The 254,741-nt window shown below is 40.5% G+C and overlaps 1 protein-coding gene across 2 annotated transcripts; it reads right to left on the reverse strand.

The window, feature by feature from the left end:
* Positions 1–78,478: 78,478 nt before the first annotated feature.
* Positions 78,479–218,036, reverse strand: LOC124552518. Of its 2 annotated transcripts, none has more exons than XM_047126812.1 (9): positions 217,983–218,036; positions 178,568–178,630; positions 177,972–178,342; positions 173,533–173,701; positions 142,183–142,502; positions 133,365–133,553; positions 84,905–85,078; positions 80,675–80,899; positions 78,479–79,044 (listed from the first exon to the last, which is right to left on the reverse strand). In XM_047126812.1, the coding sequence occupies exons 3-9, from the start codon at positions 178,331–178,333 to the stop codon at positions 78,909–78,911; spliced, it is 1,575 nt and encodes a 524-aa protein (XP_046982768.1). In that variant the 5' UTR covers positions 178,334–178,342; positions 178,568–178,630; positions 217,983–218,036; the 3' UTR covers positions 78,479–78,908. The 2 variants fall into 2 exon arrangements, with proteins under 2 accessions (XP_046982768.1, XP_046982769.1); XM_047126813.1 differs by lacking the exon at positions 217,983–218,036 and adding an exon at positions 213,985–214,009.
* Between the last annotated feature and the right edge of the window lie 36,705 nt (positions 218,037–254,741).

Here is a 254,741-nt window from a genome sequence, read left to right on the forward strand (position 1 = left end):
TGCTTCGGCGGCGCAGCCCTGGCGAGTGTGCGGCACATTTCCCATTGTAACTCCTCCACTGCGTCAGGTGGCACCTCGGATGCGACTTGTTCCACTCCGCTGACGATTTCTGCGACAGGGATTGCTGCTGGTGTTGGAGCAAAGTTTAAGCCTTTTTCTATTATGGACAACGCAGCGTTGTCCCTGTAAGATTCATAACCGTGTGTTTAGTCTCCTGTTTGGACTGTTTTGATTCAAGTCGATCAAATTTGATGCGCGGCTATGGTGAATGAGACAGCTTTTATGTTACTGCCTCTGGAAGAAAGTCAGTGTGTACACAATATGTCTGCTGTGGAGGACCTCATCTGAGATGTGGAGGCAGACTTGGCTGTGGTTATTCACGGTGCAGTCATCTGCAAGTTGTGGTTTATGTCGGCACCAACGCCTCTCGCAAGGGCTCTGGAGGCATCCCCAGTTCATACAGGTGGCTGGCAGAGTTGGTGAAGACTGCTGGCCTCGCGCGGGGGGAGGGAGGGAGGGGGTTCCAAGCAGAGCTCGCAATTTGCGCCATTGTTCCCAGAGTTGATTCGGGTCTCCAAGTGTTTGTAGCAAATCTGCTGAATTTACTGCCCTCCAGGAAATTTCTTGCACTCAAATTATACTTTGGACTGAGAGCTGGCTGAAACCTATAGTGGAAAGCTCTGAGGTATATAGTGATTTGTGGAATGTATATCGGAAAGACAGATTAGAGGCCATGGGATAGTGGGTGGTTTACCACTCAGGTGGTAAAGGATAGCAGCTCACTGATAGATAACTTCTTTATAGACCAAGATAAGTTTAATCAGATAAATGCCCAGCCTGTTGAGAATGGTCTTTCTGATCATGGTGCACAGCTAGTTACAATATATGACATAGCTCCATTCAGAAGTACTAAACAGTCCTCCAAAGTAGTACGTTCAGTCAACGATTTAACAATTGCAAATTTCAGGGAAAGCCTACAGCAGTTAGACTGGGATGGGCTGTACCGTGAACCTGATGCCAATTTAAAATATAATTTATTTCATGACACTTTTGTAAATGCATTTGAAAACTGCTTCCCCAAGAAAATAGTTAAATATACTCGTAAGAAACCATGTAACAAACCATGGCTTACTAAGGGTATAAAAATATCTTGTAACCAGAAAAGGGAAATGTATCTGACAGCAAGAAAGAGCAGTGACCCAGAAAGTATCAAACATTATAAAAACTACTGCGCTATATTAAGAAAAGTTATTAAAAAATCCTGAAGTATGTGTATCATGTCTGAAATCAGCAACTCTGATAATAAAATTAAAACAATTTGGAATATTATTAAAAGAGAAACAGGTCAACCAAGAGCACAGGAAGACAGTATTACCATCAAATTGAATGAAAACTTTACGAACAAAAAGTCAGAAGTTGAAAATGTTTTTAATAATCATTTCCTAAATGTTGTGGAAAGAGTAGGATCCAGGTGTTCATTAGAAGATGCTAGGCTGTTAATGGAAGAGCCCATACCTATGCAATTTGATACAATTGAAATCTCACTCACTTCTCCCTCTGAAATTAGGAAAATAATAAACTTGCTTAAAAGCAAAAACTCACATGGAATTGATGGCATTTCCAGCAAAATACTAAAAGCTTGTTCTCAACAGATAAGTGAGATTCTCAGCCATCTGTGTAATAACTCTCTGGAACAGGGCATTTTCCCTGATAGACTGAAATATGCTATTGTTATACCTTTGCATAAAAAAGGGGATAGATCTGATATCAACAATTACCGTCCAACCTCCCTTCTAACAGCTTTATCCAAAATTTTTGAGAAAGTAATGTATTCAAGAGTAGCTTTACATATCTGTAAAAATGAAGTACTAACAAAATGTCAGTTTGGTTTCCAGAAAGGTTTTTCAACAGAAAATGCTATATATGCTTTCACCAATCAAATTTTGAATGATCTGAATAACCGAACACCACACATTGGGATTTTTTGTGATCTCTCAAAGGCTTTTGATTGTGTAAATCATGAAATTCTGCTAGACAAGCTCAAGTATTGTGGCATGAGTGGGACAGTGCACAAATGGTTTAACTCGTACCTAACTGGAAGAGTCCAGAAAGTTGAAATAAGCAGTTCTCATAATATGCAAAGATCAGCACATTCCTCAGACCGGGGAACTATCAAAAATGGGGTTCCACAAGGGTCGGTCTTGGGTCCTTTGTTGTTCTTAATATATATTAATGACTTGCCATTCTATATTCATGAAGAGGCAAAGTTAGTTCTCTTTGCTGTTGATACAAGTATAGTAATCACACCTGATATTCATGAAGAGGCAAAGTTAGTTCTCTTTGCTGATGATACAAGTATTGTAATCACACCTGACAAACGAGAATTAACTGATAAAATTGTCAATAATGTCTTTCAGAAAATTACTAAGTGGTTCCTTGTAAACGGACTCCAACTGAATTTTGAAAAGACACAGTACATACAGTTCCGTACAGTAAATGGTATGACGCCATTAATAAATATAGACCTTAATCAGGAGCATTTAGCTAAGGTAGAATATTCAAAAATTTTAGGTGTGTCCATTGATGAGAGATTAAATTGGAAGAAACACATTGATGATCTGCTGAAACGTTTGAGTTCAGCTACTTATGCAATAAGGGTCATTGCTAATTTTGGTGATAAACATCTTAGTAAATTAGCTTACTACGCCTATTTTCACTCATTGCTTGGATATGGCATCATATTTTGGGGTAATTAATCACTGAAGAATAAGTATTTATTGCAGAAAAGTGTGTAATCAGAATAATAGCTGGAGTCTACCCAAGATCATCCTGCAGACATTTATTTAAGGATCTAGGGATATTCACAGAAGCTTCTCAGTATATATACTCTCTTATGAAATTTTTTATTAACAACCAAACCCAATTCAAAAGTAATAGCAGTGTGCATAACTACAATACTAGGAGAAAGGATGATCTTCACTATTCAAGATTAAATCTAACTTTGGCACAGAAAGGGGGTGAATTATACTGCCACTAAAGTCTTTGGTCACTTACCAAATAGTATCAAAAGTCTGACAGATAACCAACATGTATTTAAGAAGAGATTAAAAGAATTTCTGAATGACAACTCCTCCTACTCCATAGAGGAATTTTTAGATATAAATTAAGAAAAAAGTTAAAAATAAAAAAGTTGTTATATTGACTTAACAGAAAACTGTGTGAAATGCTTTCAAACATGTTTCTGAAAAATGTCTTTAACGGCTATCACGGAAACCCACACAGAGTGGAAATATATTAGACCTTGTAACTACAAATGAGCTGGACCTTATTGGCAATGCAGTATAGAAAAGGGGACTAGCAATCATGATGTCATTATAGCATCTATGGTTACAAAAGTCAATAAATCAGCCAAGAAAGCTAGGTGAGTATTTCTGCTAGACAGAGCAGATAAGCATTTGTTATCAACCCACTTAGACAGTGAACTGACATCAATTTATCCAGAAAGATGGGCATAGAAAAATTATGGGCAAAGTTTAAGAAGACTGTAAATCGTGGTGTGAAGAGTTATGTGCCGAGTAAGTGAAAAAAGGATGGAAAAGACCCACAAAATGGTTAATAACAAAATTCGGAAAATGCTGAGGAAGCAGGGGCAGTTGCACCCTCGGTTCAAAAGAGAACGCATGAATGATGACAAGCAAAGGTTAGTAGAGACTCGTGCATCTGAGAAAAGATATGGGCACAAAGCATAGAACTACAACCACCATCATACCTAAGCAAAAAATGTGGCACAGAACCAAAGAAAATTCTGGCCCTATATAAAATTGGTAAGTGGATCTAAGGCTTCCATTCACCCCCATGTTGTCTAGTTTGGTGTGGTAGTTGATAACAAAATGAAAGCCAAAGTTTTAAATTTCATGTTCAAGAAATTATTCACAGAGGAGAATTGTACAAATATACAGTTATTTGAGCATCGGTCGGACTCCCATATGGATGACACAGTAATAAGCATCCCTGATGTAGAGAAACAACTGAGAAATTTGAAAGCAAATAAATCACTGGTATCCCAGTTGGATTTTACAGAGTGTACCCTTTGGTGTTGGCCTCCTGAATCTCTCGCCCGGCACAAAGTCCCAAGCAACTGGAAAAAGTGCAGGCAACTCCAGTATGTAAGAAGAATAAAAGAATGAACAACAGAATTACAGGCCAATATTGCTAACTTTGGTTTGCTGCAGAATCCTTGAACATATACTCCGTTTGAATGTAATAAACTTTCTTGAGACTGAGAAGTATGCCCACGAATCAGCACGGTTGTAGAAAGCATCGCTCGTGCAAACTCAGCTTGGCCTTTTCTCACATGACATACTGTGACCTATGGGTGAAGGCCAACAGGCAGATTCCATCTTTCTAGATTTCCAGAAAGCATTTGACACAGTGCTCCATCGCACGGTGTTAATGAAGATAAGAGCGTATGGAATAAGTTCACAGATATGTGAGTGGCCCAAAGACTTTCTAAGTGATATAACCCAGTAAGTTGTCCTTGACGGCGAGTGTTCATCAGAGATAAGGGTATCAGGAGTGCACCCGAGAAGTGTGATATGACCACTGTTGTTCTCTATATACATCGATGATTTGGCAGACAAGGATATGCAGCAATCTGCAGTTGTTTGCTGATGATGCTGTGGTGTTTCGGCAAGGTGCTGAAGTTGAGTGACTGTAGGAAGATACAAACAACTTAGACAAAATTTCTAGTTGGTGTCATGAATGAAAAATGTGGAAAAATGTAAGTTAATGCAGATGAGTAGGAAGAACAAACCTGTAATGTTCGGATATAGTATTAGTAGTGTATTGCTTGCCACAGTCAAGTCGTTTAAATATCTGGGCATAACATTGCAGAGCAATATGAAATGGAATGAGCATGTGGTAGGGAAGGTGAATTATTGAATTCAGTTTAGTGGGAGAATCTTAGGAAAGTGCGGTTCACCTTTAAAGGAGACTGCATATAGGACATTGGTGCGATCCATTCTCGAGTACTGTGAGAGTGTTTGGAATCTTTATCGGGTCGGACTGAAGGAAGATATTGTAGCAATGCAGAGGTGGGCTGTTAGATTTGTTATCAGTAGGCTCGAACAACACGTAAGTATTAAGAAGATACTTTGGGAACTCAGATTGGAATCTCTAAGGGAAGGTGGCTTTCTTTTCAATAAACACTATTGAGAAAATTTAGAGAACTGGCATTGGAAGGTGACTGCTGAAAGATTCTGCTGCTGCCCACATACATTGCACGTAAGGCCCATGGAGATAAGATAACAGAAATTAGGGCTTGTACAGAGGAACATACACAGTCATTTTTCCCTTGTTTTATTCGCGAATGAAACAGGAAAGGAAATGACTAATGGTGGTAAAAGGTAATCATTGCCCTGCACTGTATGGTGGCATGCAGAGTGTCAATGTAAATGTAAATGTATGAGGGGCATTTGTAAACTAAGGTTACAAGGCATGTACCTTAGCATGGAATGACCACTGGGGAAGTTCGCACCACTGCCATGAAGCAGGAAGCCAGTGGAAGGAAAGAGCATTCCCAACAATCAGTAGCTTGTTGATTAGCATTGTGGTGACTGTTAGAAATGAGTGTTCTCATTCCGGCTCCTGCCATGTGCGATGTGCATGCTGTAATTCGCTACCTAAATGCTAAGGGCGTGAAAACCGCTGCAATTCATCGCAAAATTGTTTCAGTTTATGGAGTGGATGTTTGTCAAGGCAGCATGTGATGGAATGGGTATGGAATTTTAATCTTGGAAGGACAGAAATTCACAATGAAGACAGCAGCAGAAGGCTGCCTGTTGTGACTGATGATGTGGTGCAGAAAATTGAAGAACATCTCGCTGATGGCCGTTTAACAATTGATGACCTGCATGCAGCAGTTTGTCCAAACATTTCACGAACTGTTGTTCATGAAATTGTAACTTATCAACTACATTATTGCAAGTTGTGTGCACGATGTGTGCCCAAGATGCTTACAAGCACACAAAATGAACAGTCAGTGACACAAATTTCTTGACCGTTTTGAGACTGAAGGCGAGGCTTTTCTCAACTCTGTAGGGACAGGAGATGAAATCTTGGCCTATCATCATACTCCAGAGAGCAAACGTCTATAATGCAGTAGCACCATACTCATTCTCCTTCAGCCAAAAAATTCAAATCTCAGCAAACTGTGAGGAAAATCATGGTGTCAGTGGTTTGGGACAGAAAAGGGGTTCTGGTCACTGATTTTTTGGAAAGAGCTGAAACAATAAATGCTGCAAGATGTTGTAAGCCCATGAAGAAACTCTGCAGAGCCATAGAAAACAAACGACACAGGATGCTGACAATGGGAGTCTGTCTCTTTCATGACAATGTGTGTCCACACACCGATCAAGCAACACAAGAGTTGTAGACTTAATTTGGTTGGGTGTTTTATGCTGCCCCTCTCACACCCCTGATCTCACACTTAGTCACTATCATGTGTTCATTAAATTGAAGGAACATGGTTGTGGAAAACACTTTTCCGATGACAACGAGGTGAAAATCGAAGTGACCAACTGGCTGAAAAAGATGGTAGAAGACATCTAGGAACCTGGAATCAAAAAACTTGTTCTATGGATGACAAAATGTATTGAGGTAAATGGTGATTATAAGGAAAAATAATCCAAGACCTATACTACAATTCATGGAAATTTTATGAAAATAAATTAATTTTTTTTACTCAAAAAATTCTTGTAACTTTACTTTCTAGATTACCCTCATAATTTTAACACACAAATTAGCATTTGCTGATCGCTACTGAACACCATGCTGAATTTTATTCTTTCTTTTCTATCCTCTTGTTCAAGTCTTAAGCATTTTTTTTTCTTATAATATAACACAGTTTTATGCTTCATCATAAAATCAGTGCCCAACACATATTTTGTTAGTCCTTTCACAATAAAGCAACTCATTCAAAACTGAAATCTGTCGCTTTGAAATTCTACTAGCATTCCTCCTGTTACGGGCTTGCTCAACCCACCTGTTGCAGTTCCAATTTATACACCAGTGACTGGAAAAATTAACAATTTCATGTTCTTATGTCTACTTAAAAAAAAATCTGACACAGCTGACACGTTGATCCCAGAATTGATAACCACATACATTTTCTCGTCACAAACATAGATTTCTATGATTGGCAATACATTTTCAGTTCCTTCCTTCTCCAAACTTTGTTCCCTTAATAGATCATTTTCTATGCTTTCCACTTTCAGTGCATTAATTTTGTCTGTCAAATAGTCATTGAGTAATTCCTGCACGCTAGGTTCTCCTTTTCTCTTATTAAGTTCCCTACCTGTCTCGGCCTTTTCAAAATCCCACATACCCATATGATGTCTGTAATTTTGAGTGAGTAATCTCCACTCCTCTATAGTGTAATCGTCTAGATCTTTTGTGCTCCAGTCTAATTCGACAGTACGACTTGGCAAACACTGTGACCTAGTTTACAACATATTACATGTGCGGTGATGCTAAGCTGATTCTGTGTAGATTTTGTGATGATGCCTCTATGGCTTTATTATATTAGGATATGTTATAAAACTGATATGAAGATGGTCATTGCTGACTGAAACCAGTAGTCCAATTGATTGTGCTAATTGACAAAAATAAAAGTAATTTGTTCTAATACCTTTACTTGTGTTGTAGATGCAAGCAATTTTAGTAAAGCTGTTTACTATGCGTGAAATGCACCTAAACAAGTTAGGAAAAAAAGAATTAGGTGCCCTTCTAAATGCAGCAATTTCAGAACAACTCGACTCAACAAATGGTAGTGCATATAAACAAACCATATCAAACGAATGGTTTGCAAAATCACAGGAAGGCACGGAAGTCTTCCGCCAGAATATTAGAGGTTCATGTAATAAACTAAATGAACTCTATGTCAACGTGGACGACAACAGAAGTACAGATCATGCCCACATACTGTGCTTCACAGAGCATCACATACTGTTCGGGAATGGAAAGACTCGTAATACCTGAGTATGATCTTAGGTCTTTATACTGCAGAAAACAAAGAAAAGAAGGTTGTGTCGCTATTTTCATAGAAATCTGTGTAAACTGTAATGCAATCTATGAACACAATTTTTGTTTAGAGCAACTCTTCAAAGCACATGGCACTGAGTATTCTGTAAGCAATTCTACTATCTTAATTGTAGCAATATATAGAACGCCATCAGGCAATCTCAACCTTTTTTGAAGTAGCCTGACTTTCTCTTACGGCACCTATTTAATTCTAAAAGAGATGTCGTACTTCAATAGACACTGTATTTGTAGAGCAAGTAAACCTGGACAGTAAAATACTGAATGGCCCCTCGGATCAGAGACTCACCATTCGAAATACGATTACTTGCCACAATAAAATTGAGCTCCAATGGAAGGTAGTCAGGCCCATAAATGATGAAACAATTAAAGCCTTTAAGTTATGCCTCCAAAATGTAAACTAGAATCACATATACGGTGAAACAGATGTCAGTTCCAAATATAATCTGTTTAGCAATGAAATTGCATCATTTGAAGTTTCCTTCCCCAAAAAATATTTATAGGAATTGACCCGAAGAAATCATAAGAAAATTGTGGATCACCGATGGGATAAGGATATCCTGCAAACACAAATGTGAACTGTACATCACAGCAAAACAGTCAAGAAATCCTCACCACATAAATCGTTATAAAAAGTACTGTAAAATATTAAGCAAAGCAATTAAACACTCAAAAAGTTCATATTTTAACACCAAAATCAACCAATCCTTTAATAAATTCAAACCAATCTCAGACATAATCAGGATCAAAACAGGTGTCAGCAGAGCTCATAAAAATGTAGACTTTGTTTTAAATATTGATAATGAACATATACGCAATCAAGAGAGTTGCAAAATCTTCAATGACCACTTCATAAGTGCTGCTACACAAATAGGCTGCAATGTCTCTTTAGAGAGTCCTACGAATATACTGAAACACCAGTTTCCCAGTTCATTAAGTGAAATAAGTATTTCTCCCATAACCAGAAACGAGGTAAAGAAAACCATTGCATCATTAAAAAGCAAAGGCTCATCCAGTGTAGATAATATTTCCAGTGAACTGCTGAAAGCCTACTGTGATCAACTATCCATAGTTTTAGCCCACATATTTAATGCCTCTACATATCAGGGTGTCTTCCCCAATGGAATGAAGTTTACTATAGTGAGGCTTCTCCACACAAAGGGATACACTACATGTCACTATTGTCCTATCTCTCTTTTGGCTGGTCTCGCAAAAGTCCTCGAAAAATTACTGCATTCCAGAATGTGGTCCCTCAAAAATTTTAATGTTGTCAGTAATAGTTTGGTTTCTGAGAAGGTATGTCCACTACTGACGCAATATTTTCATTCACAAATGACATATTGGAATCCCTTAATCAAAAAAATGAAGTCAGCCAGGATCTTTCGTGATCTCTCTGATGCTTTCTACTTTGCGGATCACAAAATACTTGTTGGCAAAGCGACTATGACATTGGAGGGATTGTGGGAAAGTGGCTACTATCTTACCTAAATGATGAGGAGCAGAAGGTAACTCTTGATAGGAGCAGCATAGCAGGTAAGGGAGGAGGCGGAGTCCGACGGTGGCACTGTACTCCGTGGAGTCCCTAAGGATCAGTCCTCGGTCCACTGCTGTTCCCTATTTAAATAAATGACCTACCTTGTCATACAAAACATGCAAGTTTACTATGTTTGCTGATGATACTAGTATTGTGATAAACAACAAACAGTCCACTGAAATAGAAGCCGAAGCCAACAAATTACTTTGAGAACTCTTAACCTGGTTTGGAGCAAATTCAATGACAGCAAAACCTGAGCAAAACCAGTTACATCCACTTCAGCTTTGACCACAAAGTCCCACAATAAATTCCTATCTTACATGACAGTTGGCAAATACAAAGAGTAAATTGCACCAAATTCTTAGGTCTGGTCATAGACAGTAAGGTCAGCTTTCAACATCATATCCTCCAAACCGTGAAACGTTTGTCCTGTGCTACTTTTGCCACTATGACAATCTCAAAACCTGGAGACGTCAGTGTCACAAAATCTACTTACTTTGGGTTCTTACACTCCGTCATGTGCTATGGCACTATCTTCTGGGGCAATCCACATTCATCAAACAAAATATTGTTGCAGCAGAAAAAAGTGGTCCAAATATTATTCAGAGTACAACTGAAAGCCTCCTGCTGAATCTGTTCAAGAAGCTCAGGATACCTGCGATGAAATCCCAATATATTTACTCCGTCACGAGTTTCACGGTTGGCTATACTGCCCATTATGAAACCAACGAAATGTTCCACGATGACAACACCAGGAGGAAGGCTGATCTCCGTTATGAACTTAACAATCTTAATTCACGTGCAGAAAGGGTACAGTACTCCAGTGTTAAAATTTTTAATTCACTGCCAAGCTCCATCAGCGTCTACGTAGTTACAAATCATTATTTAAAAATAAATTAAAGATACATTTATTTGAGAAAGCCTTTTATTCGTTCAATGAATTTTTCAACATAGAAGCATAAAATTTAGATATACCTTAATTTTTTTTTTTTTTTTTTTTTTTGTAATTTTATATTATGTACTTTCCCTGAAACTGTTTTCATAAAATAACCTATGTCTTATGCCTGTTTTTGTAAAGTAAACACTATGTTGTATGAAAATACATCTGTACATTCTTTAAGTCATTCCACATCCATGGGTCTCATACGCATTAGAAGACCTAAGGAATAAGTATATAAATAAAATAAATATCCACAGCTTCACATATCAACAGTTGCAGTTGATCTCCAAGTCTTCAGTTCTCAATGGTTCACACATAACAAAGCGGCTTGATAAATGAATATCAAAACAAAATTTGAAAATAAGCTACAAAAATCACTGTTAAGTATGTGGCGCAGATTTGTACTGTATAATGTTCAATGTACAAACATTTGTAAATTCACAAGTTATGCACCAACTCCTGGCAGGTTCTGACATATAATCAGGCAGATACTGGTTTTGGTATATAAAATTGGTATGGTCAGACAGGGTAACTGGATACGATATTGAAAAGTTTTCACTTTGGTTTGAAGTAATTTCTAGCTTGCTAAATTTAAACGACTATTTTTGTAATTTTCAGAGATAATAGACCTGAAATGCAACTCTAGCCGTGGATTTGTTAATCTGTTGATTCTAATGGACAGAATAAGTTTACATTTATCCTGTGCGTCCCCATGCGCAAAAATATAAAGCTAAGCTCCCCCCCCCCCCCCCCCCTCCTTTTGTTTTAACAGTGCCAAACACAAATTTGTTGCAGTGTGTCAGATAAATCAGTCGGGAAGCACACTAAATTAAGGTTATTTCATACACCCATTTCCACTAATCTTAGACTGACATGGCTAGTATGACCATCAAATATCAAAACACACTTCGACTGAGTAATTAGTGATTTGTTTGACATATTTGTTTGTGATGGACAAAAGCTGTGGTGAATTACTCATAAAACTTATGCTCCTCTATATACTCATTTTGTAAAGCAACATGAAGGCTCCTGGAGTAAGTATTACGCCAAGCCCAGACTCATTACACTGTAGGCAAAGAATGATCTCTCATTATCTTTTGACCCACATATTTAATAGAATTATTCAGTTCATTGTATAAGGCACAAACTACAAATGGATCTAGCATTCTTTCTGGACTCTTGAAAGTGCTAAGGTTTCTTCAAATAAATAGAGAGATTGTGTTTTGTAAAGGTCTGATTCAAGTCCTCCCCAGCATGACAATCTTCAAATGGAGTCTTCCATGTGTACTGGTTAACATAGTGTTGTACCAATGACCTAAGTTCCTCTGTCACATTTAAATTTCTGCACACGAAGGTAAAGAGTTGGCCAGTGTAGCTTCAATATTAGTAGGGAGAGTTTAATGGTGGCCAAGATATAATTTATCCAGTTATACGCCTAAAGAAGAAATAAGAATAAAATAATGCAAGGGTTGTATAAAGGGTCAGATTTAACTTCTGTTTATTCTTTAATTGTTGACCCTCAGAAAAACGTTATTTCCACCCCATAGGCTGATTTTTGGGACAATAGTCTGCTTCTACTTCCCTAAATGTTTTAATCTTATTCACATCATCATGTGTAGCCCCTGATACATTATTGACGGAGAAACCAGAATCTGAACACTTTTTAATATAGCTCCATGGCTTTTTTTCAAGACCTGAGATGGAATACCATAACCCTACTTTCTGCACTCTCCATTTAGTATCTGTACCCAACTACCGCAATTCATAATTTTTAGAGGGCAAATTTAAATATGCAATGGTTCTTATTTAACTCAAAATCAAGTACTTTCATTTTTATAATCTAATTTGGGAATGATAAAATATTGTGTATTCAACTTACCAATAAATAAAGAGAAAAAAAATACAATCTCCTTCCTTTCTGGAGCTGTTAGACACATCAACATAAAAAGCTTAACAATTAACAAAATTTAACAATAAAGAGAGAAAGGGAACTGATGTCATGATACGAAATGATGGCTGAAACTGTGCAGCCTACAATTGGAACAAATGTCTCTACAGCAAAATTTTATGCCTGCTGTTTCCAATTACCGCTAGTTTACAAATACCCTATCTGACCCTACCTCAGTCAGTAAATGTTTTTTCTCATTTGTTGTATTCCTTTGCCTACAAAGAAAATAGTTCTATAAGCCTACTCTTCCCATTAAGGGCTAGTCAAATGAGTTCACAGATCGGAGGAAGGCCAGGGCTTGTTCAAAAAGAGCAAGCTACAGCAGTGATCAGTAACTCTTTCTGTAATGCAAATACACTAAGGCAGTGGTTATTATACCGTATATTCAATTTTTTTTAAAAAAAACTGAGTTACAGACGAAATGCTGCTATGCACATAAAGGGGGAATATTGAAACAACTATAAGAAAACATTTTCGGATTTTGAAATTGTATCGATGACACACATACCAAGAAACTCGCTGCAGAATTTGCTTCACTGGACTATTTTTTTCCTTGACTGATGTCCGAAAGAATCTAAAAAGTGAATAGAAGTTGTGGTTGAATTGGTTCAATGCCAAACTGATGACACTACACCTAGTCAAATTTACCAAACACTGGATACAACAGACAATACGAATGTGAGATTATCTAACATTCTTCCTAAATGAGAACTTATCACAATTGTTTAAAAAATTAATAAAATAGCAATGACCTGGAGGTGCTACTCTTTATTTATTGTCTTCCGACATTTGCATCAATTAACCACCACATAGCTTTAAAGGATTTTGTCTAATTCACCAGCAACATTTTGGTAGTGCTTACCCGTTGCATTGCACATAGTTGATGTACTACATATACACCAAATTAGTTGTCTGAAGTTCGTGGTAATACTTTCTGGGAAGTGTGGAAACCTATTATTTTTTCAACAACATAATATTACGAAACTTCACGGGCGTGACGGCCGTTGAGGTGAGGAAAATAAAGCAATGACGTAAGCTTCGTTTCATGTTATCAAAAAATATTTTATTTTCTAATACAACAAAGCACACATACAACTCGTTTATATGCTTCTAATCTTCTTTATTTCTTTATACACGGAATCCTTCTGAACTGTAAGAGAAACAAATTATTAGAAAATGAAAATCCCAGGGCATCCCCAGTGAAACAGACAGTGAAATACATACTGTATGGATCAAAATATATTAATTCCATTTTGTCCGCTAAGCGTTCTCTTATTCTCCTTATTTTATGCCCACTTACGACGCTTTCCAGGAGCACCATAACGTGCCTGGCAAAGAGACAAATACATCATTTTAACAAGGGAACAGCTATTTCACTAAATTATCCAGCGAAACAAAAGTGTCTTAATCCTGTTAACTGCACCTAAAATCGAATACTTTTCATTGCTTACTTGCTCTTTACTTTCTTCAAAAGAACGTTTGTCAGGTACATATTATCAAATCAGACACACATTCTAAACAGCACACATTGCGTATATTTGTCGCCAACCTCCAAAACTTTGTTTATGTTCTACGTGCAGTGGGCAGCCAAAGTTTACATCACAAATAATTACTGAATTGCTCAGTGTAGCCAAAGATGTAACATACAGGCCGGTTTGAATCTCGCTTCTACACAGACGTCTAGCATAGACCACATATAACATAAATACATATTTCATGTACGAAAACCATATGTCACTGTTGCTATCTGTCCTTATTGTGATAGGCACGCTCGATTTTCTGATACACGAATATTTTTATAAATGTAAGTTTGCTTCAAACTCCGAATATGTTGAAGATTCTTTCCGAACGTGGCTCAGTAAATTCTCCAATTTATCTACTGAAATTCAGATAGCTTATGAAAAGAAACAAATCCTCTTTTTGTAGATGTTTCAGGACCCTATGACAACGTATTACTACAAGTCTTACTGCAAAAATTATTAAATGTGGATGTATCTTCTGACGGTGTCAGGCATCAAATCATTTTTAATTGAGCGTTTTCGATACGATATCGAACTACACGCCCTAAGAACTATATGTTACACCAAAGATCTAGAAACTGTTTTTTCCGTCAGTCTTTTTCCCTTGCGAAAAAGTTTTCTCCTTTCAAGCCACCATTCCAGTTTAGTTTTAATTACATGCTCAAGTATTTTACCGATATGAGATGATAGTGCTATTAGTCTAAATAATTTTTCGTCACGGAGACCAGCGTTTGTTTTGGCGGTTGGTAATATAATTTGTGTTGTCCAATCAGGGATGAATTCTTCCTTCATCCATAATAGCCCAGGGGAAGATTGAGGAATGTACTTGAATAATTTTTGCAGCTGTGCGTATTTAACTGGCTGGCATAGGAACTGTAGCCAGCAGTTAGAACAGTGAAAAGTTGGTGCACTGTTGGTGGACACGGTCTATCCGTGAATGCTTTCAAACAAGTCCCACGTATCTGAATGCAGGATTTTCCTGCGAAAATCAATGTCTTGGTACTTTATACTGTGCCACGCCCCAAATGTTTTCGACTGTTTATTCATGCTCACACTGTAAGTTCGCTAATGAGATTCCCCCTGAAGTTACTAATATATATTGCTGAACTAACACAGAGCTTCTTGAGAGCATTACTTGGTTTTTAATGTTTGACTGCATCCACAAAACACAATCAAATTAGCAGTCACACAAAAACTCACAAAAAATTCGAGAAACCAAAACAAAGTGGTGAAATACAAAAACTGAGAATAATCAAGGAACAAAAGGGGTTCCGCTGCGTTGGAACGCCTCAGCTTTTAGCGCGACCACCCGAAATCACTGTCATTCGACACACAGCATCCCTGCTTAAAGTGCGGAGCAGCCGGGACATATGGGAACTTGAAGCGTACCCGCCGACCTGTTCGTGTATGTCTATGCGGCACTCACTCGGGCGATGTCTGCTGACTGAATGGTGGAGGCACAAGAGAAATTGTTTACTCTGATATCCTCGGTGGTGGCTTGACTCTATTGACATCACTGTTGACTTCCCATTGTAGGAGATTTCGATCGTATGCGTGTTTCGGCGCAAAATTTCGTAAGGCGCCAAATACAGATGTTGTAATGGTGGTTTGACGATGTCTAATCTCAACATAATCTGGGTACAACTGCTCAAGTCTTTGCGCATGAAAGTTGGTTGATGTCCATGCCTAGTGCGTGTGATTGTGCCCAGAGGCGACACTTGTCGTAACTGCACAATGAGTGTAGGTGATGTGTCAAATTCTCCTGTCGTAGGACTCTTGTCTTCTATAAAGTCCGCTGGAACGTGGATATTCTGGCCATACACCATTTCTGCGGTACATGTGCCTAAGTCAGGCTTGTAAGCAGTCCGTAAACCGAGCAATACCAAAGGCAGAGCCTATGTCCATTTACGTTCATGACACATAAGAGCTGCTTTTAAAGTCCAATGCCATCTTTCGACCATATCATTACTCTTGCGATGATAACTGGTAGTTTTGAGACGGTTCATTCCACACTGCTTGGCTAACTGTTGCAATAAAGTTGACTCAAACTGTCCGCCTCTATCTGTGGTAACATGTACAGGACATCCAAAATGCACTATCCACACGCACATGAAGGTCTTTGCTGTCGTTTCTGCTGAAATGTCCACTATCGGAACGGCTTCTGTCCAACGGATATCTCGATCAATTATTGTGAGAAGTTAGCGAAAACCATCTCGGCAGTAATGGTCCCACCAAGTCAAGATGGACATCAACGAATCTTTCGCAACTGTCATGAAAAGTCCCTAACGGAGGATGGGCGTGACGACCCACTTTGCTTCTTTGGCAGGCCAAACATTCTTGTGCCCATCTCCTGCATTCTTTGCTTAGCCTGGGCCACACAAAACGTTCTGTCACCAGGTGGATCGTGCTCCTAATGCCAGGATGGGCCAGATCGTGAACACTATGAAATGCTCGTCTGTTGGCACAAATGGGTGCTTTCTACCTGTAGAGACATCGCATCAAACTTTGAGGCTCGAGTTCGGTAATCTAATTTGCACTAGATGGAGACCAGTATTCTCATTCAAGAGGAAATGCTGCAACTCTGCTTCCTTCTCTTGTGCCATTGCCAACTCGTGACAGATAATAGTTTGGGATAAGCCATTTATTTGGGAAAGATAATCTGCTGCAAAATTGACTGCCCTTGCTATATTCTGTATGTCGGTTGTGAATTGAGCTATAAATTCAACCTGTCTGCGTTGCCTCGGAGAACTGTGTTTGCCTCGCTGTTTGAAAACAAACGTTAAGGGTTTATGGCCCGTGAAAACGGTGAAGTCTCTGGTCTCTACTCACGTTCTGAAATATTTGATTGCCTCAGAAACCGCCAGCAACTCACGATCATATGCACTCCAATTTCTTTGCCACGCATTTAATTTTTTGGAAAAAATGCCAAAGGCTGCCACACAAAAGTAACATATTTTTGCAGGACTGCGCCTATGGCTACCTGACTTGCATCGACAACAATTGCCAAAGGTGTGGTCGGATCAGGGAGCGCTAGAAGAGTTGCGTCAACTACACATTGCTTCACTGCCTCGAACGAGCGTTGTATTTCCATAGACCACTGAATTCTGTGCTTACCTTTAGCATTGGTACCTGCGAGTACTGCTGTCAATGGCTCCTGTTTCTCCGCCGTCCCTGGTAAGTGCCGCCTGTAGAAATTCACAATTCCTAGAAATCTTCGCAATTCTTGGCATGTGGCCGGGGGTGATAGTTTCTGTAACGCTTACACCCTCTCCGGCGTTGGAGTAATTCCTGCTGCAGTAACTAAATACCCTAAAAATGTCGCTTGGTTTTGTACTAGGACACACTTCTTGCAATTAATGATCGCACCATAATCACTTGGAGGTGAAAAACCTGTGTCAGATGATTCTTATGCTCGGTTGTAGTTTTAGAAACTACATGCATTAACTGCATGCATGCAGTGGTGCCTCCGATATTACAAACACGAAAATTAGCAAACAAGAAAAAGTGACCACAAGAACGGAAGGACTCAATCACGTACAAAACTTGGACGGCAGGAAGACGATAGCAGCGGAGTTCAAGCAAGTCTAATTGAAAATTCATCCGTGCCGTTTCGTAACAGCGGCGGATCAGAAACAGGTTTAATGTCATGGGTGGTTCAACATTTACCGCCGTTTTGGCCACAGAACCCAAAAGTTTGATTTGCACAGGCAGAAGGAAATTTCCTGTATAGTGGAATAACAAACGAGAAAACAAAGTTCGCCTATGTGGTAAGTCAGTTGGACCGAAACTACGCATCTATGGTTTAAGATATAATTGGCAGCCCATCATCTGAAAACTGTTACCAACACCTGAAGTCAGCGTTAATGCAACGGGTTTCCAAGTCGGTCGAGCAACAAATCGAAGAGATGGGAGGAAAGACGCCTTTGCAGTATCTCCGACGCCTGAGAAGCCTCGCAGCGGACACGGAAATGCCAGACTCAGTGCTGCAAGTGCTGTGGACAGGTCACCTACCTGTATCAGTGTAAACCATCGTACATTCACGCATGGAATCAAATTTAGACAATCTGGCAGAGACGGCTGACCTAGTACAGTAAACAATTTCACTTCCGCTACCTCCAATCACAGAGCTTCCACGATGTTATACAGCAGCGTCAACAGAGATGGCCACAGCAACACAGTGTGGAAGTACCATACAGATATACAGGACGAGTTGCAACAGTTGTCAAATGCAGTATAGCAACTGTCATGCCAAGCAGAGACATTAACGGCGCAGCATGAGCAAACGGTAGTTGGTGGACTGGTGTGGTTTTGATGAAATATTGCGTATTATGTTTCATATCTTTCTTCTTATATTGTGGTGTAACAATCTCAGAAAACTGTAAACTCATTTGTGACGAATGCTTCTCGCACCTGTTTCATGGGATAAGGTGCCTGGGTGCCTCTTGTACTGCAACCGGAAGTATTGTCTATTAGACAGCCACTCCTGACATCAGGCGGCAAGCTGAAATTCGCGAGGAAGTCTGCTCCTTTTATTGGCTCTGCTACATCAGCTACAACAAACTGCCACTGATATAAAGAGAAAAATATTCAGAGACGACTGAAAACGTTTCCTCAATCACCAGCTGGGAGCAACAGCCCGAGCCCACGTCGACGTCAGTTTTGTTGGCATCACACGAGTGTTTTGGTGAACGTGCAACACGATGCTCACCACCGTGCCATTACTCAAACTTCTCGAGCGGCTGCCAATAGGCGCGACCGGCTGTGGGAGGTATTTACAGCGCCAACAAAACAATTCATTCTCGCACAGACTCTTTGTGGCAGACAAACATCCACGGTGCAAGTTTCTCATAGACACGGGTCGGATGGCTCCCTACACCCACACAAGAATTTAAATGTTGGTGTGAAGCCCATGCCCCTACAGTTTTCTGCAGCAAACAACTCGGTGATTAAGACATTTGGTGAAATAACTGTGCCGTTAGATTTCAGACTGGAAAAGAGATATCAGTGGCAGTTTGTTGTAGCTGATGTAGCAGAGCCAATAATAGGAGCAGACTTCCTCGCGAATTCCAGCTTGCCGCCTGATGTCAGGAGTGGCTGTCTAACAGACAATACTTCCGGTTGCAGTACAAGAGGCACCCAGGCACCTTATCCCATGAAACAGGTGCGAGAAGCATTCGTCACAAATGGGTTTACAGTTTTCTGAGATCGTTACACCACAATATAAGAAGAAAGATATGAAACATAATACGCAATATTTCATCAAAACCACACCAGTCCACCAATGTCTGCACGGCCATGGAAATTACCCCCTGACCGCCTAGTAATAGCAAAACAAGAATTTGAGAAATTGTTGAAGGAAAACATGATCCGTCCGTCTGACAGCCAGTGGGCTTCTCCGTTGCATTTAGTTCTCAAGAAAGATAAAACGTAGAGACCCAGTGGCGATTTCCGGGCACTAAACACGAGGACAATACCAGATAAGTACCCGGTACCGAATTTACAGGAGTTTAACAATTTGCTTCAGGATCACATGTGTTCAGTGTAGTGGATTGTGCGAGAGCTTATGTGCAAATTCCAGTGGCGGAAGACGACGTCCCAAAGACAGCTATAACTACCCCGTTTGGCCTTTTCGAACACATGTATTTGCCTTTTGGACTTAAAAATGCAGCCCAGACATGGCAAAAGTTTATCGACGAGGTTTTGCGTGGCCTGCATTTTTGTTTCGCTTACACTGACGACATTGTAGTATTTTCTAAAACTACAGCCAAGCATAAGGATCATCTGACACATGTTTTCAACGTCTCAGTGATCATGGTGTGACCATTAATTGCAAGAAGTGTGTCCTAGGACAAAACCAAGCGACGTTTTTAGGGTATTTAGGTACCACAGCAGGAATTACTCCAACGCCGGAGAAGGTGTAAGCGTTACAGCAAGTATCACCCCCAGCCACATGCCAAGAATTACGAAGATTTGTAGGAAAGGTAAATTTCTACAGGCGGCACTAACCAGGGATGGCGGAGAAACATGAGCCGTTGACAGCGGAACTCGCAGATAACAACGCTAAAGGTAAGGACAGAATTCAGTGGTCTACGGAAAAGCAACGCTCGTTCGAGGCAGTGGAACAATGTGTAGTTGACGCAACGCTTCTAGCTCATCCTCATCTGACCGCACCTTTGGCAATTGTTGTCGATGCAAGTCAGGTAGCCATAGGTGCAGTCCTGCAACAATATGTTACTTTTGAGTTGCAGCCTTTGGATTTTTTTTTCCAAAAAATTAAATGCGCAGCGAAGAAATTGGAGTGCATATGATCGTGAGATGATAATGTTATTATTCTAAATAATTTTTCATCACGGGGATTAGCGTTTGTTTTAGTGGTTGGTAATATAATTTGCGTTGTCCAATCAGGAACGAATTCTTCCTTCATGCATAATATCCCAGGGGAAGATTGAGGAATGTACTTGAATAATTTCTGCAGCTGTGCGTATTTAACTGGCTGGCATAAGAAGTGTAGTCAGCAGTTAGAACAGTGAAAAGTTGGTGCACTGTTGGTGGACATGGTCTCCATGAATGCTTCTAAACAAAACCCACGTATCCAAATGCAGGATTTTCCTGCTGGCGAAAATAAACATCTTAGTTTTTTTATACACTGCCACACCCCAAATGTATTCAACTGTTTATTCATGCTCACACTGTAAGTTAGCTAATGAGACTCCCCCCCCCCCCCCCCCCCCTCCCGCATTTTTCCGCCTGAGTTTTACAAATTACAGGATAATTGCCTAGAGAAGAAATCTTCCATAAATATCAAGTGCAAGTCGTCTTCTGACAATTTCCTTAGAGCAGTCTGCATTCCACCATGATGAAGGGTCTGTTATTCACAGCCCACCAACTTTTTCTTTGGGATTAAATGTCCCTCTGCACCCAGCGTTGCATTTCTTAGGTCATTACACAGATTTTTCACACTGATGAATACACAAGTTTTTGTGCTTTTTGAAGTAGGTTGGTCTTCCTGTTGAGTGTGTTTGGCAATGCTAGGAGAACACTGTCTAGTGCTGTTTGTCTTTTAAAGTGTATTAAGGTGGATGAGTCATCATTTATTACAATTAGTTGGTTATCTTTTATTGCTATCAATAAGTTGGCACCTTCTCTGTCTGTGTAAGCACTGCCCCAATACTTGCAGTGGGAGCTGAAATAACCACATATAACAACTAGCATATTTAATAGACAGAAGACTTTATTCTGTGTTTCAGCTTCTGTTGTATTAGTTGGTGGATTATAATCAGACATCATAGAGAAAGTATATGAGATGCAAAGAATTTTAATAGCTCCTGCTTGTGAATTTGAACTGTATGACTGTAGATCTACATTAGTATACGGTATGCTGTTATGAACCAAAATTGTCGCACCACCTTTGCCATCTAATCTATCAGATATTGTCAAAGTATATACTTTGAAAGTTATAGACAGAGAAGGTTAGAACCACATTTCTGATAAGCAGGTCACCATAATCTTTTGTCAATGAAGTTCATTTTCCAGGCAGATTTTGTTGGGCGTAGCAGATCTTGCATTCCACTGTAAAACTCTTACATCCCTGATTTTGTATGTAGTGATCTAGTCAGTTTCCTGATGAAAAACTTTGTCTGGAAAGGATTATTAGATAACAATTCATTTCAGTATTCAGTTTATTCACCATTGACCACTTACAGCGGAATAGGTCTGAACATTAAATATACAATTAACAATAACTTTATAGTAAAGTTTTTACAATTTAATTCCTTTTCTTTTAGGAATATTCTTATATACTAATGTCAATGCTTATTTCAAAGTATTCTGTTATCTTATAAAATGGGTGTTTGAGAAGCCAGTCATAAACCATACGTTTGAAAATATTATTGGTCAGTGACCGAGCAGATGCTGGAAGTTTATTGAAGAGTTTTAAACTCATTATTTTGTGCGAGTTTGCAGTCTCTGTGAGTCTGTGTCTTGGTATGTCAAAGTCCAGTTTGCCTCTGGTGTTGTGGGAATGTATGTTCTCTCTGGTTTCCAACTCATTTAAGTTGCTTTTGACATAAAGCAGTGCTGTGTAGATGTATAGATTCACCAGTTAATATCATGTGCTTGATAAAGAGGGGACAGCAGTGTTCCTTGGGCTTAGCTTTGCTTATTATTCTGATTACTTTTTTTTGAATTTTCAGAATTTCACTGACAAAGCAAGAATGTCCCCATAACAATATGCCGTAGGAAATGTGTGACTGAAAGAGGCCAAAATATACCACCTTTAGATACTCATAATAGGGGTAATGCAGGAGTAGGTTTAGTAATGAATAGGAAAATAGGAATGCGGGTAAGCTACTACAAACAGCATAGTGAACGCATTATTGTGGCCAAGATAGATACGAAGCCCACGCCTACTACAGTAGTACAAGTTTATATGCCAACTAGCTCTGCAGATGACGAAGAAATTGAAGAAATGTATGATGAAATAAAGGAAATTATTCAGATTGTGAAGGGAGACGAAAATTTAATAGTCATGGGTGACTGGAATTCGAGTGTAGGAAAAGGGAGAGAAGGAAACATAGTAGGTGAATATGGATTGGGGGACAGAAATGAAAGAGGAAGCCGCCTGGTCGAATTTTGCACAGAGCATAACTTAATCATAACTAACACTTGGTTTAAGAATCATGAAAGAAGGTTGTATACATGGAAGAACCCTGGAGATACTAAAAGGTTTCAGATAGATTATATAATGGTAAGACAGAGATTTAGGAACCAGGTTTTAAATTGTAAGACATTTCCAGGGGCAGATGTGGACTCTGACCACAATCTATTGGTCATGACCTGTAGATTAAAACTGAAGAAACTGCAAAAAGGTGGGAATTTAAGGAGATGGGACCTGGATAAACTGACAGAACCAGAGGTTGTACAGAGATTCAGGGAGAGCATAAGGGAGCAATTGACAGGAATGGGGGAAATAAATACAGTAGAAGAAGAATGGGTAGCTTTGAGGGATGAAGTAGTGAAGGCAGCAGAGGATCAAGTAGGTAAAAAGACGAGAGCTAGTAGAAATCCTTGGGTAACAGAAGAAATATTGAATTTAATTGATGAAAGGAGAAAATATAAAAATGCAGTAAGTGAAACTGGCAAAAAGGAATACAAACGTCTCAAAAATGAGATCGACAGGAAGTGCAAAATGGCTAAGCAGGGATGGCTAGAGGACAAATGTAAGGATGTAGAGGCCTATCTCACTAGGTGTAAGATAGATACCGCCTACAGGAAAATTAAAGAGACCTTTGGAGATAAGAGAACAACTTGTATGAATATCAAGAGCTCAGATGGAAACCCAGTTCTAAGCAAAGAAGGGAAAGCAGAAAGGTGGAAGGAGTATATAGAGGGTCTATACAAGGGCAATGTACTTGAGGACAATATTATGGAAATGGAAGAGGATGTAGATGAAGATGAAATGGGAGATATGATACTGCGTGAAGAGTTTGACAGAGCACTGAAAGACCTGAGTCGAAACAAGGCCCCCGGAGTAGACAATATTCCATTGGAACTACTGACGGCCGTGGGAGAGCCAGTCCTGACAAAACTCTACCATCTGGTGAGCAAGATGTATGAAACAGGCGAAATACCCTCAGACTTCAAGAAGAATATAATAATTCCAATCCCAAAGAAAGCAGGTGTTGACAGATGTGAAAATTACCGAACTATCAGCTTAATAAGTCACAGCTGCAAAATACTAACACGAATTCTTTACAGACGAATGGAAAAACTAGTAGAAGCCAACCTCGGGGAAGATCAGTTTGGATTCCGCAGAAACACTGGAACACGTGAGGCAATACTGACCTTACGACTTATCTTAGAAGAAAGATTAAGGAAAGGCAAACCTACGTTTCTAGCATTTGTAGACTTAGAGAAAGCTTTTGACAATGTTGACTGGAATACTCTCTTTCACATTCTAAAGGTGGCAGGGGTAAAATACAGGGAGCGAAAGGCTATTTACAATTTGTACAGAAACCAGATGGCAGTTATAAGAGTCGAGGGACATGAAAGGGAAGCAGTGGTTGGGAAGGGAGTAAGACAGGGTTGTAGCCTCTCCCCGATGTTGTTCAATCTGTATATTGAGCAAGCAGTAAAGGAAACAAAAGAAAAATTCGGAGTAGGTATTAAAATTCATGGAGAAGAAATGAAAACTTTGAGGTTCGCCGATGACATTGTAATTCTGTCAGAGACAGCAAAGGGCTTGGAAGAGCAGTTGAATGGAATGGACAGTGTCTTGAAAGGAGGATATAAGATGAACATCAACAAAAGCAAAACAAGGATAATGGAATGTAGTCTAATTAAGTCGGGTGATGCTGAGGGAATTAGATTAGGAAATGAGGCACTTAAAGTAGTAAAGGAGTTTTGCTATTTGGGGAGCAAAATAACTGATGATGGTCGAAGTAGAGAGGATATAAAATGTAGGCTGGCAATGGCAAGGAAAGCGTTTCTGAAGAAGAGAAATTTGTTAACATCCAGTATTGATTTAAGTGTCAGGAAGTCATTTCTGAAAGTATTCGTATGGAGTGTAGCCATGTATGGAAGTGAAACATGGACGATAAATAGTTTGGACAAGAAGAGAATAGAAGCGTTCGAAATGTGGTGCTACAGAAGAATGCTGAAGATTAGATGGGTAGATCACATAACTAATGAGGAAGTATTGAATAGGATTGGGGAGAAGAGAAGTTTGTGGCACAACTTGACCAGAAGAAGGGATCGGTTGGTAGGACATGTTCTGAGGCATCAAGGGATTACCAATTTAGTATTGGAGGGCAGCGTGGAGGGTAAAAATCGTAGAGGGAGACCAAGAGATGAATACACTAAGCAGATTCAGAAAGATGTAGGTTGCAGTAGGTACTGGGAGATGAAAAAGCTTGCACAGGATAGAGTAGCATGGAGAGCTGCATCAAACCAGTCTCAGGACTGAAGACCACAACAACAACATAGATACTCATCAGTGACTACATCTGTCAGTCTCCAGATGAGATAACACACTCTTGCTATTCTCTTGCAGATATGGCTAATGTGTTGCTCCCAGTTTAATTTTGAGTCAATGAGGAATCCTAACAATTTTATTGATTTGCTTTCAACAGCTGTAGTTAAACCCAGAATTAGTTCTTGTGTTTTATCAGGATTACACAGGAGTTCATTAGAAGAAAACCAATCCATTACTAGTTCTAGTTTTTCCTGTGTTGCCTGATGCAGTTCTGTTGTGTCATGGTGTGTATTGAGCAACGTTGTATCATCTGCATAACACACAACAAAATAAAAAAAATAAAACTGAATTTGCTTCTACATGGTAAGGTAAGTCATTAATTCCAATGATAAACAGAAAAGGACCTAGGACCGAGCCCTGAGAGACTCCAGTCCGAACTTCCTTCAGTGAGGAGCGTCTATTTTTAATTGATACATACTGTCTCCTGTTACTCAAGTATGATTCGATTACATCCAAAGATGGTTTGTGTATGCCATAAAATTCCAGTTTTGCAAGTAGGGTGTTAGATGGTACGCAGTCGAAGGCTTTGCTAAGATCACACAGTACGACTGATACTAGACCCCTATTTTCGAATGCAGTTAACACCTGGTTAACAACCTCAGTGACAGCAGTAGTGGTGTTTTTACCATGCTGATATGCAAACTGTCTGTTGGAGAGGAGATCATGCTTATCAAAATAGTTATTTAGTTGACTGTACATTACATATTCAAAAACTTTAGAGAAAATTGGGACAATAGAAACTGGTCGATAGTTTTGGGGCGGATGCTTATCTCCCTTTTTAAAGACTGGTATTACTTCAGCAGTTTTGAGTGCATCTGGGAAAACTCCAGATTCTAAACACATATTAAAAATGAAAGAAAGAAGTTGACAGATAAGGTGTATTATTTTTTTCATTACATAGTTAGAAAACCAATAACAGTCCATACTTTTGGAGTTGGTGAACCTTGCCACAGCTTTTACAATATCCTCTGGGGTGACAACATTCCAGTGGAAAGTATACATACTATGGGGCACAGCACCAAGATGATCTAGTGCACAAGTGCCATTTTGCTTGATTTTGTTTTTCAGCTCACTCACTGAGGTTAGGAAGTAATTATTTACTTCTTCTGGGACCAGCATTGCATCTTGTGTGTGGGTTTGTGAATTATATTGGTTGATGATATCCCATGCTGCTTTACATTTGTTGGGAGCACTTTCAATGTAATGTTCACATGCGTGTTTTTTGGCCAAGGACAGTTTGTCTTTGTAGATTTTTTTACATTTTAGATAAGCTCTATAAGAAGCATTATCTAGCTCAGGTCCTTGTTTACAAGAATTTTTATATATTCTGTACAGTCTGAGCATCTCCTCCCTAGTGAGAGCTAGCTCATCTGTATACCATTTTAGCTGTTTGTTTTTCTGTTTATGCTTAGGGCTACTTTTGATTAATGGTGAGCAGGAGTACCATAACTCTATGAGTATTTCCAGGAATTTGTTAAACACCATTTCACCAGCACCCTTTCCAGGTTGTGTGTTGTATACAAAGTCCCAGTTAACATAAGATATTCTGCCTATAAACAAATTAATTATCATCTTGGGGAGTATGTTGTACTTGATAAGGATTATATCCAATATGAGTTCCAGTTAATCTTCTGGGGTCAAATCTTACTTCCTGCCTTATGTACCTATTTGGATTATTATTACACTTGGAAGAATTGACTTTTGTTTTCCAAGTCTGTGTTTTTGTCTAATCAAAATTTTGTTGCCTGTTGGTGTTGTAGTAACTGGTGGGTTGTTGGTGATGCAGTGGATGGAACTTGACTTCAGAAGATTTGCTTTACATGCTACCATTGTTGTGTTCAAAACTCCACTTATAATATTACACTGTCAAATTAATTAAAAAACAGGAGAAATGCCACAGAGTTTAAAGACGTGTGATAAAATTGAAATTTTGACGAGAGGTCCATATAAACAGCTGTCAGCGGGCTCATGTGGATGCACAGAGCTGATATTATCTATAAGCAGCGCCATCTTCTGTCTCTGGCCACTTGGCATGTGGCAGATTGCAGTACAACCAGTGAGAGCAAACAGCTGACTCTACCCATAAAAAATTGTTTTGCACCTTTCAAGCTGCCAGGTTCTCACACGCACAGAGTTAGAGTGGGGGTAGACTCCATGTGACTGGAGTATTGTTTGTGGTCGGTTCTTCAATCTTTTGCAAATTGTTGCAGTTCTGGTGTCCGTTTCATGTTTATGCTTCATCGTTGATTGTAAGACAAACATTTTACTTATACAAAATCACCTTTGCTTGTAGAAGTGGTAAAGAATTACAGTCGGTTGAAACATGAAACTTATAACTGCCATTTATTCAGATGTGCAGTGAATCAGAATCTGATTTTCTGTCGAGTGATGAGGAGTGGGAAGTGTTACATTGTAAAAAATAAAAAATAAATAAATAAATTTAACATTTTAGTGTGCAGTGTCATATGACAGAGCAGTTAAGTGAAAAATTCAGGAACTCTACCTATTATAAGTATCAGGCAGCTGTTTCCACTACAGCACATTCTGATGTCTTTGTGGTTCACTGGCCACTAAATGGCAAGTTTTATAGAGAGATGGCAGACAGATTTAATATTGGTATTGATTCTTTGCACCTTGTCATAGAAAGACTGACTTACATTGTTAGTGGTTTAGGAGTTGACATTAAAAAGTGGCCGTCTGCTGAGGAAAGGGCACAAATTGAGGCCAATTTCTAGGGAAATAGGATGCCTGGTATGATTGGGGCAATCAATGGGACACACATTAGAACAGACAGTCCTCTACAAGATGCACAGTCATATTTGAATTGGAAAAATTATCTTCCATGCAACTACAAATATGAAGGACATTTCATAAATAATTCACACAGATTTTTTTACTTACACTTTTTTTTCAATATCTATTTATAGTCCTTCAATATTGTCTCCCTGCTTCTCTATGACTGAATTCTAACGTCTCAGAATCTCTATTATTCCACCCAGGACACCACTTCTGTTCATCTGTTGAATGGCTCAAGCTAACTGTGGTAGAAAGCTCTTCCAGAGACAGATAACAACTTTCATGCACCGGTTTTTTCAACTTCAGAAACAAGTCAAAGTCTGGTGGACTCATGTCCGGTCTGTAGGGAGGATACGGCAACACTTCCCATCCGTATTTGTGTATTTTCTGGGCTACTACATTGCCGATATGTAGACCAGCATAGTGGAGAATGACTGGCCAGCCTCGAGCAACTGAGGTCAGATTTTGTGCTTTTTTTCTGCACAGGTTTTGCATGAATTTACAATAATACACAGCTGTAACACTTGTTCCATGTGGGACTCTGTCATGATCATTCCTTTGTGATCATAATAAAAAATAATAATTTGCTTGAGCTTTGACTGAGTGCGTACCAAGTTTTTGGACGTGAAGAATGTGATGCTCTGCACTCACTGGACTGCGATTTCAACTTTGCTTAAAAGTTCACGTTTCATCAATAGTGACAATTCAACGCAAGGATTCTTGACCTTCACGGTCGAATCATTGTTTGAGCAAGGTTGCAATAACCAGGTGTTTCTGCTTCTCTTCAGCAGTCAGTGTGGGACCCATCTCGCAGAAATTTTTCTCTCCTTCAAATCGTCTATCAGAATATGGTAATGATGCTGGGGGGAATTCATGTGGCTTGAATGAGTTCCTCACAAGTTGCACTGCCACCTTCTTCCGGAGCATCTGCCACAAGTTTCACGCTTTGTACATCCACTGATGTTTTTGACCACCACGAATACAATTAACCCGATGTGAAACTTTACTACAGTTCAGTGTAAACCCACCACAAACTTCACTTAGTACACTGTGAATTTCTGTCAGGTTTTTGCTGTGTTAAGTTTCAATCTCGATGTAAGACCTCTGGTCTTCAAAAGTAATAGTACCCGAGAGCCCTGTAGGATTCATTTTTACCTCTCACATATTTATGTCAAAAAAAAAAAAAAACAATAACACATACTTTTTCCTCAAGTTCCCAACTACAACTGACATAATTTTCATTGTTGTTGCATCAAAAATCGACAGTAATACCAACCTGTGCATTATTTGTTAAATGTCCCTTGCGGTAAGTGATTATGACGGAATCAGGGTCGTTTAAAGTGGAGTTACAATTTGGTTCTTGTGAGGAACAAGGGTGGAGTGTTAAAAAATCTCTCATTGGTCTGGAGAGAAGGGATACTGTTTAACAGAACTTCCATATTCTCTGCCATAAATAATATATATAAAATATAACATGAACACTGTTGTTAAATTATTTAACAAAAGTATCTTACCCTCTGGCACATCTTCCTCACACTGTACGCAGTTGCTGCTGCCACACATATCAGCTGCTGATACACCACTATGTGTGGGAATCTCAGCAGAAATAGGATGAAAGATGCTTAAGGAGAGCAATCACTGAATACGGCTTTCTACGTTTTCATAGTTGCGCATGTACAGTAATGCATGTTTCATAGCATTTGAAAATAGCTCTCAGGCAGCTGCTAGAACAGACCTGAGGTCACCCAAATTGTAATGTTAGTCAAATTACATACAGCATTTTTTTAAAGAAGGGTGGAGGGGGCAGCTCATAAAATCACAGTTCCATGTTTAAGCACCAATATTGTAACATTATATTTAACTAAAAGAACCACCAATATCTACTAATTTTTATGCCTGTAGTGAATTTTGCCCAACACCTTTATCTGAAATTAGTACTGTAATTGATCATTTGACGCAGGTCCTGTGCCACAGATCTCAAGCACTTTTGACGAAAAAGACACTTGGAATGTGTTTCTGCTAGAGAGCAAATGTATGTATGTGTAGTTGGATCTGTAAAATCAATGACTGTGCAATATTGATGGAAGCGATACAATGTATAATCTGGATAGTCATCAGACTGCAAGCTAATAAATAAATATTGGAGTGACCAACATAAAAGCATTCTTACATAATTAAGAGACATCAGAGAAAATCGCCATAAGGAATCCTTGAGAAAGTAAAGAACATGGGAAACACAATGCAACTTCAAGAAAGCAGTGCACCAAGTGACAAGTAGAAATCTCACTTGCATACATGTAGTCGCCTAGCTATCTTGCAACATCAGGGTTTCGTAATGCCTAATTTGTGTCTCATGAGAGCACATATGATCTCCAAGTGCAGCTTGAAAATGACAGCAGTAAATACTTCACTTGTACTGTTCAAGTACCAGGGGTTACCTTTTGGCATAGCACGTGTTCCACTTACGTGGATGATATAATTGTCACTGGAACAAATATGGATGAATACAAAAACAGTTTGAGCATGATTATCAAGTGAGTAGCAGAAAACTGCATCAGATGCAATAGAAAGAAATGTGAAGTGTTCAAAAACAATACCAAGAATACCAAAGCCACATTATTTGTACAGGTGGAATCCAACCATTCGAGGCAGGTTTGAAAGCAATAAAAACTTTGTCTCATCCAAATAATATTCAGGAAGTAGAATCTTTCATTGAAAAAGTAAATTACTACAACAAATTCATGACGGGATTTGCTGAAATCGCTGAACCACTGAATCAACTTAAAAAGAAAACTGCATAATTCAAATCGAACAAGCAAGAAGATGCAGCATTTTTGAAGCTGAAGAAAGAAATTTACCGTAATCGATTAATGAGGAGAATATGTGTACTGTAGGATACATTCTACCTTAACCTAGGTGGAACAGGGCCGACCTATACAAACAGAACGATTCGTGCACTGTCCTGTTGCTTATCGATACTGGCCTGCATGAACTCTGTGGTTTGGGCTCTGCACTTCTGCTCTGTATTCTTGTATCTTAGCAATGTGGAAAAATTTATTCACAACAATTCCACAGTAACCCTTCTTTCATCGTAGTTTGAAGACTTGTGACTTGGGAGTCTGTTCGAACTTCCTTCCTCTTTTCACACTGTTTTTCTTCCTTAATCTCATGCTAAGAGATATATCCAGTTGCCCTGCTTTGAGGACTCCCCAATACCACTGACCCAGCCGTGGGCGCAGTAACTGCTTCATCTGTGCTGTAAAATTCCCGGTATTTCTTAGACACAGGTGCTATATCAGTTCCACCTGTGCTGTACAATAATCCTGTAACTTCCCAGCCACAGGCATTATAACAGCCCTACCTGTGCTGCACTTAATTCTTGTCCAGTCACAGGTGCTATAGGAGCTGCACCTGTCTCATACAATAAAAAATCCCTTTAATTTCTCTACTTTCACCTCTCTCCCAATCACTGACAAATTTTTTTCTGCTTGTCACATTTTTCACTCAGTCAACTATTGCTGGTGGATCTAGCACTATCTGTCCTTTCCCAAACACTACACCTGCATCTAACTCTGACATTACGGAAAAAAGTAGGGAAAGGATGTAGGGAATGAGACGAGTGAAATTATAGAAGTTTGTGCTGCTACTTACATATCTAGTTGTCCCTGTCAAATCACTGCTTGCAGTCTTTTGCCACCGACATACTGCGTATTTTCTCAGTCCTCGACGATTCGTCAGTCTCCAGACATCTCGCTCCAGCAAATATAACAGGTGCAGCAGGATCGTCCCCACTGGGCACCAAAATGTAGTCAGGGACAGCTGCACGCAAACTGGAGTTAACGTGCACAGTATTCTGACGAGTGGTGGACACGTACACAGTTCTTTACCTACTCATTCGACTTCACTCCTCCAAAAACGTGAACATGATTTTAATTATTGCATCCAGCTAGTTCAGTCACTACAGTACATTACCTCCTTCACATAATATTCAGTAACCAGTGGCAGCCACAGTAACGGCCAGCGAGACAGAGGTGAGCTGCTTACTCGGCAGAGCAACGACCCGGTCTGCCGACTCGACAACTGTGAAGCAGACCCTACACGGGTCTCCGTAAGACTGCAGAACGAGGTTGGCCGGCAGCATGTTCAGTCGTAGTGGTAGGCTGTGGCATCCCAGCGGCCCGGCTGCGGTGGACCGACAACTGGCGACAGGGGTCGGCTGTCTCCGCCAGTGCCGGCTGCTCGGGCTGTGCCGGCAGGGAGACGTCACTCGTTCGCAGCAGAGTTACAGCGCCAGTGCTGACACGCAGACTGCGTGTCACTTACTGTCCAACTGGCCGACAGTGACGGGCAGTTCCCATGTCAACAAATACTGATCCTCAGTGCCAATCCACGGTAACTGTGGTGTTTCTGGGTTACGGAGAAAGTTCCGGAGTGTTTTGACGAATGGAAGGTGTGGTGTAACTGGCAGTATTTTCACCGAGCTGCTCCAGTTTTGTGACGCCCGGTGCTTGCGGTCTGACGACACTGGAGCCGGTCACACAGTTAGACGAGCGACGCCTGCCGTCCGGCTCCGGCCTCGTCACAGTTCTGCGATCTGACTTCTGCTTCGAGTTCCCTTATAGTTTTCTTCCGTTACAGAAGTTTCACATCAGCAATTAAATGTATGCCAAAAATTTCTCAAATAATTTGTCAAGTCGACCACTGTGGATCATTGGCAGTGTAATCCTACAGCTTGGAAATATGTAGTATACAATAAGACTGTCTTATGGGACAGTCAAAATACATCATAACCAACTCCAAAAATTCTGCATCATGAAAAATAATGGGAAACACAGAAATGAAAACAAATGACAGTTTGACTGCCTCCAGAACTGGCAGTAGATGGGGTGAAACTGGACCATTGCCTCCTGAAGCACCAATAGAACAGGATGAAAATGGATCCCGATGTACTTCAGGAACTGAACCGGCAAATATACAAATTGAGTGGATATCTACCAAACATAGGAGATTGACGAGGATTTGTCAAAATGTGGCTCGCTAAAGCCCATCCACAAAGTAACTGTGGAGGAAATGTTATATTTGAATTTCTTTACATTTTTATAGAATTTCTGTGCATATAAAGAAATACCATGACTCGCGGTTGACACTCGCTTATATCGCAAGCCCCAAGGCAAACCTCTGTACTAGGAAATTGATTGTACTCATGTCAAAGATACTTCTGGCAATGGTCCCACCACAGCTCAGTGAGAACTGTCAAATCTTGGGCACGCAAACACGGTATCACATAAGGAAAAGAGTGAGGTAGGCGTATGAGGAAGTGGTGCAAAATGAGAGCAAATTTGACACATAAAAATTTACTAAATGACTTGAAGAGAAGCAAGCCACACGATTATTGGAACTTTCTGAGATATACATGTTACGTACTTTTACAAATTGTTACCCTTAGAATTGTGGTTGTATTTGTGTAATATTTATTTACTAACAACTATCTGTGGCTGCGCTCACCTAGTAATTTTGTTACAATTAGTGATAATAGGTAAGTTATTGTATGTGCAATAATGTCAGCTGTCCTCACACGTCTCATCGCTCAGGCACCTGTAGATCGTGATGTGTGGTGCCCCCTCCCCTCCCCCTACCCCTACCCCCCCACCTCCACCACCACCACCACAACCACCACCACCACCGCCCAAACTGCCCAATGTGAGTGGGCAGGAGTGTACATCTATACTGCTACTGAAGCACCTACACTTTACACAATGTGTACATTATGCAACAATGGTTTCTGTTCACAGAGAGAGGGGAGGAGAAAAAAAGAGTTCCTTTTCCTACATCACCCTGTTAGGAAAGCTTTCTTTACTTTGTAAAATAGATTTTTTTAATTTTACTTTCTAAAATAGTAAATATTTTCCTCTCAGAGTTTAAGCTATCACCTAAACAAATTTCATTTAAATTGTTTCAGCAGTTTGGTCATGAAAATGTAACAGACTTACTTTTGCATTTAATACTATTAATGTTTAAGTATTGAATGGACATGTTTAGGATTGTATAAGCACTATAATTAATTCACTGTACTGAAAACTGTAGGTCTTATCAACCAATAAAAGCACTGTCACAACTATGATAAAGTTTGAAAGTCAAAGAGTAAATAGCTTTTTCAAAAAGTAAATAATATTCTTCCTATAAAAAATATCTTGTATTACACACTGCTCTTATGTTCTTTTCTGTGATCCCATTTTGATGAACTAAAGCCTATATGTTACCCCAATGTATGCACAAGTTACCTGTGAAAACATAATCAAAATTTGTCTAGTTGTTTTGGAGATTAGTGGCTTCAAACAATGAGACTAGGAGGTTGTACGGTTTTATTGTTAGTATAGATCTAAATCCAACTACAAAAACAAGAAGCACACACATTTTTAATTAAACTGCACAAAAAGATTTGTTGCACTTGCAAAAAGAATATGGTATCAAAGTGTTGTCTTTAGTAGCCTGAAAACGCCAGCTCCACTTTTTGATGCTCTCTTTATGTCTTCTCAGTTCCTTCCAATAAATTGTCTGCAATGAATTTAACTTCTTCACTAATCAGAGCTTATTTGCTCCCAGATACATTTACCTGTGTTTCCTCAACAACTAATCATATTGCTCTGTTTTCTTTTGGCGAATACTATATTCATTTCACTTAACATACCATAAGGCTTGCAAACTCCTATATACTTCTAATAATTCTAAAATGTCCACTCCATTGATTTCAAACCTATTTCCATTTCACAACAAACTGTGCAAACTAAACAGTTTAGTAGATGAGACTGAGCTGATGAAGATATACAACATTAGTCAATGGCTTTACAATATAAGTAGATCGCTGAATTAAATCTAATTTCGGTAAATTCGCCAATATACTGTACAATATATGGCACAACCTTCAGTCATCTCTATAGATGGTCAGTAATATTGTACAATATTAGTGACAGTTTAAGGGCCACTGTATTACCTCTCTCTCTCTCTCTCTCTCTCTCTCTCTCTCTCTCTCTGCCCCCCCCCCCCCCCCTGCTCTTTGTCTCTATATAAAATGAAATTCCCTGTCTGAAATATAACAAAAACAGACATTTTGCTGTGTATGTGAAACATTACAAAGCCATATTCAAAAAAGTTGTAAAGGCAGCAAAACAAATGGCAAACAATAAGTTTGTTTTACAACATAATAGTAAGACAAAGGCAGTGTGGTCTGTTGTCAAATCAGAGTAAGGTGTTAAAGTCAGTAGTAATGAAATAACTAAGATTAAAGTAGATGATAATGTTGTAAACCCAGCTCAAATATCAGAGTGTTTAAATGAATTCTTCATAAATGTAGCAAAGTCAGAAGTTGATGTAGCAGGATATCAGAACAAAGTAAATCCCTTTGGACTCGATCAAGAAGCTGAGTATCTCACAGATTTCAAAAAAGTCACAATAAAGGATGTGAAAAATGTTATATTGTCATTAAAACATAAAAATTCTGCTGGGTGGGATGGGACACCAAGTAAAGTGATTAAAGCAGTATATGACATAATAGCACCCCCGCTAGCTAAAATAATCAACTAATCTTTTGAACAGGGATGTTTTCCTGATGTGTTAAAATATGCTGAAGTGAGACCTCTGTTCAAGAAAGGGTCGAGGGAAGATATGGGAAACTATTGCCCTATTTCTATTCTCCCAATCCTGTCAAAAGTGTTAGAGAAAGTAGCTGTAAATCAGATCAAAAATTTTATCGTAAAAAATGATATTATTGTAAGTAACCAATTTGGATTCCAACAAGAAAGAAACACACTGGATGCAGTAAATAACTTTATTGAGAAGATAAGCAAATCATTGGATCAGGGGACTAAAGTCACAGGTATCTTCTGCAATCTTTCAAAAGCATTTGACTCGGTGAACCATGACTTGCTTATCTACAAATTGAACAAATATGGGATTAAGGACAAAGCTCTGAAATGACTCACACCATACTCGCACAACAGAAAGCAAAGGGTAAGTGTAACATAAAATGCAGTGAATTATTATTCTAAATGGAGTACAGTATCACAAGGTGTGCCTCAAGGCTCCATTTTGGGGCCAATCCTGTTCCTATTCTATGTAAATGACTTACCCATAAATATAAATTCCCCATCAGTTCTGTTTGCGGATGATACTTCTGTTTTAATTGGAGATGATGTAGAAAAAAATCAGAGCTCCATTGTGAGCGCAATGGGTACTCTAGAAAACTGGTTCCAGTTTAATGGCTTGAAATTGAACATTGCAAAAACCAATATGGTACATTTCAAAACCAAACATTTGAAATGTGTGGATCTTAAAATACATCATCACAATCATCCTATGGAAGAAGTTAACACAGTCAAATTCCTAGGACTAAATGTGGACAACAACTTAAACTGGAGTACACATGAGTTCCTATAAAATAAACTGAGCAGCTTTGCATTTGAAATGCAAATATTAGCAAACTCTACTAACATGAGTACACGAAAAATAGCCCGAGAACTCTTCACTAGCATATTATAGTTATTTTGAATCTGTCATTAGGTATGGAATCATTTTCTGGGGAAATTCAAGTAGTGTATCTCGAATACTGAAACTGCAAAAGAAAATTATAAGATACATGTGTTGTGCACAACAAACAGAATCTTGTCGCCCATTATTTCGGAACCTGCAAATCCTAACAGTTCCCTCCATACACATTTATGAAATAATAATCTTTGTACAGAGCAGACAAAAATTATTTGAGGAAAATGATTTTAACCACACATACAACACAAGAAATACACCATTTGAAATTATATGCACGAACTTCACAGTATATGGGGATGATAATATATAACAAGCTAATGGGCAAAAATATATTTAATATGAAGCCAGAGAGTCTAAAAACAAGGCTACAGCAGATTCTGTGGGAGAAATGCTACTATTCAATATAAGAATTCATAGAGGATGACATGATAATTTGAGCAAGGGGTAATTAATTGTGTCTTTTATTGTATGTGTAACAAAATTGTATTATTATTATGATACCATTTGTTAAAATCAGTTGTTGTAATTAATTGTTAGTTTTTCATTGTATGTATATTTTTATATTGTATTATTGCTATGGTACCATTTGTTAAAATCATGTGTTGTATGTATATGGTAAAACTTTACCAAAATTTTGACGTGTCTCCTGTGCCTGAATCAAATGATTTAGATTATGTACGTTATGAGACTAATAAAACACAATTCACAATATGGAGTAACATCAGGAACTACTGTAGTGATTTTGATCCGGTTTTAACTGATGCATAGGCCGATTCATGCGGAACGTTCATACATATCATTTATAAATATTTTGTGGAAAGTAGTTGCACTGCATTGTATTTAAGTTCACTAACACCGTGAAAATAATGGCATTGACATCTAGTGGCACAGGAGCTGCAACTACAGAAAGCAGCGAAGCACAAGCAGAATTCGAGATGGGCCCGGAGGTATAGCAAGTACATGAAAACACAAAGGTTGGTGGATCTAATCCCAAGCGGATCACGGATTTTTCACTGTCTTTTAACCTAGGGTCAATCTTTCCATAAGGTGGACATTTGCCAGGTGTGAACCGTGGTTCAGATTCTGTGTTTAACCGTAGGTCTCACTTTCCGAGAGCACCATCGAAGTTGGGCTCAGTCGTCTAGTGGCTAAGCATGAGCTTCGTAATCAGAATATAATGGAATTGTACCTGAGTCATACCACGGGTTTTTATCTGTGTTTTTTAATATAGCAATCACCACTCACCAATGAGGAGAGTCTCTAGAAAAGAAAAACGTTTCATATCCCACTTTAAACTATAAGTCACCTTTTCCCAGTCGGGTAATGCTACAGAGATGTGAACTGCTGAAGTGACACTTGTACCAGAACAGTGAGCCACGTGAAATAATTATTACCAGAATCTACACATACTGGGGCCAGGAAGAAATACAGAAACAGCATGAGAAATTCACCCTCGAACACAAATGTAGACTTTGGCTTAGCCTGAAGGCCGCGCTATCACCACAAACGGCTCCTCTGCAATGTTCTCAATATGTCGCAAGTGTTATTCGTTGACAGAACAGTTTTCTGTCTAGTTGTGACTGATTTGTGTCAGAGATAAGCAAATTTGAATGCGGGCAAATTGTCGGCACTCGTACAGTGGGTAATTCCGTAGCCGAGATAGCCGAAGTATTCGGTGTTTTGAGAAGCACTGTCTAGAAGATTAAGACTGCATACAGGGAAAGTGGAAAAATGTCACCTGCTAAGTCACAATGCTGACAAACGCGTGTGTCGAGTGACCGTAACAGTTGGTAATCGAAGAGGATCGAGACAAAAAATAGGAGGGAGACGGCAGCAAAAGTCACTACAGAAGAAAATGTCACATTTACGAATGCTGTCAGCACCAAAACAACGTGAAGGGAGCTCCATAAGGTGGGAACTGCTGGGGAGCCAGAATTCCAAAACCAGACGTCAGTCGGATTACTGCCCAGGATTATGTGACAATTTTGGCTAATGAGGCCCATTTCACGGTACATTTCTTTCCCGATGGTGACGCTGCATTCCAGGATGACGAGGACCCCATTCACACACCACATGTCATCCGGGGCCAGATTTGTGAACACAAAGATGACATGTGCCACTTCTCTCGGCCACCACAGGCACCAGTTCTCAGTATTACTGAGCCTCTGTTGTCTACTTTTGAAAGAAGGCTATCCAGCTCTGTCATCGTTATCTAGCCTCGCCACTTTAAGTGTCTCATTTCCGAATCTAATTCCCTCAGCATCACCCGACTTAATTTGACTACATTCCATTATCCTCATTTTGCTTTTGTTGATGTTCATCTTATATCCTCCTTTCAAGACACTGTCCATTCCGTTCAGCTGCTCTTCCAGGTCCTTTGCTGTCTCTGACAGAATTACAATGTCATCGGCGAACCTCAGGAGTTTTAATTTCTTCTCCGTGGATTTTAATTCCTACTCCAAATTTTTATTTTGTTTCCTTTACTGCTTGCTCAATATACAGATTGAATAACATCAGGGAAACGTTACAACCCTGTCTCACTCCCTTCCTGGCCACTGCTTCCTTTTTGTGCCCCTCGACACTTATAGCTACCATCTGGTTTCTGTACAAATTGTAAATAGCCTTTTGCTCCCTGTATTTTACCCCTGCCACCTTCAGAATTTGAAACAGAGTATTTCAGTCAACATTGTCAAAAGCTTTCTCTAAGTCTACAAATGCTAGAAACGTAGGTTTGCCTTTCCTTAATCTATTTTCTAAGATAAGTTGTAGGGTCAGTATTGCCTCACGTGTTCCAAACTGATCTTCCCCGAGGTCGGCTTCTACCAGTTTTTCCATTTGTCTGTAAAGTATTCGTTTTAGTATTTTGCAGCCGTGGCTTATTAAACTGACAGTTGGGTAATTTTCACATCTGTCAACCCCTACTTTCTTCAGGATTGGAATTATTATATTCTTTTTGAAGTCTGAGGGCATTTTGCCTGTCTCATACATCTTGCTCACCAGATGGTAGAGTTTTGTCAGGGCTGGCTCTCCCAAGGCTATCAGTAGTTCTAATGGAATGTTGTCTACTCCCGGGGCTTTGTTTTGACTCAGGTCTTTCAGTCCTCTGTCAAACTCTTCACACAGTATCATATCTCCCATTTTATCTTCATTTACATCCTCTTCCATTTCCATAATATTGTCCTCAAGTACATCGCCCTTGTATAGACCCTCTACATACTCCTTCCACCTTTCTGCTTTCCCTTCTTTGCTTAGAACTGGATTTCCATCTGAGCTCTTGTTATTCATGTAGGTCTAGTACGTGGTGGTTAAGTGGAGACTGTATCGGGGCTGGAGACTTTTAATAGCCAAAAGTTATTGCTTATTGTACATTTCAGATATGTGAGGTGTATAACAGAGATCGTGGTGCTCTTACTATATGTCTACGATGCCATTGGTTCTTACGATGTGGGATCATTGTAAAGTAAATGAATCAGAGTCTGTGTCCATATGGGTTAAAAGTGCACTGAATTGTGCAAAGATTTAAGTTGTTGATGATGTCACGCATTATTATAGAAACTGAAATAAAGCACCTGTACTTTCCTTTCTGTCTTTGGCTCTTCAGTTTAACTCCAGAATTTCAGGTAATTCTAAAAAAAACTACCACATAAGTCAATATTATTAGCTTCAGTAGAGATTATGAATAAAATGTTTATAGGGGAATACTTGTTGAAAATTTTTAACTGGCCTTTATCACCAACAAGACCTACTGAGAAAAACTGCAACAGAGGATACAAGAGAATCTCCATACACAGACACAGAAAAGAATCAAGATTTTTAATGATAAAGCTATTACACCTAGTTTTCAAATGGATGGGCTAGTATTAGTGTCTGATTTTCATTATATCTCAAACTTACGCAAGGACACAATTTTCCCCTCATTTCAGAGGACCATTCAATGTGCAAGACATAGCACATCCAAAAGCAGCATAATTGCTAGACCCCTGAAAAGGACAAAATGAAGGATTCTACAATGCAGATGTGCTTAAAAGATTCAAAGCCCCAGGAGAGTTCATGTCCTTTGTGAATTTGGTGTATTAATGACCACCGGCTGTTCCAGTTAAATTGTTTCCATAGTTCTCTTTTCAGTTTTCCCAGAGGCAATTTCTTTCACCTTCAACTATGCTGTTATCATTTAATAAAGCAATACCTTCTACTGTCATCCCTTCTGTAAAAATAACTGTAAGAAAACAAAAGGGGACTGAGCCCAACATGAAAACTATAGGGTAATACAGCTACACCACCTGGACGCATTGTTTTTAGTGCTTGTTTTGTGACTAAAGAACCGTTATATTAAGATAAGAGAAGAACAGTTACTCCATAAATCAAGGTGTACCATAGATTAAATTTATCATTAATATATGATGGTTAATATTACCATGTCATATGTTTAATTGCATGTCACCATATACATGCGGTACACAAAAAACTAGGAATAAGAACGATTTTTGTTTTATTCTCATAAGATTAGTGCTAGGATTTGGAGGAACATATAGTACTATAAAATGTATAGAAATGGGAAACAACAATGGCAATGTATTTTCAATAAACTGTGAATGTAGTAAAAAGAATATTTAAGAATTAAGTATAAAATGTTGGTTTTTTTTTACATTTTATAAAACTGAATAAAGAATAATATTATGGTTGACTTTATAACTGATTTTTTTTCCCCTTGAGGTGAGTTCAGGCTTGGTTAGTAAGCTATCACTCTATAGAATATTGACAGATGATCAGAGCAACATTAATGATTATAGTAACAGTTTGATGACAACTTACACGAAAATATTTCCCTCTCAATTGCATTTAATAGGGGTTTGTTAGGGTCAATTTTTGGGTTTTCTGCAATGGTGAAACTGTGGCAAAACCATTCTGTAGGAAATTCTGAACACCTTCATCCTCTGGCACCACAATGAATTACCCCACCTGATAGGGTTCTTGTGGTGGGGGCGCTAAGTGAATCCATCTACAGCGTGCTGTCCTCTTTTCTACTACGATCTTTACATACTTATCTCTTTGTTTCCTTTTCTCACTTCTCCCTGAGGGGTACGAAATTATTCTCCCTGTCCATATAAAAAGTTCCTATAGCAGGATCCCTTCTCTTTACAGTACACACAATTGAAGTTACAACCCACAACAGCAGGATTGCACTGGAGAGTATTTCACATATGACGATAGCAACAGACTGGCTGAATTTTACGGATCGTTGACTAGATGACACGTGTTAGTCACACATCATGTTGTATGGGAGGAGAGTCTGTGGAGGATGTAGAAAACTAGGAAAATTGATGGTGTGCTAACATGTGAATTGAACAAGAGCTAGTATGCTAAAGAGTCTTAACAAGCTAATGAGAAGGTGTGCTAGCTTATCGTCAGAAAGAAGTATATTATGCAGAATAGGAGTTGGAATAGTAATGTATGTTCATGATGAAGAATTTTATAAAACAGGAGACGAAATGCTAAAGTTCTCCTAGTATATTCAAAATATGTACATTGAATATACTGAAATAGTCAAGTGTTGCCTAAATCTAATAGATGTAAGACAGTGGCAGGTCGATAGACACACAAACAAACACAAACATACACACAAAATTCAAGCTTTCGCAACAAATTGTTGCCTCATCAGGAAAGAGGGAAGGAGAGGGGAAGACGAAAGGAAGTGGGTTTTAAAGGAGAGGGTAAGGAGTCATTCCAATCCCGGGAGCGGAAAGACTTACCTTAGGGGGAAAAAAGGACAGGTATACACTCGCACACACGCACATATCCATCCACACATACAGACACAAGCAGACATATTTAAAGACAAAGAGTTTGGGCAGAGATGTCAGTCGAGGCAGAAGTGTAGAGGCAAAGAAGTTGTTGAAAGACAGGTGAGGTATGAGTGGCGGCAACTTGAAATTAGCGGAGATTGAGGCCTGGCGGATGACGAGAAGAGAGGATGTACTGAAGGGCAAGTTCCCATCTCCGGAGTTCGGATAGGTTGGTGTTGGTGGGAAGTATCCAGATAACCCGGACGGTGTAACACTGTGCCAAGATGTGCTGGCCGTGCACCAAGGCATGTTTAGCCACAGGGTGATCCTCATTACCAACAAACACTGTCTGCCTGTGTCCATTCATGCGAATGGACAGTTTGTTGCTGGTCATTCCCACATAGAATGCGTCACAGTGTAGGCAGGTCAGTTGGTAAATCACGTGGGTGCTTTCACACGTGGCTCTGCCTTTGATCGTGTACACCTTCCGGGTTACAGGACTGGAGTAGGTGGTGGTGGGAGGGTGCATGGGACAGGTTTTGCATCGGGGGCGGTTACAAGGATAGGAGCCAGAGGGTAGGGAAGGTGGTTTGGGGATTTCATAGGGATGAACTAACAGGTTACGAAGGTTAGGTGGACGGCGGAATGACACTCTTGGCGGAGTGGGGAGGATTTCATGAAGGATGGATCTCATTTCAGGGCAGGATTTGAGGAAGTCGTATCCCTGCTGGAGAGCCACATTCAGAGTCTGGTCCAGTCCCGGAAAGTATCCTGTCACAAGTGGGGCACTTTTGTGGTTCTTCTGTGGGGGATTCTGGGTTTGAGGGGACGAGGAAGTGGCTCTGGTTATTTGCTTCTGTACCAGGTCGGGAGGGTAGTTGCGGGATGCGAAAGCTGTTTTCAGGTTGTTGGTGTAATGATTCAGGGATTCCGGACTGGAGCAGATTCGTTTGCCACGAAGACCTAGGCTGTAGGGAAGGGACCGTTTGATGTGGAATGGGTGGCAGCTGTCATAATGGAGGTACTGTTGCTTGTTGGCGGGTTTGATGTGGACGGACGTGTGAAGTTGGCCATTGGACAGGTGGAGGTCAACGTCAAGGAAAGTGGCATGGGATTTGGAGTAGGACCAGGTGAAACTGATGGAACCAAAGGAGTTGAGGTTGGAGAGGAAATTCTGGAGTTCTTCTTCACTGTGAGTCCAGGTCATGAAGATGTCATCAATAAATCTGTACCAAACTTTGGGTTGGCAGACTTGGGTAACCAAGAAGGCTTCCTCTAAGCGACCCATGAATAGGTTGGCGTACGAGGGGGCCATCCTGGTACCCATGGCTGTTCCCTTTAATTGTTGGTATGTCTGGCCTTCAAAAGTGAAGAAGTTGTGGGTCAGGATGAAGCTGGCTAAGGTGATGAGGAAAGAGGTTTTAGGTAGGGTGGCAGGTGATCGGCGTGAAAGGAAATGCTCCATCGCAGCGAGGCCCTGGACATGCGGAATATTTGTGTATAAGGACGTGGCATCAATGGTTACAAGGATGGTTTCCGGGGGTAACAGATTGGGTAAGGATTCCAGGCGTTCAAGGAAGTGGTTGGTGTCCTTGATGAAGGATGGGAGACTGCATGTAATGGGTTGAAGGTGTTGATCTACGTAGGCAGAGATACGTTCTGTGGGGGCTTGGTAACCAGCTACAATGGGGCGGCCGGGATGATTGGGTTTGTGGATTTTAGGAAGAAGGTAGAAGGTAGGGGTGCGGGGTGTCGGTGGGGTCAGGAGGTTGATGGAGTCAGGTGAAAGGTTTTGCAGGGGGCCTAAGGTTCTGAGGATTCCTTGAAGCTCCGCCTGGACATCGGGAATGGGGTTACCTTGGCAAACTTTGTATGTGGTGTTGTCTGAAAGCTGACGCAGTCCCTCAGCCACATACTCCCAACGATCAAGTACCACGGTCGTGGAACCCTTGTCCGCCGGAAGAATGAATGGTTGAATTCAACCAAACAGCCCTCGTCAAAGATTTACTGTCCTACACTCGTACTCTCTGCTGGAAGTATCACTTTGCCACGAAGAAAAATGATCCTAATCCTACTCCTGATGATCCGACTCCTCAAGACACCATCCAAATTGAACCCTGCCTGGAACAGTTCCGTCCTCCGTCACAGCGGGACCCACCTCCTCTTCCTCAAAATCACCCTCTCCAAACCTTCCAGGAATTTCTGACTTCCAGCCTTGCATCTCAATCCTTCTTAAAAAACCTTAATCCTACACCCAACATCACCACTGCTGAAGCCCAGGCTATCCGTGATCTGAAGGCTGACCGATCCATCGTCATTCTTCCGGCGGACAAGGGTTCCACGACCGTGGTACTTGATCGTCGGGAGTATGTGGCTGAGGGACTGCGTCAGCTTTCAGACAACACCACATACAAAGTTTGCCAAGGTAACCCCATTCCCGATGTCCAGGCGGAGCTTCAAGGAATCCTCAGAACCTTAGGCCCCCTGCAAAACCTTTCACCTGACTCCATCAACCTCCTGACCCCACCGACACCCCGCACCCCTACCTTCTACCTTCTTCCTAAAATCCACAAACCCAATCATCCCGGCCGCCCCATTGTAGCTGGTTACCAAGCCCCCACAGAACGTATCTCTGCCTACGTAGATCAACACCTTCAACCCATTACATGCAGTCTCCCATCCTTCATCAAGGACACCAACCACTTCCTTGAACGCCTGGAATCCTTACCCAATCTGTTACCCCCGGAAACCATCCTTGTAACCATTGATGCCACGTCCTTATACACAAATATTCCGCATGTCCAGGGCCTCGCTGCGATGGAGCATTTCCTTTCACGCCGATCACCTGCCACCCTACCTAAAACCTCTTTCCTCATCACCTTAGCCAGCTTCATCCTGACCCACAACTTCTTCACTTTTGAAGGCCAGACATACCAACAATTAAAGGGAACAGCCATGGGTACCAGGATGGCCCCCTCGTACGCCAACCTATTCATGGGTCGCTTAGAGGAAGCCTTCTTGGTTACCCAAGTCTGCCAACCCAAAGTTTGGTACAGATTTATTGATGACATCTTCATGATCTGGACTCACAGTGAAGAAGAACTCCAGAATTTCCTCTCCAACCTCAACTCCTTTGGTTCCATCAGTTTCACCTGGTCCTACTCCAAATCCCATGCCACTTTCCTTGACGTTGACCTCCACCTGTCCAATGGCCAACTTCACACGTCCGTCCACATCAAACCCGCCAACAAGCAACAGTACCTCCATTATGACAGCTGCCACCCATTCCACATCAAACGGTCCCTTCCCTACAGCCTAGGTCTTCGTGGCAAACGAATCTGCTCCAGTCCGGAATCCCTGAATCATTACACCAACAACCTGAAAACAGCTTTCGCATCCCGCAACTACCCTCCCGACCTGGTACAGAAGCAAATAACCAGAGCCACTTCCTCGTCCCCTCAAACCCAGAATCCCCCACAGAAGAACCACAAAAGTGCCCCACTTGTGACAGGATACTTTCCGGGACTGGACCAGACTCTGAATGTGGCTCTCCAGCAGGGATACGACTTCCTCAAATCCTGCCCTGAAATGAGATCCATCCTTCATGAAATCCTCCCCACTCCGCCAAGAGTGTCATTCCGCCGTCCACCTAACCTTCGTAACCTGTTAGTTCATCCCTATGAAATCCCCAAACCACCTTCCCTACCCTCTGGCTCCTATCCTTGTAACCGCCCCCGATGCAAAACCTGTCCCATGCACCCTCCCACCACCACCTACTCCAGTCCTGTAACCCGGAAGGTGTACACGATCAAAGGCAGAGCCACGTGTGAAAGCACCCACGTGATTTACCAACTGACCTGCCTACACTGTGACGCATTCTATGTGGGAATGACCAGCAACAAACTGTCCATTCGCATGAATGGACACAGGCAGACAGTGTTTGTTGGTAATGAGGATCACCCTGTGGCTAAACATGCCTTGGTGCACGGCCAGCACATCTTGGCACAGTGTTACACCGTCCGGGTTATCTGGATACTTCCCACCAACACCAACCTATCCGAACTCCGGAGATGGGAACTTGCCCTTCAGTACATCCTCTCTTCTCGTCATCCGCCAGGCCTCAATCTCCGCTAATTTCAAGTTGCCGCCACTCATACCTCACCTGTCTTTCAACAACTTCTTTGCCTCTACACTTCTGCCTCGACTGACATCTCTGCCCAAACTCTTTGTCTTTAAATATGTCTGCTTGTGTCTGTATGTGTGGATGGATATGTGCGTGTGTGCGAGTGTATACCTGTCCTTTTTTCCCCCTAAGGTAAGTCTTTCCGCTCCCGGGATTGGAATGACTCCTTACCCTCTCCTTTAAAACCCACTTCCTTTCGTCTTCCCCTCTCCTTCCCTCTTTCCTGATGAGGCAACAATTTGTTGCGAAAGCTTGAATTTTGTGTGTATGTTTGTGTTTGTTTGTGTGTCTATCGACCTGCCAGCGTTTTTGTTCGGTAAGTCACCTCATCTTTGTTTTTATATATAATTTTTCCCACGTGGAATGTTTCCTTCCATTATATAGATGTAAGACAGTGAAAGATAAGAAAATAGGTATCAATAAGCAGAAGCAGAATACATAGGGATGAGAACTATGTGTATGTGGTCCTGTTATATGCATTATAAACAAGTGCAACAACTAAAAAAGAAGTTTAAAAAAAGAGAGGTTAAAATGCAGAGGTAGGGAGTAATCACGTAAAATCAGCGTAAAATAATTATGGGGAAACTTCCCATTTAAAGTGAATAAAGATTGTACAAAAGGGAGGGTAGTTGTGTATACTGCTGATGTTAAGATGTGGTGTATCCAAAAATCGCAAAACAGGTGTAGGAGATGAGAAGGATAGGCGAACCTATAGGAGGAATGGCCTATGCCTTTGTCAGGTTTTCTGTAGGTAGGAAAAGTGTATGGATAGGTGAACCCATGGGAGGGATGGTCTATACCTTTGTCAGGTGAGTCCATAGTACCATATATGTTTTTGTCTGTGTGTGTGTGTGTGTGTGTGTGTGTGTGTGTGTGTGTGTGTGTGTGTGAGATAGAGACTGATGTGGAAGTTTTCGACAAATTAGTTATAAAATTGAATAGACTTACTTGACAGCTGAGGTGAAGGAGGGTTCAGAACAGAGATGTTTTACATAAATCGACAAGAGCACATACTGAGATTTTACTCTAGAGATCATATAGTAGACAGGCGACTCCTCAGGTAACAACATAATATGAAACCAGGAGCGCCACTATGTGAAGTTTTAAATAGGTGTAATCAATCTATGACGAATGGCAGCACATGTGTGATAATTGGAGGCGCCAACGATGTATACCACAATGAAACATGACGTGCTACAACAGTTTTAAAGCAAGTAATTTGTAAAATGCCTGAAGTGAAATTTTTTGTTGTCAGTATCCCTCATAGGTATGATCTCATGGTAAACTCTTGCGTGAATACTGAGATTATTACCGCCAACAGAATTTTCGCTAAGATATGTCGAGGTTATCCTAATGCTACATACGTTGGGATAAATAGTGATTGCAGAGAGCATTTTACAGAGCATGGACTTCACAGAAACATGAAAGGGAAAGAAGCCATGAGTGCTGAAATATCGAATGCTATTAAAGACTCTAAAGTAGAACGAAACACTATTACACTGTCTGAAAACGGCCTTATTAAAGTATCAACATTAGTGGAAATAGGAAGAGCTGATGTCCCACAATCATTGGTAGCAACAGAAGATTCTTTGACGTTAGAAGAAGTAAAAAAATCTGAAGTGTTGTCCAGTTCAGCAGCCACATCAGCCAAATTGTCAGTAGTGTCGAAGTCATCAAAAACAGCTGAACTATTATCATCAGCAGCAGATGTACCACCCTCCCCAGCAGGTTCAAAATCAAGTCCAGAATCTGTGACTAGTCCATCAATCAGAAGAACAGAGGCAAGAACAGTGGTACAAAATGCCACTCAGATATCATCAACAGAAGAAAAATCAACACCATCGGAGCATCATTTATCAGCTTCATACGCAGCTTCAACGTCCACAGTAACGTCAGTGCCAACTGTAGTTCAAGATTTAAACGAAAATACAGTTTCAGCAAAAGTTCCAGTATCAATTGGAACATCACTTACAAAACCAGACTCAGCATCAAAACTGGCAGCATCTCCAACATCCACTGAATCATCAGCTTCAGAAACACCTCCAGCATCCACTGAAACAGCAGCTACAACTACAGATACAACAAGTATGGTGACACGTCCAGGGGTAAGAAATACAAGGAGCAGGAAACATGTAATTCTTAAGGATTTTTGGTACCCAGCCTCAGCAAGGAACAGCCGGTAACATTGGGAAACATGAGTACAAACTCCTCTCAATCTAATGTCAATAATTTAAAAATAATGAGCCTTAACATACAATGCATAAAATATTAGAACTTGAGATTGCAGCCATTGAAGCTAGTATAGATTGTATTTGCATTCAAGAACATTGGTGCATGAGTTATGAACTAGAAAATATTTGCATTTCTCCATACAAATTAGTAAGCCATTTTTGCACGAAGGAAACAAGACATGGTGGTGTTTGCATTTATGTAAAACCTGGAGTAAAGGTTAAAAATATGACTGTAACTGAATCCTTGAATGAAGAAAAACATTTTGAGGCTACAGCCATACAGTTGAATATGCAAAAGAGTAAATTAATAATAATGTCAGTGTACAGATCACCATGTGGTGATCCTGAAATTTTTAGAAATAAGTTAGAGGCATTGCTCAAAATATTACATCATAAAAAATCAACAATAATTATAAGTGGAGATTTTAATGTCAACTTATTGACTGAAGGTGCATCCAAAGATCAGTTCCTGAATGTTTTACATAGCTTCAATTTGTATCCACATATAACTAACCCTACAAGAATAACAAACTCTTCAAAAAGTCTCATAGATAATATCTTCACAAATATAGATACCACAGATATAGATGTAATAAATGTTGGCCTAGGAATGTCTGATCACAATGCACTTATGATTAAATTTTCCATAGCCCCTGTGACCAAAAATAGTTCATACCAAATGTACAAAAGAACCTTCTCCACAAATAGTTGCAGTCACTTCATAAATACACTGACTAACCAATCATGGGCAGAAGTACTGTTACAAACTAGCACAAACACTGCATATAATGTTTTTTCTTCCCTGTTTATGTTGAATTTTGAAATGTGTTTTCCTAAGGAACTTGTCAAAACAAACACATTTGGGCATACACATGCTAACTCCTGGATCACAACAGGTATTAGAAATTCCTCCAGGACCATGAAAATGCTTAACTATAGACTGAAAAGTTGGACTGACCCCAAGTTTAAAGAATATGTAACAAATTACAAAAAAATATATAGAAAAGTAATTACAAAAGCAAAATTACTAAGCAATGATAAATTAATAAGAAAATCAGGCAATAAATCAAAAACTATTTGGGAAATTGTGAAAAGGGAAACAGGTAAGGGCCTCAAGGATCAGGAAATAGTACTAAAAAATAGTGAAAATATTGAATTAAAAGATGAAACTCTGGCAAATTACATTAATAATTACTTTTTAAGTGTACCAGTGTCATTAAGTAAAAACTTTACCAAACATGAGAAATTACCAGCCCCAAAAGTAGACAGTAGTATGTTGTTAACTCCCACAAATGATAATGAAATATTGAAGGTGATAAAGAGTCGAAAATCGAAAATGTCTGCAGGTGTGGATGAAGTGCCTGTGTCAATAATAAAAAAAGTTGCCAAACAAATTATAAAGCCCCTGGTACATATTGCCAATTTGTCTTTCAGTGAAGGTGTTTTTCCTGAGAGGTTGAAAATCTCTAAGGTTAGACCTCTGTTTAAAAAAGGAGATCCATACAAGGTAGAAAATTATAGACCAATATCCCTTCTCCAATCATTTTCAAAAATTCTAGAGAAATTAATGAAAACCAGACTCATAAATTACTTAGATGCTCACAAACTTCTAAACTGCAATCAACATGGCTTTCGCTCGGGTCACAGCACAGAATCAGCTATCCATGCCTATACCAAAGAGATTGTCAGGAGTCTCGACACTAAAAAATGTGTAGTGGGAATTAACTTAGATTTATCTAAAGCTTTTGATACAGTAAATCACAAAATTCTGTTAAACAAGATGGAGGCAATAGGTGTAAGGGGAGTTGTGAAGCAGTGGTTTGAATCTTACCTTCAAGATAGAACTCAGGTAGTAGAAATCATCGCAGAACATAAAAATCAGAAAATCAAGTGGGTCTCAGATGCAAAGAAATTGGAAATAGGTGTCCCACAGGGCAGTGTTCTTGGTCCCTTATTATTCTTGCTTTATATAAATGACATAAAAATCCTAATATTTCTACCAAAATAATGTTGTTCGCAGATGACACTAGCATAATTATAAGTGATGATAAAAAATCATTAACTACCACAACTGATATAGTCCTGAAATATATTCAACATTGGTTTAATGCTAATGAGTTAACACTTAATCTAAGTAAAACAAATTATATACAGTATGGCAAAGCAACTCAAGATATGGACCTCCAGTTAAAACTAATGGATAAGAAGATAGAGAGTGTACAATCCACAAAGTTTTTGGGAATGCACATTGATCAAAACTTAAGCTGGAAAGACCATCTCAAGTACTTATCCCAAAGGCTCAATTCGGCATGTTCTGCATTGAGAATATTATCTAGAGTATGCAGCACAGACAGTACTAGACTAGTGTATTTTGCTTAATTTCAGTCCATCGTGTCTTACGGCATAGTGTTCTGGGGTAAAACTAAATCAAGCTTAACAGATATCTTCAAATTTCAGAAAAGAGCTATACGAATCATAACACATAACTCTCCAAGAACTCATTGTAGGCCCCTTTTCAAAGAACTGCAAATACTCACAATACCGTCACTGTATATTTTTAAAAGCATTCTGTGTACAAGAGCACATATGAAAAATCTACGTACAAATGAGGACTGCCATAATTATAATACTAGAACTTGTAAGAATTTGTATGTAGAAAGTGTAAGGACAACACAAACCCAAAAGCATGTAAGTTATTTTGGAATAAAAGTCTACAATGCTCTGCCAGTGTACATGAAGGCAATAATAGATGAAGTAAAATTTAAGACTGAGCTTAAAAATTACCTTTTAAGCAAAACTTTCTATGACGTAGATGAGTACTTTGATTGTGTGTAAATTTATTGCCAAAAATTTTAATTTATACGTCTAAATTTGTACTTTTAAAAAATGCCTTGAAAGTGATATTCCATTATTATGTCTGTAGTACTTGTACTAGTATGATAACTTTGTTGTGACAATTCCTACATCATGTAAATGATATACAGGAAGATAATAAAATGAAATGAAATGAAAATGAAATGAAAGTGTTGGAAAGTATGTTCAAAGTCACTCAAGCATATATTTACACAAACTTATTTCAAATAAAATAAGAATGTAATTCTCAAGTAATAGGTAAATGACAAGAAATCTAAATGATGTACTAGATTAAAGACAATACAGTAGCTGATAGCTTAAATACAGAAGCGACAAGAAAGGGCTTTAACATTTTTTTAAATTTAAATCTTGTCAAGAAGATCCATACACATATTTAAAGTAGTTCAATGTGACATTAGTGGAATCCTTCCACAAATTACTGCAGATTTCAATGCTGGGCCACAACAAGTACCAGCCTCCGAACCATTCAACGGAACATCATCATACGGGCTTTCAGAGCTGAAGGCCCACTCATATTCCCTTGATGACTGCACAACAAAAAGCTTTACACCTTACCTGAGCCCATCAACACCAACACTGGACTCCTGATGACTGAAAACATGTTGCCCGGTCGAACGAGTCTCGTTTCAGATTGTATCTAGTGGATGGACGTGTACAGGTACGGAGACAACCTCACGAATCCACGGACCCTGCATGTTAGCAGGGGACTGTTCAAGTTCGTGGAGGCTCTGTAATGGTGTGTGGCATGTGCAGTTAGTGTGATATGGGATGCCTGGTGCACCTAGATACTACTCTGATGGGTAACAGATACATAAGCATCCTGTCCTATCACCTGCATCCGTTCGTCTCCACTGTGCATTCCGACCGACTTGGGCAATTCCTGCAGGATAATGTGACACCCCACACATCCAGAATTGCTACAGAGTGGCTCTGGAACACTGCTGCCCACTAAAGTCCCCAGACACGAACATTATTTGGCATATCTGGGATATCTTGCAACATGCTGTTCAGAAGAGATCTCTAACCCCTCATATTGTTACAGATTTGTGGACATCCCTGCAGGTTTCACGGTGTCATTTCCCTCCAGCACTAATTCAGACATTAATTGAGTCCACGCCATATCGTGTTGTGGCACTTTTGCATGCTCGCCGGGGTCCTACACGACATTAGGAAGGTGTACCAGTTTCCTTGGCTCTTCAGTGTAGATTCAAAGGTATTTATTTACACTGTCATATTGACATTAGTACTGCGTGGTGACAGCATAGCAGACGTGTAGAAAGGACTACATTTCCATCAGCTATAACTGAGGACACATAAAAATGAATGCTTCTCAGTATTGGGTAACGAAGTAATGGAGCAGACAAAATGATTCAACGTTAGCACTACATATATGAAAATTTTAACAGGTAATGGTCTGAGGCTGCTTGGCAAACAACACCTCCTTTACACATCAGGAGGGCACAGTTTGCTCTATATTGTTACCAGCAAGAGAGCTGGGGCTCACCTTAGCACTATCACAATCACTATCACTAGATTCTTCCATAGTACTGCTTTGCTTATGACAAATAAAAATTTAAATCCCCTGTAAGACAGCAGTAATTTCAATGACACCTTCTAAAAAAATGTGGCTGTAATTACATAGTCTTATCAGGTAGTATCCGTAAAAAAGAAAACCAGACCAGAAAAAAAACTTCTAGATTTTGTCCTTATTCTTAACACCGGCAAAGAAATATGTGGTGCTTTTGCCAGCCTTAGTAACCACAACAGCAACATGTCAGAACTAGGAAGAAGGGATACGTGAAAAATCTATTTTATCGAATGAATGCCAACCAGTTGATGCTGCAATGGAATCTTATAGTGGGGACATAGTGCATCACATGCTATGTTCCAAATTGTTCTATTATTACTGTGCATGTATTCATATCAACAAAGGGTATAATTTATGGCAACAGTGTCCAAATATTGTTCCGTGTACTCACCGCTACTGAATTCCCACAAATGCTTTACGGAAATAGCATTCTTTTTACTCTTCCGTCACTGTTGCAGCCATACTCCCCAATGTTAATTGATAAAAGTAAGCCGACATGCTTTCCATTGAAGCTACCGATACAGTTCATTAGATTCCATAGTTTCCAGTAATGACCAGTGTCAGTGAAGTCTTCCACTGTCGGGGAGGAGACAGCGGTCTTAATGTAATTTATTCGATAAAGATTTTTTAATATAAAAATCTTTTAATGCCTAGACAACAATTTTCATTGTGCAGTTGAAGAACAATGGCTAGTTTCGGTTGTTTTGTACAACCACCTTAAGATATGTAAACAAATGGAGGAAAAGTAGCCCAAGACAATTTTGTACAATAAAGCATGATAACTGTATTTCACACCTACAGAACAGGTGTCAATTCTTGTTACCACTGCATATACATTGATCAGCCAGAACATTATGACCAGCTACCTAATAGCTGGTATGTTCACCATCGGCACAGACAGCAGTGGCAGCTGGTATGTCCACTTCTGGCACAGACAGCAGCGGCAATGTGTCATGGTGTGGAAGCATTGAGGCCTCAGTAGGTCGCTTAAGGGAGTTAGCACCACATCTGCACACACGAGTCACCTAAATCCTGTAAATTTCAGGGAGGGGGCGATGGGCTCTGACGCCATGTTCTGTCACATCTCAGAAGTCTTTTTTGAGGTTCAGATCTGGGTCAGTGGGGGAGGGGGGAGGCAGCACATCATTAGGAAATCCCTACTGTGTTCCTCAAACCACTCCATCACACTCCTGGCCTGATGACACGGTGTTGAAAAATGCAACTATTGTCGGAAAATGTGATCATCGTGAAAGGATGTACGTGGTCTGAAACCAGTGTATGATACTCCTCGGCCATCACGGTGCTTTGCACGAGCTCCACTGCACGCATAGATGCCCATGTGAATGTTCCCCAGAGTATAATGGAGCTGCCGCTAGCTTGTCTCCATCCTGCAGTAGAGGTGTCAAGGAGTTGTTCCCCTGGAAGACGACAGATTCGTGCCCTCTCATCAGCACGATGAAGAAAGTATCACGATCCATCAGACGGTGCAATGCTCTGTCACTGCACCAATGTCAAGTGCCGGTGGTGATGTGCCCATTTCAGTCGCAGTTACCAATGTCACGGTTTTAACACCGGCAAGTGCGTCAGTCGTCAGTTGCGAAGGCCCATTGTTACGTGTGTTCAGTACACTGTGTATTCAGACACAATTGTACTCTGACCAGCATTATAGTCTGTTGTTAGGTCCACCACAGTTCGCTGCTGTCCAGTTTTACTAGTCTGCCCAGCCCAAGACATCTGACATCTGTAATGAGGGGTGGCCGTCCAACCCCATAACGACTGGATGTGGTTTCCCCTCGGTTTCGCCAAGTGTCGAAGGTACTCTCACATCACTTGTCGAACAGCCAAAAAGTCGTGCAGTTTCAGGAACGCTTGTGCCAGGCCACCAGGCCATCGCAATCTGGCCTCAGTCCAACTCAGACAGATCGCATGCCTTCCCCCATAGCGACACAGACAGCACGCTCATTGATACTATGTGCCCTGTGCCTGTGACTCCAGTCAGAGTGCTCATTATATTGCCCAAACCATTCGCCATTGCCAAACTCCCACAATAATTGGTCAGGTTACTTTCAGTTCCCTGTGTGGCTTTCTTTCTTCATGTGTTTGGATCCAGAACCCTATGTCTGCACCTTTTATTTTGTACTTCATCACACATAATAACCAGTCCAAAAACAACACACATTCACAATGGTTGTAATGAAATACACATGTTTCACACACAGCACTACTGGATCCTTTCACACAAGACACGGTTCGGCATCATACGAGGGTGAGTCAAATTAAAACCTTAAACATTTTTTAAATATTATTTATTGTGCAGATGTGGTACAAAGCTGTATCACTTTTCAACATAATCTCCCCCACACTCAATGCAAGTCCTTCAGCGCTTACAAAGTGCATAAATTCCTTTAGAAAAAAATTCTTTTGGTAGTCCGCGCGACCACTCGTGCACTGCGTCCCGTACCTCTTCATCAGAACGGAACTTCTTTCCTCCTATTGCGTCTCTGAGTGGTCCAAACATATGGAAGTCACTTGGGGCAAGGTCTGGTGAGTATGGTGGATGAGGAAGACACTCAAGATGCAGGTCTGTGATTGTTGCAACTGTTGTACGGGCAGTGTGGGGGCTTGCATTGTCACATTGTAAAAGGACACCTGCTGACAGCAATCCACATCGCTTTGATTTGATTGCAGGCCGCACTGATTTTTTAGGAGATATGTGTATGATGCACTGGTGACAGTGGTCCCTCTAGACATGTAATGCTCCAAAATGACACCTTTTTCATCCCAAACGAGAGTCAGCATAACTTTTCCTGCTGATGGTTCTGTTTGAAACTTCTTTGGTTTTGGTGATGAGGAATGCCACCATTCCTTGCTCGCTGTCTTCATTTCTGGTTGGTGGAAGTGAACCGAGGTTTTGTCCCCAGTAACAATTCTTGCAAGGAAGCCATCACCTTCTCGTTCAAAGTGCCGAAGAAGTTCTTCACGAGCATCGACGAGTCGTTCTCTCATTTCAGGAGTCAGCTGCCGTGGCAACCATCTTGCAGACACTTTGTGAAACTGGAGCACATCATGCACAGTATGGTGTGCTGACCCGTGACTAATCTGTAAACATGCTGCAATGTCATTCAGTGTCACTCAGCGGTTTTCCTTCACTTTGGATTCAACTGCTGCAGTATTCTGTGGAGTCACAACTCGTTGTGCCTGACCTGGACGAAGAGCATCTTCCACTGAAGTATACCATTTGCAAACTTCCTACTCCATTCGTAGACTTGCTGCTGTGACAAACATGCATCACCATACTGAACCTTCATTTGTCGATGAATTTCAATAGGTTTCACACCTTCACTATGCAGAAAACGAATAATAGAACGCTGTTCTTCCCTGGTGCAAGTTGCAATGGGATGGCCATCTTTATACTGATACTGCGACGATATGCATGCATCTGCACTATGCTGCCACCTACAGGCCATTCTGCACACTGTTTGTAGCATGCTTACCTACTTACAGGATAACGGCGCGAAATTTTGATTTGTTATTACAAATTTAAGGTTTTCATTTGACTCACCCTTGTATATACAGTTATTATAATCAAGGAGGTCAGCTTACATTAGAAGAGCTTTGTATGAAATGGAATTTTTGAAGGCTTGGTTCACAATTGTGACTGTGTCAAAAGAGTTGTAAGATGAAGGCTGTAACACTGCATAGTGCTACACTGCATAGTGCTGCAGTGCAGTGGATAGCGGGTAAACTCTTGTCAAGAAGGTTGTGGGTTCGAATGTCATCGACAGTTTGGAAATTTCTTTTATTTCCAAACCTAATCAAAAGACTATGATTTTTATTCAGTTAACTTTTTCAAATGTAATTTTTTTAATTTCTAGTTCTTTCCCATGTGATTTTCATCATTGTAATGTCTTTCTTTATTTGCTCTTATTTTTCTTCCTGTCGTTCCTTTTTCACGTGGAAGCTTATAAACCGTAACCGAGTGCCAACCAGGACTGCTTGTGGGTTGGTAAAATGACAGATCGTGTAGCCAGTGAGAGGACAGTTTCAGGTAACCAGTGACAGCGAGAAATTAGTTTACTTTACAGTGCCGAAACTGGAAGTTTTCTGTCTCGAGTTTGCCCGTAGACGTTAGCTGTAATTACCGTGAACAAAGTGTCTGTGATTTTAGTTCTGTCACAGATTGTCAATCTCTGGTGTCTTGGATACATTGCGCATCACAAGGTTTTGGCGAAGTTAGGAAATGAGTTTAAATAGAGAGCTACAAAATGCTTTGTCTGCTGCAGCTCAGTCATTGAATCAAAAGAAATCAGCTGTCTACATTCCTGTCATTCCTTGCGGCAGCATTAGACATTAAGAGCATTTGTGAAATGACTTGCATCATTTGTGTGTCACCTAAAACTGAGCACACAATCTAACATAACAGTCGTGACACTCACTGCTGTAAAAGTTGTTACCGTTTGACAGCTGGAGAGACACTAGTGCTCCAAGCAGTGAGAAAGGAGAACGCCAGATGCATTATGCTTACAATGTTTGTATCACTTCCCATTCCTATGTGCGTTATGAAATATTAGAATTATTTTTCTGCCTCCAAGATTTGTGTAATATCAGATAACACAGATGTTTCTAAAAATGATTCTAAAATAAGAGCAAATAGGGATAAAAATCATGAATCCAATGTCAAGCTACAACACATTGTGAAGAAACACTTGTGACATTGGATAGAACTGCAGCTTACCACGTTGATATCAAAGGAATACAAACGCACAGATTCACACGTAAGAAGCACAGACATGTACATCTATGTGAAAAAGGGATTGACGCCTCATTTGTCATTCCTTAGGTCTACTGTGTTTTAGTCTTTGTCGCCTGTTGCCACAAGTAAGACCTTCATCCAATTTATTATTCTAAGTGGGACAAGCAGCTGCCAGATATTGGGAGAATTATGCTGTGCACGTGAACCTCAGGTCCTCAAAGCCAATAACAATGTCAGAAGTGGTGCCATATGTTGACTGTGCCATCAGAGACTTTTTTATTCAATGACATATTCTCTAGCTCATTAGTATCAGAGAAATGCTCTACCTTCTGTTTTAAAAGGCGGCATTTGTTGTCACTTATCCCACATTTTATTCGTATGCCTTCCATGTACCTCTGTAATGTATGCACTAATGGAAACATAAAACATTTTGACAAAACACGTAAGCCTGAGTGCTGTAATATAATGAAATAGGAGCAAACAGTTTATTTTCATCTTTCCACCTTGCAGCACATTTCTCCTTCATTGGCATGCTAATCTGGCTTAACAACAAGTCAAGGGCATCTTTTATTTAAATATCGGGATCCAATAGTCTTCAAAATTTGTTTGTCGTTTTGCACTTGATCCTTCTGATACAGTTTCTCTTGCTGTCTGTACACTTTCCTTGTCCTGTAATAGTTTTGCACGATGCCTAGCAATCTGCACACTCTGACACTTCACACGATTTTGCAAGACACGAAAAACTGCACGTAATCTAACCACTTCATCATCAAAACAGGTTTCTGTTGACAAATCAAAAAAACTTGGCAGTGATATATGGAGAGTTGAACTGGCTGCTTCTGTGCCACAGGAGTGTTTTACAGCTTTAGACGGATTGCCGAATATTTGTGGCAGTTTCCTCTTCATCGTCAGTTGATGTGGCTTATTAGGGATGTCCAACAGTGTAGGCACTGCACTCCACACGAGTTTATTACTGTCTGCATTCACGAACTGATTTTGTTCGAAGTGTAGTGAACAAAACATAACATTATTATATAGGTAAGCAGGGTATATTTCCATAAGATCTTCTCATCTGCTATTCACTAGCTATTTTCTGCTCCTAAAATGAAACATTAAACATTAATACACAAGCAGTTTGCAAGCGAATCCTGACGATACCCTTTAGTGACATGACGGTGTCTACGTCTCACAGTTCTCAGGAAATCTAAAAAAGGCAGATGTGGTATCTTCTCGTTGTTGATGCAGCAATTTATTGCGCAATAGATGCTCCTGCTCCTGATTGTAAAAAAAAAAAAAAAAAAAAAAAAAAAAAAAAATTGTACAAACCAAAATAGGCAACACTGTAACAGCAAGTGGCAGACATCAACTGTCAAGTAATTTTAATGGGATATAGCAATCATTCCTCATCAGATGACGCTGCTGTCACCCGGACAGGTTTATATCGATAATAAGTCGGTGGTCATAATGCTGTGGCTGACCAGTTTACCTCATTACTTAGCAGCGCCATATTTTGGCAACCCACTAAGAAGCAGTCACGCTGCAATCTCCTTCAGCCTCCAAGGTCACTTTACACTGTTGTTCTTTCAAGTCTGGATTTGAGCAGAGGAAGTGATCAGGAACATACGAGTGCTAATTTTTTGAGACACTATGATTATTACTGACAGGGCTTGCAGAGGACCCAGAATTATTCAGCCTTACAGTTTCCTAAATTTCCTCATTCAAGTATGGATCTCTCACTTGTTGCCGTGTAAGAAAGATCATATTCTGCAATAAACAATGTCCCGGCAGACAAATACGTGAACCTAAATGAGCAGAATTTAGAATATTATTTATTTGTCATACGGCCTTTAGTGCCAGGAGTCTTCAAAGAAATGGTCAGCTCGCCTTCGATGCTATTTTTTTCATTTAACTGGAAGGGCTGCATCTTTAAAGGAACTGGAATATTTCAGGAAAGAAGAGTATTTGAAAGGACTTGGCTGTGGTCTATTGTAAGAGACCAACCCCAGCACTTGCCTTAATTGAAAATGGGAAACCACAGAAAACCATTTTCAAGGTTGTTGGCACACGGATCGAAACCACTTCACATCCCGAATCCAGGGATCATTAGCTCAGCGGCCCAACGTGCAGAGCTACCCAAAGTCAGTGGAGAATTTGTATATTGTTTCAAAAGAAAATGAAATGCACCCCAATAAAAAACTGAATTCTGACATTGCTTATTTTTCCTTTAATTGTGCATGTTTAGTCATTTGATAGTGCATGAATGCACACATATTTTAAGATTTAATTGTGCTCGGAATTCCCGGCTTCAGTTATTACAGTGTTACAAGAGCGGAAACAGATTCTGGATGAAAGGAGACGGGAGGGGTCCACAAAGCAGCCATCTCGGACAAATTCGAGCAGCCAGCTGAAAAAACTCCTTTAGACACGAACGAACTGTAGAATCCGTTGTCATCCCATACCCATTCCCCTCTCCACAAACCCCTCCCCATTATTTCGTATTGGAACTGGTTCTCATAATTCAGGTGACCAGATTGGACAATATTTTGCCATTTGGGCTACTAATTATAGGATATTGAGCAATATTTTTAAAGATATGCAGGCCTCACCATTTGTGCAATATTTTTGTGGGTGACACAGATAGATCTAAGTGTATTTTTATGTACTGATTTGAAATTTACTGTTATTTGTAATGATATTTACTGCTCCACTGCCTTGTGAAATACTGGAACATTGCAACCCGAAAGTACAACCAGCTTCCAAATAACAAAGCCAGTGCTAACATTAAACTGCTGTTGATTGATAATTACACTATTATAGTAGTGCGTGCCTATTTTTAATTTGGAATAACACTAGCAGATGGATCAAAATTGATTTCTCCTCTTCAGGACCCTCTGTACTCCCCCCACCCCCTTTGCTTAAGGCCTCGCTTTGGGTAACACTTCTCAAACCACCATTCACAATATTTTCCCGTGACCTGTTACAAATGTGACGTCATGGTCATCAAAACGAGGCACACGAAGAAGACGTGTTGAAAGCACTTTGTTGTTACAAAATGTTGCATAGTCTTTGACATATTTTGCTGTCAGCAGATGCCTGTGTGTGCACTGTGCTTTGTTGCTGTAAATGGCACATTTTCTTTACAACTGAAGTTTTATTTTGGTGTTACTCTGTCGTTTAAATTTCATAACTCCAGTGTTATTCTGCAGTAGCAGGCTAAAGTAAAATTCTTTGTCGAGTTTTCTCTTCTGATCAGCCAGACTTCCAAAAATTTAACTGAAAATGGAAATAATGAAAAATTCCCGGTTTTTTTCACCAGATTTCCCCCTATTTTCCTGTGGCGTATACACCCTGGCCGACATATAAAATCGACAGAACTCAGTCAAATAGTAGGAACATCTTAAATTGTTGCATTCTGTTCTAATTAGAACAGGTCTGGCCAAACAGCACTCTGGCCGCTATCCCAGGTAGCGCAGTGGTGTGTTGTGGGGGTTGGTGAGGAGGGGAAGGGGGGGGGGGGACGCAAACAGAGAGCCCGATGGAGCAAGCAGGACAGTTACCGAGCAGTCTGCTGACAATACTGCTTGTGTCAAAATACATGTATGTCTGCACTAGGGAAGTATAGCTTCCACACGCAAAAGTCCCCCCGCGGGGCTCGCCAGTCTTTGGCGGGTTTGTGCTCGACTACCACAGTGCCCCAGCCGTTGCAGCATTTTTCCCCTTCCGTGCTGCGTGTCTGTCCTCTCGCTATTCTTTTTCCCCTCCCGTGGGGAACGTGTCCGAGATGTTATTGGGAATGTTATCAATTAGTCTGTCGCTAGTGTAAGAACAGTCTCACCTTTGTTTTTCACTCCCTTTTTCCTTTCTTTGTTTCTCTTCTCCTCTCATTCCTCCACTTCGGAGTTTGAGGTTCCTCTCTTTCTTCTTCCTCCCCGTGTGCTCCTGAAGGCCGCCCCACGCATCTGGCGCATAACAGGTGACTGGGTAACATGTAATTCCCAGCCCCAGGTCGACAGGTAGGGTTTGCACGTACAGCTCGGTACAGGCTAGGCCCGGAGAGGGGTGATTTCCTGAGCTGCAACCTTCCCAAATTGCCGATTGGTCCCTCTGTCAGGTGTTCGGGAGGTGTGGACAATTACCTAAGGCAGGTGTGCCTCCTTGTCGAGGGAGCCCCCAGTTGGAAGGAGCACGTCATCAGAGACACTAGCAATCGTGGAGGATTTTCTCGCAATGAGTCAATCGTCTTCACAATCGAAGTCTACAAAATGTAAACATAATGAAGCTAATGATTCAAATACTCTTCCTGCTGCAATACAGTTCCTTGTAGTCTCACGAACTGAAGACGGTCAGTCCTTCGCCAAGGCAAATCCGTTTATAATTCAGAAATGTGTCGATACAACTGCCGGACCTGTGAAATACTGCTCTCGTTTACGGAATAGCACTTTGCTTTCGGATACTACTCCTGATTCTCAAGCACAACAACTGCTCGCTGCCTCACTTTTCCACGGCTACCCTGTTCGTGTCGAGGCACACAGAACTTCGAATTCTTCTCACGGTGTCATTTACAGCAGATGCTCGACGGTCTAACCGAGGCCGAAATCCGATCTTACCTCTCTGATCAGGGTGTCATTGCCATCCGTCGTGTACTGCTATAAGGTAGATTCTTCCTCAGTGCCCACCTGCACTCTTTGATAGAGTGGTGCTGCCATTCGAGATCAAAGCAGGCTAGAAAATTATCACAGTCCGGACATACATTCCGAACCCGACGCACTTCTACCATTGCCACACTAGAACGCCTTGTCGACACCCGGCCAAATCTGTAACCTGTGGTAGGGATGCACTCGAGGGCAACTGTCTGCCTCCTTCTCCCCGCTGTATCGACTGCAATGGGGGCCACGCCACCTCCTCTCGGGACTGCCCAGTGTATCTCGATGAGCGGGCTGTCCGAGAGATCCGAGTAAAGGGAAAAGTGACTTACCCAGTCGCTCGCAAGTTACTGGCTAGTCGCAAACCCTGTGTTCTCCCATCTGGCACCTACAGTTACTGTTACCCCTCTCTCCGTGAAGGACACGGACACGCAGACGTGCGACCTCAAATTCAGCTCTGACGTTGTGAAATCACCCAGTGTCGAGGTAGCATCGACATCCCCTCGTTCACCTGTGCAAAAAACCGTCAAACTCTCACCTCGAGGGGCGAAGCCACCAGCTACACAACAGGTAGGCCGGAAAGGACAGCAGGAGTGCTCCTGTGTAGACTTCCTCCGTCCCTCCAGCCAAACAACACCCCAGCTTGTGGGTTCAGCCTTGTCGGACACCTTTATCCGGGAAAATGTTGTGCCTCAGGGTTGTCCCGAGTGTCGTCCTCTTTGCTATTGCCATTAATCCTATAATGGCCTGTCTCCCACCGGGTATCTCCGGCTCCCTTTCTGTTGACGATTTTGCCATCTATTGCAATTCTCCACATACCTGTCTCACAGAGAAGCATCTTCAGCGAAATCTTCATCATCTTAACTCCTGGACTGTCGGCAATGGCTTTTGCTTCTCCACTGACAAAACAGTCTGTATGAATTTCTGGTGACACAAGTGGTTTCTCCCACCATCTTTACATCTTGGGCCTGTTGCCCTTCCGTTAATTGAAACTACGAAAATTCCTGGGGCTTATGCTTGATAGGAAACTCTCTCGGTTCTTCCAAGTGTCGTACCTGGCAGTCTGCTATATGCAGTTCCTCAATGTCCTACGTGTCCTCAATGGTACTTCCTGGCGTGCCGATCGAACCACCCTCCTCCATTTGTATCGGTCCCTCGTCCGTTCGAAACTCGATTATGGGTGCTTCATTTATGCGTCTGCACACCCATTCCTCTTACACTACCTCAACACTATCCACCACCGTGGCATCCGTTTGGCCACGGGCTCCTTTTACACCAGCCCGGTTGAGAGTCTGTACGCTGAAGCTGCTGAACTACCACTGTCCTACCACCGTGACTTTCTCCTCAGCAGATAAGCGTGCCGTTTGTCTACCATGCACGGTCAACCCTCCTACGCCTCCTTCTTTGACGATTCTTTTGATCGCCAGTATGGCACACGTTCCTCTTCTCTGCTGCCTCTCGGGAGTCCGCTTTAGGCACTTGCTACGGCGGCTTAACTTTACACTACCTGCAACTTCCCCAGTGGGTGTGAACCCTTCACCACCTTGACTTTGTGAAGTGGCTCATGTTGACCTCGGCCTTCATTTGCTTCCTAAAGACACAACTCCAGCCACATTCTATCGCCTTCAGCTGCCCGACCTTCGCACGGAACTTTGCGATAGTACCTTTGTATACACTGATGGCTCTCAGACTGACCGTGTGTCAGGTGTGCCTTTCTCATTGGCATCCGTGTCTTTTGATATCGGTATCTACAGTATTTAAAGCTGAGCTCTTCACCTTGTATCAGGCCACGGAGTACATCTGGTGACACAACCTTTTCAATTGTGTCCTCTGCTCAGACTCACTCATCACTCTATGTACACTGTACACCACCCATCCCTTAGTGCAGCAGGTCCAGGAAAACTGTCATTTGCTCACTCTCGGTGGAGCCAGTGTGATGTTTCTGTGGGTTCCTGGTCCTGTCGGTCTGCTGGGAAACAAGGCTGCTGGCGCTGCTGCCGAGGCTGCAGTCCTCTTACCACAGCCCACAAGTTCCTACATTCCCTCCAGTGATCTCCGTGTTGCCGTCTGTCAGGAGGTGGTGTCCCTTTAGCATCACCAATGGTCCTTCCTTCACAGGAATAAGCTTTGGCTTATTAAGCCTCTCCCAGCAGCTCGGACGACCTCCTCTCGGCCCTCCTGTCGGGAGGAGGTCATTTTAACGAGGCTGCGTATTGGGCACTGCCTTTTTAGCCACTGTCATTTGCTAAGTAGCACTACCGCACCACTTTATACACATTGTGCCCAAGTTTTAACTGTCTACCAGTTCCTGATGGAATGCTCATTTTCTAACCGTTTATGTTCCCACTTGGGTTTTCCGTCTGGTTTATCGGCCTTTTTAGCAAATGACATGCAGGCTGTTGACCGCGTTTTACTTTCTATCTGCCAAAGCAATATGGCAAAGGCCATTTCATTTTCAGTTTTGGACCTCCGTTTCTGTATAGTGTCATTTTTAGCCCTCTCTACGTGCCTGTTTTAGCTGTCTTTTATTATGTCAACTGGGACTGACGTATAGTCATTTTTTAGCTCCTCTCTGTCTTCGTGTTCTATAGTTTCGACTTGGGCACTTACGACCCCAGTTGTTTTTTGCACTGTAAAGCAAAACAAAAGCAAAACAAGTAAAAGTCATAATAAGCATTATTTAAATTACATAGCTATGGAAAATAAGGTACTAGCTACTGTTTGGAGTATTCGAAAATTCCAGTCATTCATTTGGGGATCAAGATTAATTATTTACACTGTTCGTCACGTTTTAGCATTCTGGACAGAGTGTAGATTATTGCACAACCATTTAATGAAGTGAGCTTTGTTTTTACAAGAATTTCAAATAGATGCACTGAAAAGCTTACCAACTGGTGTCATTTTTGCAACTGATTTCACTTCAAGTTTTACCAAGAATGAGGCTAGAAAATTATCCTTAAGAATGAAGCAGGAACTAAAACGAGATGAACATTTTAGCATTAAATTTCAGCAATGCAACCAGGCATTGTTGATACCAGCTGAGGCGGTGTTATGAATGATAACTGACAGTACCTTGTTCTGGAGATTAAGTAATATTGTATCCAGTTAGTAGGGTGCAGTCTGACACAGTCACTTCAATTAAATATCTAGGAGTAACGTTGCAAAGTGATATGAAATGGAATGAGCACATCAGGTCAGTAGTAGGAAAGGTGACTGCTTGATTTCATTTTATTGGTAGAATTTTGAAAAAGTATAGATCATTCATAAAGGAAGACACTGAAGTAATTTGGAGACAGGCTGCTAGATTTGTTAGTGGTAGATTTGATAAGCAATATCATGGAGATGCTTCAAGAACTCAAATGGAAATCCCTGGAGGGAAGACAATGGTCTTTCCACAAGGCACTATTGCACAAATTTAGAGAACCGGCATTAGAGGCCACCTGCAGATTGATTCTACTGCCAGCAACACACATTTCACATACAGACCATGAAGATGAGATGTGAGAAAATAGGGTTTACACACAGACTTATAGGCAGCCCTTTTCCCTCACTCTACTTGAGAGTGGAATAGGAGAGGAAGTGACTAGTAGTGGTACAAGGTACCCCCTGCCATGCACCATATGATGATTCGTGGAGTGTTTTTGTAAATGTGGACTGGATTCAGTTCCCATCATCCCCTTCATTTATTTTTATCATGGGGTCTATCACAAAACTTTGGTTACATTTCTTACATTACTGAGAGTTGTTCTCAAACAAGTATTGGCCTAGGTGACTTAGTACATGTATTTTTCAACGGTTATTGACTTTGAAATGACTGGTATGCTCTGTGTTCACTGACACTATTGAAGGCAAACAGAATTTTTTAGGCAGCATATTCTCGTGTGCAGTAGCTACAAGGTTCATTGCTCTCTAGTTAATTCATTATGTGCATTACAAAATGGAAGGGCATCATTTTTCTCTATAAAACACTGATAAGGGAAAAAAAATCCAGCATAACCAAGTGGCATGAAATTTATAAACAGTTTGTACAGGAGCAACAGTAGCAAAATCAGAGATTACCTAGAATGCACAGTTTGGTGCTATTTATGACAACATATAAAAAATGTTTGGTGACGAGTGCAGTTGCTGATGGCGAAGTACATCTGTGGAAAAGTGTGTTACGCAAAAGCCTTCCAGGTACCAGGAAATAGAAGTGAAGCTGAAATATAGTTGTCTACAACAATTGAACCAAACAAGCAAGGTCCATTTATTGTTTCATATAGTGATAAAGAAAAATCAATAGGCAACTGTGAAAAATATGGAGTTTAAGAATAACGATGCATCGACAATAAGTGAAGTTGGAATGAAGTAATAATGAGAGGTAATGAGAAATGTATTAGGTACGGCATTAATGGTTAGGGAGACTGTCTTTGCAGTACACCTCAAAACTGTGGTGAATGCACCCCTCCAGTTAATTGTTGGGAGAGGAAGTATATGACAGAAATAACAGGCATGTGGTTATTTTTTATACACCGTGCCTATTATTACAGTTCCAGTTTTGAAACACTGTAGAAAGAGAACCAGTGTTCAAAATGACGTCAAATTTGAATAGCGTATTATTGATGCAGGAGGAGACATCATGGTGGGAAAAAAGGAAAATTTGACCAATCGATGGTGCTGGAAGTATCAGAACACGAACATCACAAGACAAGCAGAACACGGCTCATCCTCAGTTTGCACCTGAGATGCTCGACGTGAAGGATCACGTACTGCTGCTAAAACTCTTTCACAACAGTGAGTGTGCCCCAGTGGCAATGCAGAAGTTTTGAACACTCAGGTATGGAACAAAAGGCATCGTTCCAATGTCTGCTCAGAGTCTGGAGAAAATTATTACAAAATTCGAAAGGACAGGTTCTTCCGAAGTGCAGTGTGGTACAGAGAGGAAAGCAGTCAATACGATGTCTGTGGACACGACACTGCAGGAAGAATTGACAAGTGGTGGTGAGCAAAATGTGCAGTGCACTGGAAATGGCCCGATCATTGGACATCCCTGCCAGTGCGTTGTACAAAATCCTATGAAACGTACTGCATTGTTACCTGTACAAAATCACTCGTGTTCAGGACCTGCTTCTTGCTGAGCTGCAAGTAAGACAAATGTTCATTCTGGAATTTCTTATTCACATTAGTGTGGACAGCTAGTGGCCGCAGAAAATTGCGTGTACAGTTGAAGTACATTTTCATCTCCAAAAATGTGCCAATATGCAGAACTGCAGAATATGGGAACGGAAAATCCGCACGTATATCAACTGGTACCATTTTATTCTGGCGTGTGTTGATGGCATCCTTTATCGTAGGGCCGTATTTTCTTGAGGAGATGAGTCCTGCTGGTCCTGTTGCCTGTACTGTCATTGGCAAATGCTACGGGAGTCTTTTGTGCACTGACGTCATTCCAAACTTCCAATAGCGGGGATGTGTGGGTAGAATCATTTTTATGCAAGATGTACACTGCACAGCCAGTGAGTTGGCTGCTGCAGAGGGACTTTGGAAATGCTAGAATTATCAGCCGGCACTTCCCTACAGCCTGGCTGTCCAGATCACCAGATCTTAACTGTGTGACTTCTGGCTGTGAGATCATCCGAAAGACGTTTTCAGTGCTACAATTATAATTGTAGCTGAACTGAAGGCACGCATTGCACAATGCATTCCAAACGTGACTCCCAAGAGACTTAGATCTGTTGTGGAATGTGCTGTTACTCAATTTCACCTTGAGGCAGAAATCAGTGGACAGCATACTGAACACATCTTGCACCAGTCTCACAACAATTAGAAACAGATGCCATTTTGCTGTTCATGCAGTTTTTTGGCCCCAGGACAATTAAAAGCCAATTTCATTTTGCTTTTTGTTTGATTTTTTGTCCCAGGATAATTAAAAACCGATTTTTCCCACCCGATGTGGTACGACTTTGTCGTGGTGGATGGGCCTACCCAACTGACAGTGTCACGACTGTTGACTGCCAGATTTGCATAGTCGTGCACACTGAGCGTTGTAATGTGTGACTCAAACCATAGTCATCATATCAAAAGTCATCTGCCATTTGTATCTGACCACACTTACATTAAGACACTTACAGCGCCATCTGGTAGTAAAATTTTCATAGCTTTTTTTCCCTGCATCAGTAACATGCTGTTGACATTTGACATCATTATGAGTAGTGGTTCTCTTTATACAGCGCTTTCAAACTGGAACTTGGGGTGAAATGTACCGTACACTTTAGGTAGTTGTGTGTGTGTGTATGTATGTGACATCCACGTTAGATCTGTCACTCGAAGTCAAATGTTACATTTTTGCTTATTATTGTAGATAATTACAGTTGCCATTCTAAAAATTCTCACGATCCAGTCAGCTATTCTGTTTCAAGGCCGTGCACGGACTTGATTTCGTCGAACTTCTTCTTGCTCCAGGGCGACACTGACAGAAAAAAACATCACTGCTCAGCACTAGTGAAATAATCAGTTTACTTATTTCTTCAGTGATTCTTCTATATTTGAGAAACCGAAGTTAAACATACAACAGATCAATTTTATAATAATGTTCTGAACAATGAAAATCACATAACTCAACATACACTGAAACATTTCAAGCAATGTTTACTGTCAGAGTAAGTTAGTTTAAAGGCAGTCTCCATTTGTTGTGGTCCTCGAAAATGTCGGTGAAGAATCTTTCAGTCTGAGGAGTTCACCACACCTTCCATATGTACCATCAAAGCACCATACATCGTCTGCAGCAAATGAACTTTTTTTTCATATTTCGTTGAGGGTTTTGGCCACTGTGTGTCCATATGGTGTCCATGCCATCAGCACGTACAGATACAAAGGTGCACACAGTGAACATTATTCCCCTTTGTTTACGCTACGCTACACCGCGTTAACATAGGACATGATCATTTTCAGCTAACATTATGTGAAGAAGCTTCTTTGCTGTACCTAGAAGCCAACCCAAATCCTTTGCCACTCCAGTTTTGTTTTGTTGTCTTACACTCTATACTCAAGTTCTTTTCCTCTGAATTACTTCAATAACTTCACCTCTAGAGGCTATAGCTTTGCTTATCACAGCTATACAGAAATATATTTCCTGAAAATACTTAATTTTATTCTACACTTCTTCCACAACAATTAAGACACTCATCAATATTCACAAGGATAGTTTTTTAGTGTCAATATTTTCCTCAGTCTACGAGTCGTGCCTGTTAATATCAATGTCATATATCGCTGTGTCTCACTGCCTGATTATTTGTTGTTACCCTGGCACATGTTAGCGCATCATTTCCTTTACTACTGTCTGATCCTGTGACTCATTCTCCTCTCGAGAGAGACTGGCAGACTAAATTGTGCCAACAAAATATCTTTCTGATTGTCAATGTCTTATCACGAATTCTTTATTCTCTGGGACTTCTGTGTATACACATGAACAACTTGTCTTACAGTTTCACCTTCAGAGCACTGAAAATGTAATCTCAACAGACACCTATTGAAAAGAATAAAGAAAGGGAAGTTTAACATGTGAAGAAAAAATATAGTTAATCATAATTTGTTATCATCATTGTACTATTCATCTATGCTACATCTACCCTAGAAGAATAATACAAATTTCTTTATTCTGTAGGATGTTGATAAAGCATAAAAAAATTGTACTATTAGAAAAAATTAAAAAAAGTTTTGTATGACAAATGTATTATGCAATAAACAACATGTTTAAAAAATGTATCTTCAATGCTTGTACTAATTGGGAATTTCATTCACGAAAAATGACTCTCTCTGTTGTTGAAGTTAATTTGAGTATATATTTGTTTGTACCTGGTAAGATAGTACTCCACAAATCTTATTGTAAGTATAATTCATACAGGACAAGGGCCCAATACACACAAAATAAATATGGGATGGTGCATTAGTTCAGATATCTCTTAATCATATAACACTTTATCTTGGCCATTGGATGGATCTACCAGAAATGCCATCTCAGAGTGAGGAATATTGATTATTTTGTAAGATCCCTCATAATGATGAAAAAATTTTCCAGTTTCCTTTTTCAAATTGTAACTCTGATGACGTGATTCTACTAGTACTCCCTCCTTGATTGTCTTTGCTAGAGTTCTCACTTAATTTCTGGTGTAACTTACAGATAAAATATTAACAGTGAAACTGACTTCTGGACCCTCTGTTCTAGTTAACATATTCATGAGAGGTAATTGGGAAAGTGCTTCAGGTACTGTATTTAATAACCTTCTAATATAATGTACCTCTATAGGAAACTCCTGCAAAAATAATACCCATCTCAAAGCCTGGTGGTCGGTGTATATTACTATTTTTGAACACCATATGAGCATTTGAAACTTTTTTAAGCTCCATACAATAAGTAGCAATTCCTTTCCCACTGCTGTATAAAGCATTTGACTCAGTGTCACATGACATACTCATCAAAAAGTTAAAATACTATGGCATTGAAGACGATACACTCCGTCTATTCAAATCTTGTCCAAGCAATAGGTTACAACTTGTATATGCAAATAAGCAGAGGTCAGAAATACTCCCTATAGAAAGATGAATACCCCAAGGCTCTGTTCTTGGACCTTTTCTGTTCATTGTCTATGTTAATGACTTCTCGAATTACATACCATGTAAGAACATACAATATGCTGACGATATGGCATTAATAAGTACAGAAGAGAACTTACAGAGTGTACTGGACAAAAATAGAGAAATGATGCAAATGGCTAATTACTGGTGTCAGGCTAACCAGCTGTGCATAAATCAAACAAAAACAGAAGAAATAATATTTAATCTCAAAGTATCTAAAAATGAAAACAAAACAGTGAAATTACTTGAACTAATCATAGACCAAAAGCTGTCATGGGAAGGACACACCGATTATCTATGTAGCAAACTAGCACGAGTACTTTTCTTATTGTATAAATTAAGAAACAGTGTGAGCAAGCAATTGCTACACCACTCATACTATGCTTTTTTTCATTCCCAACTGCAATATGGAATATTGCTTTGGGGTAACTCCCTAGGGCCTGAATGTATTTTCAGATGGCAGAAGAAAGCAATCAGGTGCATGTACATATATAACTGTTTAATATATACCAGAGAAAATCTGAAAAAATTGAACATGAGATGTGACATGCATGCACACAGTACAAGAAACAGTCACCTGCTGGACTTGCCTTCCACAAGACTTGCTGTAGTCCATAATAACTATAAGTACTTCAGCATAAAATTTTTCAGTAAGTTACCATGCTCAGCTTGTACAGTACCACTAAATAAATATAAGAATACATTGCAAACCTGGCTAAAAAACAACGAATTCAATTGCTCATATTCTTTCAGGGTAAGGTTGTATCCCTTTTACTCCAACTATATGGCCTAAAAATTGCAGTTAATTTCTACCAAAGTGAAACTTTGCAAAGTTAATTGTAATACTGTGGTTGCATACCCATTGTAAGGTTTGAGTTAATAATTCACAATGTTCCTCCCATGATTTTGATATTAACAGCAAATTGTTTACGTATTTTATTAAATATTGTACTCAGTCATCTCCTAGTGCTCTGTCAAATGCTCTTATGAAAACAGATACTGATGTATTCAAACCAAATGGAAGCACTTGGAACAGGTATGACTTCCCTTCAAACAGAAATGCTGTATATGATCTTGAAGTTTCATGCAATTTCACTTGCCAGTACCTGCCTTTGAGATACATTGAACTAAAGAAATCGGCTTGCTCAAGTCTGGGTAGTGATTCACCTATTCGTACTGGTCAGTTGCTTTCTGTTTCATTGTGTTTGTTTAATGTGTGAGCATCTAATACTAAGTACACCCCACCAATAGCTTTCTTTACTACCAATAATGGATTATGGTATACACTTAGACTACATTCAGTGATCTCATTTTCGGTCATTCTGTGTATATCTTCCTGTACGTACTTCCATAAACTCATTGGAATAGCATGTTTCTTGCAAGAAGTGCCCTATTATCTTTTATTTTAAACTACAGACATAATATCCTATTGCTCCTGACTTATCAGAGAAAAATTTATTTTTAATTGGTTCAAATGGCTCTGAGCACTATGGGACTTAACTGCTGAGGTCATCATCCCCTAGAACTTAGAACTACTTAAACCTAACTAATCTAAAGACATCACACACATCCATGCCCAAGGCAGGATTCGAACCTGCAACTGTAGCGGCAGCGCGGTTCCAGACTGTTGCGCCTAGAACCGCTTGGCCACTCCGGCCAGCTATTTTTAATTAATACATTATATAATTCCTGCTGTTGTTCTTTTGCCAGAATATCTAATTCACAAGACTTTAATTGTAGACTTTTGTGGATTTGAGCCATTTTGTCTACAGCATTCTCCACTACTAGTGTTTTAGCAGCAGCTATCAAATGTATCTTGGTTATCTCTTTTAAATCCTGACTAATTTCTTTTGTTTTATTCTTAAATGGTACATTTCAAGAAATAGTTCTTCTCCTCCACAGTACTCTTTTAGTATCAAAATCAAGTGACACTTTATGTTGTAACAGTAAATCAAGTCTGAGTAATAAATGCAAATTTAAATGAGGGATGATTAATAAGTTCTGGTATAACACATAATAGTTCGCTATAATCAGTAATCTTGTTTCTTCTTTTATATGCTTATCTTTACAATCTGTTATGCCTGTTACATAAACATCAGTTACTCATAGTATTGGACATTTCTGTTTACTACGAATCAAAGACATAAATTCCTCTGACATCATTGATATCTCACTACCTGGATCGAAGTGAATTCCTACCTCCATTTCAGAACTGTTCCCACAATTATACATTTTACTTGTTTCTCCTCTACTGACGCTTCTTCTTTTTAGAAGCTACTTGAGTGTGGAAACTGTATGCATGACAGCCACTACATTTTTTACGTATGTACCTCCTGCTCCTTGTTATCGTGAAGATCATCTGCAGTGATGGAACAATTGTTAAAAGTAAATTTCATACACTGTTCATTTATTTCTTTCCCTTACTATTAGATTGCCTCTTGGCCTTACAAAATTTGCTTTCATTTTTCCATTGAAATCTGGGAGGATGACAATTTCCGCCGTTATTCTTACAATGCCTAATTACCTCTACGGAAGTAGTCCTTCCTTTTTTTGTTTAAATTATTTAATCCATCAATAAATGTTAACAAATCACCAACATTTGCCCATCCGTGGATCTGTCACTCAAAGTCAATGTTATCTTTTTGGTAATTATTGTAGATAAATACGGTCACCATTCTAAAAGTTCTTGTGGTCCAGCTACTCTGTTCCATGGCTGTGTACCAACTTCATTTTGCAGGACTGCTTCTTCCTGCAGAGTGGTGCTGAAAGAAAACTCTTCACTACTCAGCACTACTAAAATAATCAGACTACTCCTTTCATCCATGATTCTTCTATACTTGAAAAACTCAAGTCAAACATACAACACATCCATTTTACAATAACATTCTGAATAACAAAAATCACGTAACTCAACCTACACTGAAGCATTTCAATCAGTTTAAAGACAGTCTTCATTTGTTCTGGCCCTTGACAATGTCAATGAAGGACCTCTTGCTCCGAGTTCACCGCAACTTCCAAATGTACCGTCAAAACACTACTCATCGTCCACAGCATGCAAGATCGTAAGAACATAGAACGTGACCGCTTTTGGCTATTGCCTGAAACCATCGTGGCTTTACTAATTAAGTGACAATAATTTAAAAGTAGTAGGAATTTGAGTATGCTGATGGGACTTGATATTAATGAGATAGAAATTATGCCTTTTTTAAATTGACATTTGACAACCCAGTTCAGTGAGATAGTGATTTGAGTACAGAACAAAATGAAGCATATTCCATTTAGATGACCAGTTATGTCAATCTGAAAAGTGAATATAGACATGTATATGTACTGTTTTGTAGTGAATATGTAGTTTAAAAATGAAACATTGTCTTATAGGCTAGCTGTGTCAAGTATTAATATATTAAAGTAGTATTTCTATTTTGCTCTTCATATACATTGATGGAGGGCAACCACTTTCACGGAGGCTGGTTAAATTTAGAGGGCATAGGGCAAATTTTGGACCTTTGAAAGGTGTGGATCCATTTGCAGCTAAGTGTAACAGTGAAAAGTGTGTTTTTGATAAATAAGTATCAATTGGTGCTGGGAGATTGAAAACTCCTACCTTTTGTGTTTACATAAGGAGTTAATTAGCCCTGTAGTTGGCCAATCAGGCCACTGCACGCAGAAACTGAAGTAGCCCACCAGATACAATTGTGTCAGTTGTTCTCACAGCGTAGACAATAGTGCACAAGACTGGTCAGCCTTTGTCTCAGGTTTGATCCTTACTACCATTCCACATCCAGTTTTTGTTTTACTCTCTTCTTCGGTTTTACGAAACTGAATGAAGAACACGTTTGGCAACACCGTCTCTGGTGGGCAGTTGAATTAGAGTGTACGATGGCCTGGTGGCTAATTTCATTGCTAATTAACTCGGAAATGGTGTAGTGTATCAATTTTTTTTTCTCGAAAATTATTTCTCAGCACAACCTACTCTGCAACACCTTTAAAAACTTTTCAGACTGTTTAGGCAGCTATTTGACAATATCTGTCTACACACCCCAATGTGGGAGTGAAGTGAGAAAGCAGGTGCATTCTTTCCAGCTGCTATGGTTTTTTTTTTTTTTTATATAACTTCTTGTGATATCTTTGATACTGTCATTTATATAACATGCATACAGTGCCTAAAAATTATAAATTTTAACCCTGAACCAGTTCAACTTAACTTCATTATTTATTACATTCTTTTGGTTACTAGGAGTATAATGAGCTAGTTAGTTTGGCTGGAAACCATGCTAATAACAAAACACCAGTAATTTCAGATCTGGTTATCATTGTTCATATGTGAACAATCACAAGATTATTGACTTCCTGATAAAACAGGCAAGAGATTGTAAAAATAAATGAAGTAGTCAGACAATCACTGATGAAAGTATGATAACACCAACATTCATTTAATTTCAAAGTAATTAAAATCTTAATTTGAAACACTGTTATTGAAACTGAATAGCATATTTAGGCAAAATGGCTGATGTAATTCCACAGAAATTATTGCTATATCTGAAAGTTCATATTCAAATGAATCTCCACCCACTATTTAGTTACTCAGCAATGTAAATCTTTAATTGTGATTTGGGAAAAATCTGACAAACAACAATACACAAATTCAGTATTAATTGTTGTAAACTTTTATAAGAAGCTTGTCAGAAGCCATTTTAGTTCAAATCCAGTTCTGTCTGTGGTGAGTTCAAAAGTAGTAGCATCTATGTCTGCCTATAAGGAAAATGAATCACAGTCGGTTCGGAGGATACGATAAACCAAAACACGTACCGCATTTGAGTTGTGATTGATGTCCTGCTGCTAATTGTGTATTAATTCAGTGACCAATTTTGACATTTAATTTGACTGAGACTCCTAATTATTTTCATTACCTGTGTCCGGGTTCAATTATGACCGTCATCGTGTTTGACAACAGATTTATCTCGTGAAGTGTTGTGTTCTGAGCCCTTCTAATTGACATTATTAATGCTACTCAAGTTGAAGAACTGTGTTATTTTATCCAGACTGTGTCAATTGCCAATTTACCAGAATATAGAACTACAGAACTATAACCAAGTGTAGTAAATGGCTACCTGTTTATCTGTGCATAAATTAAGTAGGTGAACAGTAGTTCATTCAGCATCTGGGAGCAGTTCAAGTATTCAAACTGCAATTTTTGGCGTCAGCTACAGATTGGCAATATATTTTCCCACCACCAACCTTTCAGCCAGTTTTGGCTCAGGAGCTGCAACTGGGGCTAATAGGTAGGCCACTCACTAGATAAATGAATTTTCCTTGTATACATGTTATAAATTTAAGTTCGCCACTATCTTTTTCTGCCTATATATGAAGTCAAATCTCAGAAAGTACTGTAGCAATTTTGATAACAATTTCACTAATAGACACATCAATTCATGACGAAGGTTCACATATCTAATTTATACCCTCAATACTTTGTGTAAAATGGCCTAACTATGATAAATCATTCTCTGCCACACTTTTACATTTGCAAACACTCCACCACCAAGTGAGCGGCTGCAGAGGCCAGACTCGAGGCTCGCACTGTCAGCAGGTCACTGCCTGGCAGTCCTCTCACCATCGTAGCTGCTGCAGAATGCCGGCAGGTGGCATGTGCTGCTTCAGTTTTTTAACTTATGTGAAAGTGACAATATTCAGTTACCTGAGGTTGTTCTGTGATTTTTAATTGTAACTGTACACAGTGCCCTGTAAACAAAATGAGTGCTACACCACATAAGTCATTTGGCCCCAGGTGATGCTAGGGTGGTCACTATTCTAATTATCACTTAACATTCAGTTTTGCTTCTTTCATTGCTAAGATAAATCATATAAAAATGACTTAGGTGTTAAGTTGAATTTTTTTTACCTTAAGTTGTATGCAAAGAATTTTCATTACGAGCTGACAAATTCAAAAACGTGATCTCCATACCATTTGAGGTGCTGTGAACAGTAAGGCCCTAACGCACACCACCGCCGATCGTGAGACTGTAGCATTTACTCGCGCTCCCGACATCTGTCGAGCTTACGGTGAGTCTGGTTTATCAATGCTGCAGGCCCACTCTGTATATACGAACGTTCACAATGAGCTTCCTCACTCATTTCTCCGACATTATTTTAAACGTGGATTCGACAGTGCTGCGCATTAGGCTCTTACGGTTCTCACTACCTCGTCTGACATAAAATAAAATTATTATTACTATAATAATACTATTATTTGACGTGTAGAGCACATCGGGTGGGTTTTATTGAGCAACGGCAGACTGTTCGAGTTACGAGTAACTTCTGGCTGATAGTTGAAATTAGTATATGAGAAAATGGCTGACACTCGGACCACTAATTACTGTATAAATCGAATAGAATATGCTAAACTTTTATTTTAAACAAATAAGAGTTGTTTCTCTTTTCTTAAAAATCAACATACTACTATTCATTTGAAACTAATCCTTTTCCCAAATGTCAGCCTGTAGTTCAAGAATTCTGCTGTCTGGGCAGCAACATAACTGACACTGCCAGAAGTAGAGAGGATATTAGATGCAAAAAAATAAAAGTGAGAAAAACATTTTCCTTATCTAAGAAAGGTGTTAACATGTGTTAGAAATTAAAGTGTTAGGAAGTCTTTTTTGGAACTATTTACCTTACCAGATCTGAAATTTGACGAATAAAAATTTGTAGGGTGACATCGACGCTCAGATACAGTCAGGAGCTGTAAGGCACACGAGGTGCACATCTCAGAAATGGCTGTCAGAGAGCACAGACAAGCAGGGACAGCTGCGTATGATGTTACTACGACAGTAAAAAAAGTGAGAAAGCATAATTTCAGTTGTCAGATGCAGTTTGAACTGACAATGGAGGCTGTAAAGAGTTTGGAAATTTTATCTCAATCTTAGTGATATCCTAGAAGCCTGGAGAAAAACTGACTGCAGTTCAACAAGATGAGGAGGACAAGAGGATTAGAGACGGATCAATACATGATCTACAGCCCTCAAAAGAAATAATTTGTGGCATTCAACTAAAATAATTTTGGAAAAATAACAATTTTGACAGCAAGGCGAGACTCTGAAGACTGTTAATCCGTTGAGGTCTATCACTCAGCCTAGGAAAAAGAACCGTTTTTCACCACGAAATTGGACCACACATACGTGCCTCTAAATGTTTGGCAACCATTTTTTGGATTAAATTCAAATGTATTTTCTTCGTTGATTTAGATAGCATCTTCGTTGATTTAGACAGCATCTTCTCAGATTTACACAGCATCTTCTCACGACCAAACACATAAGGAAGAAAACAGTTATTTCTCTTTTAAATGATAAAAATCAAGTTTTCATTTAGTGTGATGCACATAACATTTAGTGCATATATTCAGCAATTACAACACATCAAAAATTTAAATCTAGATTTATACACAAATACTTTCAGCCACTAATTATTAAAAACAACGCACACTTTTCACTATGCTGTAAAAAGAAACAAACTTTTATATGCATCAGCAGAACTTTCAATAACATGCAGTCTCTCAATTCACTGATAATTAAATACAATTGTTTACAATAAAATAGAGACACTCATCACATATGCTGTTACTAAAACCTTCACTTGTGTCCCGTTGGTCATTTTCAGTTTCCTGTCTTCTTATTTAGGGCATCCGATGCCCTTTTGAAGCTGAGGAAGTAAAGGAGTGGAGGCATTGTCTGAGTTTGGAAGTCAGGGTCTGTGGAATATGAGAGCAGCTTCCAGCACAGTGCCAGTCCCACAGCTACCCAGTTTGAGTGGTGTCTGTGTGTGAACTGAAAATGGTGTCACACAAAACAATTTTGTGAATATTGTCTGGGGAATGGTTCCCAAAGGTACCCCTCCACTGTCAGGTCTGGCATCTGGGCACTAATTCTGTCCAGTGCTATCTGGTCTCCTTCGCAGCAGTCGACCTCCAACACTCTGTTTGTTTAAGAGGACAAGTAGAAAGATAATTATCAAGAGCTGTCATAACACATTTTACTTATGCATAATATAAATAGGTACACTAAAAAAAAAACAACACCAACAGTAAGGTAGCCACCATTAGGCTATAAATAAATTACTGGAATAGTTAAGGCACATTTATTAGAACTATGTTAAAATCTCACCTTGCTTCTTTACACGACCACTATTCAGATTTAAATGTTTATCATATTTCTTAATGAGCTGTCAGATTACCTCAGCATGAGATTCTGGTATCCGAGATCGCTACTGGCCCACTGTTCTTCACTGAAGCTGAGCCTCCGTAATGAGGTCGAAATCAGACGGAGTCACATCTGAGCTGTAGGGCCAGTATTCAAATGCGTCCCGTATGAACTGACACTACAATTATCTTGTCTGTCACACAGAGTCATCTGCAAATGTGGCACCTGTAGTCGAGGGACTGCATCACATATTTTGAAAGATTGTTCTTAGTTATCTTCAAGTTTCACGGGAGGCTCAAGAATTAACTGTCCTTCCGCGTTTCGTAAAATCTGCAAACGAGATTCCTTTAACAGTCCCAAAAGACAGTATCCGTAACATCTCCAACTGACAGTGCTCAACTCACTTTTCCCAGTTTGTTACGATAGGAAGCATGACAACACACTACTGTATGACATTTTGTCCCCACGTCAGTGTCGAAAACTCGTGTCTCACTGGTGGTCACAATTTCGATCGGTAGGACTTCTTCTTCCACATTGTAACGATAAAAAGAGACCGGAGAATTGGTCATCTGTCGAGTTCATTGGTTCTCGAAACATTTTTGGAATTTGAGAGCACTGAACTTCTGTCAGCATATCTGGGTTTCCCGTAAAACATCACAATAAATCTGTGGAAAGTTGTCTGACAGTCGACATGTCAAAAACACCGGACTGAAGGAATTTTTTTGGTCAGTTCTCTGCACAGATCTTTGGTGATCGCAGACAGATCCTGACAGCATTCATCCTTACACTTACAATACCTTCACGCTTCACATTTCGTCAGTATACAGCACAAATTTCGTGATGAAAGTCAACATCTTTTTCCCACTAATAATCCTATTACTGAGTGTATTTCACATTTCGAGAGATATTCATCTCCGACACGTACCAAATGCCCAATGTAGAAGAATCGAACAATAGAAACTCCAGGTTGGAGTATCAACAATGTAGGAAAAAATAGATATCTACTTACTGGAGAGATGATGCAGTACGTTGCAGATGGGCACGGTTAAAAGAAACTCACACGTAAGCTTTTGGCCACAACCTTCATCAGAAAAAGATAAACACACACCAGTCATTCACACGTACAAGCACACCTCAAGTACACATTACCGCCAACTTTGACAGCTCGGACCAGAATACTTCCCTTATGTGTGTCTTAATTGTGCCTGTCTGCAACTTAAAGTGTCCACGTAGTAGAATCGTACACAGTGACGTACTCTGAGAGTCGGCATCTCCCCCGCTATTTCACGTGTTACGTGAAAATGGAGGTTACTCTCCAGATAGCCCTCGAACGAGCCACATCGATAGTTTAATCTGTTCGCATCTCTCTTAGGAAGACAACTACACTACTGTGAATGAAATGTTACCTCAGGTTCACCAGTCTGCCGGGAAACTTGTCAAACGGTATGGCCCAGCAGTCACTTTCGAATAGGTAAAGCCAGCGGAGCCCCGATATTTCGAGGATGCAGTCCACACTGGGTTTTAATTTATCAAATTTAAGGTCCCTGAACTCCAAAGTGTTCAGTGCTGGCAGTTTAGCTATGTGCGACATTGCGTATTCACCGAGACATTTACAAGAATTGATTTTCAGTCTGAAACAAAGCAAAATATCTACCTTTAAATTTGATAATAGTAAATATTTGGGAAGAAGTTTTAGTAAGGTTTATTATTACTTTTAATATAATGAATGTAACAGTACACTGTGTAGTTCAAGTCATGCATAAATCAAACAGCTCAGTGTTAAAGTGGCATTATTTTACTTATTTATAATCAATCTTAACATATTTAAATGCACTCGATTTTATCATTTTGTATACACACACACACACACATTTTTTACTTCACATATATTTATAATGAAGTTCTTCTTCATACTCCATTTAAGACAACTATTTAAGATTTAATCCTTGCTGCAGTTTTGTCAAGCTCTGATCCACAACTACGAGGGAGAGTTGGAAAATAAGTTTCCCCTGTTGACTGTGGGCAGAGTTGTGTGATATGGGCAAAAGATGACACGTGAATGCTCACGTGCAAGACACCGATACACCATTGGGTAGTCGTCGACCGCGATCGAGTAGATGGCACTGTCGCAGTGCCTGCGCAAAGTGGAGACCAGCCGCTCGGTCTTTTCCTGGAGCTATGGAGATTAGGTGCGTTTTGGAGTCGTGGTCAAAGGCAGAAGTGAGAGCTGGTATCTACTATGAATGGGCACATGGAGTATCAGGCACAGAAATTCATAACCGCCTTGTCGAGGTGTACGGGACAGGTGTGATGTCGAGGCAAATGGTGCAGAGATGGTGCCAGCAATTCACTGATGGATGTCAGCAAGTGCAGGACATACTGAGACCTGGACGGACGTGCACGGCCACTACAGATGCAAATGTCAGGAAGGTGGATGACTTGATTAAAGCAAAATGGTGTATCCCTATCGATGGAGTAGTGGCAGAACTTGGAATTGGACATGAGTCAATCCACAAGATCCTCCACGACATTCTTCGATACAGGAAGGTTTCAGCACGATGGTTGTCCCGCTAACTGACCCCGACACATGTGGAACAACGCATGGCGTTCAGCCTGGAACAGCTCGTGCATTACCATTAATCTGGCAATTACCTTCTGTTTTGGATTGTGATGGAGGATGAAATGTGGGTCCACCATTGCATGCCCGAATCGAAGGCCACATCCGTGGAGTGGAAACATCCATCGTCACCTGTCCAAAAGTAGTTCAAATCTGGATCTCGCGCGAAGTGACTTCCATCTGTTTCCTGCTTTGAAGAAGACTCTCAGTGGAAGGCGCTTTGGCAGCAATGCTGACGTCAAACAAGCTGTTCAATGCTTCTTTCGTATGCAACACCCTGATTTTTTCCTGGAAGGCTTTTTGAAGCTTATAAAGCGGTATGACAAATGTCTCAATGTACTTGGAAATTATGTAGAAAAATAAAAATATATCTTATCTTTAATGTCTCATTCTGTTTTGTTTCCTTTCACACACAACTCTGACCACAGTTGACAGGGGAAACTTCTTTTCCAACTCCCCTACGTAAAACAGACAGGCTACAAAGTGATCTCTGAAATGTTTTCTGCTCCTTTTGCCACTGTTTCTGCTTGTGGGCACGCATGTCACGGATATGTCTAAGTGTCTTCAAAGTTGTAACCACTAATGGTCCCCACATAACTGTGAACTACACAACTTTGTGTAGCTAAAATGTAAACAAACTATAAGATTACAAGAGGCTCAGCCATACAATTTTATACTATGTCAACAAGCATTCCGAGAACTGGCAAGTTTGATAGATTCAGTCAGATTCAGGAGTTTGTGTGCCTCGTGGTGAAGGTGTGGCTGGAAACGAGGCAGTGAGCAAACAGTTGCCGACTGGAACTACATGTACCGGCTCAATAGGAAGTGCCGCACAAGCACAGAATGTGAGCCTCGCGAACTGACGACTGAAATATAACGATGAAAATCGTATTCGTATAAACAGTTAAGAATACTTGAAACAGTATTTTAAGAAATGCAAAGACACTTTTGAAGTCAGCAGATGCTCCAAATTCCAACTAAATCATACAATTTACATTTTAGGAAATTATTATTGTTTCTACATCTACATCTGTATTCCGCAAACCACTGTGACGTGCACCACAGATGGCACCAGTTATTGGGGTTTCTTCCCATGTGTGTGGAAAGAATGGCTGTCGGAATGCCTCTGTGTGTGTGCAGTAATTATTCTAACCTTATCCTCACAAACCCTATGTGAGCGATATGTAAGGGGTTATAGTATATTCCTAGAGGAATCGTTTAAAGACGGTTCTCGAAACTTTCTTAATAGCCTTTCTCGGGATAGTTTACGTCTGTCTCCAAGAGTCCTGCAGTAACTCTGTGACACTCTCCCACGGATCAAACAAACCTGTGACCATCTGTGCTGCTCTTCTCTCTACATGTTCAATATACAGTGTCGGTCCTATTTGGTACAGTTTCCAGACACTCGAGCAATATTCCAGAACCAGTTGAAAGGGTGAATTGTAAGCAATTCCCATTGTAGACTGACTGCACTTCCCCAGTATCTATCAATGAACAGAAGCCTACTACTAGCTTTATCCACACCTGGGCCTACACGATCATTCCGTTTCGTATCCCTAAAAAGTGCTACACTCAGCTGTTTGTATGAGTTGGTTAATACTGGCTGTTTCATAGGATTCTATGTTTTTTTGTTGTATGAAGTGCACAATTTTCATTTTTGAACATTTAAAGCAAGTTGCCAATCTTTGCACCAGTGGAATCTTATCAAGCTCTGAGTGAATAATTGTGCAACTTCCTTCAGACAGTACTTCATTAGAGATAACTGCACCATCTACAAAAAGTCTGTTTGCAAGGCCACTGATATACAACATGAACAGCAATGGTCCCAGCACACTTTCCTGGAGCACCCCCAAAGATACTTCTACATCTGTTGACGGTTCTCCATCCGAGATAACACCCTGCGTCCTCTCTAGCAAAATGTCTTCAGTCCAATCACAAATATCGTGTGGTACCCAGTACGATCCTGCTCCTGATAGTGGACCCTGTGGCATGCCGTATTCCGACTTGTGTTCACACGATAGTGCTCCTCGGACTGATACAATCAGTCTTCTGGTTTCCAGATAAGATTTGAGGGTTGCAGAACAGTGCCTCCGACTCTATACTGACTAAGGATTTTTAGAAGGACCATATGAGGAAAGTAGTTATATGCCTAATTAGACTCAAAGTATCATTGCTGAAGATTCTTCGAACCTGTCATTGCTTCTCTTTTTGGCTAATTCTACATCCTTCTTATGTGTGTGAGATGAGGGAAATTAGACGTATAAATGAAAACTCTTTAGAGACGTTAGAGTCCACACTACTGTCTGACACGTGGAACAACAGACATTGTGTAGAAAATGTTGCATACAGATGGAATAACTTTTATAGCACTTTCTTTGCCCATTTCGATGTAAAATGTACAATTACTTTTAAAAAGAAATTTGCTGAAACCCGTGTAAGACTGCCTTCAGAACTGAGACAACTGAAGGAGCAAATGTTTAATACTGATAACTAACAAACGTGTCAGAAAGCGTACGAATTAGCACTGAATTTATACACAAAAGAAATTATGCAACAAAAAGTAGAAAACTTAAATAACATAAGCGAATCAGTACAGAACTGTGTAAATGAGAGACTCGGCAAAAAACTGAAGCCTAGTGCCGGCAACATCCAACTGGTGAGTGACTGTGTGAGTGCTTTAAACCCTTATATGGCCAGTAATGCTTTTAATACCCACTGTACTAATTCAGGGAGCATTAATATGAACTCTGGTGCTGATAACTACAGAACTACTTGCCTGGTACAAAAACCAAAGCATATATGTGAAACAGATACAACTGAAAGAGAGAGAATAATAAATAAGATGCAAAACAAAGTATCTAATGGATGGGATGATATTTCCTCCAATATCTCAAAAAGACACAATCATTCTCCTGTTCTGGGGCACATCTTCAATGAAAGTTCAAATAAACGTGTGTTTCCATCTGAATAAGTAAAAGTGCAGTCTCCTTAAAGCAGCACATTCTGTACGACAGCTTACTTTTCCAGCTTTTCGAGTCGGCAGAGCGGCTCAAAAAGAGCGTCCGTATGCCCCTCGCAGGACACCAGCTCGAGTTCTCGCAGGTCCGGGCAGAGCGGCACCAAGGCGCGTGTCGTCTCATCCGCAATGAGGCAGGAGAGTGAAAGCTGCTGTAGTTTCGGCAATCCTCCATTCCTAAAAGGACGGTGAACTACACTAATTGCAAACAATGTAATATACATAAAAAAACTAAAGAAGTTCTGTGAGGTCATTCTCAGACAATACTCTCATCTACTCATTCTATGAAAAGGGGAGCCCAGACTAAGATTTCCAGGAAAATTCATACTAAAAGTCACCAATGAAACATTCGTTCATTCTTGCATAGTGCTACCAGCCTGAGGCCTTTACCAGGTATTATTAAGACAGGAAATAGGAGATCCAACAGAGTGGAGCCTGTTCTGTCCCAGATTGGTGCAACAGTGTTACAGAGATGGCTAGTAAAGTCCACTGGCAGACACTATAAGAGAGACATTCTGCACCACAGTTATGCTTACTGTTAGTCTTGTGAGAGAAATAGTTCCATGAAGATCACGCAACATTTTGCTTCCTTCCCACAGACATCTTGTAAAATAACTGTGACAGAAAAATAAGAGAATTTAGAGTTCACACAGATGCTTGCACGTACCGTGCAGCATTCGTGAATGTTATGGAGTAAATGTGAAATGGTATTGGTACCTCAGGCACCCTCCACCATACACTGTAATGTGACTTGCAGAGAACAGTCATAGTTGTACAAGTATATGTTGAGAGGTCTGTAATGTTCACTTTTCTGTATGTCACAGTAAAGTGTACCTTTTGCTTATGGTGATATGATATACCCCCCCCCCCCCCCCCCCACCCCTCCCCCCGGGTGTAATGATGCTTATCTGTCAGTGAAACTTGTTAGGTAAAAATTGAAATTTTAGGATATCAAATAACATATATGTGGCTCTTACACTCTGTCAGATGAAATTCATTCATTGCGTTTTGCAGATCTATACAAGGAGGAGAGCCCCCTATAAAAGACAATTCTAAAGTATGAGGTATCTGAAAATGAAGAATTCAAGATTTAACTGAAGTTCAAAGTTTATAAGCAGTAGAATTGATTAAGATGTGGCGCTATAGAAAGATGATGAAAATTCAGTGGACTGACAGGACACGAAATTATGAGGTTCTAAGCAGAATTTGCGAGGAATGGAATGTGTCGAAAACACTGACAAAGAAGTGACAAAATGATACAACGTGTGATAAGACATCGTGCAATGACTTCCACAGTAGCAGAAGTAGCTGCAAAGGGTAAAAGCTACAGGAAAGACAGATACTACAATACATCTAATTATTTTGAGGACTTTGGGTGCAAGTACTGCTATGAGGTCAGTAGAGGAGTAGTAGTTATCGTTGGCCACATCAAACCAGTCACAACAATGATAGGAGGGGGGATTTTACTGAAAATAAAACCTATTTGCAAAAACAAACATCAGAAAGTCCAGGATGGAATATCAACAATATTATGAAAGGATATATTGCTACTTACTGCATACAGGGGGTGATAGTTCCAGACATGCACAAAGAAAAGATGGCTGAACATTTAAGATTACAGACAAAAATTCCATTTTCTGGAGCAGAAAACACACACACACACACACACACACACACACACACACTTCTTCCAAACGTGTGTGTGTGTGTCTGTGTGTGTGTATGTGTGTGTGTGTGTGTGCGTGTGTGTACGTGTGGGCGCGCGCGCACACGCACTCTATTTTGGAAGAAGGGCTTTTTGTCCAAAAGCTTAAATCTTCAGCAATCTTTCTATTGGGCCTGTTTGCAACTCAATGCCTCCTCTATGTGGCGAGCAGCAATCTATACATTTCATAATATTGTTACAACTTGTAAAAAAACTGTTGAAATCAAATGTTCACACACACACACACACACACACACACACACAATACTCGTAAAGCTCTATACATGTATAAAATGTATATTGGCATTGCTGATGTATGTAAGAATGTATCATTCATTAATTGTATTACATCTTATGGCTGCTACATTCAAATGGTCAAAAAACTACAATAAAACAGGTCACATTGTCACAGCAGGGTACAGGTGATATTCCTGGTGCACATGAGGAAGTAACTCCTCTCTGCCAAACACAACTTAGCTGGAGAGCATGTACCGGCACCTCTCATTCTCAACAGTTGGGTTTTAATTTTATGATCTCATCCTTCAACTTGTAAAATTGACAAGATAGAGCATATGGTACAAATGCAACTACTCCAGGCCCCAGATGCACGTCTGGCTGTTTCCAATTGTCAGAGTCTACACGTTGGGAACATAGTGCAGAGAAAAACTGGAACTTCTGAAAATCTTTTCACCCCAAAAGAATTTTTTGTGCATTATTAACATCAACAACCTGCTGGAAACTGGCAAATTTAAACAGCTGACTAACACTCTACACTAATTTGCTATTTAGATCCTTGCAATCCAGCAAACATTTCCAAGGAGAAAACCATTTCAGCTCAAAAAACTTCAGGGTATTAATAAGTAAATCAGCCATAAAAATTAAAGGCTGTTTATCAATACTTGGGACTGTCTTTGCAGTATGGAAATCTGTGTAAATGCAGACCAGATGTGGTTTAAACTCAAAGAAATAGTATCTACAGCAGTTGAGAAATATATACCAAATAAATTAATAAGAAATCGTTCTGACCCCACTTGTTGCATGAAACAGGTCAGAGCACTGATGCAGAAACAACAAAAAGAAGTGTACAAAATTTAAGAGTATGCAAAATCTCCGATATTGGTGAAGTTTTACAGAAGCTCACAATTTAGAGTGATCTTCAATACGAGATCCTTTTCATAGTTTCCAACAAGAAAAGCCTATCTCAGAACCTGCCAGACGACCCAAAAAGATTCTGATTGCATGTAAAGCACAACACAGGCAAGACACAGTCAATATCTTCACTGTGTGACAGCAATGGTAAAATTACTGTTGACACTGCCACTAAAGCAGAGTTACTAAATTAGGTTTTCTGGAATTCCTTCAGCAAAGAAGATTAAGTAAATAATTCAGAATTTGAATCAAGAAAAACTTCCAACATGAGTAACCAAAAAGTAGATATCCTTGGCCTTGGTGTGGTGAAGCAATTTAAATCGTTTATTAACGCCTTTTGTTCAGATTTTCTACCAGTTAGGTTCCTTTCAGAGTAATACGATCTGTTAAATCCATACTTAGCTATCACATACCACTGCTTGCTCATCGAAAGATCCGTCCCTAAAGATTGGGAAGTTGCACAGATCACACCAATACTCAAGAAAGGAAATAGGAGTAGTCCGATGAATTACAGACTCGTATCACTGACATCAATTTTCAGTAGGATTTTGGGACATATACTGTGTTTGAACATTATGAATTACCTTGACCAAAACAATCTGTTGACATACAGTCAACACAGATTCAGAAAACATCATTTATTCCCATTGAGAGGGGATGTTAAATTGGCTCTATATTTCTAAAGCTCCAATGGGATTTTGATACTGTTCCTCACAAGCAGATTCTAATCGAATTGCATGGCTACTGATAATCGTTTCATTTGTGTGAATGGGTTCATCATCTACTGTCAGAAAGGACACAGTTCATACTAACTGAATCAGTTATTTTGAAAAGGGCACAAGTCACATTTTTTGGCATATTGAGTTATGCTTGGATGCGGTATCTGTAGAGAAAGATTCATCTTTTGTATGGAAACGGCATCAGTCCGATGCATAACATAGGCAGTGGAAGGTAATGAATTCGTTGAATGTTTTGAGAAGGGCATTAGTCCTGGACTCGTGCCCCTTTCAAAACAACTACACTGTTGCATTGGTGGCCATTTTAGCAAACTCTTCAATCAGCTGGTTGAGCGTAGTTTTTTTAGCTGATTTAGTGCAAACATGGACAGTGATACTAATAAATCACCTGGAAAATGCAAACATGGCCAATGAAACCCAGAAGAAGAAGTAAAGGGAAATGAACATGTCAGCTATTCTGGGGAAGTCATTGCAGCCAGATCTACAGAACCTGACTGCAGGTAAGTTTCTAACCTAACTTTTTATTTATTTATTTATTTATTTATTCATCCGTAGACAACTTTTGTTGTTGTAGGTTACATATTATTAAAAATATAATGTAATACAAAAAAGCTTTCTACATAATGGACAGCAGAACAATAATAATCACATTTGAATGGGGCAAACATTCACTTCATCTTCACTAATTTATTTACAAAATAAATATATCAAAATATTAATGTAGGCTTATTCTGTTTACTGGGATCAATCAATGAATTTTTTTGTAATTATTAATCTTCAACCACATAGCATAAATACAGTCTCACCTGCATTTAAGCTCAAATAAATTAAAAATCTACAATACTAAATTTATATTTCCACGGATTTATGCAGATAACATAATTTTCCTAAATACCCATTACAAAACACTAAAGCTGAAACTAGTAGCCTTTGTTTGATTTCAGATGCAGTATGAAGTGTTTTACAAAATTCAGTGACCTAGACAAGACAACAATTTTGAAAAATTTCCACAAATTTGAAACTAAAATGGAGCAAGATATTATCCTACAAGGTCAGCTGACTTTATATGATGTTCATCGCCGTAGACCACGGAAGGATACTCTGAAGATCAGACTCCACAATGTTTTGTACAGCGTTACTCTTGCAGGTAACAGACATTCTACACTCCTGGAAATGGAAAAAAGAACACATTGACACCGGTGTGTCAGACCCACCATACTTGCTCCGGACACTGCGAGAGGGCTGTACAAGCAATGATCACACGCACGGCACAGTGGACACACCAGGAACCGCGGTGTTGGCCGTCGAATGGCGCTAGCTGCGCAGCATTTGTGCACCGCCGCCGTCAGTGTCAGCCAGTTTGCCGTGGCATACGGAGCTCCATCGCAGTCTTTAACACTGGTAGCATGCCGCGACAGCGTGGACGTGAACCGTATGTGCAGTTGACGGACTTTGAGCGAGGGCGTATAGTGGGCATGCGGGAGGCCGGGTGGACGTACCACCGAATTGCTCAACACGTGGAGCGTGAGGTCTCCACAGTACATCGATGTTGTCGCCAGTGGTCGGCGGAAGGTGCACGTGCCCGTCGACCTGGGAACGGACCGCAGCGACGCACGGATGCACGCCAAGACCGTAGGATCCTACGCAGTGCCGTAGGGGACCGCACCGCCACTTCCCAGCAAATTAGGGACACTGTTGCTCCTGGGGTATCGGCGAGGACCATTCGCAACCGTCTCCATGAAGCTGGGCTACGGTCCCGCACACCGTTAGGCCGTCTTCCGCTCATGCCCCAACATCGTGCAGCCCGCCTCCAGTGGTGTCGCGACAGGCGTGAATGGAGGGACGAATGGAGACGTGTCGTCTTCAGCGATGAGAGTCGCTTCTGCCTTGGTGCCAATGATGGTCGTATGCGTGTTTGGCGCCGTGCAGGTGATCGCCACAATCAGGACTGCATACGACCGAGGCACACAGGGCCAACACCCGGCATCATGGTGTGGGGAGCGATCTCCTACACTGGCCGTACACCAATGGTGATCGTCGAGGGGACACTGAATAGTGCACGGTACATCCAAACCGTCATCGAACCCATCGTTCTACCATTCCTAGACCGGCAAGGGAACTTGCTGTTCCAACAGGACAATGCACGTCCGCATGTATCCCGTGCCACTCAACGTGCTCTAGAAGGTGTAAGTCAACTACCCTGGCCAGCAAGATCTCCGGATCTGTCCCCCATTGAGCATGTTTAGGACTGGATGAAGCGTCGTCTCACGCGGTCTGCACGTCCAGCACGAACGCTGGTCCAACTGAGGCGCCAGGTGGAAATGGCATGGCAAGCCGTTCCACAGGACTACATCCAGCATCTCTACGATCGTCTCCATGGGAGAATAGCAGCCTGCATTGCTGCGAAAGGTGGATATACACTGTACTAGTGCCGACATTGTGCATGCTCTGTTGCCTGTGTCTATGTGCCTGTGGTTCTGTCAGTGTGATCATGTGATGTATCTGACCCCAGGAATGTGTCAATAAAGTTTCCCCTTCCTGGGACAATGAATTCACGGTGTTCTTATTTCAATTTCCAGGAGTGTATTTGCAAAAAAAGCATTCATCAGTTTGTACAGAGTATCCGAAAAGGGAGTGAGAAAACTTGTTGACTTCCTGGCTGCTGGGGAATCTCCAAAGAAAATCGAGGAAAATCCTAAAACTCTAGAAACAAAGCTGCAGCAGGAGCACTTTGTGAAAAAATAAATGAGCATATTTCCTCTTTCCCAGTAAAGGAAACACATTATGCAAAATGAATACTGAGCTAACAGTAAAAATCATGCATGCACTCTTTTGCAAACATTATCCAAACATTAAAGTTACTTATTCATTTTATTTGAAGGAGAACTTCGGCTATGCATTTGGAAGGCCACAAAAAGGTGTGTGTTATGTGGAGCTTGGTCAAACACTTAAAAGTAATTTTCTAAATGATAATGCTACGCATGTTGCATGCACAGAGCTGATGGTACATAAGCATAGGTCACAAAAGTTCTACAACAAAATGAAGGAAGTAACAGCAAAATTGTGTCGAACGAGATGACATTGCACATATTTGTTTTGATTACATGCAGAATTTGCCCTTGCCACACATTCCAGTGCAAGAGGTGTTTTACATGAGACAACTATGGGTGTTCTTGTTTTGCATCCATTATGTGAAAAAGGGAACCTCAGTACATCATTTATATCATGAGGGCCTGGGCAGAAAAGAACCCAATGAGGCATGCTCACTTCTTAATCATTACATATGCAATAACACACTTGACAGCACCAAGGAGCTTCGTTCATTTTCAGATTCCTGTGGTGGTCAAAACTGAAACCACACAGTCACACGCTTTATCACAAGTCTGGTTGCAACAGGAAGATTCGACAAAACTGTACAATATTATCCTACATGGGGGCACTCTTTTCTTCCCTGTTACTGTAACTTTGGCACAATTACAAAATATATAAAGTGTAGTGATTGTGTGTACTCGCCTACATAGTATGCAATGAAAGTAGCTGAATCAAGTTTAAAATGTAAATTTACTAGTGTACTGCATGAAAAATTGTTCAGTATTGATTATAAAGGTTGGTAGGCAAAATTTTACAAAAAGACAACCAAGTTGACTGAATCTTTGGGAAATAGGGTGCCAAAAAAATGACAAAATTGATTTTAATGTATCAAAGTATTTCATGTTGCAGTGTGCAAAATATAATATTGTTGTGTTAAATGCTTATGAACATATTGATTGGTTTACTCTGGCTAAGGCAGGAAACATTTGCTAACCAACAGAGGAAGCTTACCATATCAAGTGTCCAATCAACAATAAGCAAGTTGAAGATATTAAAAAGTTGGTAAACTACATTCCACAGGAGCATCTCACCTTTTATGAAGAAATACATGAATGACCAACACAATACGAAGAACTCAGTGATGACTGAATATAAAATATAACCTTAAAATGCACATATTTTGTTATTTTTTATTGATAATTGAAATAAGTAATGATTTTTTGATACAATGTTAACATATTCAAATTCAACATTAAACACATTTTCTTACAAAGTGCTATTATTCAAATTTCCTTTTTTTGTTTTTTCTTTTTAAAAAGTGCATAAGTCTACTTTCTCTAAACTCTTGTTTTTTTGCGAAAACAAACAAAGATAATCACTTGCAGTTTAGTTACACAATAGATGTTAAATATATACATTAATGACAAATTCTTAAAAACATACAAATCAAAAACTTTTTTAAAAAAACAGTCTTAATTGATTTCCCGAAAATTGCTTCTTGTGGACTCATGCCCTTTTCAAAACCACTGATTCAACTGATGGAAAGTCATTGAGTAAAACAGAAGTAATATCTGGCATTTCCCCATGAAAGTGAATTAGCCCCCTTTTCAAAACCACTGATTCAATTGATGGAAAATCATTGAGTAAAACAGAAGTAATATCTGACATTTGCCCATGAAAGTGAATTAGCCCTGATCCACACAAACAATTTTGGAGACAGTCTGAGAGCCGTCTCAGATTGTTTGCGCATGATGCTGTCATTTACCATCTTGTGAAGTCATCAGATGATCAAAATGGCAAAATGATTTAAAGAATATATATGTATGGTACAAAAAGTGGCAATTGATTCTAAATAATGAAAAGTGTGTAGTCACAACGTGAGTACTGAAAGGAATATGCTAAATTTTGGTTACACAATAGATCACATAAATCTAAAGGCTGTGAAATCAACTAAATACTTAAGGATTACTTTTATGAGTAACTTAAATTGGAATGATCACATACATAATGTTATGGATAACGTTAAGAAAAGACTGCAATTTACTGGCAGAACACATAGAAAATGCAACAGGTCTACTAATGAGACTGCCTATACTATGCCTTTCTTTCCTCTTCTGTAGTATTGCTGTGCAGTGTTGGATCTGTGTCAGATAGAATTGACAGAGGATATCGACAAAGTTCAAACAAGGGCAGGTTGTTTTGTATTATAGTGAAACAGGGGCCAAGAGAGCTACATATATATATGCGAATTGTGGTTTCAACCATTAAAACAAAGGCATTGCCATTGTGGAAGGATCTCTTCATGAAATTTCAATACCACATTTTCTCCTCCAAATGTCAAAATACTGACCATCACAAAAAAATAAGAAAAATCAGAGTTCGCATGGAAAGATTAAAGTGTTTGTTTTTTCCATGTGCTGTTTGAGAGGGGAATGGTAGAGAACTACTCTGAAGGTGGTTCAATGAGCCCTCTGCCAGGCACTTAATTGTGGATTGAAAAGTAATCGTGTGGATGCAGATTCGGAAATGGAGTTTATATCCCCATGTGAAAGCATATGTCTGGATAAATGGTTCAAATGGCTCTAAGCACTATGGGACTTAACATCTGAGGTCATCAGTCTCCTAGACTTAGAACTACTGAAAGCTAACTAACTTAAGGACATCACACACATCCACGCCCGAGGCTGGATTCAAACTTGCGACCACAGCAGCAGCACACGGTTCCGGACTGAAGCACCTAGAACCGCTTGGCCACAGTAGTCGGCCTCTGGATAATTGAGCAAGTTCACACAGGCAGTGATAACAAGAAAGATTCTTATAAAATAAAAGACTTTGGGGAAACACTAGAGGAAACTATGAGCAAGATCCTCAAACAGTGTGTGAAAATCTTACTAAGTGATTTTTAATGCACAGATTGGTATGGAGAAGAAATACAGATCAACAGTAGGATTTCAACCAGGGCATTGGTGGATGAATAAGAATGGAGAATGTCTAATAAGTTTTCTATATCATTCGCACTTATGTCTATAAAGTTTGTGAGACCCCTATGCAAAAAGAAAACTTGGAGATTGCCAAACCCATTATTAGGCAAATTTAACATCGATCATGTGGCAGTTCCTGCAAAGGATATGCATGAGATCCAAAATCTCAGAGCACAAAAGGGAGTCATTGATTTGAATCATTACTCAACACTAATACAAGAGTCAATACAGTCGGTGTGAAGAAAAACTCCGAGGCTTTCACTCGTGACATCCGAGAACAAGAATCCGAGCAGTGGTCATACCTCTGCAATACATTACAAACGTCAGACATGAAATTAGAACAGCCACCCAGGAAATATAAACACAGGTGGTGGAACACAACCTGCTACGAAGTTGTCGATGAGCGAAGCAAAGCGCGGAACACCTGGGACAGATTTCAAACAGTTTAGAGGTGGGATTTTTTCATGAAAATACAAAAATTAATCTCAAGAACAACTCACACTGAAAACTGTGCCAATGAAAAAACGCAGGCTGATAGAAATAGAGTAGAATTTCTATAGAAAAAGAATACAAAAGTTCTAGTAGATATCCCATTATGATATCTGTGTATAAACCAACAACATTGTGTTTAGCACATTAATGTAGAACTAGAGGCAAACAATAAAGGGAACTGCAAGATACTAGCTGATTACTTTCCAAATTCAGTTAACTGTGATCCTTCACTGGAAACACTGCATTCAGTAAAGCTGTGCCAAACCCAAATTCTCATCCCCGACAAGAGAACCAGGAGAGAGAGAAAGAGAGAGAGAGAGAGAGAGAGAGAGAGAGAGAGAGAGAGAGAGAGAGAGAGAGATACTATTCAAAATAAAAGAGTCCTAGGAGCAGTTTGCGTATCTGCAGAAATGTTAAAAATAGGAGCAGACGACCTCATAAGAAGAATTCATGCACTCTTAACAGAAATATGGAAAAATGAAAAAATTCCAAAGGACTGAAAGAAAGCTATAATACATCTATTGCATGAAAAAGGGGACAGAACAGACCCCAACAACTGCAGAGGCCAGCCGTCTGCCAGTTACATACAGAGTTCTCTACGAGTTGAACAGCAAACAGATCATTTGATTGGTGAATATCAAGCAGGCTTTTGGAAATGAAGATCATGTGCTCACCGAATTTGGTGTCTGAAGACAATATTAAGGATAAGTTGAAGTATTGACATGTACATCATCTTTGTGGACTTTCAGAGGGCATGTGATTCTGTTGAGAGACAAACCATTTTGGCCACATGAGAAGAGTTCAGGGTACTAATCTTCTACATTCCCACAGACACATCATCTAAAGTGAAACTTCCTGGTGAAATGTCTGACCCTTTTCAAGTACGCACAGGAGTTCAACAAGGAATGGCCTCTCCAAGCTCGTGTTTTGTATCGTGTTAGACAAATTCGTCAGAGAATGAGGGAAAGAAATCAATGCTATAAACATTGGGATCTCGGGATAGGGAATCAAAGTGAAGTTACACGCTATAGCATGAAAGAGGGCCTCGATTATCATAAAAGATAATCCATTCTGGAAAATGTGCATGAAAATATCAAAAGTTCCCACTGCAGATGAATGGGACAATGTCATATGTATCTTCTTTTAAATATCTCGAGGAAATCATCGTACCACCTGGACTGACAATAAAATCGCTTTAGAAAGACCCACCAAACTTCAGAAAGAATACAGAATAATACGGAATCACTACGGTAACTGACTGATACCCCATAATGCAACACTTTGGCATTGTGAGGTACGTGTTATCCAAACCGTCTCTGAAACTACATCTCAAAGAGGCTATTGAGAAATAGATGAAATTGCAAAAGAAGAGGGAAAAATTTGCCACCGACTATCGTACATAGTAAATGGATTAAAAGAAAAACTGCAGACCTATACACAGCAATAGACAAGTTCACAGACAGAATATGCAGAAGACGCTCGAAGTTCTACGGTCATATCTGCAGAACGGACAACACTAGATTAGCAAAAACAATTACTCAGTATAATAAAGCCAATAAACTAAAAATCATTCAATTAGAAGAAGTTAAGCAGGACTTACGAGAAATGAGTGCCACAGAAGATACCACAGAGAATGCAAAGCGTTTGGAATCCTAGTTGCAAATCACACATTCTCAGAGAAAGCCCCTGGGCCAGAGTGGCCAAAATGCCGACACGAAAGCAGTCGGGCAACCGTGCCGTAGCCTACGTGACAGCTGTGCTCTGGCTTGACACGTGCAGGCAGGGTCAGCCATATGGTTCACACAGATTGTGCACAGAATGCGTGTAATGGGGCCGACCAGTGGGTAGCCTATGACAGCTCCACTTGCGTGACTCAAACTCGCACTGTCGTCAACATTTCCGACAACGATTTCAAGACACTACTACGAGACGTCGTATTTCACCGTTTGACCGATACTAACATTGCCGACTATAAAGCATCCGACACCGGGAAGAAGACTGTACGATGGAATTTTATTTATAGTATGTTTACATTATAGTAGGAAGGATACACAACTAAAATTATGTGTGATGTTTGGGAATATACAGTCAATTCTGAGGTGCACAGAGTAAGAAATTTCCTGTACAGAGCTGCCGTCTGGAATAAACGACAACTCTAACCCGGTTGTGCGTCGAGTCGAACCGAGCTGGGACGAGATATGAGAGGTACGTCATTCCGTGCTGCTCCCATTCTACGTCACAGGAGTGGCCGACAAGGACGGTGTATCGGACGTGCGGGCCAGAGTGACAGTGAAATACTCTGTGTGGCAAACCGGTCACCACGGGACTCGTGACGCAGCCTCGTGTCGTCACGGCGGAAGGTAACGGCAGTATCCCACAACTGGTCTCGATAGGCCGGAGTCGTGTCGCTTCCGATTCGGTCACGTGCCGGTAGACATTTCCCTTCCGTTCTCCTGACAGACATTCGAATGCTATTTCTAAATTAGGAATAGCTGTGTAATATTTCCTTATACACAGAACTTAGGTGACACTACTCCTACGTATTCTGTGTAGTTGCGCCAAAATACTTTATCCGAGCACGGAGGGAACTTCGAGCTCATTTGACGACTGTCACTTGCCACGTCTGTGGTGTAACAGTTCTAACACCCAGCTGTACACATCCGTCAAGTCGGGGTGAGCCGCGGTGTCTCACAGACACTGTTCCCCTGGCAGTGTCATTCCTTTCTATCCCCACAGGGCCTGTACAGGGCAGCAGTGCATTTGCGTACCACGCGGGGCGATGCGAGTGACCGAGTGCTCCTGTACGAGTGCTCGTGTGGCCTAACAGTTAAAGATGCTGCTTTGAGGGTAAGTGGAAATCTGGGTTTCAACCCAACATATCATTTAATGTCACTGTGTCTTCACTTGCAATGCAGCACGCTAGAACGAAAGCTGCTCCTGTCTCTCCTGTACTGATAGATCAACATTTATTTGCTTACACTGCTGTTTCTCACAGAAAACGTTTACCTACATCTACATCTATATCTACGCTCCACAAGCCACCACACAGTGCACGGTGGAGGGTATTTCTGGTCCCACTATCGGTTTCATTCTTTCTGTTCCATTCACAAAAGATGCGTGGGAAGAACGACTGCGGGTAAACATCAGTACCATCTCTAATTTCTCCAATTTTCTCGTCCCGATCATTTCGTCAGACGTACGTGCAAGTAAATAAAAGGTTATCCGAAACTTTGCAGAATGAACTCTCTGTGAAATTCGACAGTAAACCTCTCCGTGTGTCACGACAGCTCTCTCGTAGCATCTGCCACTGGAGTTTGTCGAACGTCTGCACAATGCTCTCACACCTAATGAACAAAGGTCCCGTGACAAAACACACTACCCTCTCTCGGATCTTCTCTCACATTCTATTAATACAACCCGGTACGGGTCCCAGGATCGCAAGTAGTACATGAGAATCAGTTAAATAAAGTGTCAAACAAGTCACTTCTTTTGTAGAGGAATTGCATTCTCCCAATGAAAGTCAGCCTGACTTCTGTTTATCCTAATATTTGTTCTATAAAGTCTTTTCACTTTAGGTCACTTCAGACAGCTACTTGTACATATTTTACAGTAGTTACTGTTTCCAGTCATTTGTTGCCAACAGTGCAATCTGTCAGTATTTGATTTCTCCACGTATTTATGTGCAATCCAGTACAATTACTTGTGCTCCAAGTCAGCAGCCAGTCCCTGCACCAATCATAGCTCATCTACAGGCCACAGAGCATTTTGTTACTTTCTTCTGGTGCACAAATCTTACTATAGGCAACATCATCTGCAAATAGCCTCTCGGAGTCTCCGACAATATCTATATGTATGTTGCAAGCAGAAATAACTCTGTAACACTGCCTGGTGGTACTCCCAAAATTACCTTTATGTGGGTCAATTCTGTTCCGCTAACACACATGTATCAACTGAGTCCTGTTTACAGTACATTACTGTTTGCCTAGCAGTTTCACAACAAACGCTGCTACTTGTCATGCAGGTAACAGAACTTTCCGCCTCCTCCATCTAGAGCCTCAGATAATGTGCAGAATGAGTGGCTTATTAGGTTTCTACATTTACATCTGTACTCTGCAAACCACCGTGAACTGCACAGCATGGGGTACACCACATTGTACCAGTTATTAGGGTTTCTTGCCATTCCGTTCACGTATGGAGAGCAGGAAGAACGATTGTCTAAATGGCTCTGTGCGTGCTGTAATTATTCTAATCTGGTCTTCACAATCCCTAAGTGAGTGATAAACAGGGGATTATAGTATATTCCTAGAGTAATTATTTAAAGCCAGTTCCTGAATCTTTATTTGTAGGCTTTTTTGGGACACTTTACGTACATCTCTGAGTCTGCTAGTTCAGTTTCTTCAGCATCTCTATGGCACTCTTCCTGCAGTTAAACAAGCCAATGGCAATCCATGCTGCCCTTCTCCATTTATATTCAATACCACCTGCTAGTCCTATCTGATATGGGGCCCACACACCTGAGCAATATTCTAGGATGGATCACACAAATGATTTGTAAGCAGTCTAGCACCTGCTTTACCCACATCTGAGCCTATGTGATCATTCCATTTCATAACTACGAAGTGTAACACCGAGATTTTTGTAGGAATTGGCCAATTCTGGCTGCGATACATTCATATCATAGTCATAGGATACTGCGTTTTTGGTTTTATGAAGTGCACAATTTTACATTTTTGAACATTTAAAGCAAGCTGCCCATCATTGTACCACTTTGAGACGTTATCACGGTCTCACTGAATATTTGTGGAGTTTCTACCAGAAAGTACTTCATTATAGATAAATTCTTTATCTGCAAATAGTCTGAGGCTGCCATTAATATTGTTTGCAGTGTCAACAAAATGAACAGCAAGGGTCCCTGCACACTTCCCTGGGGCACACCATAAGTTACTTCTACATCTGCTGATTATTCTCCATCCAAGAAAACATGCTGTGTTCTCCCTACCAAAATGTCCTCAATACGGTCAGAAATATCGCTCGGTACCCAGTACGATCTTACTTTCGATTGTCGGAGATTTCCAATTTATTGCTTTATGTCAGATGAGAGCTTGCCTAATAGCATGCCTAACTCCAATCTGAATCCTAAACCGAGAGTGAAATGTACATAAAAATTATTTTGCTGTCTTGTATTGTGACTGTGTATACCACAGTTCAGATGAAATTAAATGTCACTATCAGCAACAAAATTGATGAAGCAGTAAATGTATTGGAAACTGAGTATAAGTATTTCAAGATCCTCAAAAAGGCTGCTATGGTTATTTACTTTACACAACATTTTTATTAACTCATTTCAGGCGCCCTGCCACAGAAGATAAGAATGAAAACATGCACAGTGAACCAACATTCTTGTATTAAGGTCAGCACAATGACAGATCCTTCTAATGGCGTAACACAATGAACTGAGCATCTCAATTAATTGATCTATGTATTGACTCTATTTTAACTAGTATTCTAATTAGACAACACACAGTTCTAGCAAGAACATTTTGGCTCATTTGAAACCGCACAATCTCTGTGAGATTAAGGAGAGATGGGCAGTGGCAAGGGCATCCACTGTTTGCCCTGACAGTATTCTATGTCAATGATCTGTTAAATTAAGGGTAGGTAGGTAGTTAGTGTTTAACGTGCCGTCGACAACGAGGTCATTAGAGACGGAGCGCAAGCTCGGGTTAGGGAAGGCTTGGGAAGGAAATCGGCCGTGCCCTTTCAAAGGAACCATCCCGGCATTTGCCTGAAACGATTTAGGGAAATCACGGAAAACCTAAATCAGGATAGTTGGAGACGGGATTGAACCGTCGTCCTCCCGAATGCGAGTCCAGTGTGCTAATCACTGCGCCACCTCACTCGGTAAATTAAGATAATTCGAGAAAAAACTGAAGAAGTAGTCATATAGATCATTTTATTAGAATAACAGTGCCAAAGATCACAACGTGGCCCGAGTAGTGCATCACAAGATATTACAGTTTTAATTCGGCCAACCGATCTCAATTCACGATTGACAGGTACGAGAGGTGTCAGCCGAGATGAGCTTCTGAAATTTTCGATGACTGGCGGACAGATACTGACAGTGTCCTCGACAAAAATACTACATAGTTTGCAGCAGCAGACACCCTTTCTTGCCGAACGAGTGGACGAGTCCAGAGGGATATGCAAAATCAGGGGGAATGTAGGGCCCAATAATGTTACGGATCATAACAGGAGAGAGGTAAAATGCTGGCACCTAACATTCTGCAAAGGTCCCATTCAGAACTGTCAACAGGAAGCTTTAGAATCTCAAAAACAGTAAGAATTCTGCAAGGTGGGAGTGAGATGTCGTGTTTGCCCCGACAGGGAAGCACTGAGGAGGATCGTCTGAGGAGACCGAGGCTGGAGTCCAAAGGGGCAAACGTATTGAGAGACAGCTCTGCGGTTACGGCAGAATGTGCTCTGTCTTTATGTGTATTACATAAATAATCCATTTGTGAGTCGAGTCACATAGGAAGTGTTACGAGTATTTCTGACGAGTGACAAACTGCAGACTCAGACACGGCCGAGTAATGCGCTGAGCTTCCGGCAATCACGATACTGTTACTATAGTGCACCTAGGTATGATGGTTGTCTTTACTGTTCTGATGCGTGCTGTCTCAGTGTCACAAATTTATCGTCACTGTTAACCGTTTGGTTGCAATGGGGAGACAAGTTTGTCATTTTGTGTTTGTTGTGAAACTACCAGCATTTCCTAAACTATGCTGGTAATGTGGTTACGATACCTGCACAGCAGATACAGTTTAAAATACAATAGAATGATGGGAGATTGTTACTGTTCATTTCTGTTGCAAATAACTTTGTCTCCCGTACCAGTACTGCCGGGCCGAGAGGCAGAGGTTATATTAGCAAGTGCACTGCCAATTGTGGCCTAAGTGGTAGGAACTTTGTGCTGGCTCTGTAACGAAGGTACACCTACAAAACTGGAGGATGCCGGACCTCGACAATACAATTACATTTATACGATTTGTTTGTAGTTTATTTAAGAATGTAACAACTTCTCCAGAGTATTATTTTCATAGTAATTTAATTCCTAGAATTCGTATGCTGGTGTACAACATGCTGTTAGCTTTAAACGAAACAACAAGTTTACTGTTACCAGTCACCGTTTTATTTTTCCACGACGCGTTTCGAAAGTTTAAGCCTCCATCATCGGGTGGATTTACATTAGTTAGTATTACATATATGTGTATGTTGTGTTATGACATTTGGAGGAACTGGTGGCACTGCCTAGTGGAGAAACAAGACACTATTTCAGAATATGGTTTTGGATAACTTTTGACAAAAAACTGGCCAATCTTATAAAGCAACAATTACCTTCCAAACCGAACCAAAACAGCCAAAAGAAGCACACATTCTACACACCTTTCCTCAACAACACGAACATAACATTCACTGCAGAAGAAGAGGCACTACTCTGCAAAGGCTTAAAACACAATGTTCAAGCTCCGCTGGACCAAAAGAACGAAGAGAAGCTCATCACTTGTGTCTCACAGATCTCGACCATCGCCTTTAAGAAGCAAACCGACAGAATATCAGCCTGCCACAAAATTAACGAAATCATTGAAAAGGAAATTGCAAAACCATTCCCAGCATACAAGAAAAGAGAAGAAGCCCTTACACGTACCATTAAGACTAAATTAAACATTAATAATGCAATAATTGTAAAAGCTGACAAGGGCAACACAACTGTTGTAATGGACAGAACAACATACATAGAAAAAACTTTAGACTTCTTCCAAGCCAGCAACATAACTGAAATACATAAAGATCCAACAGCCAGAATACAAAAGGAGATTAAACACATTTCAAACAACATTAACTTTCTACTCACCATCCAAGAAGCAAGAAACATTGTAACAATGAGCCCACAAGCACCTTGTCTTAGGTCGCAACCTAAGATACACAAAGATGGGACCCCCATCAGACCCATAGTGAACTGTAGGAACAGCCCAACATTCAAGCTCAATAAAATACTCTTCAGAATTCTCAAACAAGCATACACATTCAATAATGAGAGAACACTTAAAAACACAACAGAATTCACACAATATGTCAAAAACATACAAGTACCTGATGGAGCCACACTTGCCTCATTCGACATACAAAACCTTTATTCATCTGTGCCAATAGATCCCACACTACAAATAATTAATGCCAACCTACATAAACACAAAAAAAATCCCTTCAACTCACATTAAAGAACTAATGGACCTTCTTGAATTCACACTTTCACACAACTATTTTAAATTTAACAATAAAATCTACAAACAAACAGATGGTCTGGCAATGGGCTCAAATCTTTCCGGATTGTTAGCAGAAATATTTATAAGTAACCTAGAAGACAAAATCTTTAATTCCAATCACCACCTCCTCAAAAATATCATCTACTACTACAGATATGTAGATGATATCATAATTTTAATCAAAGGCACTAAAGATGACATCAGTGAGTTGAATCAGTTTTTCAACAACTCCCATGAAAGCATAAAATTCACAGTTGAACACCAAAAAGATGACAGCATAAATTTCCTAGACCTTACCATTACAATAAAGAATAACAGACATCAGTTTGAAATTTATCGGAAGCCTACCACAACACATACTACAATCCACAACTCCTCTTGCCACCCCGCAGCACACAAAATGGCAGCATACTGGTACATGATTAATAAAGCTATCCAACTACCACTCTCAGAAGATAAACGTGATCAAGAAATTGAAATAATAAAACAAACAGCTATTGAAAATGGCTATAACAACTCCATAATAGACACTCTAAAACACTCAATAATGGCAAAGCAATCACAACACAAAAAAACAAAAAGAAAATAATGTCTTGCATACAATCCCCTTCCTGGGTAACATTTCATACCAGATTGCTAATGTCTTCAAACGGAAAGGCATAAGCATATCCTTTACAACAGACAACAAGATTGGACAGAAATTACCCCACAACATCGGCACACAAAACCCACTTCATCACACAGGTGTGTACAAAATTGAATGTTTGGACTGTGACTGCTTCTACATGGGCCAGACAGGCAGATCATTTGAGATTAGGTTCAAGGAACACATGGCAGCACTAAAAAACAAAAAATACCACACATCAGCAATAGCTACCCACCTACATGAAACAAAACACCATGTTAACAACACAAGTATTAGCATCCTACACATCCAACCAAAAGGCAGAAAACTAGACATCCTTGAAACACTCCAAATATACAAACACCAAATGAAACAACCAGAATCCATCTTAAATGACAAAAATGACAATATTTACAATAGTATCATCTCTGTTTTCAGCAACTGCCTACACTCTTAAAATAAATACACACACACACACACACACACACACACACACACACACACGTGCACATATCCTAATATTTACCATAAATATTGACAGCCGCCAAGAGTACAAGAGATTGACCTCATTCACAGATAATTCATCACACCAACAGCTTGTACCCCCTGTCAGCTTAAAACTGTATGTACATCAACTACTGGCACAAATGTATATCTATCTGCATATTTTATAACATTAACCAGTGTATTACCCCAACCTTTAGGCAGCTAATATATGCAACATGTAATCTTAAGACTCCTTGCCATGTAAATGTTTGCTCTCATATAATCACTCCTTCCTCTCTCTCTCTCTCTCTATCTCTCTCTCTCTCTCTCTCTCTCTCTTTCTTCAAAGAGTGTCAGCTATGTATGATTTTACTGCTGTAGCCAATATGATCATTGTAATTCAAGCCTGTAACATTTTACCTAATTGTTATTAGCAAGTATGAAGTTTAAGCCATTTTAACATTTCATCTGATTGCATAAACGAGTACGAATGTTTAGCTGTTTTAACCTTTCAAAATTGGATTTATATACCACCTGAAGTACACACACATATATTTGACACCTCAAAACAAACACCTCCAAATGGTTTAAACGATTATTCTGTAATAATGTTGTTACAATGTATATTCTTTGCACTTTGCGATTATGTCTTCTCTTCTGCTATACGAACCTTGACCCAGCTGATTCCAGACGCCATATTTGTTTACAAATGTGGCAGTATACATGTGAAGTGTTATGACAGAAAAAGGAACCTGTGACCACTGGAGGTACTCTAGTTTACTTATTAAAGTTTACCGTTAAATATCAGTTTAATTTTTTGTCAAAAGTTATCCAAAACCATATTCTGAAATAGTGTCTTGTTTCTCCACTAGGCAGTGCCACAAGTTCCTCCAAATGTCGTAACACAACATACACACATATGTAATACTAACTAATGTAAATCCACCCGATGATGGAGGTTTAAACTTTCGAAACACGTCGTGGAAAAAATAAAACGGTGACTGGTAACAGTAAACTTGTTGTTTCGTTTAATGTCAGTAACAGTCACGGTAAAGCCTAACCTAAAAATGTTCACATTTAAAATGTTGTTAGCTGCCCTGTAGATCAGTCAGGTAAATTTGACAAGTGTGTACGGAGTAGTTGGACTCTGAAGATGCAAAACCAGAGAGGTACGTCTGCTAAGCACCGGATCCATTCACCTCTGTTGCACTACCGTGTCCTAATACAGGTTGTACAGGGTTGTTTAGAGTTTCGACCGTCGTTATTTTCTCTCAGAATATATTTCATTTTGTTTCATACGAGAAAGGTAATGAGTCAAATTGAAGTAACACTCGAAAGAGAAGACTGAATAGGTTAGAAAGTCTTAAACTTTTGGCTGTGGACCACTCCTAGGCATGCACAGCTATACACCGAGCTCTGTCTGGTGAGGTGGAATTTGGACTCCTGATCGCTACGGTTGTGTCGTCAGCAAACATTACAACTTCTGAACGCACCAACAAACCTAATTAGGAAACAAAAATTGAAAGTCCTATGGAACAGTATGGCAATATTTGCATGCTGTGAGATAAGACATATCATTTATTTTGGCTAGGGCTATTTCTAAGAAAGACCAATGTTGCAGTAAGGACATTAATGTTTACCAGAGTAATGAGATAATATGTAACATTCTACATATGCAAATCTGAGCGGATACAATCGAGTTTGTGCAGCAGTCACGACATCACCACTACTACAGAAGAGGCAGGCTCGTGCTGTCGACACTGCCGCAGCGACAGGGCCCCCACGGATACTTTTGACGAAACACACCTGCGACTCACACTGTCGTGGTTAGAATCCCTTCATGTGTGAGAAAACAAATTCCTTCACCAAAACAGTGTGATTCCTGCATATCAAAAAGTGAATCTCGTGCATCAAAGGGCTAAAGGATGGGCGACAGTATTTTTTTTCTTTCTTTCTGTTTCTGTGGACGGAAGCGGGCAGGCCAGCGAAAGTATTAAAATGTTTATTACAAGACAATCAGTTACACCACAGGAATTATATTTCATACATTTCCTGGATAGCCTCTGGGATGCAGAAAAAAGTCAAAGATGTAAATTTTATTCATGTGAAATATAATGAATTAACTCATTATTACAAAAGATTATCATATTTCGGCATTAATATTGATTATACAACAAGCTTAATATCAATTTCAAGAGTTTCTGTGAAGCAGGTGGTGTCATAAAGAGAGCTAATCTTTGCAGAAATACTGGGCATAACAGCACCAATGATGAACAGTAATAAAATACTATTTAAACAGTCTAGTGCATAAAAGCTCTTTATAAGTGGTGACCTGTTCTGACCAGATGTGGATCACCTTCAGAACATACTCTGTAATTTAGAGCACAAAAGAACAGAGAGAAACATCAATATAATAAACACTAAGTTAAAACTAAAATTATACAATGTTAGACCCAGTGATGATATGTGGAGACAACGCCACAGAGCAGCAACTGTGGAGACCACCCCACGATGTCAACTGCTGACCATGTGGTGGTGTTGTGGAGTTAAGTAGCAAATAGCCCGCCACTTTCCTCTCACCCTACCCTGTCTTTAACCAATAGGATTCGATGTATGCGACACGTTGTAACATTACGAGTCAAGACAGCTGTAACGGAACTTGAATAGCGTAAAGTTATCGTTAAAAACGCACGCCGCGCGATTTGTTACGATTTGGTCGGTCATAATAGTAGTAACATGCTTTTGAATACAATTAAAATATAACGGCGATACCTGTTTAGCGTTATTGGAAATAATATGTAATAAATTAATGAGTAAGGTAGCCGATCCTATAAGAAGAGGTAACATTGGGCATATTAAGGTGTTTTGCTTTATATCGACTCGATGATACGGCGTCTTTTTTTTCCGTTTACTCTTAGAAAAAAGAAAAAAAAAAGAAAACAAGTAACGAAGTGCTAATTGTGCGTTGTGAAAAATATAGGGGCGAATTTTAAATAGCTACAGTGTATAATCAGACTGACAAATGGACATTCAGTTACGCGAAATAGCGGACAGCGAAGTGTGGTCATTAAATTGAGTACACCTACAGGGCGGCCAATTCCGGGATAAGTCTATTCGCATCTCACGAGGGACGCGGTATTGAGACCGTTTTTTATTTTAAATTATATCGCGGAGAGCGGGCTTCAATTTATAAAAAGGAGAAAAGCTGTATCATTCACATTGACTGTTGGTGTTAAGCAACCAAAACTGTTCATCAAAGGGTTTCGGTGAATGAGTGGTGAATGCGAAATGAAACTGTGAACGAAGTTATGTTTAATAAAGCAGAAGAGACAAGACAGTTTGGTCGTATCTGTTATTATTCCATAAACCGTAACATTTATTCTCCTTGTACGAAGCCTTTATAGACGATCATTATGACAATTTGCTTTGAAGGGATCTCGTTACGAGTTAAGTTTTGGGGACCTGGTAACAGGGGATAGTTCGTAGATCTTAACTACTGCAGCTATTCAGGAATCAGGTGCTACCGTGACCGTTGTGTGTTGTCAATGGCTTAAGGTCATCATATCTCATGCTCTAAGATCGACGCGCCTTTCCTCTTGGTATAACGGTGTCTCACGGCAACCACGACAACGCCGACGGCGAAGGAAGATACGGTAGAAGCGGCGCCACAACGTGCGGCTCGATCGAGGAGGATTGCTGCATCGAGTCGAGTGTCATCCGGATTCACGAACCCTAGAGTTGGAAAATATTGTAGCAGCCAGTGAGTCTGTCCAATGAAAGAGGTATTCTTCAATAATCGCTAAAAGTGACCGATACTACCAGGTATGATTAAAATAACTGTATAATTATAAAAAAAAAGGAAGCTGAGACTTGTGATTTCGGTAGATAAATATATATAAATACATAGCGAAAATAAGTGTATGTCTTGGTAGTGAATAATTATGTCAAAACGAACGAAAAGAATACATGATAATGTGCAGTTGAGTAGAGTAATGAGTAGAGAGAGAGAGAGGAAAGTGAAGAGGAAAGTGAAGAGAACAGGGATGATGCATCCCATGAGCTCAATGTGGGACAGGAGACATGTACAGATAATAATACAGTTATTGATTTAGAGCCGTTAGGAGATTCAAATACAATGATAAGTAAGGTAAGCAGCGTGGGAGAACATAAAGATCTTGAGGTTTCGGAAGTAGATCAGCAAGTTTATCCTCAAAATGGAAATATTAATCAAAAAATGTTTGATATGCTGGTATCAATAAATACTCAAATGGGTGTAATGAATGGAAGAGTTGGTTCACTAGAAAAAGATAATAAGCAATTAAGAGAGGACAATCAAAAGTTAAATGAAATATTTGAGGCCAAATTTGGTTCATTAGAAATTAAAATGGATTCTTTCGAAAGCAAACTGAACATCTTTGATTATAAACTGGAAAATACTAAGAAAGAATTAAAGGCGGACTGGGAGACTCAATTAAATGCGAAATTTGGAGAACTAGATGTAGAGTTTTCTAACATCTTAGAAGGCAATATAATAATTTAATGGGAAAACTTCATGACGTAGAAAAGAAATATGAGGTAGTTTCGAAGAGTTATGTTGGCCTGTCCAATAGGATGGTTAAGTGTGAAAGCAGCTGTTTCAATGCTAGTGCACAGATAGAAGAGCTTTCCAAACAAATAGTCGAGTTTGAGTCTGATGCTCGTAAGGGGATTGACAAGTATTTAGTAGATCAAACTAAAAGACTTGACGAAGATCTAACTGAATGGATAGAAATAAAAGGAAATGAAATTGTAGACAAGGTTAAGACTACTATTGGATCCCAGCCAAATGAAAATATCAATGAGCACCTAAGTAGAAATGATGAATTAATTAAGCTCTTCACTAGCAAAATTCAGAAAATAAAAGAGAAAATAGTTGATGAGTTACCTAAATGTCAAAAGGAAACCAATCATAAATTGGCGGAGTTAGAACGAAAGTCATCACAAAATTTGTTGACAGAGGACGAACGTTCGGAGAATAGGTCAAAAAACAACCGAACTTGTGATAATACAAAGTACAATTGTGGTGAAAATTTGCATTGGGAAGTTGATGATTCGGTTGGTAAAGATGATGATTCTTTTGGTCAGCAAGGATATTTGTCTTCTTTAAAGGTGGAGAACAGCATTTTTAAAAGTAGACAATTCCCAACATTCTCCACTGAAAAGAACAACCTGCATCTGAAAATCTTTATCAATAATTTCAAAAGAATATTTCCGCGTAGCTGGTCAGAACACGACCGACTTGTATTTATAGTATCCAAAATTACCGGAGAAGCCGCATTATGGGCCGCCGAAGTAAGTGAAAGTTGCCATAGTTGCGCTGAGTTTGAACAACTTTTTTTGGCTAAATACTGGTCGTCGAGTAAACAAGAGAAATTAAGAAAAGAGGTTTACCAACCTGAGTATTTTAACAGTAAAAGGAGTATTTTAAGGCAATATTTTGAAAAGTACATAAATAAGACACGTTATTGGAGTGATCCAATTTCTCACAAGGAAGCGATCAGAATTTTGAAGGCAAGGTTGCCCATAAATATACGTGAAAAGTTAATAAATGTTCCTGACCACGATGTAGAACAATTCTTGTCGGTGATTGACTCTATAGATATGATTATGGAAGACGCAGGACAAATGAGTAGTAATCAAATGTCGACTCACACTCATAGTAATACGAATAATTATAATAATAATTTAACGTATGATAATAATAATACCGAAAACCAGGTCAAACCCGCATCACAGGAGTGTGGACAATCTTCATCCTATGGTTGCAATAAAAACAATGATTATAATAAATATAGAAGAGATACTTACTGTGCTAGAGGTAAACCTCGATATGGTGACGCGAATGTGCATAGTAGTGATATTAATAAGAGTAACAGGTACCCAAGTGATGAACCCAATTGCATTCGACCTTGGGAAGATAATTCGAAGCATAATGTTCATCGGCAGGATGGAACAAATGCCTCGAGTCCTCATCCAGCACAAGGAGTTATACCAATGGGCGAAGGAGCCTCCAATGTGCGACGGGGTGAATACCATAACTCGGATCATACTGTACGGATTGTGGGAGTTCATGAACCCCCACCGATGACTCAACGAGATAGATTAAACTAATACCAGTCACCAAATGCCTTCCTAGGATGACTGGAAAGGAGAAGGAAGGCAGGCATCAATTTGAACTGAGAGTATTAAGGTACAATAATGATCAGGATATAAGGAATGAATTAATTGAAGAAAAACCTGAAGTTTCTAATAAATGTGGACAAATTTTACAGGCAATAATTCCAACAAGTATAAATAATGTTGATGTTGAAATATTAATTGATACTGGAGAAACTATTAGTGTCATGACGTTGGACTGTTTAAAACATATAAGCCGAGGGGTAAAAATGCCCACTTTTCCTATCACAGGATGTACCGTGTCTGGCGCGTTCAGCGCAAAAATGCAAAAAGTCGTGAAACAGGTACGTGTCGACGTTACAATACGGGGGGCTCAAATAGAAAGTACGTTCCTGGTTGTTCCTAAAATGACAGTACCATGTATCTGGGATTTGGATTTTTTATGTGAGACCGGTGCAATCATTAATTTAGAGAAAGGTGAATGTATATTTAATTCCAATGGTAATGATTTGACAACCAGCCTGAGAAAGGGCCGAGTAATTCCAAATAAATTGTGTATGAATCTAATGGTAAAATATGTCAGTATTGATGATGAAAATGTGTATGATATATGCCTTATTGAATGTTCTGAAGAAATGATGGATAAAATGTCATTGCAGGGAAAGGTGTTAGAATCAGAATATTTACCTGTTATCCAAAGGGATGAACTGTACTACTTGTTGGAAGCATATCAGTCAATTTTTAGTAAACGTCCGGGTATAATAAAAGACTTTGAATACCATATAAAGACGTATGCACATAAACCCTTTTGTCGTACTTCCTATTCTATCCCATGGACAAAGAAAGAAGTAGTCAGAAAGGAAATCAATAAAATGTTAGAATGGGGTATTATTGAGCCCTCAGATTCCGAATATTGTAACCCTCTTGTGGCGGTAATTAAACCCAATGGTGACATCAGATTGGTGTTGGATGCCAGAGAGATCAATAAGATCATTATACCTGTACAAACGCGACCGGAGAACCTAGAAGAGTTAGTACATGTGAAGTGTTATGACAGAAAAAGGAACCTGTGACCACTGGAGGTACTCTAGTTTACTTATTAAAGTTTACCGTTAAATATCAGTTTAATTTTTTGTCAAAAGTTATCCAAAACCATATTCTGAAATAGTGTCTTGTTTCTCCACTAGGCAGTGCCACAAGTTCCTCCAAATGTCGTAACACAACATACACACATATGTAATACTAACTAATGTAAATCCACCCGATGATGGAGGTTTAAACTTTCGAAACACGTCGTGGAAAAAATAAAACGGTGACTGGTAACAGTAAACTTGTTGTTTCGTTTAATGTCAGTAACAGTCACGGTAAAGCCTAACCTAAAAATGTTCACATTTAAAATGTTGTTAGCTGCCCTGTAGATCAGTCAGGTAAATTTGACAAGTGTGTACGGAGTAGTTGGACTCTGAAGATGCAAAACCAGGGAGGTACGTCTGCTAAGCACCGGATCCATTCACCTCTGTTGCACTACCGTGTCCTAATACAGGTTGTACAGGGTTGTTTAGAGTTTGGACCGTCATTATTTTCTCTCAGAATATATTTCATTTTGTTTCATACGAGAAAGGTAATGAGTCAAATTGAAGTAACACTCGAAAGAGAAGACTGAATAGGTTAGAAAGTCTTAAACTTTTGGCTGTGGACCACTCCTAGGCATGCACAGCTATACACCGAGCTCTGTCTGGTGAGGTGGAATTTGGACTCCTGATCGCTACGGTTGTGTCGTCAGCAAACATTACAACTTCTGAACGCACCAACAAACCTAATTAGGAAACAAAAATTGAAAGTCCTATGGAACAGTATGGCAATATTTGCATGCTGTGAGATAAGACATATCATTTATTTTGGCTAGGGCTATTTCTAAGAAAGACCAATGTTGCAGTAAGGACATTAACGTTTACCAGAGTAATGAGATAATATGTAACATTCTACATATGCAAATCTGAGCGGATACAATCGAGTTTGTGCAGCAGTCACGACATCACCACTACTACAGAAGAGGCAGGCTCGTGCTGTCGACACTGCCGCAGCGACAGGGCCCCCACGGATACTTTTGACGAAACACACCTGCGACTCACACTGTCGTGGTTAGAATCCCTTCATGTGTGAGAAAACAAATTCCTTCACCAAAACAGTGTGATTCCTGCATATCAAAATGTGAATCTCGTGCATCAAAGGGCTAAAGGATGGGCGACAGTATTTTTTTTCTTTCTTTCTGTTTCTGTGGACGGAAGCGGGCAGGCCAGCGAAAGTATTAAAATGTTTATTACAAGACAATCAGTTACACCACAGGAATTATATTTCATACATTTCCTGGATAGCCTCTGGGATGCAGAAAAAAGTCAAAGATGTAAATTTTATTCATGTGAAATATAATGAATTAACTCATTATTACAAAAGATTATCATATTTCGGCATTAATATTGATTATACAACAAGCTTAATATCAATTTCAAGAGTTTCTGTGAAGCAGGTGGTGTCATAAAGAGAGCTAATCTTTGCAGAAATACTGGGCATAACAGCACCAATGATGAACAGTAATAAAATACTATTTAAACAGTCTAGTGCATAAAAGCTCTTTATAAGTGGTGACCTGTTCTGACCAGATGTGGATCACCTTCAGAACATACTCTGTAATTTAGAGCACAAATGAACAGAGAGAAACATCAATATAATAAACACTAAGTTAAAACTAAAATTATACAATGTTAGACCCAGTGATGATATGTGGAGACAACGCCACAGAGCAGCAACTGTGGAGACCACCCCACGATGTCAACTGCTGACCATGTGGTGGTGTTGTGGAGTTAAGTAGCAAATAGCCCGCCACTTTCCTCTCACCCTACCCTGTCTTTAACCAATAGGATTCGATGTATGCGACACGTTGTAACATTACGAGTCAAGACAGCTGTAACGGAACTTGAATAGCGTAAAGTTATCGTTAAAAACGCACGCCGCGCGATTTGTTACGATTTGGTCGGTCATAATAGTAGTAACATGCTTTTGAATACAATTAAAATATAACGGCGATACCTGTTTAGCGTTATTGGAAATAATATGTAATAAATTAATGAGTAAGGTAGCCGATCCTATAAGAAGAGGTAACATTGGGCATATTAAGGTGTTTTGCTTTATATCGACTCGATGATACGGCGTCTTTTTTTTCCGTTTACTCTTAGAAAAAAGAAAAAAAAAGAAAACAAGTAACGAAGTGCTAATTGTGCGTTGTGAAAAATATAGGGGCGAATTTTAAATAGCTACAGTGTATAATCAGACTAACAAATGGACATTCAGTTACGCGAAATAGCGGACAGCGAAGTGTGGTCATTAAATTGAGTACACCTACAGGGCGGCCAATTCCGGGATAAGTCTATTCGCATCTCACGAGGGACGCGGTATTGAGACCGTTTTTTATTTTAAATTATATCGCGGAGAGCGGGCTTCAATTTATAAAAAGGAGAAAAGCTGTATCATTCACATTGACTGTTGGTGTTAAGCAACCAAAACTGTTCATCAAAGGGTTTCGGTGAATGAGTGGTGAATGCGAAATGAAACTGTGAACGAAGTTATGTTAAATAAAGCAGAAGAGACAAGACAGTTTGGTCGTATCTGTTATTATTCCATAAACCGTAACATTTATTCTCCTTGTACGAAGCCTTTATAGACGATCGTTATGACAATTTGCTTTGAAGGGATCTCGTTACGAGTTAAGTTTTGGGGACCTGGTAACAGGGGATAGTTCGTAGATCTTAACTACTGCAGCTATTCAGGAATCAGGTGCTACCGTGACCGTTGTGTGTTGTCAATGGCTTAAGGTCATCATATCTCATGCTCTAAGATCGACGCGCCTTTCCTCTTGGTATAACGGTGTCTCACGGCAACCACGACAACGCCGACGGCGAAGGAAGATACGGTAGAAGCGGCGCCACAACGTGCGGCTCGATCGAGGAGGATTGCTGCATCGAGTCGAGTGTCATCCGGATTCACGAACCCTAGAGTTGGAAAATATTGTAGCAGCCAGTGAGTCTGTCCAATGAAAGAGGTATTCTTCAATAATCGCTAAAAGTGACCGATACTACCAGGTATGATTAAAATAACTGTATAATTATAAAAAAAAAGGAAGCTGAGACTTGTGATTTCGGTAGATAAATATATATAAATACATAGCGAAAATAAGTGTATGTCTTGGTAGTGAATAATTATGTCAAAACGAACGAAAAGAATACATGATAATGTGCAGTTGAGTAGAGTAATGAGTAGAGAGAGAGAGAGGAAAGTGAAGAGGAAAGTGAAGAGAACAGGGATGATGCATCCCATGAGCTCAATGTGGGACAGGAGACATGTACAGATAATAATACAGTTATTGATTTAGAGCCGTTAGGAGATTCAAATACAATGATAAGTAAGGTAAGCAGCGTGGGAGAACATAAAGATCTTGAGGTTTCGGAAGTAGATCAGCAAGTTTATCCTCAAAATGGAAATATTAATCAAAAAATGTTTGATATGCTGGTATCAATAAATACTCAAATGGGTGTAATGAATGGAAGAGTTGGTTCACTAGAAAAAGATAATAAGCAATTAAGAGAGGACAATCAAAAGTTAAATGAAATATTTGAGGCCAAATTTGGTTCATTAGAAATTAAAATGGATTCTTTCGAAAGCAAACTGAACATCTTTGATTATAAACTGGAAAATACTAAGAAAGAATTAAAGGCGGACTGGGAGACTCAATTAAATGCGAAATTTGGAGAACTAGATGTAGAGTTTTCTAACATCTTAGAAGGCAATATAATAATTTAATGGGAAAACTTCATGACGTAGAAAAGAAATATGAGGTAGTTTCGAAGAGTTATGTTGGCCTGTCCAATAGGATGGTTAAGTGTGAAAGCAGCTGTTTCAATGCTAGTGCACAGATAGAAGAGCTTTCCAAACAAATAGTCGAGTTTGAGTCTGATGCTCGTAAGGGGATTGACAAGTATTTAGTAGATCAAACTAAAAGACTTGACGAAGATCTAACTGAATGGATAGAAATAAAAGGAAATGAAATTGTAGACAAGGTTAAGACTACTATTGGATCCCAGCCAAATGAAAATATCAATGAGCACCTAAGTAGAAATGATGAATTAATTAAGCTCTTCACTAGCAAAATTCAGAAAATAAAAGAGAAAATAGTTGATGAGTTACCTAAATGTCAAAAGGAAACCAATCATAAATTGGCGGAGTTAGAACGAAAGTCATCACAAAATTTGTTGACAGAGGACGAACGTTCGGAGAATAGGTCAAAAAACAACCGAACTTGTGATAATACAAAGTACAATTGTGGTGAAAATTTGCATTGGGAAGTTGATGATTCGGTTGGTAAAGATGATGATTCTTTTGGTCAGCAAGGATATTTGTCTTCTTTAAAGGTGGAGAACAGCATTTTTAAAAGTAGACAATTCCCAACATTCTCCACTGAAAAGAACAACCTGCATCTGAAAATCTTTATCAATAATTTCAAAAGAATATTTCCGCGTAGCTGGTCAGAACACGACCGACTTGTATTTATAGTATCCAAAATTACCGGAGAAGCCGCATTATGGGCCGCCGAAGTAAGTGAAAGTTGCCATAGTTGCGCTGAGTTTGAACAACTTTTTTTGGCTAAATACTGGTCGTCGAGTAAACAAGAGAAATTAAGAAAAGAGGTTTACCAACCTGAGTATTTTAACAGTAAAAGGAGTATTTTAAGGCAATATTTTGAAAAGTACATAAATAAGACACGTTATTGGAGTGATCCAATTTCTCACAAGGAAGTGATCAGAATTTTGAAGGCAAGGTTGCCCATAAATATACGTGAAAAGTTAATAAATGTTCCTGACCACGATGTAGAACAATTCTTGTCGGTGATTGACTCTATAGATATGATTATGGAAGACGCAGGACAAATGAGTAGTAATCAAATGTCGACTCACACTCATAGTAATACGAATAATTATAATAATAATTTAACGTATGATAATAATAATACCGAAAACCAGGTCAAACCCGCATCACAGGAGTGTGGACAATCTTCATCCTATGGTTGCAATAAAAACAATGATTATAATAAATATAGAAGAGATACTTACTGTGCTAGAGGTAAACCTCGATATGGTGACGCGAATGTGCATAGTAGTGATATTAATAAGAGTAACAGGTACCCAAGTGATGAACCCAATTGCATTCGACCTTGGGAAGATAATTCGAAGCATAATGTTCACCGGCAGGATGGAACAAATGCCTCGAGTCCTCATCCAGCACAAGGAGTTATACCAATGGGCGAAGGAGCCTCCAATGTGCGACGGGGTGAATACCATAACTCGGATCATACTGTACGGATTGTGGGAGTTCATGAACCCCCACCGATGACTCAACGAGATAGATTAAACTAATACCAGTCACCAAATGCCTTCCTAGGATGACTGGAAAGGAGAAGGAAGGCAGGCATCAATTTGAACTGAGAGTATTAAGGTACAATAATGATCAGGATATAAGGAATGAATTAATTGAAGAAAAACCTGAAGTTTCTAATAAATGTGGACAAATTTTACAGGCAATAATTCCAACAAGTATAAATAATGTTGATGTTGAAATATTAATTGATACTGGAGAAACTATTAGTGTCATGACGTTGGACTGTTTAAAACATATAAGCCGAGGGGTAAAAATGCCCACTTTTCCTATCACAGGATGTACCGTGTCTGGCGCGTTCAGCGCAAAAATGCAAAAAGTCGTGAAACAGGTACGTGTCGACGTTACAATACGGGGGGCTCAAATAGAAAGTACGTTCCTGGTTGTTCCTAAAATGACAGTACCATGTATCTGGGATTTGGATTTTTTATGTGAGACCGGTGCAATCATTAATTTAGAGAAAGGTGAATGTATATTTAATTCCAATGGTAATGTTTTGACAACCAGCCTGAGAAAGGGCCGAGTAATTCCAAATAAATTGTGTATGAATCTAATGGTAAAATATGTCAGTATTGATGATGAAAATGTGTATGATATATGCCTTATTGAATGTTCTGAAGAAATGATGGATAAAATGTCATTGCAGGGAAAGGTGTTAGAATCAGAATATTTACCTGTTATCCAAAGGGATGAACTGTACTACTTGTTGGAAGCATATCAGTCAATTTTTAGTAAACGTCCGGGTATAATAAAAGACTTTGAATACCATATAAAGACGTATGCACATAAACCCTTTTGTCGTACTTCCTATTCTATCCCATGGACAAAGAAAGAAGTAGTCAGAAAGGAAATCAATAAAATGTTAGAATGGGGTATTATTGAGCCCTCAGATTCTGAATATTGTAACCCTCTTGTGGCGGTAATTAAACCCAATGGTGACATCAGATTGGTGTTGGATGCCAGAGAGATCAATAAGATCATTATACCTGTACAAACGCGACCGGAGAACCTAGAAGAGTTAGTACAAAAGTTTTATGGTGCCCGCTTCTTAACCTCTTTGGATATGCGTAGTTCATATTGGCAAACTAGAATATTGAAAGAATCTAGAAAATATACTGCATTCGTTTTTCTGGGCCGAAGTTACCAGTTTACTGTCATGCCATTTGGGTTGAAAATAAGCGGTGGTGTTTTTATATCGGCATTAGATACCGCACTGGGCAGAGACCTTTTGAATGAAGTTACTTTATATGTGGATGATTTGCTAATTGCTTCTGAAACTTGGGAGGAACATTTGGACTTGTTAAGAAGAGTTTTTGCGAAATTTTTGGAATACGGAGTTACTGTAAATTTGAGCAAATCCAAGTTTGCTCATAACCAATTGAAATTTCTTGGACATATAATCACTCCTGAAGGGATAAAACCAAATCCTAAAAAGATGGATGCGATTAACAGATGTGCTTATCCAAAGAATAGAACGGAATTAAAGTCATTTATCTGCTTAGTTTCATTTTTTCTACGATTTTTACCCAATCAGTTAGGAAGCCAAGACTGTTTGTTACAGCTGTTAAGAAAAAATGTCATGTGGGAGTGGAATTCCGAATGCACGCAAGCTTTTGATAACATCCGCAATGCTTTGACTAATGCTCCACTGTTACATCATCCGAGACTTGATCAAGATTTTTATATTGCTGTGGATGCTTCTGAAACAGGATTGGGTGCCATTCTTTTCCAGATGGACAATCCAGAAGATATCAGTACCATCAAAATAATTGGGTTTGCCAGCAGAGCACTCTCTAGCTGTGAACGTGCATATTGTACAACTGAATTGGAAGTACTGTCCGTGGTCTGGTCCCTTAGAAAGTTTCGCTATTTTGTATATGGAAAGAAGATCATTGTATTCTGCGACCACAAAGCTTTATCTTTTATTTTAACAGGAAGGATGTTCCATTCACGTTTAACCCGGTGGGCCTTGCTACTGCAAGAATATGATATTACGCTCAAATACATCAGAGGGAAAGACAACATCATAGCCGATGCTCTTTCAAGACTACCGAAAAGAAAGAATGACGACGAGTGTGAAGAACGGACTATTGACTTTAAAGTCATGAATTTATCAAGGCAATATTGTGAGAGGCAGATTTCACAGCTATCTCGAAGTCTTCCACAACTGCAAGAAGATAATAAGTTGTGGAAAGCCATTAGACATGCTGTTGAAAGCAAAACGCTAAGTCACTCTCAAGAACAGTATCAATTAAAATCCGGAATACTGTATCGGAGGAAGGATGAAGAAGATGTTTGGAAATTTTGTGTTCCAAATAAATATTTAGAATCACTAGTATGGTACACTCACTTGAATTGGGGTCATTTTGGTTCCGCTAAATGTACAGCCAAAATAGCACAATACTGCTATCATCCAAATTTGGGACGTATAGCTACAAATATTATTAAGAAGTGCAAAATATGTCAGAAGGTGAAACCCATAAACTATTGTCGGAAGATAGAATTACATCCTATCATCCCACAACAACCTTTAATGTTGGTGTCATGTGATGTCTGTGGGCCATGTCCCGTGACACGTGGACAGTTCAAATATGTATTGGCTTTCTATGATCTCTTTTCAAAATATGTGAAATTATATCCTTTGAAAAATCTCCACGTTCGACCCATGTTACGCAAATTTATCAACAACTATATAACTGAGCTTGGCAAACCTATAATGATCTTGACAGACAACGCTGCTTATTATACAAGCAAAGTATGGAGAGACACTATGAAAGAACAAGGAATCCAGCACATTTACATCTCAAGATTTTAACCTTGTGGAAATCCGGTTGAAAGAATCTTCCGAGAGTTGAACCGATTTTTACGGACGTACATACCCAAACAACATTATAAATGGATCGATTGGATTTATGAATTTGAGAAAGTGTATAATGACTTACCACACTTATCGACAGGTTATTCACCTAACCAAATAGTATTTGGTGAAAGTACTGTGACAGAATGGATGAAGAAATTACCTGCGATAGAACAAAAGATTACCAAGAAAGAAGATACGGTGAAGAAGGTCTACGAAAACCTGAAGCATCAAGCACAATTGAGAAAAACCCGTTTGATAAAAATGTGAAGAAAGTAGTCTCATATGATGTAGGGGAAGAAATTTTATTGAGAAATCACCCAAAAGGATCAACCAGGAAAAGACTGAATAAGAAATGGCAATATTTATATACAGGTCCATATAAAATAATGAAAATACCTCATGAAGGGAGCTACCTCCTGGCAGATTGTGATACTGATGTAATTAAAGGCTTGTTTCCTCACATAGACCTGAAGAAGTATTATCAATAATGAGCAAAATATAGATTCAAGAAACACTGAATGATACCAAGACTACACTCAGTGGACTAAATAAAAGCACCAGTGGATAAATACGTACTTATACTAACTTACAAAGAAAATTAAAGAATGTACCGACGATTTCCATGAGATACCTTCTTGGTATCAGCAACAATGTCGACGCTGAAATACGATTTATCCTCTCACCGAACAGCGAGGATGGATGATTTAAAAGTGGAATTAAGAGGAAAAGAAAAGGACCAAATCCTCTCTGGTTAAACAAGTGGCCTAATAAGGGTTTTGGGCTAGGATGCCAATCGTCGAACCCGGCTGTGATCCCTGCCTTGCACAGTCGGTTGAAGAACTGAGGGCTTCATCCAAGAAAAAAAAATGTGGTGTGAATATGAAGTGATTAGTGCGAAGTGTTTCTAAGACAACCTATAAACAAATGTGGAATTTAGTTAAGGGCATTTTGTTTAGGCCCATTAACTCAACTTAAATATTGTAGAATGTATGTACTGACTTGTTGAGTGAATCTGAGAGTGAGTGTATTCGCCGAAACAAATACCCTCTCCTGTCACAGTAAATAAAAAAAAAAAAAAAAAAAAAAAAAAAAAAAAAAACACCTGTTCTGTCTGGAACCCTCTTCAAGACATCACAGTCTGGGGGGCCGTGTAACATTACGAGTCAAGACAGCTGTAACGGAACTTGAATAGCGTAAAGTTATCGTTAAAAACGCACGCCGCGCGATTTGTTACGATTTGGTCGGTCATAATAGTAGTAACATGCTTTTGAATACAATTAAAATACAACGGCGATACCTGTTTAGCGTTATTGGAAATAATATGTAATAAATTAATGAGTAAGGTAGCCGATCCTATAAGAAGAGGTAACATTGGGCATATTAAGGTGTTTTGCTTTATATCGACTCGATGATACGGCGTCTTTTTTTTCCGTTTACTCTTAGAAAAAAGAAAAAAAAGAAAACGAGTAACGAAGTGCTAATTGTGCGTTGTGAAAAATATAGGGGCGAATTTTAAATAGCTACAGTGTATAATCAGACTAACAAATGGACATTCAGTTACGCGAAATAGCGGACAGTGAAGTGTGGTCATTAAACTGAGTACACCTACAGGGCGGTCAATTCCGGGATAAGTCTATTCGCATCTCACGAGGGACGCGGTATTGAGACCGTTTTTTATTTAATTATATCGCGGAGAGCGGGCTTCAATTTATAAAAAGGAGAAAAGCTGTATCATTATCATTGACTGTTGGCGTTAAGCAACCAAAACTGTTCATCAAAGGGTTTCAGTGAATGAGTGGTGAATGCGAAATGAAACTGTGAACGAAGTTATGTTAAATAAAGCAGAAGAGACAAGACAGTTTGGTCGTATCTGTTATTATTCCATAAACCGTAACATTTATTCTCGTTGTACGAAGCCTTTATAGACGATCGTTATGACAATTTGCTTTGAAGGGATCTCGTTACGAGTTAAGTTTTGGGGACCTGGTAACAGGGGATAGTTCGTAGATCTTAACTACTGCAGCTATTCAGGAATCAGGTGCTACCGTGACCGTTGTGTGTTGTCAATGGCTTAAGGTCATCATATCTCATGCTCTAATATCGACGCGCTTTTCCTCTTGGTATAACGGTGTCTCACGGTAACCACGACAACGCCGACGGCGAAGGAAGATACGATAGAACGTATCAGATGGCACGAATATAAACCTTAATACTGTCCAGTTACTATTTTAAATTGTATCTTCGTTAAATTTATATGAGAACAGAATTTCTACCTGCATACACAATGTTCAAATAAGTTGCAGGAATGCAGCTTAGCACCAACACAGAAACAAAGATGACCGACATCAGAAGTTATCGATAGTGAAAATTAATAACCAATGGGTGCAGTAGCAATAACATTGTCCTTCTGTTTTTCGACAAGGGAGACAGCAGGATTCGAAACAGAATCTAAACAAAAACCTCCATCTCTATTTATAAGGTCACATGCTAATTTAATTTACAATGCTTCTCTAATAACACTATCCTAATAACTGGAAGTGCAAGCCAAAATAGCCCCATTGTTACATTCCGTATGACAACTGGTGCCAAGATAATGTTTTTAATAGCAGATTTGGTCAGCTGTTGTAAGTGTGTGTGATGATTACACTCAGGACACCGGTCTTCCACACTCCTGATAGTCTGACCAACGTATGACATGCCATAACTGCAAGGAATACAGTAGACACCCGGCTTACGCAAACTGAGATCACCATTCACAGAACCCAAAAGTACTCTAATCTTAGATGGTGGTCAAAAAATACACTTCACATTGTATTTCCACAATATCTGACCAATTCTGTTGGAAATGCTCCCTGTGCAAGGCAAATAGGCCGTAGACTTTTGGTGCGACCTAGGTATTCTCATCACTGACCCAGTGCACAGTTGGTCAATAGAGAAATGTATGTCTGATCCGTCTTTCACTATAACTATTCTGACAGAATGTGACCTTGAGATGGGCTAATTCAGCTGACAAACTCTCAGATTCGGAGACAATGTGGGCCCTGTGAACTGAGGTACGAAGTACCCCTTCACAATGAGCCACACGGGACATCTACCAGCCTGTAGACAGAGGTCTGTGTGAGCAGGCTTCCTATAAATGGCATGTCACAATGTACCACACACTCTCCTTCTGACCGACACATCAAAGCAAGGAAGGCAGCCATCCTTTTCTATCTCCATTGTGGAACAAAAATTCAGGTGGATTGAGTTCAGGTGTTCTAAAAAGTCCTTCCAGTTCTCACTGCCATGACGCCAGACAACATAAGTATTGTCTAAGTATCTATAAAAACAGGCAGGTTTGAAAGGCACAGAATCCAAAGCGCATTCCTTGAAGTTTTGGGTGACAACAGACTTCAAATTGGAACTCCATCTGTCAGCTCATACACTGGTCATTCAATAAACAATAAGTATAAGTCAACATACGTCAAAATAGGATTATTAATTCAACATCTAACTTAACCTCTATTAACTGTAATGAATCAGGCACAGGAACATGAGTGAAGAAAAAAAGCACATCAAAATTTACTGGAATATCAGAATCCTTTAAAAGCATTCCCTCTAACTGACGAAAGAAATCTGCCGAGTTCTTAATGTGATGTTCACACTGACCTCTGTGGAGAAATCCCTACCTTGTGGGCCTCAGGGACAGCATATAAACTACAGAGAAGAGAACAATATGAATTGAGACTTTTGGCAGTCTGTTGTGACAAGGAACTTTTCTTCAGAAGGCTGCTTGATGTGAAGGTCAATAGCAGCATGTCATGACTCACACAAATGCAGGACACTTTCCAATCGGTACCCCCGGGATTTGCAGTGGGATGATAGAGGCTAGCACGCGTGGGGTGGTTGTAGGAATCTGGAACATTCTATAATAATTAGTAATGAAATACTTTCGTAAACAACTTTTACTTAACTTGGTCCTGCTACTACACTCCAGCAACATAACTAATAACAACTATCTTGTATATATGGTTCTCGGGCGAGACATCGGATGTCATAGTGAAAACTCCACAATATTTGATCAGCGCAACTGGCCGACATCTTCAGGTGCGATGAGCAAACTGCTAAGGCATGACTAGAGCCTTCTATTTATGCCAGTCTTAGGCAGGAAGTGCGCATGCGTGTAGGCGGCAAATTCTATGGCCAGTAGGGACTATATCAACCGATAGTTGGAAGGACAGCAACGCCACCTGTAAGACGAAGAACCAAAGACTTCGGCGCACGCACAGAGGCTACCGCTGCTACTTTGCACAGCCATCAGCCACCCCAGAGACCTCTGTCAGAAGCTGCAAGCAAAAATGGGTGTCCACGTTGGCACGTGACCATCCTCCCATTGTTAACAGAATATTTTTGCTGCTGGCGAATCGTCATCCGTCGTATGACCAATAGTACTCCTCTCTGCTCAGTGCAACTTCAATATGGCCACTGCTGGATCCAAAGCTGTTCTGAGCTGAAAGCCTGTGTCTCTGTTTACAAGAATCGTCAAGCTACGTATTTCCACTGCTTCCTTAATAACACTGTCCCAGTAAGAACTCGTCGACACGAGAATTTTGGTGTGTTGATAATTCATAGAATGGCCTGTACTGAGACAATGCTCGGCCACTGCAGACTTCTCTGGTTGCTCCAGACAAGTGTAGCATCGGTGTTCAGTACATCTCTCTTCTACAATGGGACAAGTTTGTTCATTGTACGAAGTGCCGCAGCTACGAGGAATCTCGTAAACACCAGGTCTTCTTAGGCCAAGGCTGTCCTTAGATGAGCCCAAGAGAGCTCTGACTTTTGCCGGCGGATGAAAGACACATTTAACTTTATGCCTCTTCAGTAATCTTCCTATTTTTGAAGAGACACCACCGAAGTATGGCAAGATGACCATTCCTCTTTGTTCATCGCCTCCTTCCAGTTCCTCATGTTGGGTAACCCGCTCCGGGTGTAAGGTACGGCAAATCTCCCGTCCGGAATATCCATTTTGTTGGAAAGTGGTACACAAATGGAGTAGCTCATTGGATAAGCTGTCTGAGTCTGATATGGCTCGTGCTCTGTGAACCAACGTCCTAAGTACGCCACTTCATTGCGAAGGATGGTGACAGCTGGTGGCCTGTAAGTATAATTCCGTGTGTGTTGGTTTATGGTACACTGAGTGACCTAATGTGCCATCTTCTTTTCTCTGTACCAACACGTCCAGGAATGGAAGTTCGCCGTTTTTCTCCATCTCCATAGTGAACTTGATGTTGGGATGAAGCGAGTTAAGATGCTCAAGAAATACTTTCAGCGATGCAGTGCCGTGAGGCCAGATAACAAAGGTTTCGTCCACATATCGCCAAAAACAAGTAGGTTTCAAATCCGACGACTGAAGTGTTCTGTCCTCGAAGTCTTCCATAAAAACATTAGTCGCAATGGGTGACAAGGGACTACCCATTGCGACGACGTCAGTCTGTTCAAAGTATTGTCCATTGAACAGAAAGTATGTCGAGGTGAGCACATATTGGAATAAGTCTAAAAGTTCCCCATCCAGCTTCTCGCTAATGGGCAACAACGATTCCTGCAATGGTATTCGAGTAAAAAGTGAGACTACGTCAAAACTTACGAGTGTATCTGATGGTGCGAGTTGTAAGTTCTTGAGTCGACGAATAAAGTCTTGTGAGTTACAAATGTGATGCTCACTCTCTCCTACTAAAGGGCTATATGGTTTGCCCAAAATTCACAAGGATAATGTGCCACTGCGGCCTATTGTGAGTAATATTGGGGCACCAATGTATAATCTCGTGAAACATCTGGCAGCGCAACTGAGCCCTTTAGTAGGAAAGTGTGAGCATCACATCCACAGCTCACAAGACTTTATTCATCGGTTCAAGAACTTACAACTTGCACCATCAGATATACTCCTAAGTTTTGACGTGGTCTCACTTATTACTAGAGTACCATTGCAGGAATCGTTGTTGCTCATTAGCGAGAAGCTGGATGGGGAACTTTTAGGCTTATACCAACATGTGCTCACCTCGACATACTTTCTATTCAATGGACAATACATTGAACAGACTGACGGCGTCGCAATGGGTAGTCCCTTGTCACCCATTGCGGCTAATCTTTTTATGGAAGGCGTCGAGGGGAGAACACTTCAGTCGGCGGATTTGAAACCTACGTGTTTTGGGCGATATGTGGACGACACCTTTGTTATCTGGCCTCACGGCACTGCATCGCTGAAAGTATTTCTTGAGCATCTTAACTCGCTTCATCCCAACATCAAGTTCACTATTGAGATGGAGAAAAACGGCGAACTTCCATTCCTGGACGTGTTGGTACAGAGAAAAGAAGATGGCACATTAGGTCACGCAGTGTACCATAAACCAACACACACGGACTTATACTTACAGGCCACCAGCTGTCACCATCCTTCGCAACGAAGTGGTGTACTTAGGACGTTGGTTCACAGAGCACGAGCCATATCACACTCAGACAGCTTATCCAATGAGCTACTCCATTTGTGTACCACTTTCCAACAAAATGGATATTCCGGACGGGAGATTCGCCATACCTTACAGCCAGAGCGGGTTACCCAACGTGAGGACTGGAAGGAGGCGATGAACAAAGAGGAATGGTCATCCTGCCATACTTCGGTGGTGTCTCTTCAAAAATAGGAAGATTATTGAAGAGGCATAAAGTTAAATGTGTCTTTTGTCCGCTGGCAAAAGTCAGAGCTCTCTTGGGCTCATCTAAGGACAGCCTTGGCCTAAGAAGACCTGGTGTTTACGAGATTCCTCGTAGCTGCGGCACTTCGTACAACGAACAAACTTGTCCCATTGTAGAAGAGAGATGTACTGAACACTGTTGCTACACTTGTCTGAAGCAACCAGAGAAGTCTGAAGCGGCCGAGCATTGTCTCAGTACAGGCCATTCTATGAATTATCAACACACCAAAATTCTCGTGTCGACAATTTCGTACTGGGACAGTGTTATTAAGGAAGCAGTGGAAATACGTAGCTTGACGAATCTTGTAAACAGAGACACAGGCTTTCAGCTCAGTACAGCTTTGGATCCAGTAGTGGCCATATTGAAGTCGCACTGAGCAGAGAGGAGTACTATTGGTCATACGACGGATGACGATTCGCCAGCAATATAAATATTCTCTTGACGAGAGGATGGTCACGTGCCATCGTGGACACCCATTTTTGCTTGTGGCTTCTGACAGAGGTCACTGGGCAGCCAATGGCAGCACAGAGCAGCAGCGGCAGCCTCCGTGTGTGTGCCGAAGTCTTTGGTTCTTCGTCTTACAGGTGGCATTGCTGTCCTTCCAGCTATCGGTTGATATTGTCGCTACTGGCCATAGAATTTGGCGCCTCCACACATGCGCACTTCCAGCCTAAGACTGGCATAAATAGAAGGCTCTAGTCATGCCTTAGCAGTGTGTTCATCACACCTGAAGATGTCGGCCAGTTGCGCTGATCAAATATTGTGGAGTTTTCACTATGACATCCGATGTCTTGCCCGAGAACCATATATACAACATGTCCATCGGGAAAGCCTCAAGCAACACAACAACTATCTTTCTTGAATGCAAATGATTCATCAACAAACATTAACTGGATTATACAACAAGCAAGATAACACAATTCTGGTATTACGTGCGTAATACACGCGTGAACTAGATGCTCCATACTTTGCTCACGACCAGTAGCTGACTTGGCCGGTATGATCTGCAAGTCTCTGTCTGTGTCAGCCGGCGAGTTCAGAGAGGTTGCAAGTGCTGGACTGCTATCGATTATGGCAACCTCTAACGTGGTGTCTAGCGTTGACACCACACTACTAGTTTTCATAAGCTCAGCACTGATCCTGTGATATGCTGAATCAGACAGTAAACATTGCACCTTTTGAATGAACTCCTGCTTCCAAAACAACTGTGGCTTTGCTCTTGTCCATAGGTAAAATAATAATATGTGGATAAACTCCAAACAAATTGTAAGCAGCCCTCTGATGTGCCTTGATGTTACACTTAGGCGGACATGCCACAGCCAACATGGCACACCTCTTTCCTAGTCTCCTCTGGAACATTAGGGGGTAGTTCAATAACGGACTGTACAAAAGAATTAATAAACCCAACCACAGACAAACACTTTGGCCTCGGTGCAAAGTTTAAACCATTCCCTAGCACGGATAAAGCAGTGTCGTCAAAAGCTATGTTTGTGAAATTTACAACAGAAAATTGAGATACTGTTAAATTATGAACCATGGAAATGTTCTAACATAATTTTCACTATTGATAACTTCTGATGTTGGTCATGTCCGGTTGTTAGATGGTGCTTGTGTTTACACTCTGTGTGTATGTGTGTGTGTGTGTGTGTGTGTGTGTGTGTGTGTGTGTGTGTGTGTGTGCACGCGCGCCTTTAGAGAACTGGTCTGCAAACCAAGGCTTTAAATTCACTTGCATATCACTTACTTGCTGCAGTTTTTTGCCTTGAAAATGGTAGTGTGTGCACCTGTCAAAATATTAGTGATCTTCGAAGTCACCTGACTGCATTCCCATAACATATTTTTCAACAATTTATATGTTATCTCTGACTGCTAACGATAAGTCATCCATGTCACTAGGCAACAAGTGGCATCCTGCAGCCTATCTTTGGTGTACACAAAGTCCAGCGGAGGGCAGTCCTCTAATGTGTTAACTGAGGCCACTGACTGGTCAATATACTTTTGTACGTTATATTAGGTTGGTGCATAAGTTTGTATCATTTTTGTTTTCAATATTGGGATTCCGGTTGCTACAGGTTTATTAATCGATTGGCGCTTCTTACTTGTAGTTCTCTGTTGCTATTTGAGTTTACATGTTGTCATTTGGAGATAGTGAGAGGATCTGTGGACGCTAGAAAATGGAGTACCATGTGATGAAATTGGAACGTTTCTGATACACACTACACGATCAGAAGTGTCTGGACACCCCCAAGGACATACGTTTTTCATATTAGGTGAATTGTGCTGCCACCTACTGCCAGGTACTCCGTATCAGCAACCTCAGTAGTCATTAGACACCGTGAGAGAGTAGAATGGTGCACCTCGCAGAACTTACGGACATCGAAGATGGTCAGGTGATTGGGTGCCATTTGTGTCATTCGTCCTTAAGCGAGATTTCCACACCCCTAAACATCCCTAGGTCCACTGTTTCCAATGTGATAGTGAAGTGGAAACGTGATGGATAGGTACACCACAAAAGTGTACAGGCCGACCTCATCTGCTGACTGACAGAGACTGTCGACAGTTGAAGAGGGTTGTAATGTGTAATAAGCAGGCAACTATCCAGACCATCACACAGAAATTCCAAACTGCATCAGGATATACTGCAAGTACTATGACCATTAGGCAGGAGGTGAGAAAACCTGGATTTCATGGTCGAGCGGCTAGTCATAAGCCACACATCACACCGGTAAATGCTAAGCAATGCCTCGCTTGGTGTAAGTAGTGTGAACATTGGATGATTGAACAGTGGAAAAATGTTGTGTGGAGTGATGAATCACGGTACACAATGTGGCGATCTGATGGCAGGGAGTGGGTACGGAGAATGCCCAGTGAATATCATCTGCCGACATGTGTAGTGCAGACAATAAAATTCAGAGGTGGTGGTGGTGTGGTGTGGTGTGATCATGTTTTTCAGGGAGGGGGCTTGCACCTCTTTTATTTTGCATGACGCTATCACAGCACAGCCTACACTGATGTTTTAAGCACGTTTTTGCTTCCCACTGTTGAAGAGCAATTCGGGTATTGTAACTGCATCCTTCAACACGATCGAGCACGTCTTCATAATGCGAGGCTTGTGGCGAAGTGGTTAAACGACAATAACATCCCTGTAATGGGCTGGCCTGCACAGATTTCTGACCCGATTCCTATAGAACACCTTCGGTACGTTTTGGAACGCCGACTTCGCGCCGGGCCTCACCGACTGACATCGATACCTCTCCTCAGTGCAGCACTACGTGAAGAATGGGCTGCCATTCCCCAAGAAAACTTCCAGCACATGACTGAATGTATGCCTGCGAGAGTGGAAGCTGTCATCAAGGTTAAGAGTGAGCCAACGCCATATCGAATTCCAGGATTACCGAGGGAGGGCGCCACGAACTTGTAAGTTCTGGGTACTTTTGATCACATAGTGTATTCTTCTGTTTGAATTCAACAGATGGATTACAGCCGTGGAGGCAGCTAGAAACATTTGCACCGTGTATGGAGATAATGCCATTGGACAGAGCATGCAAGAAAATGTTCTTGTCTTTTTAAGGAAGATTGTTTTGATATTAATGACTCTCCACATTTAGGAAGCCCTTCAGGGTTTGACAAAGATCATTTAAATACATTAATGTGCAACGATCCACGTCAGTGTACTCGCTGACAAATGTGAAAAACTGTGTGCATCAGTTGCATGCAATGGGGAAGGTTCAAATGTCGGGTGTATGGGTACCACATGCTCTAAGCCAAAATCACAAAACTCTGCAGGTGGCCAAATGTGCAAATCTGCTTGCCCATCATCAGTTGGCTCATGAAGAACACCACCAATTTCTATCCCATACCGTTGCTGGTGACAAGAAATGGTGTCATCTTGGATATTCGGGAATCCAGCCGGATGTTCGCGTCGTTCTCGCACGATATTTCAACAGCGTGCCTCGCTGTCTTCTTCAGGTGCTCCCTGAGACTGGTCCTTGGCTCGATCGAGTCCAGTATTTATGCCTGGGAGGAGCTGGGCGTTCCCTAATCGGTCCGCGCCGGGTCGAGTGTTCCATCTGTGGTCCGCGCCCGCCAGACTCAACCTCAATGGACCCCTCCAGTCGCAGATGTTCCGACTGCCGTCGGCGCCCGTTCTGGCCGTCCTCAACGGATGTGGTTATCATCTGAGGTGTGTCAGACCTGGTCTGAGATGTTGGGTACTCTATTTCCTGACTGTTACTATGATTTCCACTTCTGTTTCGTGCTGGGCGCTCCCTAATCGGTCCACGCCGCGTCGTGTGTTCCGTCTGAGGTCCGCGCCCGTCAGACGCGGCTACATTGTCCCTCTCTGGTCGCTGGTGTTCCCTCCGCCGTCCGCGCCCGGCCTGGCTGTCTTCTGAAGTCGACTTCAGAAGACAGCCAGGCCGGGCGCGGACGGCGGAGGGAACACCAGCGACCAGAGAGGGACAATGTAGCCGCGTCTGACGGGCGCGGACCTCAGACGGAACACACGACGCGGCGTGGACCGATTAGGGAGCGCCCAGCACGAAACAGAAGTGGAAATCATAGTAACAGTCAGGAAATAGAGTACCCAACATCTCAGACCAGGTCTGACACACCTCAGATGATAACCACATCCGTTGAGGACGGCCAGAACGGGCGCCGACGGCAGTCGGAACATCTGCGACTGGAGGGGTCCATTGAGGTTGAGTCTGGCGGGCGCGGACCACAGATGGAACACTCGACCCGGCGCGGACCGATTAGGGAACGCCCAGCTCCTCCCAGGCATAAATACTGGACTCGATCGAGCCAAGGACCAGTCTCAGGGAGCACCTGAAGAAGACAGCGAGGCACGCTGTTGAAATATCGTGCGAGAACGACGCGAACATCCGGCTGGATTCCCGAATATCCAAGATGACAACAGATCGCCGGGAAAGCATGAAGAATTACAAGAAATGGTGTCTTTATGCTAACACAATGAAAATAAAGCAATGGTTGACACCAACCAAAGCAGCAGCTCCCCCATAGAAACGCCTGCGTGCATCCTCAAAAGGTGATGTTAGGCATCTGGAGGAACGACGACATCGTATTGTCCTGTGAACTCCTTCTCTGAGACGTAACTATCAGTGCTGACATTTATTGTCAACAACTCAGATGTCTCGCAGATGCAGTCTGAGAACAATAACCGGAAAGACTGCGTGAAGCGACGCTACTCCACAATAACACCCACCTGCATTCTGCTAGTCTGACGAGAAAGACTATACGGGATTTGGGTTGGGAAGTCGTTCACACAACTGATCTTGTGTCCTTAGATTTTACCTCATCTGCTCTCAATCAAACTACCTACAACGATCTTCCTCTCACAATAAAAATGTGTTCTGAACCTATCTAAACATGCTCTTAACCTCAAAACCATCTGATTTCTACAGTCACAGAATTAAAAAGTTACATCAGCATTGACAAACTGTTGTAAATAGGAAAGGAGAAGATATCACAGGTGATAAAAGTCTCTGTTATGTGTATCTGTTGTGTTTATTAAACCTAACGAAAAATGCTACGAACTTATGCATCAACTCACTATTATGTAACGTTCTTTTGGAAGATATTGAGCTGGATGTTCTAGAACTAATACCATTTATAATTATTATGATACAAATCTGTTTACAGAAAATACTATGCCCTTAAATTGAGTTTCCAACAAAGAAAGGTGCCAACACTCATTAGTACTTTGTATTTCTCATATTTCCTTGTTTGGGGAGACTGTTGCTATAGTTTGTGAAGTCCTACTGTACTGTATATAACACTTGCTGTCAAAATTTAATAGTTCATTTTGGGTTCAACCATGTTTAAGGCCATTTTCAGCTCTTTCGTTACTTGCATTTTCACTGAGGAGACGGGTACTACATCTCATCCCTACACTTGCACCATTTCCAAAAAGAATGAAATTTGTTCCCCGTTATCAGTCGATGGCCCTTGTGCCACGGAGTCAGAACCCGAGGCTGATGGGCATATACAATAAGTTGTGTCACCAATCACCATCTCCAAAATGAGAAAGCCGCAAGTACACTCGAGTTTTCCACGAGGTGCCATTATTGTGAGCATTTTCAAATTCCCAAGAGTTTTTGCAGCATTTTTCCCCAACAGGAAGCAAAATTTCATATCTAAGTGCCATTTGCTTATACCTGCCACATTGCAGTAAGAAACGAGGGAGTAGAAAAGGTGTAGTGAAAAAATTCCCTGCAAGCAGGCAGAAGCTTCCGGCCTCAAAAGGGAGATGCAGACTGTGTGAGCTCGTGCCCTGGCATTGCGGCTCGACGGTGTCTCAGAAGGCACGGAGCAACTGGCACTGGCGATAAAGGTGACACTTGTGAACAGTTAAAGGAAGCTTAACAGAAGTGTCATTCTGTTTTGAGAATCCCTACACAAATGATTATACGACTTTAGGAGGTTACGAATTGAAAAGAGGTCTGTCCACCCACAGTTGTAAATGTTCTCATACATCATATGCAAAATACAGTAGAATTAGCAAAAGAAGTTTACATCATTTAGTAGCTCGCTCAATTTGGAGCACTCTTTCAGCCCTCGAACCTCTGCAGAGGGCGAAGCAGTGAAACGGTGACATTTTTCAGTACTGCATAGCAGGCCCACTATGTTGAGAAACTTTGAGAAACGGGTAACACTTCATTTTGGCTTAGTACTGCTACAGAACTCGGCTGTTACATTCCACTGTATAGTAGACGGGACCACGTAAACGGACGGTCAAGCCCAGATACACAGATAATTTTACCCATCTGTATCCCCTGATCCTACGTTTGTGTACTAACTGTGCACAGCAGAGCAGACAGATCTTCTGTAGCAGTCGCTTAGCTAGCGGGGGCACGGAGAGGTGCCACATTAAAAAACAAAGTGCAATACTTAATCTGGTGAAACTCACTCAAACACAGCAGGAATTAAGTGTCGGACTTTCGAGTCACTGACGTGTAAGAGGAGCTGCCGCAGGCTGTGGACTCGCCCCAGGGTAGCGAACATATCCGTGGCCTCCTCGACGGTCCGCTCGTTGCAGTCGAACACCTCCAGGCGACACAGCGTCTCAGCACACGCAGACAGCAGTGGGACAATACACCTGCACAGCAGACAGATCCTGGGAATATTCTGATTATGTGTGGCTAACATTATTTTGGTCATGAGAAAGCTCTGAGCAAAATGGGTTCCCAAATGTGAATTCTTGTGATACGAGTGGCACCACAATGCCTGGAGTCAATTTTACTGTTAAAAAGTTCTCCTGCCACCGCTGCTTTATTTACTTCTTCTTCTGTAGTTCCCTCCTGTAAAAGCCACTCTCTTGTTTGTATTCTGTGTGTAAACGCTCTAGTCCCTAGACTCATATTGTTTCCCAACAATTGGCCATCTGTCCTGTAGCATCAACTTATTTTGATATGTAATGTTTTTGCTCTTATATCCTCTAAGTCTCCAGTGTGATTGGGTGCAAACACTTGTGATATCATATTTTGTTGTTCCCACTACCTTATCAAAATCTATTTGAGTGTCAATTGTTCTCATGTGCATCACAAGCTCTATTGTCCCGTGATACGAATTCCTCTATTTTCGTATATAAAATATCTAAATTCTCAATGGAAAATAAACGACTGCTTACAGTTGACCAACCTCTGTATCATATTTCTTTTCTACCATAGTAAGGGAGCCTCCTCATTAGCAGTTTTAGCAAATGTATTTCCTCCAATTAGTTATCTAAATTTTATGGTATATTGCTGATTTTTACTTTTTTGGATCATCTGACTACAACTGAATGTGAGACAATTTTCGTGCCATACACGTTTCGCCTTTATTCTCTAGCAGACAAGCACTAATACTGTATCGGGCATGGTAACCGACTGTTTGTGTACGGAACTTCCCCAAGTGAATGATCCTTAATCACAGATGCTCATAAAGTGTTGTAACCAACTGTAATCTGAATATCATGAAAGAAGAAGAGCAACTGTGGGTCTCGGTATCGTATGTTTTTGTGGATTGTGTTAGTGATTGGCTTGTCATCAGCGTAACAAATAATAATCCCAGTGGTGACCTGAATCTGCTGGATTCAGACATAGAGGGAGTTCAAAGATTACCAGACGAGTTAATGAAGGCATGTACTGCCTTTGGTGGCTTCACTTTCTTTACTTGATCTTTTTTCTGAACTAACATACTGTAACATTTGTGGCTTTGCAGCCATCGTATTCAGCTACTACAAGCTCTTCTTAGAGCAGTTGAGAAGGCAGCAGTGGGAAGATGACGTAATGTGGTGTGAGGTTCTGATGACAGATTGTATGTTCGGAACGGGTATCGTGAGAAAAACTACACACATTGCGGTCCTCCTCCGCAATTGACAGCTGCGTTTGGAAGTAGCATGCCAAAATGGTAAATTTCTGTTGTATTAGAAAAACTAAACAGTGAGCATTTCATATTAAACCATTTCACAATAGTAGGGGCTATCATTCAGTTATTTCAGAACTGTTCATAACGAGTAGAATAATAAACAACTGCTAAACAAAAAACCAGACAAAGCACTTTGGAGATGCTCAGATTGCACCTAACATGGATGGCAGGTGAAGTAGTTTGGCTGGAAGATCAGAGGTGGTTTGGTAGTCGTGAGATATAGACATGTTGTCTGCCTTGGTCAGTATCGGTTAAGAACTTAATTAGCAGTCTCTGGTTATGTGGAAATGTAATTATGCAAATACACAGTTCATTGTTTTGTTTGTTTTCTGTGAAAGAATGAAGAATGGAGATTATTTGTTATTCATAAGGTGGATTATAATTGTACAGTTTCTCATGTTCTGCTACTAAAAAGTGAGTGGCATCTGGTATAAACAAACTAATTGAAGATTGTATTCTCCTTCTCCTCATTACCGAATCTACCATACAATTTTATCCCGCCTATATATACTCAACAATACGTAACCCACTTCCAAACCACAACCAAAAAAATTTTTTCCGCTTTCAACACTACCGCTGCTATAAAATCCACCGTTTCCAGTTCACAAACAGTTCCTTTCAGCTATTAAACAGCCATTTCGGCTAGTTCTAATAACTTTCGCCTTTTTTCCCATTTCCGTTTTTCCCACACCACTGATCTTTTTTACCTGCTTCCCACAGGTTTTAACGTCATTACTTCTTCGTCAGACAATTGTTAGCCTCATTTTCACAAACTGCCACCACAAAACCACTCCTTTTAATACATTTGCAGGCAGTTTTTTCGAAATTTCCCCGAATTGCTCCACCCTTTAACGTGTTTTGGCGGCAACACAACCACCTAACCTTTGTGCACATCGTTGTCTATCAACCCAAGTTCACCACAGGATCAACAAGCCCAGCTATAACCAACACTTTTTCGCCTTTTTTCACACCAGATCTCCAGTTGCTTTCCAGTTCACCTTTATCTCTCCCCATATATTTATATTTTTATTTTCATTTCCATTTCAGCCTCATGTTACACTTTCCACCTTCTAATACCATGTCACCCTCACACCATCCCCACAATGACCCCATTAAGTTTTATTTACATTCCCTCCGCAAACATCCCTTCGCCCTAGCCAGATTACACTCCCATATTTTATTTTCTCAAGCTTGCCTGACATTTGGCATTACCCCCAAAGGCCTCACACTCAAAGTTACCATCTCTGGCTGTAACCCTTCTTTCCATCAGTCCCTATACCAGTTCCAAACTGAACAATCCATTGCCCTCACCCACCTAATCCTTCACCTACACATCAACTCAGCCAATGAACACACCCGTCAACTCCTATCCTTAATAAAAGTCCTCAGTCTTTCCTCTCCCACATCCACACCGGCTGTTCAGAGCATCCTCCTACAGGCCAACCGCAAATTAGAACCAATCTCCCACTTCCAGCTCCACTCCCCCCAAAACCTCAAAATTCCAATCAACACAATCTGGAATCACAACACCCTAATTCAGTAGTTAACCTTTCCTCCAAACATCTCTCCCAATCCGAAACCTTTGTCCTATCCAAAGGCCTCACATTCAGCCCCACTCCCAGATTCAACCAAACAGCCCTTGTCAAAGATTTACTGTCCTACACCCGTACTCTCTGCTGGAAATACCACTTTGCCACGAAGAAATATCATCCTAATCCTACTCCTAATGATCCAACTCCCCAAGACACTATCCAAATTGAACCCTGCCTGGAACAGTTCCGTCCTCCGTCACAGCGGGACCCACCTCCTCTTCCTCAAAATCACCCTCTCCAAACTTTCCAGGAATTTCTGACTTCCAGCTTTGCCTCTCAATCTTTCTTAAAAAACCTTAATCCTACTCCCAACATCACCACTGCTGAAGCCCAGGCTATCCGTGATCTGAAGGCTGACCGATCCATCGTCATTCTTACGGCGGACAAGGGCTCCACGACCGTGGTACTTGATTGTCGGGAGTATGTGGCTGTGGGACTGCATCAGCTTTCAGACAACACTACTTACAAAGTTTGCCAAGGTAATCCCATTCCTGATGTCCAGGCGGAGCTTCAAGGAATCCTCAGAACCTTAGACCCCCTACAAAACCTTTCACCTGACTCCATCAACCTCCTGACCCCACCAACATCCCGCACCCCCAACTTCTACCTTCTTCCTAAAATTCACAAACCCAATCATCCCGGCCATCTCATTGTAGCTGGTTACCAAGCCCCCACAGAACGTATCTCTGCCTACATAGATCAACACCTTCAACCCATTACATGCAGTCTCCCATCCTTCATCAAAGACACCAACCACTTTCTCGAACGCCTGGAATCCTTACCCAGTCTGTTACCCCCGGAAACCATCCTTGTAACCATTGATGCTACTTCCTTATACACAAATATTCCGCACGTCCAGGGCCTCACTGTGATGGAGCACTTCCTTTCACGCCGATCACCTGCCACCCTACCTAAAACCTCTTTCCTCATTACCTTAGCCAGCTGCATCCTTACCCACAACTTCTTCACTTTCGAAGGCCAGACATACCAAAATTAAAGGGAACAGCCATGGGTACCAGGATGGCCCCTTCGTACGCCAACCTATTCATGGGTCGCTTAGAGGAAGCCTTCTTGGTTACCCAGGCCTGCCAACCCAAAGTTCGGTACAGATTTATTGATGACATTTTCATGATCTGGACTCACAGTGAAGAAGAACTCCAGAATTTCCTCTCCAACCTCAACTCCTTTGGTTCCATCAGATTCACCTGGTCCTTCTCCAAATCCCATGCCACTTTCCTTGACGCTGACCTCCACCTGTCCAATGGCCAGCTTCACACGTCCGTCCACATCAAACCCACCAACAAGCAACAGTACCTCCATTATGACAGCTGCCACACATTCCATATCAAACGGTCCCTTCCCTACAACTTAGGTCTTCGTGGCAAACGAATCTGCTCCAGTCCAGAAGCCCTGAACCATTACACCAATAACCTGAAAACAGCTTTCGCATCCCACAACTACCTTCCCGACGTGGTACAGAAGCAAATAACCAGAGCCACTTCTTCATCCTCTCAAACCCAGAACCTCCCACAGAAGAAACACAAAAGTGCCCCACTTGTGACAGGATACTTTCCAGGACTGGATCAGACTCTGAATGTGGCTCTCCAGCAGAGATACGACTTCCTCAAATCCTGGCCTGAAATGAGATCCAGCCTTCATGAAATCCTCCCCACTCCACCAAGAGTGTCCTTCCGCCGTTCACCTAACCTTCGTAACCTCTTGGTTCATCCCAATGAAATCCCCAAACCACCTTCCCTATCCTCTGGCTCCTACCCTTGTAACCGCCCCCCAGTGTAAAACCTGTCCCATGCACCCTCCCACCACCACCTACTCCAGTCCTGTAACCCGGAAGGTGTACACGATCAAAGGCAGAGCCACGTGTGAAAGCACCCACGTGATTTACCAACTGACCTGTCTACACTGTGAAGCCTTCTATGTGGGAATGACCAGCAACAAACTGTCCATTCACATGAACGGACACAGGCAGACAGTGTTTGTTGGTAATGAGGATCACCCCTGTGGCTAAACATGCCTTGGTGCACGGCCAGCGCATCTCGGCACAGTGTTACACCGTCCGGGTTATCTGGATACTTCCCACTAACACCAACCTCTCAGAACTCCGGAGATGGGAACTTGCCCTTCAATATATTCTCTCTTCCCATTACCCACCATGCCTCAACCTCCACTAATTTCAAGTTGCCGCCCCTCGTACATCACCTGTCATTCACAACATTTTTGCCTCTGTACTTCCGCGTTGACTGACATCTCTGCCCAACCTCTTTGCATTTACATATGTCTGGCTGTGTCTGTATATGTGTGTGTGTGTGTGTGTGTGTGTGTGTGTGTGTGTGTGTGTGTGTGTGTGTGTGTGTGTGTGCGCGAGTGTATACCTGTCCTTTTTCTCCCTAAGGTAAGTCTTTCCACTCCTGGGATTGGAATGACTCCTTACCCTCTCCCTTAAAATCCACATCCTTTCGTCTTTCCCTCTCCTTCCCTCTTTCCTGATGAAGCAACCTTGGGTTGCGAAAGATTGAAATTTGTGTGTGTGTTTGTGTGTTATATGGCTGCTGGCAAGTTATTGAAAATGTGTGTTCCTGTATAATGTGCATCTTTTTGTACAAGACTAAGTGACTTCAATCCTTGTGAAGATTATTCTTATTTCTAGTATTGATTCCATGAATTGAGCTGTTGGGTTGAAAAAGTGCTATATTTTTAATGAAAAATTTCACTAAGCAATAAATATATTGCTTCTGCAGGATGTTCTTGAGTTCACACCACATATAACTCTTACTGCACGTTTTTGTGCCCGGAAAACTTTAGTTTGGCTTGATGAATTACCCCAAAAAATAATCCCATATGACATTATGGAATGAAAGTAAGCACAATATGCCAGCTTTTTCATTTTTATATCCCCTATGTCTGACACAATTCTCATTGCAAATAGAGATTTGTTAAGATGCTTCAACAGTTCTGTGGTGTGCTCTTCCCAGTTGAATTTAGTATGAAGCTGTAATCCCAAGAATTTAACACTGTCCACTTCTTCTATCTGCTTGTCATCGTATGTTAGGCATATACTCGTGGGACACCCCTTACAAGTTCTGAACTGCATGTAGCGCGTTTTTTCAAAGTTTAGTGACAAAGAATTGGCTAGGAACCAGTGATTAATGTCCACAAATATTTTATTAGCTGATCTTTCTAAGAATGCACTTGATTTACTATTTATTGCAATGTTTGTATCATCGGCAAACAAAATGAACTTGGCATCTGGTAATGTTACTGATGAAAGGTCATTGGTATACACAAGAAAAAGTAAGGGCCCTAAAATGGAACCTTGTGGGACCCAACATGTAATTAGTTCCCAGTTAGATAATGCCTGATAGCTTGATTCTTTCCTAATAACACCCTTTGTTTCCTGCCAGGGAATAAGATTTGAATCATTTTGCAGCATTTCCTGTTACACTATAATATTCTAATTTATTTAAAAGGATATTGTGATTTACGCAGTCAAATGCCTTTGACAGATCACAAAATATATCAGTTGCCTGCAATTTTTTGTGTAATGAATTAAGCACATTTTCACTGTAAGTGTAGATAGCCTTCTCAATATCAGAAGAATATGTCAAATATTTAAGTTCCTAGCACCACCATTTTTGCTCACTGTGTATGAAGCAACTTTATTACAAAAAATGTGATCAATTCCAAAGTAAATATTTTGATATAACCGGTCCTAATTTTTCACAACAATTTATTAATACTTATCACCTTGTTCTACCTAAATTGACTCCAATATGGAATGTTCACCAATTACGTGTGAAATGCTAGAATGTGACATTATGGAAGTGTTTAACACAGTTTTATTATTTTATACAATAACAGTCGCTTCTGCAACAGCCGAAAGATCATTCGCAAATTAAAAATGATCAAAATTTATACAAGGAATAATATAGCTCAAGCTCGACTCTGACATTTGGCACCCGTAGCAATCAAACACGAGGGTGCATTAAGTCTACATTTAACGGAACTTATTGATGAGTTCACAAAATCTCAAGTCATAAAAAGACGTAAAAGAAATTGTTAAAATAAAATTGTCTACTTCATTGTAGCGTCAACCTATATTATTAACTGCAATCTACTAGAGCCACGAAAACACGGCCCCTGCCTCTCATGCTTACCGACAATTACCAATAAGAAATCGTAGCTCTAAGCAAAATCGGGCCGATCGGTAAGGCGCACTGAACTCGTAGCACACTAGTTTAGTGAAAGTGACTTGCTGGCACTGACTTCACTGTTCCCAGTATGCTTCGTGGCAACGGGCACATTTATGTGGCCAAGTACTACTGCTTCATTGTTTATTTTTTACTTTTTTGTGCTTGCGACTTTGTTCCCCTGGTGTGGACTGCCACTGAAAATTATCCCACAGGATCCTTTTATCAGTACTAAAGTACTCTGTATCCTATTCAGGTCGAACTCTATCCCAGAAGTTTGCCTTATTACATGGTAGGAGATGATGACGAAGTAGTTTTGCAGCTATAAAGTATTTATTTTAGTTTAGATAGAGCTCCAATTTCATTTTTGGCCCAAGGCCCTCAGTTACATAGCTATGCCACTGCACCCACATTGCACACAGCCAGTTCTCCAAGCAGGCTATTACGCACTCACTCATTTGAGATGCTTGCAGTCTCAGCAGTCTCTCAAATTTGTATTTGGCAGCCTCGCATTACAATATCACAGACTTTGTAAATGTTTTGCTTTGTGGTGACCTCAACTGGGTGATCGGAGTCCTCTTCGTGTTCGGCTGTGTTTAAACTGATTAACTTCTGACTGTCTGGATTACCAGTTGTGTAGAATTTTTTAAGATATTGTATTTGTTGTTGACTGTAGAAGTTATTTATTTCACAATTGCAATTTTTGCCCTTGGACCATTTTCATTTGGTACTGCAAAAGATTTCATTTCAGCCAAGTCAGGCTTTAAAATCTCTGACACGTATACATTTCATCATCAAAAATAAGCTTTTTCAATGTAGAAATACAGTAACATCAAACAAATGTACATCACAAATGCATTAATCCAAAAGTAAATGGTCTTGAATGATAGTGCAGACTCCGAGTGCACTTTATCCAATTCAGTATTGATTTGTGAAGCAGTCCACCCCTTCAAATGAAAATGAAAAATTTCGTTTTCTCAATTTCCAATCACGTTGACACACTGAACAATTCAAACAGCTGTCATTAATGAACTGTATGTGGTTTATACGAGACTTGCAATAATCGAGCTTACCGACCGTGAAGACACGACAAAAATGTTCTATTCTTTCGTGAAAATTTACTGAACTTACCAAATCGAGCCACCCTCATATATAGTAGTATAGATATAGATTAAACATATCTGAGAATGGTAGTTACTTGTCAAAACCAGTGATGTGAATTTTGTTAACATATTCATATATTTTTATGTACCTATATATCTAAGGGATCACAATGTAATAAATTATTATATAAACAATTACAAAATAGCACAATTCCAGTTGGTGATATTTCAATTTAATAAAAGTGCTCTACACTTATTTATTAAACTGGAAGTTCTAATAAGTGATCAGGTTGAGTCAGGTATCGAGCTCAGATCCAAGTACGAGAGGAATCCACCTGAAGTGAACAACACTGAGGGAAGGTAAGCACAGATACGGCACAGGTGACAACACAGGATGAGTGTCACTACTGTAGACTCACCTTCCTTCGACTGACATCCAACTGATACTCAGGCGCTCGAGCACGTGTCTGTGGGTACTGACAAAATACTCGGCATCTCGAATCTGGTAGCAAATATTGCCACAGCTCCCCAGTTTTAAGTCACACAAATGGGGACAGGTATCAGCTAACAAGTTCAGTGGAAATGACGTCTTCTGAGGAAGATAAACACCTAGGTGCAGCACTCGTAGGTCTGCCACCCGCGCCAAGGCATCAAAGAACCTCACGTCCACATCGAAACTGTTGTCAGAAATGGTCAGTGTGCGGATCTCTTTGCACTCGGCAAAGAGGTTGTCTGCTTCCTGCATCAGAGTAGAGTGGACATCATTTGGACTTATAATATGCTACAAATAATCTATCAAATTGGTACAAACACTAAGTACATCTCATATACACAGCAAAGGTATATCAAAACTGCAATTCTCAGGAATCGAATCATCACATTGAGGAGAGGAGGGGAGGGGAGGGGAGGATATGGGGAGGGGAGGATATGGGGAGGGGATGGTGAGGGGAGGGGGTTGTTCCAAAAGTGCAAAATTACACATACTGCATGGCCAAGAGTAGCTGCCTACACTGTAGTGTGACAGAGTTTTCATGAAATTATTGGAAACAAATAAAAAGGTGTATTGTTGAACAAAAGCAGTCACCATTTTTCTCTGAACTTCTTAATTAATTGACATGACATATTTCAGGTTGAAACCATCATGTGATGACCTATTATAAACAGACAAAATACATCATGACCTTTAATAAACCAATTCACAGAAAACCAGCGACTGTTACTAACCAACCACATGCCATTTTAAATTCTTTCCAAAAATTATATTTATAATGGTTGCATGCTCTACAAGGATTTTCAGTCTGACTTAGAATACAGAATTTTCACTCACACTACTGTGCTTGCCAACTGAGCGATGTAAACATTTATTTGTAAAACATATTTAAGAATTTTTGACAATCATAATTTGTAAATAAATACAAAATCGTTATTTCAGTTGTTTCAAGTTGTACAAGTCAGGATCACAGAAACACAGTTTCATACTCTTTGCCAGAGCAGAGAATCGCCGCACCAGTCAGAGTGTCATATTTAGCCGATGGCCAGTGACTGCAAGGAGATACTGCAATTTTGTTCTCATTTCCTATCTCATTTATTTAAACACTGCCACCCCATGGAGCTCCCAAAATCAAATTTCATAAACCAATTTCCCAATACTGCTTCTGGGTGGTCACATAAATACTTCTAAGCCGATTCTGAAAATCCGCTTCTGACTGCCATTTTTCAGTTCCGCAATCAACTTTCACTCCCATGAAATGTGACCAGTTTTGAAAAGTACTTGGGCTCTCAGGTTTCGTCTTGTATTTCAAAATTTGGAGCTAATATGGACAGAGTGGCTTTTCGTACAGTGAAGAATATTAGACTGAAGCTGTTTACACTTTGTCTAACGGAAGAGGAATAACGATTGTGCTGACTAAATCATACAATGTAACAGCTGTTTTCCAGGCACCATATTTAACTCGTCTAGCAAATCCACTTCAGACTTTAACATGTAAACACAAGTTAAAATCACATTTGTTTAATTGCAGTACATTAATAAACAGTATACTGTACTTAGCATTTTCATCCTATGAATTACTTACTCAAAAAACACAGTAATTTTTTTCCCCTACACATGTTTTAGAGCAGTGATGTCAAACCAGCATTTCATTAGAAGGAATCCAGCTGATGTTGACTCACTGCCTTGTTGAACAGATGTTATAGCAACCTATGATAACAGCACCACATTTACTGTAATTCTTGTTTTATACTATACCCAGTACACCTCTGTAAGATAAATTCTTAATATAGGATTACCTCTAGTGCTCAAAAACAATCACTGTCTATCACTCTATCATCCACATCGTCTATTTCGGGTTCTTCCAGCGCATCAGCATTTGACTGCAGTACTATTTGTACAACTTCTCAATCCGTGACATCTCGCAAATCGTCCACTTTGAACATACGTGTGACTTCACATCCAGGAATTCTTTTTACTACGTCTGTCAAGTCTTCTTCAGGCCTATCATACATATTTCTGCAGCACCTTTGAAGAGTTTCTGTTTCCAAGTTACCTCCAGGATTGCGTGCACCTGTAAATTACGTGCTTCGTGTTTATTGCCTTCAGCTCATCATTTGTGTGTGTTGCTTTGCATGTCAGTAGACAGTTTGCAAAAGCAGTCCATGCCAGCGCCATTTAAATGTCCTACTATGCCCTGATGCATCAACTGAATTAGACTGGCAACACATGTTGTTGTTGTGGTCTTCAGTAGTGAGACTGGTTTGATGCAGCTCTCCATGCTACCCTATCCTGTGCAAGCTTCTTCATCTCCCAGTAACTACAGCAACCTACATCCTTCTGAATCTGCTTTGTGTATTCATCTCTTGGTCTCCCTCTACGATTTTTACCCTCCACGCTGCCCTCCAATACTAAATTGGTGATCCCTCGATGCCTCAGAACATGTCCTACCAATTGATCTCTTCTTCTAGTCAAGTTGTGCCACAAACTCCTCTTCTCCCAAATTCTATTCAATACCTCCTCATTAGTTATGTGATCTACCCATCTAATGTTCAGCATTCTTCTGTAGCACCACATTTTGAAAGCTTCTGTTCTCTACTTGTCTAAACTATTTATCGTCCATGTTTCACTTCCATACATGGCTACACTCCATACAAATAATTTTAGAAACGACTTCCTCACCTTTAAATCTATACTTGATGTTAACAAATCAGTTTGAAACTTTTCATCTTTTGGTACAAACTGATACTAAACCATTCAGTATGTTGTTATTGTTGTGGTATTCAGTCCTGAGACTGGTTTGATGCATCTCTCCATTCTACTCTATCCAGTGCAAGCTTCTTCATCTCCCAGTATCTACTGCACCATACATCCTTCTGAATCTGCTTAGTGTATTCATCTCTTGGTCTCCCTCTACGATTTTTACCCTCCACGCTGCCCTCCAATACTAAATTGGTGATCCCTCGATGCCTCAGAACATGTCCTACCAACCGATCCCTTCTTCTAGTCAAGTTGTGCCACAAACTCCTCTTCTCCCCATTTCTATTCAGTACCTCCTCATTAGTTATGTGATCTACCCATCTAATATTCAGCATTCTTCTGTAGCACCACATTTTGAAAGCTTCTATTCTCTTCTCGTACAAACTATTTATCGTCCATGTTTCACTTCCATACATGGCTACTCTCCATACAAATACTTTCAGAAATGACTTCCCGACAATAAAATCTATACACAATGTTAACAAATTTCTCTTCTTCAGAAACGCTTACCTTGCCATTGTCACTGTACATTTTATGTCGTCTCTACTTCGACCATGATCAGTTATTTTGCTCCCCAAATAGCAAAACTCCTTTACTACTTTAAGTGTCTCATTTCCTAATCTAATACCCTCAACATCACCCGACTTAATTCAACTACATTCCATTATACTTGTTTTGCTTTTGTTGCTGTCTGTCTTCTATCCTCCTTTCAAGACATTGTCCATTCCGTTCAACTGCTCTTCCAAGTCCTTTGCTTTCTCTGACAAAATTAAAATGTCATCGACAATGCTCAAAGTTTTTATTTCTTCTCCAGGGATTTTAATACCTACTCCAAATTTTTCTTTTATTTGCTTTACTGCTTGCTCAATATACAGATTGAATATCGGGGATAGGCTACAACCCTGTCTCACTTCCCTCCCAACCACTGCTTCCCGTTCGTGCCCCTCGACTCTTATAACTGCCATATGGTTTCTGTACAAATTGTAAATAGCCTTTTGCTCCCTGTATTTTACCCCTGCCACCTTCAGAACTTGAAAAAGAGTATTCTAGTCAACACTGTCAAAAGCCTTCTCTAAGTCTACAAATGCTAGAAACATAGGTTTGCCTTTCCTTAATCTATCTTCTAAGATAAGTCATAGGGTCAGTGTTGCCTCATGTGTTCCAATATTTCTACGGAATCCAAACTGATCTTCCCCATGGCCGGCTTCTATCAGTTTTTCCATTCGTCTGTAAAGAATTCACATTAGTATTTTGCAGCCGTGACTTATTAAACTGATAGTTCAATAATTTTCACATCTGTCAACACCTGCTTTCTTTGGGATTGGAATTATTATATTCTTCTTGAAGTCTGAGGGTATTTCGCCTGTCTCATACATCTTGCTCACCAGATGGTAGAGTTTTGTCAGGACTGGCTCTTCCAAGGCTGTCAGTAGTTCTGACAAAACTCCACCATTCAGTAAAGAGTTCAAAAAACATTCAAGACCTTTTGTGACCTGTATGAAGTACTGGTAGTACATTTTGGGTAACATCCTTAAAGGTTTTAGAGTTTTTCAATTTCCCAATACACTCCCGAGGCAGTCTGTAAGTGACAGAAGCATTTATTGCCAAAAGAACACTTTGCCATTCTATTTTCATTCAGTGTCCTGGGGCAGATGTTTCTGTTGAGGAAGCTAAGGAGTCTGTAGGCAACATCTGAAAACTGGCTCCTATTTCATGAGCATTGTAAATTTGGTCTTTAGTGTAACCTCAGGTGTAATCTCAAACTCTTGTTGTTTTGAAAACATAACTGTGTCTGGGTCTGATGATAACTTTTCCCCGCACACATTCTGTTGCTGAATGCCATGCCTGTTTTTAAACCTGCCCAACTACCCAGAGCTAGAAGACAAATCTTTTCCTTCCTCACCAAACAGTTCAGCTAACATTTTAGCTTATCTTTGCAGTATCGGGCCATTTACAGACACACCTTTTTCTCATTCTCGGGTGAACCAAAGATAAAGAGCTTCACCCACTTTTTCAAAGTCTGATGTTTTCAGTGTTTCCATATGAGCATTGTTCACAGCTTCCTCTGGTAATTAGATTTTGACTTCACCACTTCTGAAATGGTAGAAATACCAACTTCACAATTAGCCACAACAGTTTCTAATAAATTTCCTTTTTCAACTTATCTGATACCAGCTAATTCATCAGTGAAACTAATCACAATACGCTTCCAGTTATTTGCAACAACATAAAGATGCACATAAAATGGAATGAAACAACCACTCAACTTCACTATCACTGGCAGCGTAACTTTGTTCAGACTGGTGAGCCAGTGGGTGGGGAAGCAAGATTTCTGTACTAATCACAACAGATCAAAAATTGAAGGGTGATCACCAATGTGGTTGTATCTAGTATATAGTCTTTCATATTGATATCAGTTTCACCAATTCTTGGACAAATTGCCTGCAAATAACATATTCAAAATACTGTTTCAGCTTTCTGTGAAATATATGCATCCAGTATCAGTTTCCAAGTTAAATTTTCAGAGGCAGTTCATTTCCTTAAAAAACTACCAGCCAATGAGGAGAGTGGCACTCGCTTCCACTAGCTCACTTCCATCTATTTTGTGACCACAGTGAGGCCCACGTAAACACTTCTGCCTCTGAAATATATTGCCGCAAACACTGCCCAGCAATAGGGGCCAGTAATGTAGCTGTATACGTGGCCTGTCCCTCCTCTGTCTGTGGGGAGGCTTGCGTCCCTCATCGATACAGATGGCCGTACCGTAGGTGCAACCACAACGGAGGGGTATCTGTTGAGAGGCCAGACAAACGTGTGGTTCCTGAAGAGGGGCAGCAGCCTTTTCAGTAGTTGCAGGGGCAACAGTCTGGATGATTGACTGATCTGGCCCTGTAACATTAACCAAAACGGCCTTGCTGTGCTGGTACTGCGAACGGCTGAAAGCAAGGGGAAACTATACCTTTAATTTTTCCTGAGGGCAGGCAGCTTTACTGTATCATTAAATGATGATGCATCCTCTTGGGTAAAATATTCCGGAGGTAAAATAGACCCCCATTTGGATCTCCAGGCAGGGACTACTCAGGAGAACATCGCTATTAGGAGAAAGAAAACTGGCGTTCTACATATTGGGCCGTGAATGTCAGATCCCTTAGTCGGGCAGGCAGGTTAGAAAATTTTAAAAGGGAAATGGATAGGTTAAAGTTAGATATAGTGGGAATTAGTGAAGTTCGGTGGCAGAAGGAACACGACTTCTGGGTAGGCGATTACAGGATTATAATTACAAAATCAAATAGGAGCAGGTTTAATAATGAATAAAAAATAATAATCGTGAAAGAAGGTTGTATACACGGAAGAAGCCTGGAGACATTGGAAGGTCTAATATAGATTATATAATCGTAAGACAGATTTTTAGGAACCAGGTTTTAAATTGTAAGACATTTCCAGGGGCAGATGTTGATTCTGACCACAATCTATTTGCTATGAACTGCAGATTAAACCTGAAGAAACTGCAAAAAGGTGTGAATTTAAGGAGATGGGACTTGGATAAACAGAAAGAACAAGAGGTTGTAGAGAGTTTCAGAACGAGCATTAGGGAATGATTGACAAGAACAGGAGAAAGACATACAGTAGAAGAAGAATGGGTAGCTTTGTGAGATGAAATAGTGAAGGCAGCAGAGGATCAAGTACGTAAAAAGATGAGGGCTAGTAGAAATCCTTGGGTAACAGAAGAAATATTGAATTTAACTGACAAAAGGAGAAAATATAAAAACACATTAAATGAAGCAGGCAAAAACAAATAGAAATGTCTAAAAAATGAGATTGACATGAAGTGCAATATGGCTAAGCGGGGATGGCCACAGGACAAATGTAAGGATATGGAGGCCTATATCACTATGGGTAAGATAAATATTGCCTACAGGAAAAGTAAAGAGCTCTTTGGAGAAAAGAGAACTACTTGCATGAATATCAAGAGCTCAGATGGAAACACAGTTCTAAGCAAAGAAGGTGTAACATTACGATTCAAGACAGCTGTAACGGAACTTGAATAGCGTAAAGTTATCGTTAAAAACGCACGCCGCGCGATTTGTTACGATTTGGTCGGTCATAATAGTAGTAACATGCTTTTGAATACAATTAAAATATAACGGCGATACCTGTTTAGCGTTATTGGAAATAATATGTAATAAATTAATGAGTAAGGTAGCCGATCCTATAAGAAGAGGTAAAATTGGGCATATTAAGGTGTTTTGCTTTATATCGACTAAGCCGATGATACGGCGTCTCTTTTTTTTTTTTTTCATTTACTCTTAGAAGAAAAAAAAAAGAAAATAAGTAACGAAGTGCTAATTGTGCGTTGTGAAAAATATAGGGGCGAATTTTAAATAGCTACAGTGTATAATCAGACTAACAAATGGACATTCAGTTACGCGAAATAGCGGACAGTGAAGTGTGGTCATTAAACTGAGTACACCTACAGGGCGGTCAATTCCGGGATAAGTCTATTCGCATCTCACGAGGGACGTGGTATTGAGACCGTTTTTTATTTTAAATTATATCGCGGAGAGAGGGCTTCAATTAATAAAAAGGAGAAAAGCTGTATCATTATCATTGACTGTTGGTGTTAAGCAACCAAAACTGTTCATCAAAGGGTTTCGGTGAATGAGTGGTGAATGCGAAATGAAACTGTGAACGAAGTTATGTTAAATAAAGCAGAAGAGACAAGACAGTTTGGTCGTATCTGTTATTATTCCATAACCCGTAACATTTCTTCTCATTGTACGAAGCCTTTATAGACGATCGTTATGACAATTTGCTTTGAAGGGATCTCGTTACGAGTTAAGTTTTGGGGACCTGGTCAACAGGGGATAGTTCGTACATCTTAACTACTGCAGCTATTCAGGAATCAGGTGCTACCGTGACCGTTGTGTGTTGTCAATGGCTTAAGGTCATCATATCTCATGCTCTAAGATTGACGCGCCTTTCCTCTTGGTATAACGGTGTCTCACGGCAACCACGACAACGCCGACGGCGAAGGAAGATACGGTAGAAATGGCGCCACAACGTGCGGCTCGATCGAGGAGGATTGCTGCATCGAGTCGAGTGTCATCCGGATTCACGAACCCTAGAGTTGGAAAATATTGTAGCAGCCAGTGAGTCTGTCCAATGAATGAGGTATTCTTCAATAATCGCTAAAAGTGAGCGATACTACCAGGTATGATTAAAATAACTGTATAATTATTTAAAAAAAAGGGAAGTTGAGACTTGTGATTTCGGTAGATAAATATATATAAATACATAGTGAAAATAAGTGTATGTCTTGGTAGTGAATAATCATGTCAAAATGAACGAAAAGAATACATGATAATGTGCAGTTGAGTAGAGTAATGAGTAGAGAGAGAGAGAGGAAAGTGAAGAGGAAAGGGATGATGCATCCCATGAGCTCAATGTGGGACAGGAGACATGTACAGATAGTAATACAGTTATTGATTTAGAGCCGTTAGGAGATTCAAATACAATGATAAGTAAGGTAAGCAGCGTGGGAGAACATAAAGATCTTGAGGTTTCGGGAGTAGATCAGCAAGTTTATCCTCAAAATGGAAATATTAATCAAAAAATGTTTGATATGCTGGCATCAATAAATACTCAAATGGGTGTAATGACTGGAAGACTTGGTTCACTAGAAAAAGATAATAAGCAATTAAAAGAGGACAATCAAAAGTTAAATGAAAAATTTGAGGCCAAATTTGGTTCATTAGAAATTAAAATGGATTCTTTCGAAAGCAAACTGAACACCTTTGATTATAAACTGGAAAATACTAAGAAAGAATTAAAGGCGGACTGGGAGACTCAATTAAATGTGAAAGAATTGAAACACAGAACTAGATGTAGAGTTTTCTAACACCTTAGAAAGGCAATATAATAATTTAATGGGAAAACTTCATGACGTAGAAAAGAAATATGAGGTAGTTTCAAAGAGTTATGATGGCCTGTCCAATAGGATGGTTAAGTGTGAAAGCAGCTGTTTCAATGCTAGTGCACAGATAGAAGAGCTTTCCAAAGAAATAGTCGAGTTTTAGTCTGATGCTCGTAAGGGGACTGACAAGTATTTAGTAGATCAAACTAAAAGACTTGACGAAGATCTATCTGAATGGATAGAAATAAAAGAAAATGAAATTGTAGACAAGGTTAAGACTACTATTGGAACCCAGCCAAATGAAAATATCAATGAGCACCTAAGTAGAAATGATGAATTAATTAAGCTCTTCACTAGCGAATTTCAGAAAATAAAAGACAAAATAGTTGATGAGTTACCTAAATGGCAAAAGGAAACCAATCATAAATTGGCAGAGTTAGAACGAAAGTCATCACAAAATTTGTTGACAGAGGACGAACGTTCGGAGAATAGGTCGAAAAACAACCGAACATGTGATAATACGAAGTACAATTGTGGTGAAAATTTGCATTGGGAAGTTGATGATTCGGTTGGTAAAGATGATGATTCTTTTGGTCAGCGAGGATATTTATCTTCTTTAAAGGTGGAGAACAGCATTTTTAAAAGTAGACAATTCCCAACATTCTCCACTGAAAAGAACAACCTGCATCCGAAAATCTTTATCAATAATTTCAAAAGAATATTTCCGCGTAGCTGGTCAGAACATGACCGACTTCAATTTATAGTATCCAAAATTACCGTAGAAGCCGCATTATGGGCCGCCGAAGTAAGTGAAAGTTGCCATACTTGCGCTGAGTTTGAACAACTTTTTTTGACTAAATACTGGTCGTCGAGTAAACATGAGAAATTAAGAAAAGAGGTTTACCAACCTGAGTATTTTAACAGTAAAAGGAGTACTTTAAGGCAATATTTTGAAAAGTACATAAATAAGACACGTTATTGGAATGATCCAATTTCTCACAAGGAAGTGATCAGAATTTTGAAGGGAAGGTTGCCCATAAATATACGTGAAAAGTTAATAAATGTTCCTGACCACGACATAGAACAATTCTTGTCGGTGATTGACTCTATAGATATGATTATGGAAGACGCAGGACAAATGAGTAGTAATCAAATGTCGACTCACACTCATAGTAATACGAATAATTATAATAATAATTTAACGTATGATAATAATAATACCGAAAACCAGGTCAAACCCGCATCACAGGAGCGTGGACAATCTTCATCCTATGGTTGCAATAAAAACAATGATTATAATAAATATAGAAGAGATACTTACTGTGCTAGAGGTAAACCTCGATATGGTGACGCGAATGTGCATAGTAGTGATATTAATAAGAGTAACAGGTACCCAAGTGATGAACCCAATTGCATTCGACCTTGGGAAGATAATTCGAAGCATAATGTTCATCGGCAGGATGGAACAAATGCCTCGAGTCCTCATCCAGCACAAGGAGTTATACCAATGGGCGAAGGAGCCTCCAATGTGCGACGGGGTGAATACCATAACTCGGATCATACTGTACGGATTGTGGGAGTTCATGAACCCCCACCGATGACTCAACGAGATAGATTAAACTAATACCAGTCACCAAATGCCTTCCTAGGATGACTGGAAAGGAGAAGGAAGGCAGGCATCAATTTGAACTGAGAGTATTAAGGTACAATAATGATCAGGATATAAGGAATGAATTAATTGAAGAAAAACCTGAAGTTTCTAATAAATGTGGACAAATTTTACAGGCAATAATTCCAACAAGTATAAATAATGTTGATGTTGAAATATTAATTGATACTGGAGCAACTATTAGTGTCATGACGTTGGACTGTTTAAAACAGATAAGCCGAGGGGTAAAAATGCCCACTTTTCCTATCTCAGGATGTACCGTGTCTGGCGCGTTGAGCGCAAAAATGCAAAAAGTTGTGAAACAGGTACGTGTTGACGTTACAATACAGGGGGCTCAAATAGAAAGTACATTCCTGGTTGTTCCTAAAATGACAGTACCATGTATCTGGGGTTTGGATTTTTTATGTGAAACCGGTGCAATCATTAATTTAGAGAAAGGTGAATGTATATTTAATTCCAATGGTAATGTTTTGACAACCAGCCTGAGAAAGGGCCGAGTAATTCCAAATCAATTGTGTATGAATCTAATGGTAAAATATGTCAGTATTGATGATGAAAATGTGTATGATATATGCCTTATTGAATGTTCTGAAGAAATGATGGATAAAATGTCATTGCAGGAAAAGGTGTTAGAATCAGAATATTTATCTGTTATCCAAAGGGATAAACTGTACTACTTGTTGGAAGCATATCAGTCAATTTTTAGTAAACGTCCAGGTATAATAAAAGACTTTGAATACCATATAAAGACGTATGCACATAAACCCTTTTGTCGTACTTCCTATTCTATCCCATGGACATAGAAAGAAGTAGTCAGAAAGGAAATCAATAAAATGTTAGAAAGGGGGATTATTGAGCCCTCAGATTCTGAATATTGTAACCTTCTTGTGGCGATAATTAAACCCAATGGTGACATCAGATTGGTGTTGGATGCCAGAGAGATCAATAAGATCATTATACCTGTACAAACGCGACCGGAGGACCTAGAACAGTTAGTACAAAAGTTTTATGGTGCCCGCTTCTTAACCTCTTTGGATATGCGTAGTTCATATTGGCAAACTAGCATATCGAAAGAATCTAGAAAATATACTGCATTCGTTTTTCTGGGCCGAAGTTACCAGTTTACTGTCATGCCATTTGGGTTGAAAATAAGCGGTGGTGTTTTTATATCGGCATTAGATACCGTACTGGGCAGAGACCTTTTGAATGAAGTTACTTTATATGTGGATGATTTGCTAATTGCTTCTGAAACTTGGGAGGAACATTTGGATTTGTTAAGAAGAGTTTTTGCGAAATTTTTGGAATACGGAGTTACTGTAAATTTGAGCAAATCCAAGTTTGCTCATAACCAATTGAAATTTCTTGGACATATAATCACTCCTGAAGGGATAAAACCAAATCCTAAAAAGATGGATGCGATTAACAGACGTGCTTATCCAAAGAATAGGACGGAATTAAAGTCATTTATCGGCTTAGTTTCACTTTTTCGATGATTTTTACCCAATCAGTTAGGAAGCCAAGACTGTTTGTTACGGCTGTTAAGAAAAAATGTCATGTGGGAGTGGAATTCCGAATGCACGCAAGCTTTTGATAACATCCGCAATGCTTTGACTAATGCTCCACTGTTACATCATCCGAGACTTGATCAAGATTTTTATATTGCTGCGGATGCTTCTGAAACAGGATTGGGTGCCACTCTTTTCCAGATGGACAATCCAGAAGATATCAGTACCATCAAGATAATTGGGTTTGCAAGCAGAACACTCTCTAGCTGTGAACGTGCATATTGTACAACTGAATTGGAAGTACTGTCCGTGGTCTGGTCCCTTAGAAAGTTTCGCTATTTTGTATATGGAAAGAAGATCATTGTATTCTGCGACCACAAAGCTTTATCTTTTATTTTAACAGGAAGGATGTTCCATTCACGTTTAACCCGGTGGGCCTTGCTACTGCAAGAATATGATATTACGCTCAAATACATCAGAGGGAAAGACAACATCATAGCCGATGCTCTTTCAAGACTACCGAAAAGAAAGAATGACGACGAGTGTGAAGAACGGACTATTGACTTTAAAGTCATGAATTTATCAAGGCAATATTGTGAGAGGCAGATTTCACAGCTATCTCGAAGTCTTCCACAACTGCAAGAAGTTGATAAGTTGTGGAAAGCCATTAGACATGCTGTTGAAAGCAAAACGCTAAGTCACTCTCAAGAACAGTATCAATTAAAATCCGGAGTATTGTATCAGAGGAAGGATGAAGAAGATGTTTGGAAAGTTTGTGTTCCAAATAAATATTTAGAATCACTAGTATGGTACACTCACTTGAATTGGGGTCATTTTGGTTCCGCTAAATGTACAGCCAAAATAGCACAATACTGCTATCATCCAAATTTGGGACGTATAGCTACAAATATTATTAAGAAGTGCAAAATATGTCAGAAGGTGAAACCCATAAACTATTGTCGGAAGATAGAATTACATCCTATCATCCCACAACAACCTTTAATGTTGGTGTCATGTGATGTCTGTGGGCCATGTCCCGTGACACGTGGACGGTTCAAATATGTATTGGCTTTCTATGATCTCTTTTCAAAATATGTGAAATTATATCCTTTGAAAAATCTCCACGTTCGACCCATGTTACGCAAATTTATCAACAACTATATAACTGAGCTTGGCAAACCTATAATGATCTTGACAGACAACGCTGCTTATTATACAAGCAAAGTATGGAGAGACACTATGAAAGAACAAGGAATCCAGCACATTTACATCTCAAGATTTTACCCTTGTGGAAATCCGGTTGAAAGAATCTTCCGAGAGTTGAACCGATTTTTACGGACGTACATACCCAAACAACATTATAAATGGATCGATTGGATTTATGAATTTGAGAAAGTGTATAATGACTTACCACACTTATCGACAGGTTATTCACCTAACCAAATAGTATTTGGTGAAAGTACTGTGACAGAATGGATGAAGAAATTACCTGCGATAGAACAAAAGATTACCAAGAAAGAAGATACGGTGAAGAAGGTCTACGAAAACCTGAAGCATCAAGCACAATTGAGAAAAACCCGTTTGATAAAAATGTGAAGAAAGTAGTCTCATATGATGTAGGGGAAGAAATTTTATTGAGAAATCACCCAAAAGGATCAACCAGGAAAAGACTGAATAAGAAATGGCAATATTTATATACAGGTCCATATAAAATAATGAAAATACCTCATGAAGGGAGCTACCTCCTGGCAGATTGTGATACTGATGTAATTAAAGGCTTGTTTCCTCACATAGACCTGAAGAAGTATTATCAATAATGAGCAAAATATAGATTCAAGAAACACTGAATGATACCAAGACTACACTCAGTGGACTAAATAAAAGCACCAGTGGATAAATACGTACTTATACTAACTTACAAAGAAAATTAAAGAATGTACCGACGATTTCCATGAGATACCTTCTTGGTATCAGCAACAATGTCGACGCTGAAATACGATTTATCCTCTCACCGAACAGCGAGGATGGATGATTTAAAAGTGGAATTAAGAGGAAAAGAAAAGGACCAAATCCTCTCTGGTTAAACAAGTGGCCTGATAAGGGATTTGGCCTAGGATGCCAATCGTCGAACCCGGCTGTGATCCCTGCCTTGCACAGTCGGTTGAAGAACTGAGGGCTTCATCCAAGAAAAAAAAATGTGGTGTGAATATGAATTGATTATTGCGAAGTGTTTCTAAGACAACCTATAAACAAATGTGGAATTTAGTTAAGGGCATTTTGTCTAGGCCCATTAACTCAACTTAAATATTGTAGAATGTATGTACTGACTTGTTGAGTGAATCTGAGAGTGAGTGTATTCGCCGAAACAAATACCCTCTCCTGTCACAGTACACAAAAAAAAAAAATAAATAAGCCTGTTCTGTCTGGAACCCTCTTCAAGACATCACAGTCTGGGGGGCCGTGTAACATTACGAGTCAAGACAGCTGTAACGGAACTTGAATAGCGTAAAGTTATCGTTAAAAACGCACGCCGCGCGATTTGTTACGATTTGGTCGGTCATAATAGTAGTAACATGCTTTTGAATACAATTAAAATATAACGGCGATACCTGTTTAGCGTTATTGGAAATAATATGTAATAAATTAATGAGTAAGGTAGCCAATCCTATAAGAAGAGGTAAAATTGGGCATATTAAGGTGTTTTGCTTTATATCGACTAAGCCGATGATACGGCGTCTCTTTTTTTTTTTTCATTTACTCTTAGAAGAAAAAAAAAGAAAATAAGTAACGAAGTGCTAATTGTGCGTTGTGAAAAATATAGGGGCGAATTTTAAATAGCTACAGTGTATAATCAGACTAACAAATGGACATTCAGTTACGCGAAATAGCGGACAGTGAAGTGTGGTCATTAAACTGAGTACACCTACAGGGCGGTCAATTCCGGGATAAGTCTATTCGCATCTCACGAGGGACGTGGTATTGAGACCGTTTTTTATTTTAAATTATATCGCGGAGAGCGGGCTTCAATTTATAAAAAGGAGAAAAGCTGTATCATTATCATTGACTGTTGGTGTTAAGCAACCAAAACTGTTCATCAAAGGGTTTCGGTGAATGAGTGGTGAATGCGAAATGAAACTGTGAACGAAGCTATGTTAAATAAAGCAGAAGAGACAAGACAGTTTGGTCGTATCTGTTATTGTTCCATAAACCGTAACATTTATTCTCGTTGTACGAAGCCTTTATAGACGATCGTTATGACAATTTGCTTTGAAGGGATCTCGTTACGAGTTAAGTTTTGGGGACCTGGTCAACAGGGGATAGTTCGTAGATCTTAACTACTGCAGCTATTCTGGAATCAGGTGCTACCGTGACCGTTGTGTGTTGTCAATGGCTTAAGGTCATCATATCTCATGCTCTAAGATCGACGCGCCTTTCCTCTTGGTATAACGGTGTCTCACGGTAACCACGACAACGCCGACGGCAAAGGAAGATACGGTAGAAAGGGAAAGCAGAAAGGTGGAACGAGTATATAGAGGGTCTATACAAGGGCGATGTTCTTGAGGACAATATTATGGAAATGGAAGAGGATGTAGATAAAGATGAAATGGGAGATATGATACTGCGTGAAGAGTTTGATAGAGCAATGAAAGACCTGAGTCGAAACAAGGCCCTCGGAGTAGACAACATTCCATTAGAACTTCTGACAGCCTTGGGAGAGCCGGACCTAACAAAACTCTACCATCTAGTGAGCAAGATGTATGAGACAGGCGAAATACCCTCAGACTTCAAAAGAATATAATAATTCCAATCCCAAAGAAAGCAGGTGTTGACAGATGTGAAAATTACTGAACTATCAGTTTAATAAGCCACGGCTGTAAAACACTAACACGAATTCTTTACAGAAGAGTGGAAAAACTGGTAGAAGCCGACGTTGGGGAAGATCAGTTTGGATGCCATAGAAATGTTGGAACATGCGAGGCAATACTGACCCTACGACTTATCTTAGAAGATAGATTAAGGAAAGGCAAACCTATGTTTCTAGCATTTGTAGACTTAGAGAAGGCTTTTGACAGTGTTGACTGGAATACTCCCTTTCAAATTCTGAAGGTGGCAGGGGTAAAATACAGGGAGCAAAAGGCTGTTTACAATTTGTACAGAAACCAGATGGCAGTTATAAGAATCGAGGGGCATGAAAGGGAAGCAGTGGTTGGGAAGGGAGTGAGACAGGGCTGTAGCCTATCCCTGTTGTTATTCAATCTGTACATTGAGCAAGCAGTGAAGGAAACAAAAGAAAAATTCAGAATAGGTATTAAAATCCATGGAGAAGAAATAAAAACTTTGGGTTCGCCGGTGACATTGTAATTCTGTCAGACAGCAAAGGACTTGGAAGAGCAGTTTAACGGAATGGATAGTGTCTTGAAAGGAGGATATAAGATGAACATCAACAAAAGCAAAACGAGGATAATGGAATGTAGTCGAATTAAATAAGGTAATGCTTAGGGAATTAGATTAGGAAATGAGACACTTAAAGTAGTAGATGAATTCTCCTATTTGGGGAGCAAAATAACTGCAATGATGGTTGAAGTAGAGAAGATGTAAAATGTAAACTGGCAATGGCAAGGAAAGCATTTCTGAAGAAGAAAAGTTTATTAACATCGAGCATAGATTTAAGTATCAGGAAATCTTTTCAGAAAGTATTTGTATGGAGTGTAGGTATGTATGGAAGTGAAACATGGATAATAAATAGTTTAGACAAGAAGAGAATAGAAGCTTTCAAAATGTGAAGCTACAGAAGAATGCTGAAGATTAGATGGGTAGATCACATAACTAATGAGGAGGTACTGAATAGATAGAATTGGGGAGAAGAGGAATTTGTGGCACAACTTTACTAGAAGAAGAGATCAGTTGGTAGGACATGTTCTGAGGCATCAAGGGATCACAATTTATTATTAGAGGACAGTGTGGAGGGTGAAAATGGTAGATGAAGACCGAGAGATGAATACTCTAAGCAGATTCAGAAGGATGTAGGGTGCAGTAGGTACTGGGAGATGAAGAAGCTTGCATGGGATAGAGTACCATGGAGAGCTGCATCAAACCAGTCTCTGGACAGAAGGCCACAACAACAATGTAGCCTGTATAGTTGCTAAACAAATTTGCCACCAATACCCAATTCTTATGACATATGTAAACATTGACCGAGAAGCAAAGGTAAAGAGTTCTGCCTAATATTTCAAAGTTGGATGTTTTCAGTGTTTTTATGAGGATTGTTTGTTCTCTAAAAATTTACATATCAACTTGGCCAAATCTGAAACAGTACAAACACCCACTCCACAATTAGGTGCAATAGTTTCCAGTAAGCTAAACAGTCTCCATTCAGGCATGCCCCAATTTCCAGGAATGGGAAAATGGGAAATGTCTGCCAGAGCAGGGTGATAGGCAGCACTGCAGGCCGAGTTGCGCCCAGGCACGACTGGGAATGGTTGCTGCCACGGAACTGGTGGGTATTGGGGATATCTTCTCGTATTCAGATGACCCTTTTCCTTAACTTCGCGAGCACATCTGTATGGTAGGAAGTATCGGCTCTCTGTCCTCGTGTTACAAATGCTTTTCAACTGCACCACTTTAGTCAAAAAGTGCAACTGGCACAGTTTTCACTTTTGACCCCCATTCTCCTCACTACGTCCGGATGAGTTGTCTCTGAGGTGTGCCGTTGGAATTTTACTCCTCGACTCAGGGATGTACCTGAGTGCCAAAATTTCAGTGTTGATAACGAACTGACCAAAAAAATTATGTTTCAAAATTTTTCTCACAATCACCACATGTCGTTTCTCACCATCATCAGTCGACACTTTGGGGCTCGACTGGGCCCACTGAGAGTCACTGTCTGTGTCACGTGTAGTGGTTTTCTCAATACTGAGAGTCTTGCTAGGATTCACACAGTCGTTTGACAGGCTGTGTTCAAAAAGTCACAAACACGGGGCAACTTTTCATCAGTTTTGCTCATGGAAAGTGTAATGAGACAGTTGTGTGAAGACAGTAGCCTACACTTAAAGGTACTGATCTGCGAAACTCAAAAGTGCAGCATATAAGACAGTTGTGAATTTATTAATTTCAGTTTATAATACAAGCTGGAATATTTCAAAGTATGCGCTACTGTTCTTAGACTGTAACCACTAATGTCAACTGTTAACAGCATAAGAAACTATTTGCATAAATGTTATCATTTCTGTCTACGCACTTTAGTATTTGCAGAAAATATGAAGGTCGTTCAATAACTAAAGAGATAAATTGATCTGGAGAAAGAAACGTTTATTTTTACAAGACAATACTTTTTCTACTTTTCAACATAATCCTCTTGAACATTTATGCACTTGTTCCAATGGGCTACAAGCTTTTTTATTCCAGCTGCAAAGAGCTCTTTACCTTGATGTTTGAACCAATTACCCACAATCTTTTTCATGTCCTCGTTATCCCGGGACCTTTTCCCACGTAACGCCTCCTTCAGTGCACCAAACAAATGGAAATCACTATGTGCTAAATCAGGACTGTAAGGGGAATGAGGCACTACTTCCCAGCCCATTTTGTCAACAGCTTCACGGGTTACTTGAGCAATATGAGGATGTGAGTTGCCTCGCTGGAGAATCACACCTCTCCTCTGAGATCCACGACATCTCTCTCTCTCATGGCTGGCTTCACCTTGTTTAAAAGCAAATCTAATTAGTATTTGCTTTTCATTGTACACTGTTCTTCAAGATAATCACAAAAAACTGGACCTTCAGCATCCCAAAACACAGTCAACATGACTTTTCCTGCTGATGCTTGGGTTTTGAATTTTTCCTTGACAGGTGAGTTGGTGTGCTTCCACTCCATGTTTCGTTTTTTTCATTGTGATTCACAATAGTGAAGCGAAGTTTCATCACAAGTTAAAATTTTGTTGAGGAAGTGCTCACCTTTTCTTTCATAACGTTCCTTTAGGTCTGTGCACACTCTCAACCTTGTTTCCTTGTGTAGCCGTGTCAACTCCTTTGGGACCCATCTCGCACGTTTTGCCATACGTCAGCTTGTTACAGATAATGTCATCAATTCGACTTTCTAGTGAGGAAGTTGAAACAGCAACTGGTCGGACAGAATAGTGTTCGTCACTCACTGAGTCGCGACTGTTTTTGAACTGCTCTACCCACTTGTAAAAGTTTGCACAATTCATACAACCATCACCATAAACTTTATGCATTCTACAGTATACGATCACTGGTTTCTCACCTTCAGCAAGTAAAAAATGAATAACAGAATGTTGTTCAACTAATGTGGACACTTCAAGCAGACTCACCATCTTGAAAGGTGTTTTTGAGGTTATAAACAAAGCAATGTAGATACATCAGCTGATCAGGGCTCATCCCAGTGATGTCAACTAAAAGCCACAAAAGTACCAAACTTGCCCTACTAACGGTTTTTTTCCCCAGACCAATTTGCCTCTTTAATTACTGAATGACCCTCATAGTATTTATGAAATTAACTGTTTCAAAAGTTAAACTGCACTGAAACGCAGAGTATGTGTTAAAAAGAAACAAACTATGTAAAACACTTCTTGTTCGTGTATGAGAACTGCACTAGTCAAGCTGAGACTTTCTGTGTCATAACAACTTTGATGTAGTAGTCTGTGCTAGTGGAGACAGATAACTTCTTTTTCTAACTATTTTCAAAGCCCTTCATTATAAAATATTTTGGCACTCGAGTACAAAGTTTTATTACGAGCATGTTACCTCCACCATTGCAGTAAGTTATTTGGTTTAGGAACTGCTGAGTACTGTCTGTGTAAATAGTTATATCGATTGTATTGCAAGTAGTATTGTAATGTCCATGTACGAGGGTGTGAATCACAGTCTAATAAATACAGTCACGACACTCTCTGGTGCAAAAGTTGTCATTACACAGACAGTATATCGTGGCAGTCAGCCGCGACCATAAAGAAACGAGAACTTAAGACTGCCCGAGGGGAGAGGAGCAGTGTGGGGGAATAAGCCACACCTCTGTTTCAAAGGACTGCCATCCTACATACGTATTCTGTGCTTCCACAAAAATGGAACTGACATAAAAATCATAGGGATAAAAAAACACTGTCCAAATATGACTCAAAGGTTCAGCAGTACTGACCAGTTGCAACTTCATCATAAGTCCTTCGGAGTCACCGGATGCAGATACGGATATGGAGAGGCACGCGGTCTGCTGTTGTTTTTTTTTTGTGACCGGTGTCGCTACTTCTCAGTCGAGTGGCTCCTCAATCGGCCTCACGAGGGCCGAGTGCAGCCCGCTAGCCGACAGCGCTCGGCAGGCCCGGACGGTCACCCGTCCGAGTGCTGGGCGAGCACAACTGCGAACGACTTTGGCGATCTGACGGCAACTGGTGTCACCACTGCAACCGGGCTGTCAGCAGTCGGAGGGATCGCCAAATCCTTTCGTTGCGGTGAGAGACTCGTTCGAATGCCTTTATGCACCAGGATCAGTCTCTCCACTCATTTCAATATAAGAAAAGAAAACAAACAATCCACAACAAAAAATAAATTGGAACACACGAAGCTTTCTGTAAAGACTACAGCGCAATTGTTTGCTGTGGTTAGCAGTGATAGTTCAAGTCTGAACTCTACCAGTATTTTATGCAACCACAGTTCAAAACACATCCCACCTAAAACTACCACGGTACAGTGGCCAGTTAATACTGTTTAACACACAAAGCAACACTAGTGCTCCAAGTGGTGAGAAACCAGACACTCGTATGTGTCATGAGGATGTTTATTTGCAATTATTTTCTACAATGGTAATGGAATAGATGTTATATTTTTGCATTCCACGAGATTATTATGAAATATGTGTAAAAACAACCAAATCACACTGTTTCAATGACGTAAGCTACAGCTCATTCGTGACGAAATTCTTTTGAATATGTCCATATTTGCAGTTTATTCCACACAGAGCAAGAGAATATAAACATGTTTCATGCATGAGAAGCATATATTTCTGTTGGTATCTGTTGGTGTTTACTAGCAGTTTTTTGTTATTAAAGGGAAACAGCATAAATGAATGCCTTAAATGTCTGTAAGTTACAAGAGAATCATAAATAAATTGTCCCGTAATGCACCGTTCTGCACCTCCCAGGGTCATTATGTGAAACTAAATAATCACAAATGTAGTGTAATTTCTTTGTTGTTGTCAATTTTTATGTCACTACATACACTCCCTATTGTAAAAACTATGTTACAAATCAATATAAACACTAGTATAAGCATTCATCAGATGTGAAAATTATCGAACTATCAGTTTAATAAGTCACAGCTGCAAAATACTAATGCGAATTCTTTACAGACAAATGGAAAAACTGGTAGAAGCCGACCTTAGGGAAGATCAGTTTGGATGCCGTAGAAATGTTGGAACACGTGAGGCAATACTGACCCTATAACTTATCTTAGAAGAAAGATTAAGGAAAGGCAAACCTACATTTATAGCATTTGTAGACTTAGAGAAAGCTTTTGACAATGTTGACTGGAATACTCTCTTTCAAATTCTAAAGGTGGCAGGGGTAAAATACAGGGAGCGAAAGGCTATTTACAATTTGTGCAGAAACCAGATGGCAGTTATAAGAGTCGAGGGGCATGAACGGGAAGCAGAGGTTGGGAAGGGAGTGAGACAGGGTTGTAGCCTATCCCCGATGTTATTCAATCTGTATATTGAGCAAGCAGTAAAGGAAACAAAAGAAAAATTTGGAGTAGGTATTAAAATCCATGGAGAAGAAATAAAAACTTTGAGGTTCGCCGATGACATTGTAATTCTGTCAGAGACAGCAAAGGACTTGGAAGAGCAGTTGAACGGTATGGACAATGTCTTGAAAGGAGGATATAAGATGAACATCAACAAAAGCAAAACAAGGATAATGGAATGTAGTCATATTAAGTCGGGTGATGCTGAGGCAATTAGATTAGGAAAGAAGACACTTAAAGTAGTAAAGGAGTTTTGCTATTTGGGGAGCAAAATAACTGATGATGGTCGAAGTAGAGAGGATATAAAATGTAAACTGCAATGGCAAGGGAAGCGTTTCTGAAGAAGAGAAATTTGTTAACATTGAGTATAGATTTAAGTGCCAGGAAGTCGTTTCTGAAAGTATTTGTATGGAGTGTAGCCATGTATGGAAGTGAAACGATAAATAGTTTAGACAAGAAAAGAATAGAAGCTTTCGAAATGTGGTGCTACAGAAGAATGCTGAAGATTAGATGGGTAGATCACATAACTAATGAGGAGGTATTGAATAGAATTGGGGAGAAGAGGAGTTTGTGGCACAACTTGACCAGAAGAAGGGACTGGTTGGTAGGACATGTTCTGAGGCATCAAGGGATCACTAATTTAGTACTGGAGGGCAGCGTGGAGGGTAAAAATCGTAGAGGGAGACCAAGAGATGAATACACTAAGCAGATTCAGAAGGATGTAGGCTGCAGCAGGTACTGCGAGATGAAGAAGCTTGCACAGGATAGAGCAGCATGGAGAGCTGCATCAAACCAGTCTCAGGACTGAAGACCACAACAACATAAGCATTCGTCTGATTTCCTATACCACAGTGTCACTTGCTCACTGCTTGGGTTGCTGCTATCGTTGGGGGTAACTAAAATGAGGCGGAGTGTCATGGCTGTTATATTAGACTGTGGTGTGAATGATTACCATAGTTATTACATTACTAAATTATTATGTAATTCAGTGATGCAACATAAGTAGTCATTATCTCCACCACAGTTACTCACTATTGTGTTTAGAATTTGATCACACTGGATTTTTCACTGTTGCAAGCTGTCAACAATGCTAAAAAACATAGAAACAATAAAATGCAAAAGCTACAATTAAATGTAAGACAAGCACAAGCTGAAAGGTATAGAGAATATTAAACATATTCGCAGTATCTCATTGTGAAATTAAGACATCCAGCAGACATCTAACCCCTATCTTGATCAACTGACATCACCTGTTGTACCTGCTAATGTGTTTTACTTGTACAGGGTGTATACGTGGACGAGGAAAAAAAATTCCTGGATTTTTCCCGGATTTCCCGGTTAAAAACGCACTTTCTCCCAGATGAAAATATACTTTCTCCCGGATGAAAATACACTTTTTCTGTGTTAAGTAACAGTATATCTTTCCTCGGAACTGTAAAACTGATCATTACTTTCAATGGTTGTGGTTTTATACACCAGCGTAGAACTTCCCGGCACTTTATAAAACGTAACTCAGGGGAAAAAACACGTTTTGGAAAGATGTTGATGTGCAGCAACATGTACACTGCATATTTTTGTATTATGAAAGAATAAATACGAATTCTATCAAAAACTGCATGTTACTTTCCGAAGGATTGAAATCGAGATTGCGATGCGCTTTTGTAAGCCAGTCGTAGCTTGTGTCAAGCCATCTCGCCAGCCGATGACATTGGATATTAGGAGCATAGGACACGTGATGTAGTCAGCCAATAGCAACATCACTGTTAAGCAGCGCGAACACACACATAGGAAAAGGTAATGGTTTAAATTAATATACATAGCGTTGTTACAAGAAAAGAAAAGCTTTCACGTATAATGTTGTATTAATAAGCTGCAAGAGAAGCTAAGCTTTCACACATAACGTTGATCTTTTTTGCGCACGTTACATTTTAAGATACATCACACAAATGTGCCAGTAACAATGACATAAATGTCTGATATTCTGGGCGCGAAAATATTCTAAATGGTCGTCCTCAATGATTTGATTTTTGAATGAGAGTCAAACGCTCTGTGATTTAAGAAATTCATCGGACATTCCCGCACAGAGTTCATCTTGTGTAAAAGGAAATTTACTTTACTTGAAAATAACGCTTTTCAAACAACCATTTGGTAAATTTTCCCGCGGTCTGTTGAAATAGATTCGTTTCAGCAGTTGCGCCAGATGACAGGCGTCGCCACGCTTGTGCAGCTACGAGGACGTAGGAAAGCCGTACGTTCGTACGTGTAAAACATTAAAAGATCTTATATTATGTCATAAAAGAAACAAGACATTAGTGGATACTCCAAGAGTATGGGAATTTTGTGAACCATACTAAAAGGCATAATTCAGCTTAAAGTGCACATGCGTATATCCAGATTCAGATGTAAATTCTTTTGGAGTACCAGTACTGTATTATCTCATGTTTGGTTCTTTATTATGGCATAATGCCATAAGTGCTAGAAGATGAAAATGTGAACTTGAAATGCAGCGAACAGGTGAAACTAGCCAGTAGTGTGGAATTAAACACTTCGTTTCAAATAAAAGCAGAAAAGATTAATAAAAGTCAAATTCCTTTAACAAACCGACAAAAAAATTCATTGTTCTGCAAGGCAATTAATGCTTGACTGTCTGAAACTAATAACATATTTTAGCCTTCCGTAATTATGTGAATGAATTGTAATTCACTTGATAGCTGCCGGTCACAGAAATCAGTTTTGTTTTCATTTGACGTGGAGCAATAAACAAAGAGGAGACAACAAAATCACTTAAACATGGGTCACATGGAGACTATCATCTCCCCACAACAACTCAGATGGCTCTGTGCATCAGGTCCGGATCTATGATATTTCCGAATCGGGACAGTATTAGATAGTGGCGCTCCCCTCCCTCAAGCGTCTGAGGTAGGACGCCAAAAATTTAAAAAATCGGCTTTTCAAAAAAATCTTCATTTTGTAGCGCACATCATTCTGAAGAGTCTGGGCCATCCGCGGTGGTCTTGCGGTTCTAGGCGCGCAGTCCAGAACCGCACGACTGCTACGGTCGCAGGTTCGAATCCTGCCTCGGGCATGGATGTGTGTGATGTCCTTAGGTTAGTTAGGTTTAAGTAGTTCTAAGTTCTAGGGGACTGATGACCACAGCTGTTAAGTCCCATAGTGCTCAGAGCCATTTTGAAGAGTCTGATACATAAAACATATATGTTTGAGGGAACATAAGACATGTTATTTGGTCTTAAGTGTGCTGAAGTGCAGTGCCACACCTCTCCACACAGCGTTCTTCCATCGCACGTCTCTGTATTTCACTCTGTGGAATTCAAATGTGTAATATTTTGTAATGGGTGCCATCAAACTATATTCGGGCCTGTGGAAATTTAAAATGTCTTGTGGTGCCTCTCCTGCCCCTCTTAAAATAATCAACTCACAATTAATACTGGGTGGGATTATTTGTAACCGGAAGAACAAGAATTCTTTAGAAAATTTGCACTCTTTATTGCCTATTAGCTAATAACTTGCTGTTTTGTGTGACATAAAATTAAATAAAGGATACACAAAACCAGTAAAGACAGGAGACAAGCAAGGCAGTACACATTTCATCAATCCTTAAGTACTAGCATTTTTTTCTCTCTACTCTTGCTACAACTTTACATGGTGTGCTTTCCTTTCTAGGAAAGAATCTATTACCTCATCAAAGTTCATGAATGTTTTGCTACGGGGAAAAAACGAAATGTCATTGTCTAATACTAGAAAAGCTGTTAACACTAATAGTACCCAAGACTGGTGTGGCTTCTCGATTTGATTACATGTATTTTGTCAGTCTGCTAGATAAAACGAAATAGGCCTGCCTAATATTCAATCAATTGTTATACACACCAAATAAACAAGACTGTTTTGGCACAAATGGTCATTTTTATAACACGACAGAATATAATTCACGGAGTACCAATATCAAATGCCTATTAGGCCTACTACAAGCAAAAAGTTTTATGTTAGGAAATAGTTTCACATTTCATTCATACTCTCTAGCTTCTGAAGCATGAGATCGAAAAGTAGTAGTACGAAATTTTTATATAAATTTGGAATCGTCATATTCTTCCGCAGTTTGTGGGAGTCCCCGTTTATTCTCCTTCCTCATTCTAACAAACAATCTTGTCATCACTAATTCTGTAACTATTCCTGCCAGTGTCAAAATTTATTCTCTGGTTAACTTAACAAAACCTGCCACAATCACTAGTTTAGTTATCCCGCATTTATTCTCCGGTTAGACGTTATTACGTGTTCGTACAACGCGTTTTCCTCGCTACCTCCAGAATAGAACTTTAGCAGCTGTTAGCTGGAGACTGTACAACTGGCCCTTAGTAGTGCAGTGGTCAGGCCAAAAGTTTTCAGACAAAATTTCAGTTTCTTGGATCACAGAGAAGACAATACGTAATCTTTGTTGCCTGTTATTCCTGTTAGTCCATTTATTTCCACTCTGGTAGTATGAATCTATGGAATTCACTATGAGAACACTGATCATTTGCAAACCCAGTCATAAACAGCGATTGTCATTTACCCTTACGTGTGTACGAAATTGCACTGCAATGTCAAAGAAGTCGACAGCATGTATTGCACATAGACCTGTCCCCTTTTGTTTGCAGGAAAGTTTATTTCTAGGTGCGACTGGGATTCCCCAGGCAGAGACATCACATACACTATGCACGCATTCAAAAATCAACTTACGATTGATTCAGAAATCAATATAGGATTTGATCAAAAATGTTCAAAAACCAACAGAGATGCGTTCAAAATCGTGTGACTAACCTATAGACCAACGTGCACTGGATGCTTGGCGCTCTGTGAAACAAGGTCTTTTTGCTCAATAATATGAATTTGGTCCCCCCAAAACTGCCGCCCGGGGCAGATACCCCAGTTTTCCCCCCGCCCCCTAGTTCCGCGCCTGTTGGGCATACGTGAATCTGGCAGCTTAGGCGCACCAGTAAAATTTTTTCGGATAGCGTCTGGCTGTTTGGTGCTATTGCTTATACAGCTTATTGCCACACTTACGTAGCCAGAAGTGGGAGAAGGTACTACTCATACGCGACTCAATTGCATATGCGCATAAGCTCGCTCGCAACTGCTCGAAAGAATCTAATGTAAACAGTTGTTTATGGTGCATTTCCTTCGCAACTTAAGTTTTGTTTTCGTTCGTGTTTTATTGCTGCAGTATTATTCTGCAGTAGCGAGATACAGTAATATTCTTTGTTAGAGTATTCGTTATTACCAGTCAAAGTTTCAAAAATTTAACTTATAACTAAAACAATGAAAAATTCCCGGAATTCTAGAAAATTTCCGCGTTTTTCCCGGATCTCCCGGTTGTCCCGGGTCGCATACACCCTTTTGTAAAATGGAACAGTTACATTCACAGAGGGTGTATGTGTTTTCTTGGCTTACAAGTTTGGAAAGAAGAATAAAAATTACTTCTTCATACGTACATATTCCACAAGCCACCATATGGCACATGATCATACCAATACTAGTCAGTTCCCTTCCTTACATGAATGCACAGTGTGCGTTCTTTTGGACACGAGACCTAATTTCTCATACCTTACCTTCATTGTCCTTATGCAAAATTTTTGTCAGCGGCAGAAAAATTGTTTTACAATCGGCTTCAAATGCTGGTTCTCTAAAGTTCCTCAATAGTGTCCCTCAAAAACCACGCCGGCTTCCCTCCAGGAATTCCCCCTTCAGTTACTGAAGCATCTGCGAAATACTTGCTTGTCATTCAAACCTACCACCAATAAATCTAGTAGCCCGCCTGCGAATTGCTTTGATTTTTCTATGTTTAGAGCCAGCTGCTGTTCATCACACTGAGTAGCAGTTTTGTCCAAGTCATTGCAGTGTTACGTGGCTTTATGCTTAATTACAGGCTTACTATTTTATCAGTTGATTTGTTTTCACCACGTAACGCCCACTGTTTACGTCCTCCGTTGCTGAGCGATGTATCACTTTTCGTTCTGACGCCGCAACTCTTCCTTTCCTATATCTTTACTACCTTTTGTCTACATAAATGATGAAGTATTGGTTTTGCCGTTTAACAACTTTTTAATAACTGTGGAAGTATTACAGGCATCGGGTCCCATCTAATGTGGCACCCGCCTATACGTTTTACGAGAACCTTTTTAAGACTCGATTGATCTGTTTACAAAGAGAAAGCAGAATATCTCTTCCTTTGACGTTGTCTGACAACGACCTAGGAAGCTCGACGCCCTCCCAGCCCGGGCTCTTCCACGGCTCGCGGTAGTTTGCAGCATTCGTTTTATTCCTTGCCCACTTGCCGCTACGTCGAACTTTTGTGGTGATCGTTGGGCAACGTCTTCCACGTTATCTGCAACATAAATAAACTTTCTTCCTACAGTATTTCTGAAAACCCAAAAACAAACTTAAAGAACATAATAATAATAACTGTTCTTACAATAATTAAGTCGGGTGTTGCTGAGGGAATTAGATTAGGAAATGAGACACTTAAAGTAGTAAAGGAGTTTTGCTATTTGGGGAGCAAAATAACTGATGATGGTAGAAGTAGAGAGGATATAAAATGTAGACTGGCAATGGCAAAGAAAGCATTTCTGAAGAAGAGAAATTTGTTAACATTGAGTATAGATTTAAGTGTCAGGAAGTCGTTTCTGAAAGTATTTGTATGGAGTGTAGCCATGTATGGAAGTGAAACATAGACGATAAATAGTTTGGACAAGAAGAGAATAGAAGCTTTCGAAATGTGGTGCTACAGAAGAATGCTGGAGATTAGATGGGTAGACCACATAACTAATGAGGAGGTATTGAATAGAATTGGGGAGAAGAGAAGTTTGTGCCACAACTTGACAAGAAGAAGGGACCGGTTGGTAGGACATGTTCTGAGGCATCAAGGGATCACAAATTTAGCACTGGAGGGTAGCGTGGAGGGTAAAAATCATAGAGGGAGACCAAGAGATGAATACACTAAGCAGATTCAGAAGGATGTAGGTTGCAGTAGGTACTGGGAGATGAAAAAGCTTGCACAGGATAGAGTAGCATGGAGAGCTGCATCAAACCAGTCTCAGGACTGAAGACAACAACAAGAACAACGTTCTTACAATTATTTGTATAAGTCTTGGTCGATTTAATGAGGGGTGGGACAGGCCTAAGCTCTGTGGCACCACATCATCTTGTACCTTCCTACAGTCACTCAACTTCAACACCTTCCAGTGCAGTACAGCACTGTCACCAAACAACTACCCCACAAACCATTTACATACAATGAAAATAACAGTGAACCTTTCACACTTCCCTTGTCTCGGATGAACACTCATCATTGATGATGATGTACTGAGTCCTATTCCTTAAGAAGTTTGTGAGACACTCATATGTCTGGGAGGTTATTCTGTATGCTCATACCTTCATTAACAGTCTGATGTGGGCAACATGTCAAATGCATTTCGAAAATCTACAAATATGGAGTCTACCTGTTGCCCTTCATTCATAGTTCGCAATATAACACGAGAAGAGGACAAGCTGAGTAGGTCACGCTTTCTAAAACCGTGCTGATTAGTGGATAAAAGTTTCTTGGTCTCAAAGAAATTTGCTTTATTCGAAGTGAGAATTTGTTCAAGGATTCTGCAGCAAACCAATGTTAACCACTTGCTTCGGACATGGCACTGGGCGAGAGGTTCACGATAAATGCAAACTAAGTAAGGGGTCAATGCTGGCACCCACTATTTGTAAAACTGAATTGGGTTTCATTCTGACCTGGTGATTCAGCTGTTTTCAGCTCTTTCAGTTGTGTCACTACACCAGGAATCTTTGCTATTACGTTGTCTGTAGGCAAGTCTGATGGTCGAACAACAGTATGTTTGTACGATTCTCCTTCACGAACGATTTTTTAAAATGAAAAACTGTGACTTTCATTTTGCTATCTTCAATTGCCACACCAGACCATTCAACGAGCCTTAGACCTGCTCGGCAATTTTTCATAGATCCGTGATTTTCTCGGTTCTCTTCCAGATCTTTTGCTGAAGTACGATGGTGGTAGTAGTTGTATGCTTCGTGCACAGGTCTTTTCACAGATGCACGATTCTCTATTAACCTTTTCTTGCCATCACTGCAGCTCTCTTTTCACTGAGAGCACAACTGCCTCTGCTTCCCCAGCATTTTTCTAATTTCGTAGCAAAACTGTGGTTGATCTTTTCCATCCTTAATCCACTTACCGCACACATACTTTACCAGACTGCAATTTACAATATGTTTAAACTTTGTCCATAATTCCTCTATGTCCACCATAACAGAACTAAGTGATGTCAGTTTGCTGTCAGCTCTTTCTAACAGAAAGACTCTACCAGCCTTCTTGACTTATTTATTAACTTTCATAATCACAGTCACTGTGATAACAACACGACCAGTAACTCCTTTCTCTATACTGATGCCATCCTTAAGGTCTGCTCGAGACAGTTTCCAGAAAACTGTGTTTAAAAGTACTTTGTAAGACTGTCTGTCTGCACTTCCTGCAGTGAACCCGTAGACGTACCAGGCCACAGTCACTGGTTAAAGTCGCCTCCACCTACTGCTGTGCCGTCTAGGTATGTAAGTGCCTTAGACTTTTTTCCTTGGTCTCCCTACAACGGATAGGACGTTTGCCTGCTGGTCCCAGATGCGAGGAGCTGGCCGCAGTTTGCAAACAGCTGAATGTGGTTTCGGCTACGGTCAATCACCTTCCGGCTGCTGCCTCAGGTGTAGCAGTGGCGGAGAATCTGGAGCGTCACACGGGACACCTCGGGTGTCACTCATTTTGCCCACTCTGGTGCCAAAGTACCTCCCTAGTGTACCCAGGATGGATCCACCATCACAGCAGGGTGAGTGGCAGACGGTAATGCACTCGCGTCGCCAATGTGGAGGCCGGCCGTCTGGCCTCGCACATTCGCCCTGTGAGTGAACGGACGGCCAATTCATCAGCAAGGTCCGAGCAGGCACACGTGGGCAGGGGCTTAATAGCTATCGGGAGCTCCACCGTTAGCTGCTTTGTGGAGCCCTGTTCAGACCCGGAAAGAAAGTCAATGTGCACGAAAGTCAATGTGCACTCGGTACGTCCGCCGGGGGGGCCTCATCTGAGACGTGCAGGAGGCCACACCTGCAGCTGCCGAGCACGCAGGGTGCAGTAGTCTGCAAGTTGTGGCTCACATCGACACTGACGCACATGTCGCTCGGGTACTGAGGCTGTCCTCAGCTCGACAAGAAGAAAGAGACATTGCATTTTAGATCTTCCTTCGGTCATTCCTGTTTTCATTCTCGTAGAGAATGTCTGCTCCTGGACAGTCGAGACACCGACGAGCCGCGATTTTAAAACGTAAAATTCCCCGCCGGCAGCAGGTAATGACATTTACTCACTGTTGTGCCTTGCCGATTACTCGTACTGCACAGGTCTCCGTTTACCTCCGCACAGATACGAAACAAAATGACTGTGCATAGTACGTGTTTCACATTTTATTCCATACCTCACATTACTTTTCTGTTTTGTCACCATCATCTTTCCTTCTCGTAAATAAACAATGGGAAATGTCGTTTGCCTAAATGGCACGTAACAGTACAGCATCTCTCTTCTTGTACCACTGGAGGTAGACAGTATCAGATTTAGGTTAGGATGCAGACAGGGGATACTTACCAAGTAAGTCAGCACCTGCAGATAAGTCGCCTCCAGAGTGGTGAGATGCGGACAGCTGGCAGACAGAGCCTCCAAGACCCCGGGTGAAACATCCTTGTCCAGGATCACAGTCCGCAGCTGTGGCACGGCGGAAAATGTTGCGATGGCCTCCTCTTCAGTCGTTTTGTAACTGCGTGTAGAGCACGAGATTTGACTGCAGTTTCAATTGTATGAGTAGAACATTCTCAGAAATAACATTTAATACGGCAATATCGACACAATTACATCTGTTGCCGGCCCACTGTGGTACGAGAGGGAAATTAAGATCTCTTCACTTTTTAAACTGTGTAACAAACTCATTTGTTATGGCTCAACTGACCTGATGACCCAACAAGGATATTACCATTAGTCATTTGTAGTGGCTCAGCTGAGCTGATGAACATACAAGGATATTTACATTAACACATTCCTACACAGAAAAACACAAAAAGCAGTCCTCACAATTAGGTGATATTTGGTGACACTTTCACAGTATAAACTACACCAAAAGATTTTTCGTTGCTTATCACTAACAAATGTTCTTTGTCATTTTGGGATAACCACAGCTGCAGAAGCATAAGCAATGTGCAGAATTCAGGCTCACTTGTGTGTGTTTTATTGTATACAAACAGTCCATTTTCAAATGGTGTCATTAGCAGAATTTTGTAGAAATAAAATGGTTGTAATGCAAAGTTATCTAAAAACAACATTAGTGCACTTGGCAAAAGAAAACAGGGTCATAACAGAGGTGGTATACAAAAGTAATGCAAATAACCCAATGTTCAAACTGGGAGATATCACGCTGTATTTCTTCGTAATACACTTGAGGTGCAACATTCGATCCAGAAACTATTAAAGAAAATATTTTCTTCGAACAATTGACAATGCTATTAATGGTGATGTATTAGTGTTACATATGTTGTTTTCTATAATTCATCTATAGGTTTAACCTCACACCTCGAATGTATCACATCGATATATGGCTCGATGTTTATTAATACGACCGGTGGGCTTTTTGCAATCATTTTTGTGTTGTGGCTTCCTCCAATTTCTCCCCTACAATTTTGCTTGTTTTTAGTATTGGTTATGACATGAGTTATGTTACTGTATTTTATTTTAGACATGTCAGTGTACTTTATTTTAGACACATTATGTTGCTGCTGTTTTAATTTAATAAACTGCATGGTAGAATGGCCTTATTTCTCCTACTTTTGCTCATGCATTTTATTGTCATACGACTTCAAAATTAATTTGTACGTCACTTTATTCATTAAACCAAACAATTCAAAATCCATGTAGGAATATCAACAACATAGGAAGGACTCCACCAGCTGGCAGATACATCCACCTACAAACCTTGCCAGAGGACCTTATTCCAGAAATCCAGCGGGATCTCCAGTCTCTCCTCGAATCCTTAGGCCCGTCCCAGAGCTTCTCCCTGGAGTCCATCTCTCTGCTCACCCCTACCCTCCTCCCACTCTTCTACCTTCAACAAGCTTCCTAAGGTCCATAAACTCAACCACCTAGGACACACCAAAGTGCTGGTTGCTGTGCCCCCACTGAGAGAGAGAATCTCTGCTCTCATAGACTGACACCTTCAGCCTATTACCCAGAACCTACCCTCCTACACAAAAGATACCAACCATTTCCTCCACTGTCTCTCCACAGTTCCTGTCCCTTCACCACACCGTGCCCTGCTTGTCACTATTGCTGTCATCTCCCTTTACACTAACATCCCTAACACGTATGGCCTCACTGCTAATCAGCACTACCTTTCCCAATGCCCGACAGATTCCAAACTGACAACCTCCTTCCTAGCCACAGTGACCGACTGTATCCACACCCACAATTATTTCTCCTTTGAAGGCATTACCTACAAACAAATCCAGGGCACGGCTACCGGCACCCGTGTGGCGCCATCCTGTGCTAACCTATTTGTGGGCGATCTAGAGGAATCCTTCCTAAACACCCAGAATCCTAAACCCCTCACCAGGTTCAGATTCACTGATGACATCTTTGTGACCCAGATTGAGGGTGAGGACACCCCATCCTCATTCCTCCAGAACATTAACAGCTTCTCCTTCATTTGCTTCGCCTGGTCCTACTCGACCCAACAAAGCACCTTTCCAGATGTTGACATCCACCTCAAACATGGCTATATCAGTACCTCTGTCCATATCAAACCTATTAATCACATGCAATACCTCCACTTTGACAGGGGCCACCCATTCCACACCAGAAGTCCCTTCCCTAAAGCCTAGCCACACGTGGTCGTCGCATCTGCCGTGACGAGCGGACCCTCTCGAAATATACCGAGGGTCTCACCGAGGCCTCGACAGACCGTAATTATCCTCCCAACCTCGACAAAAACAAATCTCCCGTGCCTCATCTTTCGAGTACCCCACAACCTCCCAATGTCTCACCGTCCAGCCACACAGGATCATTCCCCTTGTAACCCAGTGCCATCCAGGACTGGAGCAACCGAATCAAATTCTCCGCCAGGGTTTCGACTACCACTCGTCGTGCCCTGAAATGAGAGATGTTCTGCCCACTGTCCTTCCCACCCCTCCTACAGTGGTATCCTGCCACCCACCGAACCTACACAATATACTCGTCCATCCCTAAACGACCCCTGCTCCCAACACCTTCCTGTAACAGACCTAGATGCAAGACCTGTCCCATACATCCTCCCTCCACCACCTACTCCAGTCCGGTCACATACACCACCATTCCCATCAGAGGCAGGGCTACCTGTGAAACCAGTCACGTAATCTACGAGCTAAGCTCCAACCACTGTGCTGCTTTCTTTGTGGGCACCTCAACCGATAAACTGTCTGTCCGCACGAATGGCCACCGACAAACTGTGGCCGAGAAACGAGTGGACCACCCTATTGCTGACCACGCTGTCAAACGTGACATTCTCCATTTCAATGACTGCTTCACAGCCTGTACCACACAAATCCTTCCCACCGACACCAGCTTTCCTGAATTGCACAGGTGGGATTGTTACCTGCAATATATCCTACGTTGCCATAACCCTACTGGCCTCAACCTTCGTTAGTCATTCTTCTCACCCATCCAGCTCACTTTCCAACAGGCTTTTTGTTGTGCCTATCTATGACTCAGCATCGCTGCTATTTGGTTAGTAGCAACTATCCTTATTTATTTTATGAAAAGAGCATGTCAAAGTCAAGCATGCTGAAATTTGCATTAAATGAATGCTACAATTTTTTCAGATATAACTATCCAGATATGATATGTCACAAGAAATTAATATTCTTTGGGGGGGTCTTCTTTCTTCTAGATCAAATAACAGCTCAAAATGTTCAAGAAAAGAAAGAACCTAGAACAATTTAATTCAGAGATGAATTATCAGTGTTGGGATGTCCTGCACCTTGAAGTCCATCATGTACACAGTCACTGAAGCTTCAAACAATATTAATTCAATGCAAATACATAAAGAGAATATGAATACTGATTCAGCAGAAGTACGACACAATCTGTTTTTGAAACTAGCAGCAGTATTAAAAATGCCTGCCAGAATGCCATTCGAACCCTCACTGTTTGGGCACACCTCACGAATCGTCACCTGCGCTCGCAGCTTTGCTCCTGCCACTACACCTCTCGTAAGTCCCAAGTTTCACACAAGCTCTCCTACATAACTTTAGGCTGGGAACAATCCTCTGTCCTAGGGCTGAGCCATTTCTCTGAAATTCCCTTTCTTTTGCGAGTGCGTTCCAACAAAGTATCCTCCACAGTTTTGTAAGCTCCAAAAGTAGGAGAGAGGAAATGCCAAAAGTGAAGCTGTGGGTACAGGTCATGAGGTGGGCCCAGATAACCCAGTCGGTAAGTCCACTGCCCACAAAAGACATTCTGAGTTCAGGTTCTATTCTGGTGCACAGTTTCAATCGTCCAGGAAGTTCCAAAATGACACCATCTCGGTGTTCGTACTACCTCAAATTGGAATTAAAAAAAGACTGATGCCATCTTCTTCATACAGCCCCAATCACTGCCCAGTGAGGGGGGGGGGTTACACCCACATTACCAATTTCCCACATTTGTGCATGTGAATCCTGCCTTCTGGGTGACATCACAACCGACATCAGTTACAACAATTTCAAACAAAGTCACCTGGCTGGCACTAAGCTCAGATGCCATACACAGGAACCGGACATCTCTCCCAGCAAATTGTCACCTTCTGATGAAGAAGACACTGTTACTCTTCAAAAGTTTGACACTTACCTTCGATCTGATATAGTCTGAACACCGTCAGTCCTAGATACCTGCAAATGGCCGAGTACAAAATGTGTCATATTTCAAGCAATAAAGTCATTCTATTTTTGAAGCACAGCTCTTTTATTAGTGACCAACCTAGCCTTTATGCGGTACTACTTTCGAGTAACACTGAATCGTCTTCTTACCCGACAACGTACTTCTTGTCGAGCCACAAGTGAGAATCCTGGGCCAGAATTTTCCAGCGAGGGCACACCTCTTGTAAAACGTCAATGTTTTCAGTGAAGCTAAAGTACGAGAAAATCTCCAGCAACAGTTCGTCTGGTAGGTCATCAATAGTGGTGCCTCTGCCGGCAAGTTCTGAAGTGTTTCTGCCCGTTCGTAATGGAGCATCTCCTTCCGAGTGTCTCCTGTTATTCAGTTCAAGTTTTGAAACCGGCGGCACGTCTGACATGTTGGCTCCGTGCACAGTAGACGTGGGGGACGGACGGCTGTTTAAGGCCATACTGGCATGCTCTGATGTTTCCAATGGCAAACCACAGGAGCTCATGGCGATAATCTGTAACAACCAAAACAGATGCCGCAAAACATAGTATAACTTCACATTTTAAAACATAGACAGAAATGCTGTGCAACATAACTCAAAATGAGGTTGTATTACATTCATTCAACACAAATACACAGTGGTACTGGTTACACCAATTAGACATACCATTTCTTTTCCTGTCACACACTGAGGACTCACCAGTCAATGCACAATTTCGCTCTGAGGCTTTTTACTTACCGAAGATAAAAGCTTAACTGTTATATCTGCTGTGAGGGTGTGACCACTTCACTCATTCAAGTTCTGTAGAAAAAAATAAAATAAAATAAAATAGAAATTTTTAAAAATCTAGGAATGTAAAATGAGACAGGGCACACATTAACAAAAGACAAAGAAGCTGTAGAAACTAGGTTTGTATACTACATTAACAGCAAACTACACTCCTGGAAATTGAAATAAGAACACCGTGAATTCATTGTCCCAGGAAGGGGAAACTTTATTGACACATTCCTGGGGTCAGATACATCACATGATCACACTGACAGAACCACAGGCACATAGACACAGGCAACAGAGCATGCACAATGTCGGCACTAGTACAGTGTATATCCACCTTTCGCAGCAATGCAGGCTGCTATTCTCCCATGGAGATGATCGTAGAGATGCTGGATGTAGTCCTGTGGAACGGCTTGTCATGCCATTTCCACCTGGCGCCTCAGTTGGACCAGCGTTCGTGCTGGACGTGCAGACCGCGTGAGACGACGCTTCATCCAGTCCCAAACATGCTCAATGGGGGACAGATCCGGAGATCTTGCTGGCCAGGGTAGTTGACTTACACCTTCTAGAGCACGTTGGGTGGCACGGGATACATGCAGACGTGCATTGTCCTGTTGGAACAGCAAGTTCCCTTGCCGGTCTAGGAATGGTAGAACGATGGGTTCGATGACGGTTTGGATGTACCGTGCACTATTCAGTGTCCCCTCGACGATCACCAGTGGTGTACGGCCAGTGTAGGAGATCGCTCCCCACACCACGATGCCGGGTGTTGGCCCTGTGTGCCTCGGTCGTATGCAGTCCTGATTGTGGCGCTCATCTACACGGCGCCAAACAAGCATACAACCATCATTGGCACCAAGGCAGAAGCGACTCTCATCGCTGAAGACGACACGTCTCCATTCGTCCTTCCATTCACGCCTGTCGCGACACCACTGGAGGCGGGCTGCACGATGTTGGGGCGTGAGCGGAAGACGGCCTAACGGTGTGCGGGACCGTAGCCCAGCTTCATGGAGACGGTTGCGAATGGTCCTCGCCGATACCCCAGGAGCAACAGTGTCCCTAATTTGCTGGGAAGTGGCGGTGCGGTCCCCTACGGCATTGCGTAGGATCCTACGGTCTTGGCGTGCATCCGTGCGTCGCTGCGGTCCGTTCCCAGGTCGACGGGCACGTGCACCTTCCGCCGACCACTGGCGACAACATCGATGTACTGTGGAGACCTCACGCCCCACGTGTTGAGCAATTCGGCGGTATGTCCACCCGGCCTCCCGCATGCCCACTATACGCCCTCGCTCAAAGTCCGTCAACTGCACATACGGTTCACGTCCACGCTGTCGCGGCATGCTACCAGTGTTGAAGACTGCGATGGAGCTCCGTATGCCACGGCAAACTGGCTGACACTGACGGCAGCGGTGCACAAATGCTGCGCAGCTAGCGCCATTCGACGGCCAACACCGCGGTTCCTGGTGTGTCCGCTGTGCCGTGCGTGTGATCATTGCTTGTACAGCCCTCTCGCAGTGTCCGGAGCAAGTATGGTGGGTCTGACACACCGGTGTCAATGTGTTCTTTTTTCCATTTCCAGGAGTGTATCACTATACTGCTTAATACTGCCCATACATATGGCAGCTAAAATAAATGAAGTAAAATAGACAGAAAGCTCTACTTTGCAACACGCTGCTGCCTCCTTAATTATACTTAAAGGCTGTTGTTCATTGGTTGTTGGTAGCTTAATACTTATCTGGTTACACCAGTAATTTTTGCAGAGAATAATTTCCTAGATTTGTGTGTACACCGAGGTGACAAAAGTCACAAGAAACCTACCAATATCGTATCAGACATATTTTGGCCGGTGCAGTTCAACAACTCGACACGACACAGCACGGACTCGACAAGTTGTCGGAAGTCCCCTGCAGAAATACTGAGTCACGCTGCCAGTATAGCTGTCCACAATTGCGAAGGTGTTGTCAGTTCAGGATTTTGTGCACGAACCTATCTCTCGATTACGTCCCGTAAATGTTCGACGGGATTCGTGTCGGGCGATCAGGGTGACCAAATCGTTTGCTCGAACTGCCCAGAATTGTTCTTCAAACTAATAGTGAACAATTGTCACCCAATGACATGGCGCATTGTCATCCTCAAAACTTCCATCATTGTTTGGGAACCTGAAGTCTACAAATGGCTGCAAATGGTCTCTACATACATAAGAAAAAGTGCCACCACAGCTGTATCTCGAGAATGTCTTTATTGTCTCACACGAGTAGTTTTGGCAGCACATTACTGCCATCCTCACACCCCGGCGCTGCCAAAAGAGTATTAGATTTCTTGTAGAGTTCTCGTTACTAGTATATCTGGGTTAGCTTTCCTCAGGAGTGTCTACTCGACACCGTGTTGTCTCCGATGCTCGAGTAGCTCAACATAACCGGGACCCAGTCCCTTTCATGTAAACACAGCCTACACCATTACAGAGCCACCACTAGCTCGCACATTGCCTTGTCGACAACTCGAGTTCACAGCTTTGTGAGGTCTGCATCACACTCAAACCCTACCGTAAGCTCTTACCAGCTGAAATCGGGACTCATCTGATCAGGCCTCATTTCTCCAGTCGTCTAGGGTACAACTGATACGATCACGAGCCCAGGAGAGGTCCTGCCGGCCACGATGTGATATCGGCAAAGGCACTCGCGTCTGTCATCTGCTGCCGTAGCCCATTAATGCCATATTTCAACGCACAGTCGAGACGGAAACATTTGTCATAAGCCCCATATTGATTTCTGCAGTTATTTTTGGCAGTGTAGTTTGTCTGTTAGCACTAAAACTCTACGCAGATTCCACTGCTCCTCGTCCTCATGTTGAGGCTGTCAGCCACTGCAATGACCGCAATGAGAAGTAATGCCTGAAATTTGATATTCTCAGCACACACTTGACACTGTGGATATTGGAACATTGAATTACATAATGATTTCCAAAATGAAATGTTCCACGTGTCTAGTTCCAACTACCATTCCACATTCAAAGTCTGTTAATTCCTGTCATGCCGACTTAATCGCGCCTGAAACCTTTTCACATCAATCACATCAGTACAAATGATGGCAGTGCCCCTTTTATGCCTGGTGTACACGATCCTATTGCCATCTGTACATGTGCACATCGCTATCTCTTCACTTTTGTCACCTAAGTGTAGTCATATTTACAAAATGTAATTCACTGTCATGCAACCTTGCAATGAACCAAACTTGTTGCAATCTAACCCAACCAAGAAAAAGCTTTTTTCCTTCAAAAATAGATAAATAAAATAACAAAATAAAATAAAATAAAAACCCAAAAAAAGACAAATGTACTTAATATACAAAATGTTACATAGTTAGCTTTACACAGATTGAAAAGTGCCATGGTATTTACAGCAATAAGACTTTATTTTATTAATATTGTTTTATGACTTTTCTTGCAATATAAGATACACAGTTAAATAATATTTACACTTCCTCAAAATGAAAACTTGAATCTGAACTACAATCATAATGAACGTAGAGTACAAATAAGTCCTTTTTGAAGCATGTACAAATTTATAGCTCTTCACTAATTTCTCAGCTCTTTTCTCTCATAAATTGTTTCTTAATTTTTACCAAACAAGTCCATCAGTGGAGAGGATTCTCTCAATGGATGCAGTGCAGTCAAGGCAAGAAATGAGGCTTTTCACAAAAGTAGTGTATACTGTTGGGAAAACAGTTGGAACCAGCAATTCTACAATGATGTAACGCTTCGTTAATCAATTCCGAATGCATCTCTCTACGAGCCAATTTTCCCTGCATTTCTTCTCGTTCGGCAGTTAATCTTCTCCCTCCGAATCTTACATCGACCATATTAGCGACGTACTGAAAGAGTTCTTGTGCTTGCTCCTTTCGTTTCATTATTACGTTCTTAAAGGGTCCCAGGTCAGGACTTTCTGAGAGATCAATCCATAATTTGAGGGCTCGTACTTTTTTTTTGTGCCGTCTGCTCGCGAAAGCCATAGAACTTGACAAACTACTGACAGTTTTCAGAGAAGATGAGTGGTATTTTTATAAATTACAACACTATCCAAAAGTGGAAAAACCAGGATAGAATGTGACAATATTATGAAAAAGACAGTATATAGTGGAGATTCTGACTCAGGAATCATCATTTGCTCAGGGTCTTTGTCCCACATGAATGCAGGGTTGGCCTTTTACTATGGATTTGGCAATGTTAGTGTTGTAGTGTACCTTTCTCCTCGGGGTTCTGCTGTGAAAAATATAAAATAGAAAATCTGATTGGGTTTGGAATTTTGGGGGTTTCAGTTACGGATAAGGCGGACTTCGTATTATTGATTGATATCGTGCTGTAATTTGACCGTGCAGGGCAGACCGGGTCGGCAACACTACAAAAAGCGACTGTACGGAAATAGCATCAGAAACTAATTGAAATTTATCTTATAATCTTGTTAGATACGCATTATTAATTACAATGTAGTCTTCATGGCTGTCCTCCTAATTTCTCTTGTAGGACGACCCGTCTTTCACTTTTCTCTGTCTGTTGAAAACTTCTTCAAGTTGTCACTGTCATGATCAATTTAAAAATTTGATGATAACCACCTCGAATCACTATTGAAACAACCTCGCTTTGTAATGTAATTTTAATTTCCACCCAAAGGCACATTCAACACATCGCCGAAAAATACACGTCTTTCGTATGAAGACAAGAGAGAGAGTGTAATCAATTAGTTGTTAAAAACAAAAACCTACGCAAAAAAAAAAAAAAAAAAAAAAAAAAAAAAAAAAAAAAAAAAAAAAAACCGAACAAAATTATTTATAAAAATCAGTCGCTGGCGCAGCGCTCTTCTGCGTGCGCGATCGTAAATTATATCTTTGTATTGGCGGAGGCGCGGTAGTCAAAGAACCATTACAGTGTCAGAGGGGGGCCGTATACCCTTCCTGTCACCACAGATGCTGAGTCACAAATAGACACAACAAAAAGACTGGCAGAAAGTAAGCTTTCGGCCAACAAGGCTTTCTTCGGAAACAGTCACACACACACACACACACACACACACACACACACACACACACACATCGTGACCACAGTATCTCTTTGCTGAGGCCTAAGTGGGCAGAGACTGTGGTCATGTGTGTATGAGGCATGTTTGTGTGAAATTTTGTGTGTGTTTTATGACTGTTGTCCGACGAATGTCTTGTCGGTCTTTTTGTTGTTCCCATCTGCAACTCAGCATTTACACTATGTGGTCAGAAGCAACAATCTTTTTCATAATACTGACAACATTATCCAATACTTTGCTAATGTTACTAGCGCCTTCTACAGAGTGTTCTGTTACAATTTTTACATATTTAGAGAATTATCAATAAAGGTGCATAGGCAGTCATCCCAGGAATTCCCCCCAGTAGAATTTTCAGAGTGATCTGTTACAATTTTTACATATTTAGAAAATTATTAATAAAGGTGCACAGGCAATGATGCCAGGAATACCACCTTGTAGAATTTGGTATCTAGTGTGTTTAAAATGAACTATTTAGAGTCAAAATGAAAAAAAAAAAAAAAAAAAAATCTAATAGAACTTTTCTATCCTCTTCTTCTTCTTCTTGTGGCTTCACAACTTCACATGGGTTTTTACCTTTTACCTTCTTAATAGTTTCCGTCCATTCTCCCCTCTCCTTTACTTTCTGTCTGCATCCTCTGACTCCTAGGACTCTGATGTTCTCATCTACATTGTCGAGCCATCATTTATGTGGTCTGCCTTTTAATCTTCCACCGTTTCCTTTCCACTGGAAGACTTCCTTTGTAGTTCTCGCTTCATCCATCCCTGGGACACGTGCCAGCCAGGCTATTCTTTTACTTTTAATTAGAGCTTCAATGTCAGCTCCTCACATGAAACAATCCAACACAGAATTCGTGCTCACTTTTCAAGCACCATCATTATTTCGGATCCCTCCATAAATCTTCCACAGTATTCTTTGTTCAAATACCATGCGTTGTCGTTCGTCAGTGTCGGTTAGTGTCTGTACTTCACGTCCGTATGTAAACACAGGCCTAATCGTAACCTTATATATAATCATTTTACGCTGTCTGTTTACCACGCTAAATGTCATTAGCTTCTTAAAGGTATGATAACACCTATTGCTACTTAAAATGTGGACTTTTATTTCAGTGAACTTGGAATTTACTTTATTAACATTAGCCCACAAGGTATTCAAAATCCTATACATATTGAAAATTAAAACCTGGTGCTGACCAGCTGTCCAGGTTATTGCCCCTGTTCTATGGAATTTCATATATTTAGTTTTTGATTCATTAATTTTTGGTCCTCTATGTGGTGTGCAGCTACTTGAAGTTTCACCATTCCTCTCTCCAGTGACATTCTTTGTCTACTAATAACTGCAACAACATCAGTATGCATGATCCTTCTGTCTGAGCGTCTAGATATTTGCAATTTTCATATTACTGAATCTAAGGTCAAACTGAAAAGCACTGTGGAAAGAGTGTCACTTCATCTTACTCCTTTATGGACACTGAAACAACATTGATTCCGCATCCACTCTCGCCATTGCCTCAGAACCTGCCAAGGTTGCCTTAAAAACCAAAATATATTTAAGTAGTATGCCAAGCAGTTTTATAACTTCTAACATTTCTTTGCTAATTAGACTATCGAAGACTTGCTTGAAGTCTGGGTACATATTCGTGAGTTGCCTGTTATATGCCACAAACATTCGACAGGCAAGATCACATAAAAGATTTTTTTATTTAAGACAACTAGTTTTGACAAGACTTTTCTGTTACCTTCAGGTCTGCAATAAAGTGCATATACATACTATACGTCTCATATTATGAGTTAAGACACAATATTTGAGATAAAAGTTATAATTTGGCATTACAGAAACTGGAAGTGGAAATGTACATTTGCATGTTGTTGTTGTTGTGGTCTTCAGTCCAGAGACTGCTTTGATGCAGCTCTCCATGTTACTCTATCCTATGCAAGCTTCTTCATTTCCAAGTAACTACTGCACCCTACATCCTTATGAATCTGCTTAGTGTATTCATCTCTTCGTCTTCATCTACGAAATTTACCCTCAATGCTGCCCTCCAATATTAAATAGGTGATCCCTTGATGGCTCAGAACACGTCCTACCAACCAATCCTTTCTTCTAGAAAAGTTGTGCAACAAATTCCTGTTCTCCCCAATTCTGTTCAGTACCTCCTTATTAGTTACGTGATCTACCAATCTAATCTTCAGCATTCTTCTGTAGCACCACTTTTTGAAAGCTCCTATTCTCTTCTTGTCTAAACTATTTATCACCCATGTTTCTCTTTCATACATTGCTACACTCCATACAAATACTTTCAGAAAAGATTTCCTGATACTTAATTCTATACTCAATGTCAATAAACTGTTCTTCTTCAGAAACGCTTTCCTTGCCATTGCCAGTCTACATTTTATATCCTCTCTACTTTGACCATCATTGCAGTTATTTTGCTCCCCAAATAGCAAAACTCCTTTACTACTTTAAGTGTCTCATTTCCTAATCTAATTCCCTCACCATCACCTGATTTAATTCGACTACATTCCATTATCCTCGTTTTGCTTTTGTTGATGTTCATCTTATACCCTCCTTTCAAGACACTGTCCATTCTGTTCAACTGCTCTTCTAAGTCCTTTGCTGTCTCTGACAGAATTACAATGTCATCAGCTAATCTGAAAGTTTTTATTTCTTGTCCGTGGATTTTAATTCCTACTCCAAATTTTTATTTTGTTTCCTTTAATACTTGTTCAATGTATAGATTGAATAACATCAGAGATTGGCTACAACCCTGTCTCTCTCCCTTCTCAACCATTGTTTCCCTTTTGTGTCCCTCGACTCTTATAATTGCCATATGCTTTCTGTACAAATTGCAAATAGTCTTTGACTCTGTGTGTTTCACCCCTGTCACCTTAAGAATTTGAAAGAGAGAAGTCCAGCCAACATTGTCAAAAGCCTTTGCTAAGTTTGCGAATGTTAAAAATGTAGATTTGCCTTTCCTTAATCTATTCTGTAAGATAAGTCGTAGGGTCAGTACTGCCTCATGTGTTCCAAAATTTCTACAGAATTCAAACTGATCTCCCTTAAGTCGGCTTCTACCAGTTTTTCCATTCGTCTGTACAGAATTCATGTTAGTTTTTTGCAGCCGTCAGTTATTAAACTGATAGTTTGCTAATTTTCACACCTGTCAACACCTGCTTTCTTTGGGATTGGAATTATTATATTCTTCTTGAAGTCTGAGGGTACTTTGCCTGTCTCATACATCTTGCTTACCAGATGTTAGAGTTTTGTCAGGACTGGCTATCCCAAGCCTAACAGTAGTGCTAATGGAATGTTGTCTACTCCCGGGGACCTGTTTCAACTTAGGTTTTTCAGTACTCCGTCAAACTCTTCACGCAGTATCATATCTCCCATTTCATCTTCACCTACGTCCTCTTCCATTTACATAATATTGCCCTCAAGTACATCACCCTTGTACAGGACTTCTATATACTCCTCCCACCTTTCTGCCTTCCTTCTTTGCTTAGAACTGGGTCTCCATCTGAGTTCTTGATATTCATACCAGTGGTTCTCTTTTCAGCAATGGTCTCTTTCATTTTCCTGTAGCCTGTACTTACTCCTAGTGATATATGCCTGTACATCCTTACATTTGTCCTGTAGCCATCCCTGCTTAGCGATTTTGCACTTCCTGTCGATCTCATTTTTGAGATGTTTGTATTCCTTTTCACCTGCTTCATTTACTTACAATTTTATATTTTATCTTTTCGTCAATTAAATTCAATATTTCTTCTGGTACCCAAGGATTTCTACTAGCCCTCATCTTTTTACATACTTGATCCTCTGCTGCCTTCACTACTTTATCTCTCAAAGCTATCCACTCTTTTCAACTGTATTTCTTTCCCCCATTATTGTCAATCATTCCCTAATGCGTTCTCTGTTACTCTCTACAACCTCCGGTTCTTTCATTTTATCCAGGTCCCATTTCCTTAAATTCCCACCTTTTTGTAGTTTCTTCAGTTTTAATCTACAGTTCATAACTAATAATTACAGGCAGAGTCCACATCTACCCCTGGTAATGTATTACAATTTAAAGCCTGGTTCCTAAATCTCTCTCTTACCATTATATAATCTATATTAAACTTTCCAGTGTCTCCAGGCCTCTTCCATGTATACAACTTTCTTTTGTGATTCTTAAACCAAGTGTTAGTTATGATTAAGTTATGCTCTGTGCAAAATTCTACCAGGCAGCTTCCTCTTTCACTTGTTACCCCCAATTCCATATTCACCTACTACTTTTACTTCTCTTACTTTTCCTACTATCGAATTCCAGTCCCCCATGACTATTAAATTTTCATCTCCCTTCACTATCTGAATAATTTCTTTTATCTCATCATACATTTCTTCAATCTCTTTGTCGTCTGTGGGGCTAGATGGTATATAAACTTGTGCTACTGTGGTAGGTGTGGGCTTCATGTCTATCTTAGCTACAATAATGTGTTCACTATGCTGTTGTTAGTAACTTACCTGCACTCCTATTTTTTTATTCATTATTGAACCTACTCCTGCATTACCCCTATTTGATTTTGTATTTGTAGCCCTGTATTCACCTGAACAGAAGTCTTGTTCTTCCTGCCACCAAACCTCACTAATTCCCACTATATCTAACTTTAACCTATCCATCACCCTTTCTAAATTTTCTAATCTACCTGCCTGATTAAGGAATCTAACATTCCACGCTCTGATCCGTAGAACGCCTGTTTTCTTCCTGCTGATACCGACATCATCCTGAGTAGTCCCCACCTGGAGATCTGAATGGGGGACAATTTTACCTCCAGAATATTTTACCTAAGAGGACGCCATCATCATTTACCCATACAGAAAAGCTGCATGCACTCGGGCAAAATTACGGCTGTAGTTTTCCCTTGCTTTCAGCTATTCGCAGTACCAGCACAGCCAGGCCGTTTTGGTTAATGTCACAAGGCCAGATCATTCAATCATCCAGACTGTTGCCCCTGCAACTACTGAAAAGGCTGCTGCCCCTCTTCAGGAACCACACGTTTGTCTGGCCTCTCAACAGATACCCCTCCGTTGTGGTTGCGCCTACGGTACAGCTATCTGTATTGCTGAGTCATGCAAGCCTCCTCACCAACAGCAAGGTCCACGGTTCATATTTAAATACCTTAAAAATATTTTTGTTTTACGTGTACATGTTACACTGAACTTCATGCCAAGTTGTCAAGTGGATAAAAATCCGTAAATTATAAAAGCTTTGTCATTACTAAAATGTTTAAAAACATAAAGCACCTTGTGCAATGGGTCATGTGCTCATAGATGGTTGTAACATCACAAAAACACAGTACACAGTAGCGCATCTGTTTACATAAGTGGGGGATTGGGAACATCTATTCCCGGACAACAACAAAGCAAAGCTTGCAGTGTATAGGTTTGGTAGATACCAACATGATATGTAAAAATCTTCCCAAGTACACAATTTAAGCCTTGATGTTTAATATTCACAAACAGCTATGTATAATAGCATAGAAAGCAAATATTGTGTAGCAAGCCTCGTGAGACAAGAAAGATCCGCAGTTCAAGCACGACACGTATAGAACTGTCCTTTAGCTGGACAGAGTTTTACCTCAAAAACTTGCTATAGATAGGTGCAAGTCATATTTTGCTATGTCCGACTGTACGTACGTAGCTGTTATACTACAATATAGAAAAATATAGATATGTACGACAGAATACTTGTCACATAAATAGAAGAATGTGACCAACCACAATAAAAAAATGTGGTACATATTATTTATGTTATGCAGGCAGCAACACGGTTGCCGCTCTTTTTAGGTTTGGAATATACAGGATCACAAATATTTCTAAGAATAAAGGTCTCAGCACAGTGACAGCTTGCAGTGCAAATTATGCCTGTGATGGGCAACTGTAGGAGTGCTACTGAAGGTCTGACATAGAAGTACGATCATTTTTGTGCAAAACATCTTGAACATTAAAAAGCATAAGAGCACAATCCTTTAAGATAAAAAGTCACAGTAGATCTTTAATTGGAAGAAATGTGAGGACTCATAAATCATAATGCATATAACAATATTATGGATACAAGGTGGTGATGCACAGTCTAACATGCTGATACAGCAACCTCCCCACCCCCCATTTATTATTATTATTATTTTTTAAATCTTGGTACCTGATGTTAAGAAATATATAATAATATTATAACAAGGCTATAACCGTATCTTACACTGGAAATCTATGGTAATTACTTATTTTATTGAAATATTAGTAAAGATTGGCTTCATATTAAAATGAGAACTTATCAGGTAGGTTGTCATGAAGTGAGGCATAACAAGCACAAGTATAAACCATGTGGTACAATAGACAGAAAGGAAACAGAACAGCTTAAAGTGAACACAAAGTAGCACGGTAAAATAACAAAAAACCACAGGTCACTTGTGAAGATATTTGTGATGACCTCAGATAACACAAGTATAAAATTGTCCTTTCCTACAACAGAGATTGAACTCTACAGATAGGTGCAAGTAATACTCTGCTATGGAGGGTTATCCATACATAGGTGTTACCCTAGGTTTTTTCTGTGCTTTGTCTACAACATCAAAAATGGGGAATACATATTATTTTCGTCAAGTAGGCACCAACAGGGATGCTTTCTAAGGTAAGCCTATACAGTAGCAAAGATATTTTTAAGTCAAAATTCTCAGCAAAGTGACAGCCTGGGATGCAAAATATTTTTGCGGTAGGTAACTGTAGGATTACAAATAAAGAAAAGGAACATAGAAGTGAGCAAAAAACCTTAGCACATTAAAACATACCAGTTCAGTCATTTAATATAAGAAGTCTCAACAGAACTTTACACTGAGTAACATATGGGATACCAATAATATAACTATGCATATGACAATTTGCTAAGATGGCAGAAAACACAGAAATAAGAAAACAGAAACAGTGTCACCAATGTGCACTCTGCCAAATTGTTCCAGTGCCACGAGTGGCCATGCCTTAACAGTGTCACTGCAGAGCTGAGGATGACACTTATGCCAGCTGACAACAGGGCGGCACACACTACCGTCGCCCGCTGCGGCTACTGATGTAACGCGGGACCAGAAAGAGAGGTCGGTCGAACTAATTTGGGAAAGCACAGTGGGTGGGTCTCGGGCCACCCGTGTTGTCACCGGTGTCGACAGGTCCGTTAACGAGGGCTCGAACTTTGCTAGTGTACTCACGTACATTCCACACCTGCGATGAAACTGTCAATACGTGGGACTTGTAGGAAAAATACCTACAGCAATTCTTCGCAGCCTCCACTACAGCTATTTTTTTTTTGTCACAAATGTATCACTTGTTACAGAAGTCAGCCCGCCTCGAGGATGTGTGTTCCGGCATTTGACAAAATATTTTACTTGCTAATTCCTATTACTGAAGCCTACTCATTCGATATCTGTCACAGAGGAGATTTATCAATACAGACCACAATCCCGTCAGCCCTATCGCACTCGGGTCGCATTACTGCTAGATCTCAGGAATCTTACGAAATTGTAAAAATTAGAGATGCTACAGTACAGGCTGCCACTGATTAGGGAGTTCACCAAATAGCACTGCAGTCTGAAGATCCGTCTGAGAACAAATACTCGAGATAATGGAAGCATTTGAGGCTTCTAATGCCACTGGCCTTCAATTAGATTCTCGGTCTGACACAGCCACTGTCAGTTCGAACAGCGACAGGAATACGCATTACGGTACACGTTCGGAAGCAGAAGTCGTAGCAGTGCACCGTGGCCGACTGCCGCACTCCGTGGCAGCGGCAGAAAAATGCACGCGTGCCTCCTGCCGTCCTTATTTTGTTCGACACGATTCAGTGGTGTAACGAGGTGGTTGGGGAGGGATGGGGGGTGGGGAGGTCTATCGCGCACAGGGGGCCACCGGCTGAGGGGCAATAAATGGTCTCCGAGACAAACAAGACCTTCCAGAAAATACATTATTATTAGAGTAAATTCTATATTTTACATTACTATCTGTATGCGAATAAAGTGCCGTGCCTCGAGCACTGACCAGGCAAATAAAGTGTCGTGCCCCAGGTGGCAGTGACATTCACTACGCCACTGACATGAGTGACCAGCTCGTCTGTGATGCAGGGCATCACACTGCCTGTGTAATACTGAAGTTCACATTGCATCTGTGTGCAACGCTCAATCACCTTCGGCTTGCAAAGCGTCCTGCCGTTGTAACTTATCAGTACTGTACTCCTTACTTACTTCTGGGTTCTGCAACTTCCAAAGCCGTGCGTGGCTTATCTATGAGGGAGAATTGTTGGTGCCGTCTCAGTGTGTGAGTAGAGTCGTTATTGGGCTCTAGCACGGAGCGGTGATGTGCATCACACCGTGTATAAACAGTACGAAGAATTTAGCAGAGTTGAAAGTGTTATATTGCAATATAGAAGAAAAGTGTTTCAGTTATTTTGCAAAAAGGCACACGGCATTAATTACGAGATTTATGAATGGCACGGTGTCATGTTTGTGAATCAGTAATTGTAGTGGAGAAATATATTGATAGTAAAATGTAAATCTAAATGTAAATGTAAGTGTGGAAATGCCATGTAGCAGTGGTTACTTCAGTGTGGATCTGAAACTAACATAACACGAGACTGGCCGCACGTAGTCACTGTTGGACAAGTGTGTTATGTACTAAAGGGACAGAACAAGACAGTAATTTGGCTTGTAGTCTCATTATTTCAAGGTGGTATTTTTCATTCTTTCACTGAATGACGAATATTGAAAACACGTAGGAGACATGTATTTGTTTCAGGAGAACGGTCAAGTGACAAACTCAACTCCTACTGTGTCAAAATATACATTATCGACCTGAAAATGACATAAACAGGAATCTTCATTTAAGTTTGCCCTCCTCCCCTTGTCTTTCTCAGTGTCCAATCCAGACATTAATGTTACAATAATGGTAATACACATGAACCCTATCACCCCTTAGCCTGGAGCTGAAACAACTAAACTGCATTGTGGGAAGTGTTTATCCAGTTTCATTGCTGTCTCACTCTTTGCACTGAACAACTTTATTTAGGATATAACTGTTATTCTTTCCTGCAGTAATGGAAGTTCTTTAAAAAATTGGTTGTTTTGAGTCATAAATCACGGTCGTGGCAGGTCAGAAAGAACACATTCTCGATATTCGACCGTACTCTTTCCATTCAGTTTATTAAAAATTGTTTAGCTCTACTTATGAAATTCTTTAATTTTCTTTATTGTAGTAGACAGTACAATAAAAAGTATTTTTGGTTGATAACTTACACTTGTTTTGACAGTGTCTCTGTGGAAGTCTCTCTGATCCTTGTTTTGTAGTTATGAACCTGAATGTTCAATGTTGAAAATTCCTGATGAGTTTTCAGAAAGTACACATATTTATACGTGTGTAACCCACAAAGTGTCATTATTTTAGATTCTTTGAATATTTTGCTGCATGGTTCTCTACTGTGGACTCCTTTCATTATTATAACACCTCTTTTTGAAGTGTGTTTTACCACACCTGTATTTCCCCAGAAGATCACACAACATCAAAGTAAACTGTTCATAAAACCATAACAGGCACACAACAATGATTCAATGCTGGAGCAGTCCTGAAGCATCCTTAGTATGCAACACCATTTACTTAGTTTTTTATTTGAAAAAATTCTAGATGTTTCTCCCAAGTGCTCATCCATCTGCATGCATACAAATTTTGTTCCTTGATTCTTTGCAATGACATAGTTACCTAGCTCAGATTTGACTCTGCTTCTAGCTTTACTTCTAATATCACTGAAATTCATCCAAACTGTTTTTTCCTTATTTATGACTAAAGATTTATTCCTAAACTGTATTCCTACCTAACTTATCATGTTAGAGACATTCTGCTGCAGGTCATACTCCGTGCATCCTTCTATAACAATACTCGTGTCATTGGCCGACACCACCGTGCACAGGTGGTTTGCCAAATCATTTGTATACATCAGGAACAACACAAGGCCTAATACAGAATCCTGGGGCACACAATAGCTAGGTTTTTTTTCCATGACGTATTTTTGTTCAGGAAGTCACACAGACTTTCATGAATCGCTCTTTCTATTACTTTAGAATGACCTGTCAGCAGTGACAGTAGTTGTAATTACTTATGTCAGCCATATTATCTTTTTTTTGTATAGTAGGTTTATTATAGGTAACTTCAGTTTTGATGGAAACACCCCTGTCCTGGAAGAAGTATTATTAAGTCAGCTAGCTGTGAATTTATGCTGACAGAAATACGTTCGATTACCTTGTCTGGAATTGTGCCAGTACCACTACTTTTTCTTGCCCATGTAACTACTTCTCATAATACTTTTCAGCATTAGGATCATATGATTAAATTAGTGACAACAAGTTTATACTCGCCGTGTTTCATTAGCACCCAGTGACAAAGCAGCATTCCCTCTCCAGTGATCATCTTTCAATAGCTTAATCTAACAGCTGATTTCTAATAACTGAAAGTGCTGCTTGTTTTTTCACCACGTAATTCTAAATCTCTGCTTTACCTTCACCCCACTGTTCAGCAAATAAATAATTAATAAGGCTATAGGGCCTCACATAAGTAAATAAAACTAAACAAATATAAACAAAATATTCCCATGAAAAGTATACACAGCAGTGCGTCAGATAACGCGAGACGTCGCAGCCATAATGATCAATGATTTCCCCTAAATTAACTGCTACAACCTTCTCCTGGGCTGGGAGAACAGATGCATCTTAAGTCTTCACTTTTTACCTTTCTGTTCAATAGTACACGTCTTACTTGTAAATGCCATGCATCTACGTAACATAGAATGTGTGACACATTGCAGTGTCCACAACCAATAAACTTTACTCCTTCAAATGACGATAATTGACATAATATATTACATGAAACGCATTTCTAACTTAATACTCCACTCAGATATTCATGAATGATCATACACTTATTACATAGTGGTTCCTGGTGATTTTAATGTAGATTTATTAAAAATTTCTGTCAGTGAACAATTATTGCAATCATTAACACTGTCATTCAATTTAATTCCTGCTGTGAAGTTTGTAGCTAGGGTATCTAAATGCTCTGAGACTGCTATTGATAATTTTTTTTGTAGACAAATCTAGGAAACAAAGTTGTATCACAAAACCAATAGTAAATGGGCTATCTGATCATGACATGCATTGTCTTGTGTTAAATGCTGAAATTAAATGTTGAAACTTGTTAGGATAAAAAATCTCTTAAATCTGAGTACAGGAGGGCAATAAATCAGTCAAAAAATTGAGAATTTTAGGAGGTTGCTCAAAGATATGAAATGGAGAGATGTTTACAATACTTCTCTGTCAAATGGAAAATACAAAGCATTCATTAATAAAGTTGCGTCTGCTTTTGAATATTGTTTCCTCCTAAAGGTAACTCAAATCAATCAGAAGTCAAAAAATAAACCATGGATTATACAATGAAAAAAGACATCATATGGGACAAAACGGAGACTGTATCTACTTTCTAGGAACAGCTCTGATATTAGCATTACAATGCATTACAAAGAATACTGCAAAATATTGAAGCAAATATCCAGAAATCAAAGCAGCTTTATTATGAAAAAAAATAAAATTACATCAGGCAACAAAATAAAAACTGTATGGGATATAGTGAAGACAGGAACAGGTGGCACCAAAAAGTAAGAGTAACCGATAGCTCTAAAAATAAACGAGATATTAGTAACAAGTGCATGTTGTGTTGCAAACCTCTTAAACAATTACTTTGCTTTTGTTGCTGACAGCTTGGGGTTATCAGGTTTGGTGAACAGTGCAATGAAGTATCTGAGACCAGTCTTTAAAAGTAGCATCAGTAAAATGGAAATGACCCTTGTGTCTCCAAAAGAAATAGCATCCACCATAACATCCTTACAATCTAAGTATTCTAGTGTGTATGATAACATGTCAATGAATTTAATCAAAGAGTGCTCATGCAAGTTGAGTTCTGTCCTAATTTATTTGTGCAATCAATCTCTTATCAGTGGACCATTTCCAGACTGGCTGAAATATGCTGAAGTTAAGCCTCTTTACAAGAAAGGGGATAAAGAGATACCATCAAATAACTGACCAATTTCTCTTTTGCTGGCTTTTTGAAAAATATTTAAAAAGGTTGTGTTCAAGTGTCACCTTAGGTGTCTCACAGCAAATAATATACTGTACAAGTCACAGTTTGAGTTTCTTAAGTATTCTGATATAGATAAAGCTATTTTCACATACAGTGAGAATGTACTTAATTCATTAAATAACAAATCAGAGGCTACTGGCATTTTCTGTGACCTGTCAAAAGCCTTCGACTGTGTGAATCACAGCATTCTCTCAAGTACATTAAAATTTTGTGGTGTCACCGGCAATGCTGCAAAATGGTTTGAGTCTTACCTGACTAACAGGAAACAAAGGGTGTCATTGCCAAATAACTGCACAGTAAGCAATCAATTTCATCCGATTCGAAATTAATTACATTTGGTGTTCCTCAAGGTTCCGTTGCTTTTTCTTTCCCACTTGTTACATTGCCAGGTGCTAAGTTTGTTTTCTTTGCAGATAATACAAACATTGCAATAAGTAGCAAGCCAAACATAAATTTAGAAATGGCTGGTAATCAAATTTTCACTGACATTAACAAATTAAAAAATGGTATCAAGCTATTTCACCCACTACATGCAGTTCAGAACCTGTAAGAGATTTCCTTCCATCATGTGTATAACATATAAAGACATGGAAATTAAAGAGGCTGACAGTGTTAAATTTCTGGGATTACAACTCAATAATGAATTCAGTTGGGAAGGGCACACCACAAAATTGCAGAAGCACCTAAAAAAGACTGCATCTGCAATGGAATGATTTCAGATGTAGGAGAGATAAATATAAAACAAATTTGCATACTTTGCGTACTTTCATTCTGTTACGTTGTACGGGATCATGTTCTGGGGTAACTCTTCAAACCGAGCAAATATTTTTAGTGTGCAAATGCACGCAGTAAGAATCATTTGTAGTGTAAATACAAGAACATCATGTAGAAACCTATTCAAGGAACTTTGCATTCTAACAACTCCTTCTCAGGATATTTATTCCTTATTGAAATTTGTTGCAAGTAATATATCTCTATTTCCAACCAATAGCTCAGTACATTTATCAATACTAGGAATAAGAACAATCTATATAAAGACCTAAAATCACTTACCTTGGTCCAAAATGGGGTCCAATATTCAGGAACACACATTTACAATAAATTGCTAGCAACTATTAAAAATTTGGTTTCAGATAGAGTTTAAACAGAGTTTGAAACATGTTTTTGATAAGCAATTCCTTCTACTCCATAGATGAATGTCTTAAGAGACTGTTAGACCAGCTTAAGTAAAAATGTCTGTTAGAATTTAGTTTTGACAACACTTGGTCACAACAATCAAGATTAGGTATTTTGCGTATGTTAAATTTATAAAAATTGTGTAACTATGTTTCATTCTGGCAGTGTATTAATCCTGTAAATATCAGCAATTCCTGTGTTCTGTAGTGTATTCACCTATTTTGACACTCTCCTAACAAATGATCAGGGTAGAGAGTATTATATTCAAATGTTTTATGTTCCACACTCATGAGAATCATCTCATTTTTGGGTCTATGGAACAGAAGCTGAATCTCATCTACCAATAATCCTTAAATGCCTTAGCAACTCCACTAGTAGTCAAACTTCCCAGACACACACAGCATTCAAACCTACTAACCACCAATAATACCTCCACTTAGACAGCTGCCACCCGTTCATTACCAAGAAGCCCCTTCTGTACAGCCTAGCTACCTGTGGTCGTCGCATCTGCAGTGACGAGCAGTCCCTCTCAGAATATACCGAGGGTCTCACTGAAGCCTTCACTGACTGTAACTGCCATCCCATCCTTGTACAAAAACAAATCTCCTGTGCCTTTTCTTTAGAGTCTCCCACCCCTTCCCAAAGAACCACTGTCCGGCCACAGAGGAGCATTCCCCTCTTAACTCGGTACACTCAGGACTGGAGCAACCAAATTACATTCTCCGCCAGGGTTCGAATTACCTCTTGTTGTGATCTGAAATGAGAAGTGTCCTGCTCACTATCGTTTCCCCTCCTCCTACAGGGGTATTCTGTCGTCCACCGAACCTACACATTATACTCGTCCATCCTTAGACAACTCCTGCTCCCAATCCCTTACCTCGTGGCTAATACCCCTGTAATAGACTTAGATGCAAGACCTGTCCCATACATCCTCCCTCCACCACCTACTCCAGTCCGGTCACTAACATCACCTATCCCATCAAAGGCAGGGCTACCTGTGGAATCAGTCATGTGGTCTACAAGCTAAGCTGAAACCACTGTGCTGCATTCTACGTAGGCACAACAACCGTAAGATGTCTGTCTGCGCAGATGGCCACCGACAAACTGTGGCCGAGAAACGAGTGGACCACCCCGTTGCTGAACGTGCTGCCAAACACGATATCCTTCATTTCAATGACTGCTTCACAGCCTGTGCTATACGGATCCTCCCCACCGACACCAGCTTTTCTGAACTGAACAGGTGGGAACTTTCCCTGCAACACGTCCCCCCATTTCCGTAACCCTCCCGGCCTCAACCTTCGTTAGTCACTGTCCTCACCCATCCAGCCCCTTCCCTGCTCCCATTCCAGCACTACACAACAGTCATTCCACCATGACACCCAGTCTTCTTCTTCCTTTTTTTCCGCCTCCATTCTTTCCTCCCCATCTCTCCCCTGCCAACCCCCCAACCTTCAGCACTTCACTGTCCACCATCCGCACCATACTATCCTTCCCCCCTCCCTGCCCCAGCCTCCTCCTTTCCCCCACCCAGTTGCCACTCCCATCATGCCCTGGTGGTGCTCCTCGCAGTGTGGTTTTAGTTGCCTGAGACTGCAGTTGTGTGTGTGTGCGTGTGTGTGTGTGTGTGTGTCTATTGTAGACAAAGGCCATTGGCCGAAAGCTTTAAGTGTGAAAATCTTTTTCTTGTGCCTATCTGCAACTCAGCATCTTCACTATATCATGAGTAGCAACTTTCCTTCTCATAATATTGTAATCTGTGTTCAGTTATTCTTCTTTACAGATTCTTATTGGTATCAGTCGTCCTTGACAATGATGGATTTTTCCAAATTCTTTTGATGATATTTGCTTAAAATCTTATTCTCTCTTTCTCTAGCACTGTCAATCCGTGTCCTTCACGTGAGCTGCCAAATGGAATGGAAACTGGGTGATTTTTGGTACAGCCTCAATGTTCCATTTCCTGACTTCTAGATCAGTAGCTTTACCTAATAGAATTTATTTCGGTCACTTTTTCTTGATGTTTACTACGGTGGACCTGCTAGTCTCAAAATCTCATATACTACGTGGGATGACAGATCGCCTTACACGTACGTAGCTTCTGGAAAAGCGAGACAAAAAGGGCATAAGCCAATATGGCAGTCATTTGTCACGACCTTTTCTCTTTTTCTCATTATCTTCCAAATACCTTCAAAACCAGTCACCGAGGAACAGAGAGCCCCACGTCGCAGTTGGAAACACTCACTCGCCGCCTCACATTGCGGTGGTGACAGGTTCGAGCCATTATCCTGCCTGCATTTATTGGAGTAACATCTCCCACAGTGGGATGTTCTGACAGTTGCTTACTGCTGAATGTCATTAACATCTTTTGTCATAACGGCAGCTTGAAGTAGGACGTGCCATTCTAAAAATGGCGTGTCACACTTCACCCGGCAGACACTTCAAAATGGACACACACTATCCTACGAAAGTCTACTTACAAAATTCCTAGAACCAGATTTAAGTGATGAACTAGAAATATACAACAACCCCTGTGACATATCACTGAACCGTGTCAAATGTGAAGTTGATGGTTCCATGTAAAACAAAGAAGTGGCTCGTATGGTGAAAGATAGCAGTTAATATTTAAACAGAAAATATAAACGTCTACTGTGGGTGTTTCCAATCATAATTTCTCAGTTCATCTGAAATCTCTGTAGCCCTTCTGTGTGTCATTTCTACTGTGGATTTTAACAAGAGTATTAATTTTTTCTTTGCCCATTGTATCTGTTATCCAGAGTCCAGCTGCTGTAAGATCTAGCTGAATTTCTCAGATCTGTTAGCCTATTGTCTTATTTGTAAGATTTCTCATCACAAGTTGTTGTAAAATTCTGTTTCCTTGCATTCACAAGCTGCAAAACAAATAAGAAATTCATTTCATTATGCTGTCGATCGGGTAAAGTTCTCGACAGACTCCTCTGACTGTGTACTTTTTATTTATGCAAGTTCTGATGATTCTTCTTTGAGTTTTGAGGAGCAGATCTGTTCCTCCCATCTTTAATTTGGAATAGGTTTTGCAAACAAAGTGCCTTAGAGTTACAGTTTTATAATGTGGGATCTTAATGTCTGCTGACAAGCTTTACTTATTATTACAAAAAGAAAGTTGTTGGTTACGTTAGATTACAGGGTTCGTGTACATAATCTCAGTTTTCTTGAATGACATTTTATGCTATTTTTAAGGTGATTTCTTGGATACTGGTGATCTGGGCATGAAGTTCTTTCTAGATTTAAGAGAGTTACATCATCAGCAAAAGCCAGGGAGTTTGTTATTATTGAAGTTTTGCTCCAATTTTAATTTGAAATAGGTTTTCTTTTTGCCAAATCTTCGTAATGTAATTGAGGACTACATTGAATAACAGGGAAAATAATCCATCACCTTGCGTATGACAAGTTTTTATTGTGAAAGCTGCTCAGATTTCTTCCCTGAATTTTACCGTGGAATCTATGTCAGTTAAAGTTAGTTCAATGATTATATTAATTGGAACAAAGGCCATATGGTCCAAGTATTTTCAAAAGTGTGGATATATGAATACAATCACACGCATTTTTTTTAAATTTTTTTTAATGAAACAAAGAGCTGTTTATTTCTGCACTTGTAGTAGGCTTGCTGTCGTCTATTCACACTGTTAGGGGGCAAGCGGCCGCTCCTTCAGCCCGAGTAGGTACACGGGAGGAAGAGTTTACCAGTTATTGGGAGCTCCAACATTAGCAGCGTTACGGAGCCCCTCAGAGAGACAGCATTCAGGGCTGGAAAGAAAACCGATGTGCACTCAGTATGTCTGCAGTGGGGTCTCATCCGAGATGTGGAGGCGGCCTCGCCTGCGATTATCGAGCGTGCAGGGTGCAGTCGTCTGCAAGTTGTGGCTCACGTCTGCACCGACAACGCTGTTTATGGCTTCTGAGGCCATCCTCAGTTTGTACAGGCGGCTGGTGGGAGTGGTGAAGACTGCTAGTCTCACGTGTGGGATGCAAGAAGAGCTCGCAGCTTGCAGTATTGTTCCCAGAGTTGATCGGGATCCTTCGGTTTGAAGGCGAGTAGAGGTTCTCAGCCAAAGGCTTCATTGCCTCTGTGGCAGTCTTGGCTGCAGATTTCTAGACCTGTGTTGTCGGGTGGGTATTTGTAGAAACCCCATCGATAGGTCACGGGTGCACCACACAAAGGAAGCAGCTACTTTGGTGGCAGAGTACTTGTGGAGTGCACGTAAGGGTTTTTTGGCTATACTGTAGTTTGAGGTACTCTGATGAACAAACAACAGGCAATAAGCATCAAGGGATGTCAGACCGCATTCAGGATAACTACATTTTGACTGTCAAAATTTTATCAGTAAATTGCTGAAGTATTCGTAGCAGACTTATCAGATTTACTGCCCTCCAGGAATGTTCTCATGCTCATATTATTCTTGTGACGAGAGCTGGCCGAAACCTGCAGCGGAAAGCTCTGAGATATTTAGTGAGTAGTGGAATGTAAACCAGAAAGACAGACTAGAGGTCATAGGAGGGGGAGTGTTCATTGCAGCTGACAAAAATATTGTCTCTAATGAAGTTGAAGTTGTATGTGACAGTGAAGTTATCTGGTCGCGTATAACAGGTATGGATGAAACCAAGTTAAATGTTGGATATTTTTACTGGCCACCCCACTCTGCTGTGACAGTTCTAGAGCCATTCAAAGACAGTCTATGTCAGTAGCACATAAATACCCAGATCATGCAATACTTGTTGGAAGAGACTTTAACCCAGCGAGTATAGACTGGGATGTCTACGAATTCATTGCAGGAGGGTACAGACAGAGAGTCATGTGAAATACTTTCGAACACAGTTTTTGAAAACTGTCTTGAGCTTGGCAGCTAACACACTATTGGAATATCTTAGATCTTGTAGCTACAAATAGGCCAGACCTTATTGACAATGTCATAGAAACAGGGATTAGTAATCATGATGTCATTTTAGCAACTGCTGTTATGAAAATTAATAAAACCGTCAAGAAGCCTAGGGTACTGTTTCTAAATAAAACAGATAAGCGATTACTAGTGTCTCACTTGGAAAGTCAACTGACGTCTCTTAGTTCCAGTAAGATGGACATAGAGGAATTTTAGGCAAAGTTCAAAGCAGATTGTACATCAAGGTCTGGAGCATTATATGCCTAATAACTGGCTTAAGGATGCAAACGATCTACCATCGTTTAATAACAGCATTTGGAAAATACTGAGGAACCAAAGGCTGTTGCACTGTTGATTCAAAACAGAAAGCACAAATGACGACAGGCAAAGATTAGTAGAAACACATGCCTCTTTAAAAAGATCTGTGTACGAAGCATACATCTACCACCGTCATATCTTAGCAAAAGACCTGGCAGAGAAACCGAGAAAATTCTGGTACTATGTATAATTGTTAAGTGAGTCTAAGGGCTTCATTGAGTCCCTCATTGACCAATCTGGTGTCGTGTTTCAGAAATCGTTCACACAAGGGAATTGTATGACCATCAGACAGACTCCAGTATGGGTGACATAAAAATAAGCAAACCTGGCAGAGAGAAATAACTGAAAGATTTGAAAGCAAATAAGTCACCAGGTCCAGATGGAATCCCAGTTCAGTTTTACAAGGAGTCCTCTATGACACTGGTCCCTTACCTAGCTTGCATTTATCGCGAATCTCTCTTCCAGCACAAAGTCTCAAGAGACTGGAAAATAGTGCAGGTGACACCTGTATATAGGAAGGGTAAAAGAATGGACCCAAAAAATCACAGACCACTATCACTAACTTCAATTTGCTGCAGAATCCTTGAACATATTCCCAGGGCGTATAACAAATTTTCTCGAGACTGAGATGGTTATGTCTACGAATCAGCATCACTCGTGTGAAAAACAGCTTCCTTTTTTCTCACGACATACTGCAAACAATGGATGAAGGGCGACAGGCAGATTTTATGTTTCTAGAGTCCCGGAAAGCATTTGACACAGTGCCCTATTGCAGGCTGTTAACAAAGGTCCGAGCATATGGAATAAGTTCATCACAGTGTGAGTGGGTAGAACACTACCTCAGTAATAGAATCCAGTATGTTGTCCTCATTGGTTAGTGTCCCTTACAGATGAGGGTATCATTAGGAATGTATAGGACCACTGTTGTTTTATTTATGCATAAACAATTTGGCAGACAAGGGTGGGCAGCAATCTGTCATCGTTGCTGATGATGCTGTGGTGTACAGTAAGGTGTTGAAGCTGAGTGACTACGTGAAAATACAAGATGACTTAGACAAAATTTCTTGTCAATGTGATGAATGGCAGCTAGCTCTACATGTGGAAAAATGTAAGTGAATGCACATGAGTAAGAAAAGCAAACCTGCAGTGTTACATACAGCACTGGTAGTGCCCTGTTTGACACTCATATCATTTAAATATCTGGGTATAATGTTGCAAAGTGATATGACATTCATTGAGCACGTGAGGATTGTGGTAGTGAAGGCGAATGGTCGACTAGGTTTATTGAGATAATTTTAGGAAAGTGTGGTTCATCTGTAAAGGAGACCACATACCGGTCACTGGTGCGACCTATTCTTGAATATTGCTTGAGTGTTTGGGATACATACCGGGTCAGATTAGAGGAGGACATCGAAGCAATTCAGAGGTGGCCTGCTAGATTTGTTACTGATAAATTTGATCAACACGAAAGGGTTTCAGAGATGCTTCAGGAACTCACATGGTAACCCCTGGAGGGAAAGCAATGTTCTTTTCGAGGAACACTATTGAGAAAATTTAGAGAACCAGCATTTGAAGCTGACTGCAGAACAATTCTACTGCCGCAAACATACGTTGCACGTTAGGACCACAAAGGTAAGATACAAGAAATTAAGGCGCATTCAGAGGCTTCTAGATAAGTCATATTTCCTTTGTTCTATTTGTTAGAGTGGAACAGGAAAGGCCACTCGATTATATGGTGAGTAGCAATCTATCCTTTTCATAATATTGTTCTTATTCCATCCTGGATTTTCCATTGGTTGTAAAGACAGAATGACTGATAAATTCTGTTGGATATATATATATATATATATATATATATATATATATATATAAAACAAAGATGATGTGGCTTACCGAACGAAAGCGCTGGCAGGTCGACAGACACACAAACAAACACAAACATACACACAAAATTCAAGCTTTCGCAACAAACTGTTGCCTCATCAGGAAAGAGGGAAGGAGAGGGAAAGATGAAAGGATGTGGGTTTTAAGGGAGAGGGTAAAGAGTCATTCCAATCCCGGGAGCGGAAAGACTTACCTTAGGGGGATAAAAGGACGGGTATACACTCGCACACACACACATATCCATCCACACATATACAGACACAAGCAGACATTTGTAAAGGCAAAGAGTTTGGGCAGAGATGTCAGTTGAGGCAGAAGTGCAGAGGCAAAGATGTTGAATGACAGGTGAGGTAAGAGCAAATTGAAATTAGCGGAGGTTGAGGCCTGGCGGATAACGAGAAGAGAGGATATACTGAAGGGCAAGTTCCCATCTCTGGAGTTCTGACAGGTTGGTGTTAGTGGGAAGTATCCAGATAACCCGGACGGTGTAACACTGTGCCAAGATGTGCTGGCTGTGCACCAAGGCATGTTTAGCCACAGGGTGATCCTCATTACCAACAAACACTGTCTGCCTGTGTCCATTCATGCGAATGGACAGTTTGTTGTTGCTCATTCCCACATAGAAAGCTTCACAGTGTAGACAGGTAAGTTGGTCAATCACGTGGGTGCTTTGACACGTGGCTCTGCCTTTGATCGTGTACACCTTCCAGGTTACAGGACTGGAGTAGGTGGTGGTGAGAGGGTGCATGGGACAGGTTTTACACCGGGGGCGGTTACAAGGGTAGGAGCCAGAGGGTAGGGAAGGTGGTTTGGGGATTTCATAGGGATGAACTAAGAGGTTACGAAGGTTAGGTGGACGGCGGAAAGACACTCTTGGTGGAGTGGGGAGGATTTCATGAAGGATGGATCTCATTTCAGGGCAGGATTTGAGGAAGTCGTATCCCTGCTGGAGAGCCACATTCAGAGTCTGATCCAGTCCCGGAAAGTATCCTGTCACAAGTGGGGCACTTTTGTGTTTCTTCTGTGGGAGGTTCTGGGTTTGAGAGGATGAGGAAGTGGCTCTGGTTATTTGCTTCTGTACCAGGTCGGGAGGGTAGTTGCGGGATGCGAAAGCTGTTGTCAGGTTGTTGGTGTAATGGTTCAGGGATTCCGGACTGGAGCAGATTTGTTTGCCACAAAGACCTAGGCTGTAGGGAAGGGACCGTTTGATGTGGAATGGGTGGCAGCTGTCATAATGGAGGTACTGTTGCTTGTTGGTGGGTTTGATGTGGACGGACGTGTGAAGCTCGCCATTGGACAGGTGGAGGTCAACATCAAGGAAAGTGGCATGGGATTTGGAGTAGGACCAGGTGAATCTGATGGAACCAAAGGAGTTAAGGTTAGAGAGGAAAATCTGGAGTTCTTCTTCACTGTGAGTCCAGATCATGAAGATGTCATCAATAAATCTGTACCAAACTTTGGGTTGGCAGGCTTGGGTAACCAAGAAGGCTTCCTCTAAGCGACCCATGAATAGGTTGGCGAATGAGGGGGCCATCCTGGTACCCTTTAATTGTTGGTATGTCTGGCTTTCAAAAGTGAATAAGTTGTGGGTCAGGATGAAGCTGGCTAAGATAATGAGGAAAGTGGTTTTAAGTAGGGTGGCAGGTGATCGGCGTGAAAGGAAGTGCTCCATCGCAGCGAGGCCCTGGACGTGCGGGATATTTGCGTATAAGGAAGTGGCATCAATGGTTACAAGGATGGTTTCCGGGGGTAACGGATTGGGTAAGGATTCCAGGCGTTTGAGAAAGTGGTTGGTGTCTTTGATGAAGGATGGGAGACTGCATGTAATGGGTTGAAGGTGTTGATCTACGTAGGCAGAGATACGTTCTGTGGGGGCTTGGTAACCAGCTACAATGGGGCGGCCGGGATGATTGGGTTTGTGAATTTTAGGAAGAAGGTAGAAGGTAGGGGTGTGGGTGTCGGTGGGGTCAGTGCAGTTTTAGTAATACTGGCTGCCATTATTCATGCAGACTGCACATCTCAACTTGACAACTGGCTCCACAGCTACTCGTGAGCACCTGAAGTGGATGTGAAATGACCGAGACTCTCGGATATTCATACGTGTGCTCAAGACGGGTTCCACGAGTGCTCAAAACAGACCACAAAATTCAAAGGAAAGCTATTTTATGTTAACTGCTGGAGTAGTTTGATTCAAAATAAGATGTGTTCCCATCGCGTATCATTCCAGGTGATGAACTCGGTTGTATAACTTTGCGACAGAAACAGAAGAGCAGTCACTACAATGGCACTAAAAAATAAGAATTTGGTGGCAGTCCCTATGATGACAAAGTCACAATGACAGGCTTCAGGTTAGTGATGGTGTCATTCTCGTGGATGAGATGGTAGAAGAGTCAACCACTTATTAGTAGGCATATGTGAAGAAGAATCATATCAATTGATATGTTGAGTGTGACAAGAATTCAAACGAACAAAAGAAATCTTGCTCCAACATAACAATGCATGCCTGCACACAAGTCTCACAGTGTGGGAACACATGGCCAAAACGGGTTGGAAGTCATTGCCTCATCCACCCTATAGGCCACACCTGCAGTCCGTCGACTTCTATCTGCTCAGTCTACTTAAGGAATCTCTACACGCAATACACTTTGAAGCTGATGACAGTGAAAACACGGCAATAAGTACACGAGAAAAGCATTTACTGACGAAGGTCGTAGGCTGTACAAAAATAGTACCGTGGAATCTAGCTTAATGAGCACCTCGCATAACGCGCAATTCTCACTACGGGCAAAACAAATTGTGAAAAAATAACTCGTTTAACTAGTGATGTTTTGCATAATGAGTGACGATCACACAGTGTGACAGCACCGACCGTCTGTGCGCAGCGGGGGAAACGTTCGGCAATACGAATACCTTTCACTGTCAGCGGCATCACATGAACAGTGTCTTTAGTATGTACTGCAGTCTGGGTTTAGTGCTCTTTCTGCTATCATCTTAGTGAAGCTAGTAATCACATATTCTTTTAAACTTGTGAACACACAGAGTTTTTTTGTGTGCAAATTTTACTAAAATTCGTAGACATGTCGCCGAAGATAAAGCTGCGAGAAGGCAAAGGTAAGAGAAAGAAAAACTTAGAAATGAAATGTAAATTAATTGATTTAGCACACACATACCATCAGTCTACATCAACTATTTGCACTATTCTCGAGAACAAGACAAGATTAAGGAGATAGATGCTTCAAAGGCAGTGACGAGAGTATCTAAACAGTGGTTTTGTATTCTGGACGATGTCGAAAGCTTGCTTCTTATACAGATAAATGAAATGCAATTGCAAGACAATACTATTAACGAGAACATCTCTTGTGAGAAGCCGAGAATGATTTTCACTGATCTCGTTAAGAAGATGCCAGGATCATCAGCTGCCAAAGAAGTGTTTAAGGGAAGTCGTGGGTGGTTTGAGAATTTTAAGAGAAGAACCAGCATCCACAGTGTTACGAGGCACAGCGAAAATTAAACCGCAGCTTGTTTACCATCGAGAAACTCCACGAGCCTTCATGAAGTGTAAAGTCCAGAAGAGCAGGTTAAATGTGATGTGGAGATCCGACAACAAGGCTTGGGTGACACGCGACATTGTTTGTGATTAGATCAGTGAACTGTTTGGTCCTTCAGTAAAAAATATTTGCTTGGGAGAAATCTGCCACTCCATGTCTTGATTGTTATGGACAAAGATGCTACCCATTCTCCAGGCCTACAGGACTACCTCCAATTTCAATTCATCAAGATAGAATTTCTGCCTTCCAACACCACTCCGTTACCCCAGCCTATGGACCAGCAGATTATTTCTAGCTTTAAGAAGCTCTACACTACAGCATTCTTTGAGCACTGCTTTCAGTCGATAGAACCTACTGATCTCACTCTAAGAGTGTTTTCAAAATATCACTTCAACACCATTGCCTGCGTTATGACTGTACTGGGCACTACACGTTGAAGCTTGAATAGTTTGGCTCGAGCCCCCATGTGCTCTGGCACGAAAGTATATGTATTTGTTACACTCGCCTTAATTGAGTGACCCAGAGATGTAGCTGTCTCAATGTTTGGATACTTTTTTCATCATAGGGTGTCAGCTCATCTGTCATAAACTCAATTTTTAAGCTGAAATAAAATATAACAAAACAATGCAGCCAGGTATTGTGGTGAAATTTAAAATATTGAGTCACTCATGCTGATTTATAATTTGGCTCAAATGGCTCTGAGCACTATGGGACTTAACATCTTAGGTCATCAGTCCCCTAGAACTTAGAACTACTTAAACCTAACTAACCTAAGGACATCACACAACACCCAGCCATCACGAGGCAGAGAAAATCCCTGACCCCGCCGGGAATCGAACCCGGGCGTGATTTATAATTTGAACAGGTAGTTTATTTTTCTTCAATATATTCACTAAATACTTAAAATGCAGTCTGAGGGGCTTTTACGTAAGGGCGGCCTTTAACAACTGATGCTACAACACTTCACTATAATATTCATATGCCGCTATCGTGGCACTTGACAGTCTGTTCACAGTTCACAAAATACACTCTTGTCTGTTGTCCTAAATCACTATATTGCGTTCCACTTGATCGCTTTCGAACGTTGCTTCCAACACACTACTACCCCCAGACACACGGCACGTTCGGCTCTTATCGTCATTCAAAACCCACTCAAAGATGGCTGCCCTATGCACCCTCAAAACGGCTGCCTAACTCAAAACAATGTTTGACAAAAAGAATTACAAATATTATAAAACTAAGCACAAAAACATATATGACATATTGAAAAATACAGACATTTTCTGGGCAATAACAATTTAAAGTCCAGTTTTTTGTATCTGCCACAGTTTTTTCACAAATAATGTTCTTGTGGCGTGATATTGCTTTTCCCAGATTTTTTATACTTAGCACAAATAAACAATAAAAATACAAACTTAATTATTCATCTACCTCTTTAAACTTTAGAATGCTGCTACTGGTATCATCTCTTTAAATTTATTTATTACCAAAAATAGTCTCTCTCAGTCAAATCCCATATTCCGACATCTCATTCAAAACTGCTACACGTTTTGCTAAATCGGCTAAGATTGCTCGATGCAGCTCTACTAGCCACATCCGTAGACACTTTTTTCATATTAATCGGCCAAAGCATTGCCAAGATATTAGCTTTTGAACCATAAATTTACAATTTTTAAGACAACAATAACATTTAAACTATTATATATTTTTATGGTGGGTCTAGATAATATAGCTTTACATATTTTTCTGTCCATGAGTGCCATTTGAGAAAGTATCTGTGGAGCCTACAGTTAATGAGATTGTGTCTTTGGCAAGAGTACAGGACTAGAAGTGGATAAGTATGATATCGATGAGCTTGTGGAAGATCACAGCCAAGAAATGACCACCGAAGAGCTGATGGGATTGCAGTGTGTTTCACAGCAGGAAGCTGGGGAGAGGAGTTCTTCAGAGCAGGAGATAGTAACAGCAAAGCAGCAATTTTATGGAGCAATAAGACAAACTCTGAAAGCATGGGAATCAATTGCATCGTACATTGAAAATCATCACCCCAATAAATCAGTGGTTATGAGCACTACAAATTTATTTGACAATAATGCTGAGTCACATTTTCACCAAGCATTAAAGTGTAGGCAGAAACAAATGACTATAGATAGCTGCCTGGTAAAATAGAATTAAGTTATGTATCGTGAATAATAAAGTACATAATACTGTATGTATAATTTTCTTTGAATAAAAGGCATTAATAAGACAAAATTTTAGTATGTTTTCTACATAGAATGCATTATTGTATTTTACATCAAGTTATACGGGATAAATTGTTTCGCATAACAAGTGTTTCACACTACAAGTAAGATTCTGGAATGAATTATGCTCGCTACACAAGACTCCACAGTACAGGTAATAGGAATGTTGACCGATATTGTCACCATCGACATCTAGTACCACATTAACTCTTGTTACATTTGGCAGTGAATTTTGTTTTCCTTTGAAGCCGAGATTTCGAGCATTCTTTCTGAAAGTGCTCGCTTACATAACTCGATCCGACGGGCACCGTATTTTCTTTCCAGGTGCCAATCATGATGCGCAGCCCACGTGTGTGCGAGTATTCAACTGAAAATGGATTTGTATTGATTGTAGCATGGGACAGGGCTCGAATATATTTCTATTTCACTTACTTTGCAATTAGAAAATTTGATAGCGTAAAAAGGAATTCTCAAAAATATAAATTTAATTCAACCAGATGTACATAATAATTACCACCAATATAAGATCTATATGGCAGATCAAGTTTCAATTAAAGATCTTTTTTATTATTCCTATATTGTTTAATTATTGTGTCAATACACCTGGTAAATGTTTTGAACTGTGTAAAATATCTTCTCCAGAAATATCCAAGTAAGTTTTGAAATTGTAATTCAACATAATTTTTTTTGGTTCTTTTTTTTCTGCTGTGTCCCTATAACTCACGAATTGTTTTCTTTTTTAAAACAAAAGAACAGGTAGTAAAGATAGGCTCATACTGCAGCTTGTGCCTTTAAAATTACAAAACATATTAAGCAAGACATTTACGTTGCTGGTGACATACATGCCATTTCTCTGTTTTTTAAACTACAGTCTAATTTATCAACATCTATAATAACATAGGGCAGTTGTTACCTATTCAGACCATAGTTGTTGTATTATAATTGAGTAGTTATGTATACAACTGCAGAGGTAAGAAGCCACTATACAACATTCATTCACGAAATCACAGATACAAGATGTCTCTTTCATTTTCACAGTCTCTTTAACATTACATGCACAATGTAAAACACTCTAGTCTCAAGACTATTAAAGTGTAGTATAGTGTCAAAATTATAATGGTACCATATCTGTATGGTTGCAAGCTTGGACTAACTACTGAAATGGAAACAGTCCTGCATAAATGAAGCCACCTCACAAAAAAACTTTAAATTGGCGAATACTTGCACACTTTTCAGCAATACTTGTGTTGTAGACGTAGGCAATTTTGGTAGAGAGTTGTTTACTACAAGTGGAATGCACCTAAACAGGCCAGGAAAAAAAAGTATTATGTGCCCTTTTAAATGTAGCGTTTTGGAAGAACTTCACTCTACAAAAGGTAGTGCATACAAACAACATTCAATGAATGGTTCAATGACCTCTTCATAAGTTCTGCTGTGCAAATAAGCTGCAATCTCTCTTTAGAAAGCCCTATGGACACACTGAAACACCATTTTCTCAATTCAGTAAGTTAAATAAGTGTTTCTCGCATAACCAGAAATGAGGTAAAGAAAACCACTGCATCATTAAAAAGCAAAACTCATCCAGCATAGATAATATTTCCAGTAAACTGCTAAATGATCAACTATCCAAAGTTTTAGCCCACATATTTAATACCTCTAGTTATCAGGGTATCTTCCGAGATGGAATGAAGCTTGCTACAGTGAAGCCACTCCACAAAAAGGGAAACACTATATGTCATTAACTATCATCCCATCTATCTTTTGGCCAGTTTTGCAAAAGTTCTCGAAAAATTACTGGGTTCCGGAACTGTGAGGCTCCTCAAAAATGTTAACATTGTCCGAGAATGTATGTCTACTACTGAAGCAATACTTTTGTTCACAAATTACATATAGGAATCCCTTAATTTAAAAAAAGAAAGAAAAACAGAAAGAAAGAAAAGAAAAGTAACCAGTCGGGATCTTTTGTGATCTCTGTGGCTTTCGACTGTGTGGATGACAAAAACACTTGTCAACGTAGCGAGCCACTACAGCCTTAGAGGGGCATTGGGAAACTGGCAACAATCTCAAGTAAATAATAGGAAGCAGAAGACAATTCTTGATAAGAGCAGCTTAGCAGGGAGGGGAGGGGAGGGGAGGGGAGGAGGTGGAGTCCAACTGCGGCACTGTACTCCGTGGAGTTCCCGGGGACCAGTCCTCGGTACACTGCTGTTGCTCATTTACATACCTTTGTCATACAAAATGTGCTAGTTTACTATGCTTGCTGACGGTACTACATTGTGATAAACAATGAACAGTCCACTGACGTAGAAGCTGAAGCCGACAAATTACTTTCAGAACTCTTAATTTGGTTCAGAACAAACTCACTAACAGTAAAACAGAGCAAAACCAATTAGTCCACTTCAGCTTTGATCACAAAGTCCCACAAGACATTCCTATTTTATATGACAGTCGGCAAATACAAAGTGCACATTGCACTGCTCATAGACAGCAAGGTCAGCTGGGAACATCAAATCCTACAAACCCTGAAACGTTTGTCCTCTGCTACCTTTGCCATTAGGACAATCTCTGAAATTGGAGACATCAGTGTCACAATATCTACTTATTTTGGGTACTTTCATACCATCATTTGCTATGGAATTATCTTCTGGGGCAATTCACCTTCATCAAAGAAAATCTTCCTGCAGCAGAAAAAGGTGGCCCAAATAATGTGCAGAGTACACCCAAGAACCTCCTGCTGTGATCTCCTATTTGAGGAGCTCGGGATGCTTACGACAACGCCCCAATATATTTACTCGATCACGAGTTTTCTAGTTGACAATCCTGCCTACTATGAAATCGACGAAATGTTCCGTGATCACAACACAGGGAGGAAGGCTGAACTCCATTGTGAACTAAACAATCTAACTCGTGTGCTGAAAGGTGTACAGCATTCCAGTGTTAAAATTTTTAATTCACTTCCAAACTCCATCAATGTCTACATACTAACAAAGCATTATTTAAAAATAAATTAAAGATACATTTATTTGAGAAGGCCTTTTATTCATTAGATGAATTTTTCAGCAGAGAAGCACAAGATTTGGATATACATATTCGCTGTGTTATCTGCACCAAAAAAGGCTAAAACAGTTGTTGATTTCATACTTGATGCACTAGAAAAACACATTCAGTGGCTTTCTGTCTTCCCCAGCAGCTCTTACTCTAGTTGGGTCACAGTCGAAACCAGACTAATCACAACTGTTGACAAATCACGATTTTTGATTATCTTTTGGCTCACAGATTTAACACAAATTATTCAGTTCATTGTAGAAGGCATAAACTACAAATTGATCTGTAGCATTCTTTTTGGACTTTGGAAAGCACTCAGGTTTCTTCAAATAAATTAGAATCAAATAATGCAAAACCTGTATAAAGAGTCAGATTTAACTTCTTTTCTCTCAGAAAAATGTCCTTTCCACCCCATAATTTGGTCGTATATGATTGACTTTTTGGACACCATAGGCTGCTGCCTTAAACGTTTTAACTTTATTTATAACATCATGCAAAGCCCTTGACACATTATTTACAGTGTAACTGCAATCTGAACACCTTTTAATATAGGACCATGGCATTTTTAAAAACCTGATACGGAATATCATCCTCCTACTTTTTCCAATCTCCATTTAGTATCTGTACCCAATTACCCCACTTTATAATTTTTTAGGGAGTAAATTTAAACATGCAATGGTACTTATTTAGCTTGAAAACAAGTAATTTCATTTTCATAATCCCTTTTGGGAAATATAAAATAACTTAATAAACTACAAATATGCTCAACTTACCAATAAACACAAGAAAAGCATATGGAGCTGTGAGACCATCATCATAAAAAGCTCAACAATTAATAAAATTTAACAATAAAAAGAGGGAGAGATTACTCTAGGGATATACTATAATCCTGTAGTTATCGCTCACACAGGGATCATGAGGATAAGGTCAGAATAGTTACTGCATGTACAGATCGCACAGAGGCATTCAAACAATCATTCCACCCACACCCCATACCTGAATGGAACACGAAGAAACTCTAGACTGATACAATAGGACATACCCTCTGCCACACACCTCATGGTGTTTTGTAGAGTATGGATGTAGGTGCAGCTGTAAACAGAGAGAGGGGAGCCATGTCAACCTAAAAAATTATGGCTGAAAATGATGCTGCCTACAATTACACCAAATGTGTCTCTAGCAAAATTGTTGTTGTTGTGGTCTTCAGTCGAGAGACTGGTTTGATGCAGCTCTCCATCCTACTCTATCCTGTGCAAGTTTCTTCATCTCCCAGTACCTACTGCAACCTACATCCTTCTGAATCTGCTTAGTGTATTCATCTCTTGGTCTCCCTCTACGATTTTTATCCTCCTCGCTGTCCTCCAATACTAAATTGGTAATCCCTTGATGCCTCAGAATATGTCCTACCAACTGATCCCTTCTTCTAGTCAAGTTGTGCCACAAACTTCTCTCCTCTCCAATTCTATTCAATACCTCCTAATTAGTTATGTGATCTACCCATCTAACATTCAGCATTCTTCTGTAGCACCAAATTTCAAAAGCTTCTATTCTCTTTTCGTCTAAACTATTTATCGTCCACATTTCACATCCATACATGGCTACACTCCATACAAATACCGTCAGAAACGACTTCCTGACACTTTAATCTATACTCTATGTTAACAAATTTCTCTTCTTCAGAAACGCTTTCCTTGCCATTGCCAGTCTACATTTTATATCCTCTCTACTTCCACCATCATCAGTTATTTTGCTCCCCAAATAGCAAAGCTCCTTTATTACTTTAAGTGTCTCATTTCCTAATCTAATTCCCTCAGCATTACCCGACTTAATTCGACTAAATTCCATTATCCTCACTTTGCTTTTGTTGACGTTCATCTTATATCCTCCTTTCAATACACTGCCCATTCCGTTCAACTACTCTTCCAGGTCCTTTGCTGGCTCTGACAGAATTACAATGTCATCGGTGAACCTCAAAGTTTTTATTTCTTCTCCATGGATTTTAATACCTACTCCGAATTTTTTTTTCCTTTACTGCTTGCTCAATATACAGATTGAATAACATCGGGGAGTGGCTACAACCCTGTCTCACTCCTTCCCAACCGCTGCTTCCCTTTCATGTCCCTCGTCTCTTATAACTGCCATCTGGTTTCTGTACAAATTGTAAATAGCCTTTCGCTCCCTGTATTTCACTCCTGCCACCTTCAGAATTTGAAAGAGTGTATTACAGTCAACATTGTCAAAAGCTTTCTCTAAGTCTACAAATGCTAGAAATGTAGGTTTGCCTTTCCTTGATCTATTTTCTAAGATAATTCGTAGGGTCAGTATTGCCTGTTCTAACATTTCTACGGAATCCAAACTGATATTCCCCGAGGTTGGCTTCTACCAGTTTTTCCATTCGTCTGAAAAGAATTCGTATACCTTCTGTTTCCAATTAACCCTAGTTTACAAATACCCTATCTGACCCTACCTCAGTCAGTAAATGGGTTTTCTCATATGTTGCAATCCTTTGTCTACAAAGAAAATACGTAGTTCTATAAGCCTACTCTTCCCATAACTGGTGAGTCAAGTGAGTTCACAGATCAAAGGCCAGGGCAAGTCAAAAAGAACATGCTACAGCACTGACCAATAATTTCCTTGTTTCTGTAATGCCAATACACAAAAACAGTGGATAATGCACTATAGATTCAATTTTTAGAAAATTGAGCTATAGACTAAATGCTGTTATGCACATGAGGGGGCATACAGAAACAATTTTAAAAATATATTTTCAGATTTAGAAATCGTATCCATGACACATACTAAGAAACGGGTCAGTGGAAGCATCCGATTCCACCCATTTCTTTAGTAAGGGTGTTGTGTGTGACATCATTATGGCACAGAGTTTATAAGTTGGTTGTGTTTGTAAATGTCATCTTGTTGTGTTTTATGGTGCTCTGTGCTGGTGTGTATGTGTTTGTGTATGTGTACGTGCTGAGTGTAATGTGTTGTATTGGGTTCATTTGGGTTTTGGTGTTGGATGTGTGAAGTCGTTGGCAGTATTCGTAGTTCCAAATTTTAGGTTTCGAAGCTTTTTCAGTGAGTTATCAATTAATTTTCGTTTTTGTTTTTTTGTTTATGTGTTTAGCGTTTTCGTTAGCTGTTATTGGTTTGCTGTTTGTGGTGCAGTAAGGCATTTAATTTATTATGTGGCAGCTGTTGTTAGGTATGGATATGACAATGAAATATAACATCAGTCGGAGATGGGGGGGGGGGGGTCATGTCTACTATTAAATTCCTCCAGTTATTTGAACTTATCACTGAGATTGTAAAGTGTAGTATTTATTGCGCGAGAGCACGAGGTTGACCAGAGTTCTGACGTCTTGGGCCAGGGATGGGTACGCGTGCGCGCGCAGGGTGTGTGTGTGTGTGTGGGGGGGGGGACTTAGTTTGCAGGATCAGAATATGTTTGTGATAAGTAATTGTTTCTTTGGGTCTATTCTTATCGAGTTGTAATGTTTTATGTATTTATGGTGTACTGGCTGTGTTTTAATTTATGTAGGGATGTTTGATTTTTAAGGTGTTGTGGTTTTGATTATATTTCTCGTAGTTATAGGATTTGGTGTTTTGGTATCGTCACCTGTGGTTGACCTTTATAGGTCAAGGGAAGTGTCCGATTCCTGTAGATTTTTGTTGGTATAGCAGAATGTTGCAATTTTTTGGTTCGTCATTTTGTGTGTTTTGGGATAGTAGCTTCTATTTACTATTATATTTCGCTTGTCTGCACCCTAAAACCGCTCATTTTCCAGCGGCTGACCAGTTAGTTTGAATGTATTTTTGGAGGGACATGTTATTGTCTTATTTACACGTATTTTCGTGTTTGTTGCCGTATGTATGTAGTGACGTCACAAGCTCTATATTGGAGTCGCTTAGAATATCATTTTGCGCCATATTGATGACATCATGTGTCACAACAGATGGGTAAAATCGCACACTTCTGTAATTTATTTCACTGGGCTCGTATTCGTTTTCCTCTACTGACGTCTGCGGCAAAATCTAAAAATCCAATAGCAGTTGTGGTTGACTTCGTGCTACGTCAAACTACTCACACCACTCAAATATTGGGTACAACAGATCATAAGAATACGAAATTATCTTACGTTCGCAAATGACAGCTTATCACAATTATTTAAAAAAATTAATAAAATAGTCATGATCTGTAGGTGTTATTATTATTATGCATTCCCTTCATATATTTGAATCGATTAACCACTACATGGCTTCAAGCAGTTTTGTTGAATTCATTTGTTACATTTTCGTAGAGGTTACACAATTACCTGTTGATTTACTACTTACACAACAAAACAGTTGTCGAAATTAGTGGTAATACATACTGCGAAGTGTGGAAACCTATTATACTTCCAACAACATAATATAACGAAACGTCATGGTTGTGACGTACGTAGAGGAAAGGACCGTAAAACAGCGATGTAAGCTTCGTTTGATATTACCAACAAATATTTTATTTTCCAAGATCGAAACATGAATACTATTCATTTATAAGCTTCTGATCTTCTTTATTTCTTTATACTCTAAATCCTTCTAAACTGTAAGAGAAATAAATTATTAGAAAACAAAACGCAAGTACATTCCAAGGGAAAAGACCGTGAATCACGTACTGTATAGATCAAAGTACATGAATTACGTTTTGTCCGCTAAGTGTTCTCTTATTCCCCTTATTTCGCGCCCACTTACGACGTTTTCCACTAGCACCGCAATGTGCCTGGCAGAGAGATAAATGCATCCATTTAAGAAGGGAACTGCTATTTCACTATATTATATCGTAAAACAAAAGTTTCTTAGTCCTTTTAACTGCATCTAAACGGAAAGCTTTCAATTGCTTACTTCCTCTTTACTTTCTGAAACAGAACGTTTGTCAAGTACATAGTCTCAAAATCAGACACATATTCTAAACAGCAGACATTGTAATTATCCCCAAAGTCCAAACCTTTACTTACATTTTAATATTTCGCGCAGTGCGCATCAAACTTTAAGCTACGCCAAAGTTTACATTATTGATCAGTGCAGCGCCTCCAAAGATGTAACATTTCAAGCAGGTCTGTGGCCTCGCATCAACTACAAAAAATAAGTGTGGGTGAGAGTCGGATTGCTTCTATACATTTCTTGATACAGCGATGTTGGCGACTATCAAGTTTAGACAGATCTTTTTTGGAACCGTTACCATAAAGAAAGCTTCCATAGTCTAGTACTGATCTTATTAGAGCTACAAATTAGACTGGAGTAGAGCTCTGTATATCACCACCTGACCAGAGGACTTCGCACACCATCCAGTGCCAGCTGCAGACCTCATCACATTAATAGATTGATGTATTTCATTGGTAATAGCTTACGGTAATAATCCACGTGAAACACATGTCGGAAATCGTGCCAAAAAATGTAATATAATATTACTGGAAATTCTGTTTCACCCAACTGAATGGTATTTTCTCTATATTGAATCCGATGCTGCGTAAAAGGTACAACAGAAAATTTATTTTCCGATATTGAAAGACAATGTAGATCAAACCACCGAACTAATGCTCTGACTGCCAGATCTAATGAATATCCCAGTGTTGTAATCTTTTGTGTACAGTATATATGTGCATATTATCAGCATATTGAAGAATATTGACTGATAGAGAAAAAATAGTTTCTAGATCTGAGGTATAACGTCTAGTTCCTAAGCCGTGCAGTTCGTTATCGCGTCGAATGAATATTAAAAATGATTTCATGCCAGAAGGTATACCCATATTTAATAAGTTTTGCAGTAAGTCTTATATTAATACGATGTTATACGCTCCAGAAACATCTGCAAACACAGGATTTGCGTATTCTTGTAAAGCATCTAATTTTCAGTACATAACATGGAGAGGTTGTCTTAAGTTCCTTTCCCTTGCGAAAACAAAACAGCGATTTTGGGGGAAGTTTCCTGCTCTACAAACCACCATTCCATCACATGCTCAAGTATTTTACCGACACGGGATCGTAATACTATTGGTCTAAATAATTTTTGAAATCGGGAGTTAGCGTTTGTTTTTGCGACTGGTTATGTAATTTATGTTGTCCGTTCACCCTTCATTTATACTATCCCTGGGGAAGAATTAGTAATGTTCTTGAATACTTTCTGCAACTCTGAATTCTGAAATGGTTGTCATAGGAAGTGGTCTAAGTAGCCATCAGTTAGGACAGTGATAGGTTGGTGCACTGTTGGTGGACTCGCTCTGTCCATGAATGCTTCTAAACGAGACTCATTTATCTGAATGAAGGAATTTCATGCAGGCGAAAATCAGCGTCTTAGTTTCTTGACACGTTGCCAAACCCCAGATGTATTCGACTGTTTACTCATGCTCACACTCCAAGTTCTATAATGAGAGTGGGAAATACGGAGCGTCCGATCCCACCCGTCAGCTTTGACACATGACGTCACAAATATGGCGGAAACGACCATAAACCACGATTCCAATATGGCGCATATAAAGTCGTTACGTACACATTATGAGGCCGAAAATACATCGAAAAACAAACACGCACACGTTCCACAAACAGCCTAATGACACTAACGGGACAAGCGCGGGAAATGAGGGGTTTTTGTGTGGGGACAAACTAAATATAAACAAATTTAGACACCCACCCCCATACAAAACCAAGCAAAACGACGAAAAACATCTACATGACAAAACTCCCCAAATACCACTAAACACAATATCATCTGGAATCGGACACTTCTCTCGACCTATATAGCTCAACAGCAGCTCCCGATCCCATAAATTAGGACCTAACACTTCCCTTGACCTATATAGCTCAAAAACATCTCCCAATACCAATACAAATACCAACATTCACAGCCACACATTTCAATAAAACACTTCCCTAGACCCCAACACACAACACATACACTAAAAACACAAAAAAAAAAAAAAAAAATTACCACAAAAAAGTTCTGGCGCCACAAACTAGGTTGGCCACTACAATCACACACAGGTGCGTGCGTGCCCACACACACACACACACACACACACACACAAACAATGAAAAAATACTCAACCAAAAGAAAGACCCGACCCATCCACACCTCAACTCCCCCCCCCCCCCACAACCAACCAACCCAACTTACCCCATCACCCCAAAATAAAAAACCCATAAACAAAAACCAGATGCAACAACTCAACAAAAACTTCAACATAATAGATCCTCCACAACTAAAACTCAAACCAACACCCCCCCCCCCCCCTCACAAACACTCTAACACGAAATAAACCACACACTCCACCCTGAGCCGCAGCCACCCACCCACCTACCCAAACCACCCTTACCAACCACTTTCGGCCTATACATTTTACTGTTATTGTTGTTGTGGTTTTCAGTCCTGAAACTGGTTTCATGCAGCTCTCCATCCTACACTATCCTGTGCAAGCTTCTTCATCTCCCAGTAACTACTGCAACCTACTTCTTTCTGAATCTGCATAGTGTATTCATCTCTTGGTCTCCCTCTATGATTTTTACCCTCCACGCTGCCCTCCAATACTAAATTGGTGATCTCTCGATTCCTCGGAACGTGTCCTACCAACTGATCCCTTCTTCTAGCCAAGTTGTGCCACAAACTTCTCTTCTCCCCAATCCTATTCAATACCTCCTCATTAGTTATGCGCTCTATCCATCTAACCTTCAGCATTCTTCTGTAGCACCAAATTTCAAAAGCTTCTATTCTCTTCTTGTCCAAACTATTTATTGTACATGTTTCACTTCCATACATGGCTACTCTCCATACAAATACTTTCAGAAACGAATTCCTGACACTTAAATCTATACTCAATGTCAACAAATTTCTCTTCTTCGGAAACACTTTCCTTCCCATTGCCAATCTACATGTTATATCCTCTCTACTTCTACCATCATCAGTTATTTTGAGCCCCAAATACCAAAACTCCTTTACTACTTTAAGTGTCTCATTTCCTAATCTAATTCCCTCAGCATCACCCGACTTAATTCGACTACATTCCATTATCCTCGTTATGCTTTTGTTGATGTTCATCTTATATCCTCCTTTCAAAACACTATCCATTCTGTTCAACTGCTCTTCCATGTCCTTTGCTGTCTCTGACAGAATTACAATGTCATTGGTGAATCTCAAAGGTTATTTCTCTCGATGGATTTTAATACCTACTCCGAATTTTTCTTTCATTTCCTTCACTGCTTGCTCAATATACAGATTGAATAACATCGGGAGAAGCTGCTACCCTGTCTCACTCCCTTTCCAACCACTGCTTCCCTTTCATGCCCCTCGACTCTTATAACTGCCATCTGCTTTCTGTACAAATTGTAAATAGCCTTTCGCTCTCTGTATTTTACCCCTGCCACCTTTAGAATTTGAAAGAGAGTATTCCAATCAACATTGTCAAAAGCTTTCTCTAAGTCTACAAACGCTAGAAACATAGGTTTGCCTTTCCTTAATCTTTCTTCTAAGATAAGTCGTAGGGTCAGTATTGCCTCACGTGTTCCAGTATTTCTACGGAATCCAAAGTGATCTTCCCCGAGGTAGGCTTCTACTAGTTTTTCCATTCGTCTGTAAAGAATTCGCGTTAGTATTTTGCAGCTGTGACTTATTAAACTATTATTTCGGTAATTTTCTCATCTGCCAACACCTGCTTTCTTTGGGATTGGAATTATTATATTCTTCTTGAAGTCTGAGGGTATTTTGCCTGCCTCATATACCTTGCTCACCAGATGGTAGAGTTTTGTCAAGACTGGCTCTTCCAAGGCTGTCAGTAGTTCTAATGGAATGTTGTCTACTCCCGGGGCCTTGTTTCGACTCAGGTCTTTCAGTGCTCTGTCAAACTCTTCATGCAGTATCATATCTCCCCTTTCATCTTCATCTACATCCTCTTTCATTTCCATAATATTGTCCTCAAGTACATCGCCCTTGTATGGACCCTCTATATACTCCTTCCACCTTTCTGCTTTCCCTTCTTTGCTTAGAACTTGGTTTCCATCTGAGCTCCTGATATTCATACAAGTGGCTCTGTTTTCTTAAAAGCTCTCTTTAATTTTCCTGTAGGCAGTATCTGTCTTACTCCTAGTGAGATAAGCCTCTACATCCTTACATTTGTCCTCCAGACATCCCTGCTTAGCCATTTGGCACTTCCTCTCGATCTCATTTTTGAGACGTTTGTATTCCTTTTTGCCTGCTTTATTTACTGCATTTTTATATTTTCTCCTTTCATCAATTAAATTCAATATTTCTTCTGTTACCCAAGGATTTCTAGTAGTCTTCGTCTTTTTACCTGCTTTATCCTCTGCTGCCTTCACTATTCCATCCCTCAAAGCTACCCATCCTTCTTCTACTGTATTTCTTTCTCCCATTCCTGTCAATTGCTCCCTTATGCTCTCCCTGAAACTCTGTACAACCTATGGTTTAGTCAGTTTATCCAGGCCCCATCTCCTTAAATTCCCACCATTTTGCAGTTTATTCAGTTTTAATCTACAGTTCATAACCAATAGATTGCGGTCAGAGTCCACATCTGCCCCTGGAAATGTCTTACAATTTAAAACCTGGTTCCTAAATCTCTGTCTTGCCATTATATAATCTATCTGAAACCTGTCAGTATCTCCAGACTTCTTCCATGTATACAACCTTCTTTTATGATGCTATGATTACGTTGTGCTCTGTGCAAAATTCTACCAGGCGGCTTCCTCTTTCATTTCTTCCCCCCAATCCATATTCACCTACTACGTTTCCTTCTGTCCCTTTTCCTACTACCAAATTCCAGTCACCCATGACTATTAAATTCTCGTCTCCCTTCACTACCTGAATAATTTCTTTTATTTCATCACACATTTCTTCAATTTCTTTGTCATCTGCAGAGCTAGTTGGCATATAAACTTGTACTACTGTAGTAGGCGTGGGCTTCGTGTCTATCTTGGCCACAATAATGCGTTCACTATGCTGCTTGTAGTAGCTTACCCGCACTCCTATTTTTTTATTAATCATTAAACCTACTCCTGCATTACCTCTATTTGATTTTATATTTATAACCCTGTATTCGCCTGACCAAAAGTCTTGTTCCTCCTGCCACCGAACTTCACTAATTCCCACTATATCTAACTTTAACCTATCCATTTCCCTTTTTAAATTTTCTAACCTACCTGCCCGATTAAGGGATCTGACATTCCACAGTCCAATCCGTAGAACGCCAGTTTTCTCTCTCCTAATAGCGACGTCCTCTTGAGTAGTCCCCGCCTGGAGATCTGAATGGGGGACTATTTTACCTCCCGAATATTTTACTCAAGAGGACGCCATCATCATTTAACCATACAGTAAAGCTGCATGCCCTCGGGAAAAATTACGGCTGTAGTTTCCCCTTGCTTTCAGCCGTTCGCAGTACCAGCACAGCAAGGCCGTTTTGGTTAGTGTTACAAGGCCAGATCAGTCAATCATCCAGACTGTTGCCCCTGCAACTACTGAAAAGGCTGCCACCCCTCTTCAGGAACCACACGTTTGTCTGGCCTCTCAACAGATACCCCTCCGTTGTGGTTGCACCTACGGTACGGCAATCTGTATCACTGAGGCACACAAGCCTCCCCACCAACGGCAAGGTCCATCCGCCAACAGTACTCATCTAAATGAGACTGAAGGTTGGAAGAGCGCCTCTTCCCCCTCGCAAGAACTGTCTTAACAGCCCCCCCACATCCCTTCTATTGTATTTGTGCAAGCCCCCGTCTCATAATTTTTGAACTCTATGCTATGGTTAATGACTAAATGATTGAATCCCCTCTCACCCAACCCCCTATATGAAGAAAATGCATTTGAAATTACTGTGACCACGGTTCTATGTACTCCTCAATTAACCCCACTAGTTCCGCCTTAGACCTTCCTTCCACAACCCTAAAAACACATGCAGAACACCCACTCCCCGGAACAACAGCCCCCCATACCCAGAGACCAACCACAGACTTACCCCTCCCATACTTCCTTTTCCCAAACTGCAACTCGTCCACCTCCACAACAACCCCATGCCCCCCCAGCTTACCCCTGTACTTAATGAACTCGGAACACACTTCACGGCAAAAAGAAAACCAATCAAGCACACTCCTCTCACTCACACCAGTCTAACGCACGCAAAAACTGAGTGGGGATCTATAACAAAAATAATAAGTCACCAGTACAATCTCACGCATGCCCAACCTAGACTTCTCGAACCAGGAATCACGCCGTATGGAACGCCTAATGTCGTCTTTTCGATAGCGCCACATATAACTGTCCCTGGTCCGAGACGCTGGAACTTTAGCCAACTTCATTTCTTCACTACAAATAGAGCACTTCCTGACCTCAGCAATTAAACCGAACAGCTGCAAACACTTTATCAGTTCCAAAGTAGTGTTCCCCATCATACCCCTCAGACGCATACTATTAATTTTATCCATCATAGCCATTTCTGAACAAAAACAACAACCGTTCAATTTTACTAAAATTACCAAACGATGTACAGCGAACAACACTAAATTAACCTTCACACAAAACCACAAAATTGTTAACTCACTGAAACGAATTCCACTACAAACACAGCCAACACTTGAACAATTCTGGATAATGAGCACGAGCGAACTGTGCCCATTACAAACGAAAGCCCTGAACATACCACCAGAGGGCACAACAAACCACAACACGACAACATCTACAAACACACCACACTCACAAAGCAAACTCCGTGCCGTCATGACGTCACACACCACAACACCCCTATGTCACGGGTCAAAGCCAACGCATGGGATCGGACACTTCTGTTGACCCTGAGAATGAGCCCTTTTTTTAGTTTGCACCTGAGTTTCGCAAAATTCAAGACAATTGTGTAGAGAAGGATATTTTCTATATGTACTAAGTGCAATTTCTTTAGAGCAGTCTGCATTCCACCATGATGAAGGAGGTGTCTAATTCACGTCCCCTGTCATTTTCTTTGGAACTGAATATATTGCTGCACCCAATGTTGCATTTGTTTGGTTGTTGCACAGATTTCTCACATTTGATGAATACGCAAGTTTGTGATTTTTTTTTAAGTAGACTGGTCTTGTACAGTTACTGTTGAGCTTGTCCGATATTCCATCCACATTATGTTCTGCTTTTTTGAGTAATTATATCGTTTTGACTGTCTATTGTATTGTAATATGGTATGAACCTAAGGGGTCAGTTAAAAGTTCCCAGTTGGAAATGCTAGGAGAACACATGTAATGTCTGCTGCTGACTATCTTTTGAAGGGTATTAAAATGGTGAGCCACCATTCATTACAATTTGTTGGTTATCACTATCAATAAGTTGGTATCTTCTCTGTCTGTGTGAGCACTGCTCCAACACCTGCAAAGGAGCTGAAATAACTGCATATAGTGACTGGTGTGTTTAATAGATGAAAGACTTTCTTCCAGGTTTCAGCTTCTATTTTATAACTTGGTGTATTATAAATAAATGTTGTAGAGAAAGCAGATGAGATGCAAGGAATTTTAATAGCTAATGCATGTAAACTTGAATTGTATATCTATATTAGCATACGGTACACTATTGTGAACCAAAATTGTCGCACCAGCTTTGTTATCTAATCTGTCAGGGCTTGTCGAAGAATATCCTTTGAAAGTTATAGGTAGAGAAGGTTGGAACACGTTTCTGATATGCGGGACCAGCATAATCTTCTGTTGATGAACCTCATTTTCCAGGCTTATTTTATTGGAGATAGTAGAGCTTGCATTCCATTGGAAAACTCTTAAACCTCTGATTTTGTATGTACTGTTATAGTTAGCTTCCAGATTTTTATAAATCAATTGAGGGAGCCTCGTTCTACTGGACTGTGTATCTACTAGTTAATTTTTCTGTAGCTCATGTATAATATAAAGAGTGAAATGAAAAGTTTTCGTCTGACAAGGTTTTATTTAATTAAGATTAGTTGTCATCTTGGGGAGTATGTTGCACTCGGTAAGGATTATATCGAATATGAGTTCCAGTTAATCCTTACTTCCTACATTATGTGCCTATCTGGATTCTTGTTACACTTGGAAGAATTCCGTCTTTTTGTTTGTTCAAAATTCAGTTGACCGTTGGTACTGTGATAACTGATGGTTTGTTGCTGAATTTGACTTCAGAAAATTTGCTTTACATACTACCATTGATTTCGTGAAAATCAGTCAGATAATGTGTGTCTGCTATACTCATTTTTGTCACTTGAAAATGACTGGTAACAGAGAAAGTTTTGTGCCCCTCAGAACTCCTTACACGATCTGCCAATTGCTTCACGTTGTTCACGGCAGTAAATGCACCAGACCGTTCAGCTCGTACTTCGCTGCTGTGAGTGCGGTCCCTGGGGCTCCTGCACTGTTTCCCTGTGTGCCCAAATCAAAGACTGTTGAAATAGTGTTTAACTGAAGGAATGTAGATTTATATCTGCCATCTTATACCGAGTATATACACACGTCGTGGGAGAGTTTAAAAATCAACAGTTAACACAAAAGTTTGTTTTTATGTATGCAGGCCGAAGTGGCAAGTAAAAATTTCTGCCGAGGCTGGGAATCGAATCCGGGTCTCCCGCTCATTAGACAGGTGCGCCAGCCACTGAGCTACCTCGGCACAATGTTTGGCACGGCTGCACGGATTATCCTGGCACACCTCCCTGCACACCGCCATCCGGGTCTACTTTAAATTCCCATTACACACAAAAGGAATTGCTGAGGCTCTCCACGTCCTGGAACAGCATCTCGGCATCGAATGCAAATGGGGGCTCCAGCCTGCAACCCAGGAGCGGGTACTTATACAAATGAAGTGACACAATTTCAGGACACCCAGATTCAATTCGTGGCCTCGGTGCAAATTCTCACTCGCTGCTTCCGTCCGTATACGTAAAATCGTATCTGTCTGAGACCGGTAAAGTTTCTCAAATTGTGTCATTTAATTTACACAAGTGCTCGAGAGTATGTAAACCGTAAGCGCTATTCGTTTTCTGTCCAGACGGAAAGAAAAAAAAATATCATTCGTCACTGAGCGTTATGATGAATGCATTAAAAACACCGACAAATTATTGTCAAAATAACGAACTCCAATTTATTTCATTTCAGTAAATTCATGATTTTACTGAAATTTGTTTTGCTTCAATTCACAAAATTTCAAGGAAATCTTTTCACATTGATGACTTTTACTGGGGAAGGTATCTCATTTAAAATGAGAATGAAGACATGTTTTACTACTCCCTGATGGAACATCACGTGACAGAATATACAGAGTCCTACTTTTCGATGTCCAGTACAAATTTGCTATTTCTGTGCCCACAGCATCTATTTTCATTCTGTTGCATGTTTGCTGAACACTGACAATTTAACCTTTCTTTTTTGTAAAGATAGAATAAATCACTTTTCTTACGGCCATATGATGAAGGTGGCTACATCTACATCAGTACTCTGAAAACCACAGTGAAGCACCTGGCAGAGGGTAGAATGATTGCCCGACTGCCTCTGTGCATGCAGTAATTATTCAAATCTTACCATCACGATCCCTACGTGAGTGACTGCATATTTCTAGAGTCACCTTTTAAGGCCGGTTCTCAAAACTATGTGATTAGACTTTCTCAAGGTAGTTTCTTAAAGATAGATGTAGTCTTCCAGTTCAGTTCCTTCAGAATTGTGTTACACTCTCCACGACATATTAAACAGACTTGTGACTGTCCGTGCTGCCCTTCTCTGCATACGTTCAATTCCCCATTTAGTCCTATCTAGATATCCCCACACAGTTTAACAATATTCTAGAACTGGTTGCACGAATGATATGTAAGCAATCTTTTTTGTAGACTAACAGCACTTCCCTAGTATTCTACCATTAACCCAAAGTCTACCACCTGCTTAACCCATGGCACAATCTATGCGATATGCATTTCATTTCCCTGCAAGGTGTTAAGCCCCAGTATTTGTATGAGTTGGGCAATTCTAACAGCGACTCATTGGTGTTATATTCATAAGATACTATATCTTTTTTCATGTTGTGATGTGCAGTTTTAGATTTCTGACAATTTAAAGCAAGTTGCCAATCTTTACACCAGTTTGAAATCATATCAAGACCTGACTGAATAATTATGCAGCTTCTTTCCAATAGTACTTCATTATAGAGAGTTTGATGTTACAATTACTGTTGTCGGCAAGGTCATTAATGTACAACATGAACAGCAAGCATCCCAACATACTTCCCTGGGGCACATCCAAAGGATCTTCTACGTCTGACAATGACTCTCCATCCGAGATAACATGCTGTGACCTCCCTATCTAAAAGTCCTCAATCCAGTCACAAATTTCTCTCGATGCCCCATACGATCGTACTTTTGAAACTAGGCATAAGTGTGGTACTGAGTCAAATGTTTTTCCGATATCAAGAAATACTGCATCGACCTGGCATCCTCAATCCAAACCTTTCAGTATATCACGTGAGAGGAGTGCGAGTCGGGTTACACACAATCGACGTTTTCGGAATCTGTGCTGGTTGGCATTGAGGAGGTCATTCTGTTCAAGATGCCTCATTATGTTTGAGCTCAGAATATGTTCTCGATTCTACAACAGATTGATGTCAAGGATATTGGATGGTAGTTTTGTGGATCACTTCTACGACCCCCTTCTTGTAGACAAGCATGACCTGTGCTTTTTTTCCAAGAACTGGGTACAGTTTTGTCTTTGAGGGTCTACGATAGATTATAGTTAGAAGAGGGACTAACTCAACCACAAATTCAGTATAGAATCTGACAGAGGTTTCCATCGGGCCCTTCACCCGAGTTCAGTTTTAGCGATTTCAGCTGTTTCTCAATGCCACCGATACTAATACTTTTTCATTCATCTATTCAGTGGTACGAGGAGTAAATTAAGGCAATTTTCCCGGGTTTTCCTTTATAAAGGAATGTTTGTAAATGTGATTAAGCATTTCAGCTTTTGCTTTGCTGTCCTCAGTTTCAGTTCCTGCCTCATTCACTAGGGACTGGACACTACCTTTTTTGCTACTAATGGCTCATACCAGAACTGTGAGTTAAGCACCGAGGCTGTGTGCCGATCCGACACCGTCTTCTCAGTTTCCACTTGGCGTTTTCCGTTTCTAACATCTCGAGCGTCCGTACTGAGATCCTCACCGTGCGGGACCTGTACGACATTGGCAGCAGTTGCCAGTGTTTCCAGAGCATCAGAAAAGTTACACCAACCTCCCTCTCTGCAGTCTCCACAAACCGTAGAATCTTAGCAGAGTAGCCACTATAGTCCTTTGTGGGGTAAAATACAATTCATTCACACAAACTTTGAGTTTACCAGTTGTTAACTGAAACCAGACAAAAGGCTGACACCGAGGCCTGTAGAAAAAATGCTAACACAACAGAGTGCGAGGTGGCATCACTGTTTCTAGTCTTTCTACTTAAGACCTAAAATAAGTTTCCAGTTATAATTTTTTATGCTACATACACAAATAAATACATAATGTGTACATGAATATCATTTGTTTAATTTGATTTGTTTTACAGTGATGTATTTTCTCAGGCTCCTATAAGTACTGTTGCATTGTGGCAGCTAGAAAACTGAACACAGTGATGAGCCTCCCCTTACATCTACATCCATACTCCGCAAGCCACCTGACGGTGTGTGGCGGAGGGTACCTTGAGTACCTCTATCGGTTCTCTCTTCTATTCCAGTCTCTTATTGTTCGTGGAAAGAAGGATTGTCGGTATGTCTCTGTGTGGGCTCTAATATCTCTGATTTTATGCTCATGGTCTCTTCGTGAGATATAGGTAGGAGGGAGCAATATACTCCTCGACTCCTCGGTGGAGGTATATTCTCGAAACTTCAACAAAAGCCCGTACCAAGCTACTGAGCATCTCTCTTGGAGAGTCTTCCAGTGGAGTTTATCTAACATCTCCATAATGCTTTCCTGATTACTAAATGATCCTGTAATGAAGCGCGCTGCTCTCCGTTGGAGCTTCTCTATCTCTTCTATTAACCCTATCTGGTACGGATCCCACACCGGTGAGCAGTATTCAAGCAGTGGGCAAACAAGTGTACTGTAACCTACTTCCTTTGTTTTCGGACTGCATTTCCTTAGGATTCTTCCAATGAATCTCAGTCTGGCATCTGCTTTACCGATTATTAATTTTAAATGGTCATTCCATTTTAATACTCCTAATGTCTACTCCCAGATAATTTATAGAATTAACTGCTTCCAGTTGCTGAACTGCTATATTGTAGCTAAATGATAAAGGATCTTTCTTTTTACGTATTCACAGCACATTACACTTGTCTACACTGAGATTCAATTCCATTCCCTGCACCATGTGTCAATTCGTTGCAGATTCACTGCATTTCAGTACAATTTTCCATTGTTACAACCTCTCGATATACTACAGCATCGTCTGCAAAAAGCCTCAGTGAACTTCCGATGTGCAATGGTCGTGTGACACTCCCCTTACACTCCATTACAGCTTACAGCAGCTCTCATCACTGTACAGCTGTTCTTTTTCGTCGAGTGTAACTTGACAAGGCTTTAGCAGCTCAGAAAGACATTTCTCGTCAATTCTTCAATAATTTTGGAAATGGCCTAATCCTAGTTCCTTCACTGATGAGGGGTGACTGCATTTCTTTCTTTGATGAAGTCATTTCTTTTCCCACAGCTTTGTGTCACTTGTTTCAGGCCTAGTTCTAAACTAGTCAAGGTAAATCTAAGGTGTGTGCATGAGGCCTTTTAGTGTTCGTATAAATGAAACGCACAGTGGGTGCACGAAATGGTACACAGTTCGATCCTGTTTCACTAAAGCAAGCAATACATTAAATAGCAAGAACTACTACTTTTAAAAGGTTTTTCTTATTATTAAATTTTGTGAATCCAAATAAAAATTACATTTCTTGTTGTATTATTTTAAGAAAAAACAGGAAAGTAATATTTATGTTTATTGTTTACAGAATAGATGTACACATGTCAGCAACATAGCATAAACACCTCATTTACAATACACTTTGTTTTGCCTCAACAGTAAAGCCTATTTCAGACAATATAATATTTGTCATAAGCTTACTTTCAGGTTTTGTCAAATGCCAGGCTGCTTCCCTGCACAGAATGTGCCACGTTTTCGTACGATAGCTTCGATGTTATTTTTCCGTGTAGATGCTTCGTCGAGAATTTAAAATACTCATTGCCTTGTGAGGCATAATACCACTTTTGAAGAATGTTATTTGAAAAAGTACGGTTTGCGGAACCAGTTTCATGTAGAACACGGGAAAGTAGTAACAGCTATGAAATAGAGGCAGTGAGAGGAATGATGCAAGTACAAAATCGCAAATTTTCTAGTGTATGCAGATGTTTGGTAGGGAGGCCATAGCACGTTGTCTCAGGTGGAGAGACATCGTGTGATGAAATAACATCCAGTGTGCCCCCAGGGAAGTGTGCTGGGACGCTTCCTGTCGGTTTGTGTATTAATGAGCTTGCAGACAGTACTACTAGTAAAATCAGACTTTCTGCAGATGATGCAGTTGTCTATAATGAATTACTATCTGAGAGAAGTATCATAAATATTATGATATTTCCCAAAAGTTGGGGACATTTGACTATTGCCTCTATGATTATTAGGCTCTCAACTGCCTCACAACAGAAAAATCTCAAAATTATCTGCACTACAGATCACTATGCCACCACAAGGTATCATATTCGCATTTGATAGTTTCAAAAACACACAACAAAATTTTCACCTGTCAAACAAGTCTATACCTCGGGCTATGCTACAAATCACTGTCACCACACTCTACGGTCTAAAAAATAGTATAGATACGAGAAAAAAGCTGTTAGTAAGCTGTTCTTTTCCTTTGCGCGTATACGGTGTTACGTGCCACATCATCAGTACATCCTGAAATAAAACCAACATCTGATATTGATAGGTTCAAGTTGACCCGTGTTCTCCATGTACAATGATGTGTATTTAATGACCAAAGAACTATCACAGTCCATCTTTCACTTCATTCAAAGGATTCCTGAAATTACATACACTTCGAGTGACTAGTCGATTACAATATATTAGGTTGGCGCATAAGTTTGCAGCTTTTTTCCATACATTTGATAAACACAACAGACACACATGACAGAGACTTTAGTCATAAATAACATGTTCACCTCCTCTATGACAGTCTTCCAATGCTGGGGTAACTTTCCAATTCCATTACTGTAGAAATCACGTGGTTTTCAGGTGAAGAACTTGTCGCGCCACATTCGGCGCGCATTTTCATCTGGAAAGGAAGTTGATTGAAGGATAGGCAACACAGAACAGAAAACGTGAAAATCTGAGGATGCAAGATCAGGTGAATAAGGTGGGTGTGGAATGGCTTTCCAATCAAACTCCTATATAATATTTTTTGCCAATCTAGCAGTATGCGGGCAAGTGTTATCGTGGAGTTGCATCACTTCACACAGTCTTCCTCCTCACTATTCTCGGACAGTGTCTGCACGACGTCTCAGTTGTTGACAATAAGTTTCAGCAGTGATGATTAAACTTCGGAGAAGCAGTTTGTAGGAGACCATACTATTACTGTTCCACTAAACGTGTAACATTATATTTTGTGGATCTGTGCAGGTCTCGGTATGGGGAGTTGCTGATTTGTCTGTACTCAACTATTCCTTTCATTTTCTTATGTTGGCATAAGAACGCCATTTCTCGTCACCAGGAGTTATACAGGATGAGATATACAGGATAGGAAGGGTCAGTGTTGTTCACGAGCCAATTGACGACGAGCGAGGAGAGATGCAGGCACGGCCACCCGCTGATTTTTGTGATTTTAGCTCAGAGCGTGCAGTACCTGTACACACAAATTTTGGACCTTCCCCATTGCCTGAAAATGTTGCGCAACGGTAGAATGAAAACATTTCGACAAATTGCCAGTTCTTGAGTACAATGGCATGGATCATTGAGGATTAAATGCATTTAAACAATCTTTGTCAAACCCTGAAGGTCTTCCTGAATGTGGAGGGTCACTAATGTCAAAACAGTCTGCCTTAAAATGAGGAAACCATTTTCTTGCCGTCTGCTGTGTCAGCTGCTGTCATGTCTCTAATGAACTAAGACAGGCAAATATGTCAGTAATGTTCCGATTTCTCTACTTGGCACTCCATTTTCTAGTGTCCAAAGCTTTACTCGCGATCACAAACAGCGAAAGTGAACTAGAAATAAAAAAGACAACTGATAAATAAACACCTATCAACTGGAATACCAATCTGCAAAATAGTGCTACGAACTTATGCACCAACCTAATACTTTCCCACCAACATTATATTATGAACTTTAAACTTTGCAGATATGCAAACCCAACTCACTTTGTGATATTATCAAAAATTATTGTTCTTGGGAGACATCTTTGTTCCAGGGAAGAATGAGAGTCTTACGGCGTAGTGGACACTTACCAGCAATGAGCACTTATGACAATGAAGTGATAATTCCCATTTTTTTTTTTTTTTTTTTTTTTTTTTTTTTGCGACAACCTCTTCATCTCAGAGTAGCACTTGTAACTTATGTCCTCAATTATTTGCTGGGTGTACTAAAATCGCTATCTTCCTCTGCAGTTTTTTTCCCTCTACAGTTCCCTCTAGCACCGTGGAAGTCATTCCCTGATGTCGTATGTCCTATCATTCTGTCCCTTCTCCTCACCAGTGTCTTCCACGTATTCCTTTCCTCTCAAATTCTGTGCGGAACCTCCTCATTCCTTACTTTATCAGTCCACCTAATTTTCAACATTTGTCTGTAGCATCATATCTCATATGCTCTTCTGTTTCAATTTCCCTTCAGTCCATATTTGACTGCCATACAATTCTGTGCTCCAATCGTATATTTTCAGAAATTATTTTCTGAAATTAAGGACTATGTTTTTGTACTAGCACACTTCTCTGGGTCAGAAATGCCCTTTTTGCCAGTGCTAGCATGCTTTTGATGTCCTCCTTGCTCCATCTATCATTGGTTATTTAGCTGCCTAGGTAGCAGAATTCCTTAACTTCATCTACTTTTGGACCATGAATCCTGATGTTAAGTTTCTCACTGTTCTCATTTCTGCTGCTTGTCATTAATTTAATCTTTCTTTGATTTACTCTCAATCCATATTCTGTACTCATTAGACTGTTCATTCCATTCAGCAGATCTTTTAATGCTTCTTCACCTTCACTCCAGATAGCTATATCATCAGCGAATTGTATCATTGATATCCTTTCACCTTGAATTTTAATTCCACTCCAGAACATTTCTTTTATTTCCATCATTGCTTCTTTGGTGTACAGATTAAACAGAAGGGGTGAAAGACTACATCCCTGTTTTACCCCCTTCAAAATCCATGCACTTCGTTCTTGGTCATCTACTCTTATTCCCTCTTGGCTCTTATACATATTGTATATTAACTGTCTCTTCCTATAGCTTACCTCTATTTTTCCAAGAATTTCGTACATATTGCACCATTTTACATTGTGGAACACTTTTTACTGTCTTCAAATCTTATGAACGCATCTTGATTTTTCTTTAGTCTTGCTTCCTTTATTGACCGCAAAGTCAGAATTGCCTCTCTGCTGCCTTTACTCTTCATAAAGCCAAAGCTATCGTCATATAACACATCCTTAAGTTCCTTTTCCATTCTTCTGTATATTATTCTTGTCAGCAACTTGGATGCATGAGCTATTAAACTGATTGTACGATAATTCTCAAACTTGTCATCTCTTGCAGTCTTTGTAATTGTGTGGTTAATATTTCTCTGAATGTCAGATGGTATGTTGTCAGACTCGTACATTCTACACACCAAACGTGAATAGTCATTTTGTTGCCACTTCCCCCAATGGTTTTAGAAATTCTGATGGAATGTTATCCATCCTTCCTGCCTTATTTGATGTTCAGTCCTTTAAAGCTTGCTTAAATTCTGATTCTAACACTGGATCCCCTATCTCTTCTAAACCGACTTCTGTTTTTTCTTCTTCTATCATGTCAGACAAATCTTGCACTTCATGGAGGCCTTCAATGCACTCTTTCCACCTATCCACTCTCTCCACTGCATTTAACAGTGGAATTCCCATTGCAATCTTAACGTTACCACCCTCACATTTAATTTCACTGAAGGTTGTTTCGACTTTTCTATATGCCGAGTCAGTCCTTCCGCAATCATATCTTTTTTGATTTCTTCACATTTTTCATGCAGCCGTTTCTTCTTGGCTTTCCTGCACTTCCTATGTATTTCATTCCACAGCGACATGTATTTTAGCAGTCCTGAATTTTCCCAAGCATTTTTGTACTTGCTTCTTTCATCGATCAACTGAAGTATTTCTTATGTTATTCATGGTTTTTTCGCAGTTATCTTCTCTGTACCTATATTTTGCTTTCCAACTTTTGTGATTGCCATTTTCAGATATGTCCATTCCTCTTCAACTGTACTGCCTACTGAGATAATCCTTAATGCTGTATCTGTAGCCTTAGAGAAAATTCAAGCGTACCTCGTCATTCCTTAGTAGTTCCGTAGCCCCCTTCATTGCATATTGATACTTTCTGACTAATCTCTTAAACTTCAACCTACGCTTCATCACTACCACATTGTGATCAGAGGCTATATCTGCTCCTGGTTACCCCTTAAAGTCCAGTATCTGATTTCAGAATCTCTGCCTGACCAGGATGTGATCTAACTGAAATCTTCCCATATAACCCGACCTTTTTCCAAGTACAGCTCCTCCTCTTCTGATTCTTGAACAGGGTATTTGCTACTACTACCTGAAATTCATTACAGAACTCAACTAGTCTTTCTCCTCTCACACTCCTTTTTCCAAGCCCATATTTTCCTGTAGCCTTTTATACTACTCCTTCCCATACAACTGCATTCCAGTTCCCCATGACTATTAGATTCTCATCTCCCTTTGTTGTTGTTATCTTCAGTCCTGAGACTGGTTTGATGCAGCTCTCCATGCTACTCTATCCTGTGCAAGCTTCGTCATCTCCCAGTACCTACTGCAACCTACATCCTTCTGAATCTGCTTAGTGTATTCACCTCCTGGTCTCCCTCTACGATTTTTACCCACCGCACTATCCTCCAATGCTAAATTTGTGATCCCTTGATGCCTCAGAACATGTCCTACCAACCGGTCCCTTCTTCTAGTCAAGTTGTGCCACAAACTCCCCATCTCCCCAATTCTATTCAATACCTCCTCATTAGTTACGTGATCTATCCATCTAATCTTCAGCATTCTTCTGTAGCACCACATTTCAAAAGCTTCTATTCTATCTTGTCCAAACTATTTATCGTCCATGTTTCACTTCCATACATGGCTACACTCCATACAAATACTTTCAGAAATGACTTCCTGACACTTAAATCAATACTGGATGTTAACAAATTTCTCTTCTTCAGAAACACTTCCCTTGCCATTGCCAGTTTACATTTTATATCCTCTCTACTTCGACCATCATCAGTTATTTTGCTCCCCAAATAGCAAAACTCCTTTACTACTTTAAGTGTCTTCTTTCCTAAGCTAATTCCCTCAGCATCACCCGACTTAATTCGACTACATTCCATTATCCTCGTTTTGCTTTTGTTGATGTTCATCTTAAATCCTCCTTTCAAGACACTGTCCATTCCGTTCAACTGCTCTTCCAAGTCCTTTGCTGTCTCTGACAGCATTACAATGTCATCGGGAACCTCAACATTCTTATTTCTTCTCCATGAATTTTAATACCTACTCCGAATTTTTGTTTCCTTTACTGCTTGCTCAATATACAGATTGAATAGCATCGGGGAGAGGCTACAACCCTGTCTCACTCACTTCCCAACCACTGCTTCCCTTTCCTGTCCCTCGACTCTTATAACTATCATCTGGTTTCTGTACAAATTGTAAATAGCCTTTCGGTCCCTGTATTTTACCCCTGACATTTTTAGAATTGGAAAGAGAGTATTCCAGTCAACATTATCAAAAGCTTTCTCTAAGTCTACAAATGCTAGAAATGTAGGTTTGCCTTTCCTTAATCTATTTTCTAAGATAAGACGTAGGGTCAGTATTGCCTCATGTGTTCCAACATTTCTGCGGAATCCAAACTGATCTTCCCCTATGTTGGCTTCTACCAGTTTTTCCTTTTGTCTGTAAAGAATTCACGTTAGTATTTTGCAGCAGTGACTTATTAAACTGATAGTTCGGTAATTTTCACATCTGTCAACACCTGCTTTCTTTGGAATGGGAATTATTATATTCTTCTTGCAGTCTGAGGGTATTTCACGTGTCTCATACATCTTGCTCACCAGATGGTAGAGTTTTGTCAGGACTGGCTCTCCCAAGGCCGTCAGTAGTTCCAATGGAATGTTGTCTACTCCCGGGGCCTTGTTTCGACTCAGGTCTTTCAGTGCTCTGTCAAACTCTTCATGCAGTATCGTATCTCCCATTTCATCTTCATCTATATCCGCTTTAATTTCCATAATATTGTCCTCAAGTACATCGCCCTTGTATGGACCCTCTATATACTCCTTCCACCTTTCTGCTTTCCCTTCTTTGCTTAGAACTGGGTTTCCATCTGAGCTCTTGATATTCATACAAGTGGCTCTCTTTTCTCCAAAGGTCTCTTTAATTTTCCTGTAGGCAGTAACTATCTTACCCCTAGTGAGATAAGCCTCTACATCCTTACTGTAGCGGGAATTTGAATTTCGCCGCGCTACACTCGTTCCCTCAGATAAAAAATATCTCGTCGCAGCGGTATGAGCGCTCGACGGCAGAGAAACTACTAAAATTGTAACTCTTTTTTTGTTTTCTATTCGTTTCTTAATTGTCTCTTGATAGCCGAAGCTTAAGGCAGGCGTGATCCGATGAAGACGTAAAAAAAAAATACTTATTAGCTAGTCTAGATCTGATTTTAATGTGTAGACATGTTGTGGAAGTTGTTAAGAAATTCGGGTCTAGTGTAGCAGGGGATACAACCCGTCGGCTTTGAACAATGACGTCACAAGTCGCCAGAGAGCATATATTATAAAGATGAAAGAGCTGAGGAGAATGTTGAGAAACAAAGGAATGCGAGAGAGATAAACTTTATTTCACATATGTAAGGGCCAGTAGTACTTTCACGTTAACGATATCGCGTGTTTGTATCTTAGTATTTCTCCGCAAAATACAATGGAAAGAAATGAATGAAATTACTAGCAAAGAATACATCACGTTACATGTATGTCAGTTGTATCTCGAAAGTCTTTCGAATTGTATTGCGTAAGTGCAGTACGGGATACAGGTTCAGCGTAGTCGATTTCTTAGTTTCAACTAGCATTGCTGTCCTGTTGTTCACTTGAACTATGTATCCCCTGCTTCACTAAACCGCAAATGAAACCCGATACAAATTAAAAACTCATTCGAAGTGTGTTGCTTAAGTACAGTCCTGAATACGAGTCTGTCGTAAGGCGATTTCTTCGTTTTCACTAGCATTACTGTCCTGTTCTTCACCTGAACGATGTATCCTCCGCTTCAGTAAACCCTAAGTGGAACACGGAATACAAATTGTAGATGTGCTGTTTATTTCGTCTCTGCTATTACTAACAAAAAGTAGTATCAGTTTATTCTATCTCGTGAGATTTTTTTTTTTTTAAAGCCAAAAAATACTTATCAGCTACTGAAGCATCTGTATCTATTATCAAGCGATCGCTTTTAGATTCACATTCATTTATTTTAATGATAGCGCTTATTAGAACACAGAACTGCTTTATTATCTATGCCTCGAAGTGAAGACATTACTATCTATGACTAAGGAATGACGTCATTGTTCAAAGCCGGCGGGTTGTATCCCCTGCTACACTAGACCCAGAAATTCGGAGGATGGAAGTAGCAAAGTAAAATAAATTGCATACAGTATCAAGATGATTTTAATTGGTATAAATTAGTGATTCCTGGACTATTGCAAGATTTCGGAGTAGACTTTTCACGCAGAAATGAGGGAGAGTTTTGAAGACCTGGACGCTGCCCGAAAGAAGACAAGTTAACCTGGTAAAGGATGATCTCTCATCTACGCCACATCCCCCTGTCAATTACATTTTGTTATTCTCTGTTCTTTTTCAATACTTTTTGTAGTGGAAATTGGTTTAACTTTTGCTCAAAAACGCCACAAGGACCACCCCAACAATAGCTTTTCTGTAATACGAAGTCCGATTTGCTTTTCATTCTTTCCCTTTTTTTCACGGTCATTTACGATATTAAAACCCCTTTTTTTATTCACCATTTTTTCCCACATTTTCAACCTTTTTCTTTTCTTCTCTCTTTTCTTTTTTTATTAGCCTCTACAACTGGCTCCCGCGACAGGACGCAATTTTCGGATGTGTCGTTTTTGAGCAAATTTGAAACTTTAATTTGTATTTTTTCCCAACAGAGAATAACCAAAAATCCTGAAGTTTAAAGGGTAACGAAAACACCAACTTTATTGTACCTAAGCAAATGATTATACCACAATATTGTAAAGAATTTTTGTAACTAATTCAATCTGTTTTCTTTTCATGGCATATATTGATGCAAAACTGTTATTGGGAGACCTTTTGGTGATTATCCGATGGAGATGTATTAAGAAAATCCATATTTTGACGAATACGATTTACGCAGAAGTGATTGACCAGCCGCTGCAGGACAGAAAATTTAATGGTGAGTCACACAATTATGTTTCATTCAAGCATTCATAGCCAACTGCAGAATCCATTTTTCCCTTTCCACACATCCTGTAGTTTTCTTCTAGATTTTTCCAAAATTATCTATCTCTATTGTAGTTTGTGGTAATTATAGTATTGTTGTAGCATACGAAGATCGTGAATTTGACCGCCAAACAGTCATTTGTTACGAAAAATTTTGTCCGCCCTGCTGCATCTTTCTCAACCATTATTTGCAATAGAGCAATCATTTACATTGACGAGAAAATATTTCAACCTAAATTTGAGTCAAATCTTTATTAATCAGACTCATATTATTCCCTTTTGACTTACGATTATACATCCTATTACAATGGAACGCGGTAAGGTAGAGATAGTTTCGGCAGATGAGTTAAGTGAAGTAGATTCATCTTTCAACCAACAAGAAAGTCCGCTTTTCCCTCCATGGACGAGTTCACAGATCAATGCAATGATTTTGCCTCAAACTCGCAACATTTGTGGTAATACACAGATGGCGACTTTAAATGACGAAATGTGGAATGGACGCGAGACTAGACCGTCAGCGCCATTGTTAACATCAATGTCAGAACCGAATATGAGACAAATTCAGCAATGTGACACAAATCGGACACAGGAAACTGACAAACTGGACCGACTATTAGAGTTATTTGCAGACATGAAACGAGACGTTAGTCAGAAAATTGACATATTAAACCATACTATGACCGAAAATTTTGAACGGACGACAAAACAGATGACAGAATTAAATAACACCACTCAACAGCTCAGCCAGCGATTTGAGACATTGTCCGATCGAGTCACTAAACAGGAAGAAACTTTGGTTACATTCACACATGCAACAAAAAACAATATCACCCGATGTGAGAATCAGTTAACTCAAATAGTTCATGTGCAGCAGGAAGTGAACACTCGTGTGGAAGAGTTAGCTCAGGCCTACACTTCAGCTAGCTCCACCCAAGAAAAGCTGACTGAAGAAGTGGGAAATATTACCCAACAGCTCACAATGGTAGTTCTCGAACAAACTCACCTCAAAGAAAAGATAGAAAAATTAGAAGACCGAGCGGACCTCGCGTCACTAAACAACGACACCAACATCGCCGAGAGAATTGTACATGAATGTAAATTGTGTGACGACTATCTGGACAAAAAGCTTGAAACAATTACACAGGATATACTTTCAAAAGCAAAGACACATGTTAAAGACGAGACAAAACACATAGAAGACGAAGTGACAAAATTACGAGACAATGTAGTGCCGTGTTTGGTGATTGGTGCAAACGGATCGTCAGGGAACGGCAAAACAGCTAAAACCATGGCTAATGACACAGACAGAACACCTATTGTGGAATCACCTATTTCCAATCAAAATAACAATGTGCCGCCTTCTTTTCCACCAAACGAGCAATATTACGATACGACACCTAGAGTAGCAAGTGACACGAACTACGTCAATACAGTTATGCCAACCGGCATGGCCGATGACACGTTTGTAAGACATGGGTATTTCCAGGCATTTTCCATTGAGGACAAGCACAAAGTCCACCCTATTGTGTTTATTAGATCATTTGACGGTGTTTTCCCACGTAGTTGGTCAGAAGTCGATAAAATCAGATACGTCACCAATCTCATGAGAGGACGAGCAGCTAAGTGGGGTGCCGCTATGAAACGGCGGTGCCTTACGTTTGAAAAGTTCGAACAAGCCTTCTTGGACGAATTCTGGTCCGAGAATGAGCAACTGAGTCTTAGGAGAGAAGTGTGCAGCCCCGAGACCTATGACCCTAAAAAAGAGACATTAAGACAATACTTTGAGAGGTACCTAGACAAGACACTGCACTGGTCCAAACCAGCCGACTTGCCAGCGATAATTGACACTTTAAAGAGCCACTTACCCTTTCCATACCGAGACATTAATAGGAGTACCGGAGAATGACGTTAAGACTTTCTTAAACTTCTTAGATCAAATGGACGTAGTTTACAGAGGCGATTCACGCCATTCAAATTTTACTCATATTAGTAACCAAAATCAGCACCCACCCCAAAGGAACCGTAGTGACGGTGGTTGGTGGAACCATCCGTCCGCGCCGCGACACAATAGGATGCCTGCGCGCGAAACATATTCAAATGGAAACGTGTATGACAGTAGGAACAACCGCAGAAATTCGTGGAATAATAATAATAATAATAATAATAACAACAATAATTATCACCCATATCAAAATGGTAACTACAAGCAAAATGAAAATTACAGACAGTACAACAACAACAACAATAGGAGACGTGAGAATAACCGGTACAACCCGGGCTACTTTGACAGGAACATGACATATAACAGACATAATTACCACCAAAACAATAACAACCCCAACAATCACCGACAGAATATGTGGAACACACAAAATTCACGCATGACAAATCATAAACTCCACGGAATCCACCGCCGTTCCCCAGTACAGTTATGCACTCCCCGCCACGAAGTAGCAATAACAATTGCGGCGCGCCATCAGCTGACGCGTGGGCGCCAACCGGCCGGAATGTGGAGCTGGTCAATGAACACGGCCAAACACAGCAGACGACGGAAAACAGTCGACGACCGAGCTAAGCGCTCGTGCTTCGGTCGTGAGGTGTTGTAAGAGCGCAACGGCTGAGATGGTTTGTTTCCTCAGGTACGATGACAAAATGACAGGAGAACAGGAATTAACCGAGGAGATAAACATTAAATCAGACAGTTGTGTTAAAGAATTCATACAAGCTACGGCATGGGTTAAGTTTAACGATTATGATGTACAAATTTTATTCGATACTGGTGCTGCTGCAAGTGTGATGTCAACCGCATTCTATAATGAATTGAAACAAATTATAAACATACCTACATTACCTGTACAGAATTGCCACGTGGTTAGTGCCACAGGTCCTAATCTAAGAACATACGCATGCAAGCCCTTGTTAACTTCAAGTGTAATTTTCTGATTGTAGACAAGCTTATCGTACACTGCATCCTAGGGACGGATTTTTTGAATGAACACAAAGCAATCATACATTTAAGTAATGGCATATGTCAATTATCCGTAGGAGAACAACTAATTAATGTTGAACTTAACAAGACGATTGAAGCACGACAAAAACATTACGAAGTAAGTCAATTTCAATTGGTATATCCTACCATAGTTAGTGTATGTAATTTAACACTTGCAGATTCAGACTATCAGGAGACTGAGCAGGATTTATTATACTCAGGTCCTTTCAGAATAACAAGCATACCTCACCCAGGTTGTTACTCCCTAGAATACCCGTTATCTCACAAGCCGAGGGGGCTGCATCCCCACAGACATTTGAAACCCTTTGTGCACTAAAACAACATAATATAATGATAACTAAGTTGAACATGAGCAGGTTGCTGTGAAAACGAGATCATAAATATTTGTGTTGAATACACGAACATTAAGTTATACAGCCTAAGAACACAAACATTCATTTATGGAAATTATATACTGCAGTTACACTTGTACACATAATTATGAAGAGAAGGTAAACCCAGGTAAGTACACTTACTGAATAAGAAAAGATATTCATATAGGAATGAGACCTACGCAGGATACATTGGTTGCTAATTGTAAATTATAAGGTGAATCAACAACTAGTTAGTTATTCAAGGCACTATAATGAAAGAAAATGATAGCTATTGAGATCAGTAATGACATAGGTATGTAGCAGAATGAATGAGGATGTAAGAATGAATGATCAGTATGAATGAGTTAATATTTAAGTTAATATAAGAAGGTAAATTACTGTGAAGTAGTTGATGGAAACGAGAGATTATTTGAGGAAGATGATATTGGAGCTTTATGAGAATGGAAGTGCCAGATGGCCCCACGTATGTGATATATTAAGGTTTGTTGAGGAATATGTTTAATGTATAAGGATATATATATTATGATGAATACGTGAGTAAGGAATGAGTGAGAATGTTTTGGTAATATTGTGCTACATAGAGAAGTGACTAAACAGTCTACATCTTTAAGATTATATAAGAATTTCAGTTTGAAAGAAAACATTTGTGATGAGTTAGAACACGTGAGTACAAGGCGTTAAAGGTGAATCTATTTACAGTGCCCTCGAAAATGAACGAATGCAAGAAAAGCAGAGTGAACATAATGATGATTACAGCTGTGGAAAGAAATGTAATAAGAAGGTAACTTGGAAACACATTAGCTTTAATTTATTTCAGAAGTGTAACTTAGTAACCTTTCGTTAAGTTTTGTTAAGCCATTGTGTGGAAGAAATCATTTATAGTTCGTGTTCAGGCAGGAGAATGATATTTTAAGGAACTTAAGTTGAAATATAGTTTTTACACATCCCTCATGTGAATACATTTGTGTATACGAAAGTGAAATTTAGTGCCATGTTAGCCTTTATTATACTTACACATAACAGAAATCCCTGAGGAAGAAAAAGATAGGAGAGTTATTAAGGCCGTTTTTGGGACTCGTACAACACCTCCACTAAAGCGAACAGATGACAAAATTAACTCTACTTTGAAGACAACATTTGACTTTTCAGGTAATGCAAGGAAAGTGCAAAGGAGCAGTGACCACCCGTGCAACCAACGTCGAGCAACGGACACTGAGAGAGAGACACATTTTACTGTCAATTATAATACTATGTTCCTTATTTATGTTTTATAGAAAGAAATGAGATATATACACAACATACATGATGTTTAACCTTCATTAAAGTAGAAGAAAGTTCATGGTTCAACTCTTGAGAGGGAATTTGATATGTTGTTATATGATACACATTATGAGAGAGAGAATCTCTGTGAGATATATTTTCCATTTGTATAGATGGTATCCACAAGAAGTGGAGATATCGAGGAAGTACTGAGCAGCTATGTGATTTACTCATGCAAGGATTTGTTAATGTATAACACACTTAAGTCATATGGACAGTCAGAACACAAACAGAGAATCTGTCATGATGTTACACTACACAGACTTGACGTAAGGACACTTACATTTACCCATGATTTGGTAAATTGTAAGCACCTCCTTTCACACACCCCTTGAAGGTGATGCAAACGTTACAATGTATTATATTCTCTTTTTTTATGTATTAGCTGTAGGATTTGGTAGTTTATAGGTAGTGAATAGTTTCTTCCAGTCTATCTTTCTTTCTTTCTCCATTATCCTACCACATACTGCAGCTGGGTATTGTTTGTTTATGGAATGTAAGAATATATCGTGTGACAGTAAACTTTCAGGTATGAATAAAAAGACATGAAGAAAACTGAATATTGATGGCATTACAAGCCTGGTCAACCACTAGCCAGCCAAGATATGGAATCAAAAGAAAGAAAGAAATAATAAATGAAGGAAAGCCCGTGCTTTTAAACATTAAGTCTTATATCCCTTGGCACGCCCAAACCTGAATAAAAAATTAATACCCCAATAAAAGAAAGCCAATGGGACTTAGTATAATTTTTTTTGTGTAAATATTTCACATGCATATTCTTGTAAATTTATATGTATTTGTATATGAATAAAAACTTTGCATATTGTCAACATATTTTGAAATGTTACCACGAAATGTAAGCTTTCAGAATTAACGATGTAAACATGCTTGGACAAAGTGAACTTTGTTAAAATGTAAATATGGCAAAAAGTGTTGCAAACTGTGTTAAACAGTGAACGTTATAAACGTCGAATTTTGTGTTGTTTGTGAAACTTATGGTGCATAAATCAAATAACTGTTTGTAAATCGATATAAACTGCAATTTACTTCGGCGATAATGAGGATTTTCACACTGCAATTGAACGTTTGTTGGCAAGTATAAACAATGTGGTGAAACACCTACCTTTGCGAACATCGACGCCGTTGTTCCTAGCCGGCCTTCAGATGCTCAGCGCCTGTCGTAGGCGATGTGGAGGCTAAAAACTACATCGACCATATATTCCCCCTGGAACAAGAGTCATGAAAACGCACAAGGACCTGGAGTGTTCTGTCGTAACAGAAGACATGGACGTTGCTTCAGATCACACACACGCCCAATCTTATGGTGTCACCGAACTTAACACGCCATTTATGCTGGAATAACAACTTGTAATGAACACTATGTGAAAGTGAATACTGTTCAAGACTGTCATAACACTGCGATTTTGAAACTGCCGCACGCGAAATTCAGTGATGCTACTACGCGTGCGCAAAGACTACGTGCTGCCAGAGATGCATTGGGAAACCGACGCTGGGAGCACACAACATTAACTGCGCTGGCGAGCAGCTTTTTCAAACAAACTGTATGTAAATATATATATTAATTGTGTAAAAAGGATCCAAACTGTAAAAATTGTATTTAGCATATAGGTTTAGAAAGTAAGTGTTGGGAAAGATTATCCCCTTTGGATACACGTGGCCTTTCCAATGAAAATATGCATATATTGACTTTTAGGTTTGCTAGCCTGCCACGCTAAATGTTTTAGCGTGATAGTCGAGGGGGCGAAGTAGCGGGACTTTGAATTTCGCCGCGCTACACTCGTTCCCTCAGATAAAAAATATCTCGTCGCAGCGGTATGAGCGCTCGACGGCAGAGAAACTACTAAAATTGTAACTCTTTTTTTGTTTTCTATTCGTTTCTTAATTGTCTCTTGATAGCCGAAGCTTAAGGCAGAAGTGATCTGATGAAGAGGTAAAAAAAAAAAAAAAAAAAAAAAAAAAAAATACTTATTAGCTAGTCTTGATCTGATTTTAATGTGTTGACATGTTGTGGAAGTTGTTAAGAAATTCGGAGGATGGAAGTAGCAAAGTAAATTAAATTGCATACAGTATCAAGATGATTTTAATTGGTATAAATTAGTGATTCCTGGACTATTGCAAGATTTCGGAGTAGACTTTTCACGCAGAAATGAAGGAGATTTTTGAAGACCTGGACGCCGCCCGAAAGAAGACAAGTTAACCTGGCAAAGGATGATCTCTCATCTACGCCACTTCCCCCTGTTAGTTACGTTTTGTTATTCTCTGTTCTTTTTCAATACTTTTTGTAGTGGAAATTGGTTTAACTTTTGCTCAAAAACGCCACAAGGACCACCCCAACAATAGCTTTTCTGTAATACGAAGTTCGATTTGCTTTTCATTCTTTCGCTTTTTTTCACGGTCATTTACGATATTAAAACCCCTTTATTTATTCACCATTTTTTCCCCACATTTTCAACCTTTTTCTTTTCTTCTCTCTTTTCTTTTTTTATTAACCACTACATTACATTTGTCCTCTAGCCATCCGAGCTTAGGCATTTTGCACTTCCTGTCAATCTCATTTTTGAGACGTTTGTATTCCTTTTTGCCTGCTTCATTTACTGCATTTTTATATTTTCTCCTTTCATCAATTAAATTCAATATTTCTTCTGTTACCCAAGGATTTCTACTAGCCCATGTCTTTTTACCTACTTGATCCTCTGCCGCCTTCACTACTTCATCCTTCAGAGCTACCCGTTTTTCTTCTACTGTATTTCTTTCCCCCATCCCTGTCAATTGCTCCCTTATGCTCTCCCTGAAACTCTGTACAACCTATGGTTTAGTCAGTTTATCCAGGTCCCATCTTCTTAAATTCCCACCATTTTGCAGTTTGTTCAGTTTTAATCTACAGTTCATAACCAATAGATTGTGGTCACAGTCCACATCTGCCCCTGGAAATGTCTTACAATTTAAAACCTGGTTCCTAAATCTCTGTCTTACCATTATATAATCTATCTGATACCTTCTAGTATCTCCAGGATTCTTCCATTTATACAACCTTCTTTTATGATTCTTGAACCAAGTGTTAGCTATGATTAACTTATGCTCTGTGCAAAATTCTACCAGACGGCTTCCTCTTTCATTTCTCTCCCCCAATCCATTTCACCCACTATGTTTCCTTCTCTCTATTTTCCTACTCTCGAACTCCAGTCACCCATGACTATTAAATTTTCGTCTACCTCCACTACCTGAATAATTTCTTTTATCTCGTCATACATTTCATCAATTTCTTCATCATCTGCAGAGCCAGTTGGCGTATAAACTTGTACCACTGTAGTAGGCAAGGGCTTCGTATCTATCTTGGCCACAATAATGCGTTCACTATGCTGTTTGTAGTAGCTTACCCGCACTCATTTTTTTTATTCATTATTAAACCTACTCCTGCATTACGCCTATTTGATTTTGTATTTATAACCCTGTATTCACCTGACCAAAAGTCTTGTTCCTCCCAACACCGAACTTCACTAATTCCCACGATATCTAACTTTAACCCATCAATTTCCCTTTTTAAATTTTCTAACCTACCTGCCCGATTAAGGGATCTGACATTCCATGCTCTGATCCATAGAATGGCAGATTTCTTTCTCCTGATAATGACGTCCTCTTGAGTAGTCCCCGCCCGGAGATCCGAATGGGGGACTATTTTATCTCCGGAATATTTTACCCAAGTGGACGCCATCATCATTTAACCATACAGTAAAGCTGCATGCCCTCGGGAAAAATTATGGCTGTAGTTTCCCCTTGCTTTCAGCCGTTTGTAGTACCAGCACAGCAAGGCCGTTTTGGTTAGTGTTACAAGGCCAGATCAGTCAATCATCCAGACTGTTGCGCCTGCAACTACTGAAAAGGCTGCTGCCCCTCTTCAGGAACCAGACGTTTGTCTGGCCTCTCAACAGATACCCCTCTGTTGTGGTTGCACCTACGGTACGGCCATCTGTATCGCTGAGGCACGCAAGCCTCCCCACCAATGTCAAGGTCCATGGTTTACGTACTGTATTACCCTTTCAGTATCCTCATATACTCTATCTTTTCATCGTCAGCTTGCAACGTTGGCATGTATACCTGAACTATCATTGTCTGTGTTGGTCTGCTGTTGATTCTGATTAGAACAACCCGATCACTGAACTGTTCACAGTAACACACCCTCTGCTCTACTTTCCTATTCATAACGTATCCTACTCCCATTATACCATTTTATGCTGCTGTTGATGTTACCCTATAGTCATCTGACCAGAAACCCTTGTCGTCTTTCCATTTCACTTTACTGACCCCAACTATATCTAGATTTAGCCTTTGCATTTCCCTTTTCAGATTTTGCAGCTTACCTAACACGTTCAAGCTTCTGACATTCCATGCCCCGACTCCCAGAATGTTATCCTTTTTTGGTTATTCAATCTTTTTCTCATGTTCACCTCTCTTTTGGAAGTGTCCTCCTGCAGATCCGAATGGGGGACTCTTTTTGCCAACGGAGAGATCATCGTGACGCTTTTTCAACAACAGATCACATGTCCTTTGGATACATGTCATGTATCTCCTCTTGATCATTGCTGATTCTTCCACCTTCAGGGCAGTTTTCCATTTCAAGTACAAGAGTGTGCTCTGAATCTCCATCTGCCCCTCTGCCCTCTTTGACAAGGCCGTTGGCAGAATGAGGGTGATTTCTGGAAGTCTTCGGCCACCAATGCTGATTATCAGTCAAAATTTAAGGGGTGGCGGGGTTTGAACCCGGGACCGAGGATGCCGAGGTTTACACCGTGGAGGTGTACGTGAATGGACCTCAAGTAAAGGGAAGGACTCCAGTTTGGAAAGAAGGGATCACACAAGAACCACAATCGTGAGCGCTGACCTGAGCCTGCAGGAGATGAACTGCCGCGGGTGAGAAGAGGAGACGGTCATTCAGATGCTCAGGAGAACTACGAATGTGTGCAACATAACTGGCGAAGAGTTGTGACGTCGGATCCGCAATGGAGGTACTCCGGTCTTCACCAGGACACTGGTCACCAGACTCTTTCTAAAAGATCCCGTCGCTAGGTGAATGCCACAGTGGTGCACTGGGTCCAGTAAACACAACGGTGAAGGCGTCGCCAAACCGTAAACCAGAGTCCCACAGTCAAGGCGGGATTGAACGAGGGCTCTGTAGATACGCAGCAGCGTAAAGCAATCTGGTGTTGCTCAGGCAGCAGAGAGAATTGAGGTGCTGCCAGCACTCCCGCTTAAGCTGACAAAGTTAAGGAAGCCAAATCAATCGGGTGTTGAAAACCAGTCCTAAGAAATGATACGTCTCCACTACAGTGAGTGGATCATCATTAAGATAAAGTTCAGGTTCCGAACGAACGGTACAACGCCGACAGAAGTGCACGAGACACGACTTCGCGGGCTGAAAACTGGAAGCCGTAGGCTCGAGCCCACGATCGCACCTTGTGAATGGCTCCCTGCAGATGCCGCTCAGCAACACCAGTACTGGAGGAGCAATACAAAATGCAGAAGTCCTACGCATACAGAGAAGGGGACCGACGGCCCTACAGCTGCTGCTAAGCTGTTGATCAAGGACGTGACGTTGCCAGGTTGTGTCGTATGCTTTACGTACGTCAAAAAAGATGGCAACCAGGTGTTGGCATCTGGAAAAGGCTGTTCGGATGGTAGACTTGAGGAATACAAGATTATCAGTGGTAGAGCGACCCGAGTACAAGCCACCCTGACATGGAGCCAGTAGGCCACATGATTCCAGGACCCGACCCAACCGCTGACACACCATATGTTCCAGCAGCTTACAGAGAATGCTGGTGAGGCTGATAGGCCAATAGCTATCCACATCAAGCGGAATTTTACCGGGTTTTAGCACCGGAACGATTGTGCTCTCCCACCATTGCGACGGAAAGATGCCATCGCACCAGATCCAGTTGAAGATGACGAGGATATGTCACTTGTAGTCAGATGAGAGATGTTTAATCATCCGACTGTGGATCTGACCTGGCCAAGGAGCTCCATCGAGGCAATGTGCAAGGGGGCTGAGGAGCTCCCACGCAGTAAATGCTCTAGGGAAGATTGTCACTTATGCCGCTGCAGAGCTCGACGACGCTCTTTAATTGCCTCATCGACTTCCGGCGACCACCGAGGGACTGTCTTTCACTGGGGGCACCCTAGAGATTATTTTCTGCCGCAGAAATTATCGTTGTAATGACCTGGTCAATCACAACATCGATGGCACAACGTGGGGGAGAGAGCGGTGACAGCAGAGGTGAAGACTACCCAGTCTGCCTCGTTTAAAGCCCGTCTGGATAGGCATCCGTGGGCATTATACCGGGGGAGTGAAAGGAAGATGGGGAAGTAGTCGCTGCCACACAGGTCGTCTTGGGCTCTCCGGTGGAAAGATGGAAGAAGTCCTGGGCTGTAAATGGATAAATCAATGGCCGATTAATTACCGTGAGCCACACTGACACGTGTGGCGGCCCCGGTATTTAAGAGGCAGAGGTAGTGTCGGGACAGTAAATTTTCGACATCTCCGTCATGGCCTGTAAGCATGGTGCTACCCCACAAGGGGTCATGGGTGTTAAAATCTCCGAAAAGTACGAAAGGTTTAGAGAGCTGATCAATCAGTGCAGCCAATACGTTCAGGGTTACCGCACCTTCTGGAGGGAGATACATTTTGCAGACAGTTATTTCCTGTCATCCATATCCTGTCAGCCACAGCTTCAAGAGGAGTTTGAAGAGGCACACGTTCACTACATACCGAGTTCAGGACATAAACGCAAACTCCACCTGACACATTATTATATTCGCTACAGTTCTTGTACTATCCCCTGTAGCCGCAAAGGTCAGGGGCCCACATTGCTGGGAACCAGGTTTCCTGGAGGGCAATGCAGAAAGCAGGTGTAAAGCTTAGTTGCCGTAGCCAGGTGCTCGAAAAAACCGTCGCAATTCCACTGGAGGATGACGTGGTCGTGAGACTGGGAAGGTATGAAACACTCAATGAGGCAGTCTACGCCTCAGGGTCACCTTATTTCCTGAACAGGCTATATCCATTGTGTCTGATGGTATGGCGAGATCTAGGTCCTCAGCAGATGCAGAGCTTGCAGGCAGTGGTGGTGTGGGTGCCACCACAATTCCTTTGGGCTTGGGGTCTTCTTTCTGGATTTCTCTTGCTGATCCTTGGGTTTCTCTGGCTGGGAAAGCTTCACTGATTCAGTCTCCGGGACTGAGAATGATCGTGAAGCTGCTTTTGGGCACTTCAGCCACTGGCGGGTGTCATCTATGCTGCTAGCAAAAACCTGGGAAGGGAGTGACCCGAGGGACCCCTTCCTAGCGAGAGGAGCGGAAGACGACTTACGCTTCTCCAGCTGAGAAGTGGGGACTGGTGTCCTCGACAGTTGGGGGGACAGTGCTCCCGAGGTAGGTGGTGCGGGAGCAACAGGGAGGGAAGTGCCCCCCCACTGTCAAGGGGGCAGGTGTAGTCTTTCGGCTCTGAGAACCGACTGGAACTCCTGGAATTGATGGTGCTACAACTGTTTTCGTAGTGGCAGCATAAGAGAAGATCATAGCCACAGGATGTAGGCGCACAAATTTCCTTTTGGCCTCAGTGTAGGTCCTTCGGTCCAGGGTCTTGTATTCCACGATTTTCGTTTCCCACTGTAAAGTCCTGCAGTCTGGTGAGGAAGGGGAATGATATTCTCCGTGTTGACACTGATGGAAGGTGGGGCACATGAAGTATTGGGACGGGACGGACGTCCACAATCTCGACATGTGATGCTGGAAGTACAGCGGGAGACATATGGCTGAAATTCCAGCACTTAAAGCACTGCATCGGGGGAGGGATATACGGCTTGACATCATAGTGGTAGACCATCACCGTGACCTTCTCGGGTAATGTGTCACCCTCGAAGGCCAAGATGAGGGCACTGGTAGCAACCTGGTTATCCCTCGGACCCTGACAGACGTGCCAGACGAAATGAATTCCTCGTCACTCTAAGTTGGTGCACAGCTCCTTGTCAGACTGCAAAAGAAGGTCCCTGTGGAATACACGAGGGTTGGAACTTAAATAGTGGCAACTACTTATTCGCAACCGATACAAAAGAGTTACTGCCTGTCGAATCTGTGGAACAGTTCTGAAGTGAATGCCACAAAGTGATTCCTTCATCCTTGCAATCAAATCAAAGTCACAAGTACTCAAGTCTGGGGAGTTCGGTGGACGGTACAGTACTTCCCAGTCCCATCGACCCAACAGGGCAGCCGCAGCTTGCGCTGTATGCGCCCGCGCATTGTTGTGCAACATGATGGGTGGGTCGTGCAGAAAGTGTCGACGCTTCTTTCACAAAGCTGGTCGCAGCTGATGCTCCAAAAATAAACAGTAATACTGAGCATTGACAGTCTGCTGTGGAGGAACGTTAGGATAACACCATCACAGTCGTACACGAGAATCACCATAATTTTAGACCGCTCCATTCGCATCATCAACAGAACGAGCTCCGCTAATGGCGTACTACACCTTCCACATTGCTGGCAACAGGTTCTGCACAACACTGGTGACTACTTTGAACGACAGTAACAGGTGCAAACATGTAACTCTATTGTATCGTTCGTGAATAAATAGTTGTCACTATTTCAGTTCCAACCCTCGTAATACCCTGGACCATATTTAAGCTCTTATGAAGTGTGATGGTAATGGAAACATACCCCAGCTTGTCTCAAGCGAGTAATGCCTGTGACTGGGCAGAGGATGCCGTTTTTATCAATACCGACCCTGACCGTATTTTGGACAAGCCCTCCACCTCCCCAAACTTGTCCTCTAAATGCTCAACAAAAAACTGAGGCTTCATCAAGACAAGGGAGTCCCCATCAGCTCTCGTACATAGGAGGTACCGGGGCAAATAAGGTTCGCTGCCATCCCTAGCCTGGCGTTCCTCCCACGGTGTGGCCATGGAGGGGAACGATTTAGGATCATAATTCCTTGCATTGTACTGAGACTTGGAACACTTAGAGACTGCTGGCATTCGATCACCAGCAAGTGATGATGTGGTACGCTTCATGCCACGTCATCCGCCCTAGACAGTCATCTCCTCCTCGACAAACGTGGGGAGTTAACGGCGCAGGCACGAGCAGAGTGATCCCCGTGTAGTCAGGGGACTACAACTAGCAGGGTACATGGTGATCCCACCACTGCAGACTGGCTACTGTGCTGGATATGAGTGCAAAGAATTCCAAGGTCATCCACGGTGCAGGAAACGACACTGCATAATGGTTGGAGGAACATGCGCCCAGGAAGGTGTCCTCATTCGTGAGATGGAAGATGAGTGAGACTGCAATGCCACGATGAGACAGTGGGCTAAAGATCTCAATCCACGATGGACACGATTCACCGTGTAAGGCACCCTTCCCAGTTGGCTCCCTCGCTCTTTAAGAAAACTTTGAAAAAAGGAGGTCAAACCCAAAAGGGGACCATCACATAAAGGCCGAAAGGTACGAGACTCCTTTTAGTCGCCTCTTATGACAGGTGGGTATACCTCGGGCCCAATCTAACCCACAGGGGGTCTATTACAGGGATATGAGCCACGAGGCAAAGGGTAAGGAGCAGGGGTCGAGTAGGGATGGACGAGGATATTGTGTAGCTTTGGTGGGGGCAGAATACCACTGTGGGAGTGATGGGGAGCATAGTGTATAGGACAGTCCTCATGTCACGGCACAGCAAGAGGGAATCGAAACCAGGGCAGAGAATGTGATTCATTCCTGGTTGGTACTGAGTCAGAAGGCGAATGCTCCTCTGTGACCGGATGGTGGGATTTTGGGAGGTGGTGGGCGACTGGAGAAATAAGGCATGGGAGATCTGTTTTTGTACAAATTTGGGAGAGTAATTACAGTCTGTGAAGACCTCAGTGAGACCCTCGCTATATTTCAAGTGGAACTGCTTGTCACTACAGATAGGACAGTTGAGGGTGGCTATGCAATACAGAAGGGACCTCTCAGTACAGGACAGGTGGCAGCTGTCGAAGTGGAGTAATACCTCCACAAGACGTGCACTCACAGCTTTTTCCTTCTCTCCATTTGTCCTGCCCCCCCCCCCCCCCCCTTCTACTACCGTCTACATCCAGCTGCCGTAGCCTCTTCTCTCCTTACTCCACACCACATCCCTGTATGTTCTCACAAGCAGTACTTTACTGTACCACAACCCTACCCTGTTCTCCCTCCCCCTCCCTGTCTCAGCCTCCTCCTTACACCTAACACCCAGATCGGTTCTTCCATCTGCCAGAGGCAGTGGTCGTGTGTGGGTAAGCTGTGTTTGCGAGAAT

This window comes from Schistocerca americana, chromosome 10 (genome assembly GCF_021461395.2).
Source record: "Schistocerca americana isolate TAMUIC-IGC-003095 chromosome 10, iqSchAmer2.1, whole genome shotgun sequence".
Taxonomy (NCBI): domain Eukaryota; kingdom Metazoa; phylum Arthropoda; class Insecta; order Orthoptera; family Acrididae; genus Schistocerca; species Schistocerca americana.

Coding starts and splice junctions, on each gene's coding strand:
- LOC124552518 (XM_047126812.1), bottom strand. CDS start 178,333: ATGAGCTCCTGTGGTTTGCCATTGGAAACATCAGAGCATGCCAGTATG. Junction 142,503..173,532: donor TGCAGGTGCTGACTTACTTG/GTAAGTATCCCC, acceptor ACTCTGATGCAG/GAAGCAGACAACCTCTTTGC. Junction 133,554..142,182: donor TGGATGTCAGTCGAAGGAAG/GTGAGTCTACAG, acceptor TCTGCTGTGCAG/GTGTATTGTCCCACTGCTGT.